The 252584-nt window shown below is 37.7% G+C and overlaps 2 protein-coding genes across 6 annotated transcripts; one reads left to right on the forward strand and one right to left on the reverse strand.

Annotated features, from left to right (window-relative positions):
- Positions 1-20084: 20084 nt before the first annotated feature.
- ADM (adrenomedullin) lies at positions 20085-22915 on the reverse strand. The gene is made up of 4 exons (XM_015864002.2): positions 22592-22915; positions 21919-22029; positions 21512-21649; positions 20085-21073 (listed from the first exon to the last, which is right to left on the reverse strand). The coding sequence occupies exons 1-4, from the start codon at positions 22819-22821 to the stop codon at positions 20797-20799; spliced, it is 756 nt and encodes a 251-aa protein (XP_015719488.1). The 5' UTR covers positions 22822-22915; the 3' UTR covers positions 20085-20796.
- A 5355-nt stretch (positions 22916-28270) lies between these two features.
- On the forward strand, positions 28271-243479 carry SBF2 (SET binding factor 2). 5 transcript variants are annotated; one of them, XM_015864003.2, is made up of 42 exons: positions 28271-28450; positions 68702-68790; positions 118938-119075; positions 129838-129951; positions 131588-131698; positions 133921-134026; positions 149325-149457; positions 150562-150670; positions 151358-151471; positions 152164-152241; positions 153766-153879; positions 154402-154530; positions 155301-155399; positions 158235-158439; positions 160636-160745; positions 162194-162343; positions 183082-183150; positions 195219-195389; positions 196542-196804; positions 197035-197207; positions 197475-197548; positions 197949-198144; positions 198985-199112; positions 201364-201539; positions 202461-202606; positions 205944-206142; positions 206532-206728; positions 210061-210198; positions 211219-211314; positions 213615-213686; positions 216382-216563; positions 218785-218961; positions 221396-221497; positions 222685-222870; positions 227721-227847; positions 229287-229414; positions 230188-230421; positions 235349-235453; positions 237428-237621; positions 238248-238335; positions 240436-240567; positions 240902-243479. In XM_015864003.2, the coding sequence occupies exons 1-42, from the start codon at positions 28396-28398 to the stop codon at positions 240998-241000; spliced, it is 5706 nt and encodes a 1901-aa protein (XP_015719489.1). In that variant the 5' UTR covers positions 28271-28395; the 3' UTR covers positions 241001-243479. The 5 variants fall into 5 exon arrangements, with proteins under 5 accessions (XP_015719489.1, XP_015719490.1, XP_015719491.1 ...); XM_015864004.2 differs by having other exon boundaries at positions 68705-68790; positions 240902-241457; XM_015864005.2 differs by lacking the exon at positions 213615-213686 and having other exon boundaries at positions 240902-241457.
- The last annotated feature ends 9105 nt before the right edge of the window (positions 243480-252584 follow it).

The following is a 252584-nucleotide window of genomic DNA, read 5'->3' on the forward strand; positions in this document are numbered from 1 at the left end:
AGTGTGTTCACTTTGTACAAAGATAGACTAGGTGAGCTCATAAAAAACTTCTCTGTGTTATCTGGGACATAAAAGCTTTTTAATATCATAGAAAGAGTGGAAAATAAGAAGCAGGTGCTATAAGCCAGCAAATTCAAATGAGAAGTTACACGTGCTTATCAGTGCATATCAGTGCCCAGGGAAGTGGTTGATTTTCTACCTCGTGACTTTGAAACAGTGTGCTTTTCTGGAAGACAAAAATAGTTGCAGTTCTAAATATAGTAATAAAAGGATAAAACTTAGTAGCCGTGACAAACAATAAATAGATCAGGTCCAACCAATAGATCTGTTGGGTCATTCTGGTCTTAAAGTCTCCAAAGCTACGAAATTTTGTAGACAGCTTTGTCTTCCTCATCTTAAGTTTGTGCTGCTGCTGTCGGCATATGTTTTAAATGCATGTCTGAAAGCCAGAGGCTTTTTTCTTTTTCTTTCTTTTTTTTTTTTTTCTCTCTTGGTTTAAACACTAACTGGAGACTGAAAACATCTCTGTTTGTCCAAGCCTGGAAAAATGCGGAAAGATTATATTACCAAAGGGAGAGAGAGGGGAAAAAAAAGAGAGAAGGAATACTGTGTACCCAACAAAACAGGGGCAAGAATGCAGGAATGTAAATGTGTTACAGGCTGTTATTAGGATTTTGGACAGAAAAATAAGAATGAAAAGACTGAAAAGTTGGAAAGGCATAATAAGATACAGTCTGTTTAAGCTGGAAATTGTCTCCCCTAGATTGCTAAGGTGACAGGAAGAAATTATGAAATGTAAGTAGTCATATTTGTTCAAAATCTGGAAGTTTCCACTAAAATGCCTGTCTCTCTATCATAGTTGGGTTTTGTTGGCTGTTTGTTTGTTTGTTTGTTTCTTGTTTTTTGTTTTTGTTTTTTTTTAAGAGAGTGCTCTGGGGAATTATAGAAAAATGAGCTTTATTAAATGTTCATGGCCATCTGAACTACCCACCCATCCAGTATAAACGTGTTCTGGCAAAACAAGTGTTTGTGTTGCCATGGCCTTTCCCGTGATGTTATTTTCTTAAGCAAAAGCATTTTTCTAGCTGAGATCTTAACAAGGACACCGGCAAAGCGCCATGATTCAGTCCTTGAAGAGAAAAATAATTATTTGGAAGGAATAGTGAAGGAAAGAGACAGTCTCAGAGGGGAAAGAGAGCAGAAGACTTACGTGTCTGGTGGTGACTCTCACCCAACAGCAGCAGTGATGCCTTCCTCTGATCTCTCCACTTCCATGGGAGAGTCATACCGTACATACAGCCTTACAGAAACACTGATGGGCATCCTAAGCATAGGGAAAATTTGGGTTTTTTTTAATAATAATAAACCATGTGCCTTAGTCACAGCCTTACTCTGATCAAGTCAGAGGGCTCTGCCCTGTACACAGGAACAGGGAACAGGGACTACACAGAAATATTTCCCCAAGGTCTATGTGAATCCACGTGGATTGTTTTCAAGATAGGAATTTATTTATACACTGGACATGTTCCTTTGCCTCAGGGAAGATCCTGCTCAAGGATTTCATATGGTTTTCTATCCTCTGGCAAGTGAAAATGATTGTAAAGTTTACACTACCTAAGGATTTCTATTCTGGTTTTAGATGAGCAACAAAGTGTTTTATCCTAAGAACGAGCGAGCTGGTTACATGAACATTGAACATTATTACATACTCAGTTTAAGTCACAGCAGCTAAAGCAAAACTCAACAGGTGATTACACAGAAATCATAAGAACAAGTCAGGTATTGAGGGACCCTTTTGCTACATTTCTTCCCAAATTTCAGTAATCATCAGTTTGTGAGCTAGAAGCCATATCTGCATCCTTTTGTATTGATCACAGAGCTATTAATTCCACTCTGAAGGAATAAAAGACAAAACAGAACAGCAGGACCAAAGGCTGGGGCTTTGCTCTCATAGGATTTCAGTGGGACTCAAGACATTTTCCCTCCCTCTCAAACTGCCTTCAAACCCAGGTTATCTCCAGGATGGACAGGAGAGCAGTGATGTCACCAGAGGGAGTAAAAGGAGTAAGATCCATGTAGGAGAGAACCCATGACCAAAAAAATGAAAACAGAATAGTGCTCTTGGGCCATCTTATCCCAAAAGACCTTAATTTTCCTCCTAATACAAGTCACATTGTGAGCTGGTGACCAGTACTATTTCTGTTCAAAGCAACTCAGTCCATATCTTGCTGATACCTGAACGTAACACCATTTTGGTGCAGATCAAGTGGAGAACTATGGCAAAACAAACCAATCAATGTGGAAAACTTATTTTTTTTTTAATGTTTAACTAAAATTTGTTGCCTGGAGTATGGGAACTGCTGAGTCACAGCCTGAACCACTGATTGATCACCTGAGGCAAGGACTGAGTCAGCCCTGGGAGCACAGGTGAAGGCAATTCCTAGACCCCATTTAAGGGCTGACTGCCACTAGGGAAGGATGTCTTTTTGGAGATCTTTCCTCTGTGGAGTCTTTCCTGTGAACCTAGATCTTTGGATACAGGTGAGCATTCCTTCCCTGTTTGTTTCTTTTCCCATTTTCACCATGATAATCTTTCCAGCTGTAACACCAACTGTATCTCCTAGAAAGTGAGAAGCAAACAGCACTTGATAGAAGTACAGAACGTACTGTTATCTTTACCCCAAAGATATGTGATGTATTCCCTTAATGGCTGGGATTCATTCACTCTTAAGCTCCAGCACTGAAATTGCTTTTAGAGATCCCAGGAGCAGACCTCTTCTCAGACCTCTGGGAACCAATTCTTCAGCCTTCCACTGCACAGTAAGAAGTTCTTTCTGTTCAGTCTAAAATTTACTTTATATCTCACTGATCTTGTTATTTTCAATGACTCTTGCTTTTCATATTTGCACATGTGAGTAAAATGAGTATGTAAGTCAAAGCTGAAGATCTGCAGAAAGTAGAGTTTAAGCTTTTATAGCAGGCTTGAATCAAGCTTTTTTAATGCAATCAATTCCAATGGAATTAAAACTACTTAGTGGAAAGAAGCAAACACAATAGCACTAGTTGTATATATATTTTTAATAACCTTTTGAAAATTAGATTAGAAAGGGAATTCAAAATTCAGAGTGAATCAATGAAGTGTCTTTCTCTTAATTCAGGAGAAATTTGTCTGATGCTTGGAGCAATACTGGAACTGCGTGTTGTGGGATGCTGGGTTTGTGGTCCTTAGTGGAGTTAGTTGTCCCTATGATGGAAGCTTGCAATCTACACACAGTGAGAAATTGGTTAACATGGGAAAAAGATTGCAGGACAGTCTGTTCCCTCTGCCTCTACAGGGAACAGCAAGAATAATTTCGAGCATAATCTTCCCTCCCTCCTGCATTTGTAAATTGTGTAGTTCTGGTGACAGGGCTATAATTTGAGTAACAGTAGTTCCCCAGGTTGCCTGTAAAAGCTCTTGAGCAAGATTGCTCATTCTCTTGCATTTGCTCCCTCGGAGTTTAAAGCACTTAGAGCAAAAAGATCTCAATGAACTACCCTGCTCTACGGATGGCTGTATTAGCGGAAGCTTCTACTAGTTTTATCCTTTAAAGGATTAGTCTTCAATCTGATGCTGCTGAAGTGGGAATGTGTTTGATTCAGCCATTGCTACTGCTGAAGCCGTAAGTCTTATTGCTGGGCTGGGCCAGGTGATCTCCTGCAAACGTGAGTAAAGCCTCCTTAGAATCTGACTGTGTAAGGCTAATTCTAATGACTTAAACATCTGAATGGATAAAAATAGAGGTACAATTTTGTGTGATGGCAGAGTTGAGCTAAATTAACCTCATGAAAAATGAATGTTTATAAAATAGTCCAGCTTTAAGAAAGTGCTTACCAACATAATGCGGTTACAAATTAAATTGCAAATAGATACTTTTTTTTTCTTTTTTTTACTAGGAAAATTAATAGCATATTTAGGTAATATGGAATTACTGGCAATTACATACTCTACTGAGTTTCTGAACATCAGAGATAAGTTTAGTGCTTCCTACGGTAAAAATTTAAAGCTGGCTAACATATGAAGTATTTAGGATTGGCCCAGTTTCTTTAGTAGAAGATCTTTTCTTTTGTTAGATACTTTTAAAGTGTTCCTGTAGGGAACTTGTGGGGAGCCTTTTCTAATTTGGGGTACTAATCAATCAGACCGGTTGCTTTGTCTTAAAACCAAAGAAAATGAGCAAGTATTTTACAGTATATTATGTACTGCAGTCATTTTAAAGTGTGTTGTGTACTTCTCCATATGTACATAGGATCAATCAGTCTTCCGGTTCTCTTCAGCATTTCAGATAATATTTCAATGAGCAGTAAGATAATTCTTATTCAGGTCTTGAAAATAGCATTGGAAGATCATGGAATCATAGAGTATCCTGACTAGGACGGGGCCTAAAAGGATCTTCATGTCCAGCTCTTGGCTCAACAGAATTCCTATGTGTGAGATAACTGTCTGAACGCTTCCTGAACTCCATCAAGCCTGGTAGTGGGCCCACTTCCCTAGGTTCTGTTCCCAACCTGTCTTCTTAACTGCTGTTAAGAAGCTGTTAAAAACCAGCCGTTTATTTGATGTCTCCTTGAGTTCTGTCAATTCATGAGCTGTCCTTGAAGACCTACTATCAGGAGCTCTGCATGGAGATGCAAATGAGCCTCTATCACTAAATTAGCGGAGGCTTAACGCAATACAAAAGCTGTCTAGCCTAGCTTGTACCTTTATGTTATGCGATTAAACTGCTGCAAACCTTTCTTACAAAACAAGCCTAGAATACTTGTGACCTAGCTTCTGTTTACAATCAGATGGTGATATAAGCTGGACCACAGTACTGCAGTTTTGTGTGTTTTACAAGAGGATAATTTGGTATTGTATTTCACTTTGAAGCAATAATTCAGTAGCAAGTTTAAGTTCAGCATTTGTCTTCTTCTTTTTTAAATCAAAGGACTTCTGCCAATATATATTGTAAATAGCCTAGGAACAAGTGTTACCGTTCAGAGACAGTTATTATTCATATCCCACCTTAAGCAGGATAAAGTTATCTGTTGAAATTCATAAACAACATGCTGATAACGTCCTGTATAAAAATGACAGTGGGCAACACCCAAGAGTAAGTCAGTAGGATGGAGCACAGTAGAACTCATCTTGGAACTGGAGGCCTTCCCAATGCCTGGGAGGTTCTTCTGCCAGCAATTGTCACCTCCCCTCTGGGGGCAATTGAAATGCATGCGGAAGTGCTTGCAAATCGCCCCATTCTGTAACATAACTAGAATTGGCCCTGATTTTAAAATGGGACATTTAAAAAACAGCCGGATGGAGTATTTTAGTGTCCCTGATGGGGGTACTGAAGAGTAGTCAGGATTGTTGCCTTTAACAGCCTTCGGTTAAATCTGTCTCTGTTTGTGAGTCAGTGCCTTCACATGTTAGGGGGACAAGTGCTGAACTTCAAAAAGGAAGTACAAATATCTATCATAACAACTGTCAGCCACTTGTCTGCAGCAAATCACAGTAAGTACCCAAGAGCTTGATTTCTAAGTGAATGCTGCCTCCAAAATTCTAAAAGGCCAGAGATCTGGCAAATCTATCAGGCAGATGTGAGCTTAGAAACATTTTTATGGAGTTAGTTTAACATTGGTTGCATTTCTATCCCTGTAGAGATCATGACATAGCCAATATTCACATCCAAGTTCTGTGTTTTTTCTTTTTCGTCTGAATGGCTTTTGCCAAGCCATTAAGTTTTTGATCTGAAGTTGGAAGACCTACCGGAATATGCTGCCCTAATACTTAGGAATTATATCATCTCAATTCTCATTTTAAATAGTGTCACAGTATCTCAGTAACTGGGATGATCGGGAAACTAACTGTGAATGAAAGCAGTTAATGCAAGGGGCGTGAACAACCTTAGTGTGCTGTGATTCTTCGTTGATGCCTGTGGCAAGTGATCTCTGTTTTCAGATTCTTAGAGTTGGAGTCTGTGGATCAGAAATCTCCAGTGTAGTAGGTAATGGTTGCCTGTGCCGATAATGTTTTTTTGGGATGAAATCTCAGTTCTGCAGAGGTCAAAGCAAGTTTGCAGTTTTTGCTTGATGCTGTTGAATGGAGGGCAAGTTATTTGTGTTGGTTTGGTTTGGTTTTGTTGGTGTTTTTGGTGTCTGTTTTTGTTTGTGTCTTTTTAGTTAATTTTGTCATAAACCAGATTAGCCATCAAGGTGTTATCTGTTCTGGCAAGCAGTGAAATCTCTTGTTCTCTCTGTGGGATTTCCTGTTATTGCATGAATGAAAAATACAGAATACATGCTCTGTCTCTTGGAGCCTTCAGAAAGGGAACTGGGGCCAGGGAAAGCACATGCTTTCAGGAGATTTCAATGTAGTTACGAGGCTGGAAGATTGGTTTGAGCACACCAAAGTATCTGAGATAACAATTATGAAATTAAGCCAGTTGGGGTCACAACAGCCACACTTCTTGGTGCTGGGCCATTGTGTTGAGCCTGCCTTGGGAGGTACACCAGGGGATAGCTACAGAGTATGAGGGGAGCATTCAGCCAAGAAAAGCGGGATAAGGATTCTGCAGTGGAGGAAGGGATGCTGTTTGTTTTCTGTTTTTCATCTATGGAAATCCAAGAAAGGCGACCAAATGTGAAAAAGTAGGAGGGCTGAACCTAGGGGATGGGAGTAAAAGTATCTTTTTACATCAAGAACAGCCACAGTAGATCATTGTTTAAACCCTGGAACTTCATTATTCTTTCTTCAGCTGGCAGTCTGTTAGGAGTCCTCCTGAGCCCTGGGTAACCTGGCAAGTTTGGAGAAATGCAGGTTTTCCAATTTCCAGTATTGCCAAAGCAATGGTTTACTTGCCAGAAATACTGAGTAATAGAAAGCTACATGTCTGCAGCTAGAGTAAGGACAGAGATGAGTTGCTGCTTCAGAAACCCAGAGGGGAGTAACTGGAGTTCTGCTAGACCAAGACGTCTGTGAACGTAGGCACTAAAGTCAGTTTGTCGTACTGTTTGAAAACGTGTCCCTGCTTGCAGGCAGTAGACATTGCTTTTTGCTGCTTCATTAAGAAAGCCCAACGTGGCAAAATGCAGTGAGACAAACTATGATGCTGCTGTAAAGAAAACACTATCAGCCGTGGATTTATTTTTTTTTTTAGTGGTGAGTTGCAAAGGGGAGCAGAAATTACAACTCTTGAGGTGGAAGTTTTACTTCTTCCCTAATGTAGCTGCTGTTCTTCTGTACCTTGATATTCCAGTGGGACTAAGAAATCCTTCTTGGTATTATGTTTTCTTTTCAGTGCTTTCTATCATAGTTCATAAGAACGAAAGAGAAATGTGACAGAAAAGGCATGGTTCTGCAGAAAAACTCAAGACTGGGAGAGGTATACTCAGCTGCATTTATTAATAGTGTTGAATTCATAAATTCAACCATAAGATCATAACTTCCCAAATTCTGTTTTCTGTTGTAACACACACTGGTTTGTATGAACTGTTACCTCTCTTTACCACTTCACCTTTCAAGATGCTTTGAATTTTTAAGTCTTTTGCCTAAATTAAGGCATATCTGCATGCCTCAACTAACCTCTGTAATCCCACACACATATATATTTTCTTTTTAGAGTTGCATGGAGAGGAGAGAGAACCAAAATATTAAAAGCCTGGAACCTTAATTGAATAGATTTGCTGAAGGAAACCATGACTTCACAAAGGCTACAGATTCTTTTGAGAGGTCATAGTAAAAAGTTTCCAACTTAGTGTATTTCCCACTTCCTTCAACCTCCAACAAGCTTTTTCCAAAGCTGAACAGTAACACCTAAACACTGGCATACACATGCAGATTTATTTTAGAGTTTTCAAAGGTCAGTTGTGAGCAACTCTGTGCTTTGGAAATCCATTTATTAGGAGCATAGATACTGATCTTTGACAGAAAGCAAATGAAAATGGACATCTATGCCTCTAGCAAGTCCATTCTACTTGACTACTGGCTCCTAGTTTCCACTCCTCAGGTTGTTGTTTTTTTTTTTTACCTTACCTAGTTCTTTTTGCTTTGGATGTCTATGTATTCTCACTTAGAGGCTGAACCCTGAATGTTTTCTTTCTATCCAGACAGTCCTGGTTCTTCAACCATGACCCAGCTGCCAGCACAGACATAGACAACCCCTCTCCATGGCAGCAGAGCAGGTGTGAGCCATGCAGAACTGCTTGGCTCAGGGACCAGTGTTGTTCCTTGGAGGGCATGACACCGTATGTCAAGGTGTAGCCTGTTTGTATCCATTTATCTCCCAGATTCCCCCAAGTATCTTTGTTTGCTATTCTTGCATTAAAACGATTACTGATAACTATTTCCTTGCCCAGTAAGTTCCACCACCTTACTGTGTAAGTGCCATGTGCACAGATGTATAGGAAGAAGCACAATCTGCCACCTATCCTGTGAGTAAGAGTGCTCTTGGACAATTTAGAAATGCACAAGATTAAGGCATGTCTAAGAGAGAAATCCCTCACAAGCTCATGGATTGTACCATCATATAGGTTCAACTTTCTAATTCTGTAATTACTTATGGATGTTTTGGCAAGGACAGCTCTCTTGCAGTCTGGGATTGTCAATTTCAGAATTGTATGTACAGCCATATTCTTCAAAGGTGGCAATGAGGCAAGAAAGAAATTGTAATTCAGCATTTGGGAAGCTGGCTTACACTTCTGTCAGCTCCCATTTTTAGCTAAATGCTATTTCAGAAAGCTTGCATGTTCAACCTGAATGAAAGTAACTGAGATTGGAAGAGTTTGTCTGACAAGGGTCAGTAGAAACAAAGACTCTGCTCTATTCCTGCACAGTGGAAGCAATATTTAAATATTCAGACATTTTCACAGCAGCTTCAGTTGGAAAAAATATGGACTGAACGTAGACTGTAACCTTTCTAATGGCATTTTAAATTTGTTGAACATGCTGACAGTAAGCCAGTTGTCTGACAGTGTTGTAGGAAAGAGATTAGGTCAGAATGACCTAGACATATGCTGTGAAACCATTACCTTCTCAAGGCATTCTGCTTAGAATAATGATTTTAAGACCAGCATCACAGAAATGAACTTAAGAGGGAACACCTGGTCTAAGGAGCTCTACAAATGAGCAGATGTTTTGGTGCTCCCCACTTGGTTGCTACGGAGAAAGAGCTCTGAAGAGCTGAACACTGTTTTTCCACTAAAAATTGTTAGTGTGTGTCTGGGAAAGTAATTGCCCTTCTGGCTCAGGATAATGCTGTCAGGCAGTACCATCTCAGAGTACCAGTAGGTGGGCTTTTTGGCTGAGTGGGTAATGTTATGGTTCTAAAGTGCAGTACCACTTTCAGACTGGGAAGTAGCAGCTGTAAGGGTGATAACTGAGCAGTTATCTGTGCTGAACAGATTAAAACAGCAGGCTCTAACACTATGCCATGGCCTGAAAACTGCTATTTGGCATGGTTCCATCCCAGCTATTTGGAGGACAAGAGTGTTCTGATCAGCCATGGAATCTGTCTGCTTCTCTTTCCTTTCTGTGACACTGAATTTTTGAGAGCAGTCCCAAGAAATCCAGAGCAAAACACTTGAATGTGTTACAGTAAGCAAAAATAATTTTCTCATTCTCCTCTTGGTTCCTAGGCCATAAGCTAAATCATGTTTTCTTTCCTTTGCCAACTGCTTCTAACACATAAAGAACTACTTTTCTGTTGCCATGTATGTAAGTTAATTGAAATCACAATGCTGACAGTAGTTTGTATTTGCTTTGATCAGCTTTGGAGTCATGGTAATTAAAACTGATTTTTCTACACGCATATTGGAAGAAGCAAAGTGTTTTCAGGCAAGATCACGTTGTTAAGAATCCCAGGAAAACTTTAATAAATCCTTATGCACCAGCATGCCTCTCCCTCAGAGCTGTATTCCCTGGGCTCCTGTCCTCTCAGCCTGCTTCAATAATTCTGTCAATAGAAGAGAGAGTCTTACTAGGCTAGAGAGCAAACCAGCACATTGTTGATTGTTGGTTGGCTTTCATGTGGTAGCCAAAGGCACTTACCATTATTATTTTTTTTTCTGAAAAGTTTGCTCTCCTCCACAGGTTCAGTTGAGCACTTTCCTTTAATGCACGAAACTACCCCAGAAATAGGTAAGATGGGAAATGAAAAATTCTGAAATAAGAGGAAGAACTAAGGAAGATAGATTGCAATTCCTCAGGTGTGGGCTTTAGTCAGGACATTGGAATCTGTACAAACTGCCTAATGAACTCTTTAATTATGACCTGATTTAACAATATCTTCAGGTATTTCCAGCAATCTATTCCCATGCATTTCAGGTTGGTTCCTTATGAAATCAGCAGGAGTTGCTTGCCCTTCTGAAGTATTTACACACTGCCCATTGTGATAGTTCTACTGACTGCTGTCCATTCAGTCACTCACTGGCTACTGACATTTGATAAAGTGAAACTGGAGTCAGAGACTTCAGAACACTGAAATGTCTTTGTCTTGTTACTTCTGTATGCTCAACAAAAGCCTCTGTAAAGTCTTAAATGTAATGGAAGTCTAGCAAAATAGTTCAAAGAGGCTTGCGGATTCATAGGATATTACATGTTTTCACTTAAAAACCTTGAAATCTGTGCCAAGAAAACTGAAATAAAGAACCTCGAAATCAGATTAAACAGATAACAGTGATTTTTCCAGAGTTCTGTTATCTTTCATTTTCTACCTTGTTAATACAAATGCTTTCACAGGACAGATGTCAGTACCAAGAGGAATGTGTGACTTGCTAAGCTTTAATTGATCATATGTTATTTATTTGTTTATGAACCAACAATAAAACTAAAGATATTCTTGGCCCAACATCTACTTTAAGATAGTGTCAGTGACTTTAGGTATATACTAGAATTTTATAATTAAAAATACTTATGACTCAATTGATAGGTATATGCATTATCTGATGACAGTATTGAGTGTTTTTCTTAGTATCACTGTTGACTGTTCTACTTACTTTTAGATTTTGTTATTCTGACAAACATAGAACTTGTTTGAAAATATTCAGGCTTTGATGTGGGAATCACAAAAATAGTAGCTTCCACTTGACTACAAGGTTACTTGATTAGCCCGCATCTGTCAGCATGGATGTTAGCTTCTTCGTGTTCTCTGGTATAGGGCAGTACAAAGAAAATACAGTGGTTGTGTTGATGTAAGGCAGTCTTATGGTTTGCTACGCACTGAGGTTCTATTTTTTTTTTCCCAGTCCTGTATGGCGTTGCTCTCTACCATACCATTTAGTAGTTACATAATTGTTCCTTCTCAAGCATACAAACAATGAGGTCAGCCTGAGTCATGTCAAATAACTACAGCAAAGACCACATATGAAACCATTTAAGATAACAAGTCATGTGATCAAATAGATTACCCCTTGCCTGGATTTTCTGGATTGTACTAGAAGTGTGTTAGAACACACAAAAGCAACAGAGCTTACCAGCTGACTGTTTTGTCTGTGATAAGCCTCTGATGAGCTGTTTATTGCAAAATATTTGACACCAACAAGTTAGGATTGAGTTACCTTCCTCTAAATCATTATATTGCTTCTTTAAACTGACCTTTTCAAGGCAAAAAACATTGTTTTCTTGCAGGAAAAAAAAAAAAAAAAGACAGGGATGAAGGTTGATTTTTATTTCAGTTGTTTTAATAACATTCAGCTATGTTACATTTTAAAGCTGACTAATTATCAGATGTAACATCTGGGATGCAGTTCCTATCAGACTGTGTTTTATCCAGACTGGGCACAGATACAAGAAAATGTTATTTGTATTTATTAACTGGAACATAAAGAGAAAGGTCAACACTTTCCATATTCATCCTTCATCAGTAGAGGCTGGTAAAAAAAAAAGGAGGGTAAAAGTAAAGCTCCTTATTCAACAAAAACTTGTGACTACAGAAATGTGCAAGACACATGAAAGCAAACAGTAAGCTTCTTATAGAAACATTCTTTTTAACTGAATAACTCTCAGCTCAGTTATAAGGCACATCACGGACCTCTGCTGTTCTTAACTGACATCAACAGGAGTGGTGTCTCTTGCTCCAGTGGCTGACAAAAAGACAAACATTAAAACACTTTTCCTAAGCAAGTAACAATTAAGAGAAAGCTAAATGTGACTAAAAGAATTCCCATGAATATGCTTTATTCCACTGGGCAGCATTGTTGGAGAACTAAGTGTCTGGTTGCTCCTCTGATCTTTCCCACTATTTATCATAGTAGTTACAACTACTGGCCCACTAATGCAGGTTGATCTACCTCACATCCCAAGATTTTGTGAAGCTTTCTTTTTCTGTCTAAAGCACAAGGCCTCATAGAATAGAAGCCTTCCAAACTGAAGAGTTCTGACCTTTTTAGTCTCTTCTCAAAAAGCATTCCAACCCCTTGATTGTTATCGCTTTTCTATCTGCCTTCTGTAGATCTACTATGTCCTTCTTGAGATCCTGAGATCAGAACTGTGTGTCAGGCTCAAGGCAGGGGTGTCCTAAGGTTTGTATGTAGGTTTTGAGTGCCAGACCAGCTCACACATTCTCAGTAGTCTTCCTGATGATGTCGAGCTGACTTTGGGCTGCTGCTGGATGCTGAGACAGATGGTATCCTGGTTGGCATTTCTGATTTGGCCTACAGCACCTATCCTCTTCCTAAAACAATGAGGCTTTTCCAGCCCCTTTCTCCACCATAGACCTAGGGCCTTTTTTTTTTTTCCCCTCCAGCTATACATACCTATAGAATATATAAGAGCTGCGAGAGTTAAAATCCAGGCTAATTCGGTCACTGGTGGCTTCAAACTGCTGTTTTTAAAACCAGAGAGCAAAAGTGAATCCAAACTGGAAACCAAGAATGTATCTGGAACAGAATTTGAAATATTACTTTGAAGACTTTTTCAAACATACATGTATGTACAAAAGTTACTATTTCAAAATAGTGATTTGACTAAGATCTGACATTCCCTAAGAGAGATGTGTTCAACACAGGGACTGTTTAGACTAGTTCTTATACAGTCTTTGTTTCCAAACTGCAGCAAGGTTGTCCCAGCTGCTTTGTGTTGCTGAGCTTCTATACACCCGTGCCTCCCTACAGTATGTTTATAAACTGCCTTTAATGGAAGAGGACAGGCAATAGCTTTCATTCCTCTTCTTCTGTCAGCTGTGTGTTTATTACTAATGACATGCCCTGTATGTGACAGCAGGTCCCATTTACATTCTGCCTTACTGGTTAGGTGTGTTTACATGTATGTGTTTCTGCTACAATAAAAACATTTTGCAGAGGGGTTACTTACTAAAATAAGAATGCTTGTATTATAAGTGTATGTAGCATAATTATATCAGAGTAAGTATGATAATGATTTTAACCCAGTGTAAAACTTCATTTAAAACAAAAAAAACCCTGCCTTTTCTGCTATTTGCATCAGTTATAGGAACAACTTCAGTTCTGTGACTGTAGAAACTGACAGCTCACACCTGACTACTGCTGAGAGGCTGGATTATTTATATCTTATCTAGATAAATAAGAGGTCAGTCTGATTCATCACGCTGCTCTAAATCCTGCCTTTTAAAAATCTCTCTGTCTAGAAACAAAAGGCATGTGCGTATCTCTGCTTTCACAAGTGCTCCTAAATAGGCAGTGCGAATCTAACTTCAGCTTTCTTTGCTCATCACTGGGTAGGTAATTCCCATAACACTTGAGCCAGTGTTCTTTGATCCCTGTGTGTCACACCTTGAAAACATTCTTTTTTCCAAAAGTGCTGCTGTGTTCACTGTTCTCTTGGCAGCCCACAGCAAAAGTGGTGTTGGGATAGAGAAGGTATTCATACATCACTGGGCAAAGTGTAAAGCCTGAGCTTGCTCGGAAAAGCAGTAAGAACAGGATAGATTTCTTTCTCCATCTCCTCAGAATATGTAAAGGTATTGTGCTGTTTTTGCTGTTTCTGAATAAAACCCAGGGGGAATGAAAAATTTAAGGCTAGGCCTTACTCAGCATACCGAGTAACAAGCCCAGGCCAGACAGAAAATCCTTCCAAATGCAGGCCTCCTTCCTGGCAACAGCACTGTGCCACTTTGACATCCAGCATTAATTTTAAATGAGAGTGATTTATTTTGCTTTAGAAGACAGCAGATGGCACCAAAGTTATACAGATGCGCCAAACTAGTAGAAGAAGAAAAATATCTTGGTACACGAACTCTAACAACATTCCACGGAAAAAACGTATCATTTGTTTCTGTCTGTCTTGCAGTGTGGTTAGCACAATAAATCAGGTTTAATGGCCCTCATGCACTTGTAATGTGAGGGATTTTTCCCCCCTTATCAAGGGTTAATGGAATCAGACTGGGACAAGATGATGTGAGTAATCATTCAGCAAATTGTCTCTGCGGGGCTTGCTTCTTTGTGCAAGGTTTTTTTTATCCTTCATTAATGAGATGTCAATTATCTTATGCAAATATGATCACACGGTGCTAGACTGAATGTGAGTGCACCCTGACTGACGCAGGAGCTCTGACTGCCAACCTCTGCTGTAAAACATGTACACAACTTGCTCTCTCATTTGGGTTGGTTATCTGTATACCTCCTTTTCAGAGGCTTTAGAATAGGTGATGAGTTTAAATTAAGAAAAAAAGAGGGAAAGAGGAAGAGGGAAGGAACTGCTACTACAAAAAGTTATAGTATTTAAAACACTCCCAAATCCTACTTTATTACATAAACAAAGGAGTCTGAATTTTGGACAAGAACACTGGAAGTTTCTTGGATTTGATGCCTACTCATGAACACGTTTAACACTGCGCTTCATACACTTATGTTTGTTGAAGCCGTCTTTGCCAGCAGTACCACATTCATTCAAGAGGAGCAGCAACGATCATACATTGTTAATCTCATTTCAGCCATGAGCAAGAGAGTATCATTTAGAGTTACCTCTTTTTGATGGAGTCCCTGTCCCTTACTTCTAATTTTTAGCAGTTTCATTGGTCTTCATAAACTTATGAATAAGTTAGAGATAGTGTGCAATACCATCTTTCAGTATAGAAATAGTCATGTTTTTGAAAGAAAACCTGGGGCTGAATCTTTTTTTCCTGCTGAAGTAAGTAGAGGTTTTGTTTCAATTAGATGGAATCTGGCTCAGGCCTGGGATTTGGTGTTGAGATTCCTATCTGGCTCACCAGTTCATCACCAGCAGAACGTCTGATTTCTGTAGGCAGTAAGGAGATTAATGATATATGCCAGTTGCATATTTTTTGTGTTGTTTATCAATAAAGGGCCAGAGCATGAATTCGTTCCTTATGCAGAATGGGATGTAGAGCTGCACAGCCTCAGGGAAAAAAATTTAACAAACAGCTTAGAAAAAGGAACGTAGAAATCCATCATTTTTTTCCTTGGCTCTGAAGAGAACAAATATACTTTACAAGGTGCAGCTGTCTTCTTCCAGTGTGCAGACTCAGATCTATTCCTGAGTCCTTATATACAGACAGGGAAGCACAGTGGCCTCTGAGGGCTTGCTGCTTTCTAGCAGAGAGCCACAGGAGCCAGGTCATGTGAGGAAATGAGGAACCCAGGCGCTCACTTATCCTCTCCTTTGACAGCAGTTGGATGGGTTACACAGTGAGGCCACTGTGTAACCCATTTTTTGGGTTTTTGGGTGTTTGTATTCCAAAGCAAGTCCTGTGACAGTAACCACCTATTAAGGGACAATAATCATGTTTGCTTGATGAACTGCTTAGTTTGCTCCTGAACTAACAGATAAGATTCATTATGTTTGTTATCCTGTTTCTGCCAGTGCTCCTGGAAATCAGAGATTAAGACCCAGACATTTGTTTGTTTGTTATTGCACCACATTCGGAAAGCATGTAAAAATATTAACAGTTTTATAATTGCCAGAAAGCTCCATGTAATTTGCAAGCCGTCATCTGAAAGCGATAGTGAAGTGAAAGCGTTGGAGGAATATTTATTTTGCAAATAAATTTTGAGAGTCAGTATTTATTACCAGATAGTTCAGTTCTGAGCTGGCCTGGTTTTTCCAGGCTTTTGTCAGTGGATGAAGATCTTGGGGAGTTCTAGTTAAATGTTTGACAGAACTTATCACATAATCAAACTGAGTCAAAAGTTTTCACGTGGCCTCGTTTATGCTGTTGTAGTTGCAAAGAACTCCAGTCTTATCAAATCATTGACATTGATTCTAGTTTTAATGGAACCATTTGTTTTTCATTTGGAGACATTATACTTGTCAAGCATTTTTGACTCTTGTGTGGAAAAGAGGGTTTTACGCAGCAATGTTCTTTACCTCATGAACAAATTATGCTCCCTCTCCTCATGAAGGATAGATGGCCCTATTCCAAAGATGGCCCTATTCCAAAGAATTAAGTATTTAAAAATTAAAACAATTTCAAGTTGACACAAATTATTTGGTGAAAATGAGTGTTCTTTAAGGAATATTTGGATAGAAAAAGCAAGCCCTTGTGACCATAATAAACAAATTCTAGTTAGGCATAATTGGATTTGGTTATTGGTTGTACTCAGTCATACTTGATTTTTTCCTTCTGATGCCTGTGTGCTCTCCACTACTTAAGTATGATGTGAGATAATGTAAAATGGTGTATTGACAGCACAAGGAAAATATTTGGATGGCTGTCTGGAGTTGCCATTATTGGCTTTAATTATGACTTGCTGTCCTTTGGGTACTAAATGAGCCAGAAAAGGCTTCAAATGTGCCAAAGTATTCATTAGTATTCCCCCTTCTGTCATTGTACTTGAAGAAAAAGTTTATATCTGGCACCTGACTGCAGTTCTTACTAGCACAGACCAAGAAGATTTGCAGATTTTGATAATCATCTGAAAGCACACCAGTGTCTCTGCTTTTTGGCTATAGAGGAAGTCATCCCTAGGTAATGTGGGCAGAACTCTGACATCTTTCTGAGGTATGTGGAGAACTGACGTCCTTTCTGTCCTCTGTGTGATATGGTTGTTTACAGTAAATTCTGTGATGCCCATTGGAGTGAGAAATACAGACACTTAGCTCCATCTTCCTGGTTAGGGGACCTGCACTAGGTTTCTGTAGGAAAGTGCCACGTGGAAGCATTTTAGGCTCCTTGCCACCATTCGATATGGCACAAATAATAGTGCCACAGAAGTCTCCCAGAGATAAAATAACCTTTAGAGTCTATTTTCATAATAAGAAATTGTCTATAGCAAAATCCTTTTTGTTTGCCATGGGGTGGGCGCAAAACAAAATAACAGTTTAAAGAGAATATTTCATGAACTCTCCTGATACTTCACCATGGAGACTGCTGAGAATGGTGACCACTCCTTTGGCATTTGCTCTTGGATAGACTGATGAACAGGGATGAATTCCTGCTACAATACATATTTGCTATTGCAAATTTTTATTTATTTATTTTTAACTTAGAACTTTGTTTGAACTGAACTTAGAGCCACGTTTTAAGCAGCCTTTGAAACACTGGTTTATAAGGCACCAGGCTGTTCTTAGAACCTGATACTTTAACTAAGCTGCTTTGTAAACAGATACTACTCATTCTGGAGGCATTTGAATTTGCTTGGTTTCACAGGCTCATTCTTGCTGAGACCCCAAGAGGTTCAAAACACTAACAATCCTCAGAGATTTTAATCAAGTTCATCTATGGATTTCAGCTACTATTTAAAAGTTCATGCCAAGCATTTTGCTTTCCGGGATGTTCACAGCAAGATGTGTTAGCAAAGTCTTTCAGTAATGTCCCCTTCATGGACAGGAGGAAGAGCTGTCACCTGGTCAGATCTCATCCGGGGCAGGTGCTGAAATGGGTAAGGAAGGGTCTGTCTCTCTTTATTCTTTATGGACCATTTCTCCAAGACCTGAGGCTCTGTTTGGCGTCTGGGCTCAGCTGTGCAGTGTGTGAAGGTGTCCCTGTTTGCTCTGTCATTCTAAGCCTTTAAGTTAGTTAAAATGCACAGTTACTGCTTTCCAGAGAGTTTAGTTTTCAGTAAACTTTACTTTTTCCGTTTCTCCTCATATTCAGAAACCTTCTGACTACCAGGGACAGAACTACCCACTACTTTCTGGCGTTTCTGGTTCAGCAGTGCTGGTCTTGATACTCTAAAAGACGTTTTGGTTTTCAAGATTAGCAAGAGTGAGGATGGGGAAATCCTTTAGTTCTTGTTTGTTGCAGCTACGGAGCTTTTTGCTTCTCCCTACAACCACGGCAGGTGGTGCTCTTGATCCTTTCCAGTTGCACTTAGGAAGCTCCTGTCAGGTCAGAATTATGCTGTATGTCACCAGCTTGCTGCTTTTAACACTGCCTGTTTAAGGCGAGGATCTTCCAGTGTTGAGTGAAGAGATTTTTTATCAGTAAAAGGGAAAGGAGAGGATAAAAAAGTTTTTTTTAAGTGGAAACCAGTTTGGGGCAGTAAATGAAAAAGATGAATACAAAGGCACCTATTTGGTATGTGCATACTTAGCTGCTCTGTAATTCAGCATGCCCAGTGTGCCCCAAGTTCAGATGACTTCAATGCTAGCTGTTTGACCCATAAGTAAGGTTTTGGAGCTATTCCACTGTAGGGCTCTGTAGGAGTAATTCCAGTTATGCTGTGTCCTTTAGTAGGATCATGCGTTCGCTTACACGCTGTAAGTTCCCACTGCAAGCACCTCAAAGCAAAGCAGCAGCAACCAGCTTATGCTCAACACCTTCAGAATGGCCACTTGCCTGTTTCTCAGCTGGCAGGTAGCTTCAGTCGACACAGGATCGTGTGCTTGCTGCCATCTCTTGCCAGCTGAACAGGTGGAATCTGGAAGTGTGATACAGGTCACTCTGTATTTCTGCTCTGTCTTTCAGTTCTTACTCATCCTGTTTCTACATCTTACAACATCTGGATCTGAAAGGCCATCAGCAACAGCAGTGCAAACTATTTTCCAGCTGTTAACAAACAGATGGTGATTAAAACTGGCAACTGTTGACATGTGCCTTTAAAAACAAAACACAGGGAAATATTTTGGGGGGGAAAAAAAAGAAAGAAAGAAAGGAATGAATGTTTCAAATAGGAATCACGCCTCTCAGGATTCCAAAGTTCTTAGATGAAAACGTTTAGGAAAGTAGCTTTAAAATAAGCAGTTCTGAGCAGACTTTCTAAACGTTGGGAGGGAAGATCCTGGCTGTGTAGCCAGTGATGGAGCTGACTGGATTCCTACCCCAGTTGTGTGGGGGTTTTTTTGCAGCAGTTTTCCTGGAAATGTGTGACTGCTCATTCTTTTGATTTTTTTTTTTTCTCAGAAATGTGTTCCTTGGGCATTTAGCACACGGTGAAAAGATTACAGCTCCTTAACTTCTGCTAGCTGTTCTAAGTGCTGCTGTCCCCTGCCTCTTCTGTGTGCGCAGCCTTCGGAGATAGTGTAAAATGAAGGAGATGCTGCGTTTGATCCAAGCTGTTACTCAAATGCTCTCGTTTCGTTTAGCAGACGTTGTTTTGTTGCAGTGCAGTGTGGACACCAGTAGATGGTGCTGTTGGCGCAGTTTTAGTTTCACATTTGTTTTCTGGTTCGTGGTTGGAATTTGGAGTGAACCAAAAAAGAAAACAAAATCCCTAATGCTAAGCTTTCATCCAAGATGTTCTGCCCACACTGAACCGGTCACCATTTAACTTTAACCTGAACTGTGGCCCAGGAAATCCTTCAACATAAATAACCTTGGAGGCTGCTATGACCATTTTTGGAACGCGCTCCCTCAATAAATCTGTTACTTTGTTGTGCAATGTTGAAGCGTGTAGTTGTTTCCCTGATTAATTAGGGCAGAAAATAAACTTGTGCGATCAATCCAAGCCGTGACATGTCTCAGCCCTGCCTGGAACACAGGGCTAAGAGAAGGCCTTGGTGCTTTCTGAGCAGCTCTGCCCCAGGATTTAAGATGCACGCCTGCTTGTGAATCTACTCGCCCTGAGATAAGGAGCCTCTAAGCCAGCAGGGTTTAGGCTATTGCAGAATGGCCATGCAAGGTTAGTAAGGATAGGGCTGAAGAAAGTAAGAAGCCTTCCATCTGACCCTCTGCCCCCACTAAAGACAACAGAAGTGGTTTATGTAATGGTGTTTACTTTATTTCACATATTACCCATGGAGAACAGTTGATACATTCTCTACATCTTTCACCAATCTGGAATGCAAGATAAAAAAGGTATGGAAAAAGAGTTTAACGACATTTGACATTCACGATATGAAAAATAGAGGGGATACAATGTTTTAAAATGCCCATATGCAATATATATATATATATATATAAAACGTATAAAAATAAAATATATTTCCCCAAAAAAGATACAAACATTACACGACACAGAACAATCTTAAATACCAATACGTATCTCATGATCCACGCACGCCGCACTTATAATTAACGAAATCCACGTACGATTGCACTTTTCCTCTCTGTTCAAGTATATCGCGGTCCCCTCAGGGACTGCTCAGTGTCCGATTCCCTGCCGGCTGCGCAGAGCGCAGAGTGTAGAGCAGGTGTGGGCCGCGGGGTGCCCTGAGCGGCTCTCCCGGGATGGAGGGGCCGGGACGCTCCGCCGGCGATGGAGGCCCGGCCCCGGGTGCAGCGTCGGGCCCGGCGCGGGGAGCGGCGCCTCCGGCGGCGCCTCGCCCGGGGCGGGGAGCGGCTCCGCGGCCGCCACCTTCACAGCTTCCCCGCTCCGTCCGTCTGTCCGCGGGGTCCCGGCCGAGCGGGCCGCGGGGGCTCCCGGCTCGGTCTCAGTCCGTCCGCCCGAGGCGGCCTCTGCGGGCGCTCACACGCCGAGGACGGGGGCGCGGGGCTCCGCCCGCACGATCCGGAGGAAAGCGTCGGGCAGGGAGCGCCGGCGGCGGCCGTAGCCCTGCGGGCTGATCTTGTTGACGGGGGCGGCGCCGTCTTTCACTTTGTCGGTCAGCTGGTAGAGCTGATGGGCCAGCTTCTGCACCGTGCACGTCCCGAAGCGGCACCCCATGCGGAAGGTGGGGAGGTGGGGGTAGCTGTTAACGCTCTGGCGGTAGCGCTTGACACGGATGTGAGCATCCTCCCGGCCGCTGCGAGGGAGAAAGAGAGACACGGGGTGTGAGACGGTGGGGCCGGAGACGAGAGAAGCGCGGGGCGGGGAGCGCGGGGAGACCCGGGCGGAGGAAGGACCGCCCCGACGGTGCGGCCCCGGCTCTGCCCTCCGCCGGGCGGTGGGACACGGGCGCGAAGCGGAGCGGAGCCCGCCGCCGAAAGGGAGAGGCCCCGCCGCCGGAGGGCTGTTACTTTATCTGCGGAGCCAGGGCTCGAGTTACTATTTATATTTGAGTTTCGCAGTAAAGGCGCCGCTATCTCCCGCCAGCTCGGGGCGCGGAGAAAGGGAGGTGGGAGGCGGCTCCCAGAGCCGCGCGATCCCTGCGGGACCCGTCCGGGACGCGCGGAGTGAGGGAGCCCCGACCCCGCGGATCCGGACTCTGCCCCGCCCCGAGCGCAGCGGGGCTGTTAGTTACCTGGGCTGCGAGACGCGGGGATCCTTCACGTCCTGGGTCCGTACGAGCGCCTGCACGTCGGTGGCCGCTCCCAGCCCTCGGGGCGCGCTCGGAGGCCTCACGTCCCGCTTGGCCCGGCTCAGTACCCAGCTCGTCCATCTGCGAGGAGCGCGAGGGAAGGGGACAGTCTGTTAGCGCAAGCTTGCGGGGCGGAAGCCAAACCAAATACATTCGAGGGGCGATAATCTGCCAGCGCCGAGATTTTGACATCTGGGGAAGGCGGGGGGGGCTCGTTTCCCGAAGGAGTACGGGGCGTTTTAGGATCCGTGCCATTCCCGCGGGGCACAATTCCCTTCCTCCGGTGGCTGCCGGACCCGGCGCGGGGCTCGTAAACTCGGGGCGGGCGGGGGTTGCACTCCTATACTCACTTTCGTTTGAACTCTGTGGCTACGTCCACCCTCGCAGCATCAACCCCGAAGAAAGTCGCGGAGCCGAGATAGAGTAGAGCTACGTGAACCAGTTTCATTCTCGCTGAATTCCTGGTGGAATGAGAAGAGAATGATAAGCATGCTGCTGCTACAAGTCACATCTGTCCTTTTTATTTATTTCTTTTCCCCTTCCCCGGTGGCTCTATAGCGCTTCCTCCCTCAGGAGGAGCCCCCAGGCTGCCGCGAGCTTCGCGTGCGCTCTGAACCCAAAGCGAGTATTTGCTCAGCAACTTTGCACAGAGTAAATAACTTGTGCTCCAAAACACACGTTCGCCGCAAGCCGTGCTTGCAGTGGCGGCCGAATACCAGCAGGACGGCCGCAGTACCCCCAGCGGCTCGCATCGGGATTAAGCGAGCGCACGAGAGCAGGGGCCGCCTGGGGCGCACCGTGCCGCAGCTCCGACAAGTGCCGCGCTGCCAGGCGGGCACCCCCGGCTCTCATCGCCCCCCGCACGCAGAGCGGCGAGCTGCGGATCTCCCGCTGTGAGAGCCAGTGCAGGGCTCTGCAGCGCAACTGCCAGCTTCCACGCAGCCCAGTTCTGGAGATTTGCAGTTCCTCTCCACCTCCCTCTTTTTTTTTTTTTTTTTTCCTTCTTAATAAAAAGGTGCTTACCTGGCAGTGAGGATAATCCACTGAGCCAAATGCTCTCGTAGTAGCGATCCGAAGTTGCACAGTTTCCTGAGGAGCGAGAACTCCTTCTTTGTGTGTGTGAAGTAACCACTGCCGGGCTGCGCTGCTCCGCGCCCTTTTATAGAGTGCCGGGGGGAAGTGGGAGGACCTCGGCGTGCCCGCCCGGGCGACTCCGCTTTGACACTTACCCCTCCCCATCCCCCCCCCGGCATTTCACCATGGGATGGGGGCGACCCATCTGAGGGTAAAAATAAGAGGATTGTTGGAAATCGTCTTCAACGGCCCCGTGGGTATTTTGTTGCTAACGCCAGCTTGCAGCTGTGGGTTCGGAGCCGTGGCATACCTTGCGCTACAGATAAGCCCCCCGCTCTGCTTGACCGGGGACGTGCCTTCAGCTGCCGCTGCAGAACGCCGCCTGCACGTCCATGCAGGTCCTCATTGTGAGCACGTTAACTCCGGCCGGGGGAAGGGGTGAGGGACCAGAGCCGGTCCGTGTCAAGGTCCTTCCACATCCATCAGATAGCGAGGCAATCCATATTTGGACAACGCCAGTTTTACCGAGCGACTGCAATGAATGTCAGCCTTCTTTACACAAGTACAGAGGTGACAAATCCGGCGTCGTTAATATTTATGACTCAACGTGGTGCATTTTTCATCTAATAAAATTGTACTTATGTACTTGGCCAATTCAGACACATCACAGACTGAGTGGCTTTGGAACATGGGGGGCGAGAGAGCCCTTCTGCGCCTCGTTCCGAAGGGAGCGGCTCGCTTTGGTCGTGGGGGCGTCACGCGTGCGAGCGCGTTCGGGTCCTCAGCCTGCGGACCTCTGTAGATGTGACCTGCCCGACTGCACCGCTGCACAGCTAATCCGGGACGCAAATATTTGCAGGCTCGGGGTCTCTAGCAACACCCTCCCGGCCGTGCAGCGCTCAGACTCTTTTTCCCCCGGCCTCTATCACCTTTGCACCTTGCTCCGTCCGCGCAGAGCCGTGCCCTCTCAGGGCTGCCCCAGCCGTGCCGCTTCCTCCTCCGCGTTGCGGCGTTTCGGCTCGGCGCTCCGAGGGAAATGCCCCCGGCAGCTGCGCCCCGACGGCGGCCGAGCAGCGGAGCGCCTGGGGCGGGGGACCGGCTGGAGAGCGGCGGGCGTTTCTCTCGCATCTCACCGCGAGCGAAGCGTTTCAGAGGTCGGCTGAGGCTGCCCTCTCGACTCTGCCTTCCCAGATAGCCGCGGTCCGTGCTACGCCCCGGACAGGTATGCGCGAAGGGATGACGGAACCGTTCCCGAGCACGGTCGAGGTGCCGCCTGCCCTGCCCGTGCGGGGCAGCTGCTCGCCCTTCGCTGCGCCGCCCTCCTCGCAGCCCCGCCGGGCCGCCCCGATCCCCGCGGCCATAAGGCGCCCGCTGGGCGAGCCCGGAGCCGGCTCCTCGGCGCACCTGCCCAGCGGGCAACGCGAACGGCGAGAGCCGGACTACCTCGGGCTCTGCCCCGTCCCCGCCGAGGCGCCGTCGCGCTGCCTGCCCCCGGGTCGCGCTGCGAAGCAGAACTGCGCTGAACGAGAGGCTGCGCTCCTTCCTCCGGGGGAGGAACGGGGGAAAATAGGTGCTCGAGAAAGGGACGGTGACACCGGCAGAGCCGCGCGTCGTGACAACATCGCGGTGACTGCTCTTAGAGAGCTCGTGAGGCAGCTTAGGATCCAGAGTACAAACGTGTCCCCGGCCGGCAGAATTCGAAACTGAATCTAACTCCTGTGAAGATAAGGCAGGATTTCGTGTCACGGGCATTGCTTAGATTCAGTTTAAATCTCCTGTTCCAGTAAAAAGCCACACGCTTCCCCAAACGCTGGAAAATCCCTCATTAAAGTCCTTGGCCAAAAGGGAATTGCATTTTGTATACTCTTAGGCAAACAGTGCTGAAAGAATGCTGCTTGGTTTAGGAATAACAGTAATCCAAGTCACGTGTGAGTGCCATGCCGATTACAATACCAGTGTAGTGACACAAAGTCAGCTCATACAACCTCTCATGGTGGCAAACGTCGGCACAGAATGAGGCAAGAGGCGATTTTTTTGCCTATGAGATTTGTGCGAGAGCTTCGGCAGGTACAGCCGGTTTCAGAGCTAACACAAACCACGTCCTTTCCGATGCTCATTTTGTCCTTCCTAAGCCCTCACAGTCCTACACAATGAGCAATAGGCACTGAATTTGTGCTGCGAGGCAGCAGCAGGGTCTGCTTTGAAAAAAATAACTTATATTTATATATATTTATTTACATTAAAAAACAACTCTCACAGCATGGTGCGTGGAAATATTTTTTGCAGAAGACTGTCCTGAGGCAATGGCACACAGTGCAGCAAGACCCGGCTTTTCTCAGAAGGGTCGGCTCTCCTCCAGATGCCGCCTCATGGAGAAGCTGGCCTGGAGAGACACCCTGCACATGGGCTTGTTAACTGATTAGCTTGGGCACGTCTTTCATCCTCTCAGTATTGCCATAGGTACAGAATCACAGAATGACCTGGGTTGGAAGGGACCTCAAGGATCATGAAGTTCCAACCCCCAAGGTTCCCGTACCCCAGGTACCCCAGTCCAGCTATGGGACTTTACAGCACGTAGCTGCTTCTCTAAGCAGGTTTTGAAGATCACTTGCTCTTTTGTACAGTGTTTTATTCATGCTATGTTTTGTTCAAAAAGGAAAGGTCTGAAATCTGTGGGCATCAGCTGGGAATCAGTTTGAGACAAATACTCTCTGCTGATTACAGAAGGAAAAAAAAGTTACTTGAAGGCAGCGGGAGTGCTTTTGTGTGTTTCAGCAAAGGTTGATTCAAACTTTACTGAATTCATGTGCAGTGAGTATGACTGTACTTGATTGTACCTCAGGCTGTATGAGATGAGCACAAAGATGATACTAACAGAAGAATGGCATGCTATGAAAGGTGTAAAAACCAGTCATGTTCCACACACAAAAAGGCCTTGGTGATGGTGCACCTTAGGGCACCTTAGTCAGCTTTACCTGTGCCAAGGGACAATTCCATCTCCAATAGTCAGACTGGAGACGTGATGCTTTCAGTGAGCCTTATAGGTTTGAACCAACAGCAAACAGAGCCTTCTAAATGAGAGTGGGATGCATATTGATATGGGAGAGCTGCTCTGGGTCACGGCTGCTTTCCTGTTCTGGCAAGAGGTGCCAGAAAACTGTTGGGTGACACTGGATGAAGGGACTGCAGGCTGCATGTGACCTTTGTGTTTCCTGAAGGAGCTGACTGTACAAAGTACTGTGAACCTTCACATTTTTTTGGTGCAACATCATCACTTGTGTGCTTTCTGTTTGCTGGGGTGCTACTGCCTCATCATTCCTCCCCAAGGACAAATAATTCAGCTGCTTACTGGGTCCTTCTGGGCACCTAGGCCTTGGTGTCTACACTCAGAAGCTGCTCTGGGAGCCACTTTCATAGCCTGGTAGGAGCCAGCCTACTCTGCTGGAACGCAGGGGATTTTGTTTTTTACTGATCTGGATAAAAGTTCAGTTTGCTTTGTTTTAGACTTTAGGTGAACAAACAATGTCTGTTTCACTTCCTCATTTGTCCTATAGGAGTATTAGATTGCTCTCTACCAAAGGGAAATTAAGGAAGTAAACTACAGATGACTGAATCCTATTGGAGTCCAGGCAGGTACACAGCCAAACAGCTGTGCTCAGAGCCAGAACAGTGCCCTTCCTGTCACCAGCACCTCAGTAGCAATGTGCCTCTTCTTGGGACATGCTTTACAGACTGACCAGACTTTGGTTGTATTGGTCAAGGCTGAAGAAAGAGCAAGACTGTCCAGTGGGTGCTAGGAGTGCTGGGGATTCAGCTGGGGATTCAGCAAGCGATGCTTCTTCATTTAGAATTTGTTAGTCCTCTGGGAAAAGTGTTAGGTGATATTCTCCTGCCAGAGGCTGGCTTAAAACAGAAGTGAGACTTAAGTACTGTGATTTGTTGCTACATGTTGAACTTTCCTATGGGTGCAGATATGATAACCCTAGGGTCCTGTTTGAGCTCCAAATTAGATAATTTCTTAGCATCTCTGAACTGTCCCTCCAGGTTTAGCTACGTACAATGTTATCCTAAGCTGCTGCATGCCCTGGCTTCATGCTGTTGAGCAGCTGCAGCATCCACCCCCGTGATACTGAGCCTTATCCTTGTTCCACTTCATAAGTAATGTGTAGCTTCATGAACATTTGCGGTCCTTTTTTGCTACCTCAAAAAAGCCTCAGTGTTTTGAAAGCAGCTCTGGGACTTTCAGTCGTTACTTCAGGATCCTGATCCAAAAAGTCAATGTGTAACTCAAGAAAGGGAATCCCTCCAGCTCCTGTCAAGTTGAGGAATTGACTGACTCCATTGTATGCATCTCGAAAAATATTTTCATTGTTTCCATTACATATTTTATGTTTTGTTTCACATTTACTCCCAATGCCAACAGACACTTTTATTAGGTGTAAGTCTTTCTATGTTGGCATCTGACTGAAGAACACTGAGCTGTGAAGCTGAGTTCTCCAGGACCATTCTCTGAAGAGGCACAAGCAAAAGCATCGATGATTCTCAAGGCTTCCTGACCGATTTGTGGCTGGGTTATCAACAAGGTGTTGCACTGATGTGGTGTCTTGGCTACATAGGAGGTGTGTGTACTTATTGCATGCTTGAGACAAACACACATCTCCGTGACACCGCTAGTGACTATTTCCTGGACCCTGCGGGATGGAGGATGGCCAGGAGCAAACTCCATGAACTTGCTGCATTTCCACGTGCACTGCGGCTGCTGCAGCTCCTCGCTGTAGTTGAACCGACGTCCTTTGAGTTGTTTGTTCTCTCTGCGCTGTCAAACAGGACATACGTGGGACCTTATCGTATCGTGTTGGCAGGCTCTCTGCCAGTTCGTGCTGACGGACACCCGTTTATCATCTCTGAGACAAGGCGGCCTGCCGGGCTTTCGACAGCGAGTCCAAACGGCACCGGCCTCGTCTGTGAGACATAAATAGAAGTACGGCATCCTCCGAGCGCTCGACGCACCGCCGGGCATTGCGGGCAGTGCGGGCTGGAGGCCGGGCAGCGGCGGGGCACGGCGTGAGCGCCCGCTCGGGGCTCGCTTTATCCCCGCCCGGCGGCCCGGCAGCTCCGGACCGCTGGGACGTTCGCCACGTTCCGCGCATCCCGGGCGGGACGTAAACAGGAACCTCCTGGAAACGCGAGCCCGCATCCCCGGGGCAGCGCTCGCCGCCGGGTTTATCCCCGCACGGGAGATGCGGGGCCACGACCCCGCCCTCGGCTCCTCTCAGGAGCGGCCCCTCGGGAGCGGCGGCGCGGGCCGGGCCGGGACACGAACCGCTGCGCTCCGCCTGTGTTTGGGGCAGCACTCGGGGGCACAGTGCGCCGCCAGCCCGACCCGCCCGGCTCTGGGTAACGCGGCGTAGCTCGGGCACGAGGGTCGGGCGCGAGGCGCCTCGTTCCAGGGCTCGTTGGCATCGCGTCCAGCTGCAGCCCTCAGCCGGCGGCCGCTCGCCCCTCGCTAGTCCCGGAGCAGCGCGGCCCGTACCCGCCCGCAGCCCGCAGCCTGTACCCGCAGCCCACGCCCAGCCCGGCGGGGTCACGGCGCAGCGGCTGGGCGTTGCGCAGGCGCACAAGGCGCCGCGCCTCCAACATGGCCGAGGTGGTGCCGCTTGTTCTTTGGCGGGCGCGCGGCGGAGGATGCTGAGCCGCCCGGGAGCCGCCGCCGCTGCACGGGAGGTGAGGGCCGAGCCGCGCCCCTCGCAGCCATGGCCAGGCTGGCCGACTACTTCATCGTGGTGGGCTACGACCACGACAAGACAGGTAGGTGTGGCTGCGCGCGGGGCCGCTCCGCGGTGCCTGGCCTCTTCCCCCCTCCCCTCGCTCCTGCCCGGCCCGGCCCCGGCCCCCTCTCCGCCTCCGGTCGGGCCGCGGGAGGAGGAGACTCGTCTCGCCCCGCGGGGGCTCTGCGCTCCGAGGGGGCGCGGGACGGGTCGGCGGCCCTCGGCGGGGCGGAGCGGCCCGGGAGAGCGGAGGGGCCGTTCCCCGGAGCGCGCTTCTGCCGGCGGGAAGGGGCCGCGTTGCTGCACACCTGGCCGAGCACAGCGCTGCGGCCTCGCCCCGTCGGCGTTGGCGGGGGCTCCATCGGGAGAGCGGGGAACGTGCGAGGTGCCCCGCGGAACTGCGGCCCCTGCCCCCAGCGCCGGGCTGCGGCCCGACCCGCCTCCCTGCAGGGCAGCGGCCCGCACTGCTGCTGCAGCCCGGCCTGCGTTGTGCCCAGCGATACCGCGTGTGTAAACGCGGCCTCCGAGGCACGGTGCCGGCCGGGCTTTTCGCCACGTGTTACTGGGCGTGCTGCTATCAGTAGTAGAGATGGGCCTTCCCCAACCTCGGGAAGTGCTGTGGCATTCTGTGCGCTCTTTAGGAATGGGTGCTGCTCTTAAAAAATCGTTGTGGTTTTTACTTGCTTTGATGAAAGGAAAGTGGGTGCCGACTGTTATCGTTCTGTGGGTAAAGGGAGAAGGCTTTGTTGTGTGAGCTCGTGTTATGATAGCATCCTATTTTGACACCTCAAGTTGGGTATATAAACCGGTTTGCATATGGTCTAATTGTCAGCTGGTTCATCTGTGAGCTGGGTGCTTCAAGAGATCCTTTGAATGTACAGCATCAATAAAACAGCATTTTAAAGGGTTCAATGTCCTTTATTTTATTTGTCTGTGCATCAAACAAACAGCACAAGTTGGTTATTCTGAGTGATTCTCTGAAGTAGCAGTTACACTCTGCGTTCGTTCACTGTGGAGGAGCAGATAATCAATTATTAGAGTAAGATCTCCTTATCTTTGAGGAAAGATAACATCTAGAGAAAGTGTGGTAGTTGTCCTTAAAGATGCAGGAGCTTGCAAAATTCCACCAAGGTTTTCCTGGGCTGTACTGGGCCAGTATTATTCTTCCTTCAATTGTGACGTGGTTCCCTCGCTGCTCACTTTGGGGATAAACTTGTCTGAGCCGCAGAAGCGAAATCACGAAAGATTTGATATGAAGAATGCTTTGTTAATAAAGATTGTCTGCTCTTCAGCTGGGACCATTTTGCAACATTGTCCCCTGCAGTAATAGAGAGCCCGAGTCAAAACAAACAGCTAAAAAATCCAAGGGAGATTATAAATTGGAGACAAAGCAAGCTGCCTTCCAGAGATTATGACTGCTCTGTCGAAGCCACTATGTGATACGAAGTTGCAGATGACACTGGAAAGCTTTATGTTTGTGAAATGTTTTCATCTGTGGCATTTAAGCATGTGTTTAGCTGTGCATAAATTGTTTCATTAAGTTTAGTAAATTACTCCTTTGAATGCAGTTGTACATATCTGAACAGAACTCCAGATTCTTAATTTTAAAAGTTCATGCTTAGAAAGTACCGATTTAGACCTCGTTATTTAGATTACTTCTTGTTACTGTAGTGCTTTGTACTAAAATTGTTTGAAGAAACAACATTCTGTTGGAGACTGGGCATGCATTGTTTCCCAGATTCCTTTACCCCCACATGCAGTCCCATAATACATGGAGTACTGACCTTTCTTTTTCTTGTGAATGCATGTTAATTGATGTGTTTACGCGTCCTTCTTCATGAAGAAGCAGAGGGAAACGTTTCAAGGATTCTGTACTTATTACCTACGAAGCTCTGAAGTTTTGTTTTTGTTTTCTTTCCTCCCCTCGTATCTTCTTCAGTGTTCTGGACTGGTTTAAATACATTCGATTTGAATGTTGAGAATTATTACACTTTATACTGTTTCTCAGGGATAATCTCGGGAGTGTCTTTGTGTAAGCAAGCAAACAAAAATCCTTCTCTCTTCTTCAACCTGTATGGCAGCAGCAGTTTGAATAACATGCATTTGAAGTTAATAAGGAAGGATGTTTATATTAACAACTACTGTGCCAAAAAAGCTCTCCTTCCCCTGCTGTCTGTCGTTCTAACTTCATGTGGACTAAATTGACTTATTTACATCTGCCAGTATCTACAGTGTACTGAAAATGCAGTGAAGGAATACCACTTCCTTGTATAGATTACCTAGCTTTATTCAGAAATATTTAAATATCTCGTGCAGTTTAGGAGCAGGTTTCTATGTTTTCCTATTGTAGGAGAACTTTGATTTTGATGTTAACAGTTCTTATCCAAAACAATAAAAGAATACTTTCTTTCTTCAGATAAAGTGAAAGCAGTATCCTGTGAGGATCCACGTCTCAGACATTCTGAACTTCGTTTCTATTATCCTCTGCATCCATGTATATTGTTATTACTGCAGCCCTAGTGTTGCCATCTCTGTTGTGTTAAATCTTACTCTCATTTGTGTTAACACTGTTGGACCTTCTGATGATGTGCTTTAGGATGACCCATAAAAAAGAGCTGTTTTGCTGAATATTTTACCTGTTTTTTTTCCCTCCCATCACCTCTGGGTTATTCGTCTATTTAAAATTTATTTATTTATATAACTAAGTTGGCTCACTAAGGTATCAAGATGTGCAGGGTCAGCATAAAGGACGAGTGTAGATCAGCCTGAATTCCCATCGACTTGAATTGTCCTAGAACCCTGAGCATGAAGCTGATGGTCAGGTGCCTCAGTTTTCTTACTTTGGAAGAAGCAGCGGTTGCCTTAGAGCAGGTCGGGCCACAGGCAGGTCATTCAGGTCTGTCATGATGCACAGAGATTCAGCTCAAGTGCAGAATGAGCATTGCCATCTACCACCCAAGAGTCAGTAGACTTCCAGGCGCATCGGAAGTTAAAGACAAATCTTTTCCAGGAAAGGTGATCTAATTCATCTAGGTTTTTATCTATTTCAGACACAGTTGACCATGTTCCCATTTAAAAACTGCTTTGCATGTTTCACCATGAAAATAAGCCAGTTGCTGCTATGTATTTTAAGAATGCATTTTCAACCACTGTGAAGAACTGTGATGCCAGTAGCTCCTATTGCAGTTTTGTGGTCAGTGTCTTGACAGAGCTGGAGAAACTGGATTTAGTACATCTTTCCTGCTGTTTTTTAACAGTGGTGCTGTGAGGGTTTTCAATGATGCACTGAGGTCGATTGCTTTACTGTGTTTATTTTGCATTCACCTGAACCTTTGCTAGGGTAGATAATGACATTTGTCTCCAAAGTATCTGCGCAATATAAAGCTGTTATGTAACTTGATACTGAAGGCGTTTACAGAAGGCTCTTTGAAGGGAAGAGAGGTGCTAAAAAATGTCAGCTCTGGATTAAAAGCAAGACAAAATCTGGAAGATATGACCATATATCCATTTTCCACGTAGTTTGAAGTGTGTTTGACGCGTTTCACCAGATATTCCCGATTAATGTGTTTGCGTAACAGACTGTGGATGGGATTTAGGAAGAATACAGATCTTTGCAGGGACTGCAGAAGGGCATGAGAAAATAACTTTCTGTTTTGCTTGGTCCTGTTTTTGCTGGTAAAAACCACAGCCATAAATTTATCGCTTGAGTTTACATACGGTGCTACATCAAAAAGGTAAAAGAGTCAGTGTTTTATCTTCTTTGCTCAGGATCTGGAAGGTTAAGTTAAAGTAGAGGGAACTAAATACTGAATTTGTTTATTCTGCCTGCACACCCATAATGGTTTTGATGTAGGAAGCTGTTGTGTACTCAGCAGTTAACTGTGAAATTCTATGAGAGAGGGAGAAAATGTTTTCTGTGAGACTTGGCTACTGTAGGAAGAGAGCCTGCTGCTTTTTGTCCTTGCTGTACGTAGTTGTAGTGTGTATGACAGAAGGTGTGAGGCTTGTAAAAGCATAGCAGTTTTATTTGACTGTTGTCATAACTGATAAATGCTGATATAATGAGTAGGTGCTGTTGTGGTTGTTCCTGCTTTAATCTTTATCAACTTTTCAGGGAAGCATTTCTTGTTTTTGTGTGGTCTATCTTAGTGGATTTTGAAAGTAGCCAAGTGGTTACTGATCCCTTAACAGAGTCATCGGATTTGGTGTTTTTTTTTTATCCCTATAGGCAGATTTTCCCCATGAAGGAATATTCCTTTCATAATAATATGTTAAGATTTTTTGGGGTATTGTATATTCACAGTTGGGCTAGTGCATATGGAAGGAGTGGGTGATTTCTTGGGGTCTTGTTATGCAGTCTTTGTAAAATAGAAAAAGTAGAAAAACAAGGGCATCAGTGGCTTTCTTACCTGTGTTGAGACTTAATTTGGTTCAAGTGCAATATTGATCTGAACATACCAATCTCTAAGTGAGAAAGGACCCTACAAACTAGGTTCTTCCATTCTGAGGCACACAAATTATTGTAATTGTACTTCAGGGAAGCATCAAGTGTGCTTGCAAATATGTATGTGTCTTTGTGTTGGTAGATTACTGTAGTTGGGTATGAATGAAGAAGGGTAGATGTGAGTGCTCTAAACATTTCATAAGCAAATTAGTTGCTCTAGAGTAAGAAACTCTATCTTGTCTTTGTTTTTGCTTGGGGTTATTCTTTTAGTACTACAGACTACACTACACTATAATGAAATACAATGAGAAAATCACTTTCCCATTACAGAATTACTGTAAAGAAGTTCTTGTGCACATTTGTGTGGAACTTCCTATGCTTCACTTTCTGTTTCCCCTTGTCCTGTCTCCACACACTGCTGGAAAGAGTCTGGCCTTACTGCTTTGCTCCCCACACCTCAGATATTTGTAGACCTGGATCAGGTCCCCTCTCAGCCTTCTTTTCTCAAGGCTAAACAGACCCAGTTCACTTAGCCTTTCTTCACAGGGAAGATGCTCCAGGCCCTTCACCATCTTAGTGGCCCTCCATTGAACTCTTTCCAAGAGATCCCTGTCTTTTTCGTACTGGGGAGCCCAGAACTGGACACAGTATTCCAGATGAGGACTTACTGGGGCAGAGTAGAGGGTGAGGATCACCTCCCTCAACCTGCTGGCCACACTCTTTTTAATGCACCCCAGTATGCCATTGGTTTTTTGGCCATGAGAGCACACTGTTGTCCACCAGGATGCCAGGTCCCTCTCAGCAGTGCTCCTCTCCAGCAGGTCTTTCCCCAACCTGTACTGGTGCATGCAATTATTTCTACCCAGGTGCAAGACTCTACACTTGCTTTTGTTAAACCTCATCTGGTTTCTTACTGCCCAGCCCTCCAGCCTGTCCAGGCCTCGCTGAATGGCAGCACAGCCTTCAGGTGTGTCAGCCAATCCTCCCAACTTCCTCTGCCAGTCAGCCAGTTCTCAACCCACCTCACTGTCCACTTATCTATCCCACACTTCCTCAGCTTTGACATAGGGATGTCGTGGGAGACAGTATCAAATGCCTTGCTGAAATCAAGATAGACTACATCCACTGCTTTCCCCCCATCCACCCAGCCAGTGACAATGTCACAGAAGGTTACCAGGTTGGTTGAGCATGACCTCCCCGTGCTGACTATTCCTGATAACCTCCTTTTCTTCCAATTGTCTGGAGGTGGCATCCAGCACAAGCTGTTCCATTGCCTTTCCAGGGACAGAGGTGAGGCTGACTGGCCTGTGATTACCCAGATTTTCCTTCTTGCCCTTTTGAAGATGAGTGTGACACTGGCTATCCTCCAGTCTTCAGGGACCTCCCCCATTCTCCAAGACCTCTCTAAGATGATGGAGAGAGCGGTTCAGCAATCACTTCCGCCAGCTCCCTCAGCACCTGTGGATGCAACCCATCAGGCCCCATGGATTTATGGAACTCAGTGTCACCTAGGAGCTCACGGACCACCTCTTCCCTGACTAAAGGGAACTTTTCCCCTCACTAACCTCCAGGGCCTGGGATTCCTGAGGGAGAGCTTTTTCACTGAAGACAGCAGCAAAGAATGCATTCAGTATCTCCGCCTTCTCAGCATCCCGTTACCAGAACACCTCCCTCACTTAGAAGGGGACCCACATTCTCCCTAGTCTTCCTTTTACTGTTAACATACTTAAAAAAGCCTTTTTTATTATCCTTTATCACTTTTGCCAGATTCAATTCCAGGTGGGCTTTAGCCTTCCTCGTTGCATCCCTGCAGGCCCTGACAACATTTCTATATTCTTCCCAAGTGGTCAGACCCTTTTTCCACATTTCATGGACCTCCTTCTTCCCTTTGAGTTTGTGCATGAGCTCCTTGCTACCTTTTACTGATTTCTTGCTTGCAGGGATGCACTGATCCTGAGCGTGGAAGAAGAGCTGTTTAAATGCTGACAAGCTCTCACAGGCCTCCTTACCTTCTAATGCCCTAGACCACAGGATAGCGCCAAGTAGGTCCTGGAAGAGATCAAAGTTTGCTCTCCTAAAGTCCAGGGTAGCGATCCTACTTTTTGCTTTGCTTCTTCCACTCAGGATCTTGAACTCCACCATCTCGTGGTCACTACAACCCAAGCTGTTCCTGACCTTTACTTCCTTAACAAGTCCTTCCTTGTTAGTGAGAATCAGGTCCAGTAACAGCTCTCCCCTCATTGGTTTCTCCACTCCCTGCATCAGGAAGTTGTCTTCAATGCACTGCAAGAACTGCCTGGACTGTATGTGCCTGGTCATGCTGCTCATTCAGCAAATATCTGGCTAACTGATGTCCCCCATAAGCACCAGCGCATGGGATTATGATGCTACTTCTAGTTGCTTATGGAAGGCCTCATCCACCTCCTCCTGACCAGGGGGCCTGTAGTACACACCCACAGCAATGTCACCCTTACCAGCCTGTTCCTCGATTCTCACCCACAAGCTCTCCAGTGCTACATCACTGTGCCCCAGGTGGAGTTCAATACATTCTAGCTGCTCTCTCACATAAAGAGCAACTCCACCACCCTGCCTTACCAGATGATCTTTCCTAAAAAACACATAGCCCTCCATGACAACTGTATGGGAAATTGGTAATCACAGCCTGAACCTCTGATCAATCAGCTGAGGCAGGTGTCGGGTCAGCTGTGGGAGCACAGGTGAGAGTAATTTAGCTGTGGAGCTTGACTCCACCTCCTCTAGACCTCATTTAAGGGCTGACCACCACTAAGGCAGCATCTCTTGGAGATTGCTGCCTGGTGGAGATTGCCTCAGCATTTCCCAGCGAAGGCATCTGTATTGGTGAGTTTTTCCTCATAAATAACCTTTTGAATATCTGTTACCATCTTTGTTACCATCTTTGTTACCGTCTTTGTTACCGTCTTTGTTACCGTCTTTGTTGCCATCTTTGTTGCCATCTTTGTTGCCATCTTTGTTGCCATCAGCAGCCATCATGCCAGGTGCCGAGTTGTTATGGTTTTGCAATTTGTTTCGTGTTCAGTTCCACATCAGAACATCACGTGGGATAATGGGAGTTAAGAAGACAAGTTTTTTTCTTTCTTTTCTGTGGACTGCCTTAAATGGGCATGGGGGGAGGGGGCGGCACCGGAGGGAAGGTCGGGAAGGGGACGGGGTTTTGCCCGGTTCCCTGCGAGGAGACAGCGTGGTTGGAACTTTCTTCACTGAATGTATCCAGCCTATTTATTCTAGTACATAACTAAAAAGATGAACTCTTATTTTGATTTATGGGTTCACTAACATTTCAGAATAAAATAACACGATTCAGTATAACTTTTCCCTTGAACCTCTGCTAATTAATCCTGTATTTCAAACTCTTTAGTCAATTAGTCTTGCCTCCGTCGTAGCCATAGTAATAATATTTTCAACCTTTCCATTTAAATCTGGATCTTGGCTGGAATGTTTATGGTGTAAGTTGTCTTTGTTTCCCTCTAAAACATAAGGATGCGGGTTCAGTTGAAGGAAGTAACTTTCTTTAGAGATATTTCAAGACTAAATGGCGCTTAAGAAACTCTCCTTTTCTGTCCTGGATTAACATTGTGGGTTATGTAACAAAAGGACACTTTGCAGTGTGTTTGTTAAAAACTGTTTGTTATGCAAGCCTAAATACTGTTTAAGCACTGACTTTCTATAACTGCAAGCATATTTTTCAGTGGGGGACAATGAGAGTGGCATTTAATTCCTCCAGATTCACAAGCATAATAGTCTTGACTCACAACACTGGTGTAGATAATTATTCTGCTGTAGTAGTTCACTGACGTGACTTTAAATACCAACCACCTCTCCACCTACTGATATTATGAAGTAAAAAAAAATGAAGGAAAACCAGAGTCACTCTGGAAATCATTTTCAGATCAGAGGCAGTAGGTTCACGTCTCAACTTTGATAACACCAGTGAAAGTTGTGTCTTAGAAATATATACTGCTAACTAGGAAGCCCTCCTTTGATTCATCTCTTAATTTACTCTTGTCCATTAGCATGAGATCTTGCAGCTCATTGCTTATAGAGTGGAAGTGATTATTTCTAATGATGAACTCTACTGATGAGATTATTATTTTTCTGTTTGGTGTTCTGGAGCTTATATTCCAGTTATATGAATGTGTTGAAATAACATCATACTCTGGTATACTCTGAAGTCAAGGACAGTCCAATTAGTGTTGATTGGGATTTGGCAGCTAAATCCCAGCTCACTGAGCCAAGAACACGCTTGTTATTGCTTATCTGTTAGTGACTGAATACATGGTGCTTTCACATCTCTAATGGTTATAGTTCTCCACTTTCTGCTTATTGTATGATATGCAAGGATGGCATCAGTGATCACAGTTCCACTTTGTTTGCTTTGTAGTTCTGAATGTATGTTCATAGGATTGAGGAACACACTTCAGATAAAAAATCATTATCTTACACTTGTGTAGGTCTTTGACTAGGCTGGAGAGGTCTGTTTAAAGAGCATGACTTATATGTTGGACCTGATGAAATGGTAGCTCAAAGGAAGATGAGACATTCTGGCGCAGTATTTCAGAGATACTTGTAAATGCAAAAGAATGATGATTCTTTCTAGAGTCTTGAATTGGGTTGTGGAAAAATGTGCTTTGGGAATTGAATTATTAAATCAGCAGTATTGCGTGTTGTCTTGGTGGCATCTTCTTTGAGCTCGGTAATGGGCTGTGATTCATGTTGGTGTAGCTTGAGAATCCTTGCTCTGCATGGCAGGGGTGACTCCTCCTGCTTGCTCTGCTTGGCCTATCCTGGTACTTTGGGTTTTTCTATTATCTGGTTTGGTTTTCCAAGTCTAACCTTGGAAGAACCTCAGACCTTAATCTAGCTCTTTATTTCTTCCCTCTTTCTCTTCCCTTTTAGTCTCTGTTTAGCCAATTATATCTTTTATGTGTGGTGTTTTTTTGTGTTTTTTTTTTTTTTTTTTTTTTTTTTTTTTTCTCTGATATTAAGTCCTCTTGTCCAGCCAGTCTGGTTTCTCCTTCTTCTTCTTCTTCTTCTTCTTTTTTTTTTTTTTTTCCCAGCTTTTCTTCTTGGCTGTTCATCAACAGATGTTGATTCTGCTGGGAACTGAGACAAGGTACCATATTCCTGTGTCTCTTCTTAGGCAGATCATCTGCCACAGTGGTTGTTAGCATGGAAAGGTTGATCTTTGTAGCACCTCCTCTTCACAGCTTTGGGCAGGAACAGATGCGGGGTGGCTGACAAGCACTGAATATTTTATTTTAGATTAGATCTTCAGGTATTTAATTGTTGAAATAAATATCTGTCCATCACATAAACAAAAAGGACAGGTAATGCTTATGGCTGTGAGCTGTTTGCATATCAGTAAGCCTTGTAGTTTCAACACTGCATTAATGAACACTTCATTTACACATTTTCACTGTGTATGTTTAACATTTGCATTTGTGCTCTGGATAAAGAAATGTTGGTGTTGGTCTGTGACTTTTATTCAATGAAATACAAATAAATGGAAGCGTATGCTACTAACAAAATACTGTTGATTTTTGAAAAAGTACAGAGCTGTGGTCTTGGCTATTAGCAAAGCATAAAGATAACTGCAATAGACATGAGTATTTTAAATGCTGGTGAATGGACATAGTGTGATCTTTAAGTAACTGTAAATTAGCAATCTGTTTTCTAATGGTATTTACAAACTGTGTTTCCTAAGAATGAAATTGGCGTTAAAAAAAAAAAAAAAAAGGCCATGTGCTTTGTTCCTGTAGTGCTGTTTCTCCATAACCAGTGTCTTTTCTCCTCCCAAAATCTATGGTAGTTCTGTGAAGCTTTTGCAGTGACTAAGCTTCTACTATTCTGTATTGTTGGTCTATGCTGCTTCTAAACTATTTAATACAGGTCATTTTAGTAGTGGGCACCAGAGCTCTTCAGTGTCCTTTCTTCGTCTGTAACTCATGGAGGGGGAGAGAAGTGAGTTTTTGTAAAGCAGTTTAGATTCTGCCTGAGCAATAGATTGAGCTCTGAATGCAGCTAAAGCACTGCTTGAGTTCCTTGTTAAAGGAGAGTTGCCAAAGCACTGTCTTTGATTTTTGGGATTCACCTCATGTTTCTTAGAAAGGTAACGAATTAATTATTATTATTTCTGAGGAGCTTCTTGATTTGGCAAAAGGAACAGCTGAAAATGCATGTTCCTCATGATCAGCAGGTTTCATTGGTGGTAATACAGTCCAAGGTTTGGCACGGATGCTTTCAACAGTTTCTCTAAAACAAGTTAACTGAGTGTATGCACGGAATGAAGTGATGCATTCCTTGGTAATAGGTGGTCAGAATTGAGAGCGGGTGTTCAGAAATGCATGGCAGTTTGTAGGGCTGTAGAAAAGCAAGTTTCCTCTCTGGATATTTTTTATCTATTTATTTTTTTATGGGTACTTATAATAAGCACTTAAGTTTTAATAACAACTTGTCAACTTTGCTGGAGCGATGTGGAAGTCTCAGATTTGCCCTTTAGCTGGAGGCAACTGCTTGTGCAGCGAGTTCAACTGACTCGAGCTGCCTGTAAATGTGCTTTAAGCTGAGACACCTGAATTTGTATTGACATGACTGAAACATCAGATGCTTGTTCCCGGATTGGGGAGAGCCGATAGTTTTCAGCAAAGAAGCAGCAAGAAGTATGAGAGGTGTTCACATCCCCAGCCATCTGAGTGGGTTTTAGTAGGACTGGCGTGCCAAGGCTGTGTTGTGTCAGCTGTGATGGCACTGTAACCTGGCAGGGCAGCCAAAGCAGGTGTCATGTTTTCTCAGTTACAGGCAACTGAGAAGAAAACAAAACCGTGCGGACCCACATGTTTGTGATTTGGAATTCAGACTCTTATTTCAAAAGATTCTCTTTCCTGTTTGATTAATCTGCATAAATAATGATACTAAGTTTGCCGCTGAATAAACAGTGTTGATTCAAGCCGTGATACTTTTATAAGGTTGTTGTTTCAGTGCTGTGTTTTCCAAATATTTTGTTTATAGTGTTTATTGTGAAGAGAGATGAGATCATACATATTTCACAAAATACCCTTGCAGAGGCCATTTTTATTGTTCTCTTTTGCTCCATGGCGATGCTTTTGGAAGAGGCATGACTGTCACTTGAAGCTTTTTATTTTTTGTGTGCATGTGGCCTTGCAATGTATCCAGAAAACACACTTTCTAGCCTTGTCAGTTGTTTTTACTTTTTTTTTTTGTTGATAAATAATTTTTGCTTGTGTGTTTTCCTGCTTGTGCATTGATTTCTTTATCTCTTAGGAAATTATGGTCCGTTTCTTAGTAACTTGTCCATGTTTAGAATACTGCTTTCAAGAATACGTGGCTTCACCGGTCTGTTCTCTAGACGTGGTCTATACTCTCTTCTTGGTAGTCAAATAGAAGACAGAAGATAGTGTTGAAACAGGTCCTGTGTAGCCTTGGTTTCTGTATCTGTGAATGTTATGAGAGCGGATAGCACCTCTGGGAATCATCTGATCCATTCTTTTCCCCCAGGCCACAATTAGCTTTGGCTTTCATTGGTCTTGTGCCTGTCTAAGTCATTCTTAGAAACCCCCAGTGACAGCAAGTTCACAGCTTCTACTGACAGTCTGTTCTAGGGCTTCTCTGTCTGACCTCAAGAAGAGCTTTCAGAGTATTTAACTCAAGTACTTCTTTGATACTGATTTAAGCTTACTATTCTCCTTGAAACATAGTGACCAAACTGTGCATGGTAATTTACATGAAGCCTTGCCAATACTGCATGTGACACATTTCCTGGCTGTGCAGCAGTTCGAGTGTGTAGACATCACTGTGATTTTTTTTTCTTCTTTCCCACACAACACTTATGCTTCCTTAGTGTTCTACTTTAACTACTGTTTCCCTTTTAACCAAGCTGCTACCCAGATAATTCGTCTTCCTGTGTGTGTGCAATTGACTGTTCTGTCCTACCTCTGAAACATTGCATTTCTCCTCTACTGTTTTTCATAATATCCACTAAAACTAATTTTGAATTCTCACCTTGCCCTCTGATGTGCTTACATACCTCTTCTGAAAGTAATTTCTGCATGTGTTTATGCACATATGAGTGAAAAGGTGTAGAACAGCTTCTGGTATGTTTTGTGTGTCAGTCTGTAATGTCTTCAGTAAAACATCCCAGAACTGAAACTGAGCATTGAGCCCCATAATGATTTGTGTATTGGAGCTAAGAGGCGCAGTGAATGCTTTTGCAAATACAACTGAGTAAGTGAAGTGAATATGTTTGCAGAATAAGTGTTCCATTGATGTTCCCAGACATGTTATATTTCAGGTGCTTTCTGGTATATTTAAATAGGAATAAATTCTTGTACATGCCAAATCTTGTAATGCTTCTCCTGGAGAAGCAACAAGGTGCCCCCAATACTTAATTTTTTTAAGCTCTGGTTCACTGGCCATTGTGATTGGGGTTAAAGACACTTAATCACATAGACCTTGCTTCGATAGGAAACCTATCCGGAAGTGGTATTCATAGTTACAAAGACTTAATTGACTCTTATTTGGAAGACTTTGCTTTCCTTTGCAAGAGAAACATTAAGCTACTGTATGCCCCACTTAGTATTCTGAGCTGGCTGCAAGTTAACAGAACATAACTTATTTTGGGCTCAGATTCAAGTGGTACTTAATTGTTTGCTAGAATGTGGATGCAACTCTGTTTTCTTCAATTATGCTCTATTTTCAAGCAAGCAATTCCTTTGGTTTCTTAGAACTGCAAAGTGTGGGCTGAGGATTGTGATGCTTTTTAAAAATTTTTTACTGCTAATGATGCCTGCACTGGAAATGCATTTTGACTTGTAGAATCTTGGCAATGTGGCTTGTTTATGGGGAGGAGAATGCAGTCTGGGAATATGTCACTTTGGGTTACTGGGACAATAAGCACAGAATCGTATTTTATTCTTGCAGTACATTTTTAAGAGAATTATCTCCAACTGAAGGAAGGAACTCATTGTTTAATTCACAAATGAGTGTTTATTTTAAAACTGTTTATTTCTTCATGCTTTTTCACATAAGTATTTACCAGCATTAGCTGTGCTCCTGTAGGTATGCATGGAGATCAGGTGAAATAATGCTACTGTTCATAGCAAAAAGTGAATTCACGTGATAGGAAATTGAGCTTTTGTTCTGAACTGACTGCCAGTGTTAGGGGGACTAGTAGTGAACATTAACACTTCAGGTGTTTCAAAGTTCATGTGTGCAGATTTAAATGAAATTTGATGCAATATTATTTTTCATATCTCTTATAAGTGACTGCACTCTTTGTGTTGATCCCTGCTTAGTTTAAGTCACTTTGGCAGCTGCATTCTTGTGAAAGGAGGGGGTGAAATAAACTGTTAACCTTTGAAAGTTGCAATACAAACAAATATTGTTTAACTTGTGGAAATTCGTGGATGTTTCAAACAATGGTGTTAATTTTGATTGCCTTTTTGAAGTCAGCCTATTCTTTTTGTTCTTGGTTTGGAAACTAAACATATTGTTTGAGACTTTTCTGCAGCTGTGAAGAACAAAGTTGGTCATGCAGTAGCTTAGTAAGATGACATCATGAGTTGGTTTTGACTACTCTGTGGTAATCTTTCTTTTGCGGTTGTAAACGTGATCGCTGGTGTGTACTTATTTCCACTTGGTTTGAGTCATGAAGGTATTGATGCAGTTACATCTTGTGGCTGGTTACTTGACCCTGTTATTCAGGGCTGTTGGTATTTTGGCCTAAAAATCATTCTTCTCCAACTATGCCATGGTTTGTTCTCCTAAAAGGTGCCCAAGGTAAATCATTGCATCTTTCTTTTAGATGCTCTTGGGCTGTTGGTTGGTATCTCTGTGATGTCTGACTGGTGACACTAGTACTGCAGTATATAAAGTATTGGAGAATGCAGAGCAAAATATGTCTGAGCTCTTGGGACCCAACTCTTGAGACCATCTTAGGTTGGTTTACAATAGTGCCTTGCGTATACTCATGTTGGGTTCAGCTAGTAGGAATGAGGACCGGCCTCATTGTGGCACCAATGCCATTCTGGTGAGAAGATGAGGAGGTAGCTTTTGTTAAATACATATGGGTCCATAAGATATTCTCACTCTTACTGGAAATCTTTGTTTTTGATGTGGTTTTAGTCTATAGTCAGTCCAGACAAAATATTTGTCCTACCAGGATATGTGAATCATTCTTTGTAAAGTTTCATTTGTCATCTGTGTTCTGAAAAATGTTTTGTGTGAGGGAAACGTTGACTGGTGTCAGTAATTTTATTGTTAATGGGCGTTTTTACAGCTGCTGGGCAAAAACTGTGCTTTGGTGAGATCAAAATATTATTTAATTTTGTCATTGTCCTGGAAGCACAGGAAACACACAGGGTGGGAAACTTCTAAATGACTCTTCACTGCTCGTCACCTGTAGGTGAGCAATGTCATGCGCGCTTACAAAAATAAAACAAAACACAAGAAACCCAACCAAACAAAAACCCAAGGAAAAAAATATAGCAGCTGTTTGTTTCTGGGAATAGAGAGAACTGCTCCTTCATCCTGTGTGCACAGCTGATACTTGCACTTTGAGTAGAAAAAAGTTACTTCAAATTTCCTTTACTGATGCATTATATAAAAACATGTGTGGTATTAAATTAGTACTAAGGATTGAGTAATCGCTGACTTACTTTCCTTTTCTTTGTTGTATGGTTTTAAGAGACACTAAGAGCGTGTGAATGCAGGTGGGGAGGGAGGGTGCTGGGTGAAATTGTGTGTGAACTTTCTGTCTCATTACCTGAAGAAATGCAGCAGTCGCTCCGAAGCTGAGGGGGAAATAATGGTTTAGTGGACAAGTGAAATGACCTTCCAGTTGTAAATTACAATTTTTGAACAAATCCTAAATAGATTTGCTGTCAGGAAGTTTGGTTGTACTGTATGTAGAAATGACATCTGTAGTGATGGGGGCATGTACAGCCCTGTATTCCCCTTCTTCTCACTAAAGAAGTGTGGCTGTGTAAATACTTAGAGGGAGGAAGTGTTATATTTTAACAAGAGAAAAAGACTAAAGGAACTAGGAGGGGGTTTTAGAGAATACAATCACTGCACTTTTAGGGAGCAAGTGTGCAACATACAGAAGAATGATTCTGATAGTGCAGTAGAGTGACAACTGTAAAGGAGTTGGAAGGCAAAGCTTCTTATTGTGGAGGCTTTAGAAGTAGCTCAGCATTAAATCTATTTTTCAGAGCAAACATTTTGTTTGATGATATGTGCTAAGTGTTTTGCTGATTGGAGCTCAAATGTGAGTGGCTTGAGTAAGCTCTGAAACAGGAATTTGCAATGCTGTATGGACCTTTGAGTAAACACTCAATTTAAGGTAAATGGTTGAGAAATTGCTTGAATTGGATCTCTGCAGCACCATTATTGGATGGGCTGTCAAAAGGCCCTTAGGCCTGTTCTTGTTTTTACCGGTTTCAGACTCAAGACTCTTTGATTAGAGTGAATAAAAAACCATGTCTGAAGATACTGCTTTTGAGAAAAAGGAAGTGAAGACAGAAGGGATTTATTTATCTCTGCTGCCTGAACTGTGCTGTAGTTCATAGACATGGTGTTCAGCATTTCAAATGAGCTGTTATGAGCTTGAGCATGGGATATTTGAGAATACTTTGAACTTAGATGTTAATTTTTAACATAGTTGGCAAGTACTACTCAAAAGTAATTTTACATCTTTAAAAGTCACAATTATTCCCCAGCTCCAGAGTGACAGTGTGGTCTGTGTAAAGCAACATTAAGCTACTCAGATGTTGAAATTTAGCAGGAAATGTGGATCTTTCAAGTAGATTTTGGGTCAAGTATGCATTTCCTTGGATTCCATGTGAGTACTTCTTCCTGAAGATCAGTTGGTGTGGGGGTGGGTTATCTTTTCTTCCAAAGTAATTGTAATATTTCTCTATTTTAATATTTACCTGACCGGTAGGGATTTGCAGTGGGAGTACTAGATGTTGTATGCAAGCCCTTTAATGTTTTTGGTACGTTTGTATGGAAACTTTTAGTACCTTGGGTAATAGACGTCCTCAGATGCAGAAGTGGCTTCTGTCATGTCCATCATTCAAGTACCTGATAACACTAGATTTTCACACTGGCCAGCCTCTTGAGGGAGGTCATACATAGAAAGCATTCACGTGACAAAGAAAGATCTGCTTCTGCTGTGCCAAAATCTGTTTTTGTTTTGTCTTTACCTTGCATTTTCAGTAAATCATACCAGCCTCTGTGTGGTTCAGTAATGGGGCAGGGAGGTGCAGAGCATTGACTCTTGTTCATCTTGTGTTCTCTGAGCTCCTGGTGCTCTAACATTAGCATAATGAAAGCACATGCCATCATTAGTTCTACATGCTCTGCATGTAAAGAAAATATTGTTTTCAGTATAGGGGAAGGAAGCAGCAGGGACATTATCTTAATCTGAGAGGGCTGGGAGTTGTCTTTAAGGGTTGTTCTGGCTCAGTTCCTGCTTTGGTGTTATTCCTTAGCATTTACATCTGTTCTGTTTGTATATGGTTAATATATATTATGATTGCTTTCTATGTAAGTAGAGCATAACTTGAAACATGATTGGAGTGTATGGAAAACTACTTTGGTTTAAGGAAAAACTACTTCATTCTGACTGCACTTTTGAATATTTTTGTTGTGATATTAAATGTCTTTTTGTCGTCGTGATTGGTTCTGCATGATGTATTAAGTCTATAGAGGGCCAGCTTATTAGCCAGCATTATTCCTGATTTAAATACAATATTTCAAAAGGCACTGTGGATTTTTTTCCTCTTCTTTCATTTCACACAATAAAACAGCAACAAAAGAGAATAACCAAGAGAGAAGTTTTCCCCTCTTGAACTTAATGTTGCTTCTTTTGGCTCATAAATATATTAAAGAGATAAAACTGAAAACAGGAGTGATATCAGAACTCATCCTTTTCTGTTATATTGCAGTGCTAACTACTTTTGTGCAGGGAAGTGATGGATGAGTAATGAGATGGACTGAGAAAAATCCTTTGCTTAAGGATTGAGGCTGAGGTAATGAAAAGGCAAAAGAACAGAAGGAGGTTGGTAGAATCACAGAATGACCTGGGTTGGAAGGGACCTCAAGGATCATGTAGTTCCAACCCCCCTGCCTGGCAGGGCCACCAAACATACACCTTTACTAGATCAGGTTGCCCAGGGCCCTGTCCAACCTGGTCTTGAACACCTCCAAGGACGGGGCATCCACAACCTCCCTGGGCAGCCTGTTCCAGAGCCTAACCACTCTCCTAGTGAAGAACTTCCCCCTAACATCCAACCTAAACCTTCCCTCTTTCAACTTAAAACCATTTCCCCATGTCCTGCTATTATCAGCCCTTTCGAAGAGTTTACTCCCCTCCTGGGAGTAAGTTCCCTTCAGGTACTGAAAGGCTGCAATGAGGTCACCCCGCAACCTTCTCTTCTCCAGGCTGAACAAGCCCAGCTCCCTCAGCCTGTCCTCATAAGGGAGGTGCTCCAGCCCCCTGATCATCTCCGTGTCCCTCCTCTGGACCCTTTCCAAAATCTCTGTCTTTCTTGTACTGAGGGCTCCACACCTGGACACAGTACAACAGATGGGACCTCACAAGAGCAGAGTAGAGAGGGACAATCACCTCCCTATCCCTGCTGACCATCCCTCTCCTGATGGAGCCCAGGATCCCATCACAGTGTGACCAGCAAAAGCAAAGGGCTGAAGTGATGCTGTTACCTTACTTACAGTTGAATTGGAGTGTTTTTGTTTTATTAGTTTTTGTTTTTTCTTTCTTTTTCTCTTGCATCTGTGCAGAGTCTTTTTGGAGTTGGAGTTAGCAGAGACTTTGCACACAGAACATGGTCTTGTCATCCGTAACTTCTCAGTTCTTTAAACTAAACCCAAGCGTGTGACATCTAGATTATAATACTGTACATAAAAACAGAAGTTAGGAAGGAGAAGGCTGTTTGGCTCAGACACCGCCTTTCTGCAGTGCGCTTCTTTCATTGTCAGTGTTCTGAGCGATACCAGACGCAGGTTGGATTAGGAAAGAAGCTTGTGGCCCCTCGCTCCAGGGAGCAGCTCTCGCTTCTGCTGTTAAGTATTTCAGTTATGTGGCGTATTAATACAAAACCAGGGAAGTAGATTTCAGTACACTTTTGCAGTAAGAGATGTGAAACTTCTCATTTTGGTAAGTAGATTGTTTGCAAAATAGACGTTTGGGGTTTTGCTTGCAGCATATGTTGAACTAGAGCACTTGCTGATCATTTGGTCTTTTGGGCTAGACTTAAAGTGTTGGAATGTCATTCATAGAAGGGCAAGTGGAAATTGTTTTCAGTACAGAATGTTTCCTGCCTTCTGTCTATTAAGCTTAGTTTTTCTCTTATTTCTAAGACAGACACAAGATGTGTTTTACAACTATATGCTGTATGTTTTTGTTGTTTTTGGTCCTCTGTACCAGACGTTCCAGTGGAAGAGATGCAGTTTGTGTAATTCATCTTTGTTGTGGAGGGACTTGTTTTACGCCTCGATAGGCACATACTGGAGGTTGGAAAACGGAGGATAGATTTGAAGGTGTAGGGCTTTTTCCTTGGGTGCTTAAATAGTTTCCTCTATGGATAAAACAGTTAAGTAGGATTTTGCAGGCCTAGTGCAGAGAGCTTCAGTGTTGTTTTTACATTAGATGAGAAAGAAATGTGATACAGATTTGGTATTTGCTATCTTGATGAGGAAAGGTTTTGGACAGGTTGTTCATATTGATGTCCTTGGTTATAGTGTAATGGTAGCAGAGTTCAGGGCTTGGTTTATCAGGTCTGCAGAGGGCAAGAAGTGTATTTATGCACAGTATTTTATTATTATTTTTTTTCATAGTTGATTAATCCCCACTGAAAGAAACTTCTGTTCTTTGCAGAGCTGCTATGGTGTCCTGGCAATCTTCAGCTTGTGTAACAGCTGCTTGAAGTGCATGTTTAGGAACAACCCTTAGGCTTTTTGTGCATAATACTGAGGATTGGTCTTATTCCTACCAGGCAAAGGGTAAGGGAAGTGGAGGGGTGGCTTATAACCAACTTCAACTTGCCCTCTGGTCCTATACTGCTGTTCTGGGGCACCTGCCAAGCATACTTAATGTGAAAGACTTCCAAGTAAACCACATTATTTGAAGGTGGAGAATAAGTGTAATTTGCATCAATTTGCCCATAATAGGATTAAAGTTATGTTCTGCAGGTAGCAAAGAAACAAGTAAAACTATGTTGCCGGTTTGCTCAACAGGGGGTATTCTGTAATAACTTGCAGATCACACCTCAGGAATCGTAAAAAATGACAGGACTTTCAGACACGTTTGTTTCATGACAGATTCTTCATTTATTAGATGCAAAACTCTTAGTCATCTTTTCCCCTGCTAGAAAGCAGTCACATAGCCTCAGTCCATTGTCTAAGTACTAAAAAATGTGAAAGGTAACGTTTAAAGTAAATGCTTTTGTATGCAGAGTAAGTATTTACTTCCAGTCTTAAAATATTTAAACTTCTCTGACGAACAAAATAGCAACTGTAGTTAACTTAAGCAATATAGCTTTGGTTGTTTTAGACACCTTGCTCAGAACATTTTGCTGGCAGCTTCAGGTTTTGGCTGGTCTCTCTCTACTGTTTCTGGATTAAAATGGACTCTTCCAGAACACCAAAAAAACCCCAAAAAACCCAAAGAAACCCCCCCAACAAACAGCCCACCACTACCAGTGCCTCAAATGCCTCTTTCCTCATCCCAAAATACAGCTTTTAATGTTATCTTCTTTTGAGATACCTTTGTTTGCTGTACATTTGAGGCTGAAGTTGTTCTCCAGAATAATATGAAATGACTGGAAGTTGTTACTACTAAGGGAGAGAACGTGCCTACCATTCATCTGGAAATAAAGCATTATTATAATTCCAGCCATAGAGGATAAATAGCCTCAAAATATTCTTTATTATGTGTGTGGGTCACTTAAAAGCTTAAGCTTTTGTCATGAAGCATGTTGCTATGTATGGAGATATATATATATATTATATATATATATTGCTATTTCTGTATTCCTCTATTCCAACATCATTCGCATTTGAAGTCCCCCCCCTCCCCCTTTTTTTTTCCTTTCATTAAAACCAATGAAACTCAGTGCTGGTCTGCAATAATTCAAAATATATAACATATTTATTTAAATGCCCAGCTGTGATGGTTTTGTTTTTGTACTTGTTTTATAAAATACTGTATGACATTAAGTACTGTGGTACTTCTTCCCAATCAGATGAACTGCTAAAGTCGATCAGTTGCAGTGCAGTACTTTATCTCTCTCAGTAACTGGAAATGATCCAGTAGAGAAATCTTTGAATTACTGGATCAAAATCCACAAAGTTGCTAAAATCAGTATGCAAGTTAAGTATGCCATACTTAAATTAATACTGAATAATCTCATCACCTTTGAGACTAATAGTAGTGTGATACAGGTGAGGTTCTATTCCAATTTTACTTATAATTTACAATTACTCAGACTTAAGTCCTTTCCTTTGTATTTTTTTTTTCCAAATCAAATGAAAGAATGTTTTGCTTCTTAAGGTAAAATGATTTTAATCTGTGGCAACCTTCCCCTAGGTTGTGCGCTAACTTACTTAAAGCCATATTAGATCATTCATTCTTTTGTTAATGAATCACTTCAATTATTTGTTTAACAATGAATCACAAAGCAGATCTGAAAGAAACTAGTTGAGGAGTGCGTTATATCAAATTTGAATCACAAAATGCCACATTCCTACATATGTTCCATTTGGTTTCATTGAGCTACTGATCCTGTTCTTCTACTCCTTCTTTCTCCCTTCCCTGCCCCATTTTATCTCACTCTCTAAATGGACAGTTTGAATTCAATCTTACTGCCGTAGACACCTGTTGTGTTTCCTTTTTCATTCTTTTGGAGTGACGATTTGCCAGTCCATTTTTGTGGATAAGAATCTGCTCTAGGCATAAAGTGCACCACCTACTAGCTCATGCTATGTCATTAAAATAAGATAGCGCATAAAAGTTTTTTGCTTACGGTGCTGAACATTTACATGGGTAATTTCAAGGTATTAAAAGCAAAATTTCTTAGTGTAAAATTAGCTGAGAATGTAGATATTAGATCTTAGGTCATGTCTAAAAAAGAGTGAACTGTTGTTAGTGCCTGCAAGTCATCTATGCTGTGGAGGTGTATTCTGTAACTTTAGAAGTTAAGTTGTGGGTACCTTCAAATTGTGTGTCTCTGTATCATACAATCTGCTTTCACTTGAATTGGATTTTAGTTATGGGTACCTTTTGTTTTTTCAGTATATTCTAGGTTATCTTCCATAGCTAGCTTCAGTTCTTCACACTGTGGTATTATCTTCTCTTGAAGTAGTGTGACCCTTCTGTAACAGTAAAGATGACTCGTCACATCTCTGAGAAAACAGATTTCGCTTTTAGAATATTCTGATCCAACACCAACCCTGTCTGTGGCAGGAGGATTCGAACTTGATCCTTGAGGTCCCTTCCAACACAATATATTCTATGGTTCAGTTGATAAACCCCCCAGATAAATTTGCTATTAGATGAATGTCCCAATAGAATGACATCTGAATATATTTGATTCTATGTAGAGGAAAATACAGTCAATGTCACTTCTGGAAACAACTTGGGCATTTTTTTTCTCCAGGAGATGGTGTGAGTATGGATGGTTTGTGTGGGCATTAAGTGAAGGATTTAGAGGCATGTCCTGGAAAAACAGTTGTGAGGTTTTGAATGTATCCCATAAAATGTTATAGCTGTGTCTATTTTGGTTAAGAAATATGAACAGAGTTTAGAGAGGGTGCTTGAAAATTCATTTTATTGAGACTATAAATATGTAATGAAAACAACTAGGATTTGGATGACAGTGTACAGGACGAAGAGTTCCTGAAGTGCTGACCTCTGTGGGAAATGTAATGTTTATTTCAGAAAGTATCGTCTATCACTTTGACAAATTAAGCCTAACTGGCATAAATTTCTTTAATAAAAATACACTTACATAACAGTATTACTAGGATTGAGCTGCAGAGTGAGACCTTACAGAATCTGAAATGGCACGTGCGTATTCTGTTATGTTTAGGCATTTACTATAGCTAGTTGTGTTACAGAATGTTATTTTGGTGCTCAGGTGCTGGTACAAGAGGCTGCAGCTAATTCAGTAAGCACGTGTCTTTGGAAATCAGCCTGACAGCAACTTAAATCTTTTTATTGTCCGGATTATCTCTCATCTGGGGAACACTGTAGGAAAATTTATGATATTATCAGCTGTTCCAGAGAAATGTTTGAGCAGGCTTTAAGTCGATTATGAGACTGTATTCTTCCCCAGAGCTGAGGCAAGTTCCTTTTCCTCCATGGTGCAGGTGATGAGGAACTCAGTGCCAGGATTTGGAAAGGCTGTGTGTTCTGTGATAGGCATTAAGCAATCAATTTGGCTCCTGATTGACATATGTTTTGTGTATGGCCTCACGATCCCAAAGCATAATTACAATCTCTTAAAAGTAAAGCTAGTTAACGTGCTGTTTAAAGTCAGCATGTGAGGATGTACTGTTTGTCAGAACACTTAGTAGGTTTTGGATAACCCCTGGAGGGTAAACAAAATATCTGTACTGAGTAAAGGTGACAACATGCATAAGGAAGGATATCTTGGAATAGTTTGGGGTATATTTTTGATGTGTCACTTCCAGCATGCAGCAGAATTCTTTCCTCTTTGTAGCTGTTACTATCTGGAAGAACAGGTGGAAGTAATTTGGCAATTTGACCCTCAGACCGTATTACACACACACACACAGGTCCCATAGGATTTCACAGTTTGTGGGGCTTTTGCAGTTTAGCAGCTTTCTGTATGCAGTAACAGGGCTGGATAGTGCTTAGATTTGATACCTGTAAACACCAGGCTTCTTCAGTGACAGCTTCTAGGTTTGGAATCTGGGAAACAGTGCAGTAACCATTCTCTCCCATTTTGATTTTTGCACTGCAAAATTAAAGTGCCATTTTTAATTAAGGCTTACAGTGGAGAGTTGGTTGATGATATTCATCTGAATAAGAGCAGATGAATAAATCCTAATGTGATGCTGTGCAATGGTTATGAATACTTTCTTAACATTTCTGTTGAGCCTTATGATCATGTTGTATTCAGAATACAGCCAGTTCCAGTGATTGTTGGCTTGCACGTTTAGGCACTCATCAAAGACAGGTAGAGTCCTGGCCAGTCTTTGGTATAGGAAGGTGGTGGCTTTGTAGAAGTAGTAGTTTTGTATGTAAATCTTACTGTTTGTTTGTTTATAGGTATGTAGTACAGTTTTAATAGATCTTCCATTGTACAACTGTTTTGAAATATGTACAAATGGATTGTAAGCATAAGTGAAGCATACCTTTGGTTTCCCTAATCGTTAATCATTTAAGTCAACCCTGCTTGCATGTTTTTATTTTGCCCAGCACGTTTGAAGTAACAGCATAGAGCTTAATATCAAGATAGTTCTAGCTTAAAACGGTGTCCTTCATATACAGGTGGTACTTCTGGAAGAATCTTAAAATAGTCTTCCCAAAGATGAACTCCTGTCCTGTGATTTTTATTTTTATTTTCCCTTTGGAACTGCAGATTCAATATTCATTTCATTCCTTTTGGGAGGTCGGAGTGGAGTGTTGGCTTTGGCATCTTTCCTGGGCAGTTTCTTGAGGTGAATTCTCTGAGTGACTGCAGCTTGTCACCAGTAGGTAGGCAGCTCTCCCAAATTAAATATTTAAGGTTTGGTCATTTAAAGCAGATTTTGCCTGCGTGTGCCAAGATTAAAAGACTTTCTCTGATACATCTGGTTCTGTTCCATGATTGAAATTCTTACGTGGTTCAAAAATAAGAACATACGGGAACAGTGGACATCAGTACAGAACAGTCATCTCTGCTTGTATGATTTTATATTTTTTTTTGTCCTTTGTTCCAGAGGGGTAAAATACCTCTTTGGGAATAAAATCAATACGGTTTTCTATGGAGCTGCATTATAAACAGAAGGAAGGCTTCCTGGGCCTAGTAAAAAAACATTTTTCATTTGAAGTATTACAGAATCTGTAGTTTTGTATGTGAATGTAGCCCACATAACTGTGAAAACACCATTTACAGCTGAACACTTGAGAGCTGGGAATATTTTTCCTCTTACCGTCTCTGTAGAAGGAACATTCATGTTCCATGCATGGAGAATGAGAAAACACATGGACACATTAACTGGAATGCATCTGACACATCCCTGGGGAGGTGGAGTGTTCCATAGCTGTGAATTGTTTTCCTTTCTAAGTGGCAGAAAAAGTCATTCTGTATTTGTTCTTTATCCAAGATATTCTGGCTTCCTGACTTCTTCTTTTGCAACTTGAGAACTTTTTCCATCTTGTACTCCACATATGTTGTATTCCTGTTACCGCAGAGAAGAAAATGTTAAGATGCTCTGGCATCATTCTGCATCCCAAAACAAAACAAAAAAAAACAACCAACAAATAAACAACAAAAAAAAAAACAAAAAACAAACCACGCAAAAAAACCCCACCAAACCCCCAAAACCCAAACTCAAAATCAAATAAGAAAATTGTGTGCAATGGTCTCACTGAGAAGACAGTGTGGCCTGTGGTTGTCACAAACTGATGTCACCTGAAGTCAGACTATTTAGCACAATCCTTAGTTCCAGGCATGATTTGTCAGCAGGCTCATCAGGTGTAACAATCCTAACAAGTCTGTTTGGAGGATGTTACCTTTCTGTCTACGTTGGAAATGTAACCTTTTCATCACCAGCTAATTCAGTGAAATCCAGGAAAAAAATGTTTAGGTATGCTTGAAGTGCTGTCTTTGAGAATTCAGGCCTTGTTACATATGGCTTCTTGTGTAGGGAAATGAAGTTAAGATGTCAGAATAAAGACATTAGCAGTCACCCTCCATATCTGTGGGTTCTAGATTTGCCTCCATGAGAGCTGTGTTCCTTATCTCAGGCTACAGTTTATGCATTCAGCTAATGTGGGTTGGTTTCAGTATGCTATCGCAGAAAAATAATGTAAGCTTAGTTCGTTTTAAGCAGATTCACTGTTGCTTTTCCTGTGAAAATTCCTCTCTTTCATGAAATTATCTTGGAACCTTTCCTGAATGTGAGGAACGTGTACTGTGTTGATCATTACTTGCTGCAATAACTTGAGGGTGCCCTTTGGTGTGGGAGTGGAACTGCACTTTGTGGTCATGCTGTATCATCTGTCTGCAGCTTGGATGCCAGTGCTTTTTGAAAAACATCTGGCTGACCTTCTTGTATCCTCTATATGGTGAGTTCACTGTGGTTAGCAGCTGAGACCCTGCCCCGTTCCCTGCTTGCTCCTTCACAGTGGGGCGGAGGAAAGAAATGGAAAGGCAAAACTGAGAGAAAACTGTGGCTTGGGATAGAGTGAAAGAACAAACAAGTGATGCAAAAGTAATTAATCACCACCTTTCACCAGCAAACCAAAACCCAGCATGGCTCTGACCAACATCTGCTTTGTAAAAACATCCCTAGTTTTATTGCTGAGCGTGGCTTTATATGGCAGTGGAACATTTCTTTGGTCACTTGGGTCAGCTGTCCAAGCTGTGTTGCTCCTAACTCCTTGTCCACCCATAAACCTGCTCACTTTGCGGGTCGGAGGGAGAAAGGGAGAAGGCCTGGAGACTGCAGCTAGAACACTGGTGTGTATCAACACTGGTTTAGTCATAGATGTCATACATAGCATCATGTGAGATGCTGTGAAGGAAACTAACTTTATCCCTAGTACTCTGTCCCTGAAAGCCTCCAAATGTTGTTTCACTGCTCTCAGGGTAAATGGGGTAACTGGGTTTTTTAGGAAGTGAACTCTTGCTTTAATCTTTCCTAAGGATTGGCACTTCTTATGGAAGTTGCAGGTTCAAAAGCAGGTATCTTAAGCACAAGGCTGATTTCAGTGAAGGCATTTGTTCCTTTGTCTCAGTGCCGTTGAGCTGTCAGGTTATTTCACACTGCTTTCCTGAAGTGAACAGGCTGTTGTTCTTTGACTTCCTGCCCACTGAAACCAGACAGAATTACTTCTTACTCCAAGTTGTCTCCAGGACATTTCTTCGGGAGTTATTATAGAGACCTAGATGATATCGGTCTGTGGAGTTAACTGTTAAAATGAGTGCATGCAAAAGCTGAACGCTGTACCACTGCAAGTGGCATGGTAATTGGAGTTATCCTTGAATCCTTTCTATTAAACAGATTGTAGTCTTTAAGTTTCATTCTGTGACTGCATACTCAGCTAACCACTATGGTAAATCAATAAGTCTTCCCTCCAAGACAGATGACCCGTTTACTTTATGTGACTCACTGCACCAAATGTTGCCTTGGATGACTTCAAGTATCTGGATTCTTGAGTTCTCCTGGCAAGCATTCCCTCAGCAAGTGGGTCAACATTGCTTATGTTTGCTGTGATAATACTGTTCGGTACTTGTACTTCCCTGAATCCTCCAAAGCAGTGACATCAGATGTGTTTCACGAGAGCTGGAAAGCTCCTTTTCACTGCTTTGTTTTGCAAAGTCTTGTTTAGAAGTTTTATTTCAATGCACTGTGGCTCTGGGCATTTTTGAAATGAGGAAAAGTTTAGATATTGTTAACATCACCTTCCTACTGGATTAATGGGTAACACGATGCTGATCCTTTCCCTTTAATAAGCCAATTTTTGGGGAGGGAGAGGTAGGATAAGTGTATGGAAGATAATTTGTCAACAGTTCACCCATGTGGGACAGCAAACTGATAAAAATATTTGGTGTGTCATGCTTCTAAACCATGAGCAGCAGACACAATAATCTGCTGATGGTTTTGGAATTGGGATATTGTCCTGGTTTCCTTTGTACGGCAACTGGAAGCTCTTCTGCTTCTAAGTGAGTTTGTAGTTTAACTTCCTTGGATACGCTCCTGATTACAGGGTGTCTAGCCATGCTTGAGTTTATCTGTTACCATTGTTGAAGATCTTCCTAGCTCATGGTGAGATAAGGTGTGTCACTGATAATCCTCTTGTTTGTATGTAGGTGAGACAGTTTTAAGATTCAGAGCTGCAATTCTTTGTCAAGTCTCTGAAGTTATCGCTCCCTCACTGGCTGTTACAGGTCATGTTGTTAAACTTAAAATGCTGCACCTCTCAGGCTGTCTTTTGTCAAATCAAAACAAAAGAATCCTCCTTGTAAATGGCAAAAGGACATCAACTGAGTGCATTTATAGGTGGGTGCTATGTAGATGATTTTGAAGCATCTTGTCCCTGTCAGTTACAGCCACTTTGTGAAGTGTCACCTATCTTATGGTGAAATAGTACTTTGAATAAAAGGCTTACCTAGGTATGTTACCTAGATATGTTATATTACCTTACATGTCCTAGGTCTTATTTTGTGTTGATTTCTTCCCATCTGCGTTTCTTGATGGGATTTACTTTAGCTTCTCTTCAGCCGGGGCCTTGTTTTATCCTTAGGGCCTTCCCCTAATATTACCTATGATCGCCTTTTAACCTCTGCAGCATCTCTTGCTCTGTGAGGTGACTCCTTTTAGTTTTTGTGTGAAAGGGGTAGAAGAGATTAAAGGCCTTATTTAATACACGTGTGTGCACCTATTTTTTTGCAAGACTGGTAGTCTGGTTAAATGCATTGCTCATTAGTATTGTCCCGCCGCAGGTCATAGGGTGTTTTATGCTGTGTGAACACCCTGTAGGTTAAACTCTGGTTCCTGGTAAGTAAACTTCGCATAGCAAAATTCCTCCTCAGTCGTTTCCTGTCACTGCAGGTGGAGCATGGTTTTCTGTTGCAGTTCTTGCCATTTGCCTTCTTCCATCTCAAGTAACTGAAGTGCTACTCTTTCTGAGTTAGAATTCATATTAGGTCATTTAATCTGTATCGTGGTATGACTTCAGAAGTATATATGAGTGTTCTTTGCTGCTTTTTTTCTTCAGAACTACCATAAATAAAGAATGCTTTTGGTGAATCGCTGACTAGTGCCTTTTGTGCCACTGAATTCTTCTTGCTTTTATGTTGAGAAAGCATTCTATATGTGGACTACGTAAGAATCCCTCGAAATTAAAGAGTGTTATTCATTGAAGTTTAAAGAGTGTCTATTATTAGGCTACAACTGAGAACAGATTATGGTAAGAATTGTTTTTGTTGTTTTTTGTGTGTGTGTGGCAATAGCTCTGCTTAATAAAAATCAAATGGCTTTTGTAAGTGTTCGTATTGTTGGCGACTCAAGAACTTAAACCCCTTGGTGGAGACATTTCACTGGGATATAAAGTAGTTGTATTGATGTTTTATATAAAACTTTGTCACTTACTTGTGGCTTTGGGTAATTAATCTTTCTCCACATATAAAATAGCATAGCTCTGTTTTGACAGTTATCTGTTCCCATAGTAACCAAATGTAGTGTCGACCTTTATTAAACATTTTGAGGTATTATGATGGAAAGTATTTTATAAGTTAAAGTATTATGTTCTAACATCCGGAACAATGAAAATATCTTTTGAGTACAGCTCTTAGACTGAAGAGAAAATATTAGGCAAAGTCTTTGGGCATTAAACAGCTTCTCTTTAAATTTAATGGTTCAGACAGCAGTGTTATTTAGTATATGTAGCAGTGAGGTTCAGGGCTGCATCAGCGCTTTGCACAGGATAGCTATCTTATATTGCCTTAATGATTCAGATCCATCAGTTACAGATGCCTTTGAAAGATTCTAAAGTAAACCGTAGTAGCAGACAATACAGATGCTAGTCCTTTGTGAGCTAGTAGTTCCTGAGGCAGTGTCGCCAATATAACGAAAAAAACAAACAAACCCAAAAACCTCAAATTGGCAGGATTCTGTTCCGGCAAAAATGCAGTAGCCGTTATTGGAGCTGTGCTGGTGTACATTGCTATTAAATGTCCTTAGAGCCAGGGTAATTTAGTGAAAGAAGAGTTGAAGGGTGTGAGCTTTATAGTTCCTTTTCTTTATGAATATCTTACGCATCGCATGTGATATCTGAATCTGTTTTTGCTTTCTTGACTTTCTACACTTAAAGTAATTCTCTCTTTCTTCCTCAGACTACCTACCTACAGGGTGCTTACCCTGTAAGATTGTTCATATGGTGAGGAGGGTAATTACAGCTTTTGATTGCTATCAGTACATGAGAGTTGAAGTAGTGTGCAGAATGCAGTGCAGCCAAAGGTACAGCCGTGGCAATGAGTATCTCAGATAACACCTTTCTACTTGGTAGAAGAGTTAAAAGAGAATGTTAAGCTATTTCTGTTCTGATTGTGAATTTACCTTGTTGCTCAGGTAGACTTGACGTTAGCATCAAGCCAGTCAAGATGTCAGAAACCAGACTATGCAGAACTGCCTTGTTAACAAACTAATCTTCAAGGACATGCATATAACTTAATTCTGAAGGAAGAACATTTTTGAACATATGTGTAAATTTTCAGGTAGTCTTGTGTAAATTTTCTGGCATTACATTTTAAAATAATGACACATAGCTTGGTGTTAAAATGTTGGTTGGTGTATTTTGTTGGCTTTGAGAGGGTAAAAAAACCCCTTCTCTTACAATTAACTTTTTATGCTCTTCAGATAAGTGAAATATTCGGCTGCCAAACTGTTTTAATGTCATTATCAGAATGTATAGCTGCAGCCATTAATCTCTTATTTTTGCATAGGGGTCAGTTATAATAAGCTATTTAACCTTGTAACTGTGTTTCTTATAATGCTCATGGTCTTTTCACAGGTCAAGTTACTTCAAAGGGTATATGAAGATCTTAGGAAAGGTAGAATACACTCAGTTTATAGGAAAAAAAAAAAAGTAATTTTGATTTGTAATGAAAATAAATATTTCACTGAAAGAGTCCAAAACTTGAAGTTCAAGTATGTGAACTCAGTGGAACTAGGACTTATGTTCTACTGCTGTATTTGTTCTTTATGGCATGGGAATTCTCTGCAGAGTCTTTCTCTGTCTCAAAAAATGCACTCTGTGCTTGCTTATCGTTGGGCTGTATGTTGGTGAGCCCTACATTGAACTGAAGTTATCAGCCAGCTCTGGAAGCATTTTGCTTACTCTTTTGCAACACTGCATTCCCTGCTAATTAGATATATCCGACTCCCTGGTGCCTTTAAAACAAGTCAAAGCTTGAGAAGGCACATTTGGTCTCGCATTGTGACATTTTTGCTCATCAGCAACATATTCAGGTGATAATTCATGCTGGCAATTCATGCTTTCCAAGATAGATTGCGGTAGGGATAAAATTCTTCATGTAGCCTTAATATTTGCATGAAATCCCTCTGACAGGAGATTGAAACGCTGTTAAACAAACCACTGTAATTTTTGGAGCAAAGTGGTATTTGTTGTGTTGTTTTTTTTCCCCCTCCTTCTTAGTGGTTATTTATGAGCCTCTCCAGTAGGGGAAAATTTTTATATATGTTCTGAGAAACCCATTTGCTTTGCATTATTTCCACTTCATAGATGTAATAGGCATGAAATTTTCCTCTTTCATTTTGGAATGTTCTTCTGAATCACCATTTTAATGACAATTTGTTTCAAAGCGCTTTTCTTCTTGACAGAATTCAAGCTCTGTGTCTCCTTCACGGAAACAAAACCACTTGAACAGACCAATGGATACAAATCTGTGCTTTGAAGGAAGTCTTACTGTTGGCCTTAAATGTCTTAGTCTGGGTCTTCATAGAATTTTTTACAGATGATGAGCCTTGTGTGCATTTATTCCTGTGTCCTGCTACACAGGACTTACTATATAATAAGTTTATAAAATAATAATAATATATATATATATAATTATACTAGTCTGATTTAGTATCACTCAGGAAAGCATTTCCTGATCTCAAGACAGTTTCTGTAAAAGAAAATCTTTGTTTGTATTTGAGAATAAGCAATATGAAAAGTAAGTATTGTGAGTGATGCGCTGAGTTTTGTAATAGCCATTTGTTATTTATGTAATTCAGGTTTTGTATTTCAACTTGTAAGCGTGCTCCTAGCTAACAGCTGAAGAGACAATGCGTAAGACTCAGTTTGGATGTGGTGCTCAGGGATGTGATTTAGCAGAGGGTTGTTAGAGTTGGGGTACTATGGTTAGGCTGCGGTTGGACTTGAAGATCTTCGAGGTCTTTTCCAACCTGGGTAATTCTGTGATTCTATGATTCTGCAGCTGGTTTGCTAAGGAAGGGTAAAGAGAGCCTATGAAAGCCAAAGAGAGATCAGTTCTGTAAGGAGGGAAGGCACCATGTTTTGTGGAAACTGTATTTCTGTGTTGAGTTAGTGCTGCAGCAGAACTGTGCGTGTATTTTGTGTTAGAAGAAAAACACAGAGTAATAAAAATGCTATTGCAAAGCAAACTGCCTGTGGAGGAGGTTTTACATATACAGAAAAGATTATCTGCAGATATATCGTATTAAACTGAGATTGTAACAGCTGGAATCGAGCCCTTTGGGAATTGCTTGTTCATTACCTGCAACTACTTCTTCCTTCTTCCACTTCTTCAGACTTTCAGGGTTTTGTTTTGTCATGTTGGGTTTTGTGTTAGTTTCTTTTTTGTTTTTCTGTTGGTTTATTTGATGGGCTTTCTTTTTCTTAACTTGACTTTTCCCTTGCTCTCTAAATTGTTAATTAGCACTAGCTTATGAAAATGGAATTGCAATATTAAGAAACATGTTTTTAACTTCAGAGGCTTTTAGTCTGTAACTTGCCTAAATTCTGTAAATTCTATAGAATGTGAAAAGACCAACTGAAATTTTGATTTCTGAATCATATACATGCTTTTCAAAGCGAATAATTACGATACCACAGACAGTATTTAAATTGAAATTACTTGGAACAGGGTTGTCTTTTTTGTTGCTGTCACGTGACTCTCATATTTCTATATAATAGCACAGACTTCTTTTCTTTTTCTTGGCTTTTAACTTTAAAAAATAAAGTTCACACAAATACAGATGATGCTGACTGAAAGAAAGCAGCAGCAACAACAACAAGAAAACAAAAAGCACCAAAACAAAGAAATGTCCCCAAACTCTGAACCCTATTCCTGGTATTTTTAGCATAGTTTAATGTTATGTTTCCATATTTAGGTTTCTGGGTCCTAATTTTATTTCGGTTTGTTATCTGTGGTGAGCTAGAAGATGTTATTTTGTCTATCTAAACAAATTGTAAACTCAGTCAAATAATAGGTGTTATTTTTGCCAGCTGGGTTAAGCTTTGTTTATACTCTTCTAAAAGGAGGGGGAAAAAAAACAACCCAAAACAACCCCCTTTCCTAAATAAAAAACAAAAAACACATTAAAATATGTCTGTACTTAACAAGTTTATTTATTTATTTATTTTTTAAAAGATATCATTCAAGTGTTGCACTCAAACGTGAGTCTTCATACTTGGGAGTTTCTTCCTTACCTGTTATAATCCTGTTAAGTGGTTCAGAGCACTGCGTGTCAGCAAATGAACTGGCTTCCTTTATGATAAGGTTACTTGTAGAAAAGCTTTTTGAGAGGAAGTTTGTTTGGTAGATGTTGAAGTGTGGATAGCAGTTAGAGCTACTCACTGCCCTTGACTGTAAATAGGAGTGTGCTTATTTTAAGGTTGCAGTCCATGCTTGGTTTAAAAAAACCAACCAAACAAAAACCACCAAGCAAGCAAAAAAGCAAAAAGAAGTAGTAGAGAAGTGTTTACTCAAGCAAGTTTTGCATGAAGTGTGCTTTGTTCGAGCTTTGTATGCTGGAATGGATCCTGGTTAATATGTTGAAATAATGGAGAAAAGTGAAGTTGTTTTCTAGTAAAATGATGGCTAGGAAATTTTAAAGTAGAACTTAATTTTTAATTATTTGCTTAAGCAGTTCAAATTAAACATAAAGCAAAGTCGGGTTGTGAGAGGAATCAGATTTGTTAGAGCAGTGTTGCTATTAAAGCTATATATTTTATTTGTTACAACTGGAAAAATGCCTAAATTTTCTTTTTCCTTTTTATGAGAGCACTTTGAGAAGCTCCAAGACAGAAACTTTGAGTACAAAACAGAAGGTGGTTTTGTCAGCCTAATTTTTATACCTTACCAGAAAATAAATAGAAAAGATTTTCCGAGATAGCTGGGGGAGTCTCCTTCAGCTTGGTGTGTTCAAAAGAATGTTTGTTCAATATAGAATGTTTATTTTTAAGCCTGCTCTCTCTTTCCTATCCAGAAGTTGGCAGAAGTCAGTTGTTTGCAAACAAGAAGGAGAATTGTCTGTGAGCAGGAAACTTTCTCCCTTCCAGCCCCCAAGCTTTTTTCCAGCTTCTTGAATATTAGGCCAACCAGCGGGTAGGGAATAACTTGGAAGTTTCCTAATGTTCACTGTTGCTTTCCCGTGTCTGTTAGTTACTTTTAAAACTTGCAAAATCGTGTTGTACTACATTTTTTTGCTAGGTGGACTTTAACTGGGATTAAAGTATGTCACAGACTCCTTTTTGGAGGAGGAAGGTTATACAGATTCAACTGTTGGAGCCAAGCTGTAGTAAATGTATCATTAACCTTTTCATGTAAGTTTTTGGGGGAATAGCAGTCCTGGTGTAATGTAGAGGATGGTGATACTGAAAGGTTCTTCATAGTCTCTACAAAGCCTAGAACAACCCAAGGCATCCTGTGACTCAGTGCTTCTATGAAAGTGTACGTTTCCAGGAATCATGAAATAATACTGTTTAATCTTTTGCTAACCTGTACTGAATTGTCTTTCTTGCTAACATAGGGTTTAAAAAATATATTCAATTTTAATGAATGAAGGTGATGAGGTGCTTTTTGGGACTGAATTTTTGATTTGTGCTTAAGTTCGTTGAAGACTGTGTTAGGGTGAAACAGCATGATAGAGTCAAAGCAGTGAATGAAATACAAGCAAAATAGATAAGAGTACACATAACCAACTGAAAGAGGGGATGACGAATTGTATAAATCAAATAATAGAAGTCCTTCAATTATCAGGGGTGACAAGACTCTCAAGATCATCTTAAACACCCCAAAAAGCACAACAGCACTCTCTAGAGACTGTAGATATTTCGTAAGAGCTGAATCGCTTCTTTGGGCTTGCCTGCTGAAGAAATGAAGCCATTCTTTCTGGGGTATATGAATGAATAGTTGAAATTCAAGAAAGATTCTTTCTGAGCATGGAGACTTGGATGTCTATGGGCAATCTCATGCCAGTGTTTGACCATCCTCACAATCAAAAAGTGTTTCCTTGTGTTCAGATTTTCCTATTTTTTATTAGTGCCCAGTACCTTTTGTACAGTGGGCACTGCTGGGATGAGTTTGGCTTTGCCTTCATTCCCTGTTGCCTTTTTCCCTGCCCAGAGCCCTCTAGGCTGAGCAGTACCAGTTTCTTTCAGTGATGCTTCAGAACTTCCATTGTCTTGTGGCCTTGAGCTGGGCTTGTTTTAGTAAGCTCAGGCCCAGGTGCTGTTAAAAGGGTTTCTTAAAGAAAATACAGTCATAAACTGTATAAGACAAGTAACCTTGGAAGTACCTACTGATTCAAATTTGATTATTTTATCATCTAGCATATTTTGTTCATCTGCATCTGTTTCCTCACCCTAGGCCTAAAACAAAGGAAAAAATGAAGAGGTTAAGATGGGAAAGCAGCTATTTGAATCTTGGGTGAACTGTTTGTTACCTGAAAGTTGACTTCAGTTGTGTTAAAGTGTTGGTGGTGTGTATGAAAGCAATCACTATGTTCAGTGTGTGTTCAGAAAGGAAATCTTTATACAGACTGTACAGCTGGTAAACGGGACCATTTTTACTAGCGTTTGTATATGGATCCTTTTAATTGGTGAAATGGTGAGGCGGTTAGCTGCTTTTGTGTACAGCTGGTATGTGTCCAGGAGAAAGTGAGCAAGGTCAGCAAATGTGGAAGTGTGGTTTGGTGTTAATAACAGTGACTGTAAGAAGTTACGTGTTTGGCTTCATTAATTCCAAGCTGGCATTATTGGTCTCTTTCTTCTATATGATTGAAAATCTTTACCTTCAGCTGCTTCATATTGTTGAAGTGCACTGATACAAAAAGAATTTAATTTCTCAGCAGATTGCAGTGATTTCCATAGTACTCAGAAGTACTTGGAAGCAGTACTGCCTGTGTCAGTGTATCATTCACCATCAGAGAGTGTGTCTTCAAACGTGTAAAGCTGTGCCTCTTAGTACTCCAGGTGATTTAGTAACTTCATATTGGGAATGTGTGCTGGTAGTTTTAAAGCATTTTGTGTGGCAAAAGTGCTGAAGTTTGTTCTTCGTGATCCATAGAATTTCTTCTGTGTAGACCTGAACATGATGTGTTTTGTAATTCTCCTAAACATCTCACCAAAGTGCTTATACCCAGAGCTTTGTTGGTACGATTAACAGTACTTATAACTTAAATGTATTTTTATCAGGGGCTTGTAAGTAAAAAGACAGAGTTTATCAGAGTTCTCATTAATTTGGAATGTAAGTTGCATTAACAGCTTGCTTCTGGAATTTCAAGGGCAAGCATGAGATGGCATGTGACCTTTCATGGGGAAAGATTTATATAAGAAGGGAGTTTAAGGGACTCGGGTTCAGGAACCAGCAAGTTGTGACAGAATTTTAATATGCTGCATGTTTGTGTTGTTGAAAGACAAAGATAGGAAGAGGGCAATTGGAAGAGTTTGTCTGGGGAGAGAAGTTGGATTTTCCTCAGTTTCTTAGGATGTGGACTGCAATGTGGCATTTTTACAGGCTGAAATTCCACTTTGGTTTTGAACAGATTCTCTTTGTGTAGCTGTTGTACAGGTGATAGAACGATATGACTAAAAGTGTAAGTCAGATTTCTGGTTTGATCAGGTTCCATTCATCATAGAATGACTTACACAATCCTCAAGATAAAAAGAACCCCAGCAGTATCTTTATTTTTTATTTTTCTACCCCTGTTCCTTCCTGAAAATGAAATCGCGTTTCATTGCTGCAATCACTGTTGAAATTGCAGCTTTCAAAATCCGCAATTTTTTGAAGTTTTATACATCACTTTATGCGGTATGTAAATAATTTACTCAAGAATTTAAGTAAAAATAATTGCAAAATACTTCAGTCAAAGAGTAGGAGGGGTTTTGCTTTTGCAGAAATAACTTTATGAAGGTAACAACATGGGTGTTTAATAATAGCAGTAGCAGTGGTTTTGTTGAGTGCGCCTCTTGAGCTCTTGTTACTGCCAGGCATCTTTTGCATACCTAATAATAAAAGCAATTAGTGCTTTACATAGAGCACATCAATATGCAGTGATTGTTCATGTTATGCTCATTCATGTGCATATTGTATTAAGTAGCTTGAATGATGTGGCTGATGCAGCTGAGTTTAAGCAGTTATGAATATGTAGTTTGCTCCAAAAGTAATGCTTCCAATTCAATGGAAGCTAAAACACATGCAGAGAACACCCTAACTCTTTCTGATGGGGCACATTCTCTGCTACAAAGCATTATTTTTCTGCCTAGTCACCACTGTTAGCTATTGTTGCATTAGTGATGCAGAGCTTCACTGGCTGGCTGTGACTATCTGACTCTGTTAACACTGAATTTCCCCATTTTTTCCAATTTAAAAAGGTGTTTGTATTAAATGACAGTTGGTTCTTCCTCTGAGCCTCAGTAAAGGGAGTGAATAAAGGAAATAGGAAAAAATCTGGGATCTGTGAAGCAGCAGGAGGCACTAACTGAAGATGCTGAGCCGCAAGCAGAAATTTATGGTCAGTTCAGTATGTGTGTGAGCTTAGTGGGCAACACATTTAGTTAATTAGCTCCAGTTAATAGAACATTCACTTTGGTAGAGAAGGAATGTCCTTTTCATGTTAAGAATTAAAAGTCCATGAAACAAGACTTTATAAAGGAAGGATGTAGAATGGAGGGAATGTGGTTCCGATCTAGTGCATTTTCTTTTGCTGGAAAACCTTACTCATTTTTAAATCAATTTACGTAGATAAAATGGGCGAAGGCTATTGCTTATCTAGTGAAAGCAGTGGAGAGTGTGGCAGGGATTATTTCCTTTTCTAACCATGTGAGGTGAACAGTATCATGGAATGAGAATGGCTCTCTGCTGTGTCAGTGTTTGTACTTCTTAAGCCCATCTGCTGCAGTGGGCCTCCATTCAGGGAGACTTGGACAAACTGTCCCTTATAGAAAATCTGGGAGATCACATTTTATGTCTGACTGCATACCAAAAACATTGGGGTAACCAGAAGGGCAGAACTGTACAAGTGTATTCCTTCCCCTCTATGTCTGATATTTTTATATTTTCTTTAATAGACATCTTCAAACGTTAAATTTTTAATACATTTCTACACACAAAATAGAGTTTTATATTCTTGATTAAATGTGTTTCAAATTTTTGATCAGAATTAAAAAACGCACACACAAAAATAGGAAAATGTGATCAAAACCTTATTTTACAATGAGTTCACATTTGGTGTGAGAATTTGGTCATTTTTGGAGGATGGTCAGTATTGTACACTGAATTAAACTGTAGCTATAGATGAAATTCTATAGTGTTTTTTCTATTTCTTCCATTTGTGCTGCTGCAGCTACAATGAAATGATTGTGTGATGCAGAGATGGTTTTCCATTTGTCTCTATTTAAGTAGCCTTGTGAAATTGATAGATTTCATGCAGTGTGAAACTTGCAAACCTCTACCATAGGACATTTATTTGGAAGGATTATCAGGGCCTTTTTGTTTTCTTTTCTCTCTATTAAATTCTGATAGGAAACTGCTTTCTCCTGGTGCTCGTATGCTGTGTTATAGAGCTATTTGCTTTCATGTTTTGCCCTTAAAGTGGGTCTGTGACACGTGGTCCTTCAGGCATCCTTCCACAAAACCTTATTTCTAAATTTGATCGTTCTTTATTCTTCCAAGATTCATCTCAACTGCTGTGGGCTTTAACTATTAAAATGCATTTTAAGAGGTTGCAGACTTCAGTTTTGCTGTTTAGGAACCTTTATGTGTGTTTTATAGAAGGCTACTTTCCTAAGTACCAGCTTCTATTTTAAATCAGATTTTCGTCCATGCTTGTTGTGATGTCACCTTTCATCCTCATTATCGTAAAGCAATTTTCTTCAGAAATCAGACTAATATTAATCTTCTACGTTGTGTTTTAGTGTAACATAATTAGCTACAACATGATGCTGTAACATAAATAACATGGAGAAATTGGTGTTTCTCTATGGAAAAGGCAAGATGGGTGTGAGAGAAAAGACCCTTGCGTACAGACTGAAGATGAACATTCTCTCCACTGTCATGTGCTGCTTCTTTAAATATGAAAGACATAAGCCAAAGTCTATTGACAGCCTGCTTTGCATTGGGTAGTGACTCAGCACACACTGGTCCTGGTGTGCAGCATTCCTTCATGACAGTCTTGTGCTGTGGTTTAACCCTGGCAGGCAGCTCAGCATGGCACAGATGCCCACTTGCTCTCTGCAGGTTGTACGGAGACAGAACAATAAATGTGAGAACTCGTGGATTGAGGTAAAGGCAGTTCACTAGGTAAAGCAAAAGCTGTGCACGCACGGAGAGCAAAATAAGGAATTAATTCACCACTTCCCATCAGCAGGCTGATACTCAGCCACTGCCAGCAAAGCAGGGCTCAGCACACTTAACAGTTTATTGGGAAGATGAATGCCATCACTCCCAGCATCTTCCTTTCCTCTCCCTTTCTCCTAGCTTTCATTGCTGAGCATGATACCACCTGGAATGGGGTGACACTTTGGTCAGCTTAGGTCAGCTGTCCTGGTTGGGCGCCTTCCAGCTCCCTGTTGGCAGGGCAGTGCGAGAAGCAGAGAAGCCCTGTGTAAGCACTGCTGTGCAACAATATGAACATCAGTGTGTTATCACCACTGCTTTCATCAGAAATCCAAAACACAGCATTGTATGAGCCATGGTGAAAAAAAAAGCAACCCAGCTGAAAACCCTGAAATGTTGATTAATGTAAAAATTGCTTTCAAACGGCTGTTGATACTGTGCATCCCAGACATGAGGTTCTATACAAGTGTTGGTTGTTTTCAAGTTCTTTCTGAAGTCTCCAATAGTTCTGAGATGGAGTGTGATTTGTTTTTGCATGTGTGTTCCTTTCTAATTCAGGTTTACAGAACACAACAGTGGAATAGTTGTCTTTTTTTTTGAAGGGCTTGATTATATACTGCACTGTATTTAAATAAAATGAAAAAAAAAGAACAGAAAAATGAGAGGCAAGAAAACCCCAATAACCAGCAATTGAGAGAAGTTTGCAGAAATAAGCAGCTTTTTTCTCTGTACCTTTCAGTGAGAAAATCTCCGTGAATGTCCTAGAGAACCAGCTGTGCCATCCAGGCACTAGAATGTCCTCGATAAATCCTATAAGCTTTTTGTCCACGAACTTTTCCCTTTTCAAGACTACATTTTTGCTAAATGTTTGTTTTGTGTGTGTGTATGTGTGTTTTAAATAACAGACTATCAGCTACTTTTAATTTACTTTTCTTTGTAGAAAGAGTCTAGGATTACCAAAAGTCAGCCATCTCTTTTGAAACACATGGCAGATATAAGCTGTCTGCAGCTCACAGCTTCATTTCATGTCATGACATCTGAGGTTACTTCTGGAGAATATTAAGATTGTATTTACTGTGTGACTTGCAAGATACATTTGAGGAACCAGTTCTTCCTCTTGGGGTGAAACATTTCCAAGTACTGGATATATTCTCAAATTTATGATAGTTGAAATTCCACCAGGTTGTGCTGGTGGTCGCTGTCTTTCACTAATTGTGTTTTTGTCTTTCAGCAGGTCCAGCAGAAGGTTTGGGAAAAATAATACAGAGGTTTCCTCAGAAGGACTGGGAAGATACTCCTTTCCCACAGGGAATAGAGTTGGTAAGTTTGCACTACATTCTGTAATTTTTAGAATTTCTTTTACATATAGTTGGAAGATATCTGCCTCCATACAGTTACTTGTTAACAAGTCTATCAGGGAATGAGAAGAAAAAAGGTGGGTAAAGGGGAGATAATAGCTTTCTGAATAGTAATTTTTTGGCTAGCAGAAGATAACTTACTCTTAATATATGTTGGTATTTCTAGAATACAAAATGAATCTGCCTCAGGGTTAGAAGCAATGCATTTAAAATAAATGTTTATTTGTGTCCCTCTGTCTGTTGTTGGCTACATTTTTAGAGGCATCCTTAAAATTGCAGCTGACTTCTCAAATCATGTTCAAGAGAACAGACATGTGTTTTTATATTGTACACTTAAAAAAAATGAATTGGAACTTATAATGACATCACAATTAACCAGCTTCATTAAAACAGTGAGTCTTTAGCATTCGTTATGCTGCCTGTTAAGGACAACACTAATGAAAGCTGTGCTGAACAAGATGAACATACAGTGATCTATTTTATGTATTCTCTACGGTAAGTAGCCCTTTCCCTCTTGTGTTGTGATGCTGTGAGATGCAATGAGGAGGTAGATCTTACTCATTCAGGTCAGGGATTCATTACATGTATGGCCCTAAAAACTCCATAGAGAAATGGATTGCAGTGGTTACGCTATGCAAATGAGGTTTCTGAGAAGTCAGCAGAAACTCACTGCTGTGAACTTAGGGACTTCTGGGACAGGATGAGCTAGGGAAGGAGTTGGCCTGTAGGAAGTGTTACAAAATCTGCTGCAGAGAATAAAGACCAGTGCTCGCTTCACTGAACTTGTTACACAGATACAGCAAACACAGAGAGCTTTTATTGGTACGATACCATTTAATTGATGTTCAGCTGGCTTTCAGATTCACAGTGTGCCATTGGTCAGGTGCTGTCCTTTCCTGAGGAAGGGGGAGAAGGAGATCTTGGTGTTTTTAGCTTGCCAGTACACTCTCTCATACAGCAGAGGTTTCTACACTGTGTGCTGGTGTATGGAACCGGCTGCTCGTTTTCTTCAGCAGTGTGGTTTAAATTTCTTCATAGTCAAGCACAATCCTTATGTTTTGTGGGGATGTCATGCATTAATGACTGGTGTAAGCATTATTTCCGATACACGTGATGGATAGTTACAGTGCTTGTGGTAGGCTTGCATAATACTGCATTTAGCAATGTAGTGCTGTGCTGTAACAATGGAAGCTCCTGCTTTCTCTAAAGTATTTCTGCTACTGTTACAACATTAGAGCACTGTGTATAGCTATTGCAGTTTACTATAACCATTAGTGTGCGCTCAGTGATTACTAACCAGGTTCTGAGGAGTGACTTCCATAGCAAAGACATTTACAGATCTTGAGAATTAACCTTTTGATGTGAAGGCTTAGTTTAGTTTATTTTTTTAGTTTTGTTTATTCATTAGTAGTTTAAAAAACAAAACACAGTCTTGGAGTTGAAGGAGGTGGTTTGTTCTGGCTTTAAACAATTGCAAGAGTTTGATTCATACTGAGATTTATTTTGTCATGTTAATTTTCCTTACCTATTTCAAACATGGTAACAGCTCGTTTCCACTGATGTTTTGAAATAAGAGAGAACACATACAGTTAAAGCAACGAAGCTGTTTATCCCTGCTCTTTGTTTAAGTAGAATCACTGAGGCTTGACACTTCCCAAGGAAAATGAAATCTAGCTGTTTAAACAGTAGGGACATTTTTTCAGCTAGTCTGTAAAATTATTCGAGTTTTGAATTGCTGTCCAAACCTGACAATCAAATTTTATTTAATTAGGATTGAATACATAATGCAAAGATCATGCACTAAAGTAAATCATTTAAAAGAGTCAGATATTGGCAATATATTGTCCTCCAGTTTTTGTGAGAGTGTAACATGAATCAGTGTAAATAAATAGAAAGGAAAGAAGGAATACTGTGTTGCTATCTATGCCTGTCATCTTATGGGCAATATTGATATCATTAAGAGCGTAACTGGCAAATGTGGAAAAGAGAAAGAAGATAAGGACGGTCTAGATGACAAAAAAGTTTACGAGAATGAAGGTAGGTGTTTATGAATACTACTTAACTCAGACTAGCCATAGAACTAGATACCTTCAAGTGTATCTCCTCTCCATTGAATGAAGAGTCTTTATGGTTTCTGTGACTGGGAAATGAAATGCCCGAACAACAATGACTTGTATTTGAAAACCATGATTCTCTATCTACTTTTCATGAAGGAAAAATGGAAACATGCTTTTAATGCCTAGTGTTAAGATTGAAGGGAGTTCTATTTTTGATTTTTACTGTCAAAGCTGGTTCCTCTACCATGAATCACTGAGATTGTGGTTCCCTTTCCTGCCCCCCAAGTGTTTTATAAAGTGCATTGTTTGTGAGTTTGGGCATGTGAATATCCAGATTGCATGTCCAAATAACGTAGGATGAATCAGACAATTCATCTTGGCAGTTAATTGATGATATGATCCAACACTTGTTTTCCATTCGTATTGTTCATGGTATTTTCTGAAACAGGGCAAAGAACTATGCTCAAATGAGTATGCCCATGCTCACACCCCAAGTTTTAGTACTTTAAGATGAAAAACATCTGTTTGGACCACAGCTTGTAGAAATGCAGTTGGTTCATGTTCTGCTCAAAAGTTCACTGGGACTTCTTTGGATGAGTCTTTCCTCCTCTGATGCCCACACACCTCCTGCTTGACTCCAGTTTGCTCAGATTACTGAGAGCCAGACTAAGTCAGTGTAGAGAACAGAGTGGTGCAGATAGTTCTAATCTAAATAAAAGCAGTACAGATAATGTTTCTTGTTTTGTTGAGTTCAGTTTTGAAATATTGGCTGATACAGAAAGGACTGTACCCAGCAGACCTGCCCTGTCTGAGCGCAAGGGATCACCTGAGAACATCTTAACTAGGAAAAAAAACAAACAGCAAAATTCAAGAACTTTTAGCCTTGACTGCATTTGTACTTCTGCTAATTCATCATAGATAGGTTGAGAACTAGGTCATTATAAAATGTAATTGCAGTTTGAACTTTACCGAATACTGTATTTCATTTGTATATATTCTTCATTATAAGGAGCAAGAGTATGTATGTTTTTTTTGTTATGTAAGTAAGTAGTATGTTAGTTATTTCCTAGTTTTCTTTAACATGTTAATTCTGAAATAAATGCATCATCCAAAATTCAACAGTATTATACTTAAGGAAGCTCTATTGAAGCCAGTGTTTGAATTTGTCTTGTAAAGTGAATTGTCTCTGGTTGCTAGTGGTAAGGGAGCAAAGCTGTGACGCAGCTGAGGGAATTATGCTGTCTGTTGTTCTTGATTGGTGTATGTTCTTAGCTTCTACCTATCTGCAGCTCTTAAAACTTCATCTTGCATTTTCCATTTATTTAATGGCTTCACAGCTTTTACCTCTGTTTCGTTTATAATTGAACAGAGGAACTTCGATACGTGAGCCACCTGAAAGTTCCTGTTTATATATATATATGTTAAGAATTAAAAAAAATAATATGTTTATTATAGCTAATTAGGTCACTAAAATTTTTTTAAATTATTTTTTGGGGGGCTTTTTTGTTGGTTTTTTTTTGTAAGTTTGAATTGTGATATAACTGTGTGTAAGGTATGGCATTTGTTAAGATGTGAGTATTATGCATGCTGTGTTCCTTCAGAAGCTGCAAGGTGCTGTGCTCTGATGTGCTCGAATCTCTTGAGGTCTATCCAAAAGGAGGAAAAGGAAACTTGTAATTTCAGCTTAGAATCTGGGCATCTTTAGTTTACTACTCTTTCTAGGAAATAAGCTGACTTTGAAGAATATCGATAGTCTGAAGAAAAAGTGCCTCAGAGATGTATTTCAGTCATAGGTTTCCAAGAACATCTTGTTAAAACTTAACAACATGATAGTTTTTAATTAAGTGCATATGTTTGGGTACCTTTGACAATGGTTGGTCTGTTTCAGAGAAGTTACTGAAATTTTACACAAATACACTTTAAGTTTAAAAATAGACCTTTGAACTCATGAGACATACAGCAGTTTAATACTAGGATGGTTAAACTTATTGTTCTTTCTTGTAGAACAGATCTTAGAGAATATGTTGATTGCATGAGTTGGCTTTATATTTCTGCATATTTTTCTTATTTATAAGCCTATTTTACTTCTGCTATAAACTATTCTAGACTGTAATTAGTTATACATCAAAGGAGGAAGCTTTGGTATGCAGTGTTACAATGTATACTTGCATTCTATGGTATGCAGTCTTACAGTGTATGCTCATTTTTGTCTGGGGGCTAAATTAGCTGAACTACATGTCATCTGCATTACTCAGTTGGGAGGATAATGTTAATTGAGCCCATGAAAATCACACTTGGAAACAGATTTCGTTGTGTGAAACTAAACTGGATGCAATGCTGTTTTGCAATTTGTGATGAGGAGGGAGGAACATTCCCCCATATAACCGTTATTAGAGCCATCCATTCATACAAATTTAAATTCAAAGGTATGCAAGTATAGAATTGGGTATATATTTCTAGACAAGCAAATGGCCAATCTGAATAATTACTTACACCGTAAAATGTAGCTTAAATTAGTAAAAAAAAAGTTTTTATTCTTTTCCTTTGGATTAAGCTCGCAGGCATTATGATGCTATGAGAAATACTGAGGAAAGAATGTATGCATCCTTTTGAGAGCTGTCTGAAATCTGGCCTCCTGGTTGAGGATTGGATGTTGCTGTCACGAGCATATCATCCCTTAGTATACCTTCAGCATATCATCCCTTAGTATACCTTCATCTTAGTGTTTCTGCACCTTCCACTGGCTTAGGATATAAACTCTAAAATGTACACGAACTATTTCCTTTATGAAATATTGGATTTATCTTCCAGATTCCAACTAATTTGTAATTTGAAGCATGGGAAAAAGAAAAATCAAATGGCTGTATGGAATGGCATTTATGTATTTTTGAAGTATGTTGGTATTCTGACTTAAAAGGTCTCAATGTTCTGACAAAAACTAAGTTCATAGACCTCTACAACTTTCCAATTTGTGATGATGTACAGATCTTATGAGTGACAGCTATACCTCTGAGCTGTTAAGGAAATATACAGAGCTGTAACAGCTTCGGAGTGGGATCAGTGGGGAAGAGAGCTGTCCAAAGTGTGGTGGGGAGGGGGGGAGGGACCCAAGGAAAAAACACGCCTTATTTGTCTTCAGAGTTGCATTGAAAAAAACAGAATTGTTGTCAGTCAATGGAAGACATTTTAAGGTAAGCTAGACTTTAAAGTTCTGGAACATAATCTTTTGGAGATTTCCAACAAAAGTGTTTCTGAAAACCATTAGACATGCCTATGAAAGTGATGGTCTTAACATTTTACAACTCTTTGTTCAGCACTATTTTTGGTTGTCCACTTGGTATATTCCATGTTTTCTAGAAAAAAAAAAATCTAATACTTGAATGTTTTATGAAGTATTTTAAGTAAGGCATAAGAGATGAACTGGACTGCAGACTAGCCTGTTACAGTCTGCAGTGATTAAAGTTTTAAGGGAGTTAATCTTTAAATGCTTCAGTCTTAACTAGCTGATGTATAAGTCAGTTTTTGTACAACAGCTGTGCTTTTAAAGATCTGAATAAATGGTTGACTTACAGCATCCATTTAGGTGCCAGTGCACTTGGTCAGCAGTAGGTGTTTTGGTTCTCTCACTTCTTTCCCCCCAGATTTTGTGTTTTATTTTCAAGAATCATTACTTAAATAATTATCTAATGAAAAAGTACATTGCAGAGTTTGTGGTAGCACTTCGAAGAACATTGTGGTGTTATTTACTTATTGCATTGAAGCACTGATTCTTTCAGTACCTCAGTAGAAAATATTGTGGCAGATGTACAGCTAACATTCTTTATCAACATTATGGACTCAGTTTATATTCCTTTAACTTGTTTATATTATCCTCCAGTGGAAATCTTACAGTGCCATAAATGTGCTGTGTTTTAGAGCAGCGTCTCTGCTGTGCTGTAAAATGTCTATATTCAGGTTTCAGAATCCCACTTCTTTTACTGACTGGATTTTAACTGCTGGATTTTGTAGGTTTGTGGGATAAAGTAATTTCGTATTGAAACCTAAGGATTTTCACGTAGCCCTTCCATGGCAAAACATGTTCTTTCTGGACAAAATACTGTGAAAAGATGCAATTAAAGTGATTTATTTATTTATTTTTGTTATAAGTACAATCTTCCACTTGCTTCTTGTATTGTACTCAGCTTACCTTGCCTAGGTAGTATGCAGGTGTCAGCATTTCCCCATCCTTTGTGTGGGCAAACAAGAGTGTTGTGCTTCCTAAACTTCCCTGATTCATGCTTAGCTTAAGTTCTGAAAAAGGCAAACACTGTTCTGATAGCCAGGGGCTGGGCAAAGGAAGACATCAGATAAATAAAAGGCTTTGGCATTGAGAAAGGCAATGGGTTTGTTCTCCTTATATTTTGAGAATAAGGTAGTAGTGGTTGGGTGTTATAGCAAAGAAAATTTAGTGTAAACAATAGGAAACATTTTAAAAGAGCTTAAAATGAGAATTTTGAGCATTATTGTTTTAAGTATTAGAAAATATCCGGGAGAAATGACTTGTTTGAATGCAGCATGAAAGTGGAGTCACTTGGATAGTCTCCTGAGGTTCCTTTTTCATTTGTTAATCAGAAAGCTAAGACTCTGGATCTTTGCACGTCTTGTTGTTTGCTCCTCTGCAGGGAGGGACAATAGTATCTGTCAGGTGTTTCCTTTGGAATTTTGTCCTCCTTGGTGAATGCAGTTTTTCTGAAGAGTACTTATCGCTGTCAGGTCAGTTTCCTATCACTGCTTAGTAGGAGGATAGAAAATCAAAACTGCAAAACTGTGATAACCCCTTAAGACACTGAAGTGAAATATGTCAGAACTGTTTAACAATTTGTTGTTTAAAATTCCCATAATTTGTCTTGGCTTATTAATAGAAACAATTTTCAACATGCTGTAGTAAATTGGAATCGTACTTAAGCTTGACGTGCTGTAATTTTGAAGTTTCTGAGGTTCTGTTTGTTTTGGATTTTGTCTGGTTTTGTACAGGGAGATGGGATTCTCTGTGGTTTTGAAGAGAGCCGTAAAACAAGACTTCTCTACTGAATTCATAGCTATATTTCCATTTGTCACACAACTGGCCTGCCTGGTTTGTGTGAGGGAGCAGGCGGGGAGGTGGTGTGCATCTGAACAAACACAATCTATTGGGCTGAATACAAGATTGTGAAGTTTGAACTGGGTCACTGAATGCATTCTGGGGATTCAGAAATAATCTATCTGTGCAGTTGCTTGTTAAAAAGTGTAAATCAGTTTGGAATGTTTTCTAATAGTTAAAGAAAACAAGTTAATGGGGGGAAAAAAGAAGGTTTTCTTTCTGAACAAATTTGTTAATGGTGTGTTTTGTTAGAGCTGGTTTGATAAGAATTTCTCGTTAGTTGACTGACTCTTTAATTTGAACTTTTTATATCTTTCCAATAACATTTGATGCAGGTTTTTTCTACCAACTTAGATCATCTTGACAATTTGAAAGTTTAACTTCCTCAACTTGGAAACAATTCTGTGATGATTTTATGCAGTGCTCTTATTTGTAGTAGGTTATAAGAGGCCTATCCTACAAGTGTTCATTTAATAATAATTAAATCAGATAATTAAAACAGATAGTGAATAGTCAAAAGACTTAATAATTCAGCACACTCTGTGCTGCAGATTGCAATGTTATCATGCCATTAGAAGTCAAACAGAATCATTTGAACAAAGGCTTTCTACCTGTTTCTAATTTCTTTAACTGCTGGTTTCGCTTTCTGCCCTCAGTACAGGGTGATGCAGGTGGCTGCCTTAAGCACCTGGTGCAGTGAAATGTACCCTCTGCACAAGTACCTGTGGACACCCGAGGAGAAAGGTGACTTGAGTTGTTCAGCACCTGATAGAGACCTTGGGAAAAGACTGGGATTTTATTTCTTTATTTTTTCAAAAGAAATTTGTTGGCTTCAAATACCTTTAAGTAACTGCATTGAATTGGAAAAAAGAATGTGATCAGGTCTTTCAGGTTTTAGCGTACAGCTTTTTTGTACTCTATTTTTCTTTCGTCCTTTACCTCACAATTTACAGTTTATTCCTTTTGTTGGCGCAGAAACTTGGTATTAGTTGGTGTAAAAAGAATGCCCTTATGAACTTACATGCAGGTCTGAAAAGAGGAAAAGGAGATGAGCTTCTTATATGGCCTTCCTCCTGTACTGTTCTCCAGTAATTTCTGATATGGTCTAACCTAATTTTAATAAGCTCTGGAAACTATATGAGCATTTATAATAAGATGTTTACTTCAGTAGGATTTGGAAATGTTGCCTGAGATAATAATGAAGATACTTTCTTATTTTCAGTAAAATCAATAAACTAAGTTTAGGGAGTTCACTTCTGATTACAGTAAAGTGAGAAGAAAGCCATAAGCATGGTTAGTCAGTGATGAATTATGAGTAAGGAAGCAATATTGTGGAACCTGGAATTTGCTCAGCAGTTTACCTAATCTTTTCCTAGCAATAAATTCTGTACTGTCTTCATTGTTCTGTGAGTATCAGATATAAACCTATAAACCAGATATAAAGGCCAAAACCTTTCAAAAATGATTGTTAATACTCTGGTTTGATCCATAAAGTGGTACAGCTTTATATAATGTTCCTAGAAGAGTCCTCTGTGCCCTATGTTTAGCTGCAGTATCTTTATGTTCTTCTTGGGCATGCTGTCAAAGGATCATTTGAACAGGTGCTTTTATTTAGCTGTAATGGACACCAGGATAAACTAAGAGGTAGTTTTATTTCTATATCAACAGTAGAGTAATAAATTAAGAACTTGAACTGGCCCATAGTGTGATTCTCTGAAGCTACAACTTTCGCAGATTTGGAGATAAGGCAGTTCAGACTTGAGGTGAAGTTAATATTATTTGTGTGGTGATCCTTTAAAGGTTTGTAGTTCTTTCTCAACCTGCAATTCATTAAATCTGAGCTACAAAGTGAACCTGGGCAAAGGATAGAAACGTTGAGAGCCAAATCTTTTTTTTAACGGCTTTTCAAATTCATTCACAAATGGGCTTCTCTCACACGATATGGCAAATCTTGTGGTTTTTAATTCACATTGAGAATGTAGGACAAGACATTTCAGCTCATCTTCTCTATGGAAATGTACAATTGTCCCAGGTCCAACCATCTGTTTTGAGATGACTCAACATATTTCTTTGTTTACATGTCTGGTTTGTTCTTCTTGTTATTTCTCTGGTTTCTCTTAGCTACTGCAGTTTCCTCTGCGGGCAGAAAAAGCAGGTAGGCTTGATAATGTCACCTGTGCTCTGCACGCTGCTACAGTGTGCAAATGTTGCAGCATCCATCTCCGTTTTGGACTGCATCAGGTAAAAAAGAAAGAAAAAACAGGAGGCCAAGCCAAGAAATCCGGCATGTTTAGAGACTCCATCACTTTTTAAAATTCCTGAAGTGATTTTTTTTCCTCATCTTTTTAGATTTGTCTCAAACTAAAGTACTACTGTTCTTTTTGAAGTAACTTTTCCATCTAGATTTTGTCATAAAATTGCCCACAAGCTGCTGCTCTTTTTTTTTTGTTTTTTTGGTTTTTTTTTGCACTGATCTCTTAATCTTTAATGAGAAACTCTTTTATTTGTATCAACAAAAGGAGGCCTGAGAAATAAGTAGATCGCACTCAGATACTGAGTAGGCTTTCAATTATTGAGTAAAAAATGTCTGATCTTTTTATGTTGAAAGAATGCATGTTCTGCCTTGAGTCTCTACCAAGTTACCTGAACTAATGTAACCAATATATGCATAAAATTAGGAATAAAACAATTATAATGGAATAAATAATGTGTAGTAACACTTCCCCTGCCCCCTAATAAAATATTCTGTTTATGTTGGGCTGCCAATATTCCTGTTGTCAATGGCAAAAAATTGAGGGGAGTTTAATAAAAATAGTTGGCTTGAACTTTCTGCTTTTTTATATTTATCCTTTCTTGGTGTTTTCAGAATTCAGTGTTTAAGCCCCATACCTAAATAAAGGTAATTAAATGTAAGCCTGTGGTAGAGTGTCTTGAAAAGAAACTGTGATTGGACACACTTAGATCACATAGATCTTGGAGAAGATTGACACAGCATATTACACTGGATTTTAATCAAGCAAATATGGTTTTAATACTGAAGATGCCCAATGGCAGTGATTTCATTGTGACCTGCAAGCTCAGAAAATGTTTGTTTTTTCTAAAAAATAAAAATAAAGTTTTGGTCCAAGAGCAGATATATACTTCTGCAATTTACTGAAAAATAGACACTGGTAGAATGTATTATTTTAAACTCTAGCAAAGTCCACTTCTGGGAATGCCGTATACAAAATCATCCTCCTTTCATTTTTGCCTGTTTTTTCATTTTCCGCACATGTTTGAGTGTTATAACGTTTAGAACAGGGAGAGATAAGGTCACTGAAGTCATGACCTACAAGTTCAGAATGAACAATGAATTAGATTTAATACCAAAATAGTGGGATAAGAATTAGGTACTAAAGTTACAGTGTGCATTTGTGACCTCGATGTTTTTAACATTCTTCGAATACCAGATTTGTCTGCTTCTCGCCATCACCTCATGATTATTCGCTATAACTGCATACCAGGAAAGCTTATTTCACAACGATTTTCCTTCATTCTGGCCCAGTAATATACTTGTAGAGACTTGTTGGCATTTGGAATTTTGTAAGATTTGTTGTTAGACTATTTTCATATCAGTTTTGTGTCCTCTATATTGAATTTGATCTCCTTCTTTCAAATAATAGAGAAACTTCTTAAAAAGGGACTGGAAAGTCTGTTTTCCTTCCACAAATTAAGGTATCTTGCTTGTCCAGCCAACATGTTTTAGTAGTGGGAACCTCTAAATTAGAAGCTCTGGAGCATCCACATAGAGTTATATTTGTACTGAGTAACAAAACTTGCTTAGAAAAATCATTTCTTGCTGGTTTTGGCTATGGCTGAATCGCTTCTATGAACATGTCCTCAGAGTTTTCTATTTTGAAATTCAAAGTCTGCTTCTTGTACAACCTTGATTAATAGTATTATTTGGAAGAATGTTGTCTTTCTTCCTGTCATTTCATGTTGAAATGTCTTCAGTCTAAAGAATTAACAGAAATTCCAACTGTGTAGTTGGAGAACTGCTTTGGAATATTGTAATAAATGGATTCCTTTTTTAAAAAAAATATTTTTATTTATTTTTTTGCTCTTGGGTGATACAGTTGTGCAAAATTAACATAAATTGGAAACTGCTTCCCAATTTGTATAACCAAAGATAGATAAAATAGATAGAAATCTGTTACTTAGTCAATAGTGATCAGGCTCGAGACAACAATATTAGTTATTGTCTATATCATAGTAAGTTGCAGCTGAAGAAAATAAGTGGTTGAGTTGTTTTCCGTATGCCTGAGAAAACACACAATAATCATAAATTCTATGCAATCATATTATTAGCTGAAACATATTTGAATATGTATTAAATTTTAAGCAAAGGAATATAAGTATTAAATCTTATTTATCCTGGCTGCCACGCATAAACTTCTGTTTGTACTTTGCACAGCAAAGGCTGAGTAGATATTTTCAGTTAAGTGTTCAATAGTACATTTTGACTAATTTTCTTCCAAGATGAGCTACAACACAATGAAGGAAAAGATAGCTGGTCTTGTGTTGACTTTGGCTTTAGACTGCGAGCAGTATGGTGGTATTGTAGAAGAGTTCAGCTGAAACCACTTAACTCCTCAAGCTCTTGAGTTTGGACTGTGAATTTATAGATAATTTTAGTGTGTTGGTTTTATTAAGCTGTTTCTTGATTTGTTAAGATGGAAGGACAGATGCAGTTTAACCACAAAACCTGAGCCTGCGTAAAGGTTTATAGGTACATCATGTCTTTCAAGGCTCACCGTTAATTTTGCAAGAGTGCTTCAGAAGTACAGAAGGCGAGGTCATTCTGACATACCCTCCTTCATCTTTAGGCTTGTTTCTGTAGGAGCTGTAGGAATTTGTTAATATAGGGAAGTAATTTTCTAAGAGTCTGTGTTTCTAATTTGATGTTAGTGATTTTTTTTTTTTCAAAATGGATATTCAAGCAGAAATATTCAATGGGATGTTTTATGTTGGCTTTTATTTCTGATAAAATGTTTTGAGATTATCAGCTACTAAGTAGGTATTTGCTCTAAGTATTACTGTTTAATTTGTTAAATACATAGATGTGATCTGTACTGAAGTATTTTAGGGTGTGTAGTACGGGATAATAATGGCATACTTCATATATTATTAACTATTAAGGTGTGGCATTATTATGGCATACACACACCCTATTCACTGAAATTGCTTAAATATGGTAGAGCTTATGAGCTTTCCTTTTAAAGTATTAATTTACTGTGATGAGTTGGGTAACAGAATATGTCCTGTACATTATTTTTACCTAATATGGATGTTACCTTACATGTGGGTTGCAACGTTGATACTGCAGTGGAAACCTCAATTAAACTAGGGACTGAGTTTAGTGTGGCTTCTGAAGTTGTATTCAAAGAAAGAAAATTACTGGCTGTTGTCTATTTGAATTATCAATTTTCAGTGTGGCTAAAAATTGTACTTTTTAAATTTTCCAATATCTTTTGTCTCTTGCTGAATGAAGTATAATGGATTCATCCTAAGTTGATGTTATCTAGCATTTTGTTTTAATACAAACAAGCTACCCCCTACTTTAGATTTTCTTTCTCAGAGGTGTGGGAGTAAGCTTGTTCTCTATGCCACCACAAATCCAGTATAAGAGTACTCAACTTAAGCTTCAACCTAGAAATGAATAAGCAAGATTTGCAGAGAGAGCTTAGCTATATCAAACCCAGTATGAAAGAGAGTACCGGAAAGATGCGTACTACAGGATAAGATACTGCTACAGGACTTTTGTGAACTTTGGATTGCTGTGTTTTAAATATTAATTTTAGCAGCGTAACAGAGAAATATTTGTAGGTATATTATTGCTGTCATTAGAAATGTTATGCTACAGAGAAGATGAGCTACTTTCCGCACGTCAAACTAGGCTTGTGGTAGGATGTTAAGTTTACACTGATTGCCGCAGTTGGAGAGTTTGTGTTCATTTTTTACTTTCTTCAACTGGGATGACTTTTTTGTTTTAAAGTTTAATTGTACTGTTTTCAAAAAACAGTTCTGACTGTTGTGTAGGAAAACAGGCTTTCCTGAAAGTGCTTTAAATATCAGATTCCTGAGAAAAGGATTCCATGGGCATCTCATAAAACGGGCTCTGATGTCAGTAGACTTCAGGCTTCATCACCACTTCTTTGGGGCCAGTGACATTGCTGTGAGTTTTGTCACACTGATCTGCCTTGAGTAAGCTGCTACATGTTCTTGATGGTATTTCTTACATTTCTGATCCTCTGATTTTGGAGCTGCTTGCCTTACAACGTGGTATCATTGCTACTGTGTGAGTGTTTTCTGTGTAGAGGATCCAGGATGTAGTACCTGTATCGGAATAGTGTTCTTTTCCAGGACTTCCCTGTATTGAGCGATGAATCAGAGGCCTGTTTTGTACTGTTTTGTTGGCCTACTGTGGCCCTATGGGTGTGATGTGTCCTTGGCGGAGAAGCAACTGGATTGCATTTGGAGGGGCAATGCCAAGGTTCAGTTTGCCAAGGGAATTGTGTGTCCATGTCCTTGTGGCCTGGGATGTGGCAGGGGAAGGGAGGGAAGACAACCTGATTTTGAGTGCTCATATTTTAACTTAGTTGAAATTTTTTTCTTAACTTTTTAAATAAATGTTTTAAAGTTAAAAGAATGCTGCTAGTGTATTTACTAAGCAGGGGTTTTGACTCTGAAATTTCCAACCAAACTGCCAAGGGTGTGCTTTCATGAAAGCCTGTGGCCAGCCTGCTCATCTTCATTTGGAACCGAGCGCCAGAGTTTCTGGTGGTTGTTGCTGTTTGAGGTTTTCCTCACTATGAACTGTTCTGAAATTTCTATACCAAATCTCATTTGTGATTATCTTTTGTCCATGAAATTAATGTGTATGAAACGGTACATGATTTTGTAAACCTTAAGTTCTCATCTGACATCTTGTCCATTCCTCCTCTTTGGGATGCAGCTGTGCCATTGGAAGAGATTACAGCCTAGGCTGCCTGTAACTTTCATCGCCTCTTTGAAACATGCGCTAACTGTGCTGTCATATTTAACATAAACAGCCAGAAGATGTGGGGCAGTTTACATGTTGATGACAGTAGCTCTATTTCTAGTGACAAACTTATTCCTCAGACTCATTCCTTGTAGGAACTAATAATCTACTGTATAGTTTCTGCTTACTATCGACGTAGCAGTAAGTACTGCCTAGTAAGAAGAGGAGAGAGGCTAAAATTATGGATCCACTTTAAATTTTTGAAGACATCAATCCGTGTTACTAAGCGCAACATCAAGTATTGACATGTGGAATATATTAAAGCTCACTGTTCTTGGTTGACAGGTTCTAAAAAACATATTTGCCAATAACATTTTCCTTCTGTCTTAGCTTTAAAAAACAAAAATCAAACAACCTCCCCCCCTGCATTTTTGGCTATTATTGGAATTTTTGGCAATATTGGAAGTGGTCCACGAGTGTTCTTCATGATGTCCTAATCAGGGGAAAGAAAAGCCCCCCCCCCTACAATAGGTATGTCCAAAGTCATCCAATACATTCAACTAGAAAAATGTGTGTGCTTATGTCTTCCTCTAATTGACTTGAGTGCCAGGGGCTGTAAGCATTTAATTTTCCTGATCAAGACCCCTTCCTTCCTTTGTGAGAGTCAGACTTGAGGGGAATATACAATTCAAGTCAGGCTTCTCTGCTGAGGAGACACTGAATCTGAAGAAGATGCTGAGATGCTTGTCTCACTGGGAGATGGAGCGGGTTAAAGACACTTCTCCCAGTCTTATTGTTCTGACCAAAGTAGCTAGGACTGAGACCTATGAAATACACTAGTCCTGATTTTCAATTGATTTTACAATGACAAACTTCATTTTGATGGGAAAGCAGAGGTGTTACCTCAAATCTGTACCAGTATTGTGGCACGAAAGTACTGATGCGGACTTTAACATTCTGGGCTCTGATTTCACTGCCACATCCTATAAATTTTGCACAAGACTGCAATTTCCATGTGGTGTTTTCAATTATAATAAACATGACTAATAACCTAATCTAGAAAAGAATTACAGTGCTTGAGGTTATGAACCTGATCCTTGAAAATGCCATGGATCATACTGACAAAACTCATCCCTAAGTATGATTATGTGTATGAATAAATGTAGAATATAAACCAACTAATTTCTCCCATATATCCTTTATTTTTCATTTAATTTTTTATTTATTTGTTTGAATTTCTGGACAGTGAAAGAAAGGTTGACATTTTTACTGTGGCTTTTAAAATTCTTGTAAATGAATAATTGCTTACTTTAAACTGAAACTGAGCATAAATACATGCAGTGATGCTTGCTATTTTTGTCTTGTATATACTGGCTACCTCAGTATGGGTTATTCACTTTGAACTTTAGTAAAACAGTTCACAGTTTCTTTTTTTCTTTTTGCTTCATTTTGAATGAAATTAATGGTGATTTTAGACAGAATTTAGGAACAAGATTTGTGTAATACTTTGTTGGGAAGAGAGGGAAAGAAGCTTGTTAAAAATGGTTAAATGTCAACATATTTCCAGAGCTCTTTGTGAGCACTTTCATGTGGATTTGCTGGTAATGACAAGGCAGTATTTTTTAGATTTTTTTATTTCCTATTAGCTGGCAGTATTTCTTTCTATTTTTCTTTTTCCTTTACTAAGCAAACTATTTTTATGTTAAAAAAACAATACCAAACAAAAAAAAGCTCCAACCAACCAAAAACCAGCCATTTCTGGAAATAATTATTTTAGATGAGACATTTTTGATACTTTTGATAACTTGATGACCTTCTCTATATGTTTTTTAATATTAGTATTCCAAGTGTAGTCCATCAGGCCTTATGAGGGTCAGACATGAGTTCCGTGTCTTTGTTGAAGTGAGTTGACAATGAAGAACCCCTCTCTTAGAATAACCAGTAGAAGCTGATTCACATCAATTGCATGAAGAAACCACAAGCACCTGCCTTCCAGCAAATACTGGAATCCGATACTGGTAGATATGATCTAGCAGATTCTAGATCCAGCAGCCACAAGAAAGGTGGATGTTCCAGTCAATTTTCCTTGACTTTTTTCCCCTTTAAAGTAAAAGTCTGTTTGTTAATTTTTAACATTGCCCGAGGATGTGCTTTAAGTAGTTACATGATAAATGTGTTCTATGGTTTCACGTGAGGAGGAGCGTTATACAGCGTATGATTTCCAAGTCCAAGGATTTAAGTATTTATTTATTTATTTTTACTGCTTGTCTGTGAGAGATGGTAATATTTAACTGCCTTTATTGTTGCACTTTTGTTTAAAAGTCCCATTGTGTTTTCTTCTTACTGCGATATGTAACTTCGTACAACAACTAAGGTTAGTTAACCAAAGGAATGCTATGTTGGCTTGTTCCACTCCTGTGCAATTGTAGTCCCTCAGTCACATTCTCTGCCTGATGCGTTTGGTGCTGGAGTAGAGAGAACGAATGGCACTGTGGTCCAGCTGCAGCTTCTTTCATCACCTGACTTTCTTCTCCTTTCTCTTATCCCTGTCCCCTTTAAACAATGTTAAAAACTTTTGGCAGTGGGGGAGATTAAGGAGTTGGTAAGCCATATTTACTACTTGGGAATATGTTTTCACAGTTACTGCTCAATATTCTGCATATGGTGTCCTGGGGTGCATTAAAAAGAGCGTGGCCAGCAGGCCAAGAGAGGTGATCAAAATGTGAGGCCGCATTTTGAATGCTGTATCCAGTTCTGGGCACCCCAGTTCAAAAAAGACAGGGACCATCTAGGAGGAGTCCAGTGGAAGGCCACAAAGATGATGAAGGGCTTGGAGCATCTTTTGTGTGAGAAAAGGCTGAGGGACCTGTGTCTGTTCAGAACAGTCTGGAGAAAAGAAGACTGGGAGATATGATAAATGCTTATAAATATCTAAAGGGAGGTGGGAGACAAATGAGACCAGGTTCTTCTCAGTGGTGTGTAGCAGTGGGACAAAGAGTAATGGCCTAAAACTTCAGTGTAGGAAATGCCATGCTAACGTGTGCAAGAGTTTACTGTAAGGGTGATGGAGGACACCTACATGTGTGACCTGTTTCTAGGGTACCTGCTTTAGCCAGGGGAACTGGACTCAGTGATCTCTTGAGTTCCCTTCCAACCCCTGTAATTCTGTGGCTCTGTGATACACAGCCTTTTCTTAACTTCCATACACAGAGAGAGGCTATTCCCAAGGAAAAAGTGAAAGAAGCTAAAGAATGTACGTATAATACAGCAGTCCTGTAGCAAAGAAGCCATAATAGAGTGGATGCAAGAAACAAATAATTGTCGTAATGTTAGAGTTGATCTGTTTGTTTCCAAGTGAATTTCTGGCAGTAGAAGATTTGCAGTTTTGGCCATCATCATACTCATTTTTTTTTCTGCTGTCATCTGTGAAGGTGAGGTGTCATCAGCTTCAGTACACAGCACTCAGCAGCGAAGAGAGCTGTGGAATCCTCCTGTTCGTACTGAAATTGGTTTAATATGTCTGATCTGCTTAAAGTAATTATTATTTGGAGATATATATATATATATATATATTTCATCTATTTGTTAAATCTCTGCTAGTGACTGTTCCTACAGCTCAAATTCTGGAGATGGGGTTTCTAGGTTGTAAGACTACCTGGAAACTTTCCATCTTAATCCATAAGTTTAAATACAATACATAACTGCCTGATCTCCCAGCTGATCTGTTGAGCACGTTCTTACAGTACAAACTCTACTATAACCTATTTCTGAATAATCTCCATCCTTGAAGGTTTTTAAGGACTCAGGAGAGCACCAATCTGGTCTGACTTGGGAGTTTATCCTGCTTTGAGCCAGCAGTGGAACTTGAGCCCTCCTGAGGTGCCTTCTGTGAGCTTCCCCATGTACATGGGTGGGAGGGACTCTGCAGTGGGATTATTTTTAGGTGTAGGTCATTGCATCCCACCTCATCACTGGTGGCCTGACTGAGCTAAAGATGGTTGGTATAAATTGAAGGAAAAAAAAAGGAAAAGAAAGCACATATCTCCTATTCCAAATTCTTCCCATTCTTGTGAAGTTCAGTGTAGTTTTACATTTCTGCGTGTCTTGGGAATAAATATTTGGTGTCAGAAGAAAGTTTAAGTAATTGGTAAGTAAAAGGAAAAATATAGTAGAAATAAAACCCTGTCTGATTTGAATTTAAAGTAATTTGAGTTTGTAAAATGAATTTATTTGCATTCAGATATCTTGAATTGCTTTGATACTGCCTTGATTCTTTATTTATTGGCAGTCAGTTTGTAATTTTTGGATAAGTGTTTTCCCATCATCTGTTCCTGATAGATATTTCCTCTTTTAACCTTTAGCACATAGTCTAGGAGAGTAGAAATAGGAAAGTATCAGTTGTAATTGTGCTGAAAACAAACACTGACGTGGATTTTTCTGAGCACTGAGGGGGCTTTGAAGTTTGACGTGGAGTTTTATTTTGAAAACATTTCCCTGTATTTTTCAGTTGTGGATTTTAAGGGAAACAAGAGGTGGTATTCAAAGCAAAAAGAATTTATGAAGTTCTTAGTGGTACGTATGTAAATGCATTTAATTTATAAGACTTTTTCTTTGGACTCTCCCTAATACTTAGTGACATGTTTCATGCTTCTGCATTGAGCCTTGGAATTTTAGTGGTTTGCTGGGGAAAAACTGTGTCTTGGGAAAGTATCTGGTGATTCAACTAGTTCTAGCTGGTTTGTCAGGGTCTGTTTGCGTGCATGAACTATAGTAAAGCTGTCTGAGAAGAAAATGGGCTGTCTACGTATTTATTTTAGTATCTTTTTAGGCTTGAAGTATTTTGGAATAGTTTAACTCAATAAAAACATCTGCAAGCTTACTCTGGAACTTGTCATTTTACATAGCATAGCAAATTAGTGGTTATTTTGCACAAAAAGTGCTGCTGCAGTTTCTGTAGTCTACAACAGTCGAACTTGTCCAAAACAAGACACAGTTATTCCACAGATGCTGAAATGTTTCCTAGTTAAAGTGTGGAGTCCCACAGGGCCAGGCCTTTGCACTTGCCTTCAGTGAGCATGGCAGGACTCCCAGCAGCATCCCATGCTCTATAGAGGAGTGTGGCAGGAGGTCCCACCCCCAGGTGGCACTGACTGTGTTTTGGGCCAAGCATCAGTTGGAATGGGGACAGAAAGTAGAATGACAGAGATGACCTTCATGACAGATTTCTTCAGAAATACAAATATTTTGAAGCTTTTAAATATTTTATTACGTTATCCATTGCACAAACACGATTGTTCAGCTGAGTGAAAGGCAAATGAATACAGTTAAGACATTCTCTTTGCGGTTGTAATGCATTAATTTTTAGTAGATTTTTCCTATGTGTTAGCACTACAGGAATGAATAAATCACATTTCCCTTTTATTTCGTCCTTTAATTGCCTTTATAGAGGTGTTTGCCATTCAGATGATCATTCCTGTCTCAGGCAATATCACATTCTTCATCTAGTTTTGTATTTGCTTTTATTGATTCTTTTTTAGTAAACTTCTAATATCTAAGAATCAGAAAACAGTCATTTAGAAGTTCATAATCTACCTTTTATTGCAGCTTGATTTTAATGTTTAAAAACAACTACAACAAAATGCATCCACTGCATTGCAAAATGGCCCTACTGCTGTGTGAGGTGGGCAGTAATGAATCCCAGAATGCAGCTCATTTCATGACTACAATGGTCACGTACATGTGGTAAATTCTGGAGCTGCTTTCTTGCGTGTAACTGCAGAATTGTTCTCCATTTCTCCTTGATTGGCTTCATGGGGGTCCTTACTCTGCAAAGCAGCTGTAGTGGCTGACCTGTAGCCTGGCTGTAGGGAACAGCAGACTTCCTTCAGCTACAACGACCTCCCCCAACTGCCGGTAACAAAACCAATGTACTCTTTTCTGAAGTACCATGTAGAGGATTTTCATGAAAATAACTGCATTTTCCAAGTAAAACATTGACTGTGGGCACACTACTTAGTTGCTACAAGTTTTCCAGCATTCTGATATGACTGGTAGACTGCTTCATAAGCCTGCATTTGAAAAAGATGTCAGAATATGATGTTTTTAAAGAAGGAATGCAAGAAAACTAAAAATACATTTTCTGTTCTTAACATTTGACAGGTATTAACAGGATATTTTCAGTTGTTGAATTCTATTGTAATTCTTTTCATTACTCCATTGAGTCACATAGATTCTGCACAGTGAACCAAGTATACAATATATTGTTTTTTGTAATTGCTGTGCCTTGGATTATACTCCAGCTTCATCTGCTTGGTGTAAAATGTTCATGGAAATGTGTAGATAAAGCAACTGCTGGTAGCTCACCAGATCTGCTGTCAAAAGCAATTGGAGGCCTGGAAGGGCTTCCCTGTGCACACGTATCAGAGTGCATGCTTGGTTAACTTGAGGTAACTTGTACATTTACACATTTGTTTTTACACAGATTGCATATAGGTAACTAAACGGTGAGTCTGAAGTTCATGCTGTAAAGATTTTTCGAAAAGAAAAGAAAATCTCTGGTATTTCTGTGTTTTATTTCATCTGTTGTATGGCAGACCTGACAGGGGCTTCACCAGATAGCTATGCATGGAAGTATTTGTCTGACAGTGACTGCTTGACTTTTTAAACTCTTCTCATTGTTATAGCACAGTCCCAGCTGTAAAGTGGAATGCAGCATGAGCTTCCGGGAAGTACTTGAACTCTGCTTTAAAAAATGCCAAAATAGGAGTATCATCAGTTGGTGACTAAGGGTAACTGAGCTCAGCTTAGCAATGCTTTAATTCTTTTGTTTTCCTGTCCTGCAGTGAGACGTGGTCTTGGCAATGGGTGTTATGATAAAGGAAAAGGAGAGGTGAATGCTCCTAATAAAGCAGGAACTGCAGGAGGCTGTGTTTGTTTCTCTTACTCGTTTTGTAATGAAATCTGTTGTTACAGTGAATAAGCAAGAGGCAATGACATGCAGAATTGCACGTTCTAGCGAGATACTGACCTGCCAAGATTCCTTTCATTTACAACATGCTCCAGGAAAAGCTTTTAACCAGAAGCGTCATGTTACTGCTTAGTAAGTTGTTGTTAGAACAAGAAAAGTAGTTCTGAAACTTCAGTGTGACATCTTGGTGTAAGAGGCTTGTGTGATTGGAATCAGAAGAGTTGTTTTGTTTATATAGTGTTGTAAAATTTGGTGGTTTTTTGTTGTTGTTGTTACTGTACTATATACTACATGCAGTCTTTCATCACTTTGTAGCTAGTTTTGAGGGTTTTTTTTCCTTAATTCATTTCCATTTCTCCACTTGTATGAAGTGGTACCCATTAGTTGTCCTTACACCCTAAGAGTTTATTTTTTTTGCTCTGTTTTACTGATGATTTATTGGAGTTAGAATTCATTTCAGTTCATAGCTGTACTGTGCTGAAGGTAAATACTGCTGCTTGCTTGAAGAAATCATATTTTCTTGACATGGAAAAATTTTTGGCTACCCCCGTTGTAATTTACTACATACATATTTGTAGTGATCAAGAGAACGAAGTCCTATGGGAAAAGTGTCATTACTGTGTTAAAATAAAAGGAGTGATTGAGTTGATGGGTCAGAAATTGATGAAACAGGTGACTGGAACTTTATGGAGAGTAAAGTGAGAGTGTGTAGTGTACTCTTTCTCTGTTACTAAAATAGAAAGGATCAAAGCTTTCAGGTGTTTGCATTGAAAGGCTGGTAGAATTTGTTGTCATCAGAACAACTAATTAAATAATAACAGACACGTATTTAAAATTTAAAAAAAAAAAACAAAAATTAAAAGTGAGGTGAACAATCCCTGAAAGTTCCTATTCCTCAGAAGTAATTCTGTTCACGTCTGGGTGCACATTCAGCACTGGATCCAGCTGCAGTGCAGATGGAGGGGCTGCTCGGTCCATGCAGCTGAGCCCTTTATCTTGTGACCTGGAGTGTGTGACACATCGGATAAGGGATTCATTCCTCTCTCCTGCATTCCATTTCAGTAAATCCTTCCATGCCCACAGCCTCATCCGAAGCACGTTTTTGTTTGTCGGTTCTGAAGTTATTTATGGAAACAATGTATGCAGAAAGGATGCATCCTGCTGACATGCGCTTCCTTTTCCAGGAACTGACGTTCTCTTCACCCTGACTGACAAATACAGGGATATAGAGTTTTTAGTCCTTAGGTGAAACGAAACACAAAGGAGAAAGAGAACGGCAGATTTTGTGAACTTGGAAGGGTAATTTGAACTGGAGACTCAAAGCTTTTTCATTTATTATTAGATTTCTATGTTAAGATATGCAAGTTTTAAAAAATATTGTTGATCAAAGTACAGAGCAAAATTCTCTTGCTTCCACAAAGGAAAGCTGTGCCTCCCTAATCTATTAATATTCTCTGAGCGTATAAAACAAACAGTGGATACAGCTCAAGTCACTGAAATAGTTTATTTGAAGATTCCAAGTCCTTTGCCAAATACCTTCAAAATAGGTCAAGGAAATTACAAGCCAAAGGTCACTTGTGAATCAGGTACTGACCAAGAGAACGGAAAGTTAGGGTAACAGTTTGTTACCCTAAGCATTCATCCCAGAAGACTTATTCCATGTTAGATATGAGAATGTTTATGTATGGTAAATATCATGAATAGGATTAGCAAAAATGCAGATATTAGTATTATTTATGTATTTAGGATCAGAGAAAACCCTTGAGGGAGAGATGGGGGAGCCAGTTAATTGGATGAATAGTAAGATGGCAGATGAAATTCAGTGCTGATGAATGCAAAAGCATTCATACTGAGGGGAAGAAATTTGAAGTGTGCTGAAGCTTTACTGTGTTATGAACTGATTTTAAAAGTTTAGAAGACATCTGAGCAGTGTTTTGGACGGCAGGGCTGAAGATCTCTGTCTCATTAAGCAGCAAGAATCAAACGAAAGAAGAAAACCAAAACTCTAAGATAAGTTGGGAGTAGCAGTGCAGAAATCAAGTATTGAAATTGATAGTTCTGCTGTTGCCTATAACAACAGAAACAAGAAATGTAAGAATTGTGACTAGAATGACATGGTAGGTGAAATGTTTGTGGAGTTGGGCAGGGATATGTGAACAATTTTGCCCTTGAAGATATGTGGTTTGAAGCATTCTTAGGACATATTATTCTACTGCAGTGCCCTGACAGGGCAGAACTCAGATTGGAAATAAAAATGAGGAGGGGAGTTGCTTCAAATTAGATTGTGAACTGAGAAATAAAAACAAAAAACAAAAAACCCAGCCCAACAAAACCTATTCTGCCATAGCTCAGAATCATGTACTTCACCTGATGATTATCAATGGCATAGCAATATATTCCTTCCATACATAACTGTATAATCTATCATCTGTTGTATAGTAAATATTGTGTGATCATATGATAATTGTTTGTAGTGCTGACAATTGATTGTCAGTGTCTGTCCCTTAACTGTTTGCTGTACGTTTATAATAGCCTAAGTATTGGTGATGTGGTACCTATATGAAACATATACTGGAGATGGACACTGTGCATATACTCTTAGCATACTCCTTTCATTTTGTTTTCAGATAGTAAACTGTGTTGTAGAGACTAGTTGTGTCCTTTTGATTTATATGTCTTAGTTGATTCAAGCAATTATACCTGAACAATTCATATGTAGTATGAATTAGTAGTAAATGTTACCCTTCTTGCTTGTAGCAAATGAAGCAGATTTCATATGAAAAATTAGAGTTCTAAATAATGGATGCAGTATTTCTGATTTAAATAATCTTTGTAATACACCTGTGTAGGTACATAAAAGTAAAGTTGAGATTCACAGTGAGTTATATGAGATGGCAAGATGAAGTAAGTGTATTGGTCTCATTTCTGCATAGCAGAACTATTTTCAAAAGGCTTTCTGACTCAACCAGATTTCTGCTAACAGATATTTTGAAGATTCTTTCTCAACATTGCGAATAATTGCTATGAAAAAATAGGCTAACTACCAAAACTGTTACACATCTTTTTAATTCAATAGCCTCACTTAAAAGAATATTGTGCAAAATATCTACTATCGTAAAGATGTCTGTATTGCCTTGCTTTGTTAAACAGAGCAAGTTATTGCAGATAAAGCCATCAATTCTGAAATAAATGCATCTGTTTCTTACAATTCTGTTCATAATTTTATGGTGTGAAAGGAAGAAGCATTAATTTGTTTATTAGAAATTTTGGAGGGGAAACCAACTTTTATGACAGGGTCCGCAGGAAATCACTTTTGAATTGGTGTATTAAATTGAATTGGAAAAATAACGACTGCCCAGTTTTTGAGGTTCATTTATTGTTATCAAAAATAAATGTTCTTCACCTTTTTTCTAACAAGGATTCTACTCTGGATTCTTTAAAAAACTTTATCAGAAATGGAAATGTAACATGTTTAGCTTCCTCGTTGGTGTCATTCTTACACTTTTAAAGCATTGGAGTAGAAACCTGGAAAAGCCAGTGCTGCTGCTTGATTTTGATCCAAGGCGAAGAGGATGTTTGCCAACTTTCATTTCTGAATGTGGTGGTTTTGGTGGCTTTTTAATTTAGTATGTTTCACTTTGGTAATTAATTTAAAAATTGCATTGTGCAATTCTAGAGCTGTTAGAACTGAAACTTTTTCATTCTGGGAATGTAGTAGGTCTTGCACATGTAACAGCAGGGATAGCCTTTGCTGTTCAAATCCTTTTGTAATATAAAAAGGGACAGAAGAAGGTAGGTTTTTTGCTGGAGGACATCGTCATCCTAAGGCAGGCGTTCGCATGGAAGAGGAGAGCTGGGTGGGTAGGAATCTGTTGCAGTTTTGCTGTCGTGATGTCCTTTCAGTTCAGTGATCCCAGCATTCTGGAGGACGGAGCAGTTGACCTCAGGGACGGTAATATTGAATGAATAACCTTAGTTCAGTTACCAAGATTGATGAATGCCCATATTCAATGATCTACAGCTGTCTGTGATAATCTAAAAGTCAGGTTACTTAGCAAATCATAACTTGGGTTAACGTATAGCTTAGACTGACATGCCTAGAACGTGTTTTTTTCTGAAGAACATCATGTGCTTTTCCTGGATAAAAGCCTCTAAGCTGGTAGCCAATGCAGAGGCTTCATTGTCATTAGTTTCCCGAAGAAATTAGGCCCACTTCTTTGCACACAAAGCTAGATGTTTCTATGAGGCCAGGCCTTTCCAACGTTTGTAGTTAGAAAGCTTTTCCTGTAGGGAGAGAGATCTATGGCAGCTTGATAATGTCCTAGAAGCTACAAATTAAAAACAGAATAAATGAGAAAAACCTATTGTCGCCAGCCAGCAAACCCATAAAAATCCAAAATACTTTTCCAGGCCTCATTATAGCAGTCAATAAGATTTTTCTAGGCAACAGTGTCTGAACACAACAGTATATATAATGCACACGCCTAAGCAATACCTTGTATGTGCTGTTAACAGTGTGAAGTATGTAGCAGTAAACATCTCTATTTGGGCTGTACAAAAGCAATGGTGAGTGATATGCAGATACGTTCAGATGAATGGTTGGTTTCCTTGTGCCCATCCCAAACTTTAGTGTCGATTTTATTATCTGGCTAAGATTGTACAAGGAACTATGTTTGTTTGTATGATAAAGAAACTATTTTGCTTGTAAAGCTGGATTGAATTTCTATATATGTATGTGTTGAAGTCATGCAGAAATTATCAGCCTTTGTGAATTGCCACCTGGACTTAGTTAGAGAAAATCTAAAGTTGTCTGAAGCTACGTGTTTTCAAGACTTTTTCCCCCTTTTTTCTTTCTTTTCTTTCTTTTTCTTTTTTCCTGGCAAGCGTGCAGGCAGGAGGTGCATGTTCTTCTCTTGTAAGAATAATGTCCAGTTACATTTAGACACCTTCTTAAATCCTGGTATACATATATGCACACAGCTAGGTAGTAAAAACTTGCAGTCTTCATTAGAAGACAAAGTGCTTTTTTTCTGCATAGCCATTTATGACTTTATGGTACTGTCAATATATGAATTCCAGTTGCATCACTGGGAATGTTGCTTTTTGAATAATGTTTAAATGGTGGTCTCATATACTAGCTTCAATTCACTTGACAAATTTAGGATGTGAGGATGTGCCTCTGTATGTGTAGTTTCACTTTTCCCTGCCCTTGTAGCTGAGAATCTTATTAATTCTCTATATGCCGATACTTGTGGTGTTTTTTTGAAGTATTATAGTTATGTAACAGAAACCAAAATGAATGTTTATTGATTCTTTCTTATGAATTCATCCTTTCTTTGTAGCATGAAATTCAGACAAGAGTGACCAGTACTAAAAATGCTCTGCTAATTAAAAAGGAATAGCATCTTTGTTCAAATGTTTAAATTCCTGCAGTGCTTTACCTGGTACAAGCTAGCTGTTTGCAGTAACTTGAGGCACTCAGATTAGCATGTTCATGCCACTGGCACAAGTTTTGGCATATATATTGCTTACTGCCTCAGAGAGTTGTGTATTATCATGTACCATGGAGCTCTTTGCAAAACAAACAAATTCAGTTTGGAATGCAGTCTCTTGTATCGCATTGCTCGCTTATCTGCGTACTGCGTGTGTGTTTTCCTTCTTTTTTAGTAAAAGAGAGATGTTTGGTAGTTAATTTCACCTTTTGTTTTCAATTTATTTGTTTTGAAAGTATAGCCCATTTATTTGACCTTCCAAAAGAGAACAAACTGAAGTAGATAGGCAAACTTCAGGACTATGGTCTTTAACATCTGTCTGATGTTGCTGTATGTGCTAAAATCTAGTCAGAAATAGATGTTAGTAATTTAGAGCACATCTCAGTTTTCCACGTTGAAACCTGAAAATTGTCAGAGAAGACCCTTGTTGACTGGAGAAAGATTTTTATTTCATCCACCCAAAAAAGATGGCTCTGTGAGTTACTGGTCAGCCAGCCTCACTTAGTCTGTAGGGAAAATCATGGAGTAAATCTGGGAAGGCACTTTTAAGCACCTGAAGATGCAAACAAAATGCAAACAATCAACATGGATTTATCAAGGGTAAATCATGCTTGATTGAACTGATTGCCTTCTGTGGTGAAGTGGCTGGACTTGTGAGTAAGGTCAGGCAATGAATAGCAGTCAACCTTGTTTTAGTATTTGACATTCTTTTTTTCCACATCATCCTTGTATTCAAGTTATGATTTTTATCATCTGAAAGGCTGGATTCTACTAAATGGGTGAAAAACTGTCTGAATCATTGGGTTTGAGGGCCCCTATCTGGAGGATGGTTACATCTGGAGTTCTGTATGAACTTGCCTGTATTGATGACCTGGAGATCACATGCTGCATAGTTAGAGTTGCAGATGATGTCAGACTGAGGGGAAAAAACCTAGACAAGCTAAAGGAATAGACTGGGAGGAACTGGAACCTCATGAAATTCAACAAGGACTTGAAAAACGTCAAAACAAAAAACAAACATGAGAACATTTCTGTCAGGTAGACCAAGCACTGGCACAGGTTGCCCAGACAGGTTGTGATATCTCCCTCCTTGGAGGTATTCAGAAGGTATTTGAATCTGGTCCTAGGCAACCTGCTCTGGGTTTCCCTGCTGGAGTAGGGCAGTTGGATCAGATGACCTCCAGAAATCCCTTCCGACCAAACCAGTCTGTACTTAAAAGTTGCACAATGTAGTAAAGATTACAGCAAGACTGAAATATGCTTAGTCAGGGTAAATAAGTATTGTGATGGTTTTATGCTTCAGTAATCGACTGAGATTCATCCCAAGTGAAGTCTCATCGTACTTACCATCCAAACAAAAAAATTCTAGTGAATATTGCATCTTGAAGTTCTTTTTGATGAATAATGAATGCTTCAAATGTAACTGCTAGAAAAAAATTGTGGGAAGATGGATGTGCTTTTCAGTGCTTGTCCGTGCATCTACTGATACTGGCTCAGTAAAAATAGCTTTCTGAATCAATGCACATAGGGTAATTGTGCATATCAGAGATGCTTGCCATCCCAGTACCTGCTTTCCAGATGTTCAGGAGAGAAAAATGCTTATTCCCCCAGCTCCTCAGGAAAATTCCAGAGAAGACTGGGTAACTTCTCAGTTGCTCATTAAACCTCTTCTACTGTTTGTCGTTTTCTAAATTTTAACAGGAAAGAAACTCCCATTTTTACCATTTTTCCAGAATTCATCTGTGGGCTACCATAGTAGAGCACTGAAGATATTATTAGTGAAGGCATAGCATGGCTATGGCCTATCTGACAGACCTTAGACTGTGCACAGTCAGTGAGATTGTTTTCCTGTTGGTATTTTCTCAGTTTTCAAGGAAAATAATGTTTTTGAGAAACACTGTTGTTTACCTTGTCTTGTGCCTAGAGGACTTATCGGTGGTAATACTGGGATCTGTGAAGAGATGGGATGTGATACAGTTGGGCACTTCGTAGAAATTGAACCTTCATGGAATGATGCTTCTTTCAGGCCAGTCTGCTTTGCTGCGTTGTCTGGCAGAGACTGGAGTTGTGACAAGGAGGGTGTTTGCTCCTGCACTCCCTTAGTGGTCAGGACTCAAAACGTGTCCTTGCTCTCTCTCCTAGTGTGTGAGCTTGGAAACTTCCTGGTGCATTTTGTGGGATTTGAATCCTCTGGCCAGATTTAGTTCTGCACTAAGCTACTTGTGTGATCAGAGATGGAGGGCTATAAGGAGTAGCAATTGAAATAATGGATCTTTGCAGATGGAAGAGTGGAAACATAAATTTGTAGGTTTGAGCTATGCTGAAGACCTGAAAAAGCAGGCATGCTAGTTCATTTCTGCTTTGCTGAGGTGTCGCTATACAGCTTCCATGCTAGTATGGCATAGAAAAGAGATTGCTCTCTTCCATCTGCATTGAAGTGCTAGGGCTGATTTTGCCTATAGCCTGCTGTGAAGTCTGCACTTCAAGGTCAGGAGCAGAGGTGAATGCACTGCGGGAGCTGTCACAATGGTTTCTGCTTTATTAGCTGTAGTCTCACATGGCTTGTCAGCTTCAGATCTAAGCTTCATTCCCTGTGACACTGAGCCCACCAAACTCACTTCTCTGTATTCAGGCTCAGGAAGCTGCTCTGGGGTTGGGGTAATCATAGTCATTCTTGAACTGAAATCATTCAATTCCACTGTGAAGACTGTCTGAAAGTACTTCCAAGATTGTGATGTGTATTATTAAGGGTTATCGATTGGGAACAGTTTTAACCAGAGTGCAAAGTAGAAAACATCAGCCTTCTTGAGCAGATCTGGAAGAGGAGGGGTATTTGCCTTGTTTTTGGGCTTAGAAAGGAACGTACTCAATTGAATTCACATCTGGTTGGCTGATTCTCTTCATGGAGAAACTCCAAATTCATTGTTAAGATTAGAGTAAGCGTTTATGGGTTTTCAGGATTTTGAATGGAATTTGAAGTATTGTGTTTTCAAGCAGTGGACAAATCAGTTTTCTCATAGGTATTTGTTCATGTTCTAATTTTGGCATTTCTTTGTCTACATTCTAATTTTAAAAATTGTTTTATACTTCATATTGTGTCTTGGGATTTCATAACGTGCTCACTCCTACAGCAGAAATGCACACAAATCCATTGAAGTTCATCATGACAAAAAGTTCTCATCTAAAAAAACGCTGCCAAGTTAGTTGGAGTCAGCTTATTTATCAAAATAAGCTGTTTATTAATGGGAGTGGAATTTGGAAATCATAAAAAATAAATAAATTTGATAAGTGTATGATTTGTTTTTAGAGTATAAACATGCTATGTTGCTGTTGCTTTTTCTTCGTAATAATGGTTAACAAATGTATTTGTATCACAAAGCTGTATCAGAAAGAGGTCTCATGAGCAGGATATAAAGAGAAATGGTTAGCCTGTAAAAAGTGCTTGCCAGCTAAAAATATCTTTTCTTTCAAACTTTACGAATCCTTTCTATTGTATTTAAACTCATAAATTGCAAATTATGTAGTTTTTGTGTAAATTGTGCTGGGTCTTTGAATCCCTGGCATTGCAAAACTTGAGAGTTTTCAACAATTTTGGTCATTTGTTCCTGACTCATTTTTGGCGTGTCTTTCTATATTTATTTGTTTATTTCTTTTAAGTGTTCTGTATTCCAGGAAGCTCAGAAACGGGAATCTCCCACTAACCTTTTCTCGATCTTTATTTGAGAAATATATTTTTTTCTTGATTAAAATGCATTCATACTATTACCTGGCTTAGGGCTTCCTGTTTGGGATATCTGTTGTTCAAGACTTTATAGAAATTCCTACCTGAGCATCTGTCTGCTTATGTAGCCTAAAGTTTTTGGAACCTCTGAGCTATGTTACATAGGGAGAAAAAATTGTCAATGTTATTTTGTATTAAAAGGAGCCATTAGAGCCATTAAGGTGAATTGAAACAAAACAGGATGTCTTTAATCATACATATATGGTTGCATGTTAAGTATATGTAAAAGTGGGATGCAGATAGTACTAAAATACTTAATTTTAATTGATTTTTGTGATGCATTTGACAGCCACAGAAAATGATGATATGGTCACCTTTGAGGTTTGAATTGGTTGTTTAAAGACATGTTGTTTATTTGGGCTAAACAAGAGGATAAAACTTTCAATCTAAAGTTAAAGTGCTGAAGTGTCCTAATTGATATTTTGTTTTCTTCAAACTTCAGCATGTTGCTTTCAGGAGGAGCGTGAATATTCATTGTCAACAGCTTGTTGCAAAACATCTGTGGACCAGGAATCTAGAGACCAAGTTCAAGAAGAACTTTTGCTGCCAGTTTCTAATGTTTTTAAAAGGAAGAAATGTAGAGATTTAATTACTGTAAGATTTCTGCTTTGCTTTGTTTTGCTTTTCAAACACTCGTTGTTGTGTCACAATCAAATATGGCCATCTATCTATTTTTTTTCCTAGTCTTATGTGTAGGCAAACCTAGCTTTATAACATGCATTGTATGTTGAGGCAATCAGAAGTGTGGCCTCATTGCTCTTCTGTCCCAGCATGGATGTCTAAAATCCATAACAGCTGCTCATCGGGTTGGCCACCCATCTATGGATAGGAAGCTCAGGGTGAGTTACGCTGTATCTTCTATCCAACTCACTGTGCTTGCAACAGATGCTATGCACTGTTTTTCCACTCTCTTCACTTTTCTGAAGTTCCTTTTGGTCATTGAAGGTGACCCAGGTACCAGGGGGAATTTGCTAATAAAATTCAAAACTTTGCTGTGTAGCAAGGAACATCAAAGTCATCTTTATATTCCTTCTGAATATCTGCTCATTTCCATAACGTCGTTCTAGTAGGTTCCCAAGAAGAGACTGTGGTCAGTTGTTCATGGATATCAAGTGATTTCCCACTCCCAGCATTTCTTTTGAGGAATAGGAAGTATTAGCCCAGTTTATTCTCTGCTTTCTGACATTTGGGATGCTATTTCCCCGTTAGTGTGGAAATGTTAGATTTGAAATAATCTCTAGTTTTGGATGGCTTAGTGATGTGCTGAAAGGCATCAAGTACACAGATGAGCATTATATTGTCTCCTGAGACCTATTCTGAACATTGTAAGGCTGAGGGTGGGGGGGAACATTCTGAAATGATTATATTGCAAGGCATTAGAGCAAGCAATTGCAATGCAGCAATTTTTGCTGCATCTAAGCAGAGCAGTCAATGATATGCAAAGTTGATCAGTGAGAATGTTGTGTATAATGTGAAAAAATTGTGGCAGCATCTCTTTTAATGTACATCTTAAAGATGTTACTTTTTAAAATTAAGAATATTGGCGTCAAGTTATGGGAAAGACATCATTAAATCGTCCTTGCACTTGTTCATGTAGTTATTATACAGACGTTAGCAAGAGAGGTGTGCTATAGAAACAGAAGGATATGATCTGGGTTTTGTTTTTGTAGCATTTGCTTTCCTTCTGGTAACTCATGTTGGAAAATGCTGAGTTGTAAACTACTGTTTACAGTTGGGCATATTTTTATTTAAGGCAAATATAAGTCACATAGGTGCGAGTTTGTGTTTTCCTTCTCTTTCACGGAGAACAGAATGTAGAAATTCTAAAGGAGACCAATCAGTGGAAAGATTCCCAACTGCTTTGTTTCATTATAACTATGTTCATTTTCAAAATACTTAAAGTAATTTGTATGATTTGCTGCTCTTTGAATATACTGCAAGCAGGACATGGTTCTTGCTTTTTCAAAAATACATAATTATTTATTAACTATAAAGAAATGTAGTGACTAGCACTACCGAACATTATAGCTGGGAAGTTATGTGAAATCATGCAGGAATGCATCCATCTTTGTATGGAAAAAGTAGAGCTGTGTTTTTTCTCTTACATATTGTAGAACATTCTCTGCTGACACCACACTGGTGGCTATGAATGCGTATGATAGACTATGCCACATTCTCAGTGGTAGGGGAAATGCTTTGTTAACTTACATTTGTTGCCACTAAATCAGCGAGGTATAAAGTCAACTGAAATTAAAGATACTAATGAAAATACTGAGTTTATTTCATCCAAACCATTAAGCAAATGTTAGAAATGCAAATCTTTGTGCTTTTAGTCAAACAGAAATACACCTTGCTAAACACACAGTCACCCCAGGAGTAGAACGCCCGGATTGTTCAGATGTCGTCACGTCGTTCCAGAAGTTGTGCTCACTCTGATTACGGTTAGAGGGTGCGGTCAGCACTTCAGGCAGGGGGCCAATGAGTGAGATACTGCTGTGCCACTTCCATGAGGATGGGGTTTCAGAAGGGGGCTGTTAGTCACTGGGTTCCATCAGTTTAAGATGGAACACACATTTTTTCAACTGTTGTTCATAGGAGAACCTTAGTCTTATAATCTAAAACTGCAAAACTAAATTATCTAGCACTTATTTTCCTCCTCGTTGCCATGATTTTGCATTAAGGAAAAAGATCCCAGAGTAATTTTTGTGCCTTTTTGCCTTGCACCAATTTCATTTTTACAAGATTCATACGTTCGACCCAGGAATTGTTCATCTCTAAGACTTTTTAAGGCAGGACAGTTGATGTATGCAAAATAAAGTAAAGATTGACAGTGGGAGTGAGAAAAGTGGATGGTTTTCTTGGGGATGAGTCATGGCTGCAGTATTGCTCTCTTGTTGTTGCTTTGGGGAAGTATTGATACAGGTAGCTTTCAGTGAGAATAAAAGCAAAGTCTGCCGCTCCGTGCAAACATAGGAGTGCTATCCACTGTTTTCTGTAATGACAGTCTGCCTATATTTCTTCTAGCAGCTTTTCTGCAATTAAGTGCAGTGTGTCTAGCTTTAAAATTCTTCTTGAAATCTTCTCTTAGGTGGGGAAATAAGCACCAAGTTTTGAAAGTAAAATGTTAATTTGCATGAGTGGTCCATCACAAAAGCTTGAGTGTGTAACATAAGCTTTGTTAAAAGTCAGGTGGAGCTGGACTGCACATGGTAGTGAAATAAAGTTCTATAGCTGTACAAATGGCTGCATGAAGAAATAGAACAACTGTTCCACTGTGAAGTTTAGATTTAGGGAAAAGATCTTTGTACAGTCCCAAATGAAACTGTGTGCTGCAGCTGTTAGTTTACAGTGCTAAACAGAGGTTCAAAGGTAAGATGAGTAACGAGAAAAGAATTGCAAAGTAGCAATGCATTTTTTTTTTTTTTTTTTTTACCTCACCAAGAGCGCTTTAAGATTTCTTGCAGTGCTGTGAGGGAGTTAAAGTACGTTCTGATTGAGTAAACTGAGGACTTAGAATTAAAAACTGCTGCATGTTTCGGAGAAGGACAGCTTAGAGATGAGAAGGCCAAAGTTCTACTTGATTGTATGCTGAACTATTGAAGAAAATGAATACCAGCACTGTAAAAGTATGTTCCTATTAAGAGTCTGGTGAAATGTGAAAAATATTAAAGAAAAGTTGCGTGGGGGAAAAAACATCTGTAAAAGGTCATGTAAGGAGATGTTAAATTCTTGGTCTACAGTTTGGGTAGTTAAATTCTTGGTCTAAAGTTTTTGAAACCATGCCACCAATGTGTGTAAGAGAGAACCCAAGAAAAGGTCCTGCAGAGTAGCTAGTGTAATGGGAGCAAGGAAAAAGCAATGGTTCGGTGAGACCGGATGGAATTGTGGACTTTATTTCTTCAGTATGGAGATCATGGGATGTGGGATCTCAAACCATGAACTTATCAGTAGTGTGTAAGTGAAAACTGTTTATTGGAAGCCACGAGGGAAGACCTGAAGGATAAAACAAGGTTTTAGAACTAGAGATAAGTAAAGAATGGGTCAAAAAGCTGCGAGTCACTGGGTGACAGGAAGAGTAGGTGGTCAGTTAGGGCAGAAAATTACATTTTCCTGGATTCTGGTGGGAAGCCCAATTGAAATAGACTTTGTGGATAATGATTCAAATTTTGGTCTACCACTCAGTCTGTAAATATGTTTATACATCCAGTCCTTACTTCGAAGTGCCAATATATCATGGTGTATAGTTAATGTCTTTTGGCTTAACAATAATGAAATAAATTATATATTTTTGTTGATATTTTCCCTTGCCCTGCTGTGGTTGCTATAGCTCTGGGTTTGAACCATAAAATGTCTGAATCAGTTGATGAATTTAGGGCATGTGGACGTCAGCCCTGTTACTGGCAGTGTATACTTTGACAGATTGGTCATCATGTTTGAACCTTCGATTCCTGTGACTTGAAGGTACTGTATGACTTATGGTTTGCAAAAGAAGAGCACGAGTCAATGAGCTTTTGCGGTGTGTTCTCCTTTTCCATATCCACTGCTTAAGTCACTTTTCTCTTGCACTCACTTATTTCATTTCCAGTTTTTAAAATACAGACATATGGGGCAACATGGCTAGTATATGTAAGTTGCACTGTAGTAATACAAACAACCTGTTTGGTTTATAGATCGGTTTAGTTATGAGAAAAGAGTTCTAAGTTTAGGCAGTTTAGTAGATGGAAGTAAATGCATGCAGAAGGCTACAAGCATTTTCACTAGTCTTCCATGCAAACCTATCTGTATTTGTTCTAATGGATTTATTTCCAGATTTGCAGAGGAACAGGAAGTTAAACCAAGTTTTTACTGAAAAATGACTGGATGGGAACAGTTCACTTCTGTAGTTTGCTTTTCAGAAATTCCTCTCCATGTGCAGGGCCTCACATTTTCCTTTGTTGAACTTAGTTAGAACTTTTAATATATGAGCACAGGACAGTTCTTGAATGTATGTTGTTTGGATCCAGGTTAATTATTAAAAAAAAAAAAAAAAAGTCAGTATTAAACTATAATGAGTGTCATCTAGTTGGTACTGTCAGTACACATACCTTTTAGCTCTTATTTCAGTCGGGACCATCTCTGAAAACATAAGCTCCAGTCTTTCATACCAGCATTGCCAGCAGTTTTTTCACAACATAATAATAAGAAAAGCTGGTTCTTTGTTGAAGATACATTTATTTATTTCCAAGCCTTAGGCAAAGTTTTACAAAAGAAGAAAATAGTTAGAACAACTAACTTCCAGGATTACATTCATATATTCAAGATTTGAGCTGAATTATAAAGAAATTAGAGCATAATTCCATCTTCATATGGAGTGCTCCTTCTTTTGTTTGGAGTGAAATGTAGTTTATGAAATAGAATACAGTAATTTGATGAATACTTACAGGAATTTGTAGGCCTGCATTATAGCACTTTGTGCACAACCCGTGCTCTCAAGTTGCTGAGGTTAAAGTACATAAGAAAATAATCATAGAACCTCCAAGGTTAGAAATGACCTTCAAAGTCATCCAGTCCAACTGTCCAGATACCACCAAGATTTCCCACTAAACCATGTCCCTTTAATACCACGTCTCAACTTTTCCAGAACACCTCCAGGGATGGTGACTCAACCGCCTCCCTGGGCAGCCTGTGCCAGTGCCTGACCACTTTTTCAGAGAAGAAAAAATAGATATTATTAAGAAAACATGTGAGGTAGGAGTAATGCTTATTGAAAAAGTCAGATTCCTGTCCACTGATGCCTATTTTTGGTACACGTAAAATCTATGCATAGTTTAAAAATTTTATCCACATCCTAATATGAACTTATTTGTTTAGGCCAAATATGTTTAGGTATTATTTACTGCCTGTTACACTTTTGCTTAAGAAACTGCATTTGCAAATTTTCGTGATATTGACTTGCAAACTTAGAAGTAGAAGAAAATTTCTGCGTTGTTTTTAAAGGGTGCTTCCATCTCAAAATACTTTGAAAAATTGTGTTTCTTTTGTGCTGTTGTAGATTGGGTTTAGAACAAAGTTGTTAGCTTTTGAAATGTCATGGGTCAACACATGTTTCCTGGTATGCAACTGTTGAAAGGGGATTTTCTTGCTTTTTTCTTCAGTTCTTTCTTTTTAAAGTAACCCGCATGTTGTCAAAGCTTGTATACAATTTTTCTCATGTTTTTATCTTATGTTTTTCCAGTTCTGCAGTTATTTTCAAAATTTCACGTAATTTGTTTGGAGTTTACAGCAAATATTTGTCATATTTTTTTAGCATGATCTGTTTCATATTTGAAGACTTAGGAATTTAGGAAACACTGATGCATCGGGAAATGTTGCATAGAGCGGGATATTTCTGCTCTTCTTGTATCATTACTCCTGAGACAGGATGATGAATTCTCTAATACATGTGCAGGCAGCTTTGCAGTCCTTGCTGTTCAGACAAGACCGTCATGTCTGAGATCTTTGGCAAGTGACATGCTCATCGTCTTAACAACCTGGGTTTTACAGTAGCAGTTTATTAACTTCATAGTGTGTTGAATTGTAGGTTTAGTGTGTGTGCATAGCAAAGCTATATATATTTCTTTGTAGAAATGTTACCTGTCATCTCCTTTTGCCTAAAGCAGGGGTTCACAATTTGGGCTTGTAGGTGTGTCAATGCTGAGCTACTCGCACAGGTTGGACCTTGTATTGCAGTCACCTTCAAAGCTTGGATATAGCAGCCATGATTTGCTCGCCTGAGAGTAGCTTGAGTTTCACTGTCATCTTAGAGGGAGGTTTTGCCGATGTGATAATATTTTACATTAAATGAGGAAAGAAACAGAAGAACCAAAAGCTAGTTAAGTTTTTTGCTGAGATGCTGCATGATAGTTCATAGTGGGTTTAATAAAGCCCCAAAATTTTCAGGTGATTTTCATGTTGCTTATATCATGAAAGAGAAAGTAGTCATACTTTTAAAAGAACATGTTGTCCTTTTGGATAGCTGTATTGCTCAAGTGATGTCCAAGTGTCCAAGTCAAGCATGTTGCTGGTGATGTGGTGTTTTTCTTTTTCTTTTTTTTTTTTTCTTTTTCTTTTTTTTTTTTTNTTTTTTTTTTTTCTTTTTCTTTTTTTTTCTTTTTATTTTTCCTGCAGATGGCTTCCTCTTGGGTATAATTTGGAATAAAATTCCGTACTGTTAAGTGTTTTGGCTCTTTCATTTATTCAAAGAATGTAAGACATTACAGATGGCTTGAAATATTTCTATTTCCTCTGTATACTTATGGGACAATAGGAGGGAACCCCCCACGGTTGGCCAATGTTTCTATTTTTATATATAGAAGTATATAAACATCTGATTGGTTTTGAAAAAGAAACATATTATTTATATAATCTTTTCAATGAGAGTACGTTAACATTTAATTTTACATTGATCAATTCCTGTTATTCAGTAGCAGCTTCTATTATGTATGAATTACTTGACAACACCTTTTTACCGAGTTTATTATTACTGCGACCTATAGTTCTCACCTCTTGTGCAGTTTTGCATGAGAACGATGTAGTTTCTATTTCAGCTGTCTGTGTTTTATGGGGTAATGTGTGGAATGGAATATAAGGGCAGTGTAGGTGCCTATGGATGCAGGATGCTGGGATTACCCCAGTGGTAAAGAAAGAAGAGGCCTTTTCTGGGCAGCCTGTCACAGCAAAGGGTGCTCACATGCAATTGAAATGTGCAAGTGTGGGGTATTTTCTCTGTACCTGTTAGCTTTTTGGGGACTTAAATGTGTGGGGTTTTTTGGGTTGGGTTGTTGTTGTTGTTGTTCTTGTTTCCCTAGCAGTGATATAAATATTTCACATACATATTCCAGTTGTCTTCCCCTTGCATTTTAATTGATTAACAATCACTGTCATTTTCAAGCATTAAAATATTTTACAAGTGTTGAATCTGACCTGACATTTTCTATTATCAAGCTGTGATAGAATTCCCAATCCCTACCACCCACATAAAAATTATTTAAGCCTTTGTGTCCAGTCCTACTCAGAAATTTACAAGAACCAAATCTTACAATATAGAGTGATAATAACATTTTGAGAATATTGTTCATAAAAAACCTAAAATTTTCTCTTTTTAAAGGTCATCTGTTTCTTTTTTAAGGCTTTCCTGCCATTCTTTCTGGCTTCACAAGTAAGACTATATGTAATAAATCAGCTGATTGAGTCTGACTGGAGTCTGATAGTGTTTTTGAGATGAGGATGAGTCCACAGCATCTCCTGAGCTTAATGGAAACAGGTGCCCTGATTATAATGATGTGCCTTACACCACAAAGGAAACAAATAATTACAGAAATTCCTTTCAGCTTTAAATGGTAGAAAATTCCTTCTCAGCCTTTGGTTTGGCACCTGACATTTAGTTTTGTAAGCAAGACAGGTCAGCCAGAATTCTCTGCAGCACCTGCATGCCCCGTGACGAGATAGATCTCCACTGTTGGCTCTCTCACAAAAACTTAGATGTCCAATTAAGTACTCAGGTGGAAATTCTGTCTAAATCTCTATGCATGAGTGGTTGAAGCTCTGAAGTATGAGATTTGATTATAATCAGTATATACTGTAGAGCTTCAAGTATTGTGAGGTCATCCAGGCCCTAAAAAGAGATGAGGAAGAGCCCTTGTGTTACAGATTAACAGGTCAAAGGGACCACCACAATGGTCTGTGCTGACTTGCTCTGTCACACAGGGGTTGAATAATGTCTCGCAGAAGTGAAATGAAGGAGAATCTTTCAGAATTCTTTTTTTTTTTTTTTTAAATTCTTTACTTGATGAACTCAGCCTCCAACTGTGGTGAGCTAATTGCAATAACCTGTTCCAATTTTTCTTCTTATTTTGAATTGTTATGATGATAACTTCTGGATCTTGTAATGTTCTGGATCTGGGAACGCTTTTATCTGGAGTCTTCTTAGCAGTAAACAGCTTATCTGCATGTAACTGTATACTGTCAAACATCTAACTGCTCTATTAAGTGTTTCTTGGCTCTCTCTGGGGGGGAAAAAAAAGAAAAAAAAAACACCTGAAAAAGCTGACATCTCCTTAAGATTTGAAATCAGAATCTTTGAGATCACAGCTGAGAGTTGTCAGATTTTGTAACCTTGTATTATTAAACTTCACAATGCGATACTTGTTTTCTTGCTTTAGTTCATATTTTATTATATTTGGAAAACTATCTTCATCATTCTTTACACGACATTCTCATGTGACTTTCTTTGCAATTCTGTGACTTTCCAGCTTTGACACGTGGGAAGAGATGTGGATTATTTTAGCTGAAAGGAGGGATGGCAATTAGCTAATGAAGTGGTGCCTTCTACAACTGTCTGCCAATTGTAGCCTAAAGTAATGGCTTAAGTAGGAAAAAATAAGTGAAAGGGAAACAACTGCCTTCCATTTCATTCTGCTAAAATACCTGGTGTAGAGAGCTTTCTCTTTTTGTTTCTTACTGGTTTAATAATAATTTATCCTCCTAATATTAGAATCACAAAATTAGAATAATAAAATCACCAGGGTTGAAAAAAACCTCCAAAGTCATCTATTTACCTATTGCCAATGTTTCCCACTAAACCATGTCCTTCAGTGCAACATCTAAGTGTTTCTTGAAGGCCTCCAGGGATGGTAATTATGCTGTTAATTTTTGAGTCACATTTTTGGTGGTCTGTAGCAGCAAACTTCCTATATGACTTGACTTGGTTATAAAACTACTGCGTAACGTTAGATCATGATCTGTTCTTTGAAAAACTTCGATAGATGTGGCTTCATTAAGGCATGTCTCTGCTAACAGTCCCCTTTTCCAAACTGTCAGGAAGGTAGTCTTTTAATCAGTGCAGTATATGCTGTACTAACTTCTGCCATATACATATAGGTGTACATATATGTATTTCAGTTTAATCATCGCATAGCACCAAATTTAGTCCCAGTATGTCATGCTATTGTAATTGCATTTATTAACTTGTAATTTGTTAGCCAAACCCCACAGATCTGCTTTAATGGCTTTCTTTCTCTCTTTCTTTCTTACCTTTTTTTTTTTTTCCCTACAGAAATGTACCAGTTATCATTCTGTTTGATTTCTGTGATACCACTTCAAAGTACCTTTACTTGAATTCAATGTTGTGGTAAACAGGTCTATAAATTCTTTTAGGCTTTTTTGTTACCTTTTTAAAGCATAGAAATCATGTCTGTGGTCTCCTGTTGAAAAGCTCATGGAATATTAATTTAAGTGGTACAGAGCTCCGCAACTCACTTAACTGATGTGCGGGTTACTTGAGCTGCTCTGTCTGAAAACAATGAATTTTATCAGAGGTTCTTATATTCCCCTGCTTTTATTTTATTTTTTATTCTTCCTATAACTGTCATAAGAGTGTTCCCATTTTCCAGATGAAATATACTAATAGAACTTTGAATGTTATATTTTACTCAGCTTTAATAGTCATGTGATGGAAAATGGAAAACATAGAACTGGAGATTGCTCAGTCCTCAAATCCAATATGTCTGTTTAAGAGTTCAAAGGAGAAATGCTGAAAGGGAGTCAAAGTGGGCATAAGAGGTAGATAGATGCTTGTAAGTACAAGCTTTCTCAGTGCCATTCCTCTCTGAAGAATCATATTGACAGATTTTAGAATCTGTTACTATCTTTTTTAGAGACTGCTTAGCTATGCCAACCTACCTAGAGGAAATGCAGTTTGTTCATCAATTCAGTGCCATGAATTCCCGTGACAGTGCCTGCATTGGCCCAACTCTGGTATGGGTATTTCTCTTTGTGCACTCACAGGAAGCATACCTGCAATGCTGCCCATCCATACAGCTCACTGAGTGTAACATAGCATTTGGCTTCACAGGAACAGAGGATGGGCATGGCCCTGGACTGATTCCATTTTCCTGAACAGGAAGCTGAGACTCCATGGAAAGCACCAAACTTTTCAGCCGTCTTTTTATGCTGCTGCAGATCGTGATGTATTCTAATTTAATCTTGGGGAGAGTACTAACAGGAAGAGCTTTTGATTCTTTTCTTCATTAACTCTATGGAGCTGTAAAATTGAGCAGGAGTCAATGCACAGAAATCTGTTGTCTAAATGGGTTACATTCATCTTGCAATCTAGGAAACTTCTTTAATATATTGCATGTCCTGGTCTATATAAGCTTTCATTCACATGTAAAGTTGTTTCATGTGAAATTTTACTCACGTTTTCCTGTTCATATACTTTCCCTTCTCTTTCTTTGTGCAAACACACATACAAAAGGGGAAATTGATTGTAACCCAAAATGGGAAGCAGTAACACGAAGCATGTAGGAAGTATTGTTAAATTCCCAGAATGACCAACAGAATGTACAAAAATATATGTCTCCTTTTCTGCAACTTCCTTAAGTTTGGCAGTGAGTGGCAGTGATAGATGTGAGTGCATGTTTGGCAAGGTGCTGAGTTCTGGGCTGTGCTCTCTTTCGGGGCTTTCTAGTGCTCACATTGGTAGAGGTGCACATGCTGTCTAATTGGCTGCCAGCCCACTTAAAATCCCCTGGATTTTTGAAAGCCATTTGCCCATGCTAGCTGTCCCATACTCCTTCCTCTGGGCTTTGCATTCCTTCCTGTAAGAGTTCAGTGGGCAGACTGCCTTTCTTTTGTTGGTGTTCTGCGTTCTCTCTGAGTAAAGGTGGCAGAAAGTTGCTTGGGGTAAGGCTCATCTATGTGCAAAATCTTGAAGGCACACACCAGATTCAGACTAATAAATTTATTTGCTTATTTCACATTTTCCTGTTCTGCATTTTGTCATCTGGAGACTGATGGCATCTCTCAGATCAATAAGCGTATTTTGCTTCATCAGACACAGCCCTTCTTATGGCTAGCTCTCTGTCAATTCAAATCAATGTTGTATTTAATATATATTACCTCTTTATTACACACATACACCTTATCTTGGAATACTGAGTCTTGGGAACCTTTGCTGGTGGGTATATTCTACAGAATTATCACAAGTGCAAGAGTATAAACCCATGTGTGCTCACAGTTCATTACAACTGCTAATGAACAACGGAATGCATCTTTAAATGTATTCAAGATAGCAAGGTTGGATATGGTATTGATGTGCGGTTAAATATCTGGTTGTGCAGGTGTGAGCTGTAAAAGTCAGATAAGCAAGATGTGGAGTATTGCAGTAATATTTGATAGAATGTTGACCAGTTGCTCTGGAGGAATAGTTAAGCATTAAAACATCAACTCAAAATTTATGTTCATATAAATACTTAACTATATGCTGGTTGTAAGTGTTGAGTGATGCACATTAATTATCTCACCGTACTTTCTTTAAAACAGTCAAACAGTGCAATAATTACACTTGTATGTACTGTAAGCCTTTTGAAAGATAGTTTATAGCATTATCTAGAAAATCACTTGGGAAGTCATTAAGAACTTGAAAGAGGTTTTGGCTACTGTTGCAACACAATGCTACTGCTGTTTAAAAGAAAAGATGAAGATGGAGGAAAGGGGGGGAGAAAAACTGCATTTAAAAAAGTTACGTTTTGAGCTGGCTGATAGAGTAAATATCTGTAAAATACTCATTTATGTTTCTGATTTGAAGCTAATTTCCTAGACTTAAATTCTTCAGGTGACAGCAGTTTCCTTAACTACATAGACAGTAGTTAATACTAACAAGAACGAAAACACACAACAAACAAGTTAATTGCTGTCATAAAGAAGTGTCCCAGTGCAGGTTAGAAACCACTCCTGACTCCTGGTTGTTGAGTAAGGACAAAGATAGTTCTTAATCAGTTTCAAGCTGAAAATTAAAATGTGAGCCTTAAATACAGAGAATGAATTTCTAGTATTTTGATATTCTTTCTTCAGTGTTCTTCTTTCATTGCTGCTTCAGAAATATTCTTGTTACAGACACCTAACATACTTGTGTTGGGATTGACACTTCACTGCAAGCCTAAAAGTTCCTGATTCCCATCCACAGTTGTCTTGCTCACTGCTTCTGGTGACACTGAGCACAGCAACTTTTTTTTGTTGGGGTATGGATAAAAAAGAGTCCATGTCCAGGAGGCTCCCTTGGCCTGAGAACAAAAAATAAGTGTGGTTTAAAAAAAATGGAAGTGCAAATTCTCCCTATTTGCACAAGCACATTAATTTTACCAATCCATGATTAGAATGGAGTCGCAAGAAGTTCATTCCAAGAAGAAAATTCCATTCACAATATCTGAATTAATCCCATCAAGGCATTATTATGCAATGAAGTTATTCTTAAATCACTGTATCTGTAGTCTAGGTTGGTTTTATTCAGAAATAAAAGATTTGTTGACAGATCTTTTTGAATAAGCCACTGGGATGGGGATATTAAGTGAAGGCAGAAAAGGAAGCTGGTTTCCTGGTGGATGTAATTTTCAAGGTCATTTTGTTATTTTAGAAAACAAGCTAGATATACAGTCCTTGCAGAAGTGCCTTTTACTAGTTTGGCTTTTTCAACATTGCAGTTCACTAAGGAAAGGTATTTGAAAATCACACAGTATTAAGAGGTTTAAAAAACAAAGTGATGAAATTGAAACAAATTTATTCCATGTGTATTCATATATATTTACTGTTCTGGTGCATCTCACATTAGAGGGAAGGTTAAGAGACCTGGGGCTGTTCAACTTGAAGCAGAGGAGTGGATCTTGTCAGTGTCTGTAATTAGCTGCAGGGTGGGTGGAAGGAGGACAGAGCCAGACTCTTCAGTGATACCCAGTTCCACGACATGAGGCGATGCACGCAAACATGCAGGCACCCGAGTGTGTCATTTTGCTTCCCCGAGTGGAGGAAAGTTCCTTGATTTCAAGTGAACATTGCATATTCACACTCTCTTCTCCTCTCATGTCTTTGCTGTCATCAATTAGGAAGTCTGGAGTTAATGAAATAAATCAGAGTTGGCTTCCTAAGTTTTATTGGGATATGCTGGAAGCAGATTGCAGCACTTCAGGGGTGCCATGAGCTGAATATTGTTGAAGTTCATCTTGGGCTACTCTGTATTCCAGTGCATTCCAGGCCTCTGCATTTCTTTGATGATTGAATTTTATTAATTTATTTATTTTCTTGTAACGAGTGAATATAATTGTTTACAGTTGACCAGCAGAATCTTCTACAGTACTGGCTTACAATATCTTGAAAGGGCTTTTTACTTGGAAATTCCGAGTATTTCTGTAAGGGCATGAGTTTCATTGTAGAGTAGACTAAGGATAAATATGCAGTTTTTTAGATATGAGATGTTGGAAGTCTGGAAGATGTAATCAAATGTAATGTATAGTTTGTATTGTGTTTACATTCAGAGATAACCCCCGAGCTTCAAGAATTTCCGCAGATTTACAGCTTCATAACACTGCTTTTTTATTTTGCCGATGGGCATTGTAATTGTTTTGTTTTAAGCAGAGGTATGCATCTGAAAACGAACATTCCCTGTGCCAAAATTCCATACATAAGTGAATGGTGAAATGGTGAAATACTCAGCAGCTGGTGCTAGGTCATGCAAGTCCAGATGGAACAAAATTCCTTCACATAATGTCCGGAACATAGTCCCTTATTTTCAGGGAGGCTTGTAGACAAGATGATGATAGTGCATGACCTAACAAAACACATTTATTTGGGAAGTAAATAAAGCCTACAGGCCCGGAGTCACCCAAGGGAGAATCAAAGATTTTGTGGAAGGTGGCCGGCTGTGTCAGACATTGTAAATCCCAAAGTCATTGTCAGATCTTTAATTCTTGCTAATAGAGCTCAATTGTTTTATTTTTTATGTTCATTTGGATAGTTTTTAGATTTTTTTTAACAAGAAACAAGCGCACAAATATGTTTTGAGAAAATACACAATGTGAGAATGTGTTTTAAAGAGTCATTTGAGTGCAGTGGTCAGTGGTGGTATTTCGTGGACGTCATTTTCTATTTAATCTCTTAAAAAAATGCTTACAAAAGATGACTTGCAAAAAGTGTATCGTGTTGTAAACCTCCTGAATGAGCTTTTCCCCTTTCTACTTTGGCAGTGCCGTCAGAAGTAATGGATTTCTGATGGAAAGCTGACTGGAATGTTGATACAGGAAACAATGTAAACTGCAAACTGAGCAGTCTTCCTGGCTGTAGCTAAACAGACCCAACTAGAACATAGGTTTGAGTTTTTGTTTGGGCCTTGGTTATTCTCGGGGTGCAAGCACTGAGACAAATGACGAAGTTCTAAATTGCAGCTCAGCAAATGAATAATTTCTGCCCAGTGAATTCAAAAGTCAAATAACATACTTATGCCATGGTAAGTATAGAAACTGCTAACATTTTTTTCTGTAATGAAACTGGAATACTATTTAAATACTGTTCAGTATAGTAATAGTATGAACTATTCACTTTCACACTAAGCCTCATCTTAAGTGCTCCAGTGCTTGGGAGAGATTGTGACAATTGTCTTTAATTTTCCAGTAGACTTTAGAAAGCTGTATGCAGTGTATCAAAGGTGCTGATATGTGTAACTAATTTATTTTAGCATCATTTTATGACTTCTTGTTTGATTTGAAAGCATTTTGTGCGAGTTACTGACAGACAGTGCTTTGCTTCAGTGAACACCTGTGCTTTCAGGCAGTGCTTAAAATGTCATTTCAACACCTTGACCGTAAGATCTCTGTTTCATTTTTTTCAGTTCAACTTCTGGATATTTCTGCCAGATTTTTAAGGCAATCACTTGTAATCTGGAGTGGATTTGAAGCACTCAGCACCCTTAAAGGCTTAATTCTATAAACAGTGGGTTGGACAGTTTGATTCTTTTTAATTTTCAGTGTCATTGGTAGAAACTGTGTTCAGGTTCCAAGAATTCTGGCAAATAAGTGAAACAATATGGGAGTGCGTTCATTTTTAAACTTCTGAGTTTTTTTCCTGTTTACTGAAGAAGCACATGACCTTTGAATTATGTTCACAGTGGTGCTTTTGTCTGTTTTGGTATAGCAGCTGGTTGGTAAGGAAACATTTTTCTCTTTCTACTGGCCAGACTGTGATGGCAGGCATACTGGATAGTAGCTTGCGTTTATACTGGTTTGGAAAGTTCTTCTCAGTGCTGTTTGCATTTCAAGTATTACGCTAATATTTATTACCTTATTCTAACTAAACTGAGACTCATTCATTGTTTAATTTCAAGGAGGAGCTTGTTGTCTTTATCCTCAATCTCTATAAATTTCTTGCAGTTTATTTGAAAACAGATTCTCTGTATATCCAGTGGGTGTACTTCACATGAGATGTTTTCCTTAACAGTCACTAGTTGTCCACTGGACAAGAATGAAATCTAGAAAGCATATTTTATACTCAAGACCATTTTTAGGTTGGAAAGAATTTTCACTGACACACGTCAGATTTGAGCTTCCATAGAAGCTGCCTACTAGCATTGATTGCTACTGAGAACTCCCTCCCCAACTAAGCAGTCCCTTTTGATTATTACAGTGTTGCTTGACCTGCAAATAATGTTTTATCACAACAAAAAGAATTAACATTTAAATGCACTTTATTTTTAAAATGCATTTAAAAAGCCTGGAAACAGTAAGATTAGACCTACTCAAAAGTCCAACGCTGGTAGATTCTACATGTGTTCTGAGAAAAAAAGGGTGTGTATAAGCCACACATCCCTACCTCATGTATTTGTCATTTGTGTGCTGAACACCTAGTGGATTAATTGCGTATCCTGGGTCTTATATTCCCATAGAACAGAATCATAGAATATCCCAAGTTGGAAGGGTCCCACAAGGTCTCTTGTCACCAAACAGGACTGCTCCAAATCCAGTGTCTGAGAGGGCTGTCCTCCTTGAACTCTGGCCACTTGGTGCCATGCCCTGGGCAGCCCATTCCATGCCCACTGCTATCTGGTGCAGAACCTGTCCCTCACCTCCAGCTGCCCCTAACCAAACAACTCCATTCTGTTCCCTCGGGCCCTTTTGCTGTCACATAGCGCAGAGCTCAGCGCTGCCCCTCCGCTCCCTGTGAGGAGCTGCTGCTGCCGTCAGGCCCCCCGTCAGCTCCTCTCATAGCACACAGAGCGGGCATTTGTGGCAGGAGGGCACAAGCGGAGCCTGTGGGAGTGATCAAGGAGCTCCTGTCAGAACAGGTAGGCTTGGCAGGTCTGAAGGAATGCAACAGCCGTAAACTTGAGCGTGTATTGCTTGAAGAGTGCTGGAGCTAAGGCTGCATGAACAACCTTAATTTGACCTACTTTGTGTGTATGATTCAATTTTAAGAGTAAACCATGAAAATACTTGATTTGTTATTAGGATTTTACTGTATTCTTAGCATTTTGGCTCATCGTTGTTGAACAAATGGGTAATCGGTGGGCTGTGTGTTGTATCTTTTTGAGATACAGATTCCAGGCTTTTGACCACACACCTCCTAAACTCTGCAATACATACAGAACTCCAAACAATTTCATCATCAGACTTTGATGATCCCCTTGTTAGAATGTCTGTATACATGTACTACATTACGTTATCTTTATGGAAGTCCTGCAAGATCAGTAGTGGTATTTTCTTATTTTTAACTGATGTGGGATGAAAAACAAAGGGAGATTAGGCCGATATTATTAAACTCACGGACTAATGCTGGTTGCTTAGCTTGGAATGATTAGGATGTCTTTTCACAGAGTACTTACTGATGTTCGGAACGGTTATTCTCAGTTGCAGGAGGGAGTGCTTAGCACTTCTAGGAATAAAGACTCAGAAGTGTTAAGCTGTCTATCCTAAATATGAAGAATACAACATGAGAAACTTTCAGTTTGGAAGATTTTCCCAGGATCATAAAACAAACTGTATATCACACTATCAGAGGCAGAGTTTTAACTGCTTTTTGCCCAAGAATACCCAGGTCTCATTGCTGAGGTTCTAAAGATGAATCTGTAGTAAATGTTTGTGTTCAACTTACTCTGTGCTTTCAGTTTTCATCAGATGTCTTGGCCAGGGGGTTGGGGATGGGGAGAGAAATTGCTAGAAATGTGAAATCTCGACCCCTCTGATTCCTTTGCTGTCTGCATTCTTGAACAATTCTAGATTTTTTTCCCTAATGCAGACATATCTTGTTGCTTTTACCCCTTATAAATTTGGAGTTCATGGTTTAGTTAATAATGATGTGAATTGTGAATTTTTTATGTATGTGATTTCAAATCTTTAGTAAGAGAAATAATGAATACGAAATTCCTTAAAGACCATTTCAAGCTTCTTCATCCCACTCTTCCATTACTGGGAACAAGTTGTTTAACCAATGATGTACCTCTATTGTTGAAAGGAGGAAAAAAAATGTATAGATTTCCCTTTGCTTTTGTGCTTTGTTTCTCTTTTTACTCATACTGCTTGTGCACCTCTGTTCTGAGGTCAGAATTCCTTTCAGTGCTTAGGGTGACCTGAAGTGCCATAGCTCATCTCAGCTTGGAGGAATAAATACTGAAGGGACTCAAGCTTATTTGATGTACATTACAGGTATTACACATCATGCAGTCTGCTCATTGAAGAAACAGCTTAGTAACAAAGTGTTCTGAGAACGTGTGATGTGCTTGGAGCATCTTTGAGGGAAGAAATTTACTTGGTCCCTGAGACTTTATAAAGTCATGAAATGTGAGCCAGGGACAGTTTTAATAGCTATCAGTGAATGTTAAGGACAAACATGTTGCCTGTGGCTCACAAGGCTCATCAGCTGGAGGCTGCTGGAAACTTTGTTAGTAAGAGAACAGAAGTAACTGGGCAGTTACCCAATCTTGAACTGCTTTTAAGCTGCTGCTCTTAGATCCCGATGGAAACCACATTCTGGACTTGTCTTATCCAACGTAGCCATTCTTAGATTTTGTGTCTCCTTAAAGTGACTACAGATGAACAAATACATATGATCCTTTGGTTTGTGGGAAGTAAAAAAGGCAGATCATGTGTGCTGAACAACTTTGTTTTAAAAACAGGAAGGTTTGTTTCAGGGAAAAGAAAAGGTTTGGATGCAGCTGGTACTTGAACAGGAAAAGATTACTCTGTAGTTGTGACACTGCGTGTGAAATCAATCAAATCTGAAAGCAGCTTTCTATGTCTGTGTTTTATGATTATCCTGACTAGCTTTTCTTAGTGTATAAGAATGCACAAGTTATAAAGTATAGCAGTCATTTTATACTGCCATAGCTTATTTTAGTTGCTCTTCTGTGTTTGTAATGGAACAGTAAGTTACAACCTGTAGTTTTAGGGTTCCTGAAAAACATAGCAAAATTAAAAATGCAAGCAGAGACATCCTAGGGCAATGATTTTAGCTTCAGATTCTAAATCATAATCTAAATGAAGTCTGCATTACTTCGCAGTTTATTCTTCTTGTTGCTTCTTAAGTCCTTGTACAGATTATCTTATATACTGAACAGGGACCTCTCATTAGTTTGTATGGCATGCACAGTGTGTATAACTTCTTCCTCAGTGTTCATCAATCTAATTAGCTGTGACCAACTAGTTTTTTCCCATTTTCTTCACATTTTTCAGTTCTGGATTTATTTGCTTTCAGTGAAATTTTCTGAGCTTCTTTTTCAAACGATGTTATGTTGTATTGCTTAAGACTGTTTTCCATAGTTCTTAAAAAATAAAATAATAATAATAAAAAGGATATTGCATAACTAAGTACCATTTTTTGTTTGTTTTTGTTTCATTAGTTTTGCCAACCTGGAGGATGGCAGCTTTCGAAAGAGAGAAAACAGCCGACGTTCTTTGTGGTGGTTTTGACTGATATAGACTCGGAGAGGCACTACTGTTCCTGCTTAACTTTCTATGAAGCAGAGATTAATCTACAGGTAACACCATTACACTAAGTATCAGAAATGTAGAAAAAGGTGTCTAGAAATACAAGATTCACCTAAAAGGGAACAGATTTAGGAAATATTTTAATCTTCTTGCTAAGGATGTCCTGTTCTGTCTTACTTAACTGTATGTTTTTGTTCCAAGGTAACACTTTGTCTAGCCAAAACGTAGAAGTCTCAAGAGCTGGAGAATCCACCATGTCCTGGGGGAGGTTATTCCAATAAATGAGTATTTTCACAGTGAAAAAAATTCTTCTTAAGACCAGTCAGAATCTCCCCTGGTTCAACTCGTATCTATTGCCTCTTGTTTTTCTCCGTGTGGCTTTTCTTTTCTCCATCATATATGTTCTTCCTTTTTCTCTACCATCTGTTTTGTTGTTGTTAATGAGACAGCCAAAGTAACGTTCCTTTCATTTATTTCAGAGTATGACATAGCAGAAATGATTCTCATTTTGTTCTATGATAAAAGTTTATTAACTTCTGCTCCCTCTACTGGTCATCTTTGTCAGACTAGCACAAGGCAAACACGTACACGTATGCTGTAATGTATACACATTTCTATAAGTACATTTATTGGCAAGACTCGGGTGTAAATGTTCAGATTTTTAAACCGATAGAATAATTCTTCAGTTTAGGTAGGTCAGATTTTGGGTGTCAGCTGTTTGGCAGCCTTGATTTTTAAACATGCATTTAATTATCTTTGGGCAACTTCAGTCTTTCAAAAATAGACATTTTGTTTCCCATTTTATGCAGAGTACTTCACAGAATCTGTGCTATGACATAATCCTTGGAATCTTTAGTAGCTAGAACCTAGGGAAAACCTAATCCAGTGTGTAATTGTGGACCATTGTTGTTATGTTCTGAAATATTTTCTTTCCCAAATGAAAAATCAAAAATAAGCTAAACTTTGGCATTAAGTATATTAAGAAAAATAGATATACATAGATAACTAGATAAAAGGCATGTTTTTTTTCTTTTAATGAAGAACTATAACATCTGATTAAAAGCATTTAAGAAAATGCTTTTGGTGATCCAAACTTACTCTGTTTAGTACTGGAGTTGAAGTCTTTACCTTATAATAAGCACAATGTAGCAATAATACTATTGAGCTTTTTCTAGGCACAACTGGAAAGCCAGAGAATAATAGTTGTTCCTGTTTCATTAACACTACTGTTTAAATGAATGGTTTTTTTTATGTGATTGGGAGGAGCTAAAAGCAGAAATGTATCCAAAGAGTAAATCGATTTTAGAGTAGATCAATTTACATGTTTCTACTAATGCCTATAGTCTTTCTTTTATTTTATAATTAAAGAGTAAAACAATCTATAGTAATTTCTTCCCAGCTGATAAAAATTTGAAATGGCTGACTTCTTCCACTCTATGTATTTCATAACATATACTAAATTTAGCAAACTTGTTATTTATCCTGTGGTTTCTAGCAGCTGCTTTTCATTCACTATCCACATCTTTCAAGTAATGCTCATCGCAAAACATGTATTAACAGTATTAACTGAAAGATTACTTTCTTATATTGCTTAAGTAGCCATAATAATAAAAATAAAAACAAAACAAAACAAATTTACAAAAGCAACAACAAACAACAGCAAAAAGCCAAGGAAAATAAATAAATAAAAAATATATATTAAAGAACGGAGAGCAGCAGGATGTTGGTTCTCGTAATGCCATTCCTGGCTGTGTTGCAAAGAATGCATATTTTTCAGATGAACTTGCTGTGGTGAAATTTATTCTATGACTGCTTTGTTTATAGCCAAACTTCCTGTTTCTTTCTAAAACCCAAAGAGAATAATTGAACGTGCCCTATTACATGGTCATTAGACAAGAATTCAGCACATGTACAATCTGTAATGAAACATAAGCTTATGAAACTTGGGCTATGAAAGTAATATTGATTTAACTATTCAGATGCACACCTTATTAAACAAAAAGTCTGTAAAGCTTGGTATGTGAACATGGTATCTGGGCATCAGTTTACACAGTTAAATAAGACAAATGAAAGATTCAGTTTCCCAAGAGTGGTTATTTCTTTCCTGATAGCCTTCACCAGGTAAATCTCACAGCTATAAAAGACTAATCTGAATTCAGCTAGAGTAGATTTGCTGTTATGCTTGGCAGAATCATCTTCACAAGACATTCATACTAACCACTTGGGAGTTTCTGTGGTTAATTGTACAGCGAAGTGAAAATAAGCTCATATCTCTTTTTGTCAATGTTAGAAGAGAGTGGAGAATCTTTTTTCCCTGACAAATAAAGCCAGATGCTGTACTGATTTACGTGTATCCAGAAGAATTAGGAGAAGGAGGAGAATGTCAGGAATATCTAGCCAGAATATTCAGAAGAATCGTAACTTACATCTACAGTATTCATCCATAAAATTCTGTGTATGTAAATTTATTAGCTATTGCCCCCAAAATATGCATATATAGAGAGTTATTTCTAAAAGCGGTTTCTGGATGTTACCTGCTAACATGCAGGAATCTTTCTGAAAAACGGTGACTCACACTGGGGGCATAATGGTTAAGTCTTATATTTGATTTGCATTTTTTGGGGAAAAAAATCCTCTCACCAACCCCACAATCAACAGATTAGAGAGTGATTTATGTCAGCACCTGAGCCTGTGTGACAGCATTTTTTGCGTTACAGAAATTCTGTTCAGTATGATGAGCAGGAAATGTCAAGTATTAGTTTCTAACAATCTTACTACAAGATTTACCTGGTGATCTGTCTTGATCACATGTATGTTAAAATGTTGTGATCACAAAGTTAGTAAGATTAAACATATCATTGTGAAATCATAGAATTGTAGATGTACGTAAATGTAATTTGCAAGTCTCCTGTTCTTCTTGATTACAGTCTTGCTTTTTCTACTCCATTGCAAAACCATATTAAAAGAAATTGTAAAAATCCCGTACCAGAACATGGCAGATACACACTATTCACAAATATTTCCTGAGTCAAAGGAACAACTGCCAAAAAAATGACATCATGCTCCATAAAATTTTAGTTTTTATGCTTGGATTGTAGAGTTGGTCATCCTACTGTGTTAAAGCACGTGCCGCTCAATGAGTCACTGACGTTGGGTTTTTAGCAGAGAATGCTTTTGGAAAAGTACAATCGAATCCTCCTTTTGATATTTTGATATTCCTCATACTTTGTAAGGAGTCTATCAGTATCCTTCTAAATCTGTTGAGAAATTAATGGTATGATAATATCCAGAGATTAAAGCAATGCCTTGCTTCCTTTATGTGAGGAGAAAATCTACAGTTCATATTCTATGTGATAAGAAATAGACTTGTATTCTGAATATCCTTTTGTATGTGTAAGGTCTTCTCTAGACCAGAATTGAAAGTTAAGGAGAGAACAGCTGAATGCAGAAAATCCTATTTTCATCATGCTAATAACTGTGGCAGTGATTTGTCCTGTCCTCTTTATTTCTTGAGCATGTGCTTGTGCATACACATCCGCAGATATCTCCTTCCCTATGTGAATTTTTTTTGCAGGATTGAGAGACTTCTTTGGGTCTTCTATCTGTCTTCTTGATAGTCTTTCTGTCTTTGCTTCTGTTGAGTCTATACTGTGTACAGTGAACTTTTGCCATTCATGTGGCAACTGTATGTTCATTGGACTTGGACTTCCCAGATCTTCCTGCATGTATGTGGGCTAATTGCTAACACAAGAAACTTGCTTTAGCCTGTGGCTGCATAAGCTGAATGGAAAGGTGGAAAGACTGGGTACTGGGTTACTTTAATTTCAATGGCATTTACATGTGTTTAGGTGATAATCCATTTAAATAATTTCTGTGGTTTTCAAAGTGACTTGTGTTAAATGGAATACATAAAATGGATGCTGTGTCATGCAAGAAGGTGTGGTGCAAACTCCTTATCACATAGGAGTGTTTGTCACTTTGGAGTGTTCTGTAGTGCTGAAAGTAGTTAGGAAGTGAATCGAGCATGTTGTAGAGATTAGAGGTTACTGTATTTGCTGAGATTACAGAATTTGCATAAGTTTTTAGTCTTTAATTCTTTTCTTTTTTATCTGTATTCCTTCTGTGAATTGATACAGTTTATTATCCTGTTCTGAAAGGATTGACGCAAGATAATAGCTTTTACAGTAGTATATTTATTCCAGTATAAGTAGCTATAGCGATATGATTTCTGTATGTGAAGCAGCCACAAAGTAGATCTCTCCACCTGCAATTTTAGTTCAGAGGAGCAGGTTGTAGACAGGATGCAGACTGGTCTTCTGGATGCAGTCAGCTGAGTTTATTGGATACATGCATTTGCATACTCTGAAAAATAAATAAAATGAACTGAATGGTTTTTGGCCTTTGATTTTTAATAAACCGGCTGTTTGGCTGCAAATGAGACCAGAAGAGCCTAAATCACATGGAAAGAAAGGGATCTGTCCCAAATGAGCAATTGGCATGAGATTACTAAAGCTTCAAGTAATTTTTCTTCAAGTAAGAAATCATGCAAGGTCTCCAAATCTGTTTTCCTGGTCAGTCATTAGAAAAACAAAGGGTTTGCTGACCTTGGCACAACTTTGTTGCAGAATTTTGCAAAGGGCAAACTGTTTTTGACAACTGTCATGAAGTGTTGGAGTGAAAGTTTTTGTAATGGCAGATGTTCATCCTCTCTTGGGCTGAAGAATTATTCTAAGTACATTTGTAATTTACTATCTGTTCACATTTGATTTCTTCTGAGTTTCAAATTATGCGTGCCAGCCATCCACCCTCAAAACTTCCTAGCTGCATCAAATGTTTCTTATGTTCTAACTTTTCTGTCAGTACCTCAGTCAAAATTGACTTTCCTCCCTCTGACCTAATACTTCTCCACCCACTGTTAATGAGAACTAAATGCACTGACTTCAACAGCATGTGCCTCCGGAGTGGAGATGTATGATCAGCATGCTTGGATTGTCCTGGTGCCTGAAGGTGCCTCGTGTCCCTGACAAAAGCAATTAACAGAGCTGGCACAGAGTTGATTTAGAAACCTAAAAGCACATGGTCATGCAGAGGCCGTAGAGGACGGATAGTTGTGTTTCATGTGTGCTAACATTCAAGTGCATGTTGATTGAATTATTGCTCGTGTGTCTTCAAGCTATGGAAGTCCCTTAAGATCATTTACGTTCAACAGCACAAAAAGTTTTTTGGATTATAGTGGTAGGTTATTTTATTCTTTAAAAACTGACTCCAGTTCGTAATGTAGATTTTGGCTTGATTGTTTGTTATTTTTATGTTAAGTGTCAGGGTTTGAAGGCAGAGCTGATATCTTATAACTAATCTCATTGTGGTAGCAAAAATTATGTTCATGCAAGTTAAAGAAAAAAACAGTGTTTGAGGGCTAAATCAAAGCAATAAATATGTCTGTTGAGTAAGAAAAATGGGATTAACGTGAGTACAGTTAGCTGCGCATTTTTTCTTGGCTGTCATTTTTTACTGTAGTAGTGCAAAATTAGTTAACTTCTACTGAAGGCTTCAGAATTTAAATAACCATTGCATGAAGAACTACCTCCCCTTGTTAGTTTGAGCATATGCCAATAAGCATGCCCTTTTTATGGCTTTGTTACTACTTCTGTTCTTTGAGGCTGACTTTTACTACCTCATTTGCTTTGGGTTTGCTGTTTTGGGATTTGGTCAGATTTTCAGGTGTCTGGTTTCTACGTGAGGTCATTGGTCTCAGCAACAAAAAGAACAGAAGGAGTAAAGCTAAGCAGTAAGAAAAGGACCTGATCCAAAGGAGCTTCTAACAGCTTTGCACTTGCTTTGATTGGTTGAATTTCTGTCTGTGAGTGCTGCTGTTTTGGTGAGCAGAGTAGCTCCACTGAAATGTCTCTCTTACACCCCTTTGATGCTGAATGTGGAAACTAAACAATTACGCTATTCTTGGCCATTAACATATGGCATCCGAAACTCATAATTTTTAACTCTGAATGTGTATTTGTGATCTAAAGCAGAATTCGTTGAGTAGCAAATATAATAGGATTACTTGATATTCACTTTTGTTCCAGTTTCAGTTTTGCTGAGCGGTGTGGATGGTGTGTCGAAGGTATGGGTGGCTGGGATGAGCTTCTGAAATTACCTCAACTTAAATGTTGTTAACTGTACTTCTTGCATTCTGACCAGTTGTTTATACAATTTGTCACATCTGGAAGGTTTCATTAAAGCCAAAGGGTGCTGTTTCTGGTTGTTCCATTTAAAGCAAAGAGGTATCTTAGTTAATATATTAATGTGTCTAGCTCACAAGTATTTTAATTGCATCTATTAAAAATATATTAAACTACCTCTAGCTTATGAATCTAGGATGTCATACTTAATCTGTTGGGAGGTAACTCCAATTGTCAGTTACCTCCTGTATTTAAAAATATCTGAATAATTAGTCTAAATTTGTCTCGCCTGGGCTTAGTGCCACGTACATCTCTTGGCTAAACTGAGGAACAAGTTATTCTCAGAGTATAGGCAAGCAAATAGATAAATAACAGACTGGTGATAAATAGTGCTGATCACAGTAAATTTTGCTAATCTATTGGCTATCATAGAGGGTTTTCATACTGTTATTTTTTTGTTTGCTTGTTTTTGTAATCTGAGCTTTAGATGTACTGTAATTTATTTTTTTTCAGATGCTTGGAAAAAATGCATTTTACTGTTTCATCACATTTTATAGATAAAGTTTATGGAATAAAAATTGATTTAGTAACCAGATACAGAACCAAGAGCATATTCCAGGTTACCCGAAACCCTTCAGTTTGGGTCACAAACGTTAAATATCTGCTTTATTGATATAGGAAGCAGAGAGATTGGTTGAAATATATGCATTCATACTCACTAGCTTTCTGTTCTCATTTATGTAATGATCAAGAAACTTGTTATGTATATCAGGAATTGAATATATGTAATTTAGATATGGGTGTGTTCACTTATTAAAATGATTGGAAAAAATGAGTCTGAATGTATTGGCTTTCTCTACATGTACAGCCCACACAATTTTTTTTGGCCAGTGTCTTTACAGAGCCCAAAGTTCAATTTTGTCATATGTACTTCAAATGCACTTTCACCATTTTCTGTGAGTTTATTATGTTTTTACGTCTTATTTACTGGAAAAAGAACAGAGGTGAAAGGAAAGAAAGAGAAACAAAAATCCCAACAAAACAGATATCGAATAAATTAAGTATTCTGCTGTAGAACCAGATCAATTTTTTCTGTTTCAACTTAAATTGATACATCCTCAATCATGTTCAACTTAGATACATATATATTTGAAGATTTTAATAATGTTAGTGTTATGTGATGTTATTTTCTGGACAAACTATTTGATGAATTTGTCAGCTACAGTATACAGATCTCTGCTCCATGTTCCATGTGTAACTTACTTCAGAAACTATGTCAAAATGCAGGATTGAGGATTGTGGCTTTGGCAAGCAGGGGACAGAATCTTGATAAGCTTCAGTCAAATGCAAATATAACTACAAGATATAGAATATTTTCAGCATGATGAAAACATTTGCGATCACCCATCATCATATAGTTCTTTTCATCCATTAGATCAGTCTCTGTTATCTATTCCTTAGCCTACTGAAGAGGCTTTGTCAGAACTTAACTCATCTGTGATTAAAATAACAACCAAACACAAAGAGAAACAACCCAACCCCACAACAGTAATTCATTTCCAAGGTAAAATCATAGGTGACGAAAGATGTCAGGGAAGCGTAGTGTTACACCAAATACCATTATTACATTCTTCCAACAAATACAAATGTGAGAGGAAAGCTGTAGTAATCAACAGTCAAGATTAGAAAGGAATAGTAACATCTCATTTAATTTCACCTTTTAATTTATGTATGCTTAGGAAGGTTTTCTTTAACAATTAATTATTATTAATTTATTTGTCAACTGAATGCTATATTAAAAGATAAAAATGTTTTAAGAACAAAACTTATTTTGCTATTTTTGTTTAGGAAATGGTTTTTCTTTAGATGGAAATTAAAAAAAGGTAAAATGTGCATGTGTCTGAGCAAAAGTGTAACTAGAAAGAATTAAGTTTGTGGTTTTACCACTGATGTTTAGCATTGCTAGAGAATGCTCATGCTGTTAATGCTTTGCTTGGAAAGTAGGTTAGTCTTCATATGTGTGCAGTGATTATCTGCTTAGTCTCCTGACTTCCACTACTGTGCCTGTCTGCCTGTTTGAATGTTTAGCATGATCAAAAGTATGGCTCCAGTCATGCTACATTGTTCTGTGGAACTTTTGTGAAGTGAGACAGAGTTTTAGTATCGTAAATTTAAAGTTATATGTAGTTATGAATTAAAACAGAACTAGATCCAAGTGTAAATTGATTTGCTGAAAATAGTTTTTTATAGAAACCTTCTCCCTGTCTTTGCGCTCCTAGTTTTCATTATCTTAGGAGCTCGTGGGTTTTGAGGAGCTTTTGTTTTCTTTTGCCTTTATATATGTGTAATAAGTTTAAAGTCAATTTTTCTGATGTTGTCATTGTCCAAAATCTGTCATCTAGCTAGAACTTGTTACCTCTCTGCCTAGAATTCAAATTGCTGTTTATAACAGCTGATACAATAAACCTTTGCTTGTATGTTTAGTGGTTTGTAACCATATCAGTAGGTGTGCAGATTTCCCTTTTGTATTGAATCTCTGTTATGTGACTATTGCTTTCAGTTTGCGGAAACTTTCTGCCTAATGTCTTTGTTCATTTTTCATCCCACTGTGTCATTTTAAGAATAAGATACCTTTTGATGATTAAGAACAAAGCAAATAACCAAATGATTTATACAATTTTCTATAAGAATGTTTCCAGGAAAGTGTTCTGTACCTCAGTGCAGCATCTTCTTGCAGTGACTTTTATCAGTTGTTAATCACATTTAACTTCATGTAACCAATAAACCATTTTGGAATACAGAACTCATGTAAAAATAATAAATGTTATTAATTATTTCCATTATCTAAAGTTAGAAATAGGAAATAAATTGCTCACCACTTCAGTTCTGCATGTAGGTCAAAATGAGAGAATTACCAACAGGAGCTCTGTATTTTCAAGGAGACTCAAGGTATTATTCTGCTGTCATGGTTCTGTATGTCACATGGGAATTATTAAATGCCTTGTGGTTTGCTATGACTGTGCACATTATTCTGAGTAATCAATTTAGCAGAACATAACTTTTGGAAGTTGAACTTCCACCATTTTGTTGCTAGAAGTTGAACCTTTCCGCCATTTTGTTGCCAGAAGTTGAACCTTCCCGCCATTTTGTTGCTGCGTGACAGCTGGCAGCAGAGGGGTAGTCTGACAAAATGGCATCTGACAGAGAAATGCGTATAAGGCAAAGCTGTGAAACTGAATTCATCTATGAGAAAAAATGACACCCATTGACATTCATTGGTGCTTGGTGAGCATTTATGGATTCCAAAAAGTGTCTGTCAGCAGTGTGAGGTGGTACATTTCAGTAGTAGTGACAGGACAGAAGTCAGATGTTTGTGAGTGCAGCCTGCAGTCTTTTGTTCATCACCAGCAAAAATGCACAGCTAATGGTGGTGACTGTGTTGAAAAACAGTATTTTGTAGCTGAGAATTTGCTCTACTCGATAGTGTTTATTTTTCTCTTTGTATTGGTTGTAGTTTCCATGAAAGTAAATAGGAAGCATTACTTTCTGAGCAACCTGCATAAAATCCCACTGGAAATGTATTGTAACTGAATGTTTTTCATAATTAAATTGTTCGTGAACCCATTCTCAGTACTTGTAAAATCTTTGTTTTTACAGCTTCTATTTGGAAACGTACATTCTAAATTAAGTTTAATCTTGCAGCATTCCTGCTATTTCATATAATATTATCAGGTTTCTACTTCATAGTAGAAAATTGTTACTTTTAAAAATTACTATTTTATTTTCTCTGAAAATAAGCTGAAATGATGACCATGAACATGGCAGAAATAGAAGGCAGATATTTCACGTTGTCAGATGGAAAGGAAGGTTATTTTTCTCGTATTCCCAATTAAAAGAGTAAAGTGATTTTTGCTTAAAAGAATGCTCAGTCATAAGAACAAGTAACATGTTTAGAAATGTGGTGGGTGGTGTGGGAGTGGAGAGAATTACATGCAAAAATTGGAGCGTGCTTTGTCATTTGAAAACTTAGCTAACAAATTTGTCAAAGAATGCAGGGAATTTTAGAAATGAAAATAATCGGTGACATCTTTATTTTTGGCCAGGAGTGATAACAAAATGTTTGTGACCAAGAAGTAAGTGCTGGCAAAGAGGTTAGAGCAAGTTGCACAATACTGTGATCAACTGAGAGTTTATCTACTTGATACCCTTCGTTTCTTTAACCGGAAACATAGATGTTCCTAAGTTTGTGAACTGTCTTGGGAAATTTCAATTACTTCTTTCTGAAGGAATTTTACAAATTTTCTGTGTCAGGCTGGAGATGACTGTATAGATAATTTTAGCTGTAACATTACTGATAACTCTTTATCTTAGAGAACTTTATTTTAGATACACTAGTGCATGGCTTTATGGTTGAGCCTTTACAAGTTGAGTTCCCCAGAAGCTTCCTTATGGAGTTCAGGCAACTGATGGAATGTGCTGCTGTTTGTTGATGTCACTGCTTGTTTCAAACTGTGTGCGCATTTCCTTTCCAATTAACAATGCTTTTTAAGTTTTGACAACAGTTAACTTCTTGTAAGAATGCTAACAATTCCGTTAGTGACTATTTATTAATTGAAATGTTTCTTTTTTCAAGGGAACTAAAGAAACTGAAGGAGAAGAGGAGTCTGGTTTAATTGCGCCTGCTGAAGTCTTTGCTCCTAAGAGTCTGGTGCTTGTGTCCAGACTGGATTATCCAGAAATTTTCAGGGTAAAGAACTTACCATTGCCATTTTTAATGTCTGTCAGCAGACAAATCTGTTTTTAATGAAAAGCATTGACAGAGATTTTGATTTGAAATGACTCAGGATTGGCTTGGGAATTTTACAGCAAAAATTTACTTAGAGCGAGCTAGATAAAATTCAGTTTCTGTGACAGTAAATAGTCCCTCTAGATTAGAACAGTGCTTTTTTTTTTTTTTACGCTCTAAGTACTTCTATATCTTTGTAGAAGATGAAATAATAAACCAACCTCAGAAAAATCTCTGTATATTGAAGGGAATTATTAGGACAAAGCCTGACTTGCTCAGGTAAAAATAACACATTAACAATAATTGATTAAATATTTAATGGTAAATAAATGGTGAAATATTGTTTTCTTCCATATGTAAGGTAAAAATGTCAGAGCCTCTTCCAGATCAAATTAAAACACATGACAGAGTTTTAGGATCTTGGATTACTTTCAGCTGTTGAGATATGGCTGATCAGAGATAAATTAAAAGCTCAATTTTTTATCAAGCTAATATATATTAACAGGAACAAATATATAGTTCAGCTTACTGATCAAGCTAGAAAAATCATTCAGTGAGAGGTTGTCAGTAAAGATGAAGAATGACAGTACCAACTCAGACTAAAATTCCACATAACTGAGTGTTTCATCTCTCCTTGTGGCCTTTAGCAAAAGCAGAGCAAAGTGTGTAGGAAGAGGGCAGGCTGTAGAAATAATTCCACTGAATACTTTCCCAGACCAATGTGAATTACAGTTTAATGACATCCTGAACTAGAGGTGTCAATTGTATGATTTTTTCATATAATTTGTCCTGTTTCTTGACTCTTGATTTTATAACATCTTATGGCAAGAGCTTTCATAGCTTAACTACGTGTTATATGAGAAGTTACTGTTGGAAGCATGTCTAAGAAGAGAATTCCAAAGATATTTACTGAATTATCCAAATTTTAGCGGTTAAAAGGCACCAGAAGGATATTGTGGAATGGAGTTATTTTATTCAAAAGCATTTTGGAACATAATGCTATGTCATTTTATGTTGAATTGAAAATAATAAATATGCATCTCCATTTTCTCAATCAAAACCATATTCATGCAAAACAAATACAGAAATGCTGTGATGTTAATATATTTCTATTACATCATTTAAATATATTTGTATTGAAATAATGAAGTTAAATAACAAGCAGAGCTGTTGAGCCTTGATGTTAGTTGGAAAATTAATCTGAGAAGCTCATTGTTTCGTCTGTGTTTTACTGTTGGCCAGTAGTCAGAGTTAGGTCCAGATAGTTCATATTGCAGATGAAGCTATGATTATTTTACAAGTGGGGTCATTTAAAAAAAGTAATTATTAGTAAAGCACTTTTATAATTGAATGAAGCTCAAATACTGAATATTGAATTCCCTGTTATAAAAGATTATATTTTGCACCTGCCAGCGCACATGTTGCTTTTATGTACAAGTTCATTTTTATAATGAGTATTTACTTCTATACCATGTTTGACTGGAACACACTTCACTACATTAATCTCTATTGGACACATTCATATTTTAAAAATTATATGGATATCTTCAATTTCAAATGTGCATTCCCTGTATTTATATTTCCTGTGTCTTTGTAGGCTTGCCTTGGGCTGATCTATACTGTGTATGTGGACAGCCTGAATGTGTCCCTGGAGGCTCTCATTGCAAATCTCTGTTCATGCCTTGTCCCTGCTTCTGGAGGGTCTCAGGTAAATGGGGGGGGGGAAGGTATTTTTCCAGTTAATTGAATTTATGAAGAAAACAAAAAACAAAAATTCTTTAAATATTTTTGTTGAAAAAAAGATCACAGTTCAGCTGAGTGCTTTCCCTGTGGCCTGTCTTCTAAAGAGAGCAAAAATTCCATTCCAGTATAAGGTCAAAGGGTTAATTTTGTCACTGAGTTGGCTTTTTACAAGGCACAGTAACAAATCAAGTAGTTTGTATAAGTTTCGTTTTTAATAATAACTCATGTTAAGGAAAATTTCTGCTTGCTATACATATGTTAAAAGGGTTTTTTGTTGTTGTTTTTTGTTTTATTTGTCCTTTCCTCTAGTTCATTTACCTGTGTCTTTTTCTTGATGCAATTGAGTATGCCATTGATCTTTCCTTTGGTAACTGCTTTAAGTTTCTGTTTCAAGAAAACAAACAAACAAAAAACCCCAGCAACATTGACCATGGTTGTTTTTTTTTCTTTTCTTTTTTTATCCCCAGAATTAAATATCCCTGGTAGCCCATGCATTTAAAAATAACAAAAAAGTTTGTAAATACATCTCTTGTACCTTTTCTCTTTGGCTTTCTATGAGCAAAAAGCAGATTTGCTTGTTGATTTACTTAAAACAAATTACTCCTATACATTAATAGGTTTCTGGAAGCCAGTTGGGTCTTATTTGCTTGATCTTTATTCTGTGACATTACTGGGAAATTGTAGCCCTTATCACAAAACACATCTGTAACCTAAGAATGCAAATGGAAATATTTTCAAAATAGATTTCATATTCGTTTTCTCATGCTTTGTATCCACTCTATGGATTTTCAACCTTCTTGAAATTGTCCCTTATTCTTCTCTTTTTTTCCTGGCCACCTTGAAATTTCTCTTTAAGGTAAATGTAGCAAAATCTTTTAGCCTAGTCAGATCTGCATGATTGCTTTCTAACCTGTCCCTGTCGGTTTTGAAAGGAAGTAGGTATATTTTATTATTATCAATATTATTTTGCCAGAAACCCTCTTTTATTGGTATTTGAACCTCATGTTATAGATTTTGGTGGTCCACTTGAACTTCTGCCTCTTCTTTCTGTCCCCCACCTCCCCCTTTTTTTTGTACTTTTTTTCCTCTCTGTCCATAAGTATGATTTTTGTCACTGTCAATGTCTTCTGCTAGAAGTTGGGGAAAATTTATGTTTCACCTTTTGATTTCTTTCTTAAAATGAAACACTCTTTCACTCGCAACTTAAATTCGTTGATGTCAAAATTCCATTTTAACCAGAAAATCAGTTTTTCTGTTTTCTTTCTTAAGCTTGTGCTTCCAGGGCTAAATCTAAATTGTGTGTCTTAGAATGGAAACACTCTTCTGATGTTTATCTCCAGAAGTCTTTGAAGGGCCTCCCAGATTGTTTGTGTGCCCAGTGCTGAAACGATCAACTGCAAAGCCAGTTACTAGCCTGCATCCAGGTCTGCTGCTTAAGTGCTGGGCAAGAGGATCTCTGCCACAGCTCAGGGACTTACTTGGTTTTACTGTGGAATGTTTTGCTTTCAGACATCTGCTGTGCAGCAACCAGCATTTGTTACCATCATACTTTCAGTGATCTTGAAAGCAAAATTATTTTGCAATTATAATATTTTTTGAGCTGTGATACACAAGCTTATTCCTTTTACTTCCTGTTTCCCTTGTTGGGGGAATGTTTTTAAGTTGGAAAGGTAACTGAAGTTCTAATTCTACGGAAATATTTAGAGTGGGAACATAGGACTAGCAGAAGAGTGCTCTTCAATATGCAGATGTTACCTGGGGAAAAAATGTGGTCATGTGATAGAGCATGAGTATGGGCACACAGGAAACACATCAACAAACTTCAATTACAAAATAATACGCTTTTACTGAATTGAGTGTGTTGTAATTTCTTTTTCAGAGGGTTTTTTACTGTGCTATTAAAAATGTAATATTGAATGCCTTCAAAGGCATGACCAATTCAGTGATCTCACAAGGAAGGCATTATCACACTATCCATTCAAGAAGTCATATAGTAAACTCAAATTTTTATTTCAGATCTATGTTAGTTCAGTTATTCTTACTGATTTTAAGATTCTGTATACAAAAGAAATAATTTTTATGGGATGAATCACGTTATCTGCATGACAACAGTATGGTTGTTCCATATAAATTAAATTTATCCTAATATATATATATATATATATATATATATATTTGTTTCTGCAGAAGTTGTTTTCTTTGGGAGCTGGAGACCGACAACTGATACAGACTCCCCTACACGATAGCCTTCCTGTTACAGGCACCAGTGTGGCTCTTCTCTTTCAGCAGCTGGGTAAGTTGAGGTCTGCCCTGCAGTGGGGGAGGTGGGGAAAATAGTAAGAATTCACAGAGTAAATTATTTTCTGTTCATATTCAGCTCATATCCTGTGCCAAGAAAGCTACATGGTTAATATTAATTCGTTTTGAATGAAAGAATGACTAATAGTGCTATAATCCCATAATTAGGCATTCATATAAACTTTTGGTGCATCTTGTCTGTGGTACAATAGCTCCAATGTTATCCATTATCTGCAAATGTATTGTGAACAGAGGTGAGCTTGGCCTCCTCAGTTATGGCAACATCCATGTAAAAAGATTTTCTACCCCTTGGGTACTGTTCAAACTGAATAAAACCCAGTAGGTTAAAAACAAACGAGTGTAAATGGTATAAAAGTTATATATGGTTACTTATGGTATAAGTTGGTATAAAAGATAACAGACACACAGATAATGTGGAATATGTTTTCCCTTAGAAAATAATTTTAAGTGATTGGAGTTTAAAAAGTAGCTGTACTCAGGAAAATGGAAAGAGAGACAGAAGCATTTATTGTTTAAAGCAAAGTTTTTGAATGCTTCTGAAACAGTGAAGAGATTTTAGTCTGTGCTGTAGCATCTGTTGCTGAACATCCACAGAAAAATTATTCTAGTCAAAATAGAGTAACTAATGTTTCCTACTCCAGCTAGTTGTAAGACCTAGTGATTTGGCAGTGGAAAATCCTCTAGACAACAGGAGATTTCATGTGGTGAAACTATCAAAGTCTGTATCATGGGAACTGATAGCAGATCTGATAAGTACAATCTAAATGCTTAATTGTATTCTTTCAAAAAGAGTATTATTCTAAGACAAATATTAATATTTTGTTGATAGATAAACTAATGTTACAGATACTGCTTATCCTGACCACAGTTCCTGAGGTTTTACTTTGCTTAATAAACCAAGATTCATTAGAATTAGGCAATGGTTCAATCATGGAAAGGCCCTATAGCATCTTTCTATTTGGTGAAGATGTGAATTATGGCATGAGTCACAATATGGTGTGGTATGCCTGTTCTATAAGTACGCTATGAGGTACCTAAGGTGAGGCAATATATTCTGTGGCAGTTGTAGCATAGGTTACTGCAAATTCTCAGTTCTGAAAATGTCAAAGAAAGCGAGGCTTTTAGCTAGTGCTTAGATCAGTAACTGTGCGACACATGGCCTTTGTATGGCAAATTGGGGTTGTATTATTTCATGTCACAAGATCAGACTGAGATAAAGAAGACAAACCATTTCAGATTTATAGAGAGAAACTATGTAAAGAGAGAGTGGGAATGTGAGTATGGAAGTGGAAACCAAGAATACTATCTATTCCTCTCAGATTCTTAGTAAGGTCAAGTGTGTAGAGAGAGCCTTTTAAATCCCACTCATTTTGTACTATAACACTTTTGTATGAGAATTAATATCTTTCAGATACATGGGATTTCAGGTGATATTATTAACCACATTTTATTAATGGGTAAATATAAGCTCACTGATGTCATGTAACTCCCAGAAGAGTTGCTACTGAAGGGTATTCAAGAGTTTAAAATGTTACTCAGATGCTTCGTGTAATACACTAGCCATCAGTAATTCTTATTTTTAAGCCTTATTTTTTGAAATTGTTTAATTCCTTATTAGATCATTTATGCTCGTGTTATACACCTCTGACTTTTTGTCTAACATCTCTTCTGTTACCATTCTCACTTAGTTTTCTTTCAGTTCCGGTCTATGTAATTCTACTTATGCATTTTTTTCTTTCTCTAAGTTGTACTAATTTTTGGAGTTCTGATCTTTCTTGTGTTTTAATAGCTTGTAAGGAGTACAAGAAAGAGTCAATAAGCACAAGTACACCATGTACCCATTCTAAGTATGCTGCATGGAAGAATATGAAAATCAGCAGGAGAGGGAAAGGGAGAAAATGCAGGAAAGCTTCCTTATTACTCACAGTTCTGATTAGTGACACTTCATGTTGGCCCAAAGAGAGAGAGATAGAAGGAAGTATGTGAGATAGATAGAGGGAAGTTTGTGATTATAAAACTTGGCATAGAAACTGCAAGCTCACATCCCATTTCCCTGAAAAGATGATACAAGTTCCTAAGGGGAGGGAAGGGGGAAAAGAAAAAAGGAATTCATGTACCCTGTCTTTTGATTGTAACATCATTTTCTCATTCCCTTCAAGCTTCAGAATTCTTGTAAGAGCCTAACTAATGTTCTTGTGTAGCACTTCTTCTTGTCTCTCTCCTATTCCTTGGTGTGATGTAAACTTTTTCAGTTCTGCAGCATGAGAACGTCAATTCCCAGCTGATGTTTTTTTCCAAAGTTTTTTAGGTCTCGGTATCTGAGGATGTAGCACAAAGGTAGAATCACCTTGTATCTCAGATGGACACAAATTAAAGAATGTTTGCATTTGTGTAGTGTATGTCACTTTACAGAATAGCACACAGCTCCTTTCACATGTAGGTGGTGAATATCTTTGGAATCGTTATGTTCTTCTAAGGGCAAGGTTCGTTAATGTGAAATTTCTGTTTCGATGTACTGAAAAAGTTTTAATACAGCTGCATATAGCTGTCTGTAACAGTTGTGGAATGTAAAACATTCTTCATTTATTCTCACTTCTTTTATTGCCTACTGTGTAGCATTAATGGCAAGAGTCCTGAATTATGTAGTAGAATCTATTAGCCTGTTCCTTTAAAAAAGGGTTTTGTTCTTTTTTTTTCTTTCTTTCTCTAAGATAGAGTCTAGTACTTTTCTTTAGAAAACAAAGCCTATTAGAAGGCCTTTGTGCTTTTTGTGATGATAGAAATGCTTATTCTGTTTCTCTGATTCTATTTCAACTGAAGCTAAATGCAGTCTTATCTCTGCCAACCTGAGCAAGATCAGTTGACTTCCATTGTCCAGCATGTTGTTGACTAGTTTAGTTTGATGATCACTATGATCCCATCGTATGCCTGTGTTCAGAACACAAAGGTTGACTAGACTGTTTGTCAAGTAACAATATGTTCAGTTGTTTCCCTTCTGGTACAAGTCATTTAATCCTATTGGAATTATTAATAGAAAACGGAAGAGTAGTTAGAAAAATATTTGTGAACTGGATAAATCACAGTTTTAAAAATAGCTCTTTCTTTGAGATAGGTGGGCGACAAGACAAAATTTACCACTATGAATAGATACGAAAGTAATTTCAACATTTATTTTGAGAAATATTGTGCAATAGTAGTCTCATCGTGCTTTTTCTTCTTGGCAGGATAATATGTCAGAAGATGACCCTCCCTATATTACCAAGTTTACAGCATATCTGGAAATAGACTTTGTTTTTACTTGGGCCGCAAACTGCAATTGGGAAAAAACATCCCCAATGGCTTTAAGCTTCATAATAATGAACATCAGTCTTTGACACTTTAAATCATACATTCTATTTATTTCAAAATCTGTACTGTATGAGAATACTGTGACAAAGGCCAGGCATGTAGCTGGATCACTACACCTAAAAAAAAAATGGATTCCATCATCATGGATTAGCTGGAATAACATTAATCATGAAGCTGCGTTTATGAATAGTCCATGATAAGTGGAAGTGTTTAAATGCTCTTCTATTTTTTCTTGCTTATTAGCGAGATGTTAGATATCTATGAAAGCTTTAAAGCAGGGTAGTCCTTTTGGGGATTGAAGGAGTTTTTTATTATTATTGTCTTTTACTCCCTCTCACTGTATTAACAGTATGTTCCTATGTCTCTGCTTCAAATTCTTCCTTTCTCCAAACTCAAGTACTGCTTGCCTGCTCTATTCTGGTATTGTTATTGAACATGGCTTCCTTTGGTCATTTGTTTTTGGATACATACAACTACATCCCCTTAATGAGCATCATTTCCTAATGAACCTAAGGCAGAAAACTGTATCAGGGACCTCAACAATAAACATCAAAGCAAGAAGCTGCGATTTAATTAGCACTTTTAGTTTTTTCCTGTTTTAACATGGCTAAGCTGATCAGAACACTTAAGAAACAAGATGTTCCTTAAGAATTAATGTTTTGCCCTACTTTCCAAACTCTGAAGACAAGGGCTTTTTCCTTCATTTGTGTCTTGCTTAATTTCTAGGCTGTCCTTCTATCCTCACATTTCCTTTGCTCCATTCAGTAGGTCTCAGACACGTGGGCTTGCCTAGCTGTATGGACTTGTTTCTTGGCACTTGCTTTACCTGGAGCTTACTGCCATTCAGTCCCTGACAGATAGTGGTCTTCAACTTCCACTGTAAACGTACTGAAAGTTTCAAGGAAGGTGGTGTTTTTTGGTATTCTTAATGACAGTTTTTGATCCCTGTGCTTTTAACAATCAAATCTTGCAAGTTTGACATGTAGTTATGGACTCCAATGGGACTTGCCTGATGCAGTTTCATCCTGAGGAAGAGATTTTCTTTATCTTAGAACATGCGTGCTGGTCAGATTGTCAGCACACAGCAATAAAGCTGGCTTCTTTTGTTAATAAACTTTCCAACATGTTTTGCCTCCCATAGCACTACCTCAAAAATCATGATGTGAGCATAATTGTTCATAATTGTTTATATGTCTCAAGGATAAACAACACACAGTGCAGCAACTGTTGACCTATGGAGTAAAAGAGAAATGATCTGATGAAGATTGTCTAGAACATTTCATTTCAATTCTTAGAAAAAGAATCAGTGCTGAGTCAGACCTCGGCATCACTATGCAGCTGAGAATTTCAAGCACTTTGCTTTCCTGCAAAAAAAAAGAAAGACTTTGTAGTCTGCCAACTATCATTGGCAATTTTAGGTGCAGATTAGTAGGCTATATATCCCAAAAGAGCAATGTTAACAGTGATGTCAGAGGTGAGTGATTAACAAACCTGTTACAGTTGAGCTGCATTGCATATAGAATAGAGCCTAAAAAGAGTGACCGAGTTCCTTATGTATCTTAAGAGAACCTGAAAGTCCTCTGAGGAGTGGCTGAGGGAGCTGGGATTCTTTAGGCTGGAGAAGAAGAGGCTCAGCAGGAGATCTTTTCATTCTCTGCAAATACCTAAAAAGCAGATGTGGTGAGGTGTGGCTTGACCTCTTCTCCTGCATAACTAGTAATAGAACTAGAGGATATGGCTTCAACTTGCATGAGGGGAGGATCAAGTTGTGTATTTGGAATAAATTCTTCTCCAAAAGAGCAGTCAGGCACTGGAATGGTCTGCCCGTGGAGATGGTTGAGCCACAGACCTTGGAGGTATTCAGGAAACATTATGGTGTACTAAGGGATGTGGATTAGTGGAGAAACATTGATGGTAGATGGACCTTGGAGGTAATTTCCAACATTGGTGATTCTGTGATTCTAATGCCTGGGAAGAGTGCACTGTAATGTGAGATCCTTAGACCACAAGTGCCTTCTGTCATAACTCCTGAACTGATTTTCTTTTATGATAAGTGAAAGCTTAAATACCAGGATAGAGATTTTCTAAAATAATTGGTTCCCATCACTCTACTCCTCTTGTATTTCTATTAGTCAAGAGGACACAGGGATGCAGATATTTTCATTTCCCAGTAGTACATTTCCCATTTGTGCTGTCTTATTCTTATGGATAATGGCTTCAAACTCCTTTCTTAGTGACCCTAGAATCTGACAGATTTCAGCATAAACTACCTTTTACTTCCTTTCTAGATGCTGTTAACTTGATGTTACTGATTCTTTAACATTTTAAACATGTAAGTTGAAGTCAAGCAGAGGAACTATGTTCCAGACTACAGGAGTGTTCTTTGAGAAAGTCCCATTGCATTCTAAGTACCTGATGGCCAGTGCTGTGAATGTAACTCTTAAAATATTTCTTAAGTCTTAGAAGACAATAGAGTTCAACATAGAAATAACTGAATGTGCTGGCTTGATTGAAAGTGAAAAGGTATAGAAGTTATTAGTTTCTAAGGAGCATAGAATTTTGTATAGATCTATGTGAGGAGGATAATAGGAAATTGACTCCAAAGTTACTAATTTCATAATAATTAAGTCTTTTTAGGTAATACTTCAGCATTTTTTACTTAGAAACAATGGCAACCCAAACCCCTGTGATTCTATTGCATTGTATTGGCACTTCCATGTAGCTTTCTTAATAATTTTTTAAGATTGTATAACAATACTAAAAATATCATTTGTTTTACCATGACCGTTATATCTATTGAATCAAAGAGGAAAAAACTACAATTTTTTCAATAGCTCATTCTAAAGTGAAGAGCAGTGGAAGAGAGATCCATGGTTACTGATATATAGTAATATATAGTAATGCCCTTCTTTCTAGAAAGATAAATGTAAGGAAATGATCAGACTAGAAGAAAAGAAGTCCAATGTGTAATAGTCAGCATGGCTTTGATTTACAATAAATTTGGTTTATTTCTTCTTAAGTTTTTTGTAAATGAATTACTTACACTCTTTCATATCACAGGATCTTGCTTTCTAGCAAGTTCGTTCTTGGTCGTGTAGAATTTCCCTGGAAAAAGAAGACAGTTTCTTCTTAGAATAGGCAAAAAGATGATTTACTACAGTAAATTTGAATTAAGAAGAATTTTAAATTCTGTGTCAGGGGAGATAAAGTGTTCAGCATGTCATGTGGAATATCTTATGCCAACAGGAAACATTATTGAATTGGAGAGTAAATGGGGAAAACATTCCTGGTAAACACATGTACATGTTTCTATTGCTGGGAAACATTAGGAAAGAACCACTGCACAGCCAACACGTTAGCTGGCTTCTGCTTGTTAAAATCCCAGTGTCTCCAACATAGAACAAGAATTGCTTTAACTTTAATACTGTATTTTGTTCAGAAATAATATGGCAGCAGCTAAGCAATGAGATATTCAATCTGTGTGATGTTGTAAAATTACTCAATGCAACATTTTCAATTCAGTAATATCAGTAATTGAGACACGCACTAAGATCAGGCCATCAGTGCTATAGTCCACCTCAACATCTCGTGTTTCTCATGAGACGTCAATGATGTGAGCCAAAACTTCTGTAACTTCTGTCAGGTTGCTTACAAACTTCTTACCGAACTCACTGGACTTCTTTTCTTTCCGTGAAATGCATGTGTTGTGACTTGGGAACATATACTCCCTGTGTGGAAATTAGACCGCATGTGTGATTAAATTAAGATAGTTTATTAAATGTTTAATCAAGGCAGTTCAAATCAGAATTTGGTCTCGATAAATTGTGTACTCTCCAGCCATTGCAACATGCTAGTACCTGTTGCATTAAATGGATGCTGCTGGCTTTGTTGTAGATGTTGTTTAAATGGGGAACTGTGATTAAGCTCTATGGACCAGCAAAAGAGATTTTACTGCTCCAGCTTTCCTACTAGATTTGTCATCTGTCAAAGAAGAAATAGAATACGAAAAGAATTGTATGTGACATGTACTGCTAACAGGTGCTTAGTGCTGCAACAGCAGAACAAAAGGGAGTTTGTTTTTTATAAGTTTAGGGAAATACAAGGATATTTTGCAAGTTAATTTTGTACAGAGACCGTTGTGCACTCAAAAGTCTCATCTGTTTTCTGTCAGCCCTCTTGGGTTATGGTTTGTTGCTGTGATTAATTCAATCAGTCAGCCAAGTGCTTCCGTGAGAGCAAATCTGTCTCTCTCTGTGGATGAACTAGCTCACCATGGACTTGTGTGAGCTTTGATGCAGGTGCAAAGAAAGATTGTGGGTGGGACAAAACCATCCTTAACAGCTACAGCCAATAGAGCAGCTTCTGGTCAGGTAATGTCAAACTGTACCTTCAGTAGACCTTCCTCATGTTTTTGCATTTGTTTGGCATATGCGGAGCGCAGAGATCTCTATTGTTGACTAGTGTATTGCTGGTGCCCTAGTGCCAGCCAGCTTCTCAGAGATGAGAAAAATGTAAACTCCAAAAAGCAACTATCTACTAAAGAAATAAAATTAGAAGAGCAAAGGAAGCTTGTTTTTGTGCTAATAGAAAAAAAAAACCTGAAACATCCACTTCAGAACAGGTGACTTTTCTTTCTACTTTTACTGTTATGAATGCAAAAATAAGTTTTCTCATTAATCCAAGGTAAATTTAGTAGCACTTCAGTTGTAAGACCTTAGGAAACTGTACGTTTCAAAATGTGGCTGAAGAGGAGCAAAATTTCAGTCCCTGTATTTCTTGTAAGATCACACTTAAATCGTTGCTAACACTTTTGTTTTTTAACATATATGTACATCTGAATCCAAAATAGGAAGATCTCAGCATTGTAAACTGACTGTAAAGACTTCTCTGAAGCTATTTCAGTTCTTAAACCCACTGTGTATCACTGGTTGTTTGGTAGCTCTGATTGCTGTGCGTGCTTTCTGACCTGCTTTCTGTTCTGTCTGCTACACCAGCAAGGTTAAAACCTCAGGTTCTTTTTCAGTGTATTGTCTTCAAAAGCAGTTATATTATGATATCAAATAGAAATGAAACCTGATAGATGATAGAAATGAAACCTGATAGTGCTTTTTTTTATTTGTTCATTTATACATCACTTATTTACTTATTCCTTTATTCATTCATTTACTCATCGTTTCCAGCACATGCATTTTCTCAATTGCTAGGTAACTTGCTTTTAGTGCAAAATGGAAATGAAGACAGAATTTTAGTATCTGGTTAATTTAAGGCATTAGTTAGTGATTATACTGCCAGAGAAACAACAATTACTTTTTGTAGGTAGTGTGAACATTTGTGTTGTTACAAGTCTTACTGATATTAATGAATTTTAATTAATTATTAAGTTCTGACAGTTGCCCCTGGGGGGAAAACACTTAATTACAGGAGTATATTTTATCCAGTACAGTTCTGTTTAATTAAAAAGAAAACCTGAATTGAGTTTTTTGTGCTATATAAAAGGGAATATGTTTGGCATGCTTATAGTGTTGATGTGTTCCGAGTACGTGGTTCTTTTCTTCGGTGGTATGTTTCAGTGCACACTAGCCCTATAAATATATTTTGTCATTGAGGAAATTTTTTAACAGAATGAGCAGATACTTGTTTTTGTTTTTCTGTTGCTTCTTACTCTCTGTGATGACTGTACTGTGCCAATTCTGAAATCTTTCAACCCATTCAGGAATATGTGCTTTATATACAGCCACTGTCAAGGCCCATGCTGTAACACAGATCCATCTGGTCTGTCTGATACCCTCTTCTCGAGGGCTGAGCCTGTTCTGCTTTTGCTCCCGTTTCTCCCCTTCCACAAACTTTGCAACTTAGATCCTGAAACCTGCAGGCTTCCTTCACATAAATTAGTTCTCATGTCCCACTGCTTTCTGTTATGTCAATGGGAATTGCATACTATCAAGTTTCCTTGTCTCTTCCAGGTTGTGCAGAGGAGAAACTTCATCCTCCAGAATACAGTCTAGTCACAATCTTTCCTTAAACTAGTGCGTGCATAGATTTACAGCACATAAGATCGCTATACTTAAAACTAATTCAGAAGAACATTCTTCCTTTGTTTTTTGCTGGCTATTCAGTTGCACTGTGGTGAAGTATCAGTATCTCAGGAGGTCAGAAAAATCTCAGAGGATTTCAACAAGGAAGGATTTCACAGAGAGTTTTTTTGTTTATTTGCTTGGGGGTTTTTATGGTGGTGTTTTTTTGGTTTTTTTTTTTAGTATTTAAAAAAATCAATCAGAGAATCAAAACACTTTAAGGAACTAAGGGGACCTTTTTCAGTTTTGATTATTATAGTGTTCTGCAGTTTTCTTAATTGAGTGTTTGTGGTTTTATACTTAATGAATATCAACCAACAATGCCTGAAGATAGCTCTAACAGGACATTGTTATCAGCCACCTCTGTTCTTGCTGTCTTTGCATTTCTGTGCTTCCATTAATGTAAGTCTGCAGTAGTTCTGTCCCTTGAGAAAGACTTTGTAGTCCTTAGACAGGAAACAGATATGTTTGCAGTTTCTTGTGTATCCTTGAGCATTTTTCCTGTGTACGGTTCAAGAATGACAATACCCTTCGCATTCTTAGATATTTTCTTTCTAAGGATCTTCATGGTATTGCTCTCTCTCTGCTTTGTTTTGTTAAAAGACATTTTCTTGTTCGAAACGAATCCAGTCAAATTATGCGTATCTGTTTGCTCCCAGTGGAGTAAATGGATACTTCTCCTCTATTTTGGGGATTCAGGCAGCATTTCGATTCATGAGTATCTGTGTTGTTCCAGTTGACTCAAAATCCTTCTACAAAATTCTTTCAAAGTGTTTTGGTTCAGCGAGTCTCACCTGTGAGAGCAATAAAGAAATTCTCTACACTGAAGTCAGGTTTGAGTGGTAGTGTTTACCTCTACCTGCAGGTTTCTTAGGACTGGAAATCTATATATTTATGAGAAAAATATCCAACCCCAGTATATTTCTGCTTCACATGTCTTACTAAGTAAATAAGCATAAATTGAGATGTGAAAATAAAATAAATCATATTTCAGCACAGCAGACTTTTACTCAAATGCTAATGAACAGTCAGTAAAATAATACAATATTTTAATCTGCCGTTTAACTGTTTAATATTTAAGAAATATTGTTTGCCACCTTCCCTGTTGGTGGGGGAAAAAAATGAATATTTTTCCCTCGACAATTCTGGGTTTCATTTTAAATGCAGACCTATTTTGATTGATGTTTTATCGGCATTTATTCTCTACTGAAATCTGGTTTTGATAATAAGAAACAAAGCAAAACCAAAAATAAGAGCAACAACAACAAAACTTGGAGTAAGTAACTAAACTTATTTTTAGAAGCATCTGTCAAACCTGTCAGTGCGAGCCATGCACGCAATCAGTTGGAAATCTTCATTGGTAATGCAGGTTTTATTTGTATAGTTTAAAATATGTTGTCTTGCAAATTCAACATTTTACTTCATTGCCATGTGAGTACTTTCAATATATGAAACCACCATTTGTATGTTTTATCTTCCATTGTCTGCTCTGCTTTATTGACTGTTCAACGCTGCCATTAATCTTGAGCTTAGCAGTCTTACTTTGGGTATGTATAGCTTCAATAGAGACAGTTTTGCACTTTTGTCGTTCAGGAATGAAGACATTGTTATCTAAATATTTTCTTGTTAATTATCTGTAGCTGCATCATTGTCTCTGGAAAAAAAAATTATGCTTAATCATGATCACTCAGTGTATAGGCAGATTTGTGCTTGAAAGTTCATGGAATCCAGAGGGCTTTTTGTTCCTTTCAGTGTGTCTGCAGAGGGATTTAATGAAATTGATAATAACAAAGTGGTATCAACATGCAGATGACAGACATGACCATACATCTTCCTATGTAGATTATGCGGTGTGTCCACTCCCTGTCTCGTCATGCTTGTGCAATATTTGGGTTTGGATATCAACTGTCTGCTTGAGTCTGTGTTGCCAGAACACAGTTAGTATTGTTAGACTTTGAGGGAGCAATATTTAAGTAGGAATGTTTATCTGAAGGGATTTTAAATTTTATTTATTTATTTATTGCTATACTTTTTCTCAGTCTGTTGGATACGGCGTTGAACAATCACTTGCCCTTTTTGACATCTAAAGCATCATCTTTCTGCATGGTCCTCTTGTGCCTTCCTTCTTCCCACTTCCCCTGAAGATGGTTTGTGGAAAAGTCTTTGATCCATTCTGCGTTTCCAAAAGAACACGCAACATTTGTGGTTCAGATACTAAATTACCTTCACTTCCATTGCAGAAGGAAGTTTTTTTTTTCCTAAAAATGAGTTTTGATTCTAATACTGTCTGCCACACCCACTGTTCATTTCCATGTACTTAGAAATCAGTAAGAACACTTTCTTCATTAAACATTTAATTCTTTGAGAGAGTCTTAGCTGAAAGCTTTGTGCTTTTGAAACTGTTCCTCCTCCTTCCCAGTCTGACAAAGTCCAAATAAATTAATCTCTTGGGGTACTTGTCTGACTCATATTCTCCGTGCTTCACAGCCAGAAAGCAGGATAAATTAACCTTTACAAAACTCTGTGCTGGCACAGCTATATTGCTCCCCACTCGTGAGTAAGTTTGGCTGTGATTTAATCATGTAATATGGAGTGCAGTCCTACTGAACTGCATAATTTCTGAGATGTACGTTGAGCCTAAGCTGAATGGCATTACAGTTGTGTTCTTACATTTTTGTCTCTGCGTTGCTGATGATAGGTGCACAATACTCTTTGAGTTGGGCAAATGAAAGCAATTTGGCAGGAACTGCCTATGACTATTGAGTATATTTGCTGCCTCTTATTTATTAGTTAAGCATGGAATTCATTCATTAGCAGTGCTATGCAATTGCGTCTAAAAATAAAAATGAAAAGAGTTCTGTGTTTTTCTGTTAATTTCTTTCCCAGTTACCTTTAGAGTGTGACACTGCCTGGCACAGGACTTGTACTATGCAGTCTCCAGTGGCCTTTCAGAAAGGCTTTTCTGTCTTTGTTGACCCATTTCCTGGATTAGTCTGGCTAAGTTACGGATTATTTTCTCTGTTAAGCTTTTTCTTATGTCCAATAATTCAAGAGTGGCATATTGGCATAATAGTGTATCCAGCTAGTTGAACTTCTAACTTTCATGTTTATAACTCTTAAAAAGTTAATGATAATGTTTTATTTTCTTGCAATATAAAGCACACTTAGGAACTTGTCAAGTACACTTTGTTGGGTTTTTTTTTTAATCATACTTGAATAAATACTTAAATTCTAGAACAACAGGAAACAGGCGGAATGATACATTTGTTGATGTAGGATGTCAGATAATTTAGTATAAATTACAGATTCTTTAAATACTTGAAAACAGCAAAGGTCAGGAAGCCTCCATTCAAAATTTTCCAGCATATGTATAATATTTTACAGGATGTCTGTCTGTCAGTGGGCTGCAAAAGAATAATCTGTAAAAACCGACTTGTTTGTTGTTTTTCATGTTGTCTATTTATGCCCTGACAAATGAGCATCGGATGTAGTGTTGAATCTGAAGAACAGTGTGCAGTTCAAGGTTACAAACAAGCCAGAGTGTGTAGCATGAGGAAACTAGACACAGGCTGTTATTCTGAACTGTTTCTTTTCAGTAAGTTAATGTTCTGGTCTTGAAATAACATGCTAGTGTGGTCAGATAATTTAATTGATGATTTAAATGATTTATAAAAGGAAAGTAATCAAAAACTTTCCTGTGAGTAGTTTGTGGGATTCTGTCAGATGAAAATTTCTTTCACAATCATTATATTGCTCATATGCATGGAAAAAAATATACTTGAAAGTAAGTGTGGATCTATAATTTGGCATCAACTTAGAGGCTACTACTTGAAAGTAAGAAAATTCTATGTCAATCCTTGAACTGCTGATTTTATTTATTTAATAAAATGAGTTGTGAGAAGGATCTGGGGAGCTACAGGTCTATCAGCTTGACCTTGATACTGGGAAAGGTCACAGAGTAACGCAACTTGAGTGTGATCACTTGGCATGTGTGGGCCAGCCAGGGGATCAGGTCAAAGGCGCATCCTGCTTTACCAAGCTCATCTCATTCTGTGATCAGGTGACCCACCTGGAAGATGTGGGAAAGGCTGTTGATGTTGTCTACCTAGCCTTCAGCAAAGCCTTTCACACTGGTTCCCGTAGTGCTCTCCTGGGGAAGTGGGTAGCCCGTGTCTTGGTCAGGTGCACTCTGGAGGGCCAGTCCCAGGGAGTGATGGTGAATGGAGTTAAATCCAGCTAGTGACTGGTCACAAGTGGTGTTCCGCAGGGGCTGGAATTGGGGCCATGGCCATGTAATCTTATATAGGATTGTTTGACAACTGTTGCATTTGATTATAAGAAAACAGTTTCAGATGTTTTAAAAATATATTCCCAAGCATCTTGATAAGGTATTTGGTATGGAATTAAATATTGTAAAAAGCCTGCTTGCTATAAATTGAACTGTTTGAAAACAAAAAGTATACTTGAAAGCAGTCTTTAGAACCGTTTGGGAAAGGACCTAGGGCAGTTTTGTGTGCAAATAGCAGCTCAAGTTTTTAATTTCTCACAGAGATTTCTGAACTAGCAGCAGTTTCTATCTTGCTGTTCAAACGTATGTGTTCTTACGTACAAGAAAGGGCACTGTTTCACTGTAGCTTCTAACCATTCCCAGGTGAATTTTTTTTTTTCATTCATTTATTGAGACTTGGCTTTTCTTTAAAGGTGTACTTACATCATGTATTGCAAAGTAGCTTGATTTACAGTAGCACAATATTAATATTAGCAGTAGCTTCCTCTCAAGTCTCTGCCATTGATTTCATGAAGCTGTTGGGATTCTTGGAGAACAGAGTTCAAAAGCGCAAGCTGTTATTGACTTACTCATCATAATACATCTTTATCTCAAAAGCTCTCTCTGAATCCTTGTCCTTTACAAGAAGCAACATTTCTAAGTTATAGAGAAAAAAAATTGAAAACAAAATAAAAATTACTGAAGCCAAATGAATTGTTAAATGTAATATGACTGTGGTAGCTCTCAGCAGTCGCATTTCTTTTGGAAGACTGTTCTAAGATAAGCAGTAGTTTTGTAAAGGTAGTGCAGACTGTCTTACTGATAACCCAAACTGTATCCTCAAGGAACCATCATGCATTCCAGCATATTTCAGGAAATTTCATAAATCTGCTCATATCTCAGACATGTCTATTTCTCAGGATGGAACTTTGTTTTAAAGGAAATGTATTTTTGGTTTTCCCTGTAAGCACACAACTTTGTCTTTTAGAAAAATTATATGGTGCTTAAAAAAAAAATCCCATCATCTGATTCATGTGTCTTACCCAAAATCTAGTGGGGTTCATTTAAGCAGTCAGCTCTTCTTTAACATATCCTTCTAATGACAATTTACACCCTTACTGCGCTTCTTTAACCTTGTGATTCCTAGAATGCATTCTATGGATGAAGTATGAGTACATTTACTAGGATGTTTATGTCATTTTCTTTTGTAGCTCAGTAGTATTAGCCTGGATAAGTGACCAGAATTGAATTATAGGTATACAGAAGGTTGTGCTGAAGGTGCACATGGTACTGTTTGAATTCATTATTAAGTGTTGCTGGGATTTGTGCTGAGAAGAGGGATTATGTTATAGATATGTTATAGAATATATTAGAAATGTAGAAATGTATTGAGATGATGGTTTAGAAACCTGAGAAGTAGATTGAAAGTTGTGCTAGTTACAGAAGGGGCTGAATAAGGTGTGGATTGGCAATTTTTGGATTTACTTATGTCCTTTGAAAATTCACCTAGAAAATGGTGCATTTTAATGTGATTTTGCATCTTTTGGAAAATGGTTACAGGTTTGTTTGTTTGTTTTTTAAAGGAATCCAAAATGTACTCAGCTTGTTCTGTGCGGTGCTTACAGAAAATAAAGTTCTCTTTCACTCAGCAAGTTTTCAGAGGCTCAGTGATGCCTGCAGGGCTCTGGAGTCTTTGATGTTTCCTCTCAAATACAGGTGAGTTGGGCTGTAGATCTCTGAACTTTTCTACTCACTGCATAACTTGCAACTCATGCTGCATTATCATTAGCAAAAACTGTGCTTTGTTTGTTCAAGTAAGTTTCCAATAAGATTTTCATGATCAGATATACAAGTCTTCTACAAGTCTTATATGCAGCTTTTGAAAATCTCTTGCATTATGACAGTAAAATGATGAAGGGAGAAATATCCTGCCTGCAAATACAATAGAACCCAACTCACAGCATCAATTAGATGGTAAAAGTTGATACTGGTGTTCCATAAGTAAATGCATGAAGAAGAAAGCATTTGGGCAAGACCTAATAGTTGTGTGCCAGTAGGTAATAAACAGTGCATGCCAAGAGAACAAGAGACTGTGGTCAGAAATTGAAACAGCGGTGCCCTGGGTTTCTGACTGGATGCAGGGTAAACATGTTTTATTATAAGAATAACTAAGCATTGGAACAGAGTGGAAGACTGGAAACTCTATCCGTCTGGGCTTTTAGGACCCAACTGGACAAAGCCCAGCATAACTTGATCTGAATTTGGTCTTGGACCTGCTTTGAGCAGGTTACATTAAGTGATCTCCTGGGGCTCTTTACACCCTGAAAGATTCCTTGATTCTAAGAAAACATGTAATGATTCTAAGAAAACATGTAATGTTTAGCAGTCACTTCAGTATCAAATCGAATTATTTCATTTTGACATTCTTTATTAATAATATTTTACAGCAGTCTGAATTGTAGCTTTCTGTCCAGTATCCCAATCATGTTTTAAAAATGAAAGTATTATCCATAACTTGAATGTTTTTAATCACCCAGAAGTTTCGAATGAATAAATAATTTGTAAAACAGAAATATTACACATATTGATTGCTTTTATTTTGCATGATTGACTTGTTCACAATAAATTGTGGGCACTGTAATATTACAATATCTGGAGTTTACATGACAGATACTACTTCATGAAGTTTTTCAAATTTATTCTCAAAAAAAAAAAAAAATAAAGTGCTTATAGTAAATTTAACTTACACAGGACGATTGAAAAAAAGTGTTAGGTAAAGAAATAGAAGACTTTATTTTACAGTATTTATTCTTTTCACAGTTATCCGTATATTCCAATTCTTCCTGCACAGCTACTGGAAGTTCTCAGTTCACCAACGCCTTTCATAATTGGTGTACATTCTGTCTTTCGTAATGACATTCATGAACTTGTAAGTATGACTGCCCAGAATGGTCTTAGTGTCATCTACGAGGCAGAGATTTTTCCATGCTTCAGAGGTGTTCTTGTGAACCATTTGTATCTTTTGAAAATATTACAGTAAAAACTAGAAAATTAGGAAGAGAAAAAGCATAAGCATCAATTCTTCTATAAACATATTAAGACTGTAAAGGAAAGACATGATTGCATGGAGTGCAAGATGGGAAGGAATGGATCTGTTCCCAAGTTTGGGAAATAAATAAAATTTAAAATCAAAATACCTCTTTTAGTATTATCAAGTATACCCCATTTTATTTTATGCTTTATTTTTAAGTATGCATTTGAGAATCTGATTGATGGTTACAGAGGTGCCTAGAAACATATAGTTTTACATAAAAGTTGTCATAATTCTTTCCTTTTGAGAACACATGATCAAATATCTCAAATCACTCAACGCAAACCTGGATCATCCACAAACACTTGGGTTTTGATTCATTTTTTACAACCAGGTTCAGTGATATGAAGTATTTGGAGTATTTCCTTTATCAAAATCATTATATACATTAAAGTTAGTACCATTCTAATTTGCTTTTTAAAATTCGTGTGTGGGTTATGATATATGAACTGTTGGTTATTTAAACTTTGCTTATAATATAATACTCAGAATACTACCAATAATGTTTTTATTTGTCCCTTACAGTTAGATGTAATCATTGCAGATCTGGATGGAGGCACTATTAAAATTCCAGAATGTATTCATCTTTCTCAGCTCCCAGAACCACTGCTACATCAGACTCAAATGGCGCTTTCTCTAGTATGTTTTGATATAAACTCATTTCCCACTTTCTTGTCACATTTAAAAGCATGAAAAAAGTATTTTTCAAGAATTTGCTTTCAAACACAGTGAAATATGTGGTTACAAACTAAGAATCATGCCATCACTCCTCGTTTTAGATTAGTGTATTATCTGCAGTTAGAGTTAATACTGTCAGTAGTTTAATCGAATACCAAAGTACAATTTATCACTTTTCAAGAGAAAGGTAAGGGTTTTTCAGTCATAATTGACTATCAGAACCTGAAGTTCTGAGCAGCAGCAACATCTACATTTTTGGAATCCATTCCAACTCTTTATTGATGAGAATATTAGCAAAGAAGTAATCAATAACTCTTCAAGTTACTTTTATAATGCCCCTTTATTAATATTTGAGAATAGCTGATTCTAAGGAATCCTCCAAGTGAGTAGTTCAACTTTGTCTAGAATAAAACTCTTTTTATTGTGTTATGTAGGTTCATTGACTGTAATAGGAGATTGTGATAACTAGCTCACATGTAGAAACAGGAAGCCAAGAAATTAATCCTACGTTTATTACCATGATGTCTGTAAATTTCCTCAGTCTGTTACTTGAAGTAAACCGCTGTAAATATTCTTTTGAGAAAGAAGAAAAAGTAATTTGTTGTTGCCTCAGCAAAATGAAGGGGAAAAAAATTGTTTTAAAAATTCTCCAGGTTTTGCATCCTGATTTGGAAACAGCAGATTATGCCTTCCCTCCCCCGCGAACAGCTTTATCGCACACAAAAATGCTGGTAAGATTTTCTGTTATGCCTAAATTTTTTAAGCAGAAAACTTGAAATTTTGTACTAAACTTCTTTTAAGAATTTTGACTTTGTTTTCTTATCCTTTATTATTGGTGGAGCAAGGAGTTGGCACCTGGACATTGCATTCTGCTCTGTAACAGCACTCTCACGGATTCAAAGCTTTTATAAAGATGCTTGTTATATTAACATGCAAGCATCTTATTTGCCTTCAAAAAAAGTGGTCTTAAAAAGACGACTGAGTCAAATCTGTGCTTTCTTTGTTTCATAGACCAGTGAAGCTGCAAAATCTTGCTGGAGTGGGCAAACTAGTTTTCTGTATTTCTGTCTGTCTTTTATTTGGTAAATGTCTGATTTTATAAACATTAAAAGCATTCAATATATAAATATATAAATCTAAATGAATATATAAATAAAAAGTGAATTTGGGTACAGATTACTGTGGTAATCATGTCAGCAAAACATAAGACCCTGATTTTACAATAGTAATATGTTTGGGCATATTGGGAAAGGAATTGTGTGGGTACTGTGAACACTGTTTTTGTTTTGATGAACCTCACTCAACCTGAATGAACCTGAATGAGTTTTCAACTACATGATTGTAGTTGAAAACGCAGCCCAGAGAGTTATCTACTAAGGTCTAATTAACTTGGATTACAAATAGTTGTGAATCCATGACAACTTAACAACCTAGTAAAGGTACTAGCATTAGCTTGAAGAAACTGCAACTGGGGTTGATGGTGTGAACTAAAATAGAAGAGCCAGTTCAGTTTTAAAGTACATATTGGTTTTGTTTTGAAGGTGTATTCTGCAGTAGTCTAATATTCTTTGCTGCTTGCAATTTTCAAGTTAAAATTTCTTCAAAAATTTATTCAAACACTTTCTAGGACCTCAGGTTTTAGACATAGCTGTGGTCTGACCAGATACTGGCAGTGAAATGAAAATAATGTGAATGACGCAGTATTTGATTGCGGTGGTTTTAACTGCATCTGGCCTGAAGATGACCCTGACCCAAGGCTGCCCTCATCTGTTCATATCAATTCCGCTAGCACTTCCATGTCTTTATAAGCACTCCCCTACTCAATTTGATAAAAATAAACCTGCTCCAGTGTCACCACCTCCAATGGCACTGTAGAGCCACTCTATCATAAGGAACAAATTCTAGCCAAGATACTCACTTTACTTTCGTTAGCATTGATTTTCACTCATGTTAATTCCTACCTGAGATTCACCATATGACCATCTAAACAATTGTATTTGCATTGCCCTGACGCTGACAGTGCTATGCAGGTATGAAAAAAGAAAAACAGGAGAAAAGGTGGGCATGTTCTAAATCTGGTGTTACAGTCCAGACACAGCATCCTGGCATCAGGTGGATTTGTATGTATGCACTTCATGTTATGTACAGCTGCTCTGTTTAACAGATTAGCAGGCATTCTATCAATTAGCTTTATATGAAGGATGAAAAAAAATTATAAAATGAAAATATTTTGACAGTGTGTTCAATGCTTGTAGGATAAAGAAGTGCGAGCGATCTTCCTTAGGCTATTTGCACAACTTTTCCAAGGATACCGGTCATGCCTTCAGCTGATCAGAATTCACGCTGAACCAGTCATTCATTTCCACAAGGTAACAGTGAAGCAGTTGTTTTTATTTGCTTAGTATTTGTAGTTGTTACGTTCTTACCATGTGCCTGCCTTTTGTATCAGTGTTTACAAAACTGAAAGTTAAATCTCATGTGTTTTTTTAAATTGCTGGTGACATGCAAAAATTAATCTCATTTTGACATAGCATAAAATCAGTGCTTTTTAGTGATAAACATGATGCAAACAACATTAAAATTAATTATAAAGAAACATTTGGGGAATCATCAAGGAATTTTGAAAAGATGTATGTTTTGACAAGGCAATAATTGAAGGTGCCAGTTTTGTTTTCTGTGAGATTTGTAAATGTGTACATCAAAATCCTGTTGCATCACACCTGGTATAAATACAGGTTTAAACAGTAATTAGGTAATCTAGGAAGCTTTAATTAGAAAGTACCTCATGTAACTGAAGTCTACTGAAAATGCATAGTTTGCTTGTACAAACCATAGTTGTTGTATTTTTGATACTGATAAAATACTTGCATTCTTTTCTATCTTTAATGCAGGCTGCCTTTTTGGGCCAGCGAGGCTTGATTGAGAATGACTTTCTAACCAAAGTTCTCAATGGAATGGCATTTGCTGGTTTTGTGTCAGAGAGGGGTCCTCCCTTTAGAGCCTGCGATCTTTTTGATGAGGTGAAAACTGTTGTATTTTTTGTTTATTTCTTCTTTTAATCTGAATTAAAATAAAACGTACTGTAACTTTTCAACCTCTAAAAATTTACGTGCTTCCAAATACTCACTGTTTGTTATATAAAATTTCGCTAGTTTCTGTATTCTCATTTTTTATTACTCATGTGTTTCTAGCTTACTTTTATAACATCATGCCCTGTCCATATATATGGAATCAAAGATTTTTGTATTATGATGTATAGGTCGTGGTAATACTGTTCTTATTGTCAGGTTTGAAAATGTGTAATGAATTACATGGTTTAGTACAGAATTGAGTAATTTAATTACGTTCTTAGAAACACTGGAGAAGTAATGTGAAATATTACATTAAATACCCAAGAAAATGAACTGGGACAAACATTTTTTTGCTTTTAAAAATCAGTTCCATACTTTTTCTTTGCTGCTTTTTATTTGAATGTGCAGTACAATTAGAGTTTGGTATTAACTGCTTAGCAACGGTTTATTTGAGAAATGTACATTATAGCATTAGAAATGCTAAAGGAATGACTTGAGTATGTAGGATTTTTGTGTTCGGTTAGTCTATAAGATCTGGCAGCAGAAGCTCTATATATAAGTGAAAATATGTCATGTTGTAGAACGAGGTGACTGCAAATTTTTCCCTTTTTTCTTTTTCAGTTTTAATTTAATATTAACATTCCATAATTTAAACAACGAAGAAATTACTTCTAGTTGAATTGTAAATATTTTTCTTTCTTTTTTTTTTTTTTTTTAAGTTGGTAGCCTTTGAAGTTGAAAGAATAAAGGCTGACGAAGGTAATCCACCAAAAATGATAAAGCATGTTAGAGAACTTGCAGAACAGCTCTTCAAAAATGTAAGTTTACTTGACCTACTGCACTTCAGAATTAGTAACATTGAAAATTCAGTTTTCTGAACTTGATCTGGTATCTGAGAACAGAAATGACTGCTTGTGATGATCATCTGCAGTATAAATATAGACTTTGGAACTTTAAATCCCAACAATTTTGTATGTTAAGGAAGTTCATTATATTAAAACTGATTTATTAAAGTTAATAGTGATTTACCGATGTCCTACTGCTATTTAGCACACAGTTTCCTCTATGTATATTCACTAAATGTATTTGAACTGTTATTTTCTCTGGTGCAACCTATCTGTACTGAACAAGTCTCCTATCTTACCTCAGCAGTTTCCCATAAGAAAACCATATATCCAGTTTGGTGTAGTGTGTTCTTCCAGCAGATGTGCCCTGCTGTGTAACCCAGGCCTCTGGTTTCTATGTTCAGCAAGTGTTAACTATTTAACATCTTATAGATTGCTTTTCGGGCTCTTTGGGTTTCCTAGAATATTGTGTCCAGTTTCATTCGTTCCTTCCTATCATGCCTTTATGTTGTACAGTGCTTTTCTACATTCCCTTAACATTCCATTAAACAGGGATTTTTATTGTTTACTTGTTTTATTTGGCATCAGCTAATCTGCCTCCTCTTCGTATTTCCTGTCGTTATTCAGACCCAACAGAGCAATATCTGTTTTGCAATCAGTCAACACCTTTATCACCCTATCTTTTTCTGTATCCCACTTCCCCAGAACTATAATTTACAACTGTGCTGCTATAAAAAACACAGAAATTTCTAACTAGTGCTAAATTCTGGGCTGGTTTTTTGCCTTTTGTTTTGTTTTGTTTTGCTTAGTTTTTTTTTCCCCGCATAGTGTCTTGTCTTTGAGCAGGTCTCTGTTTCAGGCTAACACTAATGGAAGATTTATTGATTGACAGTTCTACAGCATTCATGTCCATTAGGTTCATTAAAAAGTTAGTGGGCAATAATCAGGTAAACTAATCTGGTTCTTTTTGGTTAGATGGTGGAGATATGTGGATTCAAATGAGAAGAAGGCATGGCAGAAAAAAAATGAGGAATAGCACACTTAATTTTCAGTAAAATCGAGCTATCTTTTAGAAGGTTGAGTTTGTTTTTGTTGTGTTAATTTGTTTCTTACAGTGCTTGGGGCTACAGTGTTACAAGCATATGATTAATGTTGTAATGTCCTTTAAATATAGAAACATTGTTCCAAATTATAATTGATAGTATGATTCTGAACTACTAGTAATAAAATGGGGAACATTTGTATTTGTTTTCTAGTCTACGTATGTCTGTGAGCCTCCCTCTCTCTATATACATGCCTTTTTGTAATGGAGGAATCCATTGTATATGTACAACTTCTCACTTAAATTATTTCTTAAAAATCAGTGTCAAATCTTTTTCATTTTTATTTGTTCTCATGATAAGATTTATTTATACCATTGCGGTTGACATTGTAGTGCGTCACTACCACTAAGTCAATGGCTTCAAAAGTCAAATTTTTAATGATAATGCATCTTTAAATAATGTACTTTGGTAAGCAACATTGCTTCCAAAAATCATGCTTAGAGTGATCTCATCTTAATCTCACCACATGAAATATTCTAATATTATTCTACAGTTTTAATGGTCATCATATTGTAGCTGTAATAGTCTAAATACCTATGAGAAAGAAGGTTTGTTAGGGAGAAATAATGTTTTTATTAGTCTAGCTGGTACAAGTGGAAAGTCTAGACAAGTTTTTGGCATCGACTGCTTCAGTAGTTGAAGACATTAGACCTACATTCCTGATCTGTGTATCATTGCATATGCAAAGCTGGCATTAGCTTTGAGATGTCCAAGATGAAAGTAACTCTTTCTGTATCTTTCCTGTGGAACTCTCTTGTCCATGAAATGGAATGTGAAATAATTATTTTTCCTTTCTGTCGTCTTTCCTCATTTCATATCATCTGTTACCCCCTGTTGATCTTGTGTTCCCTTTCTGAGCCTTGTGTCTCCTGGCATCTGCTACTGTCATCCCAATAGCTACATTTTTGGCTTGTTGCATTAAACTCTCCGCAAAGAATTTGTACAGCTAAGTAGCTCGTTTGTTTTTCTGCATCTGAGACCAAGTGTATCAGTTTGAGACTGCTTTGTCTCAAACTGACGTATTCAGTCTCCTTGTTGCCTTTGGCTTCTGTAAACGAGAGCATTAGGCTAACTGCAAGTTTTCAGTTTGATTGCAAGGTGCTTGCGCTTCTGTAACAGAAATCTGATTGATTAAATGGCACACTTCGGCAGCTGTATGTAGCCAATTATAAGGAGCAGCATAGAGTAAAACTGAATAAGAGTAAGGTCAGATATGACCAATGACAACCCCTGGTATGTGAATGAAGAGAAGAAAATACATTGTTTGATTTGATTAGTAATACATTGCTTATGACGCAAGGTGTGATACTCTTAATGGTAGTAGAAATCTTGTGTTGTATTTAGATCTCTGGAAAAGGTAGAACCTGAAGCCAGAAAACGGACAAAAAAATCAGAAGATTGTCAGCTATTTGAGGAAAAAAAGCATAAAAGCAACCTAAGTTAAACTGTGATTTTCTTTTGCTCTTTTTCTTTTTTGAATTACATTGAATTTTGACAAACATAATTTTATAAAAGCATTTAACAAGATTGGAAATACTATGTTTAATGAATCAAAGATTACACAAATTTCAAACATGTCATTGGTCATCTGTGTTATTTGGCTTAATCTCTTAGGTACGACAGGTAATAACGGTGTTAAAAATGGTTGACACAGCTAGTAATACAAGTTAAGATTTTTGTCTAACATTTTGCCTTTGCCCTGCAGGAGAATCCCAATCCCCACATAGCATTCCAGAAAGTGCCACGGCCCACAGAGGGCTCCCACTTGCGTGTTCACATCCTCCCATTCCCCCGGATCAATGAGTGCCGGGTACAGGAGCTGCTCCAGGAAGGCCTTGCAAGGAGTCAGGGTGCCCCCCCTGCCACTAGGGGTGACAAGAAATGTGTTGTTCCGGCAGGTCCCCCTGTTGGTATGTTTACTTGTTCCCTGACTTCTACTGTTTCTCATGTTCTGAATATATGATCAGCATGGCTGCAGTGTACTGCTACCAAGAAAAAGTACCAAGTGGCTAGAATTTATTCAGTGAAGGGGAACCAAGCTGGTGAAGGGGCTAGAAAACAAAACACATGAGAAAGGGCTGGGATAGCTAGAGTCCTTTAGCCTGGGGAATAGGAGGCGGAGGTTAGACCTTATCTATCATTTTCTACTAATACCAGCACTTCCAGCCAGTCAAGGGAGAAAATTATTCCACTCCACTCTGCACTGGCCTCACCTCAACCAGTCTTTGCAATTTTGGCTGCTGCAATATAAGGATGTAAAGCTATTAGAGAGCCTCCAGAGGTGGAGTACGAAGGTGGTGAAGGGTCTAGAGGGCAAGATGTATGAGATACCTTGGTTTGCTCAACCCGGAGAAGGGGGATGCTGAGGAGAGGGCTTTATTTAAATGTATCTAACTGTCTTCACCTAAATACAAAGAGCAGATGTAAAGAATTTCTCTATTTAGTTTTAATGCCAGAAAAATTCTGTTCATCATAATCATATTCATCTTAATGTGGATAGTGGATGATGGCATAAAAAAGCATATTCAGTAAACATGCAGAATACAGGAAGCTAGTAGAGCCCGTAAAGTTATTCATGAAGGGATTTAGAATTACAATTAATCATGGAAAGTTTGATGTCTGATCTCTGAGTGTTGTCCTTCTCTACCCTTTTTCTTCAAATAATGTATTGCAGTTGCACGGGAATGCTTGACTGACGAGGCAACATTTCTTCAGAAATTCATTTTGGGATTATAATAGGGCAAACATGATCCAGTAATGTCAAACTATTGCAAAAAAAGACAAACATCTTAGTAGGATGTATAAACAGGAGTACAATCAGTGAACCCCGTGAAGAAATCCTTTCATTGTAGTCAGTATCCATTTTTGGACACTGGAAGATCATCTGCATTTTTGGTTGTGTTGGAGGGAGTCCAGAAGAAGGCAGCAAGAATAACCAGTAGTCCGGAGAATGTGATGTGTGTGGAAAGATGGAGAGTTGTTTAGACTGAAAATCAGAAGACTGAGGGGACACGTAGTAGCAGTCTTCAGTTATGTAAGAGGCTGTTAAAAAGAGGAAGGGAATAATCTGTAGTGATAAGAATTAATACGTGTAATTACAGCACTGAAGTTATTTGTCAGGAAAAACTTGGTAAAGTGAAGATTGTGAGGCATATGAATGGATTTCTTGGGAAGCCACAGAGTCTGTTATCACAGAACTTTGGGAACTTATTAGACAAACAAGAGGAATAACATAAATAGAGTTGATCCTGTCTGGGGACAGTGGGGATGAACTAGATGGCCTCTTGTGACCTGTTTCTCTTTGAGTTTGTGTAAAAAGAGGGTAAACTCCATTTACCTGCCATTACTTTTCACTTTATCTTTAAATCTTATTGTCTTATCTGCTACTTATCTGTTATGTTCTTTAAAAGTGTTTCCGAGTTTCCTTTCTTAATGAGTGTATTTTTGTATCAAAACTTTTTTCAAATGACTTTCACAGCCATACTCCCAACTGTCATCAGTGTCAATGTCCTTGTTTACCAGGAGCTCATTATCTATTTAAAAAAAAAAAAAAAAAAAAAAAAGCTACCAAAAAACAAACAACAAAAACAGCAACAACAAACTATCAAACTATTCTGCATCTATAGTCTATTTACTAGATTCTAAATAGAGGAAAAGGATGTTAGATCACCCATTCTCATTTTTTTCTTGAAATTCACAGCAGATCACCACGTTAAGAAAATAAGCTTTAGATCCCAGCAAATTTGCTTTGGAACAAGTGTGTGTGTGTGTATTTATATATACATACAGACATTTTTTGTATCAATTTCTTTTTATTTACGTATTTCATTAGTATGTTAACTTCTTCTGAAGACTGGAATCTTCTTGTGCCTGTAGAAAACCAACGGAGAACATCTACTGCTTTAGTTAAAAATCAGAGTGCTCTGATGTAAGTAGCATAGGAAAAAAGCCAGATGCTATGTTTCCATCTGTATATGCTTAGTGATAGTATTTGCTTATCAGAATAGAATGGAGGGCATGTTGTTTGTTTTGAAGAACTTTCTGGTATTCTTTGTGACTGTTGCAGAATACATTCATACCTGCTTATTCTTCTCTTTCTGTACTAGTTTCCATAATGGAAAAAGGAAGCACAGTTTTCAATAGTGCACAAAGACTGGAAGTTGTTAGGAACTGCATCGCCTTCATTTTTGAAAATAAATTTTTGGAGACTGAAAAGGTAATAAAATAAAATTCTAACTTTCCTACATAAAACGTTGGCACGAATTATTTTTTGTCGTCTTACATTTCAGACAGTGTTATTTATGTAATTTAAGTGATGAAGTAAATAATAAAATGAACAATCTCAAAGTAATCTTATATGCAGTATGAGGCAAATAAATTTGGAAAATCATCATGTGTAAATTTGCTAACTTATACTACCATTGTGAATAGTATTGTCCACATGATTAATTTTTTTAAAGAATAATTGTGTATTGATCTAACCATGTTTTGTTTACATTGAGGCACGTAAACAGAAGATATATACAAACATGCCACTATTTGTCAGCCACAGTTCTTCCAAAATTTTCAGTTGATTAATTGTGCTGTTTTTAAAAGTCAATAGTTTCATGCAACTCAGAGGTCATTATTTCATATCAGGTTTTTTTCAGGTGTTCAAGTTGTTAACATCCTTATTTTTTGACATTAAGATGCCATCCCTTTTTGTAGATTCTGCCTTTAGATTTTAATATTTCTATTCTAGAGCGATCACTCAGATACGTGTTCGAACCTGATTGTGCATCTGAAAATGGCAGTATAATTGTTTTCAGAAATCTTTGGATTTCTCAGAATAGTTTCATCTGTATATCTGAGAGGTGATGTAAACCAAGAAACTCTGGTTTCCTAAGATAGCCTATCAAAATGCATGTGAAAGAAATCCTAATAAAATGTGTAGCTCTCTTTAAAGAGTTTTGAATGCTTGTGTTGCACAGTAGTTTTTAACCTCATTGTCAGCTTGCGGTCAACTAGAAGATTTCAGCAGTACTTTCATACCCTGCATAGAAATGTTGTCCTTTGATAATAAGCTGCCTTTTGTTGTTTATCTTTTGCTGTCTATTAAAACTACCCTAAAGGGACACAGTTGATAATCACTGAGGTAGCACTTGCTTCATCATTAAGCCGTTGGTATAAATATTTTATTGGCCCTGATTTAGGGTAAACTTCATAACAGTCTTGTGGCTCAGTGCTATGAGTGGTATGCATCTTTTAAAACCATTTGTCATTCGCTGTTTATCAAAAACATTGCTAGCTGACCTTGATATGCGAACTCAAGATATCGCCTGGCTGGTACAGATACAGCATGTGCTTTCATGCATAGTAATCCGTTTCTGATTTCCTGTTCATTTTGTGCCTTTCTATATTCACTTATTTCCATTTAGAGGTGTAGATGAAAGATGCTATTTAATGCATTTGGAAAAAACAAAACAAAACAAAATGACAATGGAAAGTAAAGATTGTACTTATAGTCTGATTTTGCTTGAGTCTGTTACATGAAAGTTTGATATTCAAGCCTGGAAGTCATTCAGATACTGTATGTACTGTGACTTGATGTTTCTTGATAAAGAATACATGACAATCATAGTTTTGCTATTTCAAGTTATTGAAGTTAGATTTTCTTTCCTTCAGACCTTGCCTGCAGCTTTGAGAGCCCTAAAAGGAAAGGCAGCCCGGCACTGCCTGACACAGGAATTAGGCCTGCATGTTAAACAAAATCGAGCGATACTGGACCATCAGCAGTTTGACTACATAGTACGAATGATGAACTGTGCTTTGCAGGTACTATATGGGAATGTTTGGTTCTTTGTCTTTATGTTACTGTGATAAATAAAGTCATGTGGAGAAGCAAAATAACTGAATTATAGGACCACGTATTACAGTGATGTAGCAGATATTAGGTGAGAGTGATTTAAGACATTTTGTAGTTGGGCAGATAAAGGAGAAAATGTAAAGATCTATAAACATCTGCTTTGTATGCAAAATAGAAAGGAAACTGTTTCCATTCTTATTAATTTAGAGAGCATTTAGATTCAATATTAAATATTGAAGAGATTCATAATAGCTTTGCATATTTTTTAATGAACTTTTCTGGGTAGTTTTCAACTATGAGTTTCTAAAATGTATAACACCTCTGCCCAGTTTATCAAAAGGTAAGTTTTTCTTCTTTGTTGTCACAAGTGGAAACATATTTGAAGAAAAACATCTGCTTTTTACCTCCATTATTCATAGTTGTAGCTCTAGTTTTTTGTGTCATTGTGTCAGAAACTCTCTTTGGTGTTTCGGTTAATCTATTAATTTATTCTACAGATGATTTATTGGTAAGTAAGTTGTAAACTTTTTAGCAGGTAGCTGTGAGAATGAAGTATATGTATGACTCCTTTTGATCTTCATTTGGTTCAATGTTCTAATTTAATCATATAATAAATGTACTGTTGCGCCTGCTGTACATTCCAGAGTCATAGATTTTTACTTCAAACCAGAAAACAGAATTTTCTGGATGTACCGCAGATTTTGGTCCTAGTCCTAAAGGGAAAAAAAATAATAAAAAAATCAGATTTTTTAGACAACAGGAAGGAAATACAAATATCTTTATTTGTCCCATCTTAACAGATGGAAGAAGAAAATACTGAGTTGAGCAAAGTTCCTTTTCTGAGGAAAGAAACACTGACATTAACTTTTTAAAAAGTCAGCAAATGCAGTTTTTCTGTTTGTGAAAAATTAATGTTCACTCCAGAATTATTTTGGTCCTTCTGGGGTCTTCAAATGTTCATGGAAATGAATGTCTGTAAAGACATATTGAAGTAAGGTAGAATGATTGTTATTTTTCTTAATGAATGTAGCAAAATCAAATCATGCAGAGGAAACATATATATATATAGGTAGATAGATTAAGGAGGCACTGGGTGGGGTTTTTCCCCCTTTTTTTCCTCTCCTTATTTCCTGATAGTATTTTTGTATCTTTGAAACGTAAGATGGAAATTTCCATTTCTCAGTAGTAAGCTTAGCCAATGTGAAAACATCTGAACTCCTGACACTGGGCAGCTAGTTAGTATTCAGTACATCCACTTTAATGACACATGAAATTATTTATTAAGATAAAAGTTTGATTTATAATTTGTCTGTGCACTTTGTTCAGCTGCATTATTTGGAACGATATGTAAATTGTGACATTTTTGGAGCTTCTCTGTATCAGTTCAAGACAAAAATATATTATTAAGAACATAGTTAAGTTTGTCCTTGCTGAAAGAGTCTCAGCAAGTCAGCATTTTGCTGTAGAGGAATGAATTCTGTTAACTGCAGGTCATGAGATCAAGCTCAAACAGTGTCTATTAGAAAAGTACAGAAACTTGATGTTAGAAATGTGAGCATAACTGAAAATATGGTCATGCTTTAGGGGAATGCCAAATTAATGATGATGTAATTTTGGGGTGTTAGATTGCAGTATTGCTTTAAGACCTTACAGAACTATTGGAATTGTCCTTGAATGTCCTGTCGCAGATTTTTCTGTTAATGTTATTGCTTGTTTCCATTAGTTTCTCCAAAAAAGAAACAAATATTGTTATTGCCTAGGAGCATATGGCAGCTAATATGAAAGCTGCGAAGAAGGGAGGACCCAAGGGATATAGGTGATAGGTTGGACACAGTCCTGGCTGTGGTGGGTTAAGCTGGGATGTGTGTTATGTACATCCCAGCTTGATGGTTTTCCCTGGGAAAAGAAACTTCCTTGTGAGACAGGAACCCTGATGTTCCTCACCCAGCTAACCTCTGCTACTGATAATGTGAATTGTTAATAATAATGTGTACAGGTTGCTTAATTCTGTAAGTGTCTTTTGAATGTGAAACTGTATGATTGGCATGTATAGAAATCTTTGTCTTACCGCATATTACAAAGCCAGCAAGATTGCATTCTTACAGTTTACTGCCCATCTCTGCATTGCTGTTCAAGGTTTTCCTCGTTTTTAGTGTGAAGTTTTTTTATGCATGTGTTGCTTGAGTTTATTAAAATAAAAAACAGATACTTTTTCAGAGCTTCTATATACTCATTTGATTGATGAAAAGTAGTACATTAACACAATGCTGGTAATCCCACCACATATATTGTTAGTTGTTGCTAGTCTTTTTATACCTGGTGTGACATGTCTGCTCCCATAATGCCTGAAAATAGATTAAGAGGAATAAAATATTCATGGCATTTCTTCAAGTTAATAGCTGTTTTATTTCAGTGAAATATATGTTATGCTGTAGTTCCCCAAGTATCTGATCTCTAACCATTTTGCAACTGGGAGGAAGGGAAGAAAAGGGTATTTCTCTGCTTTCTGTAGAGATGACAAAACTTGTGTTTGCCAGATCTCTGGTGTTTGTCAGCATGAGTCTCTAAGTCCAAGTGTGGCATTTTTTTCAACTATTCTTCTTTAGCCTACTTACATTTTGAAAGTATCAAGCAAGACATTGCTGCAAGTTTTCAATAAACCCATGGTGTATGGAATTGTACAGGACGACATTAGATTAATTTGCCTTCTTTATCAAGTACAGAGTTGCATGCCAGGCTGTATGGTAGATAGACAGCTTTGCAAACACAGTTAAGATATGATGCAGTGAGTCAGTACTGATGTGTGAAAAAAGTGGTTTACTGTTTTCTGTTTGCATTTGTGAAGTGCAGACCATTTACTGCTGCTGAAATGAAATGAAATGAAAGAATTATTTCTGATCATTCATAGTAATATAAAAATAAAAATGACGTGAGGATTCATTTAAGCTCACTCTCTTGGGGTTGAGTAGTCTTTGGCCACGTGCTAAAAATGTTATTTTCATTCCCTGACTAAGAATTCTTCCCCTGAGAAGTCATACATTCCAGCAAGCACTTAAAGCAACCTGTACTACAACAGCGGTTAGTGTCTGTGGTAGCAGAAGTTGTTAGATTCTTTTCCATATGTTATATAACTAAATTACTGTTAAAAACCACCTGTGTTAATCTATTGATTGGCAATTTATTCATACAGATAGCAATATAATGTGAAAAATGTGAAAATATTACTTTAGAAATGGCTTTTGTGGTGTTTGATATCTGCTGTTGTGGTTACCTCAGAATTATTTGCAGCTACATGCAGATTTCTATTTTAAGGTTTTCATTTTCTCTAATGAAATATTTTTAATTATTTTCATATTTTTAAAAAGGCCGCCAATACTAACTCTTAAGGAGCTAAAAAGGCTATATGTTAGCAGAGGAGTGCTTTTGCTATGTAACTATGCTTTGAGCAATGGTTTTATTGTTAATGCAGATTAAGAAATAATGGCCAAAACCATGTTGAGGTCAATTTTTCATACTTAGCCATTTTTCTCAGAATTCAGTTTTGCAAATACCATCCAATAACAAGAAAGATTTTATTACTCCTGAGAGAAAATCAACCATGTGTGTGTCATATGATTCAAATTCTTGGCAATATAAAGGTTAAATGAACTAGCATTTCTCATATTTTATGTTGAAAACTACATTGCCAAACATCTTTCTTTGGAGGGTGATAGGAGGTCTTTCTTTCAGCCTTTTATTCCATGGCCTGCCATTTGTTACTGGGTTTGTGTTCCTGGAAGCAGTCACTTTCAGAGATGATGGTTGAACAGCGGCATTATTGTAAAGTATTTTAAAGTATTTCAAAACAAAGAAAACATTTAACAAATTAAAAAGTTTAACAGGGCCATGATTAACTCTATTAATTAATCAGTTCTTAACAACTGGATCTTTTTTGTAGTCATGGGGTTATATAAATCCCGCTGCCCCCAGGTTTGGCGGGAATATCTTTGGGAGCAGGGCAGCAAACTGGGGCTTCTCCTCAGGGAGAGGCCCTATGCAACGTGCACCCACAGAACTGCTCCCACCTTGCAGCTTCTAGTCCTTGCTTCTGGTAAGCTGAAGTAACTCTGACTTTTTCTCAATCTTAGTGTTTCAGTACAAACAGTACACAATGGGAGGGTATTTTTGCTAATAAAAGTATCAGCAGAGATACTTGAGTGCTGGTGCTGCCTGTTGCTGTGGGGTTCTGAACTGGCTGGGGTCAGCTGCAATTTTACATGGCATTTCCAAAGCAATGTAAGCATTTGGGGGGAAATACACAGAATACAGGGCATCCCAATGGCAGATGGCTGATCTGTGGCTGTGTTGTGATGCTTTCGGTCAGATCCTACATGGCTTGCAGATAGGTTAATAAAAATGAGACACCCTTTTCACACTTCAGTGTTGTGTTGAAACCACATAGCTTCGTGGAGCTTGGTGTGGTATGTTCTGACTGCTCTTAAGTATTCATTACTGTTAATTGCATCCTTGTGGCTGCCGCACATTTCTAATAACTCTGTGTTCTAAATGTTTTTGGTTGTCTTGATGAAAAGCAGACATGTGCATGTATGCTACTCGCTGTTGTAAATAAAATAAGTCTGGGTTAGGAATTGTGTTATACTGCTGTGTAGTGACTCTGGAGCCTGCTCATGAAAGAGATGGAAGGTAAGTGGTTGTTTTTTTGTTTTTTTTTTTAAAAGATGTTTCTTGATGTTTAAAAGGGTAGGCTTTTCACTAGTAAAGCAACTTATGTGAAATCAGTGACTTCTGTTTTCACAAGTTTTCCATTTATGCTTTCCATCTTTTTATTAAATATAAAGTATTTGTATTAAGAATGTTATATACATATATATTGTGTTTTTCAGAACGAGGACATAATTCAGCGTAGATTTGTGTATAATACCATTAAACATATGTACATGCACTTCATCCATATTGTGTCACTTCTTATATACAGTAAGAAAGAAAATGTGATGCAGTATTTATGTTTGGTACCCAATCATTGAGCATATTTCTATGGCATCCCATATGGATATGTGCACGTGGCTTTAGTTCAGTCTTTTATTACTGAAGTGAAGGGCAGGAGTTTTTCTGTCTAACGCAGTCTCTCTGGTCTTCCCCACGTCACATTCTTTTTTGGGAATTTTCATCAAAAAGTTGCCAGTCTGCTATAAAATAATCATCTTTTATTTATTTTTCACATGCTGTCATTTCTAAAACAGAACATAAAAATATATTAGAAGTCTTCTAATCATTTGGTTGCTATGATGTTTATATAACCTTTGGTTTAAACAATTGAAATGTTGGCTGCTTGTGTTCAAAAACTGAAGTATGATGTTGAGAGAAATACTATAAAGTACAGCCGAGTTCTGGGCTTTGTCAATATTTTGTGTAAACTTTCACAAATGCATTAATGTGACACAAAGCAATGAGCATATGTGGCATTTTAGAATGAATTTTGTTGTTGTTGTTGTTTGTTTGTTTTTTTAAGGAAAAAGTCTTAAGGAATAAATTTCATTACAATAATAGATGTATCTCTACTGTTACATATAAAAAGAAATCTGTGCAAAGTTCTGGAACAACAACAACAAAATTTTAAGCCAGATTTATGACCTATGTGAATTGTTTTTTAAGGTGTACACGAAAATACCACATAAATAAGCTACAGTGAAGATTAGTAATTCCTTGCTGTAAGCAGATGAGGGGGTGGAAGGAGCAGCTTTAGTATGTACTGAGGCAACAAAGTATCAAAGTATTAAAAAATGACTTCAGGTTATAATCTAAAAGAAACAAACAACCTTACTCCACTTCCCCCAGTAAAATTCTTCAGGTCTTAACTATAAAATTCCACTTGGGAGCTGGGGATTGGAATTACAGTGACACATTTAACAGTCTAAAATTTGACAGTGTTTGCGAGAGTAGAAATATAATTAATTTCCTATGTAGATTATTTGTCTTTAGACAACAAAAATAACTTACTTTGACATGAATGCAAATTCCTCTGGTCATATAAACGCTGTGAAAAACCCTTGCTTTGCTGTTAATTGAGAAAATATCAACTCAGAGAATTTGTATGCCTAAATAAGTTGCATAGAATTGTTATATAATATTCTTTGTTCCTTCCAGGTGTATGGAACAGTAGAAAAAGGTTTTGCAAGGGAGAAAAAAAAATTTTTTTTTTCATAAGAGAACATATGTTAATGTAGGCAAAACCAGTGGACTAAAATAGCCTCTCATGTACTGTTTTCGGGCCAAGCTAAGGATTCTAAGCTATTGATTTCATTGGAATTTATTCAATTTTATTTATGAACTTAAACAAAAAAAAAAAAACTACAAAAAAAAAAAACCAAAAACCAACCCCCCATTTAAAGGAGAATACTTATTTTAATTGACTATTTTGGAACCTTGCCTTTGTCGTTAGGGAATAGCTGAAATAGTAACCATATGTGGTTCTGTTTAAAAGCCACAGACCACAACTACAGTCCTGTTAACACAATTTGTTACTTAGCCTCTGAATTATACGTTTAAGAAAGTCGTAGACTTGGGTCCTAGCTTGATTATGATAGATGGCTATTACCTTCATAATCTCCCATCCATTTCACCTCCGCCCCTACAGAGCTGATTAGCATGTAAAGCATAGTTTCTGTGAAGAAAATTGACAGTAGTCTTGCAGTGTTTTATTTTTCATTACCTCTCAGGCATAGTGGACGAGCAGTGTCGTATGGCTCAAAGACACGAAAACCATAATTACAGAGCATCAAAAGTGGGATGCTGAGATGTATTCAACTTCTTTGATTATCTCTATTTCAGTGAACTTTAAATAAGAGATTCAGGCTGCCGTTTGTATTTTATACACACTCATCGCAAAGAATTGCTTGAGGATAATTTGGTATAATGCAAAGATATGAATTTTACTGATCTTGTGTAATTTCTAGTACCACAGTGAAGGCAAAATTTACATGTAAAAACAATAGGCATAAGAATTGATTCACTTAAAATCAGTCAAGGAAAACGTAATTGGCTGCTCGTGAAAGCTAGCTTTATGGAAACATGGAAGATCCTACCTGAAGTCTAATCGTGGTGCCCTTGGTAGTATTCATTCTTTGCTTTACATCTGGGGGCATCCTTTGCTTTCAGGTAAGAACAGGTGTACTAAAATAAATGAGTATTCTGATTATTCAAAAATTCAATTTCAGTGGCCTATTTGAAATTCATATATTTTGAGGTCACTTTGGAAACTCTGGGAGAACTGCCTGTTCTTCAGTGTGGTTTTCCACAAGAGCTTGGGAAAAATAGTGAGGCACTCAGAAAACGTCTGGGTACAGAAACAAACTTTTCTGATGTCGGATGTCGTTATCCATTCAGACTTTTATCATTCTCCATTAATACTTATAAATAGTGTGATTTTTTATTTTTTTTTTTTGAGGGGACAGTTCTGATTTTTTTTTTTTTTTTTTTTGGGGGGGGTGCTTTTTGCTACGTCAGATTAAAGTAAATGTACCTAAGTAAACATGTTTTCTAGGTGTATGTTTCTTTCACAACAGTTTTAAAACTTTTGGCTTCACTTGTGGATAATATACATTTAAGGGAGCATCAGGAGAAGTAAGGATGCTTGCATAAAAAGGGAGTGAGTATCGTAGGGAGGGAGAATCACATGCTCCCAGTTACTTCTTGGTAAAGGGACTGTTCTGTATTTTACAAAAAATAACCAACCAAACTACAACAAACTGCTTAAATCTCCTACATCTATTCTTACCTGATTTTCAAGATTTAAAAAAAAAAAATAAAAAGAATAAATAGAATGAGTAAGTGTGTTTCTTAGCTTTCTTGTCAATAAGAGATTGACCTCAGAGGTCCTTGGGGGTAGCTGAAATTCTGGTGGAGCCTGTAATCTCCATGGTAGTAATGAAATGTCATTGGCTACTCAGGCAACAGCCTAATAAGAAAGTAATCATGAACAAATTAGTTTCCGATGAAGTCGTTTTAAGTCATAACCTAAATATGCTCAAAATTCTCCAGTAAAAATTTTCCAGAGAGAAACCTTTCCAAAACTTACTGGGAAGACTCTATACAACACTTGATTATGCAATTTATATGAGCTGCTAAACCTGCCTGTACCATACCACTGTAAAAACTTGACTCTGTCAGAGTTTTGTATGAATATGTAATTATTTAGAAATGAAAACTGAAATAATTAAGTAAAAATGAAGTTTGGTTGGCAGTTTTGAGTTCAGGAAGAGATAGATGCCTGTAGGAGCTTGTTCTGTATACCTTTCTTCATGTCCTACTTCTTTTTCTCTGCCATTTGTTTCAGCATGAGAGTACCTCTGTTGTTTGTTTTTTGCCCTTCTTTGTTGTTTACTTTCTCATATTTATTGTAGAATTATTGTAGAATTCTAGGATAGCTCAGGTTAGAAGGGACATGAAAAGGTCATCAGGACTAACCTGCAGCTGAGGATGTTGATGTTCTGTGTGTGAAATCAAGGTACCAGGTAAGTTCTCCCACTTAGTGGGGTTGAAGTACAGGGGATTGGTGTGTTTTCAGTTTCCCAGGCAAGTGCAAGGAAGCATTTTGAGGGTGTACATTTCTGAGCTTTGCTTTGATGATCTGAGGAGCCAGGACTCACTTTCTATATGTGCAACAACTTACTCTTCTTCACACCTTAGGTGTTATGTATTCTTACTTCGTTTAATGTTCACCGTTTGGCAGCCATTTAAAAACTAATATTAAAACTCTTGTATTTATTTTATCATCACTCCATAGTGATTTCTCCAACTTATTTTTTCTCATGACTGCCAACTAAATTTCTAATTGTTATTACAAAATAGTTGTATCTTTGTTGACTATGTTTAGGAAATCACTGCATCAGAAGAACATAAGCTAGAAGCCTGCTGTTCTGTAACTTTCTGCACTTTACGTTAATTTAACATTTCTTCAATACTTGTTTTGAGTCGCTATTTACGTATGAGACGTATCTGCTTTACAGAAATGTTTGCAATACTGTAAGGTTCTGCAATAATCATCTAGTGATTTTCAGTATTATGGTATTACTCTGTAGTTTTTCTTTATGATTATTGGTATGCTAGCAAAAGATGACAGGTGATATGCTTTTCCTAATACTTTAGCTGTTCCAACCCTGCTTCCTCCTTCCACACACCCTGAGCTTCCTCTTCTCCAGTCTGAACAGCCCCAGCTCTCTCAGCCCTCCCTCACATGTGAGATGCCCCAGCCCCTTCATCATCTTTGTGGCCCCACACTGGACCCTTCCAAAATCAGACATTCTATATCTTTAAATATAGATGTATTTCTAACAGTGTTTATGCACCCAAATGAAATAATCACATTATTTTAGGTATTGATAAAAGCTTCCGCTCATTTGATCTTGTTATTAGTTATTTCCTGCTATAAGGTGGTGTAGCCCATGTTATTGTTGTCTGCTGAAAAGAATTGTGTTGGTTGAAGGGATACCGACAAACTAAAAATTCAGCACATAGGGTATTTCTGTATTTAACTTGCTCAAAATGATCTGCATCTGACATTTAATAATAAGGTATTTTCTAGAGATTTTCATTTGAGTAAGGTGAGCAGCACCTCCGTGTTTTTGCTGCAGAGGTGATAAATTTTGGCAGACACTTGGCTGTCATGTGTAAAGTCAGTCAAAAGAGTTGTATACTTTGAAGACAATGGTGAAAATGTATTCTGTTTAGTTATCATGCCCTTATTGAGGTGGATCCAGAGATACTGCTGCAATTGCCATGTTATGCTGTCCCTTTCCATCAGGCAGCTTTCCAGCCACACCTCCCCAGGCCTGTAGGATTGCCTGCAGTTGTTGTGACCAAAATGCAGGAACCGACACTTGGCCATTGACCTTGGCCCATCGATCTAGTCTATCCAGGTCCCTCTGTAGTGCACTTCTCCCTCTGACAGATCAACAATCCCTCCCAGTTTGGTGTCATCTGCAAACTTACTGAGGGTGCACTCACTCAAGATCATCAATGAAGGTGCTAAACAGAAGCAGCCCCAGCACTGAGCCCTGGGGGACACTGCTGGTGACCCGCCACCAACTGGATTCACCTCCATTGAGCACAACTCGTTGGGCTTGGCCATCCAGCCAGTGCTTCACTCAGTGGAGCGTATGGGCAGCCAGCTTCTCCACAAGAATGTTATGGGGGACATTGTCAAAGGCCTTACTGAAGTCCAGGTAGACCACAGTGACAGCCTTACGCTTATCCACCAAGCAGGTCACCTTGTCATAGAATGAAATCAGGTTTGTCAGACAGGATCTTCCATTCATAAACCCATGCTGACTGGGCCTGATCCCCTGGTTGACCTTTAATTGGTTCATGATGGTTCCTGAGATTTCATTGCCTTTTATTTGCTTCCATAGCAAAATTCCCCTTTCCCTGTATACATTTTTCCTCCCTGTACTTTCAAGAGGATAGGAATAAAACAGAAAAGCATTTGGAATAAACCCTTCAGGAAGGAAGATAAAATAGCCCAGGAGATGATCTGTCAGGAATAAGACAATAAATAAATAGTTGGCAACTCAAAAGCTTACGAAGACGTTCTCTGTGATTAGTTAGCTGGATACCTTTGCTAGAAATGATTTTGGAAGGCTGCAGAACAGGGAAAGAAAAGGATCATGCCAAGATTTCATATAGTTTGTATCAGACAAACAGTATTACTGAAAGGCTGGGCTACACTGATGTTTCCCTACCACGCTTCTGCTTCTTTGGTCTATGCAGCAAGCTCAGGGATTACTTCTTCTTTCTGTGTTTGCACTACAGAACTCTTTCTAGGGGGAAAAAAAAAAAAAAGAGCAGGAATTTGTTTTGAGAACATCCAAGATGTCATTTCATCTAGGTGTGCAAACCAGTATATTTTGGGAGCTTGCTTTTTCACTTCTGCAACCAAAGTGGGGGTCTTCACAGCATTCTAAACTTTGGATTTCCTGCTGCCATTTGAAAATCCCAGAGAGAAGTATTAGTGCAAGAAATTTTAATACTGGAAATTACGTCCACAATTGCCAGTTCAAAATTGTTGTACGGTTTATTCCATTGTTTTTATTTCTCTCCTACAAGAAATGCCTCACCCTTGTTTTGATTTATATTCATAGAAAAACACTTTATTAACATTAAAGGAACTAAATTTTAATAAAAATTTCATAGAAACACTAATTCCACTTACCATACTTGTTATATTGAACCACAGAAGTGTAAGATTTCAAATAAAGCCTGTATCCATATGAAGGAAGCTGCTGCACGTGCAGTGGAAAGTACAACCTGTACACTTAAAGCACTTCACAATAAATTAAATGAAACATCTATATTCTCCTAGGATTTCCTGTAGCTTAAATACTTCTATTAGAATGCGTGTATTTCACTGACGAATGTTATCTTAAAAGAAGCAGCACTGTACTAAATCAAGCAGCTCTTAAAATGTCTGAATCTCTTGAGCTTTCCAAGCTTTTCAAGAACATTCTTCCTTGCTCACGCAGATTTGATGTCTTAATCAAGATGGACATTGCTCAGCAACATGCTTCACTACCATGCCCTACACATGTCCTTTAGTTTCCCAGATTTGCTTTAGTTATTCTTGTATGTGAGCCATTTAAACAACTTTTAGTGACTAGGGTTATATAACCATGAATTTGTTGTTGGTTTCTTTTTTGCCTGAAGTTTGAGTTTTGAATTAAACAACTTCTACAGTAATTTTTATTAAAGTTGTTAAAACTGGAGCTACTTTCTTAAACTCAACAGAAAACTTGCACTGTATTCTTTTAAGGAGCCAAGAGGTCTGGCTGCAGTGTTGGCAGCAAACAGTTTAGGTTTCATCAAATTCACTGGTGCAACTAAGGAAATGTCATTTGTGCCTAAGCATGGGCTTAGGACCTTACGGACTTTCTGAAGATTCACAGCCTTGTAAGAGGCAGAATTACGACAAAAAAAATCTGCTTCCAGCAGCTGACACTTGTTTTGCGAATCAGAAATGGAGCTGCACCAATGAAGCTGATCCAAAAAAACTTCTTCCAGAAGCAGCTGGTCATTGTCATTCTTGTTGTCCTTTGGTGCAGCTGTATATAGACTGATATCTCTGCCAAAACCATAGCAAAGTGTCTCAGTACTATAAAGGTTGGTGTAGAAAAGCTGAAGCTGTCCAGCAAGAAGATGTCAAATACAAATGCACCTCAAAAAGCAACTCCACTTGCAGTTTGTGGGAAAAGCATGACAGACATGTGGGTGTATTCCCTGAAGCACCTGCCAAAAACCTCCAGATGCAGTTGGGATGTGCATATGTTTGTGTGCTTAATGATATGGTTATATGTGTGTATACATACATATAAGTATATATACTATGTGTGTATACACACATATATGTATATATACACACACACACATATATATAAAATTGACATCAGCTTTCGCTGATGATTTTTTCCTGTCATACATAATTATTTCCCTTTATGTATTTAGGTATTCTGGGTGATTTTCAGTTGTGGACTCTGCTGGCAGTTCCCTTCCCATGGACAAAATCCTTAAACTCTCTAATTGTTTTGTTCTTCTGCCCCTTCTATGAGTGTATTTTTAAATAATACTAAAATTTTTACTGATTTTGACTTAGTACTAGATAGATATTCTTCCCCTTCCTTTCTTCCCTAAGTCTTCCCAGTTGTTTCCAACTTTCTACTCTTTATCTCATATATTTCTTTTAAGAAATTCAGTATTGTAAGTCCGTTAACTTCTTCTGCCAGTTGATTTTCTTATAATATTTTTCTTTCCCGATGTCAAGGTACTTCATAATATTTGCATCTCCTCTCATTTTGAACACCTGTTCAATTCAGCTTCAGTATTATCTAGTTTACCTATTTCTTGGAACTTTCTATGCTCTGAAGAGTCTGCAGCAATAAGGGAAGATAATTTGCACCTTTTTTTGAATTTTAGAGCATGATCTTACTTTGACAGGTTTAGCACAGCACATGATTCCTATACTTTTTCATGGAGTTAGCACATCCCATGGTCAGGACTTTGCACTTGTCTTTGTTGGTATGTTCTTGATAGTCCCATTCTCCAGCAGCATGTGATGCGAGTTAGTAGCAGTCTTCCCATTCAGCAATTTATTGCTTCCTCAAATTTGGTGTCATTGGTAAACTTAATTAAGATATGTTTCATGCAATTTTCCACTTTGTTAATGGAAACATTAGACATTATTTGCTACAATATCAACCCCTGAAAACATGACTCATAACTAAATCTCCTATTTATCTTTAAACCATTGGTCACTGTCTTTTCAGTGACAATCCGGTTATTTATCCACTTACCCATGTGAAACATCTCTCCTCAGTGTGGCTACTATACCAAGGGAGCCTGCATCAACTGCCCTGCTAAAGTCACAGCTGCATACTGTGCACCACTCAGCTGCAGGGCTTGTTATTTTAGCAAAGATGTCAATCAAGTCAACAAAGATGTTGATCTGATGTTTTCCCCTGTCAGCATGTGCTTTCTGTCCTCAGTTTCTTATTTCTCCTGTATCCAAAAAGGCCTTATATGAGGACTTGCTCCCTAAGATGAGATAGTCCAGGCTAGATCTCCCAAATCTTTTCCTTGCCTTCATGGAGGTCTTGTCCAACATTTTCATTTCTGTTTCCTCAGAAATTCAGTAATAATTAACTCAGTAACTCAAAGAAAACTTGGAGAAACTTGGAGTTTAGAAGATGTCAGTGAGGGTTATAACATAATTAAAAATTGCTGTGCCATCAAAAATTGTCTCGTTTATAGTTTTCTTTTTGAAATATCTAAACTTCCATGCACTAGTATAGGTTTCATCTTAATAGAAGAAATATTTTGTTTACATTGAAAACAATCAATAATTGGAACAGTCAGCCCAGGTTCATGGTAGAATCCCTATTTCTGTAAGTTTTCAAGATACAGCTGGGCAGGGAGCTAGGATGGATGACAGAGTTCTAACATTATATGCTATTTAATGGAAAATTTTCAGTCTCTACTATTTCCAACTTTCATTTGTTCAACTTGTTCGATCTCTCTGTAGTGAATCAGACCCAGAGTCTTCTGGTAGATCCATTGTTTTAGATGACTGTTGTCTCTTTGCATTTCATAAAATGGCTATAAGATTCCTCTTCCATCCAAACAGTATTTCCCAAAATGAAAAAATGATTTCTCATTGAATCACTTTTTATAACCATAGAAATCTAATACTGGAAAGGTGTTAATTCATAATTAAAAGCTCATATATAACGTGCACTAATGATGTCTGACGCTTTTTTATTGCAAGTTTTAAAATTAGAAAATCCCGTGAAACTTAACAAAGATTAGAATTAAGGAATGTGAACATACATACATACTTGAAAGTTTGTGACTTTGTGAATGAGTTATTAGAGATGCTGCTGTGCTCCAAATGGATGCTAGAATGCATAGGTATGTGTAGTTTGTGCTTATGAACCAATTTGCTAAGTGATAATTGGACTACATAGGGATATTGCACCTATTTTAATAGTATTTTATATATATATATGTTTTTGTTAACTAACTCAGTTAACCAGGCCGTCTGTGAAGTGCCTTATAAAGTAACCAGTAGTATGTTTTGCAGTCTGCTGGGACATTAGGCATACTCTGCAGTCTGTATATGTATTGTGAATTAATCACCCCTTTCAAACTGAATAGCTAATGAATATTGATCACTGTTCAATCATGAATAATAACGCATTGTATCGCTTGAGTGTTATTTGTCAAATACTTTTTACAAATTACTATGCAGGACCTTTTATCACAGCTGGTGTAGTTTAAGGTTTGGACAGAGTCACTGTGAATGAAGCCCTGCTGTGAAATAAAAGTCAAAAGGCATCTTGGCATCCCAACCATTTCCTTGGGAGAAGATTACAGCCTGAGTATGTTGAACTTTATTGCCATGGGCCTCATGACAGTATTCAGAAACATGCATGGCATTTCTGTTAAAGAAACTCAGATGTGCTTAGACGCAACGGATGGCATTCTTGTGTTTATCAGTATCTTAAAAAAAAAAAGGAGAAGAAAAAAAGTAGTGCTTTTTTAGTAGTGTTTTTTTATTCTTTTGGGGCATAGTAGAAATTCAGTGAAGAATGTGTAATTTATGCACATAAAAACTGAGGTTCCTGATTTCCTAAACATAATTTGTTGCAAGAAAGAGGAAACTACTAGTCTTGAATCCTAGACAGAAATGTATTTGTTGAGAAAGAAAAAGGGGTGGAGGCATGGAGAGAAAAACTCTTTGACTGAAGTGTCATTGCCTGTGTTGGCTTGCTGGGAGATCAGAAGTGTGATGCAGTTGCATGGAGAAAATATTCTGATTGTTAACTTCTGAATACAAAAAATAAAGCAAAAGGAAACATTTAGAAAATCAGTGAAAATGATATGCTTGTGTGATTCCATCTGAATTGCATCAATTAAATTCTGTCTTTTATATGTTATAAGGGTAGACAAACCTATGAGAATTGAGGGTCAGGTAAAGCCAAATACGAAGTACTCGATGAAATAAAATCCTTCCAATATGGAATGGGATCTCCTGCTGCCCTCAAAGGCAGGTTTGCAACATTTAGCATCTTACTGCTGACATCTGATTTCTTTCATCTGATTCATTTCTTAATGAAGTGGTTCTAATGAAGGCCCATGGTCAGGCAGGATGGCCACACTGTCTAAACAAATTGGTGAGAATTCTTCTGGGTTGGGTGCTATTCCTTTGTCATCACCTTTGGCACTTGTATTAATATACAATCTCACTGTCTTGTAATGGCTATAGAAAGTGAAGTTTTACATGTGGCATAAATCACAGGTAAAGTCTGTCCACTGTGGGCTTCCTTTGCTGTCAGACAGTCACCAAGTAGCAATCTGAGAAGTTGCTTTTCAAAAGCTCATAGCATGACTGTAGTGAATGTTAAACTGGAAACAAGAGGTAATAAGAGCTTAAAGCTTCTGTTTTTATCTATCAAGAATTACTGCAACAGTACATAAATAGAACAAAAGTTAAATTAAAAACTTGAAGTAATGAGTAACAAATGTAAAATGTGCTGTGGTCATTTATGAAGAAAGGTCCTGGGCAGCCTGGTCTAGTATTAAATGTGGAAGTTGGTGGCCCTGCCTGTGGCGGGGGGCTGAAGATTCATGGTCCTTGAGGCCCCTTCCAACCCAAGCCAGTCTGGGGTTCTGTGATTTGTGAAAATGTGAAGCTCTGAAAGTAATGAGAATTAAATACTCAGTAACCATTACTGTATGACAGCATCTTCCATGTTTCCTGCATATTCTCATGGTTCTGTTAATGGATTAGTCTACAAGTAATGAGCTATATGGGTCTTCGAAGTGTGTCTTCATATACTGTCTCTCAAGTCCCAGAAGAATTGTATCTAGTTTAAAAAAACTTCAGTAAAGTTGGAATTAATCTTTGGTAATGAGGAAAATAAGAACTTTTGATCCCATTATAAAGAAGCAGTGGTTAGCAGTGCTGCTAATCTTACTGGGCAAAGTGCATAGCAATGCCAGAAAGCAACTGCATGCTAACTTTCACTGAAAAGACCATTTGCTTCTTTCAGTAAGAAAATTCTATCCAAAATGTCAGAAAAAAAAATCAGATTCCAGAGTTTCTTTTGAAGAAAATTATAAGCTGTAATGTATTAAGTAATGTAATTAATTGATGTTGTACTTGTATTTATTTCAGCAAGTTCTATTTTGAGTATTGCTCCAGAGGATGAATTTGGCCGTAGAGTTAAATCTTGCAGTTTAAATGCATCTAAAATTAATGCCCGTTCCAAACGCAACTATTTTTTTGTCTGTTTTCATTCAAGTCAATGAATAATTACATTAGATGTAATCAGTACAATGTAAAACTGGTAGTTTGTTTACTTGGATTTTTAACTCTGCTGAGGCTGAATATAAGGAATGTTGGTCATAACATTGATGAACATGGAATAGGTGTTCCTTCTGAAATCCTGTGGTATTTTAGGTGCTTCTTTCAAATCAGAATGAGACTTGGCAATATCCTGCATCTGAATGGAAGTCTTGCTTTTTTCTATTAAGGAAAGGAAGAGATGCTGGAAGATTACATTTGTAACAGCCCTGCGGGTATTTCTGAGGTGCTCAAATGTCTTTAATTTCATTGTTTGGTATGTTTGGATGGGTCTTATGTTTGGTTTTGATAACATCCACCACTTTTTGCAGTTTGATTGCATAAATACTGCATTTACATATAGATGCATAAGTTATTCAGTTCATGCAATGAAAATGAATGATTTATATAAAATCCGCTCATTAAAGTCAAGTTGTAATTTTGAATTCAGTTGGAGTTCTACATGGTGAATCCCTACTCCTCTAATGGAGAATTTTTTTCTGAATTAGACTACTGAATTCTTTACTAATTTAGATGAAAAGTATTAAAAAGTTTAGGATTCAGTAAAAATCGACATTCATAGTACATTAATGACAACAAAAATTAAATTCAAGTACCAGTGAGATCATCTGGGAATTTGAAACACATTTCACCTGTAATTTTTAGCTCATGTTCTTACTGTGCGCATAGTTTATGACCTTATCCATGCTAAGTTAGCAAGTCTTCTCTTAGCACGTTTAAACTAATGTTCTAACATTTCTGGCTTTTTTCTTGATTGTTTGTGAGCATAGTTTTCTATTGTGATGAATGGTCTTCATGAAGATGGGCAGCATCCAGTTCCAGTACTTCTTAGGAATCGCAGTGCAGTAGTGATGGTTCCTTTTGGTATTTTAATGAAGCGTACATACACCAGACTGTACTGGCAGAAAGCCCCACACATGCTCAAGGGCTGCCATGTGTAGCTTATTAGCTTGAAGGCATTCACTGCATGTTCAATTCATGCGATAGGCTTGTGGATTATTCCATTTATAGCACTGTTGAATGTAAAGCAGAATTGGGTCCTAGGTTTTCAGTGTAATCAGGTTGCTGTAGATCATTACAGTTGTGGTTTCCTCTCCATCTACTACCCTTTGTGTTTCAATGTTATTGTGTTGTAGTGTAAGAAAACAGCTCTAATTATTTTTATATTTGATGTGCATACTTCTGTAAGAGATATTTTTCATGATTGGTAGACATTGTTATATGTAAAGCAGCTGTGTTTCTTTTTTCCACGAGCCAAGATTTGTTAAATACAATACTTATATGACGTTTCCAGTACTTTGGTTTGCATGTAAATTGAGAGGCTACAATTTTGCTATAGCTGCTCTGTTAGCTGTTGTGTTCTGTCATGCTACTAGAAGGAAGATAAATAGTTGGTTAATTTTGCTATTCTCAAAACAGCAGTATTGTACTTGGTTCCAAACTGAGATCATATTGCAGGTTTTGTCACATGCTACAGAGGAAAATATATGTAGATCATACCTCCATATTACAAGTCCAGGGGGTACTGCTGACACGGAGTATGTGGAGAATTTCATACTTGCAAGAAGGAATGGAAAAATAATACACGATGTTGTTTATGTGATGGTGATATATAACTTGGAGACATATGTTAGCTCTTGGAATATTGGATGCTCTCTAGGTGAAGATGCATTGCCCAGTTTTAATAAAAATATTTTTATGTGTATTTTGGGTAAAAGCCAAAACTCTTACAAATAATTTGAGCTGAAGGATTAAGTTGATATCTTGAAACAATCAGGATGGATTGTTTGGTAACTGGTTAGGAAAGAGCACTTACAGAAGTAAGGTAATGTATTTCCTTAAAAAATTTGAAGTATTTTTGAATGTTGTAAAGTCTGATTTTAAAATTTGGCATTTTCATTCTGATTTTTACATATCTTTATGTTAACCTACAGGTTCCATGTGGGGTTTGGGCCTATCTTTAGCAATAGAGAATAATGCAATAGTTGAGAATGAAGTGCAGCTGCAGCTATGTCCTTCATCGTTGCTGTTTGGACATCTAATTAAAAAGAGTCTGTGAACAAATTTGGAGTATTTACATACATGTCGGAATACTGACAGGCACTGTTAAAACATACATCGAATTTCTCACCGTCTGCTTTACTTACTGTTTTCCTCTATCGGGTTGGAATGAGTTATAAAGTCTGAACAGTTGCACACCATTTGTTTTCCATGCATGGTTAGCACATATCCATTCATACTGAGTTAGACAAGTTAAAGCCTTCAATGACTGTACAGAAATAAAGCTCCTCAACTATGAATCTATTGTATGCCTTTTCAAAACAGGTATGTGAGTAATATTCTGACTGCTACTGTATTTGTGTAAGACCAGTCGTACTTTGTTTAGCTTTATCAACAGAAGATGAAGTATGTATTACTGGAAAGAATGAAATGGGCTGCTAAAGTAATGAGAAGAACAGTCTAATTGTGAGCTTTTTGATCTACTGTTTTAAACCTTCATTCCATGATCACTCACCAGCCTTTTGAAAAGAAACACTGAGGGGACTAGAACCATCATCCTAATGATCATGGAATCATGGAATGGCCTGGGTTGAAAAGGACCACAGTGATCATCAAGCTTCAACCCCCCTGCTACGTGCAGGGTTGCCAACCACTTATGATTGTCCCTGTAACATGTACTTTATATTTCTGTTATCACAGTAGCCAGGTTTTTCTTTTTGAAAACACCAAGAGGGAATGCATGAAATGAAGGCATAAATGAAAACTCTGGCAGGGGAACACGTGTGATATTTCAATTTTGTAATTTTATCAGATGTTACATAGAATTAATAGAAGAGTGATTTGTGTTGAAGGGTACCCACTGCAGGAAGGAGTATTAAAAATATTGACGTGAGATGTTCAAATGAAAATTTCAATGAAGTTTTCCCATTCATCATCAGGGGCACGGTCATTTGTCTAGAAGTGTCTGTGTTGCTGTGTTTCTCAGAGTTCGCAAAAAGAGCTAATTAAAAATAAATCTAGTAAAGAAAAAAAAAAAGAAGTAGTAGTATATTTTTTTTAACTTACTGAATATTTTTGTTCTGTTTTTAAAATCTTAAAAAATCAAGTAGTTTGTTTTTCAAAATATTAGATTACATTCCAAATCTAGTTTCTTAAAAGACTTCCGTAATAAAATCACTATTTTTATCAGTGCAATTATTAGCTGATTTACTTTGGCAAACCATGTTCAGCCTAGAGAGGCACGAATGACACACTTGGCTGTTGAATGAGGCATTCTGAGATTGTGATGAGAGTGGGTTTTCATCTTCTTTTAAAGTTCATATAATGCCAAGCTTCTGAAGAGGTGATTATTTCAAATTAATTAAATGTTCCTTTCTTCATATAAACTTTTTGGAAGTGCATTCTTTGGTCATCACATCACTTCTGTTTTACAAAATGAACAGATTTTCTGTGGACCAGAGTAGAAGCAAGCTACGTTTTTATTGTTTCCTAAATGAATAATATGTTTATATGTAAATCTTGGTGGTGAGCTTGTATTTCAGGCATAGAATGGAGAATACTGCTAATAAATTCCCTAAATTTGAAAAATCTTGGCAATAGCCATCTAGAAGAAATCGAGGCACAATATGTATGTGTATACACAACCAGTCATCTATGTTTGTCCTACATTATATGAAGTGGTTAAAATATACATTGCATCTAAGAAAGATAGAGGGACCACATAAGGCTGAAATGAAATTATGCTGCACATAAAATTGAAAATGTCTTGCTTATTTTCTTCATATGTTTCTCTTGAAGGATTGCTCATCGTCAGAAGAATACAGTGTTGCTGCAGCCTTGCTACCCCTGACAACTGCTTTCTATAGGGTAAGTTCTTAGTAACTTCATTAAAAAGTGCTTCTGTTTTTTGGTTTTGTGTACGTTGTTAAACGGAAGAAAGTAAAAATGAGAGGTGCATGCTTAGTATCATGAGTGCTGAAGTAAGATTAGTCAAGTTTTAATCTCATAATCAAGGAGAAGGCAAGCTGCATTGAATATAGAATAATTTCTGTTGTTTCAATAGAAGGACTGAGATCTTGCACAGTTTCTCCCACAAAAAGTTCACTGAAATCTTCTGTGTAATGAAATAGTTCTATTTTTGTATATCTATACTATTTAACTGAAATCGTGCTTTCAGAAGTTGTGAGACCCTGGATGTAAGTAGCATGATGATTTCTTAATGCTCCAGACCTGAACTGAAGAAATAAAGTAACCTGACTGTTGCTTGCAAAAGCCAGCTGTTAATGCATAATAGAAAAAGAATTTTGTTTTTCCCAGATCTAATCCTCAGGTTCAGTGATGGTCCCCTTTGGTATGTCCCATTAGATACAATTGTCTGGCAAAAGTACTTATTTTGGTATAAAACAAAGTTATTCATAATAAACACAAACTGATGTGTTTTTCAGAGCATAAGATCTGTAGACAAACTTTATAGTGACTAGTTATAATTAGCAGTTTACATGCTTTATTTGGAATTTGAGTCAAAGAGAAACTTTTTGAAGCATTTTTCAGTTTCTCCAGAGATCTTCAGTACTTCATCCCTGAGTATATGTTATACCTGAGGTGAAGCTGCATAGGAACAAAGATCTAGTATGAATATTCTTAAATTAAGAAAATTGAGTAACATTCTTTAACTGCCTTCAAATTTCCCTTTATAATCTTCTGGACGGATTCTCACTCTACAATAAAATGAAACTAATGTTCCTCTTTCCCTGTTTTGGGAATAAATCCTCTCAAATCCTGCTGCATCTTTTCTCCCTTGGCCTTACTGCTTTCCAACATATTGGTTAACAGTTTATAATCTTCTGTTTGCTGGGTGGTTTTTTTTTAACAGAAATCTTAGACTGGTAAAGGTTTGCAACTTAACAAGGCATATTGCTGTTCTGTCTGTGATAAATCCAAAGGAAGGTACAAACTGAAATTCAAGTCACTTGAGGGGAATGAATTGTTTTTTATTAAAAGAACTTTCTGGCAAAGCTGGTACATATGTGTTGTCAAACTATGCCATGGCTTTTTCTAATAAATTGCTTGTCTATTTCATTAAATTAGGATACATAGTGTTGTTTATACATATATATTAGTGCCTGCATGCTTCAAGCTGTAGTCCATGTTTCTGTAGGCAAAGTACATGTTTTACAATACTGCTGCTTCAGTATGCAGAAATGTCTTGCTTCTGTTATAAGTGCAATTATTTTTATCCTTTCCAAAAATTGTGAAGTAGTGCTTGGAAGTATGCACTTGTTTTTACTGATGTTCTTGTTATCAGAACACCATGTTTAGTGCCAGAAGCATATTAAATATTATTTCATATGGCCACATTGAAAATACACAGTGTTCTTGGTAGCCAGGGATAAATAGGAATTGAGAATCTAGTAGTGTTGGGGTTTTTTGTGTTTTGTTGATGTTACAGCTCAACTGGATTCCAATTAAAGTTAGCATTAAGAAAGCCTCTAACAAATCTAGGAACACTGTAGAATTATATCAATTAAATAGTTACACTATCATTTCTATTTGTTATTATTATGAATTATTATGGGAAATTATGATGGCGTTTCGTTACAACATTTAATTGTTAATGTAGTTCCTGTTACTTGAAATTAAATAATGAAAAGAAGTTCCACGGTGTCACAAGAAGTTGTTTGAGGACTGTTGTGCATCAGAATGCTGAAGTTTCAGGATAAGCATTAATTTTGTTACCTGATATGAAAGGAAGCACCAATGAAACAATTACTTGTTCTTCCTAAATAGGTTTACTCACATGGGTGCACACAGTGCAAACACCAACTGTTTAAGAGGCATAAATGATAAGAAAGATGTGTTTTCTTGTGAGTCCAGCAAATGAAACCAAGAAACTTAGCAGAAAGGGAAATATATTCCTAGAGATGATACTTTAAGGTTCTAGAAGAGTCTGATGAAGTAGCAAAAGCTGTAGCCTTCAGGTATTTTAAAATATTCTCAGGAAAACAGTAAAAATATATAATAAAGAATGAAATATAATTATATATAAAGTATAAAATATATAAAGTAAGGAAGGTGCTTGTGTCATGTATCAGGTTTTGTCTATATCCTGATGTCTTTGCTTACATGGAGCTTGTTTTGGGGTGTTTCTACATGTATCCTATTAAAACAACAAGAAATGTTATGCTGTGTGCAGTATCCTGTCAACTCTTGGGATGTCTGCTGAAGTTTCAGGATTTCCACTCTTGAAGTCTAGAGATTGGCCTGTAGTAAAACTTGATCAGATAGGATTTGATCACAGAAGTAGTCCAACTCACACCTGACAAGGTTAAATAGACAAAAAATCAGTACTGTTAGTTATTTTTGGTCAGTAGAAAGCTTGAATTTTTCTAGAAAAAAAATGGTCACAATGCTTTTAAAAAACATTTTAAATATTAGACGTGAGCAAAATGTGACTCATCAGTGACAGTGGACTTTTAAATGTGCACTGTTAATGTCACAAAAACAAACATCTTTTTCTTCTCCGTTAGAGAAAGGTTTTAGTTTACTGCTAGTAATACTGTTGGAATTTTGTTTAAAATTGAAACAATATAAATAAAATGTTCTTATACATGAATTTTTCCATGCATTTTTGGGGTACAGATGGTCCATGTTTGTTTGGCATGCACTCCTTTCTCTCTGTGTATAATAAGATGGAAATTTACTATTCTGGTTGCTACAGTAAAGAGTTCCTTTTTTCTCTGTGTGGCAGGAAAGGCAGAGACCAAAAGGATATACTTTGATTTTGACGTTGTTTTATTACTGCCTGAAGGAATACAGCATGGCAGTCATATAATTGGCCTTGTCAAATTCTCAAAATTTGGATCTGCAATTTGAGTTTTGTTTCTTTGTAAGGTGGCAAGTTGTAGTGCAGACTGTGCTGTATTTCTTGAAGGTTCAAGGTGCTGCAAGAGCAATGATTTTTTGTTAGCACTGGTTTCACCCTGTCCACTGGAGAACAGGCAGAATGAGCAAAGTGTCTCGTCCTTAGTTGCTATTCTGAGCCTCAGTCAGCCTGCTTTTCCTGTGGTTCCTCCCTTTTCAATTGAATTGTTGATGTTCTCCAGTCTGATCCTCCTGGGAAGTGTTGGAGACTAGCATTGATTTTTCTTTTTTCTTTTTTTAATGCTTGTAAACTGCCACATTTTTAGTAAAATTACAGTTGGTTTGGGATGCTAATTACATTCCATAACATACAGTGAAACATTAGAGGAACACTGTGTGGAATGGGCCCCAGGGAGATCTGCAGGCTTTGGCTTAAATGTTCATGGGCATGTCTGGCCGTTTATCATTTGTACTCCATACACCTATCTCTATAGAGAAGGAAGTAGAATTGATAGAATTACTTCTAGGAAGTCTACCAGTTGTGAGGATGAGGGCATTCTGAAGATGGAATAGGCAGTACTAGAGAACTTCAGAATGGTTTATCATATTGTGTGTTTTGCCATCAAACTCTTTCCAAGAGACACCGAGTTCCAAGTTAACTATGTAATAGAAGTATCTTAATTGGAAATGTTTTCTCTCTTGTTCAGCATCAGCAACAAAGTCAGAGAAACTGCATGATGAAAGGCTGATGTGGGAATCAGTTCCATTTTTGCATCTTTACCAGGCAAATCTTACAGTTGGTATCAGCTGGAATCAGGGGAGTATTTACCCAACTGCATGGTTAACCATAAAGAAATAAATAAATTTCTGTGGAGTGTTAGCTTTCAGTACTTCTAACTTCTAACTGCTGTTTTTCCTTCTAATTGTTTATATCTTACTCTGTGCTGGGGATGAAACTTCTTTTACTTTAGCATTCTCTGCTCTTGAATTGTATTGGCTTTAGTTTAGGAAACTCCTGTCTTGAAAGATCTCCTTTATTATTCTGGCAAGAAATTCTGTCATCTTCCATTAATTTTCCTCTTCTATCTGTATTCTGCCAGTTCTGATGGTATCAGTCCATGTGATTTTTTTCATGACTGAAACTGTATTAAATAACATCATTTTTAGTAGAGTTCTTACTCTTTTTTAATCAATTCTCAGAATTTCTATTGGTGATTACTTAAATGAAAATATGTTTTAAGCCTCATGCTTAAAAACAGCAAGAATGTACCTCTGTGATATAGTAGATGGTATGGAAGAAATAGAAAGAGAAGAAAATGTATGCAGACAGTAGTGTAATTAATCACATGTGAGAGAAGAAATCTTTTTCTGCAGTATTTCTAATGAAGATATAAGTGTTAAAAGAATTATATATTAACAGCAAAATCCAAAAGTAAAAGCTGTCTTATTAACAGAGCTTCTTCATATGGGCAGACACTACAACATTTCAACCCCTTATACCAATATATATGGCTTATAAGGAGAGACAGTGGTAATGAGTCTTCATTCAGAGATATTAGTCATCTTGCACATAATCAAGCTGACAGGCTGAATATTGAATAAGGACTGTTTTACAATATTATCAAATGTCTATGTTGGCATTATTTGCATTGCCGGAAAATCCAGGAGCCCTAATTGTATACCACAACAACTTGTCTTGATAATGATCCCTGTCCTTAAAAGTTTATGATACAAATTTGAATAAGTATTAATACTTGAAGCCAGACAACTGTGTAGAGCACTATTAGTTTATGGATGTGACACAAAAGAAGTGTTTTACTGAATTTTTAGGGAGAATAATGTAGGCACTTGGTGGGTGCTCATGAATTTGAGTGAGATCATTGAAAAAAGTGGGACAGTGGTGGTCAAAGTTCTGTCAGTATTTCATTACACTCTCTCTGCCAAATGTTCTTGTTACATTCATAAGAAGATCTTTTCATATAAAGAATGTAATTCAGCCAATTAGTCATGAAAAAAGCAATCATTCTTTTTAAATTAAGACAAGTGTCTAGGGGTTCTCGTTAGCAGTGTTTGACTGGTTTTGTAGTATCACTAATGTCAACATGTCTCTGACCCTTAGTGTTTTACTTTGTCTACTTTTTGTATGGATACATGCCTGCAGAACAGATTTTTTGTATTCACAGGTAGTGCATATCTGAAGTTCACAGCACTTTTGTTGTGAAAAAATCTGGAAAATGTGATGCATGACTTTTTTTTTTTTAAAGTTTGTCTTTGTAAGGAATTTTGGAAGTGAATTATTGAATTGCTTCAACTTTGCTCTCTTGAAGAAGCTTGCTTTCCCAGAATGACAACATCATGACCAATATGAAGGGAACTTTGCTGTCTTCCTCAGTGGTTTGTGGCAGGAAGTAGTTGGTCAGGGGAAAAGGAGGAAAAAAAAAAAAAAAGAAAAAAAAAAAGGAAAAAACCATTCCTTCCCCTAAATAAGATAAAAAGGGAAGATAAATATTGCAGTAAATGCTTAGTTCTGTTATTGATCCTCAATCTCTTAGAACAAAGAGAAGCCTTTGCATTGTATTGTCACAGGCATTGCCTTACATAATTTATAACTGTTCCTGATTCCACTTGAAGTCATTTTCTACCAACAAGTCAGAATTCTGGTTTGGTTTGCCCGTAACAGTGTTAGTCATAGCACATCCCTTTACATTATCATTAATTCCAGGTTTTATGATAGCCTTATGTAAATATTTCTTTGTTTGCAATTTTCACCACAGAAGAATTTCTGGTAGATTAATTAAAATCTCCATTAAAGCTTCTGATCTTAAGGGAACATTAGTCTGAGGTAATGGAGTCTCATTCTTTTTCCATATCTGTAAGTTCCACTTCAGTTCTCTGTAACTAGTGTCCAGGAGAATGAAACATATGTTCCTATATGAAAATACAATTCCTTGGTTTCAGTGAGATCAGTTTCATTGGGGCATAGTTATTTGTCATGGCTGGAATAGTAGTATTTTGTATTTCTAGAAAACAACAAATGCTTACAGGTGGTGAGGGAGATAAACACACATACATTTCTGTACGTTGCCTGTTGTGTTGTGAATTTTCTATGCTAGGTATCTCATCAACATTTTAAAGTGGATGGGGCCAAATGGATTTAAAATTGATTACTTTCTTCCCCCTTTCAGTATTAATAGATGCTCTGTTAAATGGGCTTTAAGTTTCATGTCAGGACATCAAAAATTCAGATTCTTTGGTGAGAGGATTTGGGATTTCCCAGGGTGATGAGAGCAGTCACACGGATGCACGCTATCTGCTGAGTCACCAGATGCCAAAGGACTATGGAGAAATTAAAATCAATTTCAATAAGCTCTGTCACAATTCGAAAAAACTCTTAAGATTGATTCAGCACTGCAGCTGTGAATTTGTGAAATCTGTCATTTATGTCATAGAACTGAATCTTGGAGAACAAAGTCATCATCATCTCTGTTAGGAAATCAGAATTAAGAAAAAAATAATGTGATATGTCCTCTGTTTGCAGAGAAAATGAATCAGCATGTTATTCACCTGGAATCCTACCTTACTTAGAATGGTGAAATTCTAAAATGATTTGGTTGGTTGGTTTTAGTTTGTTTGGTTTGGGTGGTTTTTTTTACGCCTTCAGAACATCCATACTTTTAGGTGATTCTGTTTTACCTTGTGTGATCTCTATGTAACAGAACTTTGTAAATCTTACTGCTGCCTCTTTGGAGAAAGAAGTATGTTACTGTGTATTATTTAGTTTACATGTACCTTGGTGTTAGCATGCATCTGTCTGTCTTGATTCATCTATATAGTTATTTTGAGAATACTCTGTATGGCTTTAGTAATATATAGTAAATTATATGTGGTCTTTGGCAGCTTCTGATTAAAGACAATATAAATTTAGATATTGAAGTAACTTTTGCCAGAAAACATATGCAATAAGTAAAACTCCAGCCAGAATTACATCCCGATTTTGCAAAATTCTAGAATTCTATTGCCCTCTGCTGGTTTAGTGTGCCCAAATGTGATAGATAGCACCAAGTTATGAGTGAATTGTACTTCCTTTATTTTTCATGGTGAAACAGTAGATTAGTAGTCTAAGGAATCATTTGCTGCTCACACGTAATTTAAAATAGTCATTAATCAGTATACAGTCCTGTTTGGGGACTTTCTGAAGGTAGGAGAGGTGGCAGATTGTTTTATTTGATGTTTCTGAGGTTGGAGGATTGGAGAAGATGCTTCATCGAACATTTTATGTCCTTATTTTCCCAGGTAATAAAAAGACAGAAATTAAAAAGGAAGCGTAATAATTCTTATTTATTCTTTTTGTGACCTTTTCCCACATTTTAATATAATATTGTTATATATATTTAATTTCATTTAATTACCAAGTGGGAAAACCATTTTTTGAATTGAAATATGGATTTTTTTACTGTTACTCATGTAGCACTCAGTCATTCTTGAAGACATAATTATGTACACTGATGTTTGCTTCAATATTTCTGTGCTATGTTGAATATTGATATTCATTGATATGTATGGTGTGGTGCAGTGTTGTATTCAAAGTTAATATATATAGATAAGTCTCACTCCTACAGGTCAGTCTATGTAGTGTGGTCCTCTGGGCTTCTAGAAGTCTTTGGCATGAATCAGGTGTCTGTGTGAGTACAGCAGACATGTGAATACCAGTCTGGGTCATAGAGTATGTTTGTACGCAGAACTTGTTTACGTCATCTTGAGGAGGGGCAGCATATTGCCTGCAGTAAGTGGTACCAATCTTCGTATGCAGTGGTTGGTAATTGACTGAATGTCTGCATAAACAGCTCTAAGATGGGGAGTAACACTTCCAAGTAGCTGTCTTGCTGTATCCTGGATGATCTATAAACTTATACTTGCAGATTTCCAGGAAGAATACTACCCAACATAGGGAGTGCTTTGCTCTCCTTTGCTATACAGAGATGATTGGCGAGTGATTTCTCAGGGGTTGCAATAGCTTTCTCTTCAAAGTCAAGCAGATAAACGGTAGTGCAGTGATTCTTGAAGGAATAGAGGAGGGACCTTTTATTTGCACTCATCAGCAAACTTCTCTGTCTTCCTTCCTTTTCCCATAAGAAATACCTGAATTGGTAGCCCAGAATGCAAACTGCAGACAGAAATGGAGTTTATTTCTGAAGGTCAGTGTTCTGGAAATACAGTGCTCTTGAGTTTACTCCTTCAAGAGACAGGTGGTGAAATCTTAAGGAATACCTGTGAGAAAAGAGCAGTCTCAGGTATATTCATGTTCTGTTTTTCACTCTTCTCATTTTTTTTTAACACTTTTTCCAATTTTGTAATGAAGAACTTGGTCCTTTGCTTTAGAAATAACATGCTTTCTTCTTTAAGCTTGTGTGATGTAGCAGATAGTGGTGGATGAGTTATCGTTAGTGTAAAGCATGCTTTTTTTTCCTATTCTTTTCTTTTTTTTTTTTTTTTTTCCCCTCCAGAAACAGGAAATCTAAATAGTGTAATGTCATAGAGAAGCGGTTGGGGCACCTGCACCTCACAGTTTTTCTGGGAGCTCTGCAAGTAACATTTTCTGAACCAGAAGTATCCAGTGCCAGGAAGAGGAGAAAAACGTCTAGCAGATACTATCTTGCTTCTGGGAGTAATGCAAATATAATGCCTGGTGGCAGGAAGTTGCATATAGTCACATGTAAAAAGTCCCAAATCTACCTTGTGTTTTCCCAGACTGCAGGATGTAATTCATTATTTTGATATGGATAAAATTTGTTTTGTATGTATTGTGTGGCTGGGAGGGGTGGGCTTTTGTTGTTGTTGTTGGAGTGCATTTAGTCTTTTGAGAGGAGGCAGCATACTTTGCAGAATATAACTCATTTTCTGGGTGCTATTACAACTTACACCTCAGTGCTCATGTTGACTGTTGCACAGACTGCTTTAGATAAAGGACTTTCTCTGTTCAGAACTATTTTTTTTTTAAACTTTCTTCTGGAAAGTTTTTTAAGCTTAAGTCCTTAAATCCTCCCTTGTAAGTAGGATACTTTTTTTGCTGCCTCCAACGTTCATCCTTTCAGGGAGAAATTATTAGAATAGGGAGAAAGTAACTGTACATGTCAGTATAGCTCAGCTGTCCAATGGGCTGGTAGGTGAAGATTCATGTTACATATTTAGCATTGCTTGATGGAAAACTCTGAAATTCTGTCGTACTTTAATCAAAGAAATCCTGTGCAAATTTATTTCAGTGCAACAGTAAACATTTGGGCCCATTTGATGTATTAGAGTAGTTTCTGACCTAGTAGGCTGACTAAGCACTCTTAGAGTCGAGAATTTTATATACACTTAGAGCTTCGTGGAATGCTTCTGTCTGTACCAAGAATATTTTATTGCAGGGATTTTGACTGCCTAGGAGCAGCCATGTACTTCTTGAGGTTGGTATTCATACTGCTTATTCACAAATAAGTTATTGGAAACATGGTGAAAATCCAAAGCAGTTTTGCCCAAAATAATTGGCAGAGCTGAGCTGACTTTGATTTAGTGCTCTGACCACTGCTAGGTTTTGCCATTTGTTTCAACACTTACAGCAGGTGATGAGAACCCTCTCATCATGATAGTATTTATGGCAGTTTAGCTTTTTAATGGATTTTCTTTCATCCTTTTGTAAACAGACTATTCTTACGTCGTCTAGAATTTAACTGTCAGTACTGATTTATGTCACTATACTTGAACTAAATCTCTGTCCTTTAAAAATGGCTGTTAGTGGTTTTAAATTATGAATGAAGGAGGAGCATCTAAAAACCTTTCAGTTTTTCTGTCCTATTAATACCTACGTGGAAATCATTTGCTTCATTTTTATTTCTGTAGTACTTCATATGGACCTGCAGTTACGACTCTAAACTTCCATTCAAACTTTCAGACCCAGTAAGGCCAGGCTTGGAGTACTGTGTTCAGTTCTGGGTTCCTCAGTCTAAGAAGAGACAGGAAACTACTGGAGAGTGTCCAGTGAAGGGGCACAAAGATTATAAAGGGACTGGAGTATCTCACATATAAGGGAGGGCTAAGAGAGCTGGGGCTTTTCATTCTGGAGATGTGGAGGCTTGGGGCTTGCAAGGGTAGGATGATGGATCTCATCAATGCGTATAAGTACCTGTAGAGGAGAAGCCAGTCTCTTTTTGGTGATTCCCTCACCAAACTGTAAGACAGGAAGTTCCCTCTGAACACTGCGGAAAGCTTCTTTACTGCAGAGGTTGGTGGTGACCGGGCACTGCACAGGATCCCCAGAGAGGTTGTGGAGTCTCCACTGCTGGAGATCTTCAAAAACCGCCTGGACGTTGGCCTGGACAGCCTGTTCCGTGTGGCCCTGCTTAAGCAAGGAACTGAGCCAGAGACCCCTTTCTAACTCACCCACACAGTGATCAGTAGCAGACTATCTGAGCCGGTTTGTTCTGTGATTTAACTGCTACTTCAAAGGCTGGGAGCTATTACTATGCCATCTGATATCATTTCCTGTGAGCTACAATAAAGCTGCATCACAATTGAGACTTGGGAGTCTAGTCTAAACAAGCAGCTTATGTTTCAGCTTGTATAGAATAACAAAAACCCCATTTAATGTGATTTGCATCTTCCACATAGGCAGTTGTGTGGGTTTTTTTAAGAAGTTATCGTGGAATTTTGGTGAAATTGTACTTGATGAAACAAAATTTATCAGTTTTTGCTGATTAATTCCAAGAAGATATTTCAATTGGCTACATTTTAGCAGCATGTTACAAATCATTTCATCAAACGTACCATTTCAAAGGACCTTGTCTTCGATAGGGAATGAATAAGTGGCACGCAATCAGGACTTTCAGTTCATGTTGTACTTGGAAGAGCGTAGCATGGAAAACACAGTTCAAAGAATTGCAAAACCAGAAATCTGTAAACCAGACTCTGAAATTTTCAGTAACAATTTCCTAGCCTTCCACCTGAGTATTCCTAGGGCTTATTAAGAAGGAACATATGTAGTGGCTGGTGGTACAACTGTACAATTATAAACATGAAATGAAGTAATACTTATGCTCTAGAATGAGTTGCATTACAGTATGAACATTGAAGTCAATTCTACTTCTAGAGTACACTTTGTTATATGTTGTGTATTAGGGGTGATGGTCATTAAGTTTAATGTCTAGTAATGTACTAAATTCTTAAGTTCCACTATAGGAAGAAGCAGATATTTAGATTACATGCTTCTTTGCTATGCACAGTATACAACTCAATTATGTGGACTTGATCGGAAAGTAAGAACATATTATATAAGATGACATTCTTCATGTCGGGAGTCCTTGAAATAAATTTCCTCTCCTTGTCTATAGTTGTCGGTAATATTAAGCAACCTGCTGAAAGACTAGTGCCACTTAATTAAACAGACAACTTGAAAAAAAGGATGCGTTCATACTGAGTATTGATAGTGTAACAATTCTGCTTTTGTTTGAAACTTTAGTGGTGCAGGGATCCAGACACCTGTGACTTCAGGAATGTCTCCCCTTAGTACTCTTTCAGGAACTGAATCTGTGTCATGAATTGTAGTAGTTAATGATTTGTCTAATCTTCTGCTATTGCAATAAATGCAGCCTTATTGGAAGGACTCAGCTGCCATACTCACTTAGAAGTTTCATTGCTGTAGTTCCGACTTCTAGATAAAATGGTAAACAATTTTCATATGTCTTAAGACTTAGTTATTTGGTGTAGGACTACAATGTTGTAATTTACTGATAAGGAAAATATATTAGAATTGTGTTCTGTATTATCATCACGTTATTTTCCCCTCCAGAATCTCATTTTTCTACTGTGAATCACTATGCATTAGGCTTATATACAAACCTCCTGTATGTTAATTTCTTCAAGGGCACAATAGTTGAGATAATTTCTCTTTCCTATACTACAATACAAGAGATGAGATGTGCTGCTTGTGTCACTGTGAACAACTGATCTGATAAATTTTTCAATACTAATGTCACAGACATTAAACAAAACAAAATAATACGAGTATTTTGTCTATCTTGCACTTTTTTTTTCACCAGAAATTAGCACCTGGAGTTAGTCAGTTTGCTTACACGTGTGTACAGGACCATCCAATCTGGACTAACCAGCAGTTTTGGGAAACTACCTTTTATAGCAATGTGCAAAATCAAGTTCGTTCCCTCTACCTTACAGCCAAAGAAGACAACCATGCAGTACATCTGAGACAAAAGGTAGGAGAATATATTAAATATCAAAGCATAAAAAGCTGTATTATTAGTTCATGTCCCAGTCAAACCTGTGAAAATATCAGTGCGGATTAAGAAAATGTCTAAACATTTACATGTACTCTTCTGAAAATAAATATTTCATTTTTAGAATGTCAACTTTGATGTAAATATGTTGTTGACACATTTTCTGAAGAAAAAGATGCTTTATTTGCTAATATGCAAACACCTGAATTTTCCCTTGTTGCCTTTATGACTTTTATGTAACACCACTTTTTGTATCATTTTTTCCACACGTAAAGATGTAATTTTTTCCTCGAAGTAGAAACTTCTAAGAGTGTGATAACTAGCAACATTTCTATTACACCAACTGCTTAAAGCAGGAGCATTTTTGTGTCTAGTGTTAGATTGTTACCAAACCCTAGCCGGCTGTCTGCTGATGGGCATTGTCTGCTTCTTTAAAACTTTTTTCTTAAACTCGCTCATGTGTTTGACTGTTAAAGTAGCTGAACTTCACCTGGTATGAAGAAAAAACATTTGTAGAGTATTGTGTTCTTTAATAATTTAACACCAAGCGTTATGTCATCTGTATCAACTGCCAGACTTTTAAATTCTAGTTCTGTCAGGCTGCACTGTAATCTGCTCTCCAACATGCAAAGGCATGAATGTTTCAGTAGATCTGGAAACTGTTCTTATAAAAGCTTGCCTTACCTGAACATCCCCAAAATTTGGAGAATATCAAATGCATCAAGTAATCAGCTGCATCTCATTAATGTTTATTGTTACTTGAGCTAAGTAGAAAAATTAAGGAGAGTAGTTATATTGAAATCATTAAACTACTCTAAAGAAACCTAAGAGATCATGTAGCATTAAAAAATGTAGAAAGAGATGATGTTATTGAGTTAGAAATGTTCACATCATGCTCTGCTAGTTGTGCATTTCATTAAGCTACCTTCAGTTCTTCAAGTTGCTGTAATTATACTCTACTTAAACCCTACTACATGTTACTACTTGCTTTTTCTTTTTAAATAAATATGTAATTTAAATAATGGAAGAATTTAAGTAAACAACTTAATTTAAAAAGCTTTGACTAGCATTGTTTTGACTAAACACTGTTTTTGAGTCATAGCTTAGTGTGTATATTTGTATGTCTTTTAGGAGAAAAATTCTGTAGGTGCAGACCACGATAAGACAGCAATGGATCTGGCTGCGGAGCAGTTGCGATTGTGGCCAACTCTTAATAAACAAACTCAACAGGAGCTCGTCCAGAATGAGGAAAGTACAGTTTTCAGTCAGGCAATACATTTCGCTAACCTCATGGTCTACCTGTTAGTACCACTAGATACAAGTAAGAACAAGTTATTGAGAGCATCAGCTACTGGTGACTGGGAGAGTGGAAGCAACAGTATTGTCACAAACAGGTGGGTACACTGCCATGATAGGTCAATCTTTTGGGGAAAATACTAATTTTCAGGACTTACTCTGAATACAAGTTTATTTCAGTATCTTCTCTTCAAGATTACTATTTCTAGATAATTAATTAAGGGGAGTGGAAATCTAACATGATTCCTCTCAAATGGTAGAACTTTATCTAGACTAAATTACTGCCACTTAAGGAAATTTAAGAATTTTTTTTTTTTAATGTCCATAGTATTGCAGGCAGTGTTGCAGAGAGTTATGACACTGAAAGTGGATTTGAGGACTCTGAGAACAATGATGTTGCAAATGCAGTTGTGCGCTTCATCACCAGATTTATTGATAAGGTTTGCACAGAGAGTGGAGTTACACAGGATCACATCAAGGGTCTTCATTGCATGATACCAGGTAAGAATTGTGGTGAAAATGTGACTTCATAATCTTTCATTTTTCGGGTTTTTTTTTCTGATGAAAGAAATACACATTTTAGTTGCAGTCAGTTTCTGTGGACATAAAGATCAGATCTTTTTGTAGACTTTAATTGATGTTGAATTTCAACTAACTATTTTCTTGATGGTTAAATTTAAGAATTTTGGAATATCAGCTTTCCAATTAGATTGCAACTTTCTCTTTCATGTTATGCCAGACTTCATTTATGATATTACTGATTTTCAGGCATTGTGGCAATGCACATAGAGACTTTGGAGGCTGTCCATCGTGAGAGTAGAAGGCTTCCACCAATACAGAAGGCAAGCATTATGAAACATGTTTGTATTCTTTACACGTACTAGAATCATGAAGTTTAGTCATCTTTTTTTTTTTTCTTTTATTTTCCACTTCATAATGTTAGAAGGAAACATCAGAACATTGTAAGAAAAATTCCACAAGTGATAAATAAAGTGCTTGGCTTTGGTATCATGAAATATGAACTTAGAAAGCTATTAGAGCCAAATTTTTGATCATAAACAAGCTGTTGCATACCCGCTGTTTTTTGAGACCCATTTTTCTTAGTTGAGTCCAAACTCCATCTCCCTTCTTTGGAATTACTCTCATAACAATTTTGTTTTGAATCTTTCTACACCAAATATAATTAGGCTGAGGTACAACACTGGTACCCTTATCATACTTACACTATTTTACTTTCATCAGCCCAAAATTCTACGACCAGCTTTACTGCCAGGAGAAGAATTTGTTTGTGAAGGTCTCCGTGTGCTACTTGATCCTGATGGCAGAGAAGAAGCTACAGGAGGACTCCTTGGAGGTCCTCACATCCTTCCTGCTGAAGGAGCTTTGTTCCTTACTACCTACAGAATTATATTTAAAGGCACTCCTCATGATCAGCTGGGTAAGAAAAACTCAACAGTAATAGAACTTCGAGCTGACCTGTCCATCTATGTAAATATCAGCATCAAGGTGCATCTACCTCTGAGAGTAATTTTTCATGGTCATCATATTGGGATGGTCTTTTGTTATAGGTTTTTACTCTAGATATGACAGAACTTTATTTTCATTTTGCATTTAGCCTAATCTGATTTCTTCAGATAAGACAGCATATGAACTGTCTGTGATTTGTGACTTCTACTACTTCTTTTCATTTGATGGTTTTTTTTCAACTGCTTGGAAGTGTGTAAAATGAAAAAAACAAACAAACAAAAACATAAGTTAGTAATGTCCTTAAAATTATTATTAATAAATTAAGCATTGCTTTTTATATGTTTTAGGTGGCAGTTTTTCATCTCTTGACATCTGCCATTTCTAAGCAAATTAAATTGTCAAAAATATAGATTTATCTTTCAAAGTTTATAGTTGTTTGTAAAGAAGACGGTGTAAAACTTTCATTGTTTATAAGGTGCTTAATGTAATGTGAACATTAATTATGTTTGTAAGTGTTTCTTGACTGCTTTCCAAACTATATTTTTGGGGTGTATTTTCAATGCACAAAAAACTCAGAGAATATTTTTCCAAACAGAAAGGAAGCAGAAAAAGTAAATGCTTCAGGTTATAGATAATACTTGGGGATTTATCAACTTTTCAAGCATTTTCTGTTAAATTAATTATATGCAGTTATTTTCCCATTGCTTTGTATGTTATAATTATTGTCTGCTCAGAATATATTGTGACCTAAACAGAGCTGATTCTGTGATCAAACAAGTATCCATAAATATTACAATTCTTTGGTTCTCAGTGGGAGAGCAGACGGTGATTCGGAGCTTTCCTATTGCATCTGTTACAAAGGAGAAGAAAATCACTATACAAAACCAGCTGCAGCAAAGTATGCAGGAGGGCTTGCAGATCACTTCAGCTACCTTTCAGGTAAAAGGAAGTTTTGTGAAATTTGTGCAGTTCAAAATACTTACAAGCAGCACTTTGTCCTGATACTCGTGGAGAGTTCAGTGTCCTGCTCTGTAAAGTCAAGAGAGAACATGTAATCCTCTCATAGAAACTCTTTTGGTTTTTGGTTCATTTGAAACAGTGTTATTGTTTCCGTATTTGATTTCTTTCTCTCCTTTCCTCATTTTTCTGCTGTGGATCGGTAGAGGACTATTCTGAGTCCAAAATGTCTTCATGTGGGTAAGCAGAGGCCAGGCAGGCCAGTGGAAACATGCAAACTCTCTTCACCAGCTACATAGAAGGAATATGGCAAAGATTTAAGTGTTGCCTTGTAACACTTCTCACTTTACTACTTTCTGGAAATACCCATAACAAAAGGTTGTAGTACATCTTATATGGAATCTGTCCTTCCAGGCATTTTCAATGTAGCCATTGGTAGCTAGAACCAATGGGCTTCTGTGTGAAACCTCTCTTGTGCAGATTCAGATATTCCTTCTGTCTTTAGAAGCCCCTTCAACATGCTCAGAATTTTTGGAAGCATCTACAATTGCTCCACAGGGCAAGTGATGGAGATGGACTTGCACGAGTGAGGAGTCAGTAATTCCCTTAAGACATCCCTAAATATTTCTTATTGTTGGTAATCTTACATGTGGTCAAATCCTGAGACATCAAAAGTTGAAGACAAAGGATTTTATATCACAACTGAAAGCAGACTTCAGAGCTTAAGATGTGAAATATACTCTCAGGTTAGCTAATTCTAGAAACATATTTCCATTGAAAATGAAATGTATTGTCAGTATTTTACTGGTTCCTTAGATAGTGAACAGTATTTAAATAGTTATCCTTCAATATTGTATTCAAAAGCATAAGACTTGGAATACAAATAATTAAAACAACTAAAAAAAAAAAATAAAAAGAAGTTGTTCTTGTGGACTTTCGATTGGACTTCCTGGGAACTTTTATTTTCCAGATTTTTTTTTTTACCAGGATACTTAGCATACTTCGATGATGTGCTAAATGCAGGCATAGCTCAATGCTTTTAGTGCTGGATTCTGGTCAAACATCATCCCTGCTTTTGTTTAGCATAGTTTTGTGTTAGGTTATGAAAACAAAACAATCAGCAAACAGTTTACTCCTGTTCTCTTTCTAACTGCTAGAGTTCAATACAGAACAAAATGGCAAGCCCCATCTTTGTTTATTAATTAGGACTGTCAGAGTGTTTTGGCTACAGTTATGCTACCTAATGTCTTTGAAACTTTGTATCAGTGTAACTCTTGAAGATACAACCTCTTAAGGAGGTCTTTGAGTGGGAGTTATTAATCATTGGGAAAGTAATTACAGAACAGAACAAGTGACATTTTTAAAAAAAAAAAAAAGGAGAAATCCACCTTCAAGATGACAATCAAGACAGTCAAAAGTTGTGTAGCTATGCAGTCAAAAACAAAGCTCTAGGAGATCTCTTTGCTTTTTCCATATTCTTCAAGTTCTTCCAGGCGGTCTTCCAGATTCCTGATTTTCTCTCTCTGTTTTTATTTTTACTTCCTTTTCACCACAGAGCTGACTCTCATCCTTTTGACTGAGGATGATGGGGATATATATATATGTGTGTGTATTTAAATTGCTTTTCAAAATGCATTTTAAACGGGATAAAGAGATCAGTGTTGAATAGCACAGGATTAGTTACTTTCCAAGGATCAGATTTCACTGTTATGTTTGTTACTAGCTGTTTTTTGCTTTTTGAGGTGAGGCAAAAATTGGAATCAGTAATGGAAGTATAATGGTTGTAATATACGAATGCTGAATTTGTTGCCTTGTTTAGAGTACATTACCAGTTTTGCTTCCCTGTATATAGCAAGTCTGATAAAATATTTCTGACCTGAGCTATCCCATGTGACTAGCACTTTAACTGTTGTGGATATTGTAGTGCCAATACATCCGCTTAGATTACCCAAAATATTTTGTGTTTGGTGTTATGAGAATTCCAGATGCTTCATGGTGAAAATATCTTAGTATTACAACAGCAATACTAAAAGCAAGTAGAAAAATGAACAAGCTGTGTAATATCCCTCAAAGTCAGTAAGATATACCTACATACATATGTTTGTATTTTCTGGTGTGCACTGTACTGCCTAAGTACGAAAATTTTGCTAATATATTTTAGAATCTTTTGCTTTGTTTAATCCTAGAATTTTATTTTTTAGAGTTCTTAACGTGCCCTGTCTTTAACATGCAGTTAATTAAAGTAGCGTTTGATGAAGAAGTAAGTCCTGAAGTGGTGGAAATATTTAAGAAACAGCTGATGAAGTTCCGTTATCCTCAGTCTATCTTCAGCACTTTTGCATTTGCAGCTGGACAAACAGCACCGCAGATAATTTTACCAAAGCAAAAAGAAAAGAACACTTCATTCCGGTATAGTTATCCCTCTTCTTCTATCACTGATGTTCTTGTTTACTTCTAGTCAAATTCCTTAAATAATGGGACAGATTTTCAGAACTGCAAGCATCTCGTTAGTCTGACATTCCAGAGAACTCATTAAATGATATTCCCTCTCTTTTAATGTTTACAGAATAAAAGGTAGGTTGGTATGAAATAAATGTTGATATAAGAATGTATTATTTATCCAAACATTTTGCTGCAGCAATTTTGAGTAAGTATCTCATTAAATTTTTGAATACATACAATATTAATAACATATTCAATTGTGTGAACTATGCCAACATAAAAACAGAGTTCTTGTGTGTTAAATTATGTATTAGTTACCTAATGTAGGATAGAATTCATTTTACCCTTAGTAGAGTCTGCATAGTTGTCCTAGTGTTCTTTTATCATCTAGAGTTTCAGCTTAGGATCTTCTCTATAATTTCATGTTATGCATTAATTTTTACTAGACTAAACTGATCACTATTCAATACCACTGAAAGTTCTACTTTCAGTGATTATATGTTGATTATTCCATTGCTGACACAGAGAAGTAGAATTCCAAGCTAGTCATGGAATCTTAAAACTTTAAGGTAATTTCTGTCTTTCTTGCCTTCACTCTGTCAGCTTCATAGATATGTTACATTGCTAGCAAAATACAAATACCTAAGGAAATATTATGGCTGCCTATTCATTATATTACATGTAATAGGCATAAATTGCTCTCAAAGTAGTAAAAATTTCATTAAAAAATTAGTATAAAAGTTCATTTTTCTGCTAGTTTTAATTTTGATGTAAAATGAGAAATAGAAATATGTTTTCTTTGGGTTAGGAAGTTTATCATAAAAATCTGTACATGCTATTGAGAAGAACTGTATCTTTTAAAATATTTATTTTTCTATGAATTTATAGTACATTCTCAAAAAGCATTGTGAAAGGAGCAAAACGTGCTGGGAAGATGACAATTGGTCGCCAGTATTTGTTAAAGAAGAAGACGGGCACAATAATGGAAGAAAGAGGGAATCGTCCAGGCTGGAATGAAGACGATGATGTCTCTGGTAATCGTAAAACAATTTCCGTTTTTGTTGATATGTCTGTCATGTTGTGCTTCAGGTTCATTATGTTAGGTGAGTAGTATCTTCAGGAAGAAACTGCAGTCTTCCTGGATAGGAAGGAGAAGGGTTTGATTGATTAAACATTTTCATTTGTGATGACCAAACGTAAAAGAGGAAGCTGACTTCATTCAGTGGTAAAGCAAAAGAGACTTTTTTTCTGACTATCAAACTGTTCTCATGTTATATCTTTAGAAAGCCTAACATTGCTTTGTCTGTAATGAGAAAGCAGTAACTGGCAAGGTTCAAGGAACAGCAAGTATTACAGGCAGATTTTGTGTCTGTGGAAGTGATAAGTGATTTCTGAAGACAGATGGAGGCATAATTACTGAAAATACAATTTTTCCAAATTTTGGTTGAAAGGACTTGGGGAGATAAGTTAGAAAGTGATTTGGACACTTTGTATAGTGTAATGGTGTGGACTTTGACTTTCTTCCAAATACTTCTTTTCCTACCATGTGCTGCTGTCAGTATATCCTTATCTGGACCAGTGCTAATTTATAATAAGCCACTAGAGGGAGCCAGATTCTCCTGTACATTAACAGGTATTGTTTTGTCATACCATTCTTTCTTTACCAAAAGAAAAAAATAAATAAAAAGTAGCATTTCAGATGATGAAGTGTTTATGAAACACTAACAATTTCTTTGAAACCTCAAACAAGCCAAATTTACCTTCTGGATATTTAGTCAGAGATCAAGGTGACTTACATGATTTATGTGCAGATAAATAAAAGTTATCTGACACCAAACTATGTTACTGCACGTTCTCTGTTCCCACCCAGAGTTAAGAAGGGCCATTCCAGGAAAGCTGAAAAATACTGCTCTTCTTCTTTCATTCCAGATGAATATGGTGGAAAAAAAGGCACACACAAAAAAGGTTACGAAATACAGAATGTCTTTACACAGCTGAAAAGTTACATTCTTAATTGAATTTCCAGCCTCTTCCTTAAGTGCTGAGTTACTATGTGTTCTAATGTTGTGGAATCTTCAGCTCAGAAGGAATTCTGCAAGCTGAGCCTGTCTTGGGTGTGATTTTGTATCCATCACTCAGAGAGACCAAGTGTAATCAAGCCTGTATGTTCATACTTTTCGTGACAATGAAGAAAACCTATGAGTTTCTGCATGGCCTTTGTTCAAAACAACTATATTCTTCTATGAGCGCATAACTATTAATGGCAGTCACTTTTTCCCCTCCCCTGACAAAAATACAAAAAGATAAATTGTGAAGCTTCCTACCTGCTACTTTCCAGATGTTATGACTGGGTATGTGTAAGGTGATTAAAGTCTGACAGCTTGCTTTTTTCTCTGCTCTGCACTGTCATTTGAGCTGTAGTTCTTCTCATTTCAGACAGAGAAAGCCATAGAAAATTTTCCATTAATCACTGCAATTTGTTTTGTATTGATTGCTGCAAATTCCTGTGTGTTCGCAAGTCTTAAGAACTGAAGTTTAGGGAATTATGCAGCTATACCAGCAATCAAACAAACAGAACTGTCTGCAGCAGGTGATGCACTCTCTTGTAAAAGGAAGCATTAAAGTTGGAGGCGGAAGGAGCTCCAGGAGATCATCTACTCCATCTCTCTGATCCAATGCAGGGGAAACATACTTTACATGTTCTTTGCAAATGCTTACCTAACTTTTTCTTAGCTTTCAAGTATGAAGATTCCACAACTGCAGTCCATTTATTCTGATGCAAGCCAGAATGTCATTGGCTTTCTTGGTGACCTGGGCACACTGCTGGCTCGTGTTCAGCCTGAGCATCAATCAATAACTCCAGATCCATTTCCTCTACACAGTCTTCCAGCCACTCTGCTCCAAGTCTGTAGTGCTGCCTGGGGTTGTGGCCAAAGTGCATGACCCAGCATTTGGTTTTGTTGAACCTCATACCATTGGCTTCAGCTCAGCTCTCCAGCCTGTCCAGATCCCTCTGCAGAGCCTCGCTACCCCCAGGCAGATCGACACTTCCAGCCAACTTGGTGTCATCTGCAAACTTACTGAGGGTGCACTCAATGCCCTCATCCAGGTCATCAGTAAAGATATAGAAGAGGACAGGCCCCAGCACCAAGCCCTGGACACCAGTTGGATTTAGCTCCATTCACCACTGCTCTCTGGGCCCAGCCCTCCAGACAAGAGTGTGCCAGTCAGTAGTTTTCATACTGTACCTGTCAATAGTTTCATAGTTTTACATACTTTGCAGCTTCTTTCTTCTTCTTCAGGACAAATATGAAAATATAGAAAAAGGAGAGATATCCGTGGCATTAAAGTCTTCATTATTTATCTCAAATAGGGAATAGTTATTTTTGTACAATGCACCATGGGGGCAATAAAATTATTTACATACCTTTTATGCTAATATGCACAAAAAGCAGAGGTATCTAAAATGTACTTCTGTAAATTCTGAATGTTGTCTGGTGGCAGTTAGGTTTTAATTGTGTCTTAATTTTAGTTTTCAAATGTGATTTTAATTTTCAATTTTATAAAGTCCTGTTTAAAATTTAAATCTTTATATACTTCTCAGTGCCAAATTGTTAAAGAAGTACTTCCTCTCATATGTGCATATTTTAATGCTTGAGATGAAATGGTAGCAACTGATATGTACTGCAGACAGTAAATCTGCTTTCAGTATTTTGAAATAGTGAAGTGTTGATAACAGGCAGGTGGCAGAAGACCTTGCTTGACTTGAATTTCAGTGTAGTTTGAACTTGTGGCATGGTTTTTATCTCATGTTTAGAGGTTTTTTCTGCTTTGCAACATGAAACTGATGTGCATGGCTGAAGAAAGTTGCTGTTTGATGTTGAAACTGAAGCATTAAGAAGCCAATATTCACCTACTCGTGACAGAAATATTTTTATTAGAACCAAGCTTTAAAAAGGTTGTTTAATCTTTTGAAGATAGCTTAAAAGAATTAGAATATCCCTTTTATCTTGGATGTTTCATGAATTTGTGTTCATTTTTAATTGTTCTGTCTCATGTACATTTTTGTACAGTCGTTGTGAGTTTGACTTGTTTGAATAAATACACTAGTGCAAGAAATATTACCTTAGTTCCATTCAAGTGATTGTACAGGAGACCTTCTAGGATTTTGAGAGAGAGAGATGAGATAGGTGTCAGGAATGCCAACTGCTAGGGCAGTAGGTAGCTGTGAGGTGAACTTGAAGTTTCTTGACTGAAGTATTATTTTGTTGTTTATAATTTCTGTAAACTGTAGTTTATATGTTAATCATTAACAGTAAGACAAACTAATAGCAAGTTCACAATAGCAAACTCAAAGATTTTTAACTTTAGTTTCAGATGACAGTGAGCTGCACACAAGTGGTACCTTAAAAGCATCAGAGAAGTCAACGATGGAGCAATTAGTAGAAAGAGCCTGTTTCAGAGACTATCAACGTTTGGGACTAGGGACCATCAGTAGTAATACTTCTCGCTCAAAAATGGAATACTTAAGAATAACTGCACTGAACAGAATGTATTCACTTTGCAGAAGGTAAGTTTACCAATTCAGACAAGCATTTGCAAATAACGATGCACGGTGAGGTGGTAGGTGGTGTGTTTCAGCAGTGATGACAGTGGCAATGGGTCATCTGCATTGGTCCAGGTTGTTATGACACTATCATGCAGGTGAAAATGCATAGCTACTGGTGGTGACTATGTTGAAAAATGGTATGTTGTAGCTGACAAATTTCTCTGTCAAATAGTGTTGATGTGTGCTTTGAATCTGTTGTAGTTTAAATATACATATACACACATATAGGAGGCATTACTTTTGGAGCAACCTACATACATTCAGCGTGTAATTATAGGATTTTTCTCACTGTTTACAAATTTGAAAGCAAATTTAATTGTTGTTCTGTTTTTTTCCACTTGTCAATGCAGTTATCCTGGGCTTCTGGTAGTACCTCAGTCTGTTCAAGACAGCAGTTTGCAGAGAGTTGCTCGCTGTTACCGTCACAATCGCCTACCAGTTGTGTGCTGGAAAAACACAAAAACCAGTTCTCTTCTACTTAGATCTGGGGGCTTTCATGGCAAAGGCGTTGTTGGCCTCTTCAAATCCCAAAACACACATACTACAGGTGAGCTAATGCAGCCAGGTTTTATTTACATACATATTTCTAAACTAAAAAATGTTTATATATATATGAATCTATATATTTTTAGTTTAGAGATACTTTCTGGAGGAAATCACGGAGATGGTTTAATCGAAAGTGCCAGGATATGGATGTTTATCTGATATCCTAATAGTTCAATATAATGTATGTCAAGAATCAGACCCTGAATGGTATGAAGGTAGTTCAAAATTGTCAGTTGAAATCTAAACAGAGATTATATATAAACTAGCAAGTCTTCAGCAAAAGCTGCAACCTGCCAAATTCAGTGCCTCAGAGAATAATGTGCCTTATTTTTTAAGGATTGCCTGTTTGCCTTCATTTATCTTTTTTCTTTACACTGGTTGATCTAATGAGTGTGTATTATTATTATTAATTTCTATTAAACTGTTATATAAAACACTAGAACAAACATTATCCATTACATTTTCTGATGCCTTTCAGTGTAATATTAGTTTTATTTTTACTCTTCTTTTGTAAAGTATAGATCTGAAAGATTCTCTTTGGTGTCTTTGTATTAATTAAATATTTGTCAGACCAGTTAAATTTTCAGAAGACATATCAGGACAAAATTAGTTTTGGAAAGGATATCTGTCAATTTTCATCATTAACCTGCAGTATGAAGGACATCTATTGTGACTGCCTGGATTTCTTTGTCTTATGCTGGTGGTTTCTTGGGAGTTAATTTCATGCCAAAAGTGAATTTGTTATGTATTTTATAGTTTTTGTCCTAGGGAAATTTTCATAAGCTTAACAAGCATGCTATGCAAATAAGTGCAAGTAGATTGAAGATGCATGACAGAATGTAGCTTGATTTACAGAGTCCTTCGGGTGAAGCATGATAGTTCAAATGCTGGTCTTATGAGATTGTCTTAGGTAAAATATCTGGCCAGCCATCTTTGACCTGGTATAAATAGACTCAATTGCAACAATTTTGCAGAGATAGCCTGCAAACTATGTAAAGACAAATACTTCCATATTCTCTGCAGTAGATTAAATTTCTGTGTGTGTGAGTGTATGTCTTCCAAAATAAGATCACAGTCTCTTTTAACACATTTTTATCTGTAGTCTTGTTTCTTCTGCAGTTTTCTCTTTTGAATTTTACGTAGTTTTTTATATTAGCACTGTCGCCCTCTTATTTCTGATGGCATGTTAGGAAACAGTCTGCTTGACACTGTGTCTGATACATCAGGTGTTAGTTTCCACTTCCTTTAAAAGGTGAAGGGTTATGGAGACCCACAGGAAGTTACAGTAAGAGTAATAAAGAATGGTTATAGGGTATGTATTTTTAATGAAGTTGAAGCGAAGGTGAAAGAAAACATTTTAAGGAACTGATCACTAAAAATAGTTATGTGCAGGTGATTCTGAATGTATTTGCTTCAGTAGGAGTTGTGTGCAGTGCAGGGTCTATACTGAAAATACACTGTAACACAATCTAAAAGAACAATGATAATCTTAAATTCAAGTTGGTAGGTACATACCTTCCTAGGCAGAGATTCTGTAAAAGATTTTTTCTCCAGCAGTTCTGGATCGATAGAAATGAAATGGACCTGCTGCAAATTAATGTTTGTGGCCTTCTGTTATATTGTAATGAGTTTTTCATCCTTAAAAAACAATTGAGATCAATTATTTTTATTAGAAGCACAGAATTTATTTTCTGGAGAAACTCTTCCCAGTTGTAAATTTCTCTATGGAACAAAACCATTTGCAACAGAATTGCATCTTTCTAACTTCTGTCAATAAAAAACTATTAATAGATGTCTGAATATGGAACAGAGGAAATAGTGGTCTTTTCAAACGTTCCTTTTAATCTTGGAGAGTGGCTTCTGAATTTCACGTTACCGGTTTTGGAATTAATTTGCGGAGTGCTGCAGTTCCAAGCATGACATTCTACACCTGAATACCAAGTGTTGATCTTCTGCCATGTATGTAGCAAGTCTAGGTGAAAAAAGCCTGTCACCTTGAGCCTGTAAAATTTTTTGTCTTCACAGTCGTAGTATGGCCCACGACCTGATATTCATCTTCTTCCCTTCTTTCAAGTCCTAGCACCAGGACACAAATGGTGTTTTTCCATGTGAAGAATGTTTCCTCGAATGATAACATAATTTCCTAACATGTTTAAAACTTTTTGTTCTTTGTTTCTTAAATTCCTACTCTTAAGTGGGCATCTGTCTAACTTGCACTACTTTCTCAGGACATCGTGCATTTTTATCATGCATTTTTTCCCACTCTGTTTTTGATCCCTATCTGTATCCTCTCTAGCTTTGCTTTCATCCCGTCTTTTGCAGCCACTTCTCTCTCTGAAATGGTCTTTTTCAGTGTTTCCAGTAATTCAGTCAGTGTCAGTGACAGCTGGAGAACATTTCAGCTTTGAAATCTGTAGAGGAGTCCTCTGAAACTCCATGCATGTCAAGGGTTATTCAGAAGTTTCCATAAAATGAATTATAATTCTTAAAATAATGCCGCCCCTCTCCCACTGGCTGCTTAAGAATCCTGAGAAGATACCTGAAGTTACCTGCTGTTGAATGTGCAGGTAAACTGTCACTGGGGAACAAGAATTTTGCTTTTCATAACTGGAGGTTCACTGGTATGTGTTATCGAGGTATGAGTGCGCTGTCTATCTTCTTTTCTCTTTTTTCTCTATTAAGGAGGTTAGATCCAGGGCATTGGTTGCCTAAAAGAGGTGGGGGTTGTGCCCATTTATGACTCTAACGCAGCAGCAGCAGATAGCATAAGCAATGATGTCTTTTGATATAAGTATACTTTGTGTGGATAGTCAGCAAATCTCAAGGAGCCTCCACTTGTAGTTAAATAACCTGCTTTTACTGATTATGACTTTAACTTATTTTTGTTGAAAACCTGTTCTACCTTTTAAGGACACTTTTTTTTTTTTTCTCCTTTTTTTTTTTTTTTTTTTTATTGCTGAAATGTACTGAACTTTGTCACAAATAAACAGATGTCGCTTTTTATTCTGGGAGTGAAGAAAAAGTTACATTATTTTCATTCTGATTTTGTTGACCACTGCTGAATGATGGATTTTTTAAATGGTTACCACAGGGTAACAGACTCTTTTAGAAGCTTAGCTTTGTGAAGTGGAATGCAAGAGAACATTGCTGGGTGTGCTCTGCAGCCAGGTGATGAACATCTGGGCATTCATGTTATCAAAGAAACGACTTTTTGAACATATGACAAGTGAACCATGAAATTTTCAATGAACTGTTTTACACAGTGAGCTTTTTCTGTGTATTTATAAATATCCATGTATTTTAATGTATTCCATTCTTCTTGTGACTGTTTAGCTCCTGCTTCTCTAGAATCTTCAAGCAGTATAGAACAGGAAAAATACCTTCAAGCCTTACTGAATGTGATATCCGTCCACTGCAAAATGAATGGCAGTAATACTCTCACTGTTAGACCAACAATTGCTCTATCACCAGGTAAAACTGTTTTTTGTGATGTTTTTATAAGTTGAAAAGAGAGAAGGGAGTCTTTATGGATTTGGTATTAGTTCATTTTGTCCAAGATGAATTCTGTTGTTTCTTCTATTGCTACACTTTAGGTAGTTCATTCACACTTTGTTCTAGTGTATATGTTCTCTGTGCCTAAGGGATGTTTTTAAACTTTCCCAAAGTACTTTTCCATGTTCTTAATCTGACCGTAAGTGATTCACAGCTTCAGTCCTTCAGAATACCTAGATGTGAGAACTATCCAAATTGGTGGGTTGGTTTTTTTTACATTATCAAATGGAACAATTATGTATAAAATAATATAAGTCAAAGATACACTTTAATGTGTTATATTACAAACTAAACATCTTGAAAACTCTGTAGAATAAGAGACTGCCATCCTGAACAGATTCTGGAATGCTACTCTATTTCATATAATTAGAAAATATGAGATGGCAACATGAACAAATGTACTACAGCAGCAGTGGGAGGCATATAGACATTTCCATGTGTTACATACTCATAGTAGTATTTTAATGCCATTTCTGCATAGAACTGTACTTGCAATTAAAACTCTTTCAAAAGACATTACTTAGGGAAATATTTTATTTCAATTATTATGTGATGAAAATTGAGAAATTTTATGTGAAAGTATCCCCAGAGTCTTAAAAAGAAAATAATGCAACCTGAAATTGTGCCTGTCTTGCCGTACCCAATTGGTGGAAATTTGTGTAATATACCCAAACAGTGGCTGTTCTTGTTAAGTAACACTCTTTCCAAAGTGTGGTTGCTTTGCTTCGTGTATTATAAAATGTGTTGATTGCTTATTTATATCTAACATCCCAATTCTGTTGCCAGTGTATACATCTGTCTTTAAAAAATGTGTCAGAAGTACAAAATTGGCAAGAATTATCTCTATTAAGGGTGGAATTTTCATCATTTATGTTAAGTGTTAGTCTGAGTAACACTGTAGTGTTTTTAATCTTCTATTCTTTTTTTGGCTGACTTTAGGCACTGAAAGGAGGGCTTCAAGAATGTCTACTGTGTTTAAGCAGGTAGTGCCAGGACATTTGGATGTAAATCTATCCAATAGCTTTGCTCGAGGAGGTTAGTAAGACTAGCTCAAAGTATAAGCACTTTTGTTATTTGAAATAATAAGTGATAGCAAAATGTTAGTGAAATTAAAAGTAATTACACTGCTTACAAATTTATTACATTATGAAACAATAAAGCAGAAATTTAGAGATTAGTCTCAATTCATTACATAATGTAAGTATCTAATTTCTGTTTTAGTCCTTCACTTACCATTGAAATAAAGGTTATTTTAAGATGGAAATCAGTGGAAAAGTAATCACTCAGGAATTACATATTTAAATACCTTGTGATTTATCCATATTTTTAAATTACTGAAATTGTGTGGCCTAAAAACACACATTTTGCATTCAAACTGAATGGATTTCAGAATCTCCAGTTCTGTAACTTGTAGCAGCCTGGCATTTGGCTGAAGATTAGTTGACACTTCAAGTAACAAATAATGTAAATATTTTAACTCTAGGTAAAGGAAGGAGTTACATGGCTGTGCTTTCTTTGGGAAGGTGTCCTTTTTACAAGAAACTCCTGTGATTTCTAGCTGCTTTCCTAGTCTGACAAAATTATGATTATCTTCTCTGTGCACAGAAGATCTCTTACGTACCTAATTTAGTGTGGTGAATTCCCTAGGTACATTACATATTTTTTAGAGCTGAAGGCTACTGAAGAAGTATTTTCACATATATAAAATTTGCTTTTCTCCCTTTATGACTCTACTGGAGTTCGTGGAGGTGAAAAACAGAGAGATGGCAATCAGGTAGATATGCCTGGGAACCAGAGAGGAGGTTAGTAGCAGCCAGAATTCTTAGATGAATTGGTGGCTGTGTGCTGCTTCTCTCAGTAATGAAATAGTGAAAGTGCTGGGTAGCTGACAGCAGATGTTTGGTTGTTTTCTGTTTCCTCATGTTGGGGCAGAAGTACCAACAGCAAAGTGCTGTTGATGACCTAGGAGGATGTTGCAGATTAAAAACAAACAAACAAACTTGTTGACTGAAAAGGATTACTGAGTTTACTTATTTCTGGGATTAGAGTTTGGTAAATGTGACATGGTGAGCTACTCAGTGAAGGAGAAGGAGTTTCAAGTCAGATGGTTTTTGTTGGACATTGTCTCTTGGCTAGATTTCTGCGGTAATCAGGAAAAGGGCAGGGCTGGACTAATGCCATACCAGCTCTGTGTATCTGAAAGATGTAATGACAGACCAGTATCTGCAGTTTGTTCACAGTTTAGCAGGAGTACTTTGCTGAAACATAAGAATGTTTGACAAGGACAGTGGGAGCCCTAGTGGGGGTGAGAAGTTGACAAGGAAAGGGAAAGGGAATATCTTCTTGTAAAGAAGAAAACATGAGGGTTTTTTTTTTTAAGGTTAGCTAACAGAATTATTTAAGAAGAAACTCTGCAGTACAAATTAAATATTAAACCTAAAATTGTTCTCAAGTAAGTGAATTCACACTGTCTATTATCAGAAAGATTTTTGCTGCTTTTGCAAGTTACTTACATTGTACATGTGAAAATACTAGGATAGTTATAATGAATAAATATAGACTCAGTCATTTATTTTAAAAGCAGGATACATTAACTTCAAATGTGTTTCAGTAGAACATTTGTATAAAAAGAAGCTGACTGTAGATGTGGCTTTGGAGCCAAAAATATGTTTGTATGCTCTGATAAGACTCCCACTGAATACGAGTATTTATGCAAGGGATGTGGAGGTTTTTTGTGTGTGTGTGTGTGTGTGATAGGTATTAGAAATTCTCTAAGTTACATGGTCTTACACAGTCCTTTAAGAATTTGTGTAGGTGTATAGAACTAACATCTTCCAATTTGATTTTAAGGTCCATTAGGCTTCCTACGTACAATAGACTGAAACAGTTTTTAGAAAGTGCACTGCAGTGTGGGATTTTTAATTGAGCTAGTTTTGAACTGGTGGAAAGCTTTTAATGAAGGATTCAGCTGAATGTAATGATGTAATCATTAAGTATCCTTTGTTATTAGATTATGATTATTAGAAAACCACCTGATGGTTGTGTTATATGTTTAAAACTATTGCAATAGTAATGAAAAATACTTCTTTTTGATAAACGAATATTTCCTTCCCACTTCATGCTGGTTTTCTATCTTGACTGATGTTTTGTCTTGTGATGACTAAGATTTGTACTGTCTGATATATAATGTACTATAAAGAAATCCAGTATGTAATAGATCTTTGGAAATTAATAAGTAACCCTTTTCTTTTCTCCTGCAATGTGTCTTGCTGCAATGTGCCTTGCTGCAATGTGCATTCCATTCCTCCCTTCTGTCTTTACTGTTTATCTGCCAGTGCTTGGGTACAGAGATAAATGTTTCACTCATTCCAATTCCAAATCAGCAACTAAGGGAAGAGTCCATCAAGGTACTGTACTCTGTGTCCTGGAAGCACGTTCTTATTTACTGTGTCCATACTTATGTACTGTGTCCATAACCACTAGTATTTTAATATATATTAATATATGCTAAAGCAATACTGTCATAAAGCCTTAACTCTAAACGCATTAATGTACTTCAAGGGTTGTTAAAGTTTACCAGGTTTTTTATGTTATGGCATTGTTATGCTTTGAGTTTTTAGTTTCTTTTGGCATTGAATGTATGATGAAATGACAGTTAATAGCCAGACACTTCACTACATTATGCCTTAATAATATTGTGATCTCATGCCAAGGAACACATACAATTTTTAAGTACTTTTGAAGGAATATTTTTCTGTGCCAAAACTTCAAGCAGCAAAAAAGCATTTAATACTCCTACTTCCTAAATAGAACACTTAACAAATATCATTATCCAGTTAACGAACTTCCTTTCCAAAATTATTGGTATTGTTCATGACCAGGGAAATACTGATTGTGTCAGTTTTAGAAACTTAGGTTAATACAAAGAAAATGAAGTGAAAGACTAAATCAAATGAAAGCAAGATCATGATAACGAAAAATAAATGTCACAGACTCACAGAATGGCTTGGGTTGGAAGGGACCTCAAGGATCATGAATCTCTAACCCCCCTGCCACAGACAGGACCATCAACCTCCCAATAATACTAGACCAGGCTGCTCAGGGCCCCATCCAACCTGGCCTTGAACTCCTCCAGGGACAGGGCATCCACAGTCTCTCTGGGCAGCCTGTTCCAGCACCTCACCACTCTCGTAGTAAAGAACGTCCCCAGTATCTAACCTAAATCTTCCCTCCCTCAACTTAAAACCATCTCCCTGTGTCCTGCTGTTATCTACCCTTGTAAAGAGTTGACTCCCTTCCTGTTTATAGTCTCACTTTAGGTACTGGAAGGCTGCAGTGAAGTTGTCCCGCAGCCTTCTTTTCTCCAGGTTGAACAAGCCCATCTCTATCTAGTCAGATACTAGGCAAAGTTAGAAAACAGTTATCCATCAGTGGTACACATGTTCATCTGCACGTATTTGTAACTAGTTTTGTTGGTTTTGTTGTGCAACAGGCATTGGCAGAAAGTTAGAAAATGTGACTGTAAGATAGAGTGGTTCTGTATGCATCATCCTGGGGAGCAATTGTCTGTTGGAACCAGATGAACCTTTTTCAAACCAGATGAACAGGACTTTAATTCTTTTATTAAATGCTTGCTGTGAATTCTATTAGTGTGATGAAGTCTTCATTCTGTTGATTGTTTTAGTCCAATGGAACAAAACTTTTCAGTAAACATTCTGCTATATGAGGTATTTTATAAAACTGGATGTCCCTGAGATTGGACCTGTTTAGAACTATTAACCAGTTCTTAAGTTTCTAACCTTCATTACTCTTATTCATTTGATCACATCTGATACTGGGAGCCAGTCAGACAAACAAACTAAACTGTACAGGATTACTGTGTAGAGTTATTCTCAAAGCATAGTACCTTTCACATATATTGCATTGGACATGCAAAAGCAGTCACACAAAATCCAGAAAATACCTACTTATCTCTTCTTCTGGGGCTAAGTAGGCCTTGACAGTCTGGTTTCTTGCTACTTCATCTGAAGTTGAAATCACAGAACTCATGGAAACATAATGAGATCAGAGTGCATCTGTGTTGTAGGAATTCCCTCCTCTGGAAGTAATCATGTAGCTGCATCAGTAACAATATGCAAACTAAAATGTAGAGTCTGAGCTTATTAGGTTAACATAATGCCATTCAAATACAGCTGTGCTGCTTTCAGATGCAAGCCTGTGATTCCATGTCCCACTCTGCTGATATTCAAGATTGTATTGCTACTAGCTGTGAGATTTCTATGCCATGCCACAGAGATGAAACAGTGATCTTAGTACCAGAATAAAACTGTAGAACTGTGATCTTCTATGTAGGCATCATCCTTTCTGCTCAGACAACTGCACTGTAATCACATCTGCTAGAATGCAGTAAATAATGTGATTTTAAAAAGGTACTTTCTAAAATTCATTTCTATTTGTAATGATCCATTAGATGAGGTAAAATCAAAATGAAAAACCATGGCATTCTACATTTTAATCACTCTAGTTGAAGAGCAGATATGGTATACTTTATTCTGAAGTATAACATTTGAACTGATCACTGTGTATTTGTTTTCCATTACAATAGGTTACTGAGCTGTTACTAGATTGCTTAGGGTGAAGGGAACACATGTATTCTAGAAAGAAGGGTATTTTAGGTGATAGTATCTCCATTTTTGAGGGACATGACTATGTAATGTCCTTACTGGTTGGACATCCAAAATACTATTTCTTTGACAATGAAATAGGAGAATTTTTTTCTGTACTTCTGAAAAGCACTCAGCAATTTCATTTTCATGTAATTAATTTCTTGCTAACTGTATTTGTGTTATCACTTACCATTTTCTCTACAGTAGAAAGCACCACTTGATTAGAATCTTAGATTGAGTGACAGTACAGTAGGATGGTTTGGGCTATTTTTTGTATGATTTCTTTCAAGTTCATGTTGTTCATTGTATCCTGTGAGGAATGAGTGACATATTTAAACACTGTACCTTCTAAATTATGTTGTTGCATATGCCTTAATAATTAGCATCTCTATTGCCTTACACAAATTGGTTTTAAAATATTTTTATCTTAATGAAGGTGTATGGGCCAGTCTTCGTTCAAGCAACCGATTCATCAACTCTCAGACTCCATTCATTGATGTTGGTGCAAGACTTGCAGGGAAAGATAATACCACTTCCTACAGTAGCACTTTTCTGCAAAGTCAGCTTTTGAGACGTCAAGCAGCCCTGTATATATTTGGAGAAAAATCTCAGTTACGGGTAATGGTGGTCTTATTATTATGTTTACATAGTTTTTATTTGGCTTGATCTTGATAACCCTAACTTTTATTTATTTTTTTTACAAACAACTAACAATTTTCTAGATAAGATGGATGGATAACACTCCTTAAGGTGTAAAATTTCATGGGTATTTTAGGTAGTATTCACTACACAGACACATTCTCCTTTTATCTCCGTATTGCTATGATCTGTGTTGCTATACAAACATTGACAATTAATGCAGTATTACATGGTGGGGGTTAGAGATCAGACTTTGTAGTTGTATAGTACGGTAAAGTTAATGCAAATAAAAATCTAGTGTATTTTTTTTAAAGAGCTGTACAACAGGCACAGTCAGATAAGTCAGAGTCCTGCTTGTCACTTTTCACAAAGTACTGATGTAGATCTAAGAGATACAAAGATGTGTAACATAATGAGAGGAATGGAAGAGCTTTCCTACAAGATAAAGTGTTTTCAAACTGGAAAAGACATAACTTGGAAGAAAATGAACAAAATGTTCAGCTACACCTTCCTATTTGAAAATCACTTTGTCTTCACTGTTTCAACTTTATTGGCTTAGCAGAAAGAAAAGGCAGCAGAGTTTGGCTCTGTTGAGTGTAGCTGCTGGGATAAGGATGCTGGCAGCTGCCCCTTTCAGAGGCTCTTCAGAGCTATTCCAGGGAAGTTACAGAAGTTCTCTATCTGTATGATCTTGCTTTCCAAGCCGCAGTTAAATGCACCTACGTGCATACTATATTCAGCTACTCATCTGATTTTCAGCTGAGTCATCTCACTGTGATGTCTAGTTAGGAAAACAAAACCCAGACTTATTGATAGTTTTTCCTGATGTGTTGGAATATATTATGAAGCAAATGGAATTTTATTAGTGAGGAAAAGCAGTTGGTCAGGAAAGCATTGTTACTATGGGTAGTGCTTAAACTCGCACGAGTCCAAACTGATGTGAGTAAGACAAACTCACAAGTCTGCCCATTTGGATTTACTTACATGAAGATGTCCACAATGTCTACAGTTCAATATATCTTTAATTTTTTAAAATTTTAATATTTTGGATGCAGTTGTTCAAGAAAAAGGAAACAGGTGTCCTCAATATCAAGTCTTCACATCTTTCCAGAAAATATTTACAGATTTTTTTTTCTTTTTCCAAGTGTGAACATACATAACATATAATGCATTTTGTGAAATATAGAGTATACAAAAGCAGCTATTGGTAGGTAAATGCATCAGTATTCAGATCTTTCTGAATTTACATTATTTCTGGAGATGGAAGAATCATGCTGGATCAGAACAATGAATCAAAATGCTAAAATTTTCTGCAGACTGTCTTTCTAATTTTCCTCTGTACTTTGAAATGTTTTTATACCTTATTTTACTCTAGATTGTATTTCATATGTATAACACGTTGCTTTGTATCCCTTTTAATTCATCTGCTAAAATTGATTTGTAAATTCATTTTCCTTTTTTCCTTCCATTAGACAGTACATAAAATGTTCCTTTTCTATTAGGTATTTTATTCACACTTAATTTGAAATTCAGTGACTTTGTAATATAATTAGCATAACAGTAATTTACAGAGATGTCCTATCAAGTACATAAATGAAGTGTTCTAATTTTGTATGATGCAGCGTAATAATATGAGACAAAACAGAAATTTCCAGAGTAAGCATAATTCACCATTATTAGAATAAACTGCTGTAAAGGAGGTTTTTTTTTTTCCAACAGAAGTTTTCTGTTTTATTGGGTTGGCATTTACATCTGATTTCCAAGAGAATGTTCACAGTGAAATTTTCAGTCAAGTCTACTCATATCAATTTTTCATCATAGTATGATATTGTTTTTTAACTATAAGCCTCAGAGGGCACTGGCGAAGCAGGGCTTCCATGAAGTGAAGTGAAACCTGAGAAATTCTTCTAGGAAAGTGTATCAGGTATTCTCTGAGTGCTATTTGGAGTTGTAGGAAGTGCTTTAAATCAGCAAGTGCCTCACTTTGCAGTGACTGCTGAGATGAATTGCGTTATTTGCAATTATGAGGGTTCTTCTTGGGTTATGAAGTTACATTTTTTTTCTGCGTTACTGAACTACTGGAATTTGAATTACGAATCGAAGTATTTAACAATAAAGCAGGCAAGACTGAGAGATTTGTTAAAACTTGCTCTGACAAGTATACTTTTAATTTGCATCTGCTGTTGTCCTTCGCACACAGGGCTTCAAACTTGATTTTGCTTTGAATTGTGAATTTGTTCCTGTTGAATTCAGTGATATCCGACAGACAAAGGCAAGCTTTAAAAAGCTGTTGAGAGCTTGTGTTCCCAGCACTATTCCTACAGACTCTGAGGCAACATTCCTGAAGTCTCTTGGGGAGTCAGAGTGGTTCCCACAGGTAATTTATATGACAGGTACTTCTAATAATGTACAAGCAGTAATGCTTGCACCAAATAAATTTAAGATTCTTCTGACAGAAAACTATTGTATTTTACCCAGCTGTTCTTTACTCTTTGTGATTACTTTGCATGCTATCAATTCTGTCATTACATAGGTGTTAGTATTTTAATGCTACCATAACATTTACAGATGTGGGAGGTATTTTTTATACCATTGTTTACATAGACTGTCTCTTTGTATGGAACATATACACAAATAGAGATGGTCATTTTTATTGCATGTGTCAATTTATGGTCTTGGTTTTAACAGTTTTTTTCTTCTTCTATATATTACAAAAGATAGAGAAAATATAGGACAATAAATGCGCCTTTGATTTTAAAGCAGATATTCTACCCTTAATATATGTTCCTACCATGAATTTCTACGTGCTCTGCTGTGTAAGTGCTCCTCAACCATAAATAATCCTCAATACCAGAATAGACAGAATACATGTGGGTAATTCAATGATTTCAGTAATTATGCATCATAAAATGTACTTCTGGATGGAATATGTTACATTGCAAGGAACGGCTTAACTCTTGCGTGTAAGGTATGATCTTTTCTCATGGAACATAGGAGCTGCTCATTGAAATGTATGACCACTGCTTTGTCTTGATGGCCCTACAACGTGAATGTTTCCAGTCACAAAGCAGTTGAGGAAGTTAATAGGTGTAGATAAAATAAATGAATATCATTATGATGAAATAAACACGTCTCTATAGCAGCACAGAGATTAAGAAGAGGTTAGCACATTGGAGTTACTGTCAAGCTTATATGAGAGGAAAACTAACAGCATAAATCTTTGCTCAAGGCGAGATCATAGTATCATATACTAACTGTGATTCATTACCACGACATTTCTATGGTGAAAATTCCAGGGTTAGGTGACTTATGCAATAAACTTGATTTATAACTGATTTTTCACATTTTCTACTAATCCTGGGAAAGGACATAGATCTGTCATCTGGAAACTTCTTTTTATTGTATTAAGCTTTCTTTTCTAGGTAACAGAAGTTTTACAATATTGTTTTAACACTCTGTAGGCTAAATAGCTCTTTATGAGGACTTGAATATAGAAGAAATTCAAAATACCTATTGAAGACCAATAATAAAAAATAGTATTTTTCTCTTTCTTTATATTGAATCTATGTAACCAGATTGCATATCAGCTTCTTTCCTTAAGGACAGCAAAATAAAATTGTCTTTCATCTAGTCTATTGCCTATGAAAAGCATAGAACAATAAGTTATTTTTAGTGCTTTATGCTTCTCAGTCTCTTCCTATTAAAAATTGAAAGAAAATTTTACTTTCTAGTAATGACTGTGAGAATGTTCAGAGTTACTAAGTGTTTTCTCTTAAGTTTTCATGGTAATATTTTATCTTGTAATATCTTATTACAAGATAAAAATCCATTCTAATTCTAGCATTTCTTCGCTATTGTTTCATTGATCCTTTTTCTTATTTTCTCCAACATAATACTGTCCTCCCTGAGTTTCTTTCATGTGAACTTACTTTTTACCATGCATAAATGGTCTTAGATGTCTCTTGCCATTTTTGCTTTCTCCCCTTCCTTAGGCTTTCATATTTTCTATGTTGCTATTGGATTGTATTCAGTGCACTGGAAAAAGCAGTTTGATTCTATTATAAAAATGGGGAAAAATACTGCTTACATATAGGATATTATGTTACTTACCAAGAATGCATTCAAAGTATGAAAGATATGGTAGAAACACTGCAGGTTTTCATTTTAATAGTAATGATGTGAACTCTTCTCCATAAGGTAAAACTGTTCAAATTCACTTAATTATTTCAATTTGCTTATAATCAATATGTTTTAAATCTCATTTAAGTACATAACCTTTCCCAGAGAATTTACTAATTCATCTGCTTATGGAATTTTAGTATCACTACACAGCATCAATTATCAGAATGCAAATAATGAACCAGTCCTCTTTTCACATTTTAGCCAGTCTGCCCCAAAACAGAGTGTGAGAAAAAAGGTTTAATCTATCTAAAACTGTTTCTATAAAATAGAAAGTATTGGGTGACTTTATGTGACCATAATTTTTCACAGGAAAAGATTGTATTGTTAATCTCAGGGTGGAATTTCTCTACCATAAATCTATCAAATGAGATGTTGCCATGCTCCTTTTTATGACAACTATTTATTGCAGTACTCATTGGTTTTAATAGTTTATGTTCCTATCTCAAATATTTGCATAGTTTTGTGTACTTCTGAGATTGTTTTTTAGTTTTCTGATCTGTTTTATCAATAATTTATCTATACTACATATGTAGATTTCGCAATACAAGTTTAATATTAATGTGAAGATATTGCATTTATTGATAATATTTAGACATTTCTCTTATACTTCAATTTGTAATTTTCTGTAGCTTCACAGGATAATGCAATTGGGTGTGATCATCTCAGAGCTCCTGGAAAATGGTTCTTCTGTTATGGTCTGTTTGGAAGATGGCTGGGATATTACTGCACAAGTAAGCTGCTATTAAAAGATTGAAATAAATAAATAGTAAGAAAAACATTAGGCAAGACTTTCTTACACACAAGTCTAATAATTTGGTACAAGATTAATAAAACTGTTGTGGCAGCAGAGAAGAGACTGGAATATGTGAATTCAAGAATAAATGAATTCATTAAAATTCTCCAAAGTCCCTCGTCCCCTGAGTTTCTGTACCTGATCATATGTAAGAATGAAAGATGAAAGCTCTAATTACAGATTATTTACCTTTTTAAATGCAGTACACTTTAATTCAGAAGGGAAGCAGAGGAATTCCTTCAATGCTATTTGCTTTCCAGAAATGGGGCACATACAGAGAGAACGCTAAATTTGTGCCAAAGTGACAGAAACACACCTGTTGCAAGGATAGATTACTGGAACAGATAACTTTGTGAAACATGCTATAAATTACACAGTTGATGACCCAGTGCCTCGCTTAATGGATACACTGTGTTCTTGTAATTGCTTCATTAGCTAGAAGATAAATAATAATAATTGTAATAATAATTCAATAATTCAATAATTCCTGTAAATAAAAACATTGTGTACAGCCAGCATCCTGATCTCAGGTAAAAAATATCATAAGAGAGTGTACTAATCTTGGAATCATTGTCAAACAATGAAGCATAAGGAAAGGCACGTACATAACTAGAGGTGGGAGATGTCTGTGCTGTGTTTTAAAATCTCCATAGATGCTGTCTACAAGAACAGGTGAGTACCACAGCATGGCAATACTGCAAAATCTGTAGAGTCACCCTCACGACCAACTCTTTGCTGAGGTAGCCAGTACTGTTTTATAAAAACTATGTTATTAAAAAATATTATTTTCTATTGTTTATTTTATTAATAAAAGTGGTTTTATTTCAACTGTAAATCAAATTTCTTAAGCATTTTCACAGCTTATGAATTCTGTAGTTGCATGTTTGACTTTTATGATTATCATTAAGACCCAATTTAATTAAGGCTTTTTCATGTGGGATTGTATTTGTATTGCATTATAAAAATATGTGACCTATCTGGTAAAGTACTTGTAATTGAACTTCTGTGAAGGCTTTTGTTCCTTTGAACTAGAAGCAGATGATGGAATAATTATGTGAGTTACATAAAGTGGTTTCATTTTAACTTCTATCACTATTAACACACAACATCCTGTTTTGTATCTAGGTAGTATCTCTGGTACAGTTACTCAGCGATCCCTTCTATAGAACACTTGAAGGCTTCCGAATGCTGGTGGAAAAAGAATGGCTCTCTTTTGGTCATAAATTCAGTCAGCGAAGTAATTTGACTCTAAATTGTCAGGGTAGTGGATTTGCACCTATTTTCTTACAGTTCTTAGACTGTGTGCATCAGGTAAGTCCATCTATGTTTATGTATAGATGTTGCTATTTCATAAGTTATATATAGTGCTTTGAGAGTAGATTAGTAATCCATTTCTCTAAGTTTTAATAAAGGGACTAGGTTTCACATGAGGAAGAGCTGGAAAATGAGCGTCTGTACAAAACAGACCCACTAAGGGAGTGGTTGGCCTTAATGGGTATTTTAGATGTCTTTTGCAGAGATTTCTATTTGAGGTTTTTTAAGCCTAGGACTGGCTTCTGGTAGTCTTCAAATCAGAAGAAGAGGTCAACCGATTGTTCATACAGTAGGTAGACAGCTTTTAACTCCATGTGCCTGACTATGCCCTTTGAAGACACCTTGTACTCAGTCAGTTCTAGTGTAAGAAATCCTTGTAAGTATTTGTCATATCTCCTTTCTTATCATTCTGTTTCCCAGTGGCTATGGTCCTCGGGTTAATTTTTATTCAAAATGGGGAGATTAATGAGCATCAGTACTGGCATTTTTCACTCAAACGGGTTAATCCACCTCTAATTGTGTATGACAAACTATCCTTTGGAGTGGAGTAACTTAAGGTTATTTCTTTTTTGTGGAAGTAGAAGGGGAAAAACATCAACAACAAATTCTTAGTTGCAGCTGTTGAAATCCAGAGACCTGTCTGCTGAGTGCTTCATTTGGTTCTTTGAATATCACTTGTCTGCTGTATTCTATTCTCACTGTTGTCAGATATCTTCTGTTTTTACTGAGCTGTCTAGATTGCACTATCTCTTGTTAGAAAGGAGTGAATTGGCATTTGATTTGAAACAGTAATGTAATTGTTAAAAGATTCCCTCAAGCATTTCCCCTTACCATTTGGATAATTTTTAGAAAATGTAAACTAGATTCTTGGAGGAATTTACCTTAGAAGTCTTGCTTCAGGTGTATGCTAATTGCTCAACTATTGGAACAATTGGAAGGATCTAAACCAATGATTCATCACTTAACTTGAAACTGTATGGTAATCAACTGGACCTTAAGGCGGGGGGGAAGTGTATAGTGTGGCTGCAGGAACCTCAGCACCAGCTGCAAACTATTTGCTATTGTAGACATAGCCTACATCATTTTAAACATTCTTTTTCTAACCGTGGAGAAACTTTGCTCCAGTCTTACTGTAATAAATCTTAGGAAGCTGACATAAAGAGCAATGAGAAGATTAACCATGCACACGTCTAGAGTAGATTTTTCCTCAAGTCCAGAGGTCACACAAACTTTGGAAACTTAGTGGTTACAAAGAACAAAGATGAAAGTTAGCATTTAAAGGATATTTTTAATTGTCATAAGAATAGGATGTTCCATGTCTTCTTCATGGCAAAATTCTTGTTAGGTCTAAAACAGTCAGAAGTTCATACAATAATGGATTGTCATTTTTCTGACTGCAAGGTGCTTTCTTTAAGCTGCAAGGTGCTTAAAATATTCCTACTTTGCATATGAACCTCTTAAGGAAATTTGACCTCTGTCATGAGAACTAACAGAAGTGCTTGTGAGTCATCTCTAATCTTTGTATTTTCTGGAGGGGCAAGTTGGGTAGAGGAGCAATTTCATACTTTCCGCTTTACTCTAAATGTTGAATTTTTTGTTTTTCTAAGACTAGTCTTGAAATTAAAAATATATAATGTTCCTTTTAAAAAATGTTTACGTCATCCAAGATTGTTTTCAATTTTATTTGGTTCTACTGCATGGTTACTTGTTATTAGCAGGTGAATTTTACATAAGGATTAGTATTTTTTTTTTTATTTTTTTTTTTTGATATTAAGCTGTGTCCACATGCCCAGGCTGCAGCCATGTCTGGATAGAGGTTACTTCATACAGCTCATCTGGAGCTATTAAGTACTTCCTCTCTGGTGAAAATATTATGCTTCCAGAATGTTAGCTTGGTGTTTGTGTGGATCTACTTGCCTTTTCCATGAAAATGGTAGAAAAAAAATGGATAGAAATAACTGAATATCTTATTTTGTTAGATGTGGGTTCAGAAGCAGTTCAGCCGATCAATCTGAAGGGGTCAGTATCTTCTTATGAGGAATGATAGGGCCTGTAGTCTTTTCAGCTAGTGTTATCTTCATCCAGGCAAGGACACAAGAGCACAGCTTTACTTGTGTAACCAGTGTATTATACTTTGGTTGCACCAAAAGTAAAGCCTCCAATTTATTCCCATGGAATCTACTGCAGATAGAAAAAGCACAATAACACTGTTTGACTGAGCAAATTCTGAACTGTAAAACACTATTTTTCAAGACAGTCTCAACCATTCATCAATTTGTGCATATGAGCTGATTGAGACGCTCTTCATTTCAGCTGTTCTTGGCCATCCAGAAAACGGCTTGTCCTTCATGTCACTGTCACCACCGCTGAAATGTATCCCCCACCACCTCACTGTCCACTCTTTGGTCTCCATAAATGTTTTGGCATGTGCTGATGAATGTCCATGGGTGCAGCATTTTCTGCATGAAGGAATTCTATTTCACACCTTTGCTTCCAGTGCACTTCCATGTCAGGTGCCATTTTGTCAGACTGCCACACTGCTACTGTCTGTCATACAGCAACAAAACGTAGCAGAATATTGGAGGGAAAGTTAGACCTCTACTGTCACAATACTAGCATCTGCTTCTTACGCTGTGGGCCAACTTAATACAATAGGAGGCATTACTTTCAGAGCAGCCCTTGTAGTCTTGACATACTAGGTAATAAATAAAGTCTCTGTCGAGCCAGTATGTATTAAATATCATTTGTTAAACTAACAATACAGAGAAAACAAATGAAGCAGTGATTCCTAAATTAGAACTGCATCATCTTGTAAGAAGTCATTGTTTATGCCAATATTCTCCAGGTGTCAGCTGAGTTATTAATGCAAAATCATTCTTTCACAATAGCAGCATCTGGCAGATACTCACTGATTCTAGAAGACAGTTTGAAAGTGATGTCAGTGCAGAAAGCTTTTCTTATTTTTCCTCTATATCTATTTGATAATTTATTGAATATAAACAATACTGAATTATTTTCTAGAACTGACTTAAATAAAACTTATAAGGAGTTTTGTTACAGCACCCCACGTAAGAGGAGTTGAGTGTGCTACTCCAGAGGCAGATGTACTCAGTTATTCCAGTGTTTGTAGGGAGAAGCCTCTTAGTGATGACATGCCCAAAGCATTTTTTGAATACTGTATTCTTATTTAAATTAAGTAAATATTGACAGATGGTTGAGTGAGAAAAATGAAATGTGCTGGAAAAATAAGAAAGACTGAAAGAAGTGTAAAATTCCTGAAAACATTTAGGATAGTTGTAAGTTATTTGAGAACACGGTGATTTGGAAAAAGAATTCTGAAATGCTGGCTTTCTTTAGTTAGAAATACTACTAGAAACTGTAAGTTTGCTTGGGTCTTAAATGTTCGTATACTATGGAAATTAAGCATTTTTATAAGCAGTTGTAATTTTTAAAGACAGTACAATACAAGTAAGTACAATAAGTGCTTTTAATGTACATGCAAGTTTTGGGTATGTCTCTGAAGTCAACGAATTAGCTAAAATTGAACCAGTTACCAAAGAGAAAAAAGCTGTAGAAACTCCACCTAAGTGGTTATATTGCTTACAGTAATTAATAATCTCTATTTTGTGTTTATTTTTAATTGCTCAAGTTAATCCAGTTTTTTTTTCCAATGGCACGTTTCTATTGTGTCATATTAAACTGAGAAATCTTACCATATCTTAGCATTTCAAATGCCTCACCGTAGGTTATTATCAGCATATAACAAGAAATGATCTGACTGCACTGCAGTATATTTATTAAATGTTTTTTCAAGAGATTTTCTTGTCACTGTTGTAGATTCAGTAGCTAATCTCTCCTGCTGAACACATAATTTGGTGGTGGGTTTGGTTGTTGTGTTGTTTGTTTTTTTTTTATTATTTATTGGATTTTACAAACAGCATATGTGAGATTTTAAATATCAAATAGCTTCAAATAGCCTAGCTCTAGTTTCCTTAATAGTAAATAAACAAGTTAATCTCCTTAGGACCTTGTTGAGTAGAGAATATAGAAAAAAAAGGTACAATGGGAAAATAGGAGTGCTGGGAATTAAAAAAAAGGCAAGACATGGGAAAAGTGCCAAAATACAAGTTTGAAATGAAATTGCACAAATCACGTATTTGAAATGTTGCATTCAGTCTGCAGTTTCTGACTGCAAAAGCTGTTTCCATTGTAACTGGGGATTTTTAGTTCACTGTCGTCCTTAATTCTGAAAATAAATAGTACAGTTACTTAAAGAGTAAAATTTACATTTATGTTTAACACCTGAAGATTTTGAAAGTAATATCTCATGAAAATAAAATTTAGATTTGAATTTCACATGGGCATTAAGTGCCTATTAATAATTAATGAAACAAATTTGGCCACGAATATTGAAGTAAATGCCTAAAACTACAAACCAGGCTCTTCCTGATGATGTTCAAGATGAAGCAATTCTAAGAGCCAGCTCTTCCCCATTGCTGTACTCTGATAATCTTGTGTTGTTTTCTTGAACATCTAGTTTTGACATTCACTAAATTAGATCCTGGGCCTAACTGAGGATAACAAATGAAAATATTAAACTGTTATCTATTAAATGTATGCAGATGAATAATAGCAAAGCACCTCAATGTGTTGTTTTGTTTAGTTTTACCAATATCATTTTCTATCATTACTTATGTACATGTGGCTTGTTTATATATGTATATATAGTATATATGTATGTATATGTAGTGGAGTTTCTTGTGAATGCATTTGTTGTTAGATTTCAGAAGGGAATTATTTTCTTGTCCTATTGTCTCAGTCCTTTTTCTCCCTCTGTTTATTTTTAGATTCATAACCAATATCCCACAGAGTTTGAGTTCAATCAGTATTATCTGAAGTTCCTGGCTTTTCATCACGTATCAAATCAATTTAAAACATTTCTTCTGGATTCGGACTATGAAAGACTAGAACATGGTATGTGTTACGTTTTTTTATTGCATATTTTTTCTGTTTTTTTCCCTGTTTTTCTGTTCAGTATTTGGGCTACACGATTTGTGCTGGTTGAGATGATCTAGTAATTGCATGGTAATACTCTAGTCAATTTCAGTTCAGGAACATGACCTAGAATGTAGGTGACAAACACACTGAATTTTCTGAATGAATGACTCCTGAGCCACTGCTGGGACTAAGAGGAAGTTAAAAAAATGAGTGTTGTGCCTCAGCTTTTCTTTTGCTTTCTTGGGTTGTTTGTTTTTTTCTTCTTCTTCTCCTTCTTCTTTTTCTTCTTTTTTTTTTTTTTTTTTTCTTTAGCTATTTATCGACTTACTTCAGTTTCCCCTACTAAGTATTTATTTTACCAGAAACAAAGTCATTTAGAAACCTTTAGAGAGCACATGACATTTCAGGAAAGGGAAGCTTTTCCATCTGCTATCTCTCACTCTTTTCTCTTGAACTCTCTTTAGTGTTTCTCTTCTCTTATAATTTTTTTACTCCCTATATTTGTCATATGCAAAAGCTCACTGTTTCCTACCAAGATCTTATCTGCCCTCACAGCCCTCTTAATAAGACTTTACAACCACAGCCGAGGCTGTTCCTGGAGCTTGTTCATCAAGCAAAATACACATTCTGAATTTCACTGCTTCATCAAGTGTTTCTCATGGCATATGGTCAGTTTTAATGCTTTTCTTTAAAACTGTACTAGCTGTGGAACATATTGAACTCCAGAAGCCATTTTATTTCAACAAGAGAAAGAATATTTTCATTATTTACCTTGCTTTGAATGAGAAAGCGGAGTCAATTTCTTTCTTTATTTCCAACCTGTATTTTTATCTGGTTCTACAGTGTGTCATTTTTAAATTTTTTTTAACCACATTTGTTTATTTAGTGTGGCTATACTTTCAGATGCCATCTATGCAATATACTGTTTCCAGAAGCCTTCTGCTTAACAACATCCTTCAGAGTCATTTCAGATATCTCAAACCTGTAGCTAACTTACACTAGTCTGAGTTTGTTTTACCTGAAATATGTTAGCAAATATCTGCAGGTGTGTCTGGTTCAGTGGATCAGAAAAGCTGGTAACCTCTCATACTAGGGGATAGAATCAGTTAACAGGGCTCAATGATCTGTTGAGGCAGTATAGATGGAGGCAGAAAGGGGCACTGATAAATACACTCAAGTATTTCAATAAATTTCAGAACAGAATTATAAATATGATGCTATTGAACTTTTTTTAATATAAAAGTTGCATTCTGAGAACTTGTAGCAGAGTAGCAGTTACAAAGCACAGCATTTGTTTCAATAGCAATTGCACTTTATGGTAGATTTTACTGTAAAATTCACTTTGTGAAATTCCGTTTGACTTTTTGTTATGTTTTATCATAAAGCTGTCATTTGCTGCTATTTATTTTCTCTAGGGACACTGTTTGAAGATAAAGGAGATAAACATACCAAAAAAGGAATTTGTATTTGGGAATGTATTGAAAAGATGCACAAGAGGAGCCCTGTTTTCTTCAATTACCTCTATGCTCCCACTGAAATAGAGGTATGTGGTTTTTTGTTGTATTTTTTTTTGTTTGTTTGATTGTTTTAAGAAAAAATACCCTCAAACAAAGATCAGGTTATTTGCTATTTTGAGTGATTTTCTGAGTACATTGTGATGCCTTAATTGTTCCTGACTGGATAAAGTAGTAGCAGAGTTAATGATTGTGACTGAACATCATTCTTAAGACTTTTAAATTGCCTATTGAGCTGGGGCAATAATTCTCTTTAAATAAGATAGGCTGATATTGTTACCTTATATTTTAAGGGGAAAAAAGCATGTCTTTAATACAAAGTCATCTGTTTTAAACTACTATGAAATCTTTATAGTCTCTGGCTCATTTGCATACGTTGTTATGGTTATTCCAATTGCTTGCAAGTTATGCAGCCTTTCTCCTTTCCCTGACAGGAGAAGGTCTTGGATTTTCTGCTGAGGAGAATTTAAGGGCAATTGCTATCAAGTACCTTTTCTATCTTTGACAGTGGTAACAAAGACTGTGAGGGTTGTAACTGTATATTGAATTAGCGTTCTTGGGAAACACTTTGTTTAGTAGAAGGATAATTCTGAACAGTATATTCCCAAAGCTAGTATTAGTTTGACTTTTTGATCTGACCCATATGCCAGAATCCTGCTGTGAAAATGAACAAACTGCAGTAATACCCAAACAACAAAACTGTTAAATTTAGAATAATCTGTAAAATATAAGAATTGCATTTTTCAGTCTGAAACACACACACTTCCTTTCTGTTATTATAATAGAACTTTCTTTCTAATAGGCTCTGAAACCAAATGTAAGTATGTCCAGCCTCAAAAAGTGGGATTACTATGTAGAAGAGATTTTGGCTACAGGTCCTTCCTATGACTGGAATATGGTGGCTGCAAAATGCAGTTCTTTCGAGGAAGCTGACCAAACAGATAGTTCAGTCTCTCCGAAAAAGAGGAAAATAGTGTGGCCATGTTATGATGATGTAAAAAAAATACAACCTGATGCCATCAGCAGCCTTTTAAATGTAAGTATATGTCAAACCAAAAAAATAATAAGTTATTTTAGATATCTTAAATCATGTTTACCCTTTATTTATGTTATTTCCCTATTTTTATTTTTAGTTATTGCCCTGTATGTTATTGCCCTATGAAAATAATATAAAATTATTATTAAAACCAGTCAGTGTAGTTATTTAGTATAACCAACAGACTGCCTTCTGTAAGAAATGTACTAACTCCTCTTTCAATTGATGCAAAAGTTGAATCTATGTTTCTTGCCCTTTTTCTACTCAGTTTAATGAGTGTAGTAAGGATCCAGATTCCTGAAAGTTCAGGAAACAGAATCCAACAGTTGTTGGTTTCAGTGAGAGGTAGATTATATATATGTATATATGCATGTCCCTGAGCGTCTTGGCCCAGTTTTATCAACAAAACTTTCCACAGTTACTCCTAGTATATTTATTTTTACTAGGACCTAACTCAAATTCTGACATGCTTCAGAATATTTCAATACGTTATGTGGATGCTTGATTTGGGCAATGATTTTTTTCCTGTGGGCTCAGGTAGGCTCCACAAGTTTTATTGTTTCATAATTAGAAAATGAAAGAGGATCCTATTTAGCATGGTAATCATTATATTTTCTTAGATGTTTGCTGTTTGATTGTAATTAGCTACCAGTCCTAATGTTTACATTATCTTCTGGATTAATAGCTTGGGAAAAAATGATGTGGACATTCATTTCCTAGAGCTATTGTTTCAAGCTATGTGCATATTCAGCTGCATATACCAAACATTTGTGGACTTCAACTTTCATTAGAATTGAGACTGTGGAGCCTAATGAAGCAGTTCTTGGAAAGCTGGGATATGCTTTCAGTTCCTGAAATCACTGAAATTAAATAGTTCTTTACAAAGTCTTAGGGTGGGAAGTTTCTGAATGTATTTGAATAATTAAGGATAGACTTGCTTGTGTCAGAGAGCTACCTTAATTCAGGATCACTACTGCAAACTCCTTGAGTACATTCCATACAATCTCTATTGATGAACAAGAGGAAAAATGTCCTGTTTTCAAAAATAAAATTCAGCGCTGAAACTCTTCTTGATGCTGAAAGCCAGAATTGCTCAAAGCTTACAACTTCACAAATTCAATGAAAGAGAGCTTATCCATTCCTCAACAGAGGTCATAGCAACAACTCTTCCACAAAAAAAAAAACAAAAAAAAACCATAAAAACAAAAAAACAGAGCTTTTGTAACTATAAGCAGAACTATATTAGAAATATAGCAACAGTGTTCCTCTGCATTTCTTCACGAAGTAAATGCCAAGCTTATCCTAGCCACAACTGTGAGAAACAGCCATATAGTGGGGAAATTAGCCATATTATATTGCAAAGATATGTGGGTCAGATTTTATAGAGTTTAAATGTTATTTGTGAATTAGATTATAGTAATAAAAGATAGCAGTGGAGAGGAACATTTGGAAATCTTTGAAGAGGTTGTATAAAGGTTACAAAAATATTCTTCTAAGTTTAAAAAGCAAAGTGAACTTTCTTTTAAAACAAGTTGTTAATTTAGGGCTATTGCTGATGGGGGAGAAAGAACTCTTTTAAATCATAAATCCATTGAGAATGTGTTGGTATCCAAGAAATGTTTGAACTGAGAACATATTATAGCAATGATAAACTGTTAGGGAAGGTTGATTTTTCTCTTTGTTTATAATGATAATAGCAAATATGTTCATTCTAAAAGTATTTTTTTTAATAGAAAACTAGACAATACTTTTCAGGATGTGAATCTGGAACAGAGATGTTACTGAATGTCTTAGTCCACAGTATTGTTACAGTGCAGTGCTCTTCAATGAGGAGCAAAAGGTGTGATTTTTTTAGTGGTAAATCTTCTAATGTGTTTTGCGTGCATGTCACCTTTAAGGAGATGTGTGTGATGGCTCTGTATTTTCCACAAGTCTTCATGTTCCTGAGTTTTAGGAGGTTAAGCAATTTACTACACATTCCATTCATTTAATCCTAATTGAATGATGATAATACGTACTTCAAACTACAGATTTTTGTGTAAAGCTTCTCAATTCACTTCTACCACACCAGACAAAAAATATGAGCTGTGCTGTTCAAACCGTAAGTTCTAGAAAAAGAACTTGTAGATATAAATGTTCAAATGTAGATCCAGATAAAGGTATTTTCAATTAAGGCCGTTTTCTGATTGTCTTTTTACACCATAGAAAACTATATGCTGATAGTAAGAGTAATTACCAACCCATTTGTAAAATAAAGTGAAACAGGATTATGAAACAGGAGACTTTTGCTTTTGTTGGTTTTGTGTTTTGTTTTGTTTTTTTGTTTTGTTTTGTTTCAGAGAGTAGTTGCAAATATTTATTTTTAAAGAAAAAAAAGAAAAGAAAAAGAAAGAAAACAAGGTAGATTTCTCCACAAAACTCAAAACCAGCTCACTTGGTAGGAGATGCCATCTGCATTTTTGAAAACATTTCCTTTCTTTGCTTTTAAAATTCATTAAGATTATACATATATACACTTATATATATATGTGTGACACACCCAAGAGTATAGCACGTCTTCAGTAGAGAATAAAATTCAAGTTTAAATGTTTCTGATTAAGACTAGGTCTTCCAACGACCCTTTGATTTGGGTTGTGATTCATTGTAAATGAGCTAACTGGTCTGAGTGATGAAATGCACCTTGGCAGGGGTGTATCTGTATATGCACCAATATTTGCAGAAAGGTACTGCAAATCCTGCTGGATGCCCAGTTGCATCAGCTGTGTTCCTTAAGGGCAGTGTTCCCTTGACGCAAATAAGGCTAATGGTATCATGGGCCCTTTCTGGTGGTGCCCATTAACAGGACAAGAGGTATTCCTTCTGAACATGTAGGAACAGTTCTTTACTGTGAGTGTGGTTGAACAGTGGCACAGTGTCACACAGGCTGCTCTCCTTGGAGCTATTCAAAAGCCAACTATGCATGGTGTGGAGCAGCTGCCTGTAGGTGGCCCAACTTGAGGATGACAGAGGTACCTTCCAACCTCATCAATTTTGGGATTTTGTGCAATTTTCTTTCAAGTGCAGCTATTTGTAGCACAATGCACACAAGCAAAGAAAAGATCTGATGTTCTCTGTAGAATTTAAAACTGAAGGAGCAAGAGTAAATCTTACTGATTTATTGTCATGTAATTTTTTTTTCCCTACAAATTGTTTGTGAAGAGAATTTACTCCTCGCTTTTCAAGTCATATATAGGAGGTTGTTGAAAGTTTTTCATTAAAAATTTTGGAAGCACTGCTCATTGTGGAGCCAAAAAAAAAAAAAAAAAAAAAAAGGAATGTGACCCAGTTACAAAGTAACAAGCTTCAGTTAATTCCAGATTCTGCAGAGAAGGATTTGTACTCCAGCATCAAGACTGCAGCAGAAAGACATCGCTGAAATTAAAACCTGAATAACCTTTAGCACTAGAGTTTGTGTTGGTTTTAGAGCAGTTTGGGAAGCCTTTGACATACACTGTCTATTGTAAATATATTCAGACCTATGTATACTATCAGGAACACCTTACAGTAAGAATCTTGAAAGAGATTCTCGTTTAAAGACACTGGTTTAAAGAAGCCTTTGCTGTGGCTTGTTTGCCGTTTCTTGTTTTGCTATCAACCAATGAAGATAATCAAAACAAGGCTATTTTATTTTTATTTCTTAGCTAGAAGAAGCCCTGTAATGGTCAATATATACGTATATTTTCAACTAGATTGATTCTTTGTGTTAAGTAATGTCTTTTATATTTAGTTGTAGCTTTCAAATTTCTCATTTACATTCAGCAAGGAAGAATCTTTAGATATATTTTGTTTTTGTTAGACTCTGTCATATAGGCTTATTTATTTTCAGTTCAGTGTTCCAAATTTAGCTGAGCAGTTCATTGTTTCCTTACCAAATGTTTCCTTACCTTAAAAATATAGTTTTTTCTTCTATAAGTTTCAATCAGTAATGATTTCCTGTTATTCTAATATAGCCCTAGAATATGATGAAAGCTACATTAATTATGTGGTATAGTGGAAATAATGTCAGAGTCTAATTGTCTCTTCTTTGAAAATAATGTCTTGGGGTTTATTTACCTTTTATATAGCGTGGAAATTCTTTGTCCTGTGGCAAATTTTGTGCTGTCATCAATCCTTAATTGGATTTGCAGAGTTGTTTTAAATGTGATTTCATTAAGAATAAGATTTTCATGACAATATAGGTGCTGAAAGTAAAAATGTAAAAAGGAAGGATAAAAATGGACCAAATATCACAATATTGGCAAATGCATCGATGAATGTTCTGTTTAAGCTGTTTCACGAGTAAACATAAACTAATTAATTGTGTCATTTTACTTAACTTTGCACACACTGTCTTATTAACAGGAAATAACCCCAACTGGAGGTTATCAACATAGGTCGTATTCCCAAGTTCTGCAAGAACATGTTGTTACAGTTTGGCATCCAAACTGAATAAATCTTCCATTTCCTTCTTTTATTACAACTTTGTATTGTATTTTATAAACCACGGTAATTCTTAATATTGGCAATGTACAGTATTAGTGCCACAGCACAATATTAGGTTTTTGTAGATATTTTTACAGAAAATATTCTATCCTTATTCTGTTGTGTACAGCAGTTGGTGATGACTGTTGTGTGATCAACAGAACTGGTGGAGAAGTGAAAGAATAATGGCTCCTTCAGCCTGTGATATGCAAGAGGAATGATATAACTGATACTGTATTTGGTTGCCATTGATTTCTCAGTCTAGTGGCTTATAGCTGGTTTGGCAGGAGTTCATGTGCTTTACTGAGCAACAATGCATAAAAGTTCTCTGTGTAAAAATATTGACTAGAAAATGATTGTATTAAAGTGATTGTCAGGAAGTGATCAGTTAAAAGTGTTTATCCTTAACCCTTGTTATTTGTTTCAGGAAATTGAAAGGTTGGAAAGTAAATTAAATCAGAGCCCAGAAAGATGGCAGCTTTTGTGGGAAAGGGTCAAAATGAATCTAAAGGATGACACTAGGCAAGACAATGTAAGTAGCAAAGGAGCTCTTCCAATGCAGGCTTTATAGGCTACCTGGGACAATGTCAAAATCAGTGTGTTTCTTGGAGTAAAATACTGCTTTTGAAAAGTGGGACGTGTTGTTCTAACCTCAGATACTGGCTCTGTATCTCTACTGGTAGAAAAACATGTTTATACTCACACCATTTACTTAATTTCTTCTCAGCAGTAGATTAAGGCGCATAGACAAAATGAGTACAAGCATTTTTCTAGTACACAGTTGCATGACTCAATATTATTAAAATATTCATTGTGTCAAATTCTTCAAGTACAAAATAAAAATCAGTTCCTGGAGGTAGGCAGAAGGAAATGACAGAGGTTCAATGATAAATAAAGATTTTTCCATGTCTACATGGAATTTTGGAATTACAGATTCTGGGAAAGGCAGAAATTGTTCGTGCTATGTTTCCAGTTCTTATAAGATGAGTAGCTGACATCACAGGTGTTTTCTAATTCAGAAGCACCCTTTTTGATTGTTTGTTTGTTTCTTTCTTTCTTTCTCTGTGCTTGCACTAGGAAGTTTGTTAGATAATGGCTTTGAGCAGGTTTCTCTATAAACTTGGCATAAAATTGTGCCATAACTCTTCACCTTCATGAACTTGTTCAAACTGGCCATCCTTCGTGAGTTTGTTAATCTTCAGAGCTAACTGCTCTGTTATTTGTCCTTTCCTTTCAAGAAAGCAATAAGCTTTATGTCTGTCATAGTCATTCAAGTTCACCTTGTACCTAGACAAGCCCAAAATGGAAGACTTTATATATGAGCAAAGCAGAGGATTAAGTTCTTATTGAATAATTGGAAGCAGAAAAGAAAATACAAGCATAAATGTACCTGACATCAGTCTCTTGTTCTCAGACAAATGTAATAGCTAAGGGTCAGCCCCAAAGAACTCTCTAGGATGCTGTTCTGCAGATTAAGACCACATTCAGAATACCTATTGCTCCAGGTTACTGAGAATCTACTAAAATGACTTAAATCTATAAAGTAGCTCTTGGAAACTTCACTTTTTTTTTTCTTTTCTCTTTTTAACTATTGAATTTATGGAAATTTATTGTACCCAGATGTCTGACTAGTTCTAGATGATTTTGAGAAAGCAAAGGAAGCAATATTCAGGTCTGTGTCCCTGGAATAAACAAGGCTTTTCTTAAATTATGTCTTCTCACTTCGTGAATTTATCCTTCTGCATAGGAAATGCAGTGAAATGCCATCTCTGTGACTCTTAAACACTGATTTGTATTATGAACATTTTTTTTTGTCCCATAGTAATTCACAGTTTACACATTGTACCAAATATTACTTGTGTAGTATTGAGATCATCTCAAAATGCATGACAAACAACTCAATTTCTACAATGAATAAAAGTGATATAGGAAAAATATTGCTGAGAAGAGCAAGCTGGTGTGTATTTCTCCCATGTGTTTGTCATGTTAAAGATTTGCTTTGTTGCAGTGATCAATGATTTTGTATTCTGTGACTTGCTACACCCATTTTTATTTTGCAAATAATAAACTGTAGATAAGTCAGAACAATTCACAGATATGTACAAAACTGATGGCTGAAATTATGAACCTACAAGAGAATTCAAGTGCATGGGATGCTCTCTTTATTGAAGCCTATATTAGCCTAATAAACAGCAGTATTAATGTGAGCAATGAATATAGACTAGGTTCTGATTAATTGGGACTAAAAGCATGTAAAAATAAAACATTAACAGATCTTTATTAATAGATCAGCTGTAGCTCTTTGCTATTCATGATTTTAGTGCAAGTTATTAACTATATAGATTACCAGGAAGAGTTGTGGGTCCTGTTTATTACAAAAAGAATGTTATGCTTTGGTTTTCTAATGTAATACATTTCTAATGTTTTAGTTCATCAAACAGATTTCTCAGTTCTAAATTTGTCTAGATCTTGTTTAAGATTTTTTCTTTTTTTTTCTTCTTTGCAGCTTCAGAGACATCCTTCTGGCTCCTCAGGGATGATGTCAGCTAATCTGCATTCCTATCAAAAGAGATCTTTGTTGGAAATGCCTGACAATGGGCTGGGCGAGGAACAGAGTGCAAGCATATCTCCCTCCAATGGAGTAGATAGGAGGGCAACTACACTGTACAATCATTTCACATCAAAAAATGATGAAAATAGGTAAGCCAAACAATCAGAAAGTATTTATGAACCTTGTATTAGAAAGGTACAAGTCTTAGGAAAAAAAAATGAAACTTTTGTATCCGTAGATCTTTCAGTCTTTCCCTTTATAGAACGAGGAAGGTTTTGGTTACAGTTGTCCAACCTTTTGGCTTGCCTGGGCTGCACTGAGTGAACTTGTCCTGGGACACATAGGTTGCTCTGAAATTAACGCTTTGTATTTATTTTCTGTGGAAACTACAACACATACAAAAAATACACTAACAGTTTGATAGGGCAAATTCTCAGCTACAAAACAATGCTTTTCAACATAGGCACCACCATTAGCTTTTGCCAGCAATGAACAAGAGCCTGTATGCTGCTTGTATAAAAATCTGCACCAGTAGAGGTGATGCAGTACTGCTGTCACCACTGCTGAAACACACCACCACCAGCTCACTGTGCTTACATCCAGGTCTCCAGAAACAGCAAACATCGATGAATGTCAGTGGGTGCAATTTAAAAATGATTTGTTTCACTACAGCAAAAGAAATACTCAAATATTTTTTTAGTCATTTTGAGTTTTATGTATCATCACTATTCACATTACGGAATCATGTATCATTTGTATGTTCTGCATCTTCCAGGTCTTTTGAAGGTACGCTATACAAAAGAGGAGCTTTGTTGAAAGGCTGGAAGCCTCGCTGGTTTGTGCTGGATGTGACCAAACACCAGGTACAAACTTTTCAATAATGTTTTTTTTTTATAGGTTGGGTGCATTTTAATGTAACCAATACTAATTATTTTCAGAAGCAATGAGTATATTACACTGTTATAGACCATTTGTCTATCTGTATCCCGTGTGACTAATAAAATATTCTGAATGGACAGTTTTAGGAGGTAGCAATTTTTAAAGCATTTTTAACTCTACAAGATCATTAAGCAAATAAGCGTTGAGTATAATCAGGCATTCTAGTATGCGCCCTTTAGTTTCCAGAAGAACCAAAATCTGTTTTATATACCTGAAAACTTAGAAGGTAATTTCTTGACTGCAGTTGGGATTCTGAGAGATAATATGGTAACTGATAGAACTGGTGTTCTTGTTAAAACTGTAGGTACTTCATGCTCCCAGAGCATGTATTTTACATCCTCTTTGCTCCTCAGCAATTCGTTTTTGCATGAAAGAACATTATATCCTCTGAAAAGTCATCATCTGATTTGTTTTCGTGGAAAAGTCCATTTACCTCACTTGGCATTTGTGGTGCTTTTCTGTAATCTGTATTTGAGACAGCTAACGTGAGTGAAATCTGGAAGTATTTTCAAATATGAAGAATAGGAACAGCTATCTTTCTGAGATCAGTTTGAATTTTTTAAATTCAAGTGAGTTAGAATTTCACCCTCAGATTTTCCCTCTAAAGTCTTCAAATGCCAAGTTCCTGATTAAACAATAATTTTAGGTGCTGCGTATAGGAATTGTTTAGATCATTCACAGTGAGGTAAGTTTAATAGCAAAATAATTCATAAATATTCTGAAAAATCATTGTACATCAAGAAGCACTAAAAGCAGGGTATCTGTTGGCCTAAACATTTCACCTGATTTAGAAAATGTACCAGAATTTGACATTTGACATGAAAATTTTTGATGTTGTGTGCTTAAAATAATATTGAGTGATCAAGAAGTAACCTCGAGCAAAATGTTCCACACAGTGTAGGTTATTCAAATAACCTCTGAGACTTGTGTACCCTTTATTAGAAAATATATTATTGCATTGTAATTGACACACTTAAAAAAGCATGTAATACAAGACAGTCATTTTTAAACCACTAATTGAGGATCTATGCATTATGCTATGTGGTAATATACTAGCAGATATGCTAATTGTAATCGTTCATCCTGAAACAGAGAAGAAAAGACTCATTCTGCAGAAGAAAAAATACTTTTAAATTTTTTGTAAACCAAATATCCTCCTGCAGATTACAGTCTATATGCAGTATGAAGCAGATACAGGTCTATCCTAGCTTGAATTCTGTTGGGTGACCTTTGCTCTGAGCATTTGCTTTACTGTTATGCATCTGTTTGTGTGTTGTTGTGGGGTTTTTTTTAAGTGAACTCTAGATTTTTATCTTCTGGAACTATTTGCATGTTTCAAACTCAGTCAAAACTCAGTTTACAGTGATTTGAATTCATATTGAAGTATCTTTGCTAGGCGAAAAAAGCAAGTTTTGTTCAGCCAGCAAATACAGGAAAATTGGAATTTTCAGTGTAGGATATAATTTTCTAAAATCATTCTTAAATTTTGCTGATCATTTTAAATTCTTGAAATACGAAGAATGAATATTTTCTTAACTCCTTGGTGGAGTTCATGTGTTAGTTTTATTGAAATTAACTGGGAAGAGATAGTTTCTGGGCAGAGGATATGTAAAGGATGAGAGCAAAATCTAGACTTAAGCATTCCTTATCAGTTTTTCTGACAGAAGCATTGTTTAACTTCTTGAGGCTTCTCTACTGTGAGACTCTCATGACAGCACATCCTTCCGTCAGTTCAGTGATCTGCACAGGAGTGGATGGTGGAGACATTGCTATTAGCCAGAGATATCAAATAGAGGGCTGGCCAGTAAAAGGCTCTCAGCAGTCCCACTATTCTTGTATATACCAGACCTATGTCTGTGTCTTAGCAATTGCCCATGTCTGATGGCTTCAGGTGTTAATAGTATTTTTCCTTCCTACCTTCACTCCCCAAATCCAAAAATTATATCCAGGAAAGGGGTAATAAAAATGAAAAGTCCATCTGAGTAGCATATTTGGATTTAACTTTTATCTCTCATGTGGTGTAGTTACGATACTATGACTCTGGTGAAGATACAAGCTGTAAGGGTCACATAGACCTTGCAGAAGTAGAAACGGTGATTCCTGCTTCTCCAACTATTGGAGCCCCAAAACATGCAAGTGAAAAAGCATTTTTTGATGTAAGTATATCTTTTTTTTTGTTTGATGTTTACCCAAAATTTTCCTTGTTTAACCTACTACTTTCATTACTTTTGGAAGGTGAGAGCATGAATGGAGCTGCCATACCAACTCAACACAAAAAGTTTCTATGCAGCTAGCTAGTCCTGGTTCTCAACAGCAGAAATTTAAGGAAAAAAAAAAAAAAAAAAAAAAAAAAAAACAGAAAAAAAGAAAAAAGAAAAAAAAAAAGATATATTCAGTCTCAAATAGTGGATTACAGCTCAAAGTAAAATTTATAAGTTTATTTTTCTGTTTTGTGTGTTGACTTTTCATGTTCTTATTTTTCTTTTGCAGTTGAAGACAAACAAACGTGTGTATAATTTTTGTGCCCAAGATGCACAGAGCGCTCAGCAGTGGATGGACAGAATCCAGAGCTGCATTTCAGATGCTTAGAAAGGAATTACATTCCATAATCAAGATATGTTTAAAGCACCTCTTTTTGTGAGATGTGTTCTAAAATGTTGCTGACAACCAGCCTTCCTTACATTTCAGCTATAGACACTGATGATAAGCTGAAGTTTCTTTTCTGTTTAATAATTGTAACCACTGTAACTGGCTTTTTTTTTTTTTTTTTTTTCCTGCAGGGAGGACTTTGAGAAATAATAATTCATTTATCCTGAATTTCCACTTTCTTCAGTACAATTCCTAGCTATAAGAGTGAGCCATATTTGCACTATTTTCTAATCCTGATTTTCTCATTTCAGAATTACTCTGATAAGGAAAGCTGTCCAAAGTAGCTTGTAGAAATCTCTACAGCAGAAAGTCTATTTTCACCTTATTTATATTTTTAAACAGAAAGTTCTTATTTCCAAGGTAGGCACTGATACGAGGAAACATGTCTACAATTCCTGAAAAGAAAGAAAGAAATGAAGCTTGTGAGTCCAGTGACATATATATCAGATTGTTGAAGTTTAAAGTTATTTTTTTAAGACCAAAAAGTAAAATTGCCCAGTAACAGATTTTCAAGTGTCTTCTCAGCATGCAGGCCAGTCTCTAATCATGTGCTCTACAGAGTGCTTCAGCAATGTTGTTATGGAATTTCAGGTTCTAGGGATTACCTGAAGATCATAGCACTTTCTTTTTAGATTCTGTTTGCTATTATGATGGGATATGTGAAAGAAAACTGGCTGACACTATCATGGAGATACAGGAAAAAACAAACTAGGAATTTGGTGGAAGGAAGATCTCTTTAAGTGTGAGTTGTATATGTTAATTTATATGCTGTTCTGCTCACTGTAAAATAAAAAATAACAAACATGATGATAATGCACTAAACAGTGGAGCAAGCACTTGCACTGAAACCTTTAAAATGCTCACATTTTGAATGACAGGTAAGTTATTTATAGCAGAACAATACTAGCTAGTTAACATTTACAGATATTAAATATGTAAATAATCTGGTTTGATGTGTTGTGATTTGATACTTTTTAAACATTTTTGCACATAAATTGGAAGTCTGTTTATAGATTTTTACATTTGATAAAATTGTGTTTGTTCAGCTTAAAATCTTGGGAGAAATGTGTTTAATAACCCCAAATTATTAAAAGTTTTACAGTCTACAAATAGTGATGACATTGAGTAGAATCTGTAGGTAACTAAGCCATTGTTTTTATTTTGATATGTTAATATGTTAAATAGCACACTAATATTGCAAAAAAAATTGTACATATGATTCAGTATTTTCTCATTTTTTTTCCAGACATTCTGTTTATAATTTAATGTCAACCTAATCAAACTGACTATACTTACACAATTTTTCAGTTATTAATTTTTTTGTTGTTGTTTTTTATAACTAATGTATTTTGTCTGAAAGGATTATAAACTTCTCACTTCACATACACAATAGGAAATGCAGCTGTTTTTAATACATTTACAATTTCAAAACAAAGAAAATGAAGGATTTTTCTAGCATTTTTCAATTGACAAAGTTCCACCTGTGACAATGGTGTTTGCACATTTGTATGTTTCTTTGTATATGAAGTACTTTTATATGTACTCTGTAAAATACTGATCCTGCTATTAGGTTATATGAAAATTTACATACCACTTCTTATTTTGTAACTAGTTCATTTTAACTCTTGTATGTTCTGTGCTACATGTATGCTAATCATCTTGTAATAAATACACTTCTTAAGTAAAACCCTTCCTTTTACTGTAAAAAGAAATCAGCAAGACCCACATGTTGAAATATTTCCACAGGCACAAGACAAATCCTTATTTACTCTGTATTAAGAATTGTATGGCCTTTTGTATACTTGTACATACTCTTCCACTAAAGTTGCACTTGAGCATCCTTAACTCAAACACTTGTCAGCAGTAACACTAAAGACTAAAGAAATCAGAATTTAAAGCAAAATTATCATTCTAACAAGCCTCAATGTATGGCCTTTACAAAAAGACTAAATATGTAACATTTGTGCTAAGTTGTTGAATAATTATGTTAAATATTAGAAAAAAGGGAAAAAAAGATTTTTCCTATGTACTCTCACAACATAAATCAGCCACGTACTGTCACCATGAGACGTATCTCTCTCATTCATGTCACCTCATTCATAAGCAATCTAGTATAAAATAATTAAAATATAAGAAATGACAAGATGTTATTGGAGAATAGGCATCTAAATTGAATTCCTGAGGGTAGTGTGGGTCAGCAGAGTTCAAATGGAAAGGGAATGTGTGATGGAGGTAGGGGACTTGTGACAATTCTTAAATGCTGTGGTGCTTAGATGATAGAGTTTGCATATTGAGCTTGGCATGAATGCTAATGTTGCCTTAAATGTTGATCTCAATTTTTAGTGTCTGTATTGATGGAAAATGGACTTGAGCAACTTAACTTAAAAATATCCAAATAAAGCTGAAATGAGATATCTGATATTTGTGTTGTTTATGTGAGGAATATGCAAAGGAATGGTAGGCCTATATAGGTTCTTGGTGTCAAGAGTTAGTAGTGTACCTTCGGGTCCTTCTATACAAAACAAAGATTCAAACAGAAACTCAGAAGAAATGTGGAGATGTAAGAGTGGCATAAGCTGCAAGATTTTTCAGCCTGTTTGAGTTCTGGCAGCAAGAATAGTAGAAAAGAGTAGAGAATTAGTGTCATGGTTTAATAATTTTGTAATTTTTGCTATCAGTATTCCACATCATAACATCATATAAAGCATGAATAATTGTACTGAATCTGCAACTTATCAGAAGAAGACTACATCTCCCAGGGAACAACACGATAGGTCACGGGACCTGGACTCTATATTAACTCTGTCGCAGAACAGACTGATGTCTGTCCATACTAACCGCCCACCACCTGCACCAGGTCCCTAGGGCAAGACGTACGGCCGGAGAGTTTGCCCTTTCAGATCGCCTGGAAGGCCCAATGTCTTCAATACGCTCTTTATGTGTACTCAGGAAACCTTATCCTCCTTCCACGTTACGTAGGGAGCTGGATTGGTTAGGACCATTACGATTACTAAGATCCTCGAGTGTTGACCAAGCCAGGTGGTGCTTCTGCTAAATGGTTCTCCAGTTTGTTTATACGTTCACACATCTGCTTTCAACATAGGTTTTCAACAACCCATTGATCGTTCAATCTGTACAGAGTTTCTCGGGTCGCATGATTATTAGTGGACATCATATAGTAATATCCACTACTACAATGTGTCTCATTGACTCTCTTCTTTACGTACCCACAAGTGGTTAACAAGGGAATTTTTTAAAAGTGGTGTCCAATTATTGATTAATTCTTTCTGGAGTGTCATGCCGCCGACATGTGATGTTTGAGAAGAGATTTGCTTTTTCCACCCTAATATGGTGTTCGGGCGATAGCATCAGGGGTCATTCTTAGAGTATGAATTACGAGCCACATCAGTTATGAATGGCTCGCTCTCCACCTTATTGAGTGGAGTACATAACGCTATTTCGCATTGAATGCGAGATGTGACATAGGTTGATATATCAAAAGTCAATACCTGCCATCGCCTCTCGATATCTATATGATATCTTTATGCGCATATCTAAGCCGCTTATAATAAGTCCCCAATAGGTTTCATCCTCGTTGGAGGATGTTAATGATGGCGCATATGTTATTACGACTATATCCCAATGTATAATTACCTTAACAAAATTGATGAAACGTACACAACCACACTTAGGTTTAAGTACCGCTGTAGTCTTGGCCCACTAGAGAGGAAACAATTTATATTTGGAGATGAATTTCCTTCCCACTCATTACTGGTATTTTCATGTGTTTGCAATCCCACTATACACTTTGTGAGTGATAGTCTCAGTTTGGGCCTACCCGTATGCTTAGAGAATAATTCACCAGTTGTTCTGCCAGTCCAAGCTATTTGAAGCCACACTTCATTTTGGCAGCCTCGATAAACCTATTGGTATTTTCTTTATGTTCTATTCCTGATAGCCTTTCGCTTTTAGGTACATGAGCATCTACATTGCACTCCAGTTCCCTTACATGACAATGGTTCCTTTATTGAGCATGCAATTTCTTTTTTCCACATTTCAACTCGCAGCTCCAATAGGTTTACCCTTTATCGTTTGTCACCGCACTCGCACGCAATTATCATTTCGCAAGCAAACTACAACGAAAATCTGACAGGCCCAATAGGATTTGCACACCTTCTCGACATGTAGATGAATCAGTCACATGAAAAGATCAAAGCATTATCCTTCTTCGCTGTCAGACTAATATCTCAAAGCGCAGCAGCAGAGAGCCAAATTATACCTCTGCGAATTGAACGTTTGATTTGTACTAATACCTTTTCGTTTGCGCTTTCTGCGTTACCATTATATGTACGATGGTCGGTGGCTATCACTCTCTGGATATATCATGCCTGCTTATTCATCTCTTGGCCTGCTTGGGGTTGTTAGTATCCAAAATCGAATTGATCTGTTCCTGGATGGGGGATTGAAGGCTTCTTAATTTCTTCTTTCGTTTCTGGGTAGCGTCTAGTTGTCAGTGGTCGGTGTCCGTCATTTAGCTTATCTGTGAATACTATCTGATAGGTTGGCTATGTTTGTTATATTTTTTTTTTGATTCTCACGTCTAGCAGATGTCAGATACTATGATAGTTTCAATTTTCTTATAATTCCAGGCTACGGCTGATTTCTCCCCACATTCTGAGGCTCGTAGTAACTCATAATTGAGACACTCCACTTAACGCTGTGGTCAAGTCAGTTAGCATGATGTGAGGGAAGGCCTCTGGTCCATGATTTTAAATTAACATTTATACGTTAATAAATATTAATGAGGCAAAGTCCGAGGCAATACTAGAAACGAAGCTGAACCTCTGTCCAACTATGTGTGATATTGTATGCCTCGATTACCCCTCATAGCCGAAATAATATATAATGTGCTTCCCAATACTATTTGCTGAGAGAGCGCTCTCTTCAAGACCTTCTCTGAGTTATGTGTCGGTCTCCTCTCTCGCGCTGCGACGAAGATTAAAAGAGGGCATGAATAAAAAATCCAAGTTTATGAGTTCCCCCAAAATCCTAGGGGTCATCCTTCACACTGTTCGGGTGTAGAATGTCGTCATCCTGGAGGGCTCTATTGCCACATCAGCTCCAGGATGGGAACTTTCCTTCTCCAGCAGCAGTGTAGAGGGATGTCTTCACAATCCTTGTCTTCTCCGTCGTCATCTGTCCCAAGGCCACGTCTAGAGCAACCGGCTCAAGTTATAGTTCTATTATAGTATCTGCTCAATCAGTTACAAAGAGGTGGGTCACAGCTTTGTGCATAAGCTCAGGACTGCCTAATTGATGAAAAGTTAATATCGTCTCCTATCTATCACCGATGTCCTACAATCTCGTACAATAGATCACAAGAGGAGGCTCACTACATGGCAGGTTGCTGCAGGTAGTTTTGCGAGATCTACTGCATGTCTCCAAAATACCCCACAACGTTTCTCCCAGGATGAAAGGTCATATGTGGTGTCAGTGTAATTATTGGTGCGGTAGACGATTATGCAGAATACCGACAATTTCTTGAGCGTCAACTAACATTAGCGTTAGAGCAAGTGTGTATCAAAGACGTCATTCAGTGATCCCATTGCTTCATAGCCATTTTAACATTAAGATACGTCTCTCTGAGGAATTTCCTGGGCAGGCCTCCGTTCTCGAAAGATTACCTTGTCTGCGCTTTTCAACTCGAGCATATATAACACCACTACAACAGGGATATTTATGGACATTACTCTGTTTTTTCCCGTTCTTGGAGACATTCCTTTGCTCGTGTATGCTCTGGCCTCCACACTTTCCTGTACTATAATAAAAACAAAACGTGGATCTATAATATATCTGCAAGTGCTCATGGGAGTCATTGGAGGATATATCAAAACTTGGTTTGGTGATAATCACAATGGCAAGATTGTTGGGGCTGTGACTTCCACCCCTGGGTAACGGTTCAGGTATAGCTGAATACCATTCCAGGTAAAAGCAAAACTGGTGGCTACGATTTTGCAGCAATGGGATGGAAAGAAGGCATAAGCAATATCAATGGTGGCATATCCACCTAGCTTGCTTGTTGACGCAGTTTCATACTGGAGTTCTAGCATGTCTGGTGAACAGCAGCACTGGGGTGCACCTTATCTTCAATATTCATGGGCAGCCTACGGTTAATCACACATACAGTTCGTAGCCTCCTCAATATCCCGGATCTAACTGTTTTTACGTACTGGTCATCCTATTGTTGTGCTTTGTAATAAAGCTGTCATGAGGAGTTTGTGCTAAAGTACAACTATACCCTGATTTTCTAGATCTCGACGGATATCATGCTTTTATGAATTGGGGGAGCAAGTGAGTCCCTCAGGATGGGCGATATCTTGCGCAAGTTACCGTGAACCACCTTTCTGGTCTCACCATTGGATCACAAAGTCTTGGACTCTATCTACCTGGAACATAGGCCGCCACATGCACGATAGGTATTATCTGCCACAGACGCAGGTAAAAGTTGATCAGCTGCTTTAACACTACCTATCTCTTCTTCTCACTTCTGCTCGCTTTCACTCAGGCAGGCTATCCTAAAGGACCATTCGATAGCCGCTTAGGGAACTTGATAATTCACTCCCCTCACTAGTATATTCAATATGGCTTTCTCCGCAAGTATCATCCACTTGAGCCCTCTGGATCCAGTCACGACTAACTTAGGGTTGGGTGTCTCTTTGTGCAGTTATTTAACCTCTCAGTGACGGCTTTATTTCGCTCATCCACATAGTCAATTTCTGGGAACGCACCAGTCCACTCCATGGGATATACTATATTGGTTGTGGTCCCTTAGGGTGACTTGAGGGCTACTCTAGGCTGCATTGTGCAACCGTCCAGTGTATCTCGAGAAGTGCTTTGATTTTCAGTGGTCGACTGTGCGACAGAGGGCCCTTAATTCCCACACAGTCCACGACTAATAAAATCATGCTGTCTGCTCACTTGTCCCTTTCCCCCACCTCTGACAGGGGGCAGGGCTCCTTCTAATTGTTGTTACGTCAGTTTTAATTTGCTATGTCATTAGGCATGTCTGGTCGTGTGCACTCTTCTAGAACTTATCTCACGTCCTAGCTAATGACACGGCGGATGTGAAGATGCAATCATTATCTGTCTACATTTTCCCTCTAGATTCTGGAGGAGAGAAAGGCAGTTTGCCCGCTGTTTATTATTGTATATTTTTGTTTGGGATTAGGTGAGGAGAGCAGTTGACCACTTTGTTAAAAAATTCTCATCTAGGGGGAAGAGTTACTGCAAATAAACATGGTGAGCATGAATACTTGCAGCTGCAGCTGCAATTCTCTTATCATCAGGACAGTAATACTATAGGACCCTGAGCAGGTGGTAGTGTTATCTGGCCTAACTTGTCGTATCTGGATTGAGTTGTCAGCTTGCGATGCCTAGAGAAATGTACTATAGCATAGGATGGAGTATTTATCAGCCACCTATCTTTTTGATAGCATCTCCGAATGAAAGCTGATACAAGAATCACACACTAAAGGAAGGCTATAAGAGCTCGGAGATAAGGAGATGCATTTGGATTATCTCGTACCGGTCCTAAGCGCGTCTTGGTGAGAGGGAAGGTTGTCTCTTTTATTCGTTTTGCTCTATATTTTGCTTGAATATTCTGTAGGATAATCGTCCCACATCTTGATTGTTTAAAGGGTTTGAGATCTTGATGATACACAGGTCGCAGCAGAGCCAACTTCATTGTTGTAGCTGGTAATATGCTCTCCTCCAACTTAGGACCGACTTGTTTTACTGGAGAATCCTGGTGGTATCGATTCATCTTTGTGTACCTGGAGGTGCAATTCGGATTTCAACATTTTACCACCTGTGGATTCATTACATCAGGAACATTATTAATCAGCCAATCTTTGTCAATAATATCACTTTGTGTTTCCTCCACTGTTCTTCATGTGTCTAACCATTTCCGATCTCATTGTTTGGATTTCGCCATTTGGACAATGGGCTGAAGTATAGAAGCCTTAACTTCTGTAGCGCTTATAAATATATTCACAGCTCGCTGGAAGTCGCTAAGTTAGCTCATTTTACAGGGGGCTTTCTTTCCCCTTTGCCCAATACAAATGCAAGTGCACTGGCATGCTTTTTTCCTGGAAGCTGACGTTGTAAAAGTCACGCCAATCATTGTCGTGGAACGTGGACTGCTTCAGGATAGTAATTGGTTTTGGATGTTTACGATTGAACTGGGAGCTGTAGAAGCAATTCTCGCACCAGAGCCCTTTGCTCTCAAAAATTGATACTTTCTCCATATCAGTTCCATTCCTTTTTCGTCAGGCTCCAAGTCCCGTTTAAAGGGGAATCTATCTCTTACCGGCTATCAACATACGATTCAGAGGGTGTAGACCTGATTTGGGCGATGTGCCTATAACTCTGTCGCACACGTGAGTCCTGGAATGCTACCCAGTTGGCGCGCTTCAACTGCCATCGCGAGCCACGCACTGTTTGGGGCACCATTGTCCAGCAGCGAAAGTAAACCAAGTGACCAATATCTTTCTTTTGGCTGACGTGTGAAAATCCTTTCTTCAGATCTCGAATTTCACTCAGTTTAAAAGATCGATCAATAATGGTCGTAATACTTACTCACCTTTTGCTCTATCAAAAGAGTCCCTCAGGTGTTTATGGTGGAAGCTGTGTGTGATGAGGCGTGCCCCATAATATAAGTTGGACTCCTGAGAAATTCTCGTAAGAAATTTAGGGCTTTTGGCTTCCTGTCGCTGACTCGTGAACCGACTCTGACGCTTGTCGGTTTATTTCCTCCGAGGCGAGACCTTTCCTCCTTTTCTTCCTCTCTCCTAAGACTTCCTCCTCCCTAATTTCTCTGCTCCTCTGAACTTCTTCTCCCTCCTCTAACATCTTCTAATACTCTCTACAACCTCTGCTCCGCCGAACTTCCTCTGGTCTTCTGACTCCTCCTGCTTACTCCTGAGTCCCCGACCTCCTGAGTCCCCGCTGCCTCTCCTGAGTCCCCCTGCTCTCCTGATACTGCTCTCCTGAATCCCTCCGCTCTGTCTAACTCCTTCTGCATTTTCCATCTATCTGAGTTGAAACTCGTTTTTTGTTTTTATCGCCCTCCTTCCAGGGGCAACCAAAAACAGTGTGATCTTGGTGCCCCCGTGTTGGTTATTGTTGGAGACATACGGTTCAAGACTGAAGGGTGTCCGCCTTCTGCCTCTGAGGCGTGAATACCAGACTGGAGGCGCGTCGTGCTCAGACTGGAAGAGCGTTTGTGGCTTACACAGGAGGGCCGCTGCGCTGCCTGCCGCGAAAGATTGGTTCGTACCCCGGACCTGGAGGTCCTTGGTTTTGGACTGGAGAGTGTCAGACTTGGGACCGTTTGAGGGCGCTGTGCTGTCGAGGACTGGGGATGTGTGCTCGGACCGGAGGGATCGCGCTCAGTCTGGAGAGTGTCAATGCCTCGGACCGGAGGGCACGCGCTCAGTCTGGAGAGTGGTCATGCTCGGACCGAGGGCCGCCGTGCTCGGACTGGAGATGCGGGTCCATGCTCGCACCGGAGGGCCGTGCTGGAATGGAGAAGCGTCGTGCTCCAGGACCGGAGGGCAATAGCGATCAGTCTGGAGAGTGTCAATGCTCGGACCGGAGGCGCTGTACTCGGACTGGGAGTATAGTGCTCGGACCGGAGGGGCGCGTGCTCGGACTGGAGAGGCGCTCGTGGCATCTGACCGGAGGGTGTCGCAGTTGGATTGGAAGGCATCAATACTTGGCTGCGAGGGTTGCCGCACTCACCTGGACGGCAGTCATACTTTGGACTGGAGAGTGGGTTGTGCTCGGTCTGGAGGGCATTGTTGCTCGGTTCCGTGAGGGCATCGACGCTCAGTCTGGAGAGTGTGTACTCGGCAACGGAAGGGCGCTGTGCTCGGGAACTGGCAGAGTGTCCGGCCTCGGACCGGAGGGAGCTGTGGCTTCGACTGGCGACGTGGGGGGGCTCGGTACCGGAGGAGCATCGCGCTCGGACTGGAAGAGCTCGTTGAGTTCGGTGCATCTGCAGGGAGACTTTTCTCATCCCAAAATTTCTCGCTGGTCAGCTCTAAGATTCTCTTTCTTCTTCGTACCAAGACTTGCGAGTCTCTGCGTTGGGTACAGCGGCAGCATCTGTTTCTCTCAAGCTTCAAAACGCTTTTTCTCTCCTCTACCTTCTCAGTCAAAGTTTTCTGCTCTCAGCTTCTGAGCACTGCCCTTCCTCGGCCCTGAGACTCTCTCTTCTACGTCCGCTTATCAAAAACTTCCTCTCTCCAGGAATGGTACTTGGACTAAGGCCCCCAATAAGCATTCAGCTAGGGCCCAAAATCATTTGTGCACTCCTGAGATCTGCCCTGACTGCCACAACATCTCGCTGCCTCAACATATGCAATCAAACACTCTCAGGATTCTCAAGGTGGTTCAAGGTGAAGCTCCATAACACTGAAGATGTCTGTCCTTTGAGAATCTCTTCAATTCCCTGCATCAGTATTCTCTGGTTCTAGGTGAAGACTTCCTCCGGTATGGTTAATAAATCCATGATACTGAGTGCGAGATATTACAATAATCAACAGTAAGTAGGGAGATTAAGAGTGTGGGCCCATGTAATTCAAAAACTGCATAAAGGATTCATGAAAGAGAAGAGGAGCCACGCTTTACAAATCACATTTCTGTATAAAATTAGTTTTGCATTAGGTTGCTCCCTCTGGGAGCTGTATACAGAGTACGTAAGTGAGCATTGCTTAACCATGCTTTTCAATCCATTTATACATTGTATAGCTCCCATACAGGAAAGTGTAGCCGCTAAACATGGCCCAAGTATGTTCGGAAGCGTCTCAAAAAAGGAAACCAATGGCACACAGTCCCGGCCTGGAAAACAAATTTAGTACGGAGAAAACCATCTTTTTTCCTCCAATAGAGAGAAAAAAGTAAAAAAAAACAAAGCTCAAGCAGTGTCTTATAAAATATAACCGGAGTAATTGCATCCGCCTGGACTTTCAAGGTCAAAGCTCGCAGGTGCAAAATCGACAAACACGAGATTAGCTCTTAACAGGGAAAAAAAACTCGCTTGCTGCTTGTTAAAAGCTTAAAAGAGCAAACAGAAGAAAACACAGAAAACAACAGGGCAACTCAATTTTTGCCGCATTTCCCACCAAAATCTTCAAAGTTTGAACTCAAGAAATCTACCTGCGTCGGTGACAGGGGCCGTGGGCCCCGGAGGGGCCCTAGGCGGAAAAGAAAAAGTTAAACTTAGGAAAAGAAAACTGAACGCGTGCAACGATCTAGGAGGCACACATGTATTTACTAAATACTATATCGAAATACAGGTAACACCAATATAATACCAATAATAATTAGAAGATTGAGCTAACGAATCAAGCAAAATAGGAGCGAGAATGAGTCTCCAGTAACCGAGAGGCCCTACTGTAAACTCTACGGCGACACGGCCATGAAGGCTTCCCAAACACTCCCTGACGCAGACACTCGAACA

Source organism: Coturnix japonica, chromosome 5, assembly GCF_001577835.2.
Source record: "Coturnix japonica isolate 7356 chromosome 5, Coturnix japonica 2.1, whole genome shotgun sequence".
NCBI classification, from domain to species: domain Eukaryota; kingdom Metazoa; phylum Chordata; class Aves; order Galliformes; family Phasianidae; genus Coturnix; species Coturnix japonica.

Coding starts and splice junctions, on each gene's coding strand:
- SBF2 (XM_015864003.2), top strand. CDS start 28,396: ATGGCCAGGCTGGCCGACTACTTCATCGTGGTGGGCTACGACCACGAC. Junction 28,451..68,701: donor CTACGACCACGACAAGACAG/GTAGGTGTGGCT, acceptor TTTGTCTTTCAG/CAGGTCCAGCAGAAGGTTTG. Junction 195,390..196,541: donor CAGTACATCTGAGACAAAAG/GTAGGAGAATAT, acceptor TATGTCTTTTAG/GAGAAAAATTCTGTAGGTGC.
- ADM (XM_015864002.2), bottom strand. CDS start 22,821: ATGCCGGGGGGGGGATGGGGAGGGGTAAGTGTCAAAGCGGAGTCGCCC. Junction 22,030..22,591: donor TGGATTATCCTCACTGCCAG/GTAAGCACCTTT, acceptor TCATTCCACCAG/GAATTCAGCGAGAATGAAAC. Junction 21,650..21,918: donor GCCACAGAGTTCAAACGAAA/GTGAGTATAGGA, acceptor CGCTCCTCGCAG/ATGGACGAGCTGGGTACTGA.